The sequence below is a fragment of the Sceloporus occidentalis genome, unplaced genomic scaffold, assembly GCF_023333645.1.
Source record: "Sceloporus occidentalis isolate IW3139 unplaced genomic scaffold, rSceOcc1.0.p SCAF_2, whole genome shotgun sequence".
Taxonomy (NCBI): Eukaryota; Metazoa; Chordata; class Lepidosauria; order Squamata; family Phrynosomatidae; genus Sceloporus; species Sceloporus occidentalis.
This window is the reverse complement of record NW_028316982.1, coordinates 175164327-175388056: the sequence shown is the minus strand read 5'-3', so window position 1 is coordinate 175388056 and position 223730 is coordinate 175164327. Positions and strand designations below refer to the sequence as shown.

Genomic DNA, 223730 nt, shown 5'->3' with positions numbered 1-223730 from the left:
CAATATGCAGAATTGTGTGTGTTTGCAGTTTAATATGAAATCAAGTTGCTTTCCCCCACAATTCATCCTGCATGTCTGAGATAATTTCAGCTATTTATAAAATGACATAACCCAAGTCTAGGAATATTGGCTACAGCATTTAGCATCTCAGGACAGTTCAGCTTTTCTAGCTAAATCCACACATTTGTCCTCATTTAAATGCATTCAGAGAAAAATGCTGTCATAGACTTAGTTCAAACAAATTCTCCTCACATTTCTGCAGATCCTGTTCTGTTGAGAGGAATGGAAGAAATGGCACTTTGTCATAGATAGCTGATATCTAGAAGAAAAATGTCAAGCATGTTTGCTCAGAGATTGCATCTAGCACCAGAAATAGGCCTGGATGAACAGAAGAAGGAATATCCCCCTGGAGAAGAAGGGTGTTGGCACTTTACTAAATGAGAGGGGGCATATACCTATAATTGATATGCTGGAAAATATTGTGAGAAGGCAGGCATGGCCCAAAATGATGGGGAAGGGCTTGAACTGTGGATGTTTAGCTACACCAGGGTTGATATTCACAAGCTTCCATTTCCCACAGTGTCCTGTAAAAGAGTTTCGCTTCATATCAGACTATGACAGCTGCCACTGCCATGCTCATCCCTTAGTTTAATAAGAGAGAATATATCACATTTATGGTTCTTTTTTAAAAAAATCCAATGGTCTGTATAATTCAGTCTTCCCAAGTTTTATATTTCTCCATCTCTCCACTCTGTCAATTCCTCTAGATTTTGTGTTTCAATATATCCATATATTAGATTCCAAGCACTGAAATCTAATATATAGCCTCTGGATTGTGGGAGTTCTCCTGCCTGCCACTATTAACCCTCACTAAACACTGATTGGAGGAAGATAAGAACATGTTTAAAGGCTTTTAAACTTCACTCAGCTGGTAAAGAAGCTATGCTTGATCAGATAGGAAACTCAGGGGGCATTCAGACTACTTTTTACCCCGGTTCAGAAACCGGATTAAAAGCAGGGCGTTCATACTGGCCCCGATTCTTCTACACCCAAATTCGAGGCTTACACACCCGTTCAGGGGCAAATCTCCCTTGGCGTGGGTCTTTTGAAAGCAGAGTTTTACCTGTATCTTTTGAGAAAAACCAGCTGCCAGCGAATGTGAACTTGGTCCTGGTCATGATCGGATCAAGTTCAGGGGAGGGATTAGGTCAGAGGGAGGGCAGAGGGTGGAACGTGCCTCCCCTCTCGCAGGCAGCTTTTTCTCTCTCCCTTTTTTTAATTTTTATTTTTGACAGACTATGCGAATAGTTCTACAGGTTGATACATATTGATAGAATGTGTCTGCTTGTGCTACATTTCCCTTTCTGCTTGCTGCCGGCATGGCAGGTCACTTTGCAAGAGGCTTTTTTAAAAATATTTTTTGTGTGTAATATGCGAATGCTACAATGTGAATGTTACAAATGTTTCCCTTTCAATTTGGCAAATTGATACAATATATGTATGCTTTTGCTACATATGTATATGTGTATCTTAAGGCATTCTTGGGTCGCAGTCGGAGGGAAAGCAAAAGAATGCAGAGATGGCATTCTGGTGAGGTATTATTATTATTATTATTATTAGGGGAAGAGGATGGCATGGGGGGCAAGGGCTTCGGAGGTAGTATTGGGCTGGAAGCGAAGGGGAAGCTGGAAGGCTGCGGAAACCCATGACTTTGGGGGAGGCAGGAGACAGGCATCCGAGAGGAAGGGAAGAGCTTCAGCATTGGGCTGGAAGTGAAGGGAAGGCAAGAGGTTCCAAAGAGGAGGAAATGCTGGGCTCGAAGCAAAGGGGAGGCAGAGGCTGGAAGGCTGCGGAAAGCCATGACTTTGGGGGAGTCACACTCTCTCAGCCTCAGGGGAAAGGCAATGGCAAATCTCAGAACCAATCTTGCCAAGAAAACCCCAGGATGGGGTTGTTTTCAGGTTGCCATAATCTGTAGTGACCAAAAAAACACAACACAACACAACACACACACACACCTGGAGGTTTTTAAATTTGACAAGTTGACAAAATATGTGCACACTGCCACCAGGTTTTTTTTTTTTAAAAAAAGGAGGGGGGAAACACCCATTCGGTTAGCCAATGGTTGTAGGATATGTCACCTTTGACGAAAGCAGAAGTGAATTTGATTGACAGCAAAGGAGGCACCATTTTAAAGTGGAACCGCAAATGTGAACTTCAGAGGGGCAAAATGCCCCAATTGAGGTAAAGGGTAGTGGGCACTTCTTTCTGAGCGGATTCGATGGGGGGGGGGGACCCAGATCTGCCCAGTTCCATCCAAGGCAAATGGGCAAGTGTGAATGGAGCCTCAGTTCAGCATGGAACTGCACTTCAATTTGTAATGACACTTAGTCCTGAGTAGACGTCCATGGAACTGAGCTATGTTTCATTTACTTAGTGTAAAAAATGTCAAAATAGTTCATTATCCATGGCCCTGCCTATGTTGCTTTTCCCAAGGCTACTCTTATCTGTGCTCCTACCCTGGTCAGAGTAGGAGCACGTCTAGTCCCCTTCCCAAACTGGAATTTGGTCTCTGGGTTAAAAAATAAACTGTTCTTCACCTTTCCTCATTGGAATGCTAAGTGGCTGCAATTCATTCTGTGAGCTTGTCAGCTACTGATTTAAAGTCTAAATACTGATTTGGCTCTGTTAAGCAACTTTTAAAAATGTCAGCTGGGAGTGTGTGTGGCTTGGCTCACCACAGCGCTGAAAGAATGCATGAAGCATGAATGCTTGCATGGCCATCAAGACTTAGCCCTGCCATAAACTATAGCCTACTAATGCTGACAGCAGTGCTCTCAAACAGCCCATTCTTTCCAGTTATGAGAAAGAGTTAGGTGTGCATTAACATACATATGTCAGGCACTTCCATGTGCAGCTAGACCTGACCAGGTGTGCAGCTACTGGAAGGCAAAATTCTGCTCATTAGTCCCTAAATTTCTAGCATTTCAGAGAGTGGGACACTGCAAATCAGACCTAGAATTCCAGCTCAACATTAGTAAGAATGTATTGTCAGTAAGAGCCGTTGAGCAGTAAAACACACACCCCTCAGAGTCTCCTTCTCTGGAAGTTTAAAGCAGAGGCTGAAGGGCCATCTGTTGAGGGATCTTTGATGGCATCTTCCTGCATGGCAGGAGTTGGACTTGAGGGCCCTTGTGGTCTCTTCCAAGTCTATGATAGAAGGAGCCCTGGTGGCACAGTGGTTAAATTCCTGTACTGCATTTAACCATAAGGTTGTGAGTTCAAGACCAGCAAAAGGGTTCAAGCTCGACTTGGGCTTGCATCCTTCTGAGGAGGTCGCTAAAATGAGTACCCAGATTGTTGGGGGCAAATTAGCTTACAGTTGTAAACCGCTTAGACACTGCTTAGGCAGTATGAAGCGGTATATAAATGAAGCTAGTTTGTTTGTTTGTGTTTCTAGAATACTTAGATTTGTTTGTTTGTTTATTCAATTCATTTATATTCTGCCTTTCCACCCAATAATGGGACCCATAGCAGTTTACAATTTCTTAAAAAAAACAGCACAGATTTTCAGCACAGATTATGTCAAAATATCAGTTAAAAATATAAATATAAAAGTACTTTTACTTACTGGTGAAAGGGGAGCAAAGAGGGATCCATCCTAGCTTCCCTAAGGAGGAGTTCCAATGTCTGGGAGCGGCCACCAAGAAGGCCCTTTCCCTTTGTCTACCTCTTTTCTTTGTATTTCTGAAGGAAAATTTCACTGTGGGACAGCATTCTTATTTTGAAGACAAATGGCCTTATTTCCCTCACACCCAGAGTTAGACATTTGGATCTGATGCAGTTAGAACTCCTTCTTACAGGAAACAGCTCCATGCATAAATCACAGCACATGTAGACTCCTTTAATATTTTGGCTGAAAGCCTGGATGTTGGGGAAGAGTTTTGACTGTGGATGTCCAGCCAGTCATGTATTCCAGGGGTTTTATCTAGTTCGTATATGCCCCTCATGCATATTTTTAAAATGTATATTCTTTTTTTTATGTTAATGCACATTTATTTTTGAATGAGTATTATTATTATTATCATTATTATTATCATTATTATTATTAGGGGAAGAGGATGGCATGGGGGGCAAGGGCTTCAGAGGGCTCCATATTTATTGCTTATGGATGAAAAATATATAAGAAAGAAGGAGGCTTTATACATTTTTTTCTCACCATCCAGGGTTGACTGTGTGGTGCTCCAGACCCTTTTTAGTGCACAATCCTTAAACCTTAAATAAAAAAGCAAGTTTTCTTTTCATTCATTAATATTTTACAGCAGGCAAAGATGTAAACTGCTCCTCTACAAGAAGACCATTCTGAGCATGTGGATTTTACTGGTGGGGCCAGAGAAGCTGAGTAAAGTCACTTGGAAGCTCTGCTTCAGAAGAAATCTTGGAGTCTTCTAGAAAGCTAAGGAACATGACAACACCCAATTACATATCTAGCAGTCACAAACCACTAACACACACACACCATAAAAACATGTATATCATTGTACATAGTATCCAGTTCCTCAGTTCTGTGGACACATTTGTGTAAATGACTTGTGCTTTGATTCTAGAATTTCGGAAAGAATTGAGGGCCTTCTGCAGTCCACTGGCCCACAGTTCATCACAGCCTTGATCTGCCCCCTGCCCCATATATTAACACCTTAGGTGCCTCTTCAACATTTGTTGTTGTTGTTGTTGTTGTTGTTGTTGTGTGCCTTCAAGTTGTTTTCCAACTTATGGCAACCTTAAGGTGAACCTATCATGGGTTTTTTTTAGCAAGTTTGCCACTGCCATCTTCTGAGGCTGAGAGAGTGTGACTTGCCTAAGTGAATCTTCTAGTGGGTTTACATGGCTGAGCCAGTATTCAAACCCTGATTTCCAAAGTCCTAGTCCAGTGCTCAAACCACTACACCATGCTGGCTCTCTTATCTACAATGTTGATTTGTAGATTTATTTATTTTTTACAAAATCTACAATGTAGATTTTGGGGAAAAAACACATTGGAAAATATTGCCAAACAGCAACAGTGGGGTTCAGAGGGATTTCAGATATGAAGAAAATGCCTTCCAGATACCCCTAAAGGTCACATTTTGGAGCATTTTTGCAACAACAGTGAAAAAAGACCACTGGATGCCCTTGGAGCCATTTTGCTCACCTCTGATGTACATAGATGACATATGTCTTTTAGCTGCTCACTACATGTTCTCTGTACTATTTCTTTATATCACTCTCCTTTTTCCCAGTAGGGTACCCAAGGCATCTTACAGAATAGAACCAAAACTATATGTTTAAAATGTAATAAAAGTACTAATACAGCACATCCTATTAGAAACTTTTGCATAACCACTTGAAAATCAAAGCCTTGTGTAAATCAAAATGTCTTGGCTCATTGTCAAAAAGCGAACAGTGAGCAAGGTTGTCCCATAGTATCATCATCCTCCAATCTTTGAAAAAGAAATGTTCTATTATTCCTCCCAATGTCTCGGACGTCGTCTGCATGGAAGAAATAATGCAGTTTGACACTGCTTTAACTGCCATGGTTCAATGCTATAGATTTGTAATTTTTGGACTTATTAAGCATTCACTGTGTGAGAATTTTGATGCTGCAACAAACTACAAATTCTAGGATTCCATAGCATTAGCCATGGCAGTTATTTTATTTGTTTGTTTGTTTGTTTATTTATTTATTTATTTATTTATTTATGGTATTTATACCCCACCCTTCAGCCCTAAAGGCTATCAGAGCAGCTTTAACATTGTATCAAATTGTTTTGTTTCTGCGGTGCAGATGCAACCTGAGTCACTTGCTTATATTATTTTCCTCCTTTGAGGGGAAGATACACTGCATAGCAAATTGTTTTTGTATGAATGACTGGTAGGTGAGCTAGATGCCAATTTTACCAAAGTTCAAAAACCAATGAAGCAACAGTTATAGTACCATTATTTAGGGCTGGAGAGACGTTCCCTCTACACTTCATATTCAAAACGTGAGGTAGGAAAAGTGAACTTTGGGAACACAGTACAAGTCCCAGAATCTCTCAGACACTATGAAAGGTGTTCATATTATCTGGGGAACCCAGGGGTTGTAGTCCCAAGCTCTGTTTCCAAGGTATGTTGGGGTCTAAGGGTTCATATACACTGTGGAAATGGTGGAATTTGGCACCACTTGAACTGCCATGGCTCCATCCTATAGAATCCTTGGATATGTAATTTTTTGGGGCACCAGCAGTTTTTGGAAAAGTTTCAGGTTTCCATAGGATGGAGCTACAACACTTACAGTAGTATCAAACAGCATCATTTCTACAGTGTAGATGCACCCTAGGGATACACATACATTTTGGCTGTGCAGTGAGAGATGACAGTGAAGATTTTGTGGACTGGGTGCAGACATCAGCATTTGCCAAAAGACACTTTAGAAGGAACAAGATGGGAAAAGCAGCTTTAGGGGAAAGTATGGGCTTCCCCTTATGGCTTTCTAAGAGCACATAATGGATAAACAATAAAAACAATCATCTGGAAGGTTGGCTTTTTTTCCCTTAATACAATCAGTGTGTGCTTGTTGGCAGACACTGCATGTTCATTTTTGTATAGGCACAAACACTACCAGTGCTGGGGACCCGTTGGTTTTTATTCACTCTCAGCCCAGCTAATGGGCCCTATTAGCAGCAGTCACTTTGACTTCTTAGATTGTTGCCAGCATTGTTGTCTTTTCACTTAGCAACAACTCTTTGGGGCGGGGTGGGTGTAAGAGAAGAACAGCAGGAAATGATTTATCCTCACAAGGGGATTAAAAAAACTTTTAATTTTTTTATTTATTTTTTTGGTAACTGGTCATGCTTTTGTGTTTTTAAGTTGCCTGGGAGTATTCAAGGGGAGGGGGGAGGGGGGAGAAGCAAAACATGGTTGACTTTGAAAATGAGGGTTTCTGTTACCCATAGATTACAGACATAGAAAATATATCTCTATGTACAGTTATCTCTACACAATATTATGACAGCCTACTGAAGGTCTGCTAGCAGAGAAGCTGTACGACTTTGCAGCCTTGCTGTGCCAGCAAAACACCTGATATGTTGTAAACTCCAGAATGGCCAAGATACACATCTCTCATATTAGGGTTGCCATAATTGTCCACTATTACCAGGGACAAAATGTAGGACAAATTCAAGACCAAACTAGGACAACTGCAGGACAAAACTCAGCCCAAAACGTAGGACATTTAAGGTCGGGTTACTGGACTCAGTGTTTTCAAACATATTTATAAATGACTCATTTACATTGGTGGGAAAATCCAAATGGACTCCCCCCCCCCCCATCTGTTCAGTCCAAAAGCCACCCCACACCTGCTTTATCTGCAACAGTTGTCTACATGGCTGTTGTTGTGGTCCCAGAGCAAAGACAGATCACTGCCTGGCAGGGGCGTCCTTTTACCTTCGCTGCTTGGAATGATGTTTTTTCCCTCCTCAGTGTCACTCCTTGTGATACACTCTGGAGTCACAACGAGGCAGCAGGAGAATCACAAGTGAGAAAGATCTTTATTTTAATCTTGTTCTTGGGAGGGAAGGCAAAAGGTGGCCCCTGCCAGGCAACAATCTGTCCTGGAGTTGTGAGAAAGGCAGTGGTGGCACGAGCTGACTGAAAATGGTAGCCCCCCCTCCACCACACACACACACACCATCCAGCACAAATCAGTATGACACATGCAGGAAATATCAGAGTTTCCTGGAAACTCCTCAGTTTTAAAAATCTGCATTAAGCTCTTTTTACTCCACGTTTGCTGCTGATTGGACCTTGCATTGTGTATCATAATCATGCCAGAGGAGATGCTATGCCTTATGCATCCAGAGCAACACAGATTCAAAGGTAATATGTTTGTTTTTCTCTTGTGTAGACAAACCCAAGCATGAGGAATAGAAGGTATGGTTATTAAATTTGCAAACAACATTATATTGGGGGACAGATTAGAAAATATCCAGAGGATAGGATCAGAATGGAGGGACTGGAGAGGTGAACCAAAACTGAAAAATACATTTTAACAGGGATAAATATAGCATAGCCATTTGAGTGTTGGGACTGTGAGTTTGGAGACCTGGATTCAATTCCCAGTTCAACCATGAAACCCAGTGAGTGATTTTGGATAAGTCACACTCTCTCAGCCTCAGGGGAAAGCAATGGCAAAGCTCCTTCAAATACATCTTGCCAAGAAAACTCTGTGATAGGTTCACATTAGGGTCGCCATAAATCAGAAACTACTGGAAGGCACACAGTAACAAACAACAGCAAACCAGATCTAGGCAGGAGAAATGAAACGCACAAAGAGAGTATGGGTAACAACTGTCTTGAAAGCAGTACATGTGAAAAGGATCTAGACTACATGGGTCACAAACTAAATATGAGTGATAGATTGGTTCAAAAAAGCAATGCAGTTTTGGGCTGTATCAATAGGAGCATAGCACAAAGAGTGAGGGAGGTAGTAGTACCACTCTATTCTGCATTGGTCAGACCTGACCAGGTATACTGGGTCCAGTTCTAGGCACCAGAATTCAAGACAGATAATGACAAGCTGGAATGTGTCCAGAGAAGGGTGACCGAGATGATCAAAGGTAAGAATGACTTAGGAAGCTGGGTATATTTAGCTTGAAGAGACTGACAGTTGACATTCCAGAGACTAGAACATGAACCAGTGGGTTCAAATTACAAGAAAGGAAATGTTCAGAAAAGAAATGGAAGACCTTTCTTCTTCTTCTTCTTCTTCTTCTTCTTCTTCTTCTTCTTCTTCTTCCTCTTCTTCTTCTGCTTCTGCTTCTGCTTCTTCTTCTTCTTTGTTTCTATAGTGAAAACTTTTTCAGAGGGCGGTAGACTCTCCTTTGAAGGTCTTTAAACAGGTTGTGTGGGCATCTTTCATGGCAGGGGGTTGCACTAGATGGCCCTTGTTCCTTCCAATTCCATGTTTCTGTGGTTCTGTGAAGATATACTGACACAACAGCTAAAATGGGGCAGAGGCATGATGACTACGATAGAGGCAGCAAGAGGGAGAGAAGCCCCTTGGGCTCTCTGCTGTGGCCTTGCTCCTAGACTGCCTTGACTTCAATGGTAGGGGGAAATTCTGATTCCCTCCCCCCTGTGATTCAACAACAGCCTCTCCCAAGTTTTCATTACAGAACAGATAGTATGAGTCAGCACCCAATCACAGCATACCACTATGAGTGGGTAAGCCTTATGGAGCAGGATCATGGAGGAGCTGCACTGGAGCTCCTATTGTTTGTGAGGCACTACTGAGGTGCTATTTCCCACCCCACCCCTGTGTAGTTAGTGTTTGATGTGCCCATGTTAAGGAGTACAGCATTATGTATGTGACACAGTCAAATGCCGTATGCTAATGCATACTGGTGCAGTTACAGGAAAAGTAGGAGACATTTTTGAGGCTGTGGTCATTTTAAGCCCTGTAAGTGAATTCACAGATGTGAAGAAATAAATTTAAAAATAAATTCTGGAGTAAATCTTAGCTATGCTGCTCTGTAGGGGTGCAAGATAGGAAGCTTGAAACTATAAATCCCAGTAAAATCCAAGTGATGAAAGATGAGGGAGAAACATGATGAAGGTTTAGGGAGTGGACAGGGAGAAGTAGCAGAGGTCATGCTGCCATTTCAGGTTGCTTCATGCCCCCCCCCCCCCATGGTTATTTAGAGCTGTGCAGCCCTTTAGTTGTGCATTACAAAAACAGCTATAACAACTGGACTCAGTGACTTCAACACGCAAATCCAGTACAAAGCCCTGGAAGGAAGGAGCCAAAGAACAGGAGAAAGAGAGAAATGTAGAGATGGGTTGGTTGTTTTTTTATTTCATTTTTATTTTTTAACCCAGTTCCAGAGTTCTGCTAAGGCAATTTAAGCTTTCTAAAAGAGAGAAAGGAAATATTATAAAACAGCCTACTTGGAAATAGCAAAGGGGAGGGGGAAAAGAGGAGAGACATCCTGCGACTGCCAGTTTTGGAACTGCTGTGGGGGTGAGGTTTTGCACTTTAGGACTAATGGGGCAGCAGCATGATTGCAAGCTTATTGGTGGGTTTTCCTTATCAATGAAAAGAAGTGAAAAGGGATGGTCTAACAATGCCTCACAGTAAAACAGTGATGAAACGGAGATGACATCATATGATAAGTATTGTCAATGGCACTATTCTGTAGCTTTAAGCGCAGATTAAATACCTAGCGTGATAATCTCAGACTCACAAAGGGATTCTGTAAAGATGGAAACTATGGAGAAACGAGAGATTTCACACACACAACTCACTTTTCACAAAACAACCCACTTTCTCAACAAAATAAATAAATAAATAAATAAATAAATAAATAAATCTTCCTGGAATAGATCCAGGCCATGTAACGCTCCCCCCACAGACATTTATAAGCGAAGACTCTGCCTACTGTTATTTTATTATTGTTTTTAGATTTTTATCATCTGTAATTTTAATGGATGGAATTGTTTAATCCTTTTTTAAGGGGGGGAATTGTATATATTGTATTTTTTAAAGGTACGCCACTTTGATTGTGGAAACAAAAAGTGGGATATAAATTAAAGTTTTATTTATTTTATTATTTATTATTATACTCAACATGCATGGAAATTACAGTAGCGCATCACCCACTTCAGCTTTCAAGTTCCTCAAACTTTCCTCGTCTCAGTTGCCAAATCCCTTCATCACATCAATGCTCTGCGCGGAACCATCTTGTTTGGTTCTTTAGCTTGGTTTAAAGCACCATTCCTTGGTTCTTTGGTTCTTCAGCTCTGGGTTTAAGTCAGAACTCACACATTTGTCTTACAATTATGAGCCTGTGGGACAGCAATTTGTGAAAAGAGCACAAAGACACTCAGACAACAGTATAATCATTAATCAGAAACTAGAGAATATAATAATCCACAAACATGGATGCATATTAGGTGCTTGTGAGGAAAGGAGCAGGAAGATTTGAATGCTTACTCCATATTCTTAGCTTAACATCTCCCCCTTTGGTAATTACCATTGTGATCACAGAAATGTTTCTTTCTTTTCACAGCAGTGAAAAACTGTTTCTGTATGTGTGTACAGTTAAAGCTGTACAGATCGAGGAATCCAAGCAAGACAAAATTGCTTGAGTGTTGGACCAGCAGAGACAATAAGTGGAACAGAATGTTCAGTTCCAAACCCTGAGAGGGCCCCTATACCATTTTTATAAGCTCCCATATTGTTGTATGCATTTCTCATATTTCACTGTTCTTCATTGATTCTGGGCTGTATTCATGTTGCACATTTATAGCAGCTTGGTAGCATTGTAACTGACATGGTTCCATCCTATGCAATCCCAGGATTTGTAGTTGAGGGATTTAGAATTCTCTACTACACTCCCCTGAACTGCATCCTTAGAGCTAACTGGCAATGAATGTTGAGTATTTCACAGAACAACAAAACTTAAGATTCTATAGGGTGGGACCGTGGCAGTTAAAGTGCTATAAAAGTGCTATAACTTTATTGTATGGACATGTCATACTATATCTATTGGAAAGATTTGGGGGGCACCTTTCTCAAAACATTATTTGTGTAAGACCACTCATGCTTCCCATTTACCACACCAACTGAAGAATGTGTGTGTCTAGATGCATTTGAATTATCTGATATGGATATTTCTAATTATATTCTAGGTGTGAAAATGACCAAGATAAAGAGATTTTCTGTTTTCCCTATAATAAAAACAGAATTCAAAAGAATTATTGTGGTTGTTAACTGCCATCAAGTTGACTTTCACATGGCAACACCATGAATGAAAGACCTCCAAGTCATCCTATCCTCAACTGTCCTGCTCAGGTCTTCCAGACTCAGGGCCATGGCTTCTTAGATTGAGTCCATCCATCTGGAATATAGTCTTCCTCTTCTCCCATTATTATTATTATTATTATTATTATTAGTGTTAATTTATATAGCACTGTAAGTTTTGCATGGCCCTTTACAGAGTTATCAAAACAACATGAAACCTGCCAAAGGCATACAGTCTAAAATCATGAAATACAAAAATAGTAAATAAACAATGTATCCCATTAAAATAACTAGAGACAATAAAACAAAATAAACAGTAAACCCTTATCTAAAATACTCAAAAATATCAAGGAGCAGCCTGAAATACTTCTGTGAACAGAAAAATCTTTAATCCGGACTTAAAATTGACCAGGGAAGAAGTGATCTGCAAGTGTTTGGGGAAGCGGTTCCAGGAATGAGGAGCAGCCATGGAGAAAGGGTGAATCCGAACCAAGGAATAAAAAACTCTTGGCTGGGTAAGAAGCCCTGTGCCCCTGGATCACAGAGCTCAAATGGAATGGTAGGAGGGAATAAGAGCTGACACATAGGTTGCGGGGGGGGGGGGGCAAACCATGCAGGGCTTTGAAGGTTACAAGAAGAAGCTTATACCAAATCCTAAAAGGAACAGGGAGCCAGTGAAGAGAAGGCAAGAGATGGGTGACATGGTCAAAACAGCAAACCAAAAAGATAATCCTAGCATCAGAGTGCTGAATAGAAACCAAAGGACCAAAGTGGGACAAAGGAAGCCCGGTCAAAATAAGTTTGCAGTAGTCAAGGTGAGAAATAACCAGGACATGAATCAAAGTCTTAGCAGTAGAGACTACAATAAAAGGTCTAATTTTGGTGTAGCCTGGATCTGTGGAATAAATGACAACGAGAAATTAAAAATAAAGCCATGGCTACGTGCTTCCTTCACAGGATGGATGGGAATATTATTGACCATAATTGAAAATGTATATTGCGAAGAAGGTTTTGGTGGAAAAATAACTAGTTCTATTTTAGCCATGTTAAGTTTTAGGCGCTGATGAAGAATCCATGTTGAATAGCTGGGAGACATGATGTAACATGTTGTTCTGTGTTGAAGGATAGTTCTGAGGTAGAGAAGTATAGTTGAGCATCATTGGCATAAATATTATATTTTCCTACTGGTTTCTACTTTCCTAAGCATTATTGCCATTTCTAAGGAGTAATGTCTTCTCGTGTTATGGCCAAAGTATGACAATCTCAGTTTAGTCATCTTCTAAAGAGAGTTTTGTGCTTCTAGGGAGAGTTCAGGCTTGATTTGTTCTAAAACTCATTTATTTGTCTTTATAGTAATCCACAGTATCGCTAGAATTCTTCTCTAGTACCATATTTCAAATAAGTTTTTTTCCTACCAGCTTTTCTCATTGCCCAGCTTTCACAACCATACACAGAAATAGGAAATACAATGGTATGGACAAACATAACTTTATTATTCAGTGATATGTCAGATACTGCAGCATAAATGTACAATGCAGATGGCAATGAAGAAAGCAGAATGTGATGAAGGGGATTAATCTGTTTTTAAGGATTCATGTAAAATCTTCCAGATGATGTTCCACCTATATAAGGTGTCTCTAAAATGAGGAAAAAATAAAACATGGATCAATGACTATCATTATGTAGCCAAGACAGAATGTTTTGCTCTTATTGCATAAATGCTGTCACCGCCAATTTTATGTACAGATTTTTCAGTAAATTAATGTACCAAAGGTTCCAAAGGTCATAAAATCTTCTCTTTTGTCTTTTTTGTTGCCATGGTGTTTTCTCCTTAAGAGTGTGGATGTAGCAAAACATGAAAGCCCTACTGTATGTAAATTGCCAAGTTGTTTGGCTTGAAGGAGAAATACAGCACAGTGCCTAGTGACCTTTTCCATACGCATTACACTAGGCAGTAATGATAAGCAGTTAAGATCCTTACTAAAACAACCCTGGAGCTTCCTTTTCTTCCTCACACAATTATTATCCAAAGCCAGATAAAAGTTTACAAAGAAAAATACAGATTGTGTACATTCCTGGAACATCAAACTGCTCCCAAGTTTGAATAGCAAGCATAACCACAATTGTGCAAAATGCTCCAGAAGGCTGATCTGTGATATTTTTAATCCATTGACTTTTCAGCATAGAGATCTGCCACCCGTGGTGATCAAAGTCCCATTAATGAAGTCATCAACTCATGACTCATACATATATTTTGTTATTTTAAAATATTATTTAGAACTGTGTGGGGTTTTTTTTTTGGGGGGGGGGATGATATAAGCATGGAGTGACAAAAAAGCCATATAATTATTTACAAAGAAATTTCACTCAAGTGACACTCTGCCACAACTGAACTGAAAGATGCTCAGCCTAATGATCATCTTCTTTTCTCCTACCATCTTCTACCAGCCCATTCTATCCCCCATCCTATTTCATCTCTAAACACAGACACTCCATCTTTTGACCTCCTCCCTTTATTAGTCCATTCCACCCCTGGTAGGGCATACTTGATGAATAGAGGCTGGTTTAATGGTTCATTTAATTCACCAGTGACTACAAATATAATAATTATACAGTCACAGTACTGCTGGAAAAGTTGAAAATGTTGCACTAGAAAAGTATCTGTCAGGCAGCGAAATGCATAAAAGAACTCCCATATATTGTAAGATGGGATAAAATAAGGTGTAATGTGTATTCTCACATAGGAAGAAATTGGATCTTCTTTAACAAAACCCAGAAGGGCTACAATGGGGTAGAGATTCTGGCTATCTATGGAATTGTATGTCTCACAATGCAATCTGCATTCTGTGATCTTAAGGAATCATCATTTTGAGAAAACCATCACTTGTGGAGGCCCACTGGACAGACACATATGAGACGGCTTTCTCTTGTGTTGTTCCATATTCTGCAATGCACTCTCATTTGTGCTGTTATCATAGAACCATAGAATCATAGGCACGTTACAGACGTGCCGATGGGGCGTGCTAGGGTTAGGAAGGGGCGTGTTAGGGTTGAGAAGGGGCATCACTTCCTGACGCCCCTCAACCCTAGTACGGACCGAGTCTGTACAAAATGGCAGTGCCCATCCACACGGGGGCCACCATTTTGATATCATGGACGCGTAGCATCCGGATGTCGTGCGGCGGAAGTGATGCCGCAAGTGCGCAACTAGCACCTCGTGGTGCCACTTCCAGGGCCCAGAAAGAAGTGCCATTTCGGCGCTTCTTTCTGGCTGTGCCCGGAAACCACGTGGTTTGGCCACTGCAGTTCCCGGACACAGCAACCAGAAGCGGCGGCAGACTGCCCATTTTGGGCGGTCTGTAACTCACCATAGAGTTGGAAGAGACCACAAGAGCCATCCAGTCCAACCCCATTCTGACATGTAGGAACTCTCAATCAAAGCATCCCTGACAGATGGCCATCAAGCCTCTGTTTAAAGACGTCCAGGAAAGAAGACCCCACTATACTCCAAGAGAGTGTGTTCCACTGTCAAACAGCCCTCAGTGTCAGGAAGTTCCTCCTAATGTTGAGGTGGTATCCCTTTTCCTGTAGCTTGCACCCATTGTTCCAGGTCCTGTTCTCTGGAGCAGCAGAAAATAAGCTTGTTCCCTCCTCAATATGATATCCCTTCAAATATTTAAACAGAGCTATCATATCACCTTTTAACCTTCTCTTCTCCAGGATAAATATCCCCAGCTTCCTAAGGCATTCCTCATAGGGTATGGTTTCCAGACCCTTCACCATTTTAGTCACCCTTCTTTGGACACGCTCCAGTTTCTCCACATCCTTTTTGAATTGTGGTGCCCAGAACTGGACACAATATTCCAGGTGTGGCCTGACCAAAGCAGAATAGAGTGGCACTATTACTTCCCATGATCTAGACACTACACTTCTATTGATGCAGCCTAAAATTGTATTGGCCTTTTTAGTTGCCACATCGCACTGTTGACTCATGTTCAACTTGTGGTCTACTTGGACTCCTGGATCCCTTTCATATGTAGTCTCATTCAGCCAGGTGTCCCCCATCCTATATCTGTGCATTTCATTTTTCTGCCCTAAGTGCAGTACCTCAGTTCCTAATCTTGTTGCCTTAGATATGAATCAAGGCTTGGGTCCTCATTTGCATCTTGTGGAGAGGTGCCTGGATACCACCTTCTCCCAGAGCGCCAGCAGCCCCCTTTCAAAGACCTGCAAAAAATCCTTCTAGGTAATCAAAGTCAACACATACTTTTATTACTTAAATTGGGGCTACAAGAGCCACATGCTGTCAGCTACATGGAAAGCTTAGGTTTTGTCAGTATGAGGTAAGGGATTCCTGAAGAACAGAAGGCCCCTAGTCTTGGAGCATCTTAAAAAATAAACAAATTATTATAGCATGAGATGAGAAGTAGATTTGTGAGAATGTACTGGCTTGGGAATTCTGGGAGCTATGATCTAAACAGTAATGCTTCCAAGCTCTGCCTGAACATTTGGGAACCGCAGGGAGGTATGGGCAGAACAAATAACAAAATGTCACTTTCTGAACCTAGGAGAAAGAGTTTACTAAGAAGTGGAATTGAACACAGTGGCCACATACCTCAGTAGCATCTGCATGTAAAGGAAGCTCCACCAGGATGTGGCAATCCAAATACTAATGCCAGACTGACAATGGGAGCCCCTGGCAGAGGTAGGTGGAAGGATTGCCTGTTGTTTGGTAGGCTGTCCTTTAGTATTTGCCTCACAAATATTTGTTTGTCTGGGATACCTTCCAAGACTGGCTTTGGGAGCAAAGACTCTTGTAACTGAAACACAGAAACATACACCAGATAGGTAGCAGCTACATGTTCATTTGTTCTTTAAATGGCCCATCTTGTTAATACCTCTGATCCTAAGCAAATCACTTGGGAGTTTATCACACGGGAGGAATTTCTCTTAATTTCCAATGAAAAGAAAGTGGGGCCAGAACACATTCACATGAATTTGCTAGTTCAGCGAATTTACGTGAATTTGAATTGTGTTCAAACTGACTTCCCATTGCCCGAAAATAGTTTGTCATTGCCCAAAATTGCGTGTGATCACCTCTCATGCAATAACGTGAAACCCCATGATTGCGTTCAGACCATTGCCCAAAATTGCGTGTGGTAGTTTATCACACAATAACGTTAAACCCCATGATTGCGTTCAGATTGCCATTGGATTATACTTCCAATTCCCTTGTCTGATAAACTCCACAAAAGTAAATTCAATGATGATAAATGCACTTGTGCTTGGGGGCTGAGGGCCTCAACAGACCGACAATAAACGCTGGCCTGGGGACAGAATGGGGGCATGGCATCCACACAACGCATGCCCTGATGCTGCTGTCATGCTGTGCACCTGACCACATGGCAGGCAGCGTTACAGTGCTCCTCTGGTGTTGCATCCAGATGATGCAGCAACAAAAGAGCACTGAGAAGGTGCAATACTGGCACCCTTTCTGTGGCACAAAAAGGAGCCGCTTTTTGCAGCTCCTTTTTGTGCCACAGAAAGGCCAGCTCATGGCTGTAGCATGTAGAGCATGTAGTTGCTGAGGCCCCAGTCCAGCACTGAAAGGGGCAGTCTGAGTATTTTTATGTTTGTACTGTGCTTAAGACTAAAAACCGTTTTTTAAATGCCAGAAAGAGAAGAGAAGAGAAGAGAGAGAAGAGAAGAGAGAGAGAGAGGCTCTTTACCCGAATTGGTAGAATGATGCTTCCATAAAGGAGTGGGGAAAATATTATGAAGGAAATACACACATTTGGCTTTAATTAATTTGACTGACTCATGCCACCAATGGCAAACATTCCAGCTTCCTTCCTGCATCTAAAATGTATTAGCAATTCAATTTGACTTCAGCTAGACTAATCTGGAGTTCATTTCAACATGGAATACAAAAATGATTTCAAAGCAAGAGTCAAAAGCAACTTTTAAACTAGTGCCAATTTCAAATCATTTACATAATTAAAATACTTCAGTTTGTCTGTCTGTCTGTTATGCTACAGAAATCCATATACTTGATTACAGTCCCCAAACTTCATGAGTTATATAATGGGACCAAAGCAAAGGTCATATTAGGGTTTTGCACCTGGTCCATCAATTCTGGGAGGACTTCCAGATTTCTGGTACCCAAAGGTGCCTCAGAAGGCACAAAATGGCCAAACTTGATCTTTAGATCTGACTTTTCATCCAATTGTAACATCAGTCTTTAAACTTTAACATTCTTGTGGAAAGAAGATTATTGTTTTTAATGAATGATAAAAGATGAATGATAAAAGATTTTACAGTGTATTCCATTCTTTCATTCAAGGAAAATCATAAACACCAGCTTGGGCAATAGGAGAAACATTTTGCAGGATCATATATGTTATGATTAGCCATGGGCTAACAAAAGCCCTAAAGAGCTCACATACTCATCAGGATCATAGGTCTGGCCATACTTGCTAGCCATATATTTTGTATATGTTTTAATATACTGGATGATGGGTTTTTTGGCAATGCTGGGTGGAAAGATTGTTTATCTTTCTTGAATCGGGCTAATGAGAAGATGTCAGGAAAGGAAATACACGCTTTGAACTGTCAAGGTCAATTCTGTGGGAACACTTAGTATCAAGAGTATAGGAGGGCTAATCTTGGGACAAGAAATTTTTTGGTTTAAAGACTAATGGGGTTTGAGTATGCAAACGTGCTTGAATGCTTGAATTGCTATGTGCTTTCAATATACATCTGCCCTTGCCATACGTGGGGGATCCATTCTGGCCCCCCCCGTCCTGCCCGCCACATAAAACAAACTTTGCGTATGCTGGAGTCCCATTGATTTGAATGGTGGTGCGCTCCCTCCAACACATGCGCCATTTTGTCCCTCACTGCTTACCATCTGCATTAGCTGCGTACGGCAAGGACGTGTATGCTGAAAGCAGACTGTACTATATAACGAACATTTTTCAGTCCAGACAACATTGTTATGCTATGAACAAGCTACCAGTAATTTTCTGAGGCCTCATTCATGTTACATAATAAACCAGTTTTCAAACCAGTTTAAACCACTTTAAAGGGCTCTTGTTCACACCAGTGCTGAATTTCTCTGATGTGGTTTGTGGGGAGGGCAGTGCTAAACCCAAATAAATTATCTGACTTATATCATAGCAGAGCAAACAAATTATAACTATTTTTACAGCTGTACAAATTGCCAAACTCCTGAAACCTGTTTATATACCAAGAACAAACTTGTCAATTAACAATCTTTTTTTTTTTTTTTTGACAGATGTGCATAGTTTTCAGAGTTCATTACATTCATGTTGTTGGAATCATGAGCAAATACAGTATGAACAGAAATGAGGCCAACATTTTCATAGGCTATAGTCTTCTCATGAAAAGGTTGGGTTGAGTCAATGCTAAAACAAGATGACATAGGCCCAGGACAGACAGGCCAAAAGTGGCGTGCTGCCACCGATACTAGGGTTCCAGAGCACGTAGCATTTGCACACTCCGGAACCCTAGCACATGATGGCAGCAGCATCATGGAAGCCTTCCATCCATACTGGGGCTGCCATGATGCCGCTGCCACCGTACAGCAACCAGATGTCACTGGCAGGAGGTGGTGTCATGGCGACACCCCTTCCTGCTTCCGGCATCACAAAAAAAGAAGCCGCTTTAGGCAGCTCTTTTTTTGTGGCACATCTGTGCTGCAGCATGGGGATGCTGCAGCACAAACACGGGGCTTACAGGGGCAGCATGGAGCCTCCCGTATGTACTGCCCCTAAGACACTTGTTGTCACAAGACGTGCCAAAGGAAGACAAATGTTTAAAATGTTTCATACTGACCAAAATAAGAAAAACAATTTTATTTGGAATAACCATATGAGTGATAAAAGGGAGTATAATCCTGCTCTTTGTATCCAAGGGAAAGGATAGAGAAGATCCTGATATTCCAGGACTATAGTAATATAGTATGTGATGACACTCAAGACAACAAATCTTTGCAAGGGTGGTTGTAATTGCCTTCCTCTGAAGCTGAGTGAATGTGGCTTGCCCGAGGTCAACTAGTGGGTTTTCGTGCCTATGTGAAGATTTGAGTCCTGGTTTCTCAGAGTCCTAGTCCAGTACTCAAACCACTACATCACACTGATTCTTTAGAGTCAAGAAGTATGCAAGTGTAAATAATAAACATAAATATCTTGATAATTAATTAATTAATTAAACAATTAAAATAAGACATTGTTTTTATCTATTAATGATATTATGTTTATTTATAAGTTACACTTTTATACTTCCTCTCCTCCAAAATGTGCAAGATGTGCATGGCTCTTTTCCTAACTTTATCCTCAGAAAAACCTGCATGGTAGGCCAGACTGTGAGAGACAGTGATTGGTCAAAAGTCTGCAAATGAGTTTCATAACCTAGTGGAGAATAGAAGTTGGGTCTCTCTGCTCCCAGTCCAGCACTCTAACCAGGGGGCCATCCTAGAAGATAGGTGCTATTTTTCTGGTTGGGCAAGGGCTATACATATGAGGGGCTGGTCAAAGGGGAAGAAGGTGAATTTACTAGCCTTTTTAGAAAAAAAAATCATAAAATAAGAAAAAAAATCATTTATGACCTTGAAATATATCAACTTGCTGCCAGTGTCATAAAGTACCAGTTTTTTAAAGGTACCAGTTTTGTGTGCAAAAGTGGTTAGAACAGGGATGGCAAAGTATTGTGTTAAAATTGACTTTATGGTTTGCCAACCTCAAAATATGCTCTAGTCAAGGGAGAAAGAACTGTAAGCACCATATCAATGGGATGTAAATATCTTCACCAATAGCATGGTTTGTGTCATAGCCAAAAGTTATTATCATAGTGACAGTCAATTTAAGGCACATAATACCCTAAATGCACCACATCCTGTCTGATCTTGGAAGCTGCACAGGGTCAGCCCTGACTAGTACTTGAATGGGAGATCACCAACAAATATCAGGTACTGGCAAAATCACCTCTGAGTATTCCTTGCCTAAGACAACCCTGTGCAATTCATGGGGTCACCATAAGTCACCAAGCAACTTGAAGGCACATACACAAACAAGGTTCATTTATATATAAGCATAAATTCCATCATAATTAATAAAGTATGGGATTGGTGAGATTTAATTTGTTAATAATGAGTGGGGGGTTTTATTTATTAATTGCAGAATTAATTGTTCCCAGTAACAGTTTATCAAGAACAAGTAGGGAAGACGTTATTTCTGAATACTGAAAGAAGAGTGTTTATTGGCTGAGAATGAAATTTAAATATTAGAAAAAGTAGTCTATTTGCAATTTGCAATTTTTGTCAGTAAGATTAATGGAATGCCACATATCCACACGATCACATTTTCTTTTCAAGACTTATTACAGCTTTTCTGAAAGAAAGTTTTGATTTCTTTTCCTTGACCATTTATTTCTTCATACAGTTTATGGCTGTATGAAGAAATAAATGGACAAGAAAGGAAATCTTATGGCTATGTATGTCTATTATTGGTCACCACAGAGAATGATATTCCCATATTCCTTCCACAGCAATTTAACCCCCCACAGCCTACCATACAGCCACTGAAGCTCTTTCTCCCAGCCATTCTGTGAAGGGGATCACAGAAAAGATAAAATCAGCTGCTGAGACCATTGGAGGACTGTAGCAGACCTCAGCAGATGATGCAATCACTTTACTTCTGGCTACAGGGACATAACAAGATGCTTCTGGGAGCCTCCCCTTCCCACTCACCACTAGGCATGGAATGGCCATGATGGAACTTCAGTGACTCTATGGTAAGTCCAAGGAGTGGTAAATGATTTAGTATAGCATAGTTTTGTACATGGAATTGCTACACCATACAGGATTGAAGCCAGGGGGTTGTATATATAGTTGGGGAGGGGTGATTATTATTATTATTATTATTATTATTATTATTATTATTCTTAATTTATACAGTAGACCCTTGTTTTACACTGGGGGTTGGTTCCAAGATCCCCCATGGATAACAAAATCCATGGATGCTCAAGTCCCATTAAATATAACGGCATAGCAAAATGGTGTCCCTTATAAAAATTGGAAAATCAAGGTTTGATATTTGAAATTTATACCTTTTTTGAACATTTTCAAACCACGGATGCTTGGATCCGTGTATAAAAAAATCCGTGTATAAGAAGGGCTGACTGTATAGCGCTGTAGATTTACACAGCACTATACATACAAACAATAAAATAGATAAAGTAAACCTGCCCATGGCGTACAATCAAAGAAAAAATAGCATAATACATATAAATAATACATAACAATATAGGAAATGGTTCAATAAAACAGGCAACAAATTAAAAATGTCAAATTGCAAATAATAGTCATTCAATGCCTGGGAACGCTTTTCTGAACAGGATGGTCTTCAACGAGGAGTTTATCGTACTGGCCCTGAAACGGGCTCAGTGTGTTCTAAATGTGTACACGCGCGGGCGCACACAGAACAAGAATCCCATTTTATCGCACGCTAAAGCATTCTCAAAAATGGTGCCCTCTGGGATGGAATGGGAATGCAACTGGAACACCCAGCGGCAAAGGCGGCGTTCCAGCATGCAATAAAATGGGGTTCTTGGTCCCATCCTGTTCTGTGTGCGCCCACGCATGCGCACGTTTAGAATGCACTGGGCCCATTTCAGAGGCAGTATGATAAACTCCTCAGTTTTGAAACTAGTTAAAGAAGTGATGATCCATGTTCATGGGGGAAGGAGGTTCCAGGAGTGAGAGGCAGCAAGTGAGAAAAGATGAATCCAGGACGGAGCAGTGAAAATCCTAGGCTGGGACAGCAGACCTTGACTACCAGAACGGAGGGTACAAGTGGGAAGTTGAGGAGAAAGAAGGTCTGATAAATAAGGAGGGGCCAGCCCATGGAGGCCTTTAAATAAAGAGGGCTTCCTCTTTCTCACCTCCAACCTTTAAACGTCAGCAACAGGAGCTTATACTGAATACGGAAGGGGAAGGGGAGCCAGTGAAGGGAATCACAATAAAGGAGGGATATGGTCAGAGCGGTGGGCGGATGTAATAATGCATGCAGCTGAATGCTGGACAGAAATTAAAGGATGGAGGTGAGAAAGAGGAAGCCCTGCCAGAAGGACATTACAGAAATCAAGTCACAAGACCACTAGGACATGGACCAGAATCTTGGCAGTAGAGGTAGAGAGAAATGTTGATGATAGAATGGGGTTAGTACATGCCATTTACCATAAATAAGACAGCTGTGGTCATGGAGGAAAATGCATTTGAGGGACTTGGTTACACCGACAGGAAATCTCATACTCATCCTGGAGCCAGAGTGCAGTTTCCTGGTCTAAAGTGACTCCAACAACATCATACTCACTGTGGCGAGAGCTGAGTAACACGGATGAAAAGGGTGGTACTATGATGATCAAACATGGCCTATATGGCAAAACATATCCAGCCACATGGCTGTGTCCTCACCACCAATCCAGATTGTTCCAGGTAAATAGGGCAAATAAATAAATAATGCTACAGGATTATTTGGGACTGTTCCTGCCAATCAGAACCGTTGGAGGATGTAATCTACTATATTTGCAGCTAGCAACTGAATTTATAAAATTAGATAAGATGGAACATCTTGGCAATGATTTGTTGTATGAGTAAGACAGGCAAGAAATCTTAAAGGAAACATAAAAGGATTATACCTCTCTCCAGACATCTTTCCTTGACCTTTCCCTTCTGTCTTTCTTTTTGGAATATTCTCACTTACAAGGTGTTCCCTCAGCACATATATTAGTTATGACAGCACTTCTAGAGAATCTCCTCTCTTCAGATTGACATCTGAACAGAGGGATTCTCTAGAAGTGCTGTCATAACTAATAGCATGTAATGTAAACTTCTTGCTCTACACAAGAAAAAAAAATAATAATCCAAAATTAGTACTTGTTTGTTCAGCAAGATATGATGCATGAAAATTAATTATCTTAGTTTATTATACCAACGGTTCCAAAATGAGTGAAATAGAGGGAAAAGCAGAAAAGATAAATATATCCTCGCAGAGAAAATGCTTTCATGCAGATTATAGTACTTAGTCTCCTACTATATTTTATTAAAGTTATTTATAGACATTTCACATTTCTCTGAAATGTCAAAGTATACCAGTTTTGTGAGGATCATGTGGTATATGAAAGGTTTCATTTGACTTGATTTTGATGAAATTGACCACATTTGGATTTATGGAATATTATTTTTATTTGTAATGCTTACCCATCACATAACAAAAGCAAAGGTAAATGTTTGCATATCCCATACCTCCACCCCGGTTTGAAAAAAGTCCATTGCACTCTCAAAACCCCTCAAAACTGTTTACATGCTATTTAAATGCTGTCCAAGGTTGCTATATTCCATCTTCTTCCATCCTGGTATCTAATTTGCATATTATGTAAACTGTTAGTATTAGGCATATGATTAATTTATATTTCAGTTATGCAAAGTTAATACAGTAATCATTGTACTTTTTTTCCTACCACTGTTTGAGCCTTAGTACCTTTACAAAAAGTAACTACTCTTTTGAGTTGGGCACCAGATCCCATCTGATCTTGGAAGCTAAGCAGGGCCAGCCTTGATTAGTAGTTGGATGGGAGACCATCAATTAATACCAGGTGCTGCAGGACAGATAGACAGATAGATAAACAGATATTTTCAGGGAGGTGCAGTGTGGGTGTAGCCTTCCATCTTCCAATGTCACTCTTTAGCCTCCTTACGGTAGCTCATTCCAGCTTTAAACAGAGATCAGGAAAGCAGGTAAAAGCAGTACCAATCATTGATGCAAGACAAAAAAATAGGAACAGAACAAAATAAAGCAAAGTGGAAGAAATGGTAGTACAAGCACTGGTGAGAGAGAAGGCAAAGTGAGATGCAGGCAATGTAGCAATAATGGGGGAAGGTGAAAGGCTGGATGGAATGCATCAGAATGGGCCATTTTTGAAAGAAATTGATGCCAAAAGCACTGGGATGTTTTGCTCATGTTTCCGAACAATATTTTAGAACTAAAATATTTCAAATATTGTGCTTTTATTGATCCCTTTTTTATTGATCCCTAGAAACCATCCAGAATAGAAAAAAATGGACATACCCATCAAGTTAACCAGTTGAACAATACTAAATCAGAGTGATGCAACAAGCCACAAATTCAACTGGAGCACTTATTGCTACTTGTTATGGACAAAATATTTACATTTAGGAAATCACCAGTTCACCAATCACACTAACTGTATTGATTTTAAGGTGTCTCAGTCTCCAGTACCATCAGTATCCTTATGTGATGAGCCTTAACAGGAGACCTTCGCTCAACATTTGATGTGAACTTCAAAAAAAAAAAAAAAAAGAGTTTCAAATTGCACGGCATGTTCAAACACAGCACAGAACAGGTTTTTTCCCCTGTCAGGCTCTCCAATTGAAGTGCTGGAAGTGTAGATAAGGCACTATTCTGTCTTCCCATTTTGATTCAACATACTTTGCAAATGAATGAGTAGGGCTTAAGTGGTTCTCTCTGGACTCAGAAAAGAAACTCCTACAAATTCTGGAGATGGTAAATTTACAGTGTTCAGAGACATGGTGTACTGCCCTCAATCCCTTTTTAATTCAGTTTCTAGTTCCTCTAGGTCAGGGATGGGATCTAGAGAGTATGGTCCTCCAGATGTTGCCCTGCAGCTCACAACACTGTTAGTGAATACTGTCAACTGCTAGGAATACTGGGAGTTGTAGTTCAACAATATCTGATGGGCCACACAATTTTTTCTCCTGCAATAGATGAATTTTAACACATTATGCATTATATTTCTCTATGCCAGCTCACTTTTTTTTTATTATCAGCAGCCAGTCCTAATAAACTGGGTATTGTGTTAGGCACTGCTGACATATGGTCTCTGTGCATCATATGCTTATTTATACTGATATAGATACACACAGAGATAGATCAATACAGTCATGTGAATGTTTGGATCTTTCTTGGCTGTGTGGCTTTTGGGACAACCATGATGAGCTGTCACCAAATTAGGATCTGCAGTTCTAATTCACTATTCTACACACTGTTGTCTGTCCAAATGGAATAGTACCCACATGATTCCATTTTCAAATATCAGTGTTGCTCTTACAATAAAGTGTGCATTAGACCTCACATCTATTTCTGGTATCACTTAGTACAGATCTTATATTTGGTCCTTGCAGCTTCTTCAAATAAGAACTTTATATCTTTCAGAAGCTTCATTCATAAGAGGAACCAAATTGGGAAAGGCACCTGGTTCATACTTTATGTTTTGCAAAAATAACCTCTTATGTGAGTGGATGTATCAGCATAATGTAATATGCTTTCCATGTTCAAAAGAATGTGGAGGAGGTGGTGGTGAAGGAATGCATAAATGTGAGTTGTGCTTCTGAATTCATTCTTGAAATTTAATCTGCAAAACCAAAGATCCTGTGTAACAACTGTGAGGGAAAAAATCTTTATCAGCAGCATGAAAATAATCTATAGAATACACAGAACTTCACATTTGTTTCTGCTTGGAAAATTATGTTCTGGCACTCAAATACCTTACCAAAATCAAAATGCATCACCATAGCTCAAGACAGAGTGGGTTGGCTGCTACATTTGCCCTAAGGGAAAGTCATCCTCTGCATTTCTTTGCACTCAAAGTTCTCAGTTCCACCTGGGGAGCATGAGGGCAACTTCAGCTCATTGTTAGCTTTCTCTCAACCACATTAGGCCCAGGAGAGGACCCCCCCCCTGCAAAAATAGGGTCCAGGAAACAATTTTTGAGTCACTTTTTGGTCATTTTGGGGCCAATGTTTCATGGATGAAACCTGGGACATGTGTGGCCAAGCAACATCAACAGTAGTGAACACAGCAGAAAATATTGATGAGAAAAGACACACAATATTGACAAGGTTTCCCATGACATTCTTGCAAACAAGCTTGTAAAATGTGGGCTAGACAAGGTAACTGTTACATGGATCTGTAATTGGTTGACCGGCCAAACCCAAAGGGTGCTCAACAATGGCACCTTTTCATCCTGGAGAGAAGTGACCAGTGGGGCCCCACAGGGCTCTGTCCTGGGGCCACTGCTATTCAACATCTTTATCAATGACCTGGATGACAGGATTGGGAGCATACTTATCAAATTTGCAGATGACACCAAATTAGGAAGAATAGCTAATACCCCAGAGGACAGGATCAAGATTCAAAATGACGTGAATAGACTTGAAAGCTGGGCCAAAGCTAACAAAATGAAATTCAACACGGAGAAATGTAAGGTACTGCACTTAGGGCGGAAAAATAAAATGCACAGATATAGGATGGGGGATACCTGGCTGACTGAAACTACATGTGAAAGGGATCTGGGAGTCCAAGTGGACCACAAGTTGAACATGAGTCAACAGTGCGATGCGGCAGCTAAAAAGGCCAATACAATTTTAGGCTGCATCAATAAAAGTATAGTGTCTAGATCAAGAGAAGTAATAGTGCCACTGTATTCTGCTCTGGTCAGGCCCCACCTGGAATATTGTGTCCAGTTCTGGTCACCACAATTTAAAAAGAATGTTGAGAAACTGGACCGTGTCCAAAGGAGGGCGACTAAAATGGTGAAAGGTCTGGAAACCATGCCCTATGAGGAACGACCCAGGGAGCTGGGGATGTTTAGCCTGGAGAAAAGAAGGTTAAGAGGTGATATGATAGCCCTGTATAAATATTTGAAAGGAAGTCATATTGAGGAGGGAGCAAGCATGTTTTCTGCTGCTCCAGAGAACAGGACCCGGAACAATGGATGCAAGCTGAAGGAAAAGAGATTCCAGCTCAACATTAGGAGGAATTTCCTGACAGTAAGGGCTGTTCGGCAGTGGAATGCACTCCCTCGGAGTGTAGTGGAGTCTCCTTCCTTGGAGGTCTTTAAGCAGAGGTTAGATGGCCATCTGTCGGGGATGCTTTGATTTGGATTTCCTGCATGGCAGGGGGTTGGACTGGATGGCCCTTGCGGTCTCTTCCAACTCTATGATTCTATGATTTAGTAGAGGCTGCAGCAGTTTGCTTTTGCCTGAGCAAACCAGAAAGAGCAAGATCCTGCTTCCTCTTCTCTCTCCCTGCTGAGTTAACAGAGTGCAAACTACTTCTGAAGTTTGAACTCAATATGAGCAACCGAAGTAAGCAGTGAACAAATGACAAAGGTGGATGGAGGAGAGAAATACTGGGACACTTTCATAGCAGCTGTAAAAGTGGGACAAAAGAGGATTAATCAGGACCAGTGGTGTCATTCAGCCATTTACATTGGTTTGCCTAAATAAGCTGCTAAAATGAATTGAATATACTGGCTGACTCTCAATACATTGGACCTCCTCCTCTGTGTGTCCATGTGTGTGTGTGAGAGAGAGAGAAATGGGATGATGGGCGGGGGGGAGAAGATGAGAAGTGGTACAGGTGCTGAAGTGGTACAGATGGGAATGCAGGCAGGTGCAAAAATTGGGAAAGGGATGTGTGAAGAAAAAGTGGAGGGCATGCAGTATAAGAAAGCACGAGAGAGGGCAGTCAAGCATGTGGGAGTGAGGGGAGTTGGAGGAAGCAAAAGTAGTGACAAGTCTGACTTTACCTTCATACATCCTTGCAACATAAATCAGACATATTTGCAATAACTAGCCTAGATATAAACATGGTTGCAAGCAAATACTCTTCTTGACAGGCATATACTTGTTAATCCCATTAGGTGGAGCCATTAGATAAGTCAATGAAGGAAACCTAATATAGGAAAAAAATAGTGATGCATGTTTTCTTTTTAAAGTCTCCTTTCATACCATGTTAATTTTGTTCTCCAGTGAACCCAATTTTAACCAATTCATTTCTTTTGAGTGGGTGTTTGCACAACTAATTTTTCATTAGATTCGTTTAAAATTAAAAGTTTGTAAAGGAATGATCACCCTAGCAGCATTAGATATTTCTGGAAAGATTGACAGAAATGGTAGTCACATCTTCTTTTCAAAATCAAATCAGAAGGAAAAAGGAGAGGCCCCTGAGAAAGAAGTATTAAAGTTTCTGTTTTTTAAATTGTACAGTGGAAACATCAAAGTCACATCTCTAATTTATCTTTTAAAGCATAAAATTGGAATTAGGTCCCTAATTTTTTCACTGCAAAGGAAATACAAGACAACTGTTTATCCTGTCATATAATAAGTAACACTAAAGGAACACTCAATCAAATTAGGATATGTTATAATACAACTTAGTTTTTTCTCCATGAACAGTATAGAGAATCCTTTGCCTAAGGCTATGGCTTATAATAATAAAAATAATAGGCAGACTTATGGGCATCTATGGAACCATTGTTTGGAACTAAAATATTCAACTTTTGTGTCTCTTTTGACCTATATAAAAAGCTTGACCATCATCACTATACACCATTAGTACTAAACTGCACTCCATTTTCAGATGTTAGTAAACTTCTCATTATCCTTCACTGTTGTCTGTGCTGATTGGGGGTGGAAGATACAATGCAACATCTGGAGGTCCTCACATTCACTACCCTTGCTCTATGAAAATTCAGTGAGAGGAATGGAGGTACTCTCCTGCAATCCAATATGCAAGTTTATTCAGGTTGGTGGGATTGACTCCCAAGTAAGATTGAAAATGACAGTCCTTAGGCCTAAGTGAGAGTAGCTTTCCAGATGCTAGTGGACTCCAAGTACCAGAAACCCATGATGAGAAATGCTGGGAAGTGCCTCTGACAAGTTCTGGGGATCTCATGTTTTGCACCCTAGTCTAAATATTGTTTACCAATGAATAGGGGATGGGACTGGGAGGCCCCACCAACTCTCAGTGATACTTTAAATGCTGGTGAAATTAAGTTTTACAAGAGGCTTGGGGTAATCTTAGGACCATTTGCACCAGTATCTACCAGTACTAATTGGGAAGACTCTCCAGGGCTATACACAGTATTGCTCCTAAGTGTCCTTTCCAGTCTGCTTCTAATAAGAAACCCTGGTACACGCAAGATCTCAGGGAAATGAAGTGGTCCGCACAACGACTAGAGCGCAGCTGGCGGAGACACCAGCGCTTGTCCAACAAGACACTCTATGAGGCTCTTTTGAAGTCTTATGGAGTGGCAATAGGTGCAGCAAAGAACTCCTATGCTGCACGTATTGCGTCTGCAGTCACGTCCAGCAGAGCTGTTCAAGGTGGTTAGGGAGCTGTCTCAGCTTCCTCCCGCTCTGAACCCTATTTTAGAACCAACTAAGGCCTGCTGTGACGATTTTAACAACTTCTTTGCAGATAAAATCTCTTGGATAAGGGCTGATCTCGACGCTGGCACTTCATCAGAAACAATAGAAGAGGTGTCCAGAGCTTCTGTGGACTCTGTTAAACTGGATCACTTTGAGTTTGTGCATACCGATGAAGTGGACAAGCTTCTTGGAAGTGTTAGGAAGACAACGTGCTCTCTCGATCTCTGCCCTTCTTGGCTGACCGTCCAGGGTGGCGATGCGGTAACATCATTATTGCGGTGCATAATTAACGCATCATTCAGGGAGGGAAAATTTCCATCTAGTTTAAAACTAGCGATAGTCAAACCGCTACTTAAAAAAACCTCACTCGACCCCCTGATAAGGAACAACTATAGGCCGGTCTCATTATTGCCTTTCTTAGGCAAGGTGATCGAGAGAGCAGTTGCCTTCCACCTCCAATCTGTCTTGGATGAAACCAATTATCTGGACCCATTTCAAACTGGCTTCAGAGTGGGATTTAGAGTTGAGACTGCCATGGTCGCCTTAGTCGATGATCTCCGTCTGGGCATTGACAGGGGAAGTGTGACCTTGTTGGTGCTATTGGACATCTCAGCGGCTTTCAATACCATTGACCACGGTATCCTTCTGGAATGCCTGAGGGAGTTGGGTATCGGGGGCACTGCGCTCCAGTGGTTCCATTCCTACCTCTCGGGCAGATTCCAGATGGTGCAGTTGGGGGACACTTGCTCCTCTAAGAGGGAACTTACATCTGGTATCTCTCAGGGAGCTATCTTGTCCCCCACTTTGTTTAACATTTACATGAAACCGCTGGGAGAGATCATCCGGAGACACAGGGCACAGTGTTATCAGTATGCTGATGACACCCAAATATGCTTCTCTGTCTCTCCAACGGATGCAATGACTAAGGATGGAGTCTCTCCTTTGAATGCCTGCCTGGAGTCGGTAATGGGCTGGATGAGGGAAAACAAACTCAGTCTGAATCGAGAGAAAACGGAAGTGCTTGTGATAGGTTCCCCAGGCCCGGGGAAGGAAGTTTATGCACCTGTCCTGAATGGGGTCACACTTCCCCTGAAGGACGAAGTTCACAGTTTAGGAGTACTTCTGGACTCGTCTCTGCAGTTGACATCTCAAGTAGATGTGACGGTCATAAGTGCTTGCTATCAACTTTGGTTGATACGCCAACTGCGACCCTACCTGGGCCAAAGGGACCTTGAAACTGTGGTACACACTCTGGTAACCTCTCGTCTAGATTTCTGTAATGCACTCTACGTGGGGGGCTACCCTTGTACCAAGCCCAGAAGCTTCAGCTAGTACAAAACATGGCAGCCAGTTTGGTCACTGGTGCATTCAGGTTTGACCATATAACACCTATTCTGAAAGATCTGCACTGGCTGCCTATTCACTTCCGAGCACAATACAAGGTGTTGGTTATTACCTATAAAGCCCTATATGGCTTGGGCATGAGTTACCTGAGGGACCGCATCTCCCCATATAATCTACCCCGCACACTCAGGGCGTCGGGGAAGAACTTGTTGGAAATTCCATCTTCCAAACATGTTTCTAGATCCCGGATGGCCTATTCAGTGGTGGCCCCACAAATTTGGAATGGTCTCCCCGAGGATCTCTGTCTTGTGACCACCCTGGTAACATTTAAAAAGAGGCTCAAAACCTTCCTCTTCTGTCAAGCTTTCCCCCCTGTAAAATGAAGCTGTGTATTTCCATTCCCATCGATTCTCTGCCTTACCCTGTTGAATGATTGTGTTCAGATTTTGTATAATTTGTATTAGTGGATTTTATCTATTTTTATGATATGTTTTTAATGGTTTTTATATGGTCTGTAAACCACTTTGATCTATGGAAAAGCGGTATACAAATAAAATTTATTATTATTATTATTATTATTATTATTAGGTCTTGGGTGAATTAAAAAGTTTTTATTTGGAAGAATGCAGAGTGCAGTCACATACACAAGATAGCAATCCAAAAAGATACAGAGCTAATGAAAATGGAAATATGAAAAGGAGGTAGCAGAGTTTATAGGGGTTTGCAGTGGGGCTATAATTACCTGTCTGATGAGAGGAATGTGGAAAAGCTGGACTGGCTCAGACTGGTAGGTCTGAGGGTGACACAGAACATACATAGAGTGTGGGGGTATATGGCAGATGTGTATGCAGAGGTTAGGTTTTAAAACCATATTTATATCTTTAAAATAGCCTCAAGAGATGTATTATCTGGCCAGGTAACAAAGGGTGAATGACTTGTCCCAGGACTTGACAGTGGGATTCTGGACTGGTTGAAGGCTTTAATTTTAGTGTAACAAAAATAGTGATTGGATCAGGATATTCCTGAGACATGTGGATGGAAAGGTTTGGCTTGGGGCACAACAGCAGGTGGACAGACAGGTTGTCTTACTGCTTTGGGTGCAAAGAGATCCTTTGTCTCAAGTTTTGAGAGGAAATGCAGATTACTTGGGGGAAGGAAGGAGCACTTTAGATTTGATGTTCACATACCTCAGGAAAATTGTTTTTTGTTTTCCCTGGGAACCCAACCTAGAGCTTTATCACACTAGCGAGATCTCGTGAGAAAGCAGGAGTTAAACATGATTGAAATTAAATTCAAATTTAAATAGAACTTGCAGATTCGGGAAGTTTATCACACTGAATTGATGCTAAAATGAAATAATGCGAAGGTAATCCAAATGCAAAGTGGGAAAAAAACAGTAGCTTTTTAAATTCGGCTTGTTCCAAATTTAAAAAGCTGCAGGTTTTCTCCACTTTGCATTTGACTTAATTATGCATTATTTCATGTTAACTGTGACATTGTGTGATAAACTTTGGGCATTTCTGGGTTACCTTCGCGTTATATCGCATTTAACTCCCGTTTTCCCGCAGGATCTCACTAGTGTGATAAACTCCCTAGTGTTCCTGAAAGGTCATTGATTTCTCAAAAACATGCTATCTCCAGGTAGGAGATACGAAAATATGAGGTCCCCAAAATACAGCATAGGGTATGCAGGGGGTGTTACTCCATGCTGTATTTTTGGGTCCCCATATTTTTAGGATTGCTAGTCCTAACTAGAGTACACCTATCTACATGTATGTTTATTTACCACTCAGGGATTCTACTCTAATTTACTACTGGAGCACACTAGTGGGAAGGAGTGGCCTGAGGCTGCCTCGCCACAGGGGGATTGTGCCTGTGGCACCCTCATGGCCCACTCCAAATTGGACTGCGGGTGCTGGCCCTAACTTTCACCACAAGGAGCTGGATTACCCCAAATCCTTTTTGCTCCAGTCTAAAGGATCAGAGCATGGCCTTGGTGTGGCTTCCAGACACGCTGGAGGCATGTGTTGTATAAATGGTGTGTGTCCAATGTGGCCAGAAGCTGCTTTTTTTTTTTTTTTTTTGGCCCATGTATTTCAGGCCATAAACTAGCAATTAGATTTAGGGTTTAGATATCTAACATTTGTACTCATACTTTGGATTTGCCATTGTGAATCTCTGAGACTGAAAAAGTGTGATTCACCCAAGGAGGAATTGAACCTTCATTTCCAGAGTCCTGGTCCTAAGACCAAACTGCTATACCATGCTGGCGCTGTAGTACTTTACCAAACTACAGCTCCCAAGGTTCCATAGGATGCTTTGCATAGGATTCCATAGAAATTCCACAGGAATCCATAGGAAGATTGTGTTCAGGGTAGGTGTTTCAATAGCACAATTAGAATTTTGTTTGGAAAGGCAGAATTTCTGAGTATTGAGCCAGGTCAGTTAAAGTGGTCTCATGTGAATTATTTCTGCAGTGTATTTGGACCCTTTTAAACTTTTTGATTTAACATTTTCAGGGCCATGTGTCTTTCTTCTCTCTTCCTCAGGAATAGAACTCTTACTGGATTCTTTAAGAGTTCATCTACACTGTAAAAATAATGCAGTTTGACACCACTTTAACCACCATGGCTCCATCCTACAGAATCCTTGGACTGTGAGGCACCTTTACTTTTTGGCAGAGAAGGCTAAAGACTGTGTAAAATTACAAATCCCATAGGATGTAGCTACAGCACTTAAAGTGGTGACAAACTACATTATTTCTACATAAATGCACTCTAAGTTTAATACAGATTGCTTTGCAAACCAAATAACTTGAAAGGCAGTTGAGAAATGAAAGCTACCTAAATATGCAAGGCTACCTGCAGAAATCTTTTAAGTCCTGGTCAAAAGTAGTAGGAATCATAATTTAATTTCTTCTGAAAAATATAGCAGCTTATGTAGCTGAGCAAATAAATTATTAAAAGATAATCAGGGTAATTTTGTTGAACTGTTACATATCCTACAACATTTTACCTGAAACCAGGATACATGTATCCAAGTACAGTCAAGAAGGCAAATATTGTTGTTGTGTGCCATCAAGTCATTTCTGACTTATGATGACTCAGTCTAAGGTCCTACCACAGAATTTGTTCAGGGGAAGTTTGCCATTGTCTTCCCCTGAGGCTGAGGCATATGACTTGCCCAAGGTCTCCAGAGTCATTGGCCGACACTCAAACCACTGCCACACTGGAAATTTTATTAATAAGGAAAAGCACAAAAGCTTGGAGAAATTGCAGGAATGTAATTTTGCCTGCATCTGTGATAAAAAGCAAGATCCCATCTTCTCCTCTCTTCTCCCTCTGAGTTAACTGAGTGTAGAATACTTCTGTACTTTGAACTCAGTTTACAGCAACTGAAATAAGCTGAAGACAAATGAGGACAGGAGTAGGAGTAAGAAACTGGGATGCTTTAAAAGCAGCTGAAATTGTGTGATGACAGTGGACTACCAGATTGGGACAGCTGTAAAGTATGCAGTTTCAGTAATGCCTTCTTGAAGAATGCTATACCTTGTTTAGAGGGAATGACTTAATTAATCACTTCAAGTGTGAGAAAAGCCTATTAGTTTTATCTTTGTTTTAGACAAATGTAACACTTTCATCATAGTCTATTTTCAGCAGAGCTTAGTCTCTCTGGATTTAATTTAGCTTGGGTGAGAAAGTCTGATCACCATTGGTGTAGGATGTTTCTGTATGCTTTTGTTTTTATTTTCAATAGGATGAGATGTGATCCATTTTTAAGAAAAAAACATCTTGTAAGAACAAGATTTCTTTAAAACAGTATCCTTTCTGCATGATTAACCAAATCATTCATTCTTGCACTGACAGTAAACTCACTTCAATTTAGAATTTTAATCACATGAGGCAAAAAAACAGGGTTTTAACAGAATATCATTTTGGGGGGGCCAATTCTCATTGAACACTGTAATATCTACCCTGCTGCTGCCTTGCCTTTATTACTGTTGTGTACCTTTTCACTGATGGGTAAACCCCATCAATAGGCTCTCAGCCTTGCTACTATATTCCATTTCTGCCTTGGTGCAGTAGATTCTTTCTGATGCAGTTCTGCTATTCTGGCAGTTATGTGATGGGAGTGCGCATGAATCTGTTCCTCTCCTCATCTTACCCTTCCTTCTCAAAGTGATCACAGCACCTTCCTGAATTTGGCTGCTGTGTGCACATTCCAGAAGGTGTTGGAAATCACAACCATTTCCCCTCTTCCTCCAAGAAGGCAGCATTTAGCAGTGCGGAAAACAGATCACTTACTATGGATCACCAAAGCACTATCACGGAGGAAAGTGTGATAAGACATGATGCCAAACCGGTATGTTTCTATTCTTAAACTAACGAGATTGTGGCAGGATAATGTCCTGAAACAATTTTTTAAAATGCTGTGTAAGATTAAAGACTAAGATATACATTGTGACATAAATTCATATGGAGTACAGCCCACTTCATGAGATGCACAAAATGTATTTTAGTTGACAAGTATGCCTAAACAAATGATTCACAGTGATCAGAGGGAAATTAAGGGGAGAAAGCACAGATGGTAATCATCATGTTACTAACATTGGCCATTCAGAAAGTAATTGTAGGCTGATGATATAGTGGGTAGGGGGTCTCCTCCCCAATGGCAATGGCAATGCAAATAGTAAGGCAAATGGCAGGAGTGGGGAGCTGGCCCAGATTGAAACCAAGGGGTACAGAGAGTTAAAGTAGGGAATGAGAATTATACAGCCCACCAACACACACTCCCATTAGACCCCTCGCAACCTCCTGGACCTTACCATGCTGAAAAGTTCTCTTTTGGCCTAAAAAATACCAGCTGCATCTCCAGAGCTTTCCAAGTCTAGGGCGGATGAAAAAAGGAAGGTATGAAATAGGGAGGGATGCTTGTCAGTTGTCCACTCCTAGAATCCACCCATACACACCACATGGCAGGATCCCAATCTGTCCTATCCCCCAGTGCCTGCAATTTATGCATCTATTTATTAAAGTCTTTTAGATTTTTTTAAAAACATCAAAATTAAAACAGATACAATAAAAGCGATTGCTAAAAATAATAAAATAAAGATAAAGAATAAAATTGATTAAAAATAACTGATTAAAAACAAATCCATGAAAAACCAGAACAATGGCCAACATTAATAATCTAGTAAATGCAAGCATCACTTGCTTTTCTCTCTCTCAGTAGACTGGGTACCATCTAGTGTTCAGTCTTGCATTTGCAGGACAAGAAGTCCTGGGTTCCACTTTTCTACTAATGTTACACTCATCTCTCCATGGGGCTGTACAGATTGCCCTGAAAGGGCGGTCTGCAGCCCCCTCTTTCTGCTCCCAAGAGACGCCGCAACAGCCAAACCAAGTGGCATCCCTCTGCACCTAAAAGAATCTGAAAAAAAGGGTTCTCTTAGAAGCGCGCGCCCGATGCCACGAGTGCGCCATTAATGCACTGTGGTGCATCAGTGATGCAAGCGCAGCACGGTGACATATGGATGCTGTGCAGCACTTGTGTCATGGATGTGCACCCTGTGCGGGCAGGGCCACGCTGTCATGGCGGCGCCTGTACGTCCTAAGGTTCGGGGGCGTGCAGTTGCTGCACGCTCCCGAACCCTAGTATTGGCGTCTTCATGCCACTTTTGGCCCATCTTTACCGGGCTCACATTTGCTGGGGTTAGGAGGACAAGACCCTCGTGAATGTGGAAAAAAGCATAAATAACAAAAACACTATGTTGTTACCTGAAAGAACACCTCTCTAGGAATCTCTAGGTCCTCCAGTACAACTCTGTGGTCAACATCTGCCAGATACTGACCATAGAATTGCACTGAGGAGCTACAAATGCCTAGTGGAGTGTTTTCTCTAGGAATCTCTAGATCCTTAAGTGTGACTTTGGGTTAATGTTGACCACAGAGGTGAGCTGGAAGACCTAAATATTTCTTAGAGAGATCATATTAATAAAATCTTTGAATGATCAAATCCACAAAAGTCAAAGCTACAAATGTGGAGGGATGAGTGTACTTTCAGACAGTTCTCTGGTCCCTAACCTTTCAGGTAAGTGGGGGCTTCCTGTAGTCAGGAAAATGCCTGGGTCATTAATTGAGTCTTCAGTTGAAAGACCCAATTCTGGGAGCCAACCTAGAGCTATTCATGTGATCATAGATGCAGATCAATAACAATGACACTGTCACCTTTGTTCTTCTATATGATTTTTATTGTCTTTGCCTGATGAAGAAGCCAGTGTACTTCAAAAGTGGCAAGATGTATTTTGCAATTTTTGGTTGGCTTATTAAAGTGCTGTGATATGTATGGTGGACTAAGGGGATTTTCACACGGAGGTTCACTGTTGTTAAAATGCTGGCCCTTCCATTATGAATAAATGGCTACTCTGCGAACACTTTGTTGATGGGCAAGAAGCGAGTAAGCTTCAGTGATGTTTCAGAATCATGACTATCTACCACACCTTCACACTTCAGGAGTGTTTTGCCAGCAATTTAACAACGGTAAGCCTCTGTATGAAAATCCCCTTAGTTGTATTTCACTACATTTAGAGAACATGGCCACACAGCAGTTATTGACACCTGCAATAGTTGCCTCCCAATCCTGATAATCCATAATTCCAAGAACCCCAAGTTGTATTTTTAAAGCAAGTCTCTAGCTTTGCAGATACCAAGAGATTAAGCAAAATGTTCAACCACTTTTCTGACCATTTGATTTGTGAGCAGTTATTCTGCTTCCACAGAATTTCAGTGTTGCTGTTTTATTTTTATAAATCACAATGGATTAAGTGATTTTAAACCAGTGGATCAGTGATTGGTACATCCTCATGATTGGGAAGAAACTCCTGATTCATTTAAAAGTCATTATTTTTGTCTTTCCAAGTAAAAACTCTGCACATTTTTTTTAAAAAAAAAAGAAATCAGAAGTCAAAGAGTTTACTGTACTACTCAATGTTATGTAGAGAGATTTTGTAGCACCTTTGAGACTAACTAAAGAAAGAAGTGGACAGCATGAGCTTTCATAGACCTAACTCTACTTCCTCAGATGCTTTTGCATTTAATTCTACTCGATATTATAGTAGCAAAGATTGTTTATGATGTTTCATGCTCAGGTCTTGGTTAATATTGCAGTTTTATGAAACTATAAACATTTTTAAAAATTCCATTAATTCATGCAGATAAATTTTAGCATTATTATATTCATTTTGCAGGAGGCAGGGCTGTGGGTGAAGAAAAAAAGTGTATTATGACTCTGAAGTAGCTTGATGTTATCCTACTCACTTTATTGCAGGAGTGGTAGACTTCTCCAAGAAAACTATTGTAGTCAAATGTGGTTACAGTATTAAGCTACCTGTAGCAATGAGTGTTTGTAGGGAAATACAGGGGAGGTGAATATGATTTTGGCAGCAGTATAGTTCTTCTGAAGCTTTGAAGAAACCCAAGCAGTTATAGTAAAATCTCTCTTTTCATGCCTCATACAATTAGGTCAAAAGGTATGGGTTATAGAACTGTGAGAGTCTTACAAAGAAGTGGGTGATCTCGTGTTCTTATTTACTGAAATGCCTATGCTATACTGAATAAGGCAATTTGGTCTCTTTAATATGGCTATACTAGCCTAACAACCCTTCAATTAATTTGCTCACTGCTTGGGAAGTTCTGTTGATACCAATGGCCACACATGTTACACACACTCTCATAGTTATTCCCCCTTCAGCAGCTCTTTTCCAGTATCATTTATTTTAACAGACACACATCAATGCAGGTATAAGCCCATATCAGAGATGGATACCCACTCAAGACCTGCACCGGATGCAGTTAAAATAATGTTGATCACTAAACTATAAAGGATATTTTTTGTTGATTCAGTTGATCTAGGCTTGCTATCATGAAAGCAGTTGGACTACTTCTCAGCATGATAAAACCAGTTCTCTCATTCCTACTTGCAAATAGCATTGTGACACTGGGAAGCATTTTGTCCTTCTTGTGTATAGAAAGATAATATTTAACATGGATAAAGTCAGGCACCTGAAAATGAAAAATGAAAAGTGATATTGAAGCAGCCTCTTGATATTTGATGCCAAAGGGAATTTCATGTTCAGCATATTTACAGATTGTACATAGGATGAACTTTGTGAAGTCTGAAAGCTAGATTATGCTGTGACAGAAGAGTCAGTACAATTTCCTGTTGTACAGACGGATTTCAGATTTTTTTTCTTTGCTGTTACAATTTGCATGAAATTTGTGTAAGCCTTTTGAGCAATGGAATGCAGCCCTCTATGTGTTTGGTCAAAAGTAAATTCCACACTGCCCACTGTGGCTTGCTCCCCAGGTATATGTGCATAGAATTGCAGCCTAAATGTGCTTTAACCTATGTATTTAAATGGTTTCATGTCTTTAGTTACATACAGTATTTTAATCTATGTTGTACCCTGCCTTGAGCCTTGGGGAGAGGCAGGTAAGAAATAAAAATATATTATTCTTATACTAATTTTGTCAATACCATTCAGAAATTGTGCATGCTACTTTTTTCATTTTCAGCTCTCCAAATCTCCCAGCCAAAATAGCCACTGGTTATGCCAGAAGGGGCATTCTGGGAAATGTAGAGTAGCTTCATTTTCTTTTCTTTGTTATCCATGTCTGATATGTCTTTCTGACCCCTCATATACAGAAGGCATATGATAGCTGTTAGAATAATTAGTAAATGATTTCAATGAAATCCTTTAAAAGCCAAATCTCATTAGAAAAGTTACACGCTCCTCATAAAATGAAATCATTCTGCACTACACACAGTATTCTGTGTAACATAGGCGCAGTACAGAGCACCAGGAAGAGGCGGCCAGGAGCTGCCTCTCTTTGCTGCGTAGCTGCGCCACAGCAACCAAATTGTGCAGTGCGGCTACGCAAAAAAAGGGCTGCTAAAAAGTGGCTCCTTTTTGTGCCGCCACAAACAGCTGGCGGCAGCTCAAACATGTCACTGCTGCGCGGCTCCATCTGGAGGCTGCGCAACAGTAACATCATTGCTACGTGCACTGTCTATTCGATGCCACACAGCAAGGACGCCCTCGTCACATGCGAGGGGAGTGTGGGCGGGGCAACCCTTTCACCTGATGAGGGCGTCCTAAGGGGCCTGTCTGTACTGGGCCATAGATATGGTAATGCAGTCTGCACAAAACCATAGCTAAGAATTTCATAATCCTTATTCACCTTGGTTTGTGGTTACAAAATGATGAAGTCATGTGTAGCAATATCAATATCATTTTCATTTCTTTACCGCTTCATAGTGAACTAAAGCACTCTCTAAGTGATTTACAATGTGTAAACCAATTGCCCCCAACAAGCCAGGTACTCATTTTACCTACCTACAAAAGGATGGAAGGCTGAGTCAACCTGGAGCCCTCTAACATCAAACTCACAATGTTGTGGCTGCAGTCACAGCATTTAACCCTGCACTACCAGAGCAAGTTAGGTCTTACCCTGTACTTGGAGAAAGTTTATCATGATAGGAACCTGGTAGAAAGTGCTATATTTAAGAAATGTGCTGCATTTTAAACCATTCTTCAATGGTTTAGCTGGATTTAGCTGTTTATAGCTGGAATCTCCAATATGGTACCCTCTAGGCATCTTCTGGCCTATAAGTGCTGTCACCCTGACCATTATAACTATTCGTCAGGTATGTTGGGTACTGTAGTCCAAATAAGTCCAAGGGTTATGAGAAGGGAATAAGGTTGGAAAAGGCTGTGAAAACATTAACAGCATGAGATAACACAACAGGATTTCAGGGACACTGGGTCCATGGGTTTACATGGGAGCCTCCGTTTATTGATGAAGAGAGGTGACAAAAACTATGTACAAGCATTGGCTACTCCCAAGTTCTAATCTGGACTTTTCACTCTCTTAACATCACCAGGAGGTTACTGATTTTTTAAAAGAATGTCTTGATATCCATTTGTGAAGCATGAGTCCAATGCGTGCAGTTGTATCATAAAGCTAAACAATAGATTATAGACTGTGTGGTGTTTACTTGGTGGTATCTGGAAGCATACACATAAAGAATTCAGTGGGGTTCCAATATATTGTGGTTACATATTCAGTTGGACTGATCTAGGCTTAGACTGATGCTGATATTGAAGTTGTTGAAGTTTTGGTGGGCTTTCTAAAGAGCTTCTTTTCCATTATGAAAATATGAGTGATGGCTCTCAGAACCAACCTTGGGAAACAGGGACTTCTTCCATCATAGATATGACTGTGTGTGTAATAGAAGCAAGTTGACATGTTTATACTGAGTGAGGGATACAAATTCCTGGAAAGCTTCCCAGTAAAGCTTGACAAGATTTCTGAAGAATATTTGAATGACCTGGCTACATTACTTTAATCATGTGTAGTGTCTCCTGTCACTGTACATACTCATCTTTTAATCTGGTTTATTCACAAAGATAAAACAAAGTGAGCAGACACTATGGCTACACACAGAATTAGCATGTCTCTGTAAAAGAATGCAGATTAAAATCTTGTAGATTCTATTTTTGGAAAATATTGATTTGGTCCTTCTCCTTACACTCTTCTCCTAATGGCTCTTTAAAAAATCTAATTGTTTTGTTTGTTTGTTTATAATCTATTACTTTCAAACAAGCCATTTAATGTCTCTGTTCTCTGTTGCAATCTTCTGCAAAAATGCCACTGGTCATGTCAGAAGGGGCATTATGGGAAATGTAGAGTAGCTTCATTTTCTTTTCTTTGTCATCCATGTCTGATATGTCTTTCTGACCCTGCATATGCTCATATGGCTCAGATGATACCATGTTTTATTTTCATTTATCATGTGTGAGCTACCACCAATTAAACAGGTAGACTCTGGAGAAGGTATCCACAATGTTCAAGTGTTGTGTCTTTTAAAGAATCACAGTAGATCTACAGTACTTGTATGTTTTACTCCAATTTTTATGGTACCATTTAATTATTGGTACTGTCCTCACATATTTGCTTCCATTATGTTTGTAGCATCAATGGGTAATTTTTATTTTGTTTTATTTATTTGTTACATGCTTCATGGTGAAAAATGTATACATAATCATAATTAGCAGTCTTACACTGAGTAAGAGCTTTGCTCCTCCTACCCCAGACATGAATAGTTTGGTCCTTTTAGAGGTTTTTGGCCTGCAACTCCCATAAACACTTACCTGGATGGCCAATGGTAAGGGATTATGGGAGTTCTAGCTTTAAAGTAACTGCAGGGCCAATGTTTCCTATCTCTGATCTAACCCAATTTGTTCAGAGGGGGTTTGTCTTGCTTTCCTTTAAATGCTGATATTTAAATAGCTGAGATACTGTGAATTAACTTACTGTATATAAAGCCACTGTTCATGTGCCAGTGATCAAAACCAGAAAGATTGAGGCCAACCTCTTAGCTTTGGTCCCTCCAAAATTGGCAGCAGTGCCTGATCCACTTCTTTAAAGCACAGGCCAAATGACAACCTCAGATCAAAATCTGTGAACATAGAAATGTTAGAAGAGTGCATAAATTAAAGGAGAGGGGGCATTAAAAAGGGTGGATTCAGCCAGTGGATTTACTTTTGCCTATGTTTTGCATAATTATTAATTACTATTTGTGTAGGAAGAACTTCATCATACATCCTGAAAATACTTAAGTACAGCCATACTGTCTGATGTCCAAAATGCCACACTGTGGTCCAAAAATTGTAACAGTTTTCAAAGAAGTAGCCATGTTGGTCTCTTGCAGAATAAAGAGGAGGAAAGGAGGAAGAAGGGGGGAAAAGAATGTAGCAGCTAACTCTCTCATTTTTTAGTTGAGACTAATTGATTTTTATTTTAGCATGCACTTTCATGATATCAATCAATTTCTTCAAATGCATAGAGAGTGATATTAAAGTATCAGGTTATAAAACATATTTATAAAATTTGGGTAGTGGATAGAATGTAGTAAGATACAGAAAGATGCAAATCATGACTCGCCCTAATTTTCAAAGGGCTGCTTGAAGTGATAACAGGTCTTGCAGTTAGTCTTCATACGTGAAAGCAACAAATCTGATTACTAGAATTCAGTATCTTTGGGCTCAAAACCTTCTGAAGAAGTATTGCAGTTCAAAAAATTGTTTGATATCCAAATAACTCATGCTAAAATAAAAAATAAAAATCAGTTTTAAAGGTGCTGCTACATTCTTTTTTTCCCTACCCCCTCCTGCACTTCCTTCTTCTTGTATACGGTCAAAAAAGTAATTTTTTCCAAGTATTAATACAAATGCATACTTCAGTGTACAAGAAGTGATGTCAAGTACTTGACTTATTCCTCTATCAAATGTGTATTTTGGAAACAAATAAGAGTGACCTGGGCCCTACCTGTGTAAGCCAAACACAACAGCGCCCCCCTCCCTGGTTCCCTTGGTAGGGAGACTGGATAAGACATGGCCCAAAACCTGGTTCTGGTGCAAGCAGACCAGACTACGTCTCACCCCTCAGCACCAGAACTGGGTTTTGCCCCAGTTATCCCAGATTTAAAAAATTCACCAGTTGCTCTGAATCTTCTGGGAACAACCCTCTGTTCTGAAGCTGGGCAGCTCAGTGGAACATGCTAGTGGTCAGCCACTTTCAGAACAGGGCTTTGCAATGGAGGAGAATTAGGGCAACTCTGGAGGCATGATAGTCCAGGCTGCCCCACTCAAGTGCAGACAGGCCTATAAGGCACTGGAGAGAGCCCACATAGTGTGGTGGTTTGAGCCTTGGACTCTGGAAACCAGGACTTCAATCTACACTCAGTCACGGAAACCTACTGGTTGACCTTTTACGCTACATTCCCACTCTCTCAGCCTTAGAGGAAGGCAAGGGCAAATCCGCTCTGAACAAATCTTCCCAAGAAAACTGATAGGTTCACTTTCTGGTTACAATAAGTTCGAAATGACTTGAAGGCACACAACAAGGCCTGCTAACTGCCTTCCTGGGTTGGATTTAGACCAGTTTGTTCCTAAGATTGTTCTGCTACAGATATGACACTAGATACTCATATCTTCCATGAAAGTGAACCCGCCTTATCTCAGCATCTGACATTTTGAAATATACTGCTTTGAACATTGAGCTTCCATTGAGCTGAAATCTGTTAATAAACCTATGCTTTTTTTAATTTGTCTAAGGCTGCAGACCTGTGCACTCTATACTTATTAGGAAGTGTGAGAGTAGCTTCTAAGTTCTGCTTGCCACCAGAGTCCTTATAGAGATTTTTACAGCACTGTGGACAAATATTAAACATGTCCTATGGCATGGAATGCATTATTTGAAAATTGTTGACACTGTCTGGATAATTTATGTTAGCTTGACAGTTCAGTGAGATAAGGCATGAGTTCACCAAGCTTTTCGGTGTTACTATCATAGCACACATCCACCCATCTGGAGCCTAACTGGGAATGGTGTGAGACACTGACTTTTCCCTTACTGTCTTAAAAAACAAAAACAAAACACCCTATGCTTTTGCTTTCTTGAATAGAGGATGATCTTGTGTTTGCACAGTAAGGTTTCCTTTGTTTAACTTTGGGCTACAAAAGCCTTAAGATACCACTTTACAATTGTCTGTCACCCTAGAAGGGAAGTGTACAGCAGCTTATGGATCCTGCAGGGGTAATCTGAGTAAAATAATTGTTCAGGGACCTAATCTACTATCTGCTGTGAGGGACTATGGGATCCTTATCAACTAAAAGATCCAGAGAAGTTCCTTTTATGTTAAACATGTGATGTGTATCTCTTTGTCACCAACAAAGCTTATTTTGTACCAGTAATGTGTGTCATTACCAAAGGAGGCCTGAAACTGTGGTCATTTCCACCTCAGAACATTTGGCATTTAAAAGCCATTTAACTGTGCAGCATTACCTTTCCCTTCTTCACTCTTTGAGGTAGTAAATTTTAGAAGTTAATTACGCACTGTGTGAAGAATTACTTTCTTTATGTCTGACCTAACCTACTACATATCACCTTAATTGGGGTGACCCTGAATTCTCAGCTCCAGTATATAAGTAGAACTGTAGAGGAGGCATGCATCAGTTAGATTCCAGTTGCTTCTTCAGATCCTTTCTCTCCATTACCTTGATTGTTCAATTCTGAGCTGGCTACCCCAATGTAAGGCATTTCTGAATCTCTCCCTTTTATTTTCAGTTACTGCACTGTCCTTTATTTCCCATTAACAATCCAGCAATGTTCAGTCATATTATTGGGCAATGCTACCAGACAGTGGTCTCTGGTATTAAAAATTAAAAAGGCATTGTGATGCTAGTCTGACTTTTTCCCCTCTCACTTGTAATAAAAAAGATAAAAAAAGGTAGACAAAGTGATGGGGAACCCAGAGGGCCTATAAATGAAGACAAGGAGTTTGGTTGCAATTCCTCAAATGAGACAGGAAAAATCCAGGATTAAAGCTCAATTTGGAAGCACCATTAGTCTAGACAGAATATGGTTCCACATTCCTTCATTCACGAAAGTTCCATTTGTGGATATTGGCACTACAAAGCCACTGGCTTTTTTTCTGCCAATTTAACTCCCATGATGTATGCAAATGAAGTCCTGGAAAAAGATGGTTGGTATGTTGAAATTTTGCGATGAACTCTCACTGAAGAAAAGAACTTTGGATGGGATCCTTGGCAGAGTTGTTCCACAAGTTACCCCCATCCCAGTGCCATTATGGCACTGCCAATAGATAGGATTCCCAGGGTCTGATCCTTCTTCTCCAGTCCTGAGTGTGAAGGGGAGGAATCTCAGGGAAACTCTTGCTCCTTTCTTAGATTTGGAGTTTTTTTATTTGATTGTGCAATTGAGGCTGATGGCTAATGTATCATGTTTAATGATATCACCAGGAACTGCCCCTTGAAAAAACAATCTTATGATATCACCAGCTCTCCCTATCCCATGACATCACAAGGGGTCATCTCTGCAGGTTTTGGTGTTGAAATCTCAGGGCGTGAGATAGTCCTGATCTGGCAAACCTATCCATAGCAATTTGGATCACTAGTATCCAAGTTTAGGACATGAAATGGAGATCATGAAAACAAAACTTTTTTTATTGTATTATTATTTTACATCTTCTATGAAAGAACAAATCTAAGTGAAGTGGTAAAAACATAATGCTTTGAAACAATTGCTCTAATCCTAGCAATTGGCAGTGTCCTGAATTCTAAAGTATGCATGCCTCTGCACAGTAGAAATGATGCAGTTTGACATCACTTTAACTGCCATGGCTCTATGCTACAGAATATTTATGTATTTACCTTATTTATTTTATTTTTATGCCACCTTCCTCCCAAAAGGGGACCCAAGGTGGCTCACAAGATAGAAACAATTAAAACAATTAAAATAACCTAGTTGGAACAGTATAAAATTAAGATTAAAAACATACAAAAGGTAAAAAAAACATAATCTAAAACACATATCTCATATAAAAGAATCCTGGGATATGTAGTTTTGTAGATGCCATAGGATGGAACTGCAGCACTTAAAGCATGCCAAATGGCATTATTTCTACAGTGTTGTAGCTTTTCTTCTTATTGTGTGCCTTCAAGATATTTACAACTTAAGGCGACCCTAAGGCGTTCCTATCACAGGGGTTTCCAGGGCTGAGAATGTATGGCTCACCCAAGGTCATCCATCTCACTTCAACCAGCATGATCTAATGCAGAATAAAAATATGTCGGTTGCAATGCTACGCTTACTAAGGTATATGTCCCATTTAATTCAATAGGACTTAGAGTAGATATCCAGTCAAAGCAGAAACTGGCATATATTTCTTTAAGGCTCAGGTGTAACAAATTGCAGAGTGTTACCCAGCATAGTGTAAGAAAACTAGACAAGTTTTAATAAATGTGGGAGAGAGTCCTCATGTGATCTAGACCTATGCCCCTCCTGACTCATTAAGAATGGAGCTTGCAGAGTGGATAAAGTAAATTGTTAATGCCTCTTTATAGCAAGTCAGGGTCCCAGCATATTTTAAAGAGGTTATTGGAAGACCTCTACTGGGAAACCTTATCCTTATCTTGGTTAACTATTTTTGATCAGGTAATGGAGCATGTGGTGCATGTTCAATAGGGATTCAGCAAATAGATTATCTAGATTTATTTCAAGCTGGCTCCACACCTGATTCCAGAACCAGGTATGGTTTTGGTCACCTTGGTGGATAATATATGTCAGTAACTGCACAAAGACAGTGTGTTCCTGTTGGTTCTCCTGAACCTCCTGGACCTTTTGATACCAGTCCATCAGTCTAAAAGAAGTGTGAGGCATGACTGTCGGAGGGCAGCTGTATGGAGCTCCCTGCCAGAGGATCTCTACGCTTCTGAAAAAGACAAGTGTGCAGGGACCTCTTCCAAATCCTAACTTCTTCCCAGCAAGCCACACTAGGAAGTTAGGTTTATTTTAAAGAGACTTTGGAAATGTTGCTGGCAGTGGAGTGTTATAAATGCACTGTACCTTTAACACCAGTTATGTGTAGACTCAAAGGCAGAAAAGATTCATTGAGCTATTTTATCTGTATCCCCAGCTGTGCAGCAGTGTGAGTCCATTAACCAAAAAAGACCATCTTTCTAGGCCAAAATGTTTGAAATTAGATATGGCACATCCATCCTCTGAAGCTGTTATATTGTCATCATAGCTATATATACTCTCAATAGTGGGGAAGCATCTGTCTCCTCCTCTTTCTACCATTTCCCTTTCCCAACTCCTAAAATATTCCTTTAACAAAGCACTTGAAATTTACTCCTTAGTGATCCTTACATGTAATATACTGTGTAGTAAAGTTTAAGCATGCAATTGTTTAGGTTGGGATTAGAAGAAAGAGCATGTTATGATATACAAGTCATGTTATATTGGACAAACTGAACTCAGAGAAGCTCATCTAACAGGATCAGTACAGCATCAGTACTGCCTTTATCCTTTCCCTTCATTCCTTCCCTTCTCTTGTCCCACAAAATTTTTACTGTCTCGTAACATACAATTTAGATAACATCCATATTCTCCAGTTGTATGGTACTCATAATGGCCCAAATATTCCGGTTCTTTCCTTTCTATATATATAGATGGCAGCATTATTCTGGAGCAATGTGGATTTTATGAATGCATTCTATGCCACAGACTGTACATCCTTGTCTGCCATTTGTATGCTATTCAACTGTAGAGCTTGAAGCAGAGCATATTAACCTGTCAGTTTTGTAGCAGCCGTTCACACCGATCCTTTTGATCATAAGTTCATATCTTTTGTATCCTCCTATCATATATTTGTTTCCTTTTATCATATATTCATGTACTATTTTGATATTTTATCTTTTATCATTTTTGTACGGGTACATAATGAAAAGTTAGACTGTGATTCCCAGCTTGGTTGCTCTTCTTCAGTCTAAAAGCCAGAAGTTGCTACTTTTCTTGATGCTGGATTTTCTTGTTTATTGGATCTGGAAAGTTTCTGTCAAACACATCTCTTCTAAGTAATTGTCTGTTCTAAGCAATTATTACTATTGCTGTGGATATTGTCTGTGGAAGAGAATTATTTTAGCCATTCTTTGGAGTGAAGTAACAAAAAAGCCTTTCCTTTTCAAGCACAGATAAACAATTTATTTTTGGGATGTACATTTATGGAGGTGAGAGACAGGATGATTTCCTTAAAACAAGTGGGTATCTAGATGGAGAGAGGGAGCTTTCTTTCCATCTTCAAATTAATATGTGAAGTAGTTGCACAGCAGAAAATATTGTGTACATTTCTCATTCAAATACACTAATCAGTCAAGAGTAATGGCTAATAATTGTTCCTTGAACTGACCATTGTTGCACATCCAAGCTCAAACATGTCACTGTAAAATGCAATGCAAAAGCTGACTAGTGCGATTTTGTGGTACCATAAGACATATGTAACTGTAAGAATTGGTCAATTTGTACTTCATTTTCTTATTTGCTGGAGAAAATCCTCTGGATAAATTTGACTAAGCTATATGTACTGCATCTGGATCTCACCTAGTGTAATCCAGATATGTTGAAGCACAACTTGCATCAGCCACAGGCAACTGTGCGCAGCAGTTTAATATGTATCTAGCGCTCCTTCTCGCTCCTGTATTCTTTGTTTCCAGGCTCTTGCGGAAGCTACTGACCCAACTACATCACCAGACATTTTTTACTGGCATACCGAATAACAGGAGCTGCCCTGCAGAGATAAATAATGTATTAGCCCCAATATATAAGGTGGATGACCTTGTAACGGTTCTGAGGGATTTGATTCACACTTCCAGTCCCATTCCACATCTCCTTTTCAGTGACAATTACAATGTGTCTTTACTTGCAAGTTGTAGAGTGCCTTAAGTCATTTCTGAGTCATCGCGGATGGGGCTTTCTTGGCAGGATTTGTCCAGAGGGGGTTTGCCCTTGCCTTCCTCTGAGGCTGCGAGTGCGACTTCCCAAGGTCAGAGTGGATTTCTATGGCCAAGTGAGGATTCAAATCTTGATATCCAGATCTGTAGTCCAGTGCTCAAACTGTTGCACCGCGCTGGCTCTTACTTGCAAGTACTGCATTTGATATCAGGTGAAACCATATTTCCTGCCCTTGGAGTATTTAATGGGATCAGCTTCTAGCTCTTTTGCAAAGACAAGTGATCTCATGGAGCTGCTATGTCCATACATGTAGCAGTTATTGTCTGAATTTGGATTAATACCTGTGTCAGGAACAGCCCTCCTATTAGGTAGACTGAGGTGGTTCCCTCAAAGGATATAGTAGCAACCTTGACCTGGCTGCACCCCACAAGCAGAAGCCACCCCGACCCAAGCAGCCGGCCATTGCCCAGCAGGGACTCAGGCTGCCATCATTCGCAAGGGTGGCAACAAGATTTCACTGCCTCAATTGAGTTGGGCTTTTTGTAAGGTAGTAGAAAGGAGGAAGGGGGGTTCAGAGGAAAGGTACCAGTTGGGCCATTGCCTCAGGTGGAAAACTATCTTGGGTCGGTCCTGAGAAATTGTGACCTTTATCTACAACACTTCCGTGTGTGTGTGTGTGGGTGTGTATCACAGACACACACACACACACATCTATTTGTTGTTGTTGTTGTGTGACTTCAAGTCGTTTTTGACTTCTGACAGGTATCATGGGGTTTTCGTGGCAAGTTTCTTCAGAGAGGAGTTTGCCTTTGCCTTCCTCTGAGGCTGAGAGAGTGTGACTTCTTGCCCAAGGTCACCCAAAGGGTTTCCATGGCTGAGCTGGGGGTCGAGCCCTGGTCTCCAGAGACCTACTCAGACCATTCACACACAGAGAGAGAGTGTAGGTCGCTCGCTCACCCTCAAGAAGGAAGCCTGGGCAGCCTTTCCCTCGTAGCCACAGCCACCTCGGCTGATGGCCCTTCGCCGCCTTGAGTCGCTATATTGGCAGAAAGGCGGGATATACGAAAAGAGTAATAATAATAATAATAATAATAATAATGATAGCACCTGCTATGAAGGGGCCATGAAAGAAAAACACCTGCCCCCCGGAGGCCGAGCCAGACGGCCAGGCCCCTGGGAGGAGGCTGCTGCTGCTGCCCCTTGGCCCTTTCCCTCCCCTCCAAAGGCCAGGCGAGGTTTCGGCGGCTGCGCTGCCTGGCTGGCGCTTTTTGGGGGCGAGGGGCGGGAAGCAGGGGAGGCGGCGGCGGCGGCGGCGGCGGGAGACACCCAGCGAGGAGAGAGCGGGAGAGAGCCGGGCTGCTGGGCGGAATACTAATCAGGGCAGCAGCAGCAGCAGCGGCCCCGTCTTCCCCGCAGCGCCCCGCTGGCCTCCTCCGCCGCAGAAGGCGCCTGCAGGGGGCTGCTGTCCCTCGGGCTCCCCGACTGAGGAGGGCAGGAAAGAGCCCCTTCATCCCCTGGCGCCAAAGAAGACAAAGATAGCCCTGTTCGTTCTCTCTGCCCTTCTTCCCTTTCATGGCTCTCCTCCTGGGGCTTCTCGGGAGCAGAGGGGCTGAGGAGGTGGAAGCCCTCATCTTCTGGGGCTCCGACCTGAGGAGGAGGAGGAGGAGGCGGAGGGCAGCAGCGGCGCCTCCTTCTTCCTCCGCCAACTTCGGAGGCGCTCCTCTGCCTGGGCGCCCAGCCTCCGGAGCAGCCCCCCAGCCTTCGGGCCGCCCGGCTTCCCCTTGAGGAGGAGGAGGAGCCCATGGCCAGGGGCTCTCCCCGCCGAGGGACCCGCTTCGGACGCCTTCGGGCAGCGGCGGCAGCTTCAGGGGGACGGCGCCGGGGAGCCTCCTGAGAGGCCGGGCTCCCCTTCTTCTTCGTCTCCTCCTCTTGCTCCTCTTCCTCAGCCGGGCACGAACCAATGCGGAGGCAGCCCCGCTTCTAGCGTCTGGGAGGATTTTGTTGGCCGTTTGCTGCCCTGGGCTCCCTCTCCGGCTCCGGGGGTCATGCAGTCCCTCATCTCCCCGGTGACCAAGGCGATCCTGGTGGCCCTCTTCATCTTCGCCATCCTCCTCATCCTCTATGTCATCCTCTGGTACATCTGCCGCGACGTCGACTGCGACCATGGCATCTGAGCCCGGAAGGAGCGGGCGGCGGGGCCGCTAGGCGAAGCCAAGCCAAGGGAAGGAAGGGACCACTTCGCCTCGCCTTCTCCCAACTGGAAGGAAGGAAAGGAAAAGGAAAAGGAGAGAGAGAGAGAGAGAGAGAAGCAGAGCTTGGGCCGGATTGTTGGAGCATGTTCTCTCATCTCTGGAAGGGAACCTCTTGCCGTCGGAGCGAAGCAGACTAGAAAGTGACCTTCAGGGATCAGGGACCCAGCCGGTGAGCCCCTTCTTCTGCCTTTCCTCTGGGGAAACAAAGAGCCGGGGGAGGAGGGAGGGTTGGGTAAAGGTGCTGGGAGACCCAGCTCCTTCTCCTCCTTCAACCCTTCCTGGAAGAAGGGGAGACCCCCCGCCGTTTACAATCCCGCTGGGCAGTCTCGTTCCTTCGCCTTTTGCCGAGACTGGGCACTGGCCTCCTCCTCTCCTCTCCTCTCCTCTCCTCTCCTCTCCTTGTGGTTGTGGCTGTTCCCCTTTCAGTTTAAAACCATGGGGAAAGCAGCCTCTTCGGTCCACTGACTCGCCGTCCTGGGGGCGACTTCGTAAACTTCAGGAGGGAAGATACTGTGACTTTAAAAAGAAAGGTGGGGTGCATCTGCACTGCTGAATTGGTGCGGTTTGGTACCACTTGAGCTGCCCTGGCTCAGTGCTTGGGAATTCGGGGAACTGGCACTAGAGGTGCCACAACAAATGACAATTCCCCGAATTCCCTAGCACTGAGCCAGGGCAACTCAAGTGGTACTAAACCGCATCAATTCAGCAGTGCAGATGCATCCTTAGAAGTGGAGGTCTACTCCAGAGAGAAAGTGTCTGTCGAGGTGAGGTTGGAAAGGTGTCAAGGACTGCGAGGTTGTCTTCGCAGGCTCCCCATTATTGGGATCCAGGGAGGGACTGCGTTGCTTAACCGACCAGAGAGGTGAGAGCCCCGGTGACCAGAAGAACAAGGCTCTCCCCACATTCAGAAGGTGGAAGAGGAAGGAAGGGTTCTTCCCTGCCTCCCTGGAGGGCTCCCCCAACATCCCCCCAATGCCTGGTCCCCCCCCCTCCACACCTTTCCCCTTCTCCTGTTAAGATGCCCAGGGAGTGATTCTTGGCCAAAGCAAGGCTGTGGGAAGGGCAAACCAGACTGCAGGCATCCTTTCTGGATAACAGATAATAGGGATTGCAAGAATCCCTCCTCCGGCGATATTGACAGTGTTTGGGATCCTCTTCCATTAAAATAAATGGATGAGTGTTTGTCACTGAATTCAGGAGGGAGACGGGGGGGGGGGTTGCCCTCAGCGTCAGAGAGAGAATGTGTGAGCTGCTGCATTGTAAACATTGGGGATGCTATGGGAAATACTGTACATCCATCGCTCTTGCCTTGCCCATGTAAGATTGAAAGAGCGCAGGTTATGAGGACAGTTTATCATCGTGGCCTCCCTTGCCTTTTGTTGTTGTGAAATCCTGGCAAGTCAACTTTGACTTCTGAGAGACCTCCAAGTCCCCCTGCCATCAGCAGCCCTGCTTAAGTCTGGCAAACTCTAAACTGTGGCTTTCTTGACTATTAATCTGTAACACAGTCTTCCTCTTTTTCTGCTGCCTTCTACCTTACCAAGGATTATTGTTTTTTTAAAGAGTGCCTTGTCTTCTCATATGCCCAGAGTACAAGAGTCTCAATTTAGTCATCTGGGCTTCCAAGAAGCGTTCAGGCTTGGTTTGTTCTAGGACCCATTTATTTGAGTGTGTTTTTTTTACTAGTCCATGGTATCCGTAGAAGTCTTCTCCAGCACCATATTTCAAAGGAGTTGATTCTCTTCCTATCGGCTTTCTTCAATGTCTGTCTTTCATAACCATAGAATTCAAAGATATAGCCGTGTTAGTCTGTAGAATCGATATGTAGAGAGACCTTGCAGCACCTTTGAGACTCACTGAAAGAAAGAAGTTGGCAGCAAAAAGCTCAACTTCTTTCTTTCAGTTAGCCTCAAAGGTGCTGCAAGATCTCTCTACATATTGATTCTACAGACTAACACGGCTTTCAGTCTCAAAGGTGCTGCAGGATCTCTCTACATACTGTTTCATAACCAGAGATAGACATCCACATTTCTTTTACCCTTGCCTCTGGTAAAGAGGAGAGAGGAGGGAGGGAGAATACCAGACACAGTGAGTAGAAGAAGATGATCAAAACCAGACATCTTTCTGAAATGGAGGAGTGAGGGGCAATACATCTTCACGCTTTACTGTTTATGTGATTGACAGAAGAGGACTGGAATGAAGGCCACAAGTTGCGTTACTCTTCCTTGGTGTCTGACCTGCATGAGACAGAGATACAATCTGTCTCTGGAAGCATATACACCAATTCAGAGGGATACTTTAGGAGATGGGAGGCAAGAGGGAGATGGATTTTATTTTTGTGCCCTGGATGAGTACTCATAAAGTCAAAGGGCAACGCTGTGATCTAAGAGGGTCTGTTGCATCACATTGCCTGAAGGTGACTTCTTATCCCTGAAGCCTTGTTAAATATCCTGGAGGGAAAGTGTGTGCGTTGGGGATGGGAGGCAAGAGGTCTCCTTTTCAATTGATATCTGTGGAGTTTTGCTGCAGCTTATAATGGACATCAAGGTTTTTCTGGTCTTTCAGTCTGATCAGTCTGTTAATGCATGCTCCCACCTAATAGGGTTATAGTAGTGGTGTCACCAGTGTTTACATGCCCAGTGACTACATGGCTGAATCCATTTGCTTATCCTTCCCTCTGCCTCCCCTGCCGAAATGCCAGCTGCTCAAGACTGTGAGCAAGGAAAAGGTCACAAGCAGATGTCTAAAACAACTAGCACATCCTTGACAAAAGGACACTTTACTAAAATAATGCTAGGCTCCTGGTATTAAAGCCAGCAGTGGTGTAGTGGTTTGAGTATTGGACTTGGATACTGGGAGACCATGATTTGAATCCCTGCTGGGCCATGGAAACCCACTTGGTGACCTTGGGCATGTCATGCCCTCTCAGCCTCAGAGGAGCACAAGGGCAAACCTCTTCTGAACAAGTTCTGACAAGAAAGCCCTATGATAGGATTGCTGCAGGGTCACCATAAGACAGAAATGACTTGAAGGCACATAACAACAAAAACTCCTGATGCCTGGTTATTTTCTTGGATACATGTCTCTTTCTAAATGACAACAAGAACCCTAAAAAAAAACCCCCACATATAAGACTTCTCAGATGTTATATATTTATTTCATAACAAATGGATATGCAATGCATGAGCAGGGGGCAGTTGTTGTTGTGTGTCTTCAAGTGCCTTCTGACTTATGGCAACTGTAAGGCTAACCTATCAGGGGGTTTTCTTGGCAGGATTTGTTCACAGGGGGTTGCCTTTGCAACCTCTGAGGCTTAGTATGACTTTCTGAAGGCAAACCCCTTCTGAACAAATCTTGCCAAAAAACAAAACAAAAACCCAACAACCTTGTGATAGGTTTGCCTTCGGGTTGCCAGAAATCAGAAATGGCTTAAAGGGACAGAGATAAATACATAGACATGACACATGATTGAACTACTTTGCACATGTCTAGATAGTGAAATGGTATTTCTTCTATATTTTGCATGCCTACTTCTTAATATATCAGTATAGGCACAAATCTTTTATTTTCTTTCTGCAGCCGAACATATGCAGACTTTGTTCCTTAACATTTATGTGAAATTAAGTTCAATTTTTAAAAAAAAGGTATATGTACCAGCGGGACTTACTATCAAAGTAGGTGCTTTAACTATGAAATTATATATATACATATATATATGATAGGTCTTCTCAGAAATAACTGTCATTGAATTCAGTGAGGCTTGCTCCCAGATAACATAGGATCATAGCTGAGATCATGGTATTATAATTTGGCAAACTATTATGTGCATATTTACTTGGCGGTAAATCCACTGAACTTATGAAAATTACTTCTGAATAAGCATACAGATCCTGTCTGATCTTGGCAGCTAAGCCAGGTCAGCTCTGGTTAGGATTTGAATGGGAGACCACCAACAGGTATCAGGTTCTGTAGGCTACATTTTAGAGGAGGGAACTGGCAAAACCACCTCTGCTTTGCTTAAAAAACCCTATGTCAGGTCAGCATAAGTTGACAGGCAAGTTGAAGGCACATGAACATGTACACCACAAGTATGCATAAAATTAGACCATTTTCTTGCAAAATAGTACCAAAATATTATCATCTTAGATCACACTAAGTTCTTTTATATTACTGTACAACCTCAAAAGAACTTGACCATGTAGCAGAAAAAGTATGTAAAATTGTATTTATGCCATAGTTAAGTGTAAACCTAACTATATACTTGCCTCTGACTAGACTTCTATTTGGAGCTTTCAGTAAATGCTTAGGAAAGAAGTAACTTCCTTGAATATTCCTGTGTAGATCAGTTTGAATCCTACATGACACTTTTTGTGTTTTGTGTTTCCTGATTAAATCATTAAAGAAAATGAGAGAAGCTTTCTATTTAGGGCATTTGCATTCTATTTTCTCATTTGCATTCATCATTTTATAAAATAGTGTGAACAGGAGCAGCTGATCTATGAACTATTCATAGAATTTCTGCCACAGGGATATGAGGAGCATCCTTATATTGGATCAAACTGTTTGTTGGTTTGGCTCAGTATTGTACATTCTAATGGTCAGTGGCTCTCTAGAATTTCTGGGAGAGAACTTTCTCATCACTTGTTATTGTTTGTTAACTGCCCTCCAGTCAACCCTCACTCAAAGTGGACCTGTGGATACGATACCTCCAAGCCCCCCAAGCCCCACTGCTCTGCATGAGTCTAGCCATCTGGCACACAGTCTTCCTCTCTTTCTTTTTACCTGTTACCTTTCACAGCATTATTGTCTTTTCTATTTATTTATTTATGGTATTTATACCCCGCTCTTCAGCCCTAAAGGCTCTCAGAGCAGCTTGCAGATAGTTATTCTGACAGTTCCATGCCTTCAGGCTTACAATCTAAAAAGACATGACACAAAAGGAGAAGGGAATAGTGGTGGGGAAGGGGGATCAAGTCCAGTTTTTCTTCTCTTATCATGTGGCCAAAGTATGATAGCCTCAGTTTCATTGTCTTGGCTTCCAGGAGAGTTCAGGCTTGGTCTGTTCTAGGACCCAATTGTTTGTCTTTTTCGCTCTCCACTGTAACCTCATCTCCAGTACTACATCTGAAATTAGTTTATTTTCTTTCTGTTGGCTTTCTTCACTGTCCAGCTCTCACATTCATACATGTTGATGGTAGATACAATCACTTGGACAATTTTGACTTTAGTGTTCATTTTTATATCTTTATACTTTAAGGTTTTCTTTAGGTCTTTCATAACCACCCTTCCCATTCCTATTATTCTTCTGATTTCTTGACAGCGATCTCTGTTCTGATCACTGTTTGATCCAAGGTATCAGAAATCTTTAACTATTTATTGAACTATTATGAATTTATGTACATCCTCCAGAGTCATTATTTTTTGTTTTATATTCAGCAGTAGGCTTGCCTTTGCATGTTAGCTGACCATTTTAACTGGAGGTGCCTGGGATTCTCCATAACCAAAGCTCATGCTCTGCCCAGTGGAATGGTGAATCAGTTCTGGGTAGTTCAAACTTTAAAGTAGTTTTCCAAGGTACTGAACCCTATACAGTCGGTCCTTCTTATACACGGATTTTTTATACACGGATTCAAGCATACACGATTTGAAAATGTTCCAAAAACGTATAAATTTACCTTGATTTTCCATTTTTTATAAGGGACACCATTTTGCTATGTCGGTTTCGGGTGGTGAGATCTGTCACCCGGTCCTGAATGGGGTCACGCTCCCCCTGAAGGACTCGGTGCGCAGCTTGGGAGTGCTCCTTGATTCGTCGCTCCAGTTAACTTCTCAGGTGGATGCGACGGTCAGGAGTGCTTGTTATCAGCTTTGGCTGATACGCCAGCTGCGTCCCTACCTGGACCGAAAGGACCTTGAATCTGTTGTACATGCTTTGGTAACCTCTCGATTGGATTTCTGCAATGCGCTCTACATGGGGCAACCCTTGTACCAAACCCGGAAGCTGCAATTGGTGCAGAACATGGCAGCTAGATTGGTCGCTGGTAGTTCCAGGTCGGACCATATAACACCTATTTTAAAAGACCTTCACTGGCTGCCTATTCGCTTCCGAGCTCAATACAAGGTGTTGGTTTTGACCTATAAAGCCCTAAATGGCTTGGGCCCAGGGTACTTGGAGGACCGCCTCTCCCCATATAATCCGCCTCGCACACTCAGAATTTCCGGGACTAAATTGTTGGAGGTCCCTAGGTCTAACTTTGTACGGACCTCACAGAGGGCTTTTGCTATTGCTGCCCCTTCACTCTGGAATAAGCTCCCTGCAGAGCTTCGCTCCGCCGCCTCATTAGCTGTCTTCAAGAAACAACTGAAAACGTATCTATTCCGGCTGGCCTTCCCACCTTAGATTGTCTGTTTATTTCCCTGCCCTCTTTTTTCCTTTTCGACCCCGGACCGATGTAAACTAATTTTCTTCTTTTCCTTGCCCTTGACATGTGTGTTTTATTGTTTTCCTGTTCCTGTTTTTTGTAGTAATGTTTTTAACTGTTATATTGAATTTTTACCTTGTACTGAAATGTTTTAAAAATTTGTAAGCCGCCCTGATCATATTTATGGAAGGGCGGGGTAGAAATAAAATTTATTATTATTATTATTATTTTATTATTATTATTATTATTATTATTAATGGGACTTGAGCATACACGGATTTTGTTATACACGGGGGATCTTGGAACCAAACCCCAGCGTATAACAAGGGTCCACTGTACTCCAAATCGGTTCATCACCTTGGATAGTTTCTTTCATGCTTCGCAGGCACCCAAAAAGGATTCACAACCACACTGCCACGGACCAGTAGTCATTAATGGCACTGAATTATGGTTCTGACCAATATGTTACTTTCAGGACCAACTGGTAACCGTTAAGTAGCAGAAGCAACATAAGTGACTTACTGGCATTTCTTACTTTGAGAGGACAATGTAAGAACACAGAGGCCTAGTTTCAAGAGTGAGTGTGACTAGGGAGAACATGAACTCACCCAAGAAGCTCATTGGATGATCTTATGGATCCCTATTTCTAATTCTAATCTCTCTCATATGGATATATTGATAAAAAGCTAGGATAAAACCCCTGTATGCTGCCCTGAATTCTCTGGAGCAAAAGCAAAATGGAAGGGTAATTAATAATTGTAATGGATATTGATGTTGGTTTACACCTTTGTTCCAAAAAACATTAACTATAATTCTGGCTTTCTTAGAGCTAATAGCATGTTAGCTCCTTTCCTGTCTTTAACAGCTGCCTCTGGCAGAGAAATGGTTCAGGTGTTGGTTTTCCCATCTAGAGGCAACTGTGACAGAAAAGTGCAGGACCTGTTCAGTTTCTCTTTGTTATGCAACTGTTACATGCACAGAGGTAAAAGAGCTGACAACTTGCTTTTATGTGGTCAGCATTTATTGTTGTGTGCCCTCAAGTTGTTTCTACTTATGGCAACCCTAAGGCAATTCTATCACAGGGATTTTCTTGGCTTTGCCTTCCTCTGAGCCTGAGAGAGTATGACTTGCCCAATGGGTTTCCATGGCTGAGTGGGGATTCAAATCCTATTCTCCAGAGTCGTAATCAAACCACTACACCACACTGGCTTTCAGTGAATTTTAAAGTCTACTTTAAACAGCTTTTCTTTTCTGATTTGATATGTATACAGCCTTAGTAAGAGTCCTTATATACTTTGACATCCTGCTGTAAGAAAAATTTAAGCTGGTATACCTAGAAATATTAGCTACTTTAATATGACTTTGTCATAGAGGAATACTGCTACTCAGCATTATAACCTGCGGCACATCCACTCACTCTTCCACTTTGGACTAACACTAATAGTTGCAGGTCCAACAACAAGTCCAAGTCATGAAGGATCACAAATAACTAAATAAAAAGAAATTCCTTCATTTATACTCTACTGTGAGAGTATAATGTTGACAGTGCCCCAAGATAAATTAATGTGTAGGTTGGTGATCACAGAGAGTATGGATGGTCACTGCCATGTTGTTATTGTTAACTGCCCTCAAATCGACCTTGACTCATGGTGATCCTGTGGATGAGGTCCTACATGGCTTGGGTCCAGAATACTTAAGGGAACACCTTCTTCCGTACTGCACGTCCCACACATTAAGGTCCTCAAGTAAGAACCTACTCTTCCCAGAATTCTTCTCCACTCTTACAACCTTCCAAAAAGGCTCTTAAAATGGATCTCTTCTGGCAGGCCTTCCCAACCTAGCTAATAAATTATAGCTTCTTCCCTTTGTGTATGTTTACAGATATGATCTCAATTTTGTGATGTATGTCTCTCTGCCCGCCAAATTGTTTTTAATTTTAACCTAATGCTGTATAGCGTTTTATTGTTTTTAAACTTTGATTGTTTACTTGTAGTTTTAATGCTGGGGAGGGGGTTGGGAAGGGATCAATTAGCATTTTATTGTATTTGTAATGCATTTTTACTGTTGTAACCCACCTAGATTCCTAGTGATTGGGCGGGCTATAAATAAATCATTTATTATTATGAGACATCTCCAAGACCCTCTGTCCTCAACTGCCCTGTCTAAGTCCTGCAGGCTTAGACCCATGGCCTCCGTGATTGAGTTTACCCATCTGGCATGTGGTCTTCCTCTCTTTCTACAGCCCTCCACCTTTTCTAGCAACGTTCTCTTTTCTAATGATTCATGCCTTCTTATGTGGCCAAAGTACAACAATTTAGTCATTCTGGCTTCCAGGGAGAGTTCAAACGTGATCTGTTCTAGAACCCATTTGTTTGTTGCCTTGGCTGTCCATGGTATCTTCAGCGCACTTTTCCAGCACCCCATCTCACATGAGTTGGTTTTCTTTTTATTGACTTTCTTCACTCTACAGCTATCACATTTGTACATGATGATGGGGAACACAGTGGCTTGGATAATCCTCACTTTAGTGTTCAGAGTTATATCTTTGCACTTCACAATCTTGTCCAGTTCTTTCATAGCTGCCCTTCCAATCATAGGTGCGGGACAGACTGCTCAAAAAGGGCGGCCTGCTGGTGGCCTAATTTCCTCTAGAGAGAAGCTGCAGCTGCTAAACTGTGTGGCTTCCCTCCAGAGGAAAAAGAACCCGGAAAAACCCAGTTCTTTCAGCACTGCAGGGAGGACATTGCAAGTGCGCCATTGGTGCACTTGCGACGTAAGCGACACACGGCAATGCTGAGACGCCACACAGCGCTTACACCACAATGGCAGTGTCCGTGTACACGGGGCACCGCCATTGTTACTCTGCCATGCTGTGCTAGGGTTAGGGGCCGTGCGGTTGCCGCGTGGTCCCTAACCCTAAAATAGGTACCAGAACAGTGTAAAAGGGCAGTCTGTACCGTGCCATAGTCTTCTTCTGATTTCTTGACTGCAGTCTTCATTCTGATCAAGAATGCAATTTGATTCAAGATATGAGAAGTATTTCTATTTTCTTGCTATCTATGATGAATTCTTGTAGATCTTTCTTGGACATTATTTTTGTTTCCTTAATGTTCAGCATTAACCCTACCTTGGCACTTTCCTCCTTGACCTTCTTCAGTAATTGCTCTAAGTCTTTGTTGGCTTCTGCTAGTAGTATTGTGTTGTATGCATACCTTAGTTTATGTTTACAAGAGAACAAAACAATATCTAACAGCATGTTAAAGAAGTCTTCAGGTCTGCTGGCATGCTTCCATGATTAAATCACTGAGGATTTCTTTCATGGTGGGTTTTTTTCTTTCGGTCTGAAAGTTAGATCTCTTTTAGAGCATACTGTTTTGCACATTTTTATTTACAAGAGCTTGGATCCTGCAAAGGAGAACCAAATGTAAACCATCTTCCATATGAATGACCATATTCATATTTTCCTCAGAATTTTTATCCAGGCCACGTTGAACTGACTCATTCTGTCATTTGAGGTGGAAGGAGAAACATATCAATTCGGATCAATTTTTATACATATTTTATTGCTCTCAGCTGAATACCCCAAAGGAATGAGATCTTGTCTCATTTTAGAAGCTAAATTGGGTCAGTTAGGCTATATTTCAGAGGAAGGACCTCCACTGAATCCCATGTGGGTGCATGCAGGTGCACGCACATGCGCACACACAGACACACTTTCTCACTTACTTGTTTGGAAGCAAGATCTATCTTTTAAAATTACAAATACAAAAACACATTGTTTGCTTTTAAGTGAGAATGAACTCTACTGTTACTCATGAAATTAGTTGACATCTTCATAATAAGCACAGCAAAATAATAATCAAAACAAATATTGTTTTTAAAAAACCTACTGCAGAATGTGGAAGAAAGTAACTTTACCATTAGACTCAAAATTTATATAAAGCATATTTCTTACTTTGTTTAGAAATAATAACAAGAGAAACAATTTGTATCCTGCCTTTCTTCCAAAACTCACCAAATGCATTCATGAAAGACAGGGAATGATTGTGTAGACATATAAAATTTTGTGGAAGAAAAGTTTGCAATAGAATCTAGGTTACAAGTGTCATCAGTTTGATAAAGAGGATATCAGAATTATTAGCTTCAGTTTGTATCAAGCATTACTAATGCATAGGAACAGATTTGATCTCACACGAGGAGAAAGAGTGATGTTTGTGGCAATGTAAAAAGTTGATGAGGACAGAATAGAGAAAATGGTGATTAATGGTATTGCTTAAAATGTTTTCCTGATCTTTTCCCAAGGGCTTGGAATTACAATATCATTATGTAATCACAAGTTCTCTGCAGGGTCTTTTTAAGTTACTTCATCATGAAGTTCCTGACATAACACTGAAGTCTACTAAAGCTCATACTGCCAACTTCTTTCTTTAGTTAGACTCAAAGGTGCTGTAAGATCTCTCTATATATACTGATTCGACCAAACAGGCTTTGAATTTCTACTACCATGGAAAGCACCAAATTTAGCTGAATGGAGTGGAAATCCCTGAACCTCTTCAAGAAACTTGCCCAGGCACAGACAGACATCTTCTTTCTGTCACATGTATGTCTGTCCCTCACTTCCACTCCACCAAATGTATCTGAGGAAGTAGACTGAAGTATATGAAAGCTCATGATGCCGATTTTTTTTCAGTTAGTCTCAAAGATGCTACAAGACCTCTGTACAAGCTGAATAGAAGACATTGAAACCTGGACCACCAACATCCAGAGTCTGTTGGGACTGATTTTTTTTTAAAGAAACAGGCAATCTGATCTCTCTTTCAGCAATCTGTCTCACAAGACTCATGTTTCTGTAAGATACGAGTGGAAATCATGCAGTTCTCCAGAATTTTTTGGATAGCAGCTCCTAGTGTTCCTCACCTTTGGCAATGCTAACTGGGGTTGCTGGAACTTCCAGTCCAGAAACATCTGGAGAACTGCTTGATTCCAAGTCCTGCTCTAAGATCTGCCAGCATTGGTTCTCCAGTCATTGTGTACCAGAAATAATGGACACAACAGAGCTGAGACAGGCAACAAAGCATATATTCTCTAAACTGTCTGGGCATAAAATTCTCTCAGATCATATCATACATACTTTTTTATCTTCTCACATCATTTTAATTCAACACTTAGCAGTATATTCCTATGCATTTTGAAGTAACTTCACTGAGTTCAATGGATTATTGTGTATAGGGTTAAAAAAGCAACATAGTATTATTAATATTATTTTATTTTCTTATATTCCGCCTTTCTCTCAGTACTCAAGGCTCATGGTAAGAGTATTGGATGCTCTAATACAAAGGTCCAAAACAGTCTGCAGAAATAATGCAGTTTGAGACCAATTTAACTGCTCTGGCTCAATGCTAGGGAATTCTGGGAAATGTAATTTTGTGAGACATTTCACCTTCTCTGTCAGAGAGCTCTGGTGCCACAGTAAATAACAGTTTCCAGGATTCCCTAGCACTGAGCTAAGGCAGTTAAAGTGGTCTCGAACTGGATTATTTCCAGTGTGTTTCAGACCAAAGTGAGAAAGGGAAGGAACAAAGAGTCAGTTGAGAAGATAGAATAGCAAAATATATATTTTCAAAAAATGTTTGTAATAATTGACCTAAGGGACGCAAGAGGGAGAAAGAGGAATTGTGCAACAAAAATATCTCTAAGTGACTTGAACCATTCAAGAGACTTTTTAAAAATCAAATGCTCCCTAATCCAAGCTGGAAAGACATTTGATGGGAACAAAAAGCTCAGGTTTGGTTATAATAATGTGTAATGGGGACCTTAAATCTATAGGAATATGAAATAAACACAGCAGATACATAATTTAGAAAAGACTGTTTATTCTCTGCTTCTATTATAGGTCTTATGTTCAGTGAGTTCTCATTAATAAACACTTTACAAATATAGCTGACAATTAGTTTGACTATACCTACAATGGCAATTAAGTAATGATTTCATTAATTATAGTCTTTAGGGAAAATAAATTGACACAATTAGCTAACTTGTAGAACAGATTTCTTTAAAAACCTCTTTTAAATTAATGCACTTAGGAAGATAACGAGTTATCACTGCCACCCTTATGAGATATGTGTATTGAACAAGGATTAAAACTAAGTTGACAATCAGTTTCTGCTTTAATGGCTTGTATTTATTTCATACTCTAATACCATTCTATTAGGCCTAGTGGGGATTTCAGCTAAGTGGGAGGTTAATGGAAACATGGTATCAGTGAAGATAAAATACAACGCTGGGAGCATACAGAAAGCCATTAACTGGCTTAACTTCATAGCTACTGAAATAAGTGTTAAGGAATGAACCTTTAGGGCCTTATTTCCATAGCAAGTCAGAACTTTCTAAACTGCTAAAGGGAATGCTGAAAAAAGCTGAAATTGTTTTCAACAAATAGATATTTTTCCTGTTATAATATGCCATAAAGGGGAATCTTCTTATTGGCAGATATTCCAGGACAGGAAAGATGATGAATTAGAGTGAGCGTAAGGCATTTGCGCCCTAGAAAATACTTTTAAATTCACTGCTTTGTACAGTGAAAACATCTTACACTGTTTAAAGACAGACATATAAAAGCATAAATAATATAGAAATAGTAATGCTGAAACTACCCCCTCCCCCAAAAAATTATCCTCCAGGTTATTGGCCAGAGAAATTATATCCCACTATACTTTATACTATGCTACACATTAGCTAGCTATCTCTAACTTAACATCCGGTCATTCAATATGATTTCAAATCAAGATGTTCAAAAAAGGAGATGGCAGTTTTTGAAAACTACAGAAATATTAAAACAGTTCTATAACCATCTTGGCACATTCAAATTAATCAGCTTGGCATGCATCTGTGCTTTGCTGTGTCTCACTCCTTGTCTGAAGTGATCAAGTTATATACTCTACTGAGTGCTGCAGTAACCTAGCTTATGTAACTAAATAGGAAGGATAATGCTGCTACCAAGATAGCTGAATGCATATTCCCATAATTCTGTTGTTTTTGTTGGTTATTCTTCTTTCTAGAAAGGGAAGGGGAGGATTTCCTTTCTGGGGAAACAAAAGCTTAGTATGAAAAGATGTTTCAGATTTATTCTAGATGGAATAGTATGCAACTCCTGTGGTGGCTGTGAAGATCTCATTATTAACATTTGTATTCAGGAAGCAGTATTCAGTACTGTGAGTGCTACTTGCAAAGAAGAATCTGTATCAGCTCAGAGTTCAACAACTTCATGGCACATTAGGCTGTTTTTGTCACTGCCCTGGTTCAAGCTTCAAAGAAAGCTGATATTAATTCTCCCTTTAGATACAAATACATGAATTATATCCATTATATTCTTTTGAGTTGGGAGCTGCAACCTGGTACATGTTAACTCTGAAGTAAATGCTGCAGTTCAGTGGGAGTTGCTTTCCCCTCATAAGCGTCTTTAGGACTGCAATCTTAATTACGGTAGTCTGGAAACCTAAGAGAAAAATAATAAGTCTACAGAATTCATAGTGGGAGATGGATGGATGAGTGGATGGATGGACAGACGGATGGCTAGACACACAGCATGATTATGGCATTCTTGGTTACTGTCTGCATCTGTGCAGTCTTGGCTACTGTTGTTTGAAGAAAATCCTCTGTCTGAAGATAATGATGTTGTCTCTCACTTGGGTGTGGCTTTTTTCTGCCTCCTTGGGTTGCTATTAGGCACTTTGGTGCAGCTGAATACAAAGGGATATAGGCTGCTGATCACAGACAGAATCTCAGAGATTGAAGCTGCTAGGGCAGTGGTGGCGAACCTATGGCACGCATGCCAGAGGTGGCACTCAGAGCCCTCTCTGTGGCCGTGTGCACCATAGCCCCAGCACGGAGTTCACCAGAGTTCACTACTAGAAAGCCAGAGGGACATGGTACTTTGCAATAAATAAGTGGGTTTTGGGTTGCAATTTGGGCACTTGGTCTCTAAAAGGTTCACCATCACTGTGCTAGGGTCTATACATTTGGGTGCAGCCCTTCAGTACCAAGGTAGCCAATGACATCGTTGATAGCTTGATCCAGCAATTATCCTTGTAGTATGGTATACTTGGCTTTTTCATATGCAAGGTAGTTCTATGCTTGTTTGTTGGACCCCAGTTGTCTCTGTCTGCATGGATGGGTAAAAGGTTTAGCATTACTCTTCTCCACCTCCCTGTGCCAAAACTGTCCTGCCCTGCAACTTGCCCCTGCACTACTTTATTCACAATGATGTCAATCTGTTTTGGTCCCATAAAGATATCAGTACAGAGAACATTTTATTTGAAATCAAAGTATATTTTTGGCCTGGAAAAGGTACACACCCTGCCCACATATTTAACAATATTGTGATTTGGGTTTACCACAGATTTGGGAAATAGATCACAATGAATAGTTTTGAGTCTGAACATGAGCCGCTCAAATTGCAATCCACTTTCAGCTGAGTGAGTGATAGTCTTAATTAGACATTATTTCTCAGCCTGGGATATCTCAGAGTTATGCTGAGAGAATATAAATAAAAGAATTACAGAACACTAAGCATGATAAAAATTCTGCCTTACCTAGTTTATCTCTATAATAAGCAATGATTACAAGTATCTTTATGTAGCTGAGTGTATTGTTTGTATGTGTCTGCAAGTTGCTTGTCGATTCATGGCAACCTCATTAATTTCTTAGGTTAGGAATACTCCAATGTGGTTTTTCCTGTCCCTTCTTCTATATAGCCTATCACACCCCGCATTTGTTGTTGGTCTCCCATCCAAGTACTAGCCAGACAGATTCTTGTGTTTTAGTGTCTTCTTTAATTCTCTGTGTTTCCTCATGATCTGCCTCTATGAACTACTATAATATTACAACTAATAGAATGGCTCATAATGTTCTGGATGTCAAAAGGCGTCTGGGGTCCATAATTCAAATGAGTTGATTTTCTTCCTGTCAGATTTCTTCACTGTCCAGCTTTCACATCCATACATAGCAATGGGAAATATGATGGCATGGACAATCCTAATGTTGCTATTCAATTATATATCTTTACATTTTAAAGAGAAATAGGTCAAACAGGAAAGGAGGAGGAATAGCGTTATATATCAGGGATGTTGATACTTGTGAAAATATCAGAACTTCAATCCTGGAAGATAGGTTGCGCATCTGGATAAAAAATAAAGGGGAGGGAAACAACAGGGATGTTATTGTGGGAGTCTACTAAAAAAAACACAAGTCAGATGGAGGGATTGGATGATGCCTTTATAGAACAGATGACCACACTCAGAAAGCAGAGATGTAGTAGTTATGGGTGACTTCAACTATCCTGATATTTTCTGGAAATCAAACTCAGACAAAACTTTAATGTATAGCAAATTCCTCACTTGTCTTGAAGACAATTTCATTCTCCAAAAGGTGAAAGAGGCAACAAGAGGATCAGCTATTTTAGATCTGATCCTAACCAACAGGGATGACCAGGTAAATGGGGTGCAAGTGGTGGGAGTGATCATGTTCTCCTGGAGTTTGTTATACAGTGGAAAGGAGAAGCCAGGCATAGTCAGACACACATTCTAGACTTTAGGAGAGCTGATTTTAGTAAATTTAGGGAAATACTGGGAGTGACCCCATGGTCAAGAAGGAGTTCAGGATGGATGGGAGTTTCTCAAAAGGGAGATACTGTTGGCACAATTTCAAACTGTTCCAATGACAAGGAAAAATGGGAGGTGTCTCAAGAGACCAGAAAGGATGACTAAAGAACTTTCAATTCAGTCAAGTTTTAAATGGAACATGTATAATTATTATTATTATTATTAACCTTTATTTATGAAGCGCTGTAAATTTACACAGCGCTGTACATGCAATTTTTTAGTTAGACGGTTCCCAGTAATTCAAACAAATAGCTAGCATGTGTAGAGGAAAGGTCAGGAAAGAAAAGTGCAGGATGAGCTCAGGCTTGCTAGAGAGGTTAAGGACAATAAAAAAGGGCTTTGGGGGGGGGTATGTCCATAGCAAAAGGGAGAAAAAGGAAATGGTAGGGCATGGAGATGGAGAAATGCTAACAGGGGACAGACAAAAGGCAGAACTAGAGGGGGAAAACAGCACAGAATTGGGGAAACACAGCACAGAATAAATAAAGGGGTAGTACAGGAACATCTGGTTAATCCAAATGAATTTAAGTATCTTGGACCAGATGGATTACATCCAAGGGCATAAAAGATCTGGCAAATGTAATCTGAGAGCCGTTGGTGGGTTACAGACCTCTGAAAAGTGGCGGTCTGCTGCCGCCGCCGGTTGCAGCATCCGGAAATCGCAGCGGCCAAATGGCGCGGTTCCCGGACGCTGCAAAGAAGGAGCGCAAAAATCTATGTAAAGGAGTAATCTGTTCAACAGTGGAACACACTCCCTCGGAATGTGGTGGTTTCCTTCTTTGGAGGTTTTTAAACAGAGGCTGGATGGCCACCTAGCGGGGATGCTTTGATTGTGTATTCCTGTATGGCAGAGGGTTGGACTTGATGGCCCTTCTGGCCTCTTCCAACTCTTTGATTCTATGATTCTGCATCTCAGGAGCTTGTATGGAAAATCTTGAATTATTTCAATGTCTTCATCATCTCCCCTAAAGTTATGTAAGTCATCTGTGGTCATTATTTTTGTTTTCTTAATGTTCATCTGTAATCCTGCTTTGCATTTTTTTCCATGGCTTTCTTCAGTAATTGTTTCAAGTCTTTGCTATTTTCTGCTAGTAACATGGTGTCATCTGCATATCTTAAACTGTTGATGCTCCTTCCCCTGATTTTGACACTTCCTTCTTCTGACTCTAGTCTTCATTTATGTAGAAGATGTTCAGCATACAAGTTAAACAGATACGGTGATAAGATGCCGCCTTGCCTAACCCCTTTGCCAATTGGAAACCATTTTGTTTCTTTGTATTTCTTTCTTCACAGTAGCTTTGTCCTGTGTACAAGTTATGCATCAGGACAATCTGATGTTGTTGTGGCACACCCATTTTTTAAAGTGAGATTCATAGTTTTTTGTTTTTTTGTTATCGCAATATCTTTTTTGTTATCTCCATTTTCTGGGTCCCTGTTTTTCTTTCCCATGAGTTTAGTCTTGTGTTCTCCATTAAATAGAAAATAGTTCTTAAAAGCCCACTAAAAATGTAATGGCACCAGAAACCATCAGGTACTTTCTTCCAAGTTAGAGGACGGAGCAAACTATATTTTCCCTTTACTGTTGCATTGAGAGCCCTACTGTTTTGTGTATGGTTCTGAAGCCCAGAACATGTGTAGTAGAATCTTCTCACCCTTCTGAAAACCTTAAAAGGGAGTGCTCCTTTCCATTTTTTAAATGAATTTGGTAGCCATCATGCTGTTTTTTGAATGTCTCTAAAATGTGCAGTGTTTGTGGGAACAACCTCTCCTTTTTCTTTGATGATTTTGGCAACCAGACAAGTGCATTTGTGGACCACTGAAAACAATGGAGGCTTAAATTATTTTTAGATGTAAGCATATACACACACAAAATAAATGTGTGTTGTTGTTAGATCCAATAAAAGATTATATATGCACAGATATATCAGGGTATAGAAACATGAAACAGCTAGTCAGGAAGCAAGAGGACAGGTGCTAAGTGGTGCCATTTTCCAGTGCACTGATCAGGAAAAAGCTTTGGAGTTTATTAAGGGGAAATTGTTAAAGGTATCAAGCCACTTCATAATGGCACTTAAAAAGGCAAACAAGATAATGGGCTACTGAAGAAGAGACAATATACAAAATAAAGCAGAGATGCTGTGTAAGAACGAGCTCTTCAAATACATCAAGGATAGAAAAATCTGCCATGTCTTTTTAAGTCCAGCACAGAATCATACAGTTAGCTCAAATGACTTTGCTTGCTGACTGCACAATTATAGCTGTTTGATGCCATTTTTACTCTCTTGGCTGCATCCTGTAGAATCCTGGGTTTTGCAGTTTAGTGAGATGCTAGAATCTCTAGCATAGAACTACGGATCACACAGATTACAGAGGAGGGAGCCATAACAATTGAAGTGGCATCCAACTCATGGTGTGGATGATGCCACAAGCAACAATTTGTATAATATAGGGCCTAAACAGACAGGCCAAAATAAAGCTGCTTCGGGTCACTTTGGAAGTGTGCTGTTTAAATGACACATGCATCCTAAGAGGCCAGAAGCCACACCAAAGCCATGCTCCATTCCTCAGGAGTGGAGTGCAGCTTTGGAGCAGCTTCTGGCATCTTAAGATGCATGTGTCATTTAAACAGCATATCTCCAAAGTAACCCGAAGCAGCTTTATTTTGGCCTGTCCGTTCGGGCCCATAAGCTTGTATCTATTAGATGTCAGACCACAGCTGGTGAAAAAACCTTCAGTTCTAGTGCAGGAATGGGAGTCGCGGTCCTTCAGACATTGGTGAACTGCAAAATACAACAGCCTTAGCCAATTTAACCAATAGTCAGGGAGAATGGGAACTGTTCAACAATATCTGTAGGACTGCATGATTTCCAGCCCTGTTCCAGGATTACACCTGTAATTCTGTGTCTTGTGTAGCATTTAAAAGCCAGGGACAGCTCTAACATTGTGAGAACTGCCAAGTCCAACATATCATATCTAAACCTTTCAGTCACTGAACATGGCTTAGAGTGTGCTGTTTTTAACCCAACATAAGGAACAGCGCATATGTGGTCTGGTATATAAACTGTTTTCTTGGTGTTCAGTGGGTTTCTCATGCCAGGCAGGCAGCAAATCCTTAATAATAATTTGGCTGGAGTTAGTTCATGTAATCTCAGCCTCAGGGGAAGGCAATTGCAAACCTCCTCTGAACAAATCTTGCCAGGAAAACCCCATGAAAGGCTTGTCTTAGGGTTGCCATAAGTCAGAAACTATTTGAAGGCACATAACAACAATAAAACACTACCCTACTTTGATTGCCCTGTATTAATACATCATTGAGAGGCTTTTTATAAGACTTTGCTTTCCTGTTATCTTCTATGTAAGGGAGGTTTTCACATTACTGTAATACAAAGTACCTGTGGGGCACATTTCCCATCTTAAAAAAAAAAAAAAGAACCCCCCAATATATGTCTTGCTCCTGTAGTTCCTGCAATCATGCTTATGTCATGTAGAATATCCTGCATGACATTCCCCCCCCAGATGGGGGTCTCTCTGCATGCATTCAGTAGCTTCTCTGAACTGCAGGCTATTGTATTTATTTAAAACAGTAATTTGAAAAATCATTCATTAGCATGCATTTGATATACTAGTGAGATGATTCTGCAGATATGCAGGATTTCCCTTTCCCAGCAGGAGTCAATCTTTATGCCTGTAAAATCAAAACAGGTTATTATGGAAATCTCAAGGCTCTGAAAATCCTGGGTTGCAGAAGAAGATAATTAAAAGTGAAGTCATCAAAAATTAATTGCAAGGCCTCTTTTCCCCTCAAGTCTCAAAAATAAATAAATAAATAAAAACCATAAGTTTAGGGAAAGTACAAGAAAAATGTTAATGGATGTAGTGGGTGAAAAAGACATGTAGTCCCATGATGTATACATACTTAGGTTCAGAGACCCCTTCTTCTACTGCATAGCTGACAGATGTACTTCAGATAGTTGTATGATACTAGATAAAGCTCTAGTTCATCTTCATCTGGGCTATTATGATTTTTTTTGTCACTTACTGCACAGAATGGCTTGTTTTTCTGAATGGGTGGGAAAGGAACAGAAATGCTATATAGCATCCAATCATTTGATGGGAAAATAACGCTAGTTAAATATTTAGAATATTTTTATTCATGATTTTTGAGGACAATCCAGAAAACGCATAATTGAGACTTGCAATGAACTACTATAGAGCACACCACACATGATCAGGTTCCAGCTATTCATTTTAGTCTGCTATGTTTAATGGTTTATGTCTTCCCCTGCCCCCAAGTCTGGCACTCAGAATTCGAGTTCACTAATGATGCTCACTCCTCATTCGGCTATTTGTGGGGTTTGCACCCCTTTAAGTCTCTCCCCTATTATTTTACATTTATTTATTTATTTATTTATTTTGGCAAACCATGGAGTTCTCTAAAACCTATTAATACCTTTTGCTTCTGTATGCATGGTGTCATTTTGGCCACACGGGGATCACAGATTCAGACAGCTATTAGAATATATAGAATTTGAGAACAGCCAATGGTTGTGAACCAGTTTTTAAGTTAAACAGACAATAACCATTGTGTGCTCTGAATTCACCATATGCTGATGCAGCTGCACCACTAAATCAGATATTTTTACCCATTATATTATCATTTTTTTTTTAAAAAATTAAAAATGTATATATGTGAAGGAATTTGTTTCATTTTAAATGACTTTTATATGTAGCAAATTGGAGCAATTGTTTACTCTAGTTATACAAGATGGAATCAATAAAGCATCTTCAGTATCATGGTGAAGATAAATGATTCTGGCTTGCTGTTTCACCTTGATTGCTCCCTCATACAGTGAACTCTTCTATACAGCATATCTCTATAACTTAAATAAATTTCACCTTCAAGTTTAAGTACTCAGACATATCTGTCATTTTGGAATACCATCTGAAGTATTTGAGATCTCAACCACTTCTGTTTTGCTTGCTATTTCAAGATCCTCCAGGCAACAAAACAAATCTCAGGAGAATACAAGCAGTATTTATGAAAAGGGAAAAGATAGAAAATTATACAAAAAAAAAATGAGTGGATTAGATGAGCTATCAATCAATCATTTTAGTGCTCATCCAGACAGGGAAGATGTGTCATGTGATGACACTATTTGCTGCTGGATTAAATGATATTATATCATTCCCGTGATATTTTGGGCTATTCTTTTTTGAGGTTTTCCAGAGTTCTTACTTGAACTGTATTAAACATATATTAATTATGATAATCTAAGCATTCCCCCAGATAGGCCCAAAGTTCTGGGGAATGCCAACCTATTGTTTCCAGTCATCATGCCTCAAAAGGCTTGTTCCTACTCTCATATTCAGTCATGCTTTAAATATGCGCTAAATATATACTTGAGGGGTGGTTAATTGTGGTGATGTTTCCTTTCCTCCCTCTCATCCCTCTCCATGAACTCAACACTTACCCCCCCCCCCTTCCTCTGTTATCCTTCTCCAATATCCACTTTCATGGCCTGGTACATTTATTTTTTAAATTTTATTTTTACAGCCAGATTGTTGCAGTTCTCACTCATTTTTCCTATTTTCCCCCCAGTGCTTCCTAATTTTTTTTTAATTCCCTAGAAGTAGTGTGAACTAAAACTGCAGGTTAAAAACTGCATTGGTGCTATTTCATGTTTGTTTCCCAGATGCCATAGTCTTCTCCATTGCCTCAGCTCACACAGGGAGTGTATTGGCTCCAAGTAAACGAATACAGGCAACTGTTTACAGTTTACCACTTCAGAGTTTAGCACTGTAAGACTACTGTTACTACTACTACTTCTACTTTAGCCTTTAGCACAAAAGCAGTAGATGTCTGTGCTTGGAAAGATCAGTCCCCACAGACACTGGCTAGTCAACCTGACACATTACAGAGGAAAGTATACAAAAACTTCCTCTCACGTCTTTCCCAATCTTGCATCTTAAACCCAATCAGAAATTGAGAAATGTTATGCTGTAGTGGGGGAAGTAAACGTGATCTTTCCAAGCACAGGTTTTTACATACAGCTTTTGTGCTAAATGCTAGATATTAAGCAGCACCTGCAGAACTCTCTCTTTGGGTAATGGTAGGGAAAGCAGCAGCAACTCTTAAAGTAATGCAGAGGGAGATGGAGCAACTGTTCCAGGTGTGATAAAAACAGGATATAGCATCTTCTGAGATAAATGGAAAACAGCAGGCAGGAGAGCTCTTTCTTTTGAGAAATGTAGAGCACTAATAGACTGAAACAGGGAATTATGGTTTGCCAGATTAGGAATGTGGAGGCTGTTAGTGTAATTATGTTGTATAATGCTAGAAGGGCTACTTGCAACAGGTGGGGCGTGATGTAATAGTGCAAAGTTGGCCACATAAGAGGCAAAATGGACAATTTCAGAGTGATTTCAGAGAGAAATGCCACACTTTAGTACATATATTCAAATGTTTGTGAGAATTTCTCATTTTTATTCAGGCACATGAATCCTCCTAAATCCAGAGTATTTATTTATTTACTTACTTTATATGTTGCCTTTCTCCCTGGATGGGACCCAAAGTGGCCCATCAAGGGTACAGCTGTACCTGGACACAATGAACACATGCATTATGAACTGATGAACACATGTCTACATATGTAGGCATTAGAAATGTAGCCCCTCCCCACAATATGCATACAGCATAACCTTTGGGTCTCTAGTGAGCTGTTGTATTAAATTCTGATAATATTTGTGTGTTTGATGTAGAATGAGATCATTTATTTATTTATTTATTTAAATATCTATATCCTACCCTTTAATATGAGATTAAATAGTGATGTACAGACAAAACAATAAACAATTTAAAACAATTCTAGATTTGTTTTTAAAAAAGGAATACCTTAAACAGGATAAAATCCTTATTAAACACAACAAATTAAAACAACTTTAAAAGCTGCAATAATTAAAACTCAGTAAATTAAAGCCCAAGGCTTTATTAAATGCCATATCTTAAGAAACCAGCATTGACAGCTATTGAACATCAAAAGGGAGGACATCCTTCAATTTGGGTGCAACACCTCCTTCATGTATTCAGGTCCCAAACCATTTAGGGCTTTAATGTCATCCCCACCTCCTTGAATTCTGAACTGTAGTGAACTGGAAGCCAGTGTTGCTTCTGTAAGATGTATTATGTGTTGTGCCTTGTAGAGTGCATTAAAAGAGTCTAATCAGGAAGCGATCAGTGGGTTGATTACTGTGGCAAAGTTATCCCTGTCCAGAAAAGGTCATAGCTGGCACACCAGTCAAAGTTGTATCAAGCACTCCAACCCACAGAATCACTTGGGCCTCTAGTGACAGAGATAGCACTCCTAAGCTATGCACTTCCTCCTTTGAGGCATTGCAACCACATCCAGAGAATATACTGTAGTTTACACAATTTGTAAATTTGATTTGATAGAGAGAAAAGACTGAAGAGAGCATAGGCATAGCATGTGAATAAACAGCATCAACAAGATAAGACAAAGTGGAAGGCTGAACTGGAATTAATACGTTCTATTCTGGCAGTATCTTGTAGGTCAGAGAGTGGGCCTACAGCTGAATTAGAGCCCAAGGTGGTATAGCAGCAGACAGGTGCAAGACCCTAAACAAATATGTGATTCATTTTGGGAGGGGGGGGGTTATATTTCAGACTTAAATATTTTTTACTTTTTATTCCATTTTCAAAATGTCATAATACTACTTTGGTTGCTAGATCAAGGGTTCCCAACCTCAGGTGCTGACACCCCCAGGGGATGCAAGATGGAATGTCAGGGGGTGCAACAAGGAGTGGTTTGTGTTTTTGAGTGATGAGTCACGAGTCATTACTCAGCCAGTTCCCAGTGTACCTTGAGAAGTGTTAGTAGGTAGCTATGTTGTACAGGTAGTAGTCTACTTGTTTATTTAATCGAAAGGAGAGAATTTTACAATTTACAATTGTTCACAGTTTTTCTGAATAAATTAGAATCTAATTGGTCAATTTAGATTGGCATTTCATGCACTGAATTAAAAGCTTCTTTTTAAAGTTCCATTTGTTCACCCTCAGTTTTATATGTGACTCAATTTGCACTTTAAAAGTTAGAAATTATATGTGCTAAATGCTAGATATTAAGCAGCACCTGTTTTTATCTTCAAATGTGATATTTGTTTGGTGGGGATGTGAATATTTACCAAACATTTCCTTGGGGTGTGGGGCATAGAAAGGTTAGATAAAGTTCAGGAAGAACTTTTTCAGAGAACACAATTCTATACATAGCCCGCTATGCATGCTACAGCTTACTTTAATGCAGAATATCAGCAATATATTGCTTTTAAGGGTTGCTTTTAAGATAATTATTTAATTATAAAAATGAATTTAAAAAATGTCCCTTCCATATTTCTACTGATAGTTAATCAAGAGACCTAAATACTTGAACATTCCCAAAATGAACATATGTACATTATGCACCTGTATACAGTACAGTGCATCAATCTGTGTATGGAAGACTCTGATTTGTGTGCACAGATGACACCTGTGTTAAAGGTAATGCGTGAGTCAGAGCAGGCATGTTTGTATTAGAGAAAACAGAAAGTGAAGGCCCTTAACCTCTGGAACAAAAAGCTTCAGCTTCCTGAACCATTGAAGGCAGTCACTGGAAACACTAAGCTTAAACACAGTAAAGTTCTGTCAGTTACTCCCACTGTGAGGAACAGAGCAGCTCACAAAGGTCTGCAGACCCATATTATCACTACATGCATAGAATGGAAATTCCTTGAATAGCTCAGGTAGGTAGCTAGTATGCCCAGGCAAAACTACTGTAATGGAGGTTGGCTAAATGCCGGAAAGGAGGTGAAGTTCTGAGAAAATGAAGCACCAAAGTAGCAAAAGTGAAATGAGCCTTAGCCTTAGGGCCACCGTTTTGGTCCCAGAGTGAGGGCCAGGGCCAGTGATCCTGAACAAAAAAGCTCAGTGCCATAGGGATCAAGGTATGTTTGGTCCTGTGATCACACTGAAGTTTGGGACTCAAGGACAGATTGGAAAAATTTGGACTGCAATACCTCATTACCCATGCTGACTGGTGGAGTCCAGGGGTTATAGCCCTCACAAAGTAACTTTTTTAATCCTCTTCGCAAGTAATAAAAATGAACTTTGGTCTGGGGTCAAACAAAATATAAGAAATTAGTTAAACCTCCCGACTGTATGGCTGAATTTAGAATGTTCTGTTAGACATGGCTTGCCCAACATGGCAGCTACTCTACCTATCAGTTAGCAGTTGTCATCATCCTCATCCAGCATGACCACTTGGAATCTGTCGGAAAGGATGAATAAGGCACTGGAAAGTCATGCTTCTAAGGGGCAAACATGCTACAATTTAATGATGAGATGAGGATGCTTCAGGCCCAGGGGATCTTGGGGGTTTTGGACTCCTTTTGCAGGAACTGATGTGGTGGAGACTTGGTAGTTAGGGAGGCATATGCATGGGTATGATGTTTCCTTCTTTTCATACTTGCATTAAGGCAATGTATTTATTAGCACAATTGGAACAGAAGACATGTAGGTCATGGCTTTTTAGAAATTCAGGTGTTGCACGCTGCCATCCACACCTTTTAGCTCCTAGCACATTTACCTTTTGCTCACACAGCCTTTCACAGACATCCTGGGCTGGAGCGATGCTTACAAAAACAATGTGCGAGAGCTAGCAAGGCTTACCTTCTCAGCAGAATATGACTGTACACTTGATTTATTTGCACATTTGAAATTGCTTTCTTTGAATAAAAACATTGAGCAAAGAAGAGAAATGGATCAGTTAGGTAAGGAGTAATATTAGAATGGTGCCTCTCTTTACAGCCATTGACCCATTACAGCAGCTAGTCACTTCATTCATCAAGGCGGGCAACTGATGTATGTTTAATCTACAACTCCCAGCACAACCAGTGGAAAAGGATGGTGGGCTTTGTAGTTCTAAAACATCTGGGATTCTCACAATCCTCTGCGGCCCGGGGCATCTGGGAGGAGTTGCCTTCCCCAATCCCAGAGGGCCACAGTTGCTCAACCCAGACTTATAAAACAGGTCATAGAATATGGAGACCACTTGCTCTTATTTCTGCTTCTTTGGCTGCATCTGCACTGAGAAATAATCTGGTTCGACACCACTTTAACTGCCATGGCTCAATGCTGTGGAATTCTGGGAGTTGTAGTTTTGTGAGAGCGCTCTGGTTATACAGAGACTAGAAATCCCAGCATTCCATAGCACTGAGCCACAGCTGTGCTCCGCTCTGGGCCCACAACAAACTCCAACTCCCATAATTCCATAGCCTTGAGCGGTGCCAAAAGGGGTTATTTCTCCAGTGTGGCTGCAGCCCTCGTAGTTTCCCCAGCATCTGCCTCCTCCTAGCTTCTCAGCTGCCCATGCTTTTACGCACGCCATGCATGGCAGTGCCTTTGCGCTCCAGGCGCGCGCTCTGGAGCCCTGGAGGGGGAGCCTCCTCCTCTTGCTGCTGCTGCTGCTGACTCCTTTCCCTTCTGCGCCGCGGAAGAGGAAGGAAGGAGGGAAGGCGGAGAATCCAGCCCAGGGCCGGGCAGCCATGTCGCTATTGTCCCTGGCCCTCGTCCTGCCAGCCCTCCGGGTCTATTGGGTCGGGCTCTGCGTCGTCTGGCACCAGCTCTGCCGCCGCTTCCGCCCGGGATCCAGCTCTTGCAAGACAGGTCAGTGGCTGCCTCGCCAGGGCCCTTCCAGGACGCCGGGGAAAGGGGCAGCCGGACTGGCCTCCTTCCAGGTCCTTCCCTTCCCCCTTCCCTTTTTTCCTTCCTTCCTTCCTCCCTCCCCTCCCCTTCCCTCTTCACTTTTTTTCCTTCCCTTTTTTTCTTCCTTCCCTTCCTTTTCCCCTCCCTCCCTCCCTCCCTCCCTTCCTTTCCTTTCCTTTCCCCTTCCCTTCCTCCTTTCTTTTCTTTTCTTTCCCTCCCTCCCTCTTTCCTTCCCTTCCTTTCCCTTTCCTTTCCTAGAGGAGTGATGGGAGCCAAAGTTGAGGCTTTGCGCTCTTGGGCAAAAAAGAGGAGTTGAAAGCAAAAGGGACCATGTTGTTTTTACTCCTAGTCCAGAGGGGATTTGCTGTCCTGGGGCCATCTTGCTTGAAACTCCTCCCTGGGCACCAACTTCTGGGGACCACTGCCTCCTTTCCAAAGACCACCAGTGTGTGGCTCCTCAGTGGCAGTCCCTTCCCTTTCTTAAAGTTAAAGCCCCTTTGCCCACAGGTAACCCCCCTGGGATAGAACTGCTCCCTCCCTTTGTTCCCCCAAAGGGATGCTTGTAGCACTTGCCAGGCACTTGGGTAGTGTCTTAACTTTGTGCACTAACATTGAAAGTACCTAACTGCACCTTTGAGGAGAGCCAGAGTGGTGCAGTGGTTTGAGTGTTGGACTAGGACTCTGGAGACCAAGGTTCAAATGCTTGCTCGGCCATGGAAACCCACCAGCATGCACAAAGGTGCTAGTAGGTACTTCAGTTCCTGCTATCTCCTTTGAGGAGAGCCAGCGTGGCTCAGTGGTTTGAGCATTGGGACTACAAAGTTCGATTCCCTGCACAATCATGAAATCTACTGGGTGCCCTTGGGCAAGTCATGCAGTCTCATCCTCAGGGGAAGGCAATGGCTAAACCTTCCCTGAAGAAATCTTGCCATGAAAACCCCATGATAAGTTCGCCTGTGGTTGCACTTGAAGGCACACAGCAACAACAAACCCCTGGTTTAGAACTGCTACGTCAATTTGTGTCCCAAAGGGCTGGTTGAAGGAAGTGCCAGGTACTTCAATAGTACAGTATCTTATGTTGCGCACCAACATGCAAAAGTACCTAGTAGCACTTGTGAGAAGAGCCACCATGGTGCAGTGGTTTGAATGTTGGACTAGGATCCTCAAGACCAGAGTTCAAATGGCCACTTGGCCATGCAAACCCACTTGGTGACCTTGGGCAAAACAGAATCCCTCAGCCTCAGGAGAAGATAGTGGCTAAACCTCCTCTGAACAAATCTTGTAAAAAAAAAAACCATGATAGGTTCGCCTTAGAATCACCATAAGTCAGAAACCACATGAAGGCACAAAACAAGAACAAAATACCTTTGAAATTAACCGAAAGCGAGAAGTTGGTAGCACAAGCTTTTGTAGACTTGAGTCTACTTCCTCATGCATCAAGGCTGTGAAAGCTCATGCTGCCAACTTCTCGCTTTCGGTTGGTCTCAAAGATGCTACAAGATCCCTTTATGTACTGATTTTCCAGACTAGCAAGGGTATGCCTTTGATTTGGGCACCAGCTTTCACTTAAATAGTAGTTTAAGGTAAGCATAGTACATATGGGAGAAAACTAATCTTTTCAGTTATGCTCACAGTTCCTACAACTTCCTTGCTTCTGCTTGTTGTTGTGTGCCTTTAAGTCATTTCTGACTTATGGCAAACCTAAGGCAAAGCTGTCAATGGGTTTTCTTGGCAAGATTTGTTCAGAGAGGGGCTTGCCCTCATTTTTATTTGAAACTGAGAGTGATGTGCCCAACAAGAGCACCTGGTGGGCTCTGTACCCAAGTGGACATTCAAATCCTGGTCTCCCAGTGCCCTAGTCCAGCACTTATACCACTACACCACGTTGGCTTTCTTTGTACCTCCAAGTCAACTGACTTATGGTGACCCTGTCCTAGAATATTTTTTTGGCTTTGCTTTCCTCTGAGACTGATAAGAATATGACTTGTCATTAGGTTTCCATGGCAGAATGGGGATTTGAACCTTGGATTTCTGGAGTCTAGTCCTACTCTGACACTCAAATCATTATACTATACCACACTGGTTCCCGTGGCTACCTGTCTATTGAAAAGTAAATTTTATTAATCTTGCTGGGCTTTTACTCCTAAGAAAAAAGGTTTCTAAGTTTGTTGCATAGTGTACCTATAGGTATAGTTGGCCCTCCATATTTGAGACTTTGATTTTTGTGGATTTGATTAATATGTTCTCTCTAGGAATCTGTAGGTCCTCCAGCGCAATTTTGATGGGAGTTGGCCATAGAGTTGGTAGGAAGACCTAGAGATTACTAGAGAAAATACTTTTTTAGGCATTTGAAGGTCCTCCAACATGATTCTGTGGTCAACCTCTAGCAGATGTTGCCCACTGTGTTGCACTGGAGGACTTAGTGATTTCTAAAGAAGTGTTCTCTCAGGTAAAAAAAAATTAGTGTTTTTTGTTTACATTTTCCCCACTTTCACATGGGTCCTGTGCCACTAACTCCAGTGAATGTGGCGGGCCCACTGTACTTTTACCTTCTACACCATTGAAATGTGCAGAATCTATTGGTTGGATACTCTGCGTTCCTGAACATTGATTGAGTGTATTTTTACTATTTTACAGTCTAGTCGGCCTTCCTTATCCATGGATTTTTTTATCCATGGATTTAAGCATCCATGGCTTGAAAATATTCAAAAAAAGTATAAATTCCAAATAGCAAACTTTGATTTTGCCATTTTATATAAGGGACGCCATTTTGTTATGCCATTTTATTTAATGGGACTTGAGCGTCCACGAATTTTGTTATCCACGGGGCATCCTAGAACCAAACCCCAACAGATGACAAGGTTCCACTGTACAAATGTTTGTAAGAGCAGGTAATGGTGGCAGATGGTGGCTTTCATGTTAGATGTTGTGTGCCTTCAAGTCATTTCAAACTTATGATGACCCTAAGACAAACTTATCATGGGGTTTTCTGGTATGATTTATTCAGAGGGTATTTGCCTTTGCCTTCCTCTGAGGCTGAGAGAGCATCACTTGCCCAAGGTCACCTAGTGGTTTTCCATGGCTGAACAAGAATTCAGACCCTGGTCTCTAGTGTCATAGTTCAGCATTCACACCACTCCACCATGCTGGCTGTCATCATGTCAGTAGGACAGTGAGTCTGCTTTCGGTTTGCTGAGGCACCTAGGGTTCTGAACCTGCAGCAATTACATGGTTCATCTATTTAGATGTAAAGTTTGCACTAAAAATCCAGAGTGGATTTCTCACCCCAGTGACATGAAAGCCACCAGGTGCCAGAGAAGGTTAATAGAAAGGGTGGATGGAATGTCTATTTTTATTACTTGCTGATCCATCGAAGAGAGCTTACTTCCTGTCTTCTAATATCTGGCTGAATTCTGGGGTATTAGCCAGAAGTAAAACGGACAAGAGTTGCTTGGAAATGGATTGCATTCTGCAGAAGCAAGGAGATTGGCTGTACTTTCCCACTTAATGTGGAAAGCTAAAATTGAAGCTTTTCACTTCACTGATTTAGCATATAAGGTTACAGGGTGTGCAAGGAAAGCAGGTATGCTTTTTTGAGCTTCTTGGTAGAAACTGGAGATAAATGTAATACATACATAATCTTTTGGGGTCAGTGAGAAGCTCATGGTAAACATTTTTACACAGTTACAGAGGAACTGCCATAAAATTGGATGCTCAGTGGCATAGTTGAATGTTGGTAGAAATTTTTATCTGTGTCATTGGAATTGTAGAGAGCCAGTGTGGTGTAGTTATTTGAGCACTGGTGTATAACACTGGAGACGAGGGTTTGAATTCATATTCAGTGATAGACATTCACTTGGTGAGTTTGGCTAAGCCACACTCTCTCAACCTTATGGAAGGCAAATGGAAACCTCCCCTGAACAAATCTTGCTAAGAAAATCCTGTGATACATTTGTCTTAAGGTCTCCATAAATCAGCCAATATGACTGCTAAAGCTTCAGAGTCCTGACCAGCCATCCAGACGCTCCTAACTTAGCCACATCTAAAGTCCTGAACCTATTTTGCATCTAAGTACAAGAGCAAGTATTAAAAAAGAATCGAAGGATGAGTGGTGCTGAATCTCTTTCCCTGCAGAAGTTACTCTAGTCCATTTTCTCTCCTATTTGAAGTGGTTCTCTTCTGGCTGGCAGGAAGAGACATGTGTTAAAAATGACTTTGAGGAGGTAGTGAAAGGCATGTAAGGAGAAATTTCAGTGTCCCTCACCCCTGTGCTATTGCTTTGTATGCTAGGAGGGCAGAGAAAGGCAAAATATGGGTCTGTGGCATCTAGTTTGGCCCTTACTCTTACTTCCATTGCTCCATCCATGCAGTGCTGAGTGTTAAGTCTTGATTTCACCAATGTACCTACAGAGAGGGGTAATAAGGTTTCAAACTGCAGAGCTTGTTGCTCCAATGTCCTTCAAATGTTAAAATAATATGTTTGGGCTGTACTCTCATCTTTGAAATGTTAAAAGAGTAAGGGAAAAGGTATTAAACGGTAAAGTTTGAGGGGTATAGATTTCTTCACTTGTGCCTTCATGGAACAATGCTTCTCTGTTTTTCTTAGTTCTGCTTTTCTCCAAAGCAAACATGTGACAGAGCCAGGAAGAGGAGGTTGCCACTTTTACCCCCCTATTTTTGCTTAATTGTGTGTGCATCTGTGTTGCATCTGAACCCTGAGTTCTAATTAATTGTAACTGCTAGGTTTTTTAAAAAAGAATTTGGGGTTTGTAGTCACGGGTTATAAAGTTAGTTTGTTTTAATACATGTGTTTTAAGTGCAATTTAGGTTTTGGACATTATGCCAGATAACAGTTAATCAAAATGAATGGAAAGTTTTTGAACTCCTCATACATGTGCTAGATGATGGATTAGCAAAGGGATATGCATATCACAATCCCCCAAAATTGTGGACATCTGAAGGCAGTATGAAAATACTGAAAAAGTACACTAGGAGAATAAAAGAACTAAAAAAAGGACATGGAAAATAATTTTTACTTGGCTTTATCTATGGCTAGGATTACCATACATAATTATATTGTTGTTCATGAAACCAGTGTTTGTTTATGAAACTTTGTCCAATAATTTGCTAGAGTACAAGAAATACTCTGAATTCAGTCAAAACCAAACTGTCCAAAAAACTGCATGGAAATTTATAATTTGAGATACTGTGATTGACTTTGCTTAGACCTACATATATGCGCCACTTGATTGGTCTTTTCCAGGTCTTACCTTCTGTTTATTGCATACTACAGAACCAGGAGAGTTGGAGTCTTAGAATTTTTCATTTAAAATAGTTAGTTTTTATAAAGGTTGCAGACCTCTACCCATTTATCTCTGTGATGGCCATTTTTATAGATTATGTAATATTGTGGCCATGAAGTCCTTTTACCATTTTTTTTGGTTTTTTAAATTACAAATAAAGTACACATATATAACATGTAACATATAACATGTAACATAAACCAATAACATTAATCTCTATCATCCCCATTTTTGATTGAAATAAAAAAGTACTGTGCCTGGGAAGTGTCAGAACTTCTGTACCAAATTTCTTTAATTTCTCATTTTTTTGTCTTAAACCTTATTTTTCATAAACCTTTAAAGATTTTCCCCTTGTTTTCTTTTGAAAAGCATGCTAGGTTATGAGAGATCTTAACATTTTAATAGATGTATGGCTGGATAACCTCTGGCATAAGGGGCTGCATTTGGCACCCCCAATTAACTATGGTCAGTACCCTGTGCTGCCAGTTTGTAGTTGTGAAGCCAAAGGTTATTGTGGGTTTTTCTTTAGAAAGAGACATGAAGGCCACATATGTCTTGTTTAGAAATGGAACTGTGTTTCAGGAGCACGATTACATTTGTAAACAAGGTGGACTAGTTATTCCTACTGCAGACAATACATACATAGCACAACATTAGTCTTTGAGATTTCCAGGTTGCACCCTTTGTAGTTACTCCTCCAGTTAGTTACTCCTCCAGATTTTAAGGCCAAGAGTAGAAGTTAAATCTAAGTCTTGACATCAAGCATTTTGTCAAGCTGAAGGCAGGATAGACTAGCATGATACCAAGTCTAAATAATCATTTGAACCTCTTCCCACCTCTTTGCTCTCTAGATGAGTATTTGAGCAGATGCAAGAACAATGACTTGTTCCACATTTATTATGTTCTCCTGTTCTACATTTCCTCTCCTGCCACCAGAGGGTAGTATTTGATGCCAATCGCTTACTAGTATAAAGTGATAAAGAGGTGTAGCTGCTAGGTAGAAACTTTGTTTGGATAAAGGTGAAAATGGGAGCCATGCACCAAGAACATGCCCCTTGAGTCAGGGAGGTAAGCAACTGTATGAGGTGGGAAAGGAGGGGAAAAGTCCACTTTCTCAAAAACAGACTTAAAATTGTTGCACTGTAAACTATATGCATTTTATTTCCACCTCTTCTTACTGAGCTAACCAGAGGACTGATGTCAGGCTACATAGCAAAAGATTCAGGACTTAGATCAAAATTTATATGTGGGGGCAGGATTATAGAGTCCACATGCTGTAACTCTCACCTTTTTGGTGATGTCCTACCAGTTGTTTTATTCAGGATTGGGGGGGGGGATCAGATCTTTAAAACTGAAGTCAGATATTTTTGGATATATGAAAATGAAATAAAATATAAAAATGTTTATTTATTATGAACAAATTATAAGTTATTCAAATATTTATTCATTTAAGTTATTTATTTAATTTATATCTCACCTTTCTACCAGGATAGGAGCCAAGGCTCACACCAGATTAAAACCAAATACAGCTTGATCAAAAATGTCAGTGACAGTATAGAAGATGAGATGTAGTTGGAGATGTTTTATGAACAGTGTATATTTCTTCAGTGTTCAGATAAAAATATTAAAGGTTGAATGTTTTTTTTTAAAAAAAGGAAAACATTGTAAAAATCAACATGAATGGGGTTATGAACAAGTGGACTAAGCTCTGCACTTTAGGTGTCTGGTTCAAGACCCACCACCATTTGCATCCATATGGCTCCCCACTGCTTTCTGTGTCTCTTAGCCACTCTACTTTTCTGGGGGCTAGGGGCTGCCCAAGGATCTTAATGCTGATAAATGAGTGAGTGGGTGGAATATAAGTAAGTATGTTTAAAGGGCAGCTATTAGCTGGCAAAGTGGCAGTAGCAAATGTGAAACATTTTTGTAATATTTAAGATTTTGTTAAGGCTTAAATTCACTTGTTTGTCCCAACTAGAGTAGATGCATCAAATCAATGCAGCTTATTTTTGTGTTGATTTTCTAAATTACTATTGATTGAAAAGGTCTAATGGTTGAGATTTGCAATTGTCTTTAGGCTTAAATGGCTTCATCTGCACTACAAAAATAATCCAGTTTGACACCACTTTAACTGTCATGGCTCAGTGCTGTGGAATTCTGGGAGTTGTAATTTTGTGAGACATCTAGCCTTCCCTGTCAGAGAGCTCTAGTACCACAACAAATGACAAATCCCAGAATTCCATAGCATTAAGCCATGGCAGTTAAAGCGATATCAAACTAGATTATTTTTGCAGTACAGATGCAGCTTGAGTTAATTATTCTTATCATTCCTATTGTACCAACACAGAATCTGGAGCGTGATGTATTCCTGATGTATTGGCATAGCTTGATGAAGTATAGTGAGCATATTATTCTAGTTCTTAAATTATATAAAAAAAAAGAGAGAGAAGTTGTCTAAAAATAATTACACAAACAATTCTCTCATATGTTATGTAAACTCTTTTATTGAGTTGTACATTAACATACCGTAATTTAGTGGCCAGGTTTGCACTATTAAAAGAGATAAGAGAGTTTGGGGGAACTTTATTAAAATAAATGATAAATTATATAAAACAGGCTTTTCTCTTGGTGAGTTAAATAAATCCACCCTACTTTATCAGTCTCCTTCCTCTTGCTTTCAGGGTTTTATGTGTTCACAATAACGTATAGGTGTTCTGAATCACAAAGCTTTTAGTCATCCTGATGTAGACTGAAGTGGAGATACTTGAAATCAAGCTAGATGCTGGTGTTTCATATGAGTGCATAGTATGGTGGTGCTTGAGCCTGTATATACAACAGAATTTGTTGTAGTACTTTTTCTCTTGTCAGTTTTGCTCAGGATTATGACAAAAAACTAGCAGGGATTTGTTAAATGAATGTCTTTTTGGTAAAATAGTGTAGAACATCATTGTGTTGGTTTCAAAACATAGGTGTAAATCGAGTATTGAATGAACCCCATTTATAGGCAGTGATATTTAGATAAGATGTTCTGCTACAAATGTGTAAACGTAATTGCTGCTGCAACTGTATAAACCAGCCATTATTGGAGGGGGGGGGGGTTAGGGTTTAATTTAACAGGTTCTGTGATAGGCTACACAAACATCACCCTTCAGTATCCCCACAATGGAAATACATTATATAATTACAGAAGTTCATACAGTATATAAACATCAGTACTTTGAATGATCAAGCCCAAGACATGATGCATATTTGGGTGTCACAGGGAAAATAAAGTAAGCAGATGTAGGTGGGAAGCTGTTTATGTATAGTGGGGTGTTGGAATAGAATGGGTAAGCTAAATGACATCCCTGGATAAGTGGTTGCTCACTGTAAAACAGTGGCCAATCCTGTGGCTTATGCAGAAGACAGTATATGACCGTTGTGTCCTTTAGATCAACTAGTTTGACATTTCTTGCTCGCTGGCTAGAAGGAAAGTAGTTCTCCTTCATGACAACTGTCCTTTAGCCACCATACCTTGGAATGGTGCCTAATTGTCATGGCTCATGATTTTTGTTGTGCAGTTCCTTATATTTACAATATGAGAAATGTGAGAAGCAATATTGCACCAAGAACTATTGCAGAAGTTAATCACATTTGATTGGGTTGGAGCAGATGGCCCGGAAGGAGCAGCATCCAGCCCCGATTGGGCTGGGACCATGGTGATCGCACAGTCTGCTCCTGACGTGGGCTGCCACCATGTTCCCAAGTCGGCAGGCGGCAGCATCAGATTAAATCCTCTCCTAAAAGGGCTGGCTCTTGCCAGCTTGGTGCGGTCCTGGTGTGGCTTCCAGCCACTTTGGGGCATGCATCAGCTAAACACCACGCTCCCAAAGTGGCCAGAAGCTGCTTTATTTGGTCCATATGTTTCAACCCATAGTCTAAGAAACATATGGACCAAACAGAACTCTTGTTTTGAAAACAACAACAACCAGAATCACTCCCATTATATCTCACTGAGAATTTGCTATCCTTGACTATTTTCTGATTGGTTCCATTTCCTATTTTTGCACATTTCCAATTAGCTATTCTTTTGCTCATAGTGTAGGTCCAAGTCAACATATAAATAGACCTTTGATTTATTAGATGATTCATTGAAATAGTACTAAATAGAAGCATCAGTTGGATTCTTCCTTGGTGTTCATACTCAGTGGAAGGTGATATTCATTTGTTCTTGTTGTTTTATAACAAGGTATCTACAAATAGATACTAGAGACAAAGTTCAGAACACAGCTAGCATTGTGCTTGTATTTGCATTAACTATAACACATTCTGGGTGCTAAGCCAGGTATCTCAATTTTTTGTCTCTGAGGAAATGCACACTTAAAAAATTTAAAGTAATTCATAAAGGTTCCTTTTGTCCTAAGTGAAGGGACAGCAATGGCTTTACACTGAAAGATTTAGGAAAAAAAGAGTGTTTGTAAAGTGCCAGAGTTTAGATAGCTTGTCATTGTTTTAACAAAAGTATTGTGTTATGCCATGATTTATATCTGCTAACCATTGCAATCCCTTTATATCAGCCACATTAGATCTTCTTTTCTAAATAGTGAAGCAAACGCAAATCGTTCAAGGGTCACATTTGGAGTAGCAAAGGATCCAGAATTGAGTATCAGTACTTTAAAAATGTCATGTTCTGTGCCTCTAACAATTCATACCTAGAAGGTGACAAAGGAAAGGAGAAGATCTGGACATAGTGGCCAATATCCTTTTTTTAGTTCTGTCTAAAGTACATTTACAGAATTAATTAGATTTTCCTATGTATTGACTCACCATCCAGCTGTTGAATGAACGGGCCTACTCTGGTTGGAACTAATAAACTGGATTCCAGCCAGTGTGTATTTGTTTGCCTTTGTCCAAAACTGTACTCCTTCATGGCATAATTATATCATGTAATAGATGGTTTCATAGAGTATAACCTTGTCTTAGAACTTTAGCATTGTCCTGTCGTGTTTGCTATTCACAGTAAAAAAATCTTAGTTGTGTGTTAAATTTTGTTAACAAAACACTTCTTGCAGTTAGCTCATCAGAGTTGGGCAATACCTTAGTTATCACCACTAATAATAAAACTATTTGAATTATCTGATCAGACTCAGGCAATACCTTAATTGTCACCACTAATAATAAAACAATTTGGGGAGATTGCAGACTCATTGAAGGAAAGTGGGTAAAAGCATCAGTTTACACCTGGTGTTTTTTGCTTGGATGCAGTTAATGGCTGCTGTCTCTGTCGACAAGAAGGTTGAGTGTGATCCAAAGAGGATCATTCAGACCTCAGTAAGCTGCTAAACTGGAGAGATGAGACTAACATTGCAATCTCTGGCCTGGTACATGTGGGTGATGGAATGTTGCCCCTCTTTGCTGTGCAGCTGTGCAACAGCATCCACATGTGGCTGAACAGATGTGCACTCAAAAAGGAGCCACTCAAGGCAGCTCCTTTTTTGTGCTGTCATAAAGATGATGACGCTTCTGCTGACAGGCGTCTGTAGGTGGCGCCCGCTGTGTGAATGGGTGTGCGTACCTGTGATGTCACTAGGGCTGGGTACATCTGGACGCCCAGCCCTATCGAGCCCTAATATCTCCGCAGCTTGCCCATCTGTACTGGGCCACTGTATCAGCAAAGCTGACAACTAAATTTAGGTGATGCATTAGATTTTTTAAAAAATCAACTGAAACCGAATTGTGAATGTTACCTAGTGATTAGAGTAAAATGGAATCATCTTTTTGGTACAGTTCCTTTTGGATGATGGAATCATTTCCCTCTGATGGTAGATTTTGCTCTGAGTAGTTAATTGGGTTATTTTCCATAGTAAAGAAAAGTGTGTCTACTGGAAGAGTATTCCACCTATGATTTTGGTTTCTGAAGTATCAGCTGTGCTGCTGCTAATTAACATGTAAAAAAAGTCATCTTAAAAAGGTCATCAGTGTTTCATGCCTTGTATCTTGATTTATATATTCACACAGTGTGATTGCAACTGCCCCTGAAAATGTTCATATTAATGGCCTTGTTATTAGCTGCAAGTTTGTGTCCTAATAGTATTAGATACTGGAATAACCAGGTCACTAAACAGAGGAGCTTGGATCTCTTGAGTAGATAATGCAGTTTCTCTTCTTCCCCCTTCCTTTTTAAAGAGAAACAGAAATCAGTTACAGTATGGATGCTTGGAACATTTTGCACATTTGTAAGGCTTAAAATTTGCAGCAATAAACTTCATGGTTTTGTTTTTTATAAAACCACATTTTAGATCCATTCTTTTTCTTTCTTTGCCTGAATCTCTGTTAAACATGTTCCCAAACACACCAGGGCTTATTTTTATTATTGTAAACTCTTATATTGTCCAAGTCCCCCTAATCTTTTATTTTTGAGAGTACACTTGTCCCTCTCTTTTCGCGGACTTGGAGTCCACGGTCTCATTCTTCACAGGAAGGACAAGCAGGGAGGGACAAAATGGTGGTGCACCCAAAGGTGTCCTTGAAACTTCAATTGTAACACTTCACTCGCTTGCTGATTTGCTAGTCCAGGTGATAAAGCAGAAGCTTTGAAGCCTGCTCTTGCTACATATAATGGTTCTGCTTGATAAATATTCACAGCTTTGTAGGACTGTAATCTTAAAATATATCAAACTTTTAAATCAGTGTAAATGCACTATAACATGTCCCAAGTAGAGTGCTGTGTGAAAATTCAATAAATATTCTTTTAAACCATTTATAAGAGGATGTTACATTCACAGTTTTAAGTGCTAGGGTAGGGATGGGGAACCTTTGCCTTCCAGTATTTTGGATTTCAACTCCCAGATACTGGAGCTGGCATGGCTAGTAGTCAGGTATTATGGCAGTTTTAGACCAGAACATCTGGAGAACCAACTCTGGTTTAGGGGAAAGAACATTCTTTCAAATGTGATAATGTCTTATGTGAAGTATGTAATACTTAATACAGATATCCAAATGTATTTGTAATGCTCAGTAGTTCACAACATTTGTTTGTGATGATGCTTGTATGTAAATGGATAAAATGTGATGCATTGATAGCCTCAAAAGGGGTATGCAGAAGATGACAAATTATTTCAGTTCATAGAAGTTTCTTACACATTACAAGAACTCACGTGAAGCCTGGATTAACTAGGAGTTGAATATGTTGAGGAACCAAAAATGCATTTGTCAGAGTTTCCCTCCTCTCACTGGTGGGTATAAGGGAGCCACTTGCTGCCTTTTGAGCTGGAAACTGGGCTTGTCAATGCAGTGAAGAGTTGTATTTGTAGAGAAGTCTGTAGAGAGAAGGGTTGTCTTTGCAAGCACCCTTTGCCTTAGAAACACTTATGAGTTCTTCCAGAGCTTAGTGTGAGGTGGGTAAACCCTTACATTCATTTTCAGCTTGGATCAGGAAACAAAGAGTGGGGGGGGGGGGGGAATTTGATGACACATGGAACTTGTGGGATGTCCAGAGGGCTGTCAGAGTCAGACCTTATGCTTCTTTCAAGTTAGGAAGAGCAAGGTTATAATAACAAAAGATATCATATCATATCCTCACTCTTTAACTGTCAGCATCTCCTTGTACGGTGGAGTCCAGGTTAAGTTAAAATTAAAACCATATAACTGAGGCGCTGGCTCTGATTCCACCTATACTATTGTATAATGTAATGTAACTTAAATTTTGATTGAGTCTATTTGTTGACAGTCTGAATTACTACAGACTGTGCATACAAGTATGGGCAGCCCTCCATATTAATTGATTCTGAACCTATGGATTCTACCATCCATGTATTGAATATATATATATTCCAAAAAAAGCAAACCTTGATTTTGCCATTTTATACAAGGGACACCATTTTACTATGCCACTGTATATAATGGGACTAACATCCATTCCACAACTTTTGGTATCCATGGAGGGTCCTGGAACCAAAGCCCAGCAAATACCAAGCATCCACTGTTTGATGTTGTTGTGTGTCCCATTTCTAAAGGAACTGTGAGGCTAATTTCTATCCTCAGACATACTCAGATATTAATATAATTAAGGTAGGCTATATTTATTCATAGAAGCAGTGATTTCAGATAGTTGACCTATGCTTTCTCATTTTGTGTTTATCTGCTGCCTTTTTATCAGGTGCTCATTAATGAGTGAAGAATCAAAAGATTGGGACAGTGGCCAAGAAGCAATGGAGAATAAAAGTACAGAAGCTTCCACATCAGACCTAAAGTTAGTGGCCCACCCAAGAGCAAAAAGCAAAGTTTGGAAGTACTTTGGCTTTGATACCAACGCTGAAGGATGCATATTACAGTGGAAGAAAATCTACTGCCGCATTTGCATGACACAGATTGCCTATTCAGGAAATACATCCAACCTGTCTTACCATCTTGAAAAGAATCATCCAGATGAGTTCTGTGAATTTGTGAAAAGCAACACTGAGCAGATGAGGGAGGCCTTCGCAACTGCTTTCTCAAAACTGAAGCCAGAATCATCTCAGCAGGTTGCTCAGGAGAACTTAATTATGAAGACATGTCACAGTTATGAAAATAAAAAGCATCAAGAACTGACATCAGCAGTGGTTAGCTTAATGTGTGAGGGCTTGTATCCTCCTTCTATTGTAGATGAGCCCACCTTCAAGAATCTCTTAAGAATAGCTGACCCCCGATATGAACTTCCATGCAGAAAGTATTTCTGCACAAAAGCAATTCCTGAGAAATACAGTGCTATTAGGGACATTGTGTTAAAAGAACTGACTGATATCCTGTGGTGTGGCATATCTGTTGATATGTGGAGAAGTGAGAACCAGAATAGATCCTATGTAACACTGACAGTTCACTTTCTCAATAATGGCTCTTCCAGCTGCCTGGCTGTTAATTCCCGTTGTTTAAAAACATTTGAAGTGCCAGAGGAAAATACCGCAGAAACCATTACACGAGTCCTTTATGAGATATTCATTGAATGGGGAATCAATACAAAAGTTTTTGGTGCAACAACAGACTATGGGAAAGACATAGTGAAAGCTTGCTCACTTTTGGACATTCCAGTACAGATTCCTTGCTTGGGGCAGACTTTTAATGTGGGTATACAACAAGCTTTTCAGCTTCCCAAATTATCTGGTGTCCTGTGCAGATGTCGGAAATTGGTAGAATATTTCCAGCAGTCTGCAGTAGCCATGTACATGTTGGGTGAGAAACAGAAGCAACAGAACACTTCACATTGCATGCTTGTGAGTGATCGTGTTTCCTGGTGGGGTAGCACACTTGCCATGTTGCATCGTCTTAAAGAGCAACAGTTTGTAATTGCTGCAGTTCTTGTGGAGGACAGCAATAATCACCATCTGATGTTGGAAGCCAGTGAATGGAATACAGTTGAAGGCTTGGTGGACTTGCTGCAGCCATTCAAGCAGGTTGCTGAGATGATGTCTGCTTCCAAGTACCCAACAATAAGTATGGTGAAACCCCTCCTTCACATGCTGCTGAATACAACATTAAACATCAAGGAAAATGACCTGAAAGAAATCAGTATGGCAAAGGAAGTGATAGCCAAAGAATTATCTACAACATACCAGCATACACCTGACATAGACATGTTTCTTAATGTTGCAACTTTCTTGGACCCAAGGTACAAGAAACTGCCCTTTCTTTCAGCATTTGAGAGGCAACAGGTTGAAAACAGAGTGGTGGAAGAAGCAAAAAGTCTTCTGGAGAAAGTAAAAGAGAGCACAGTGAAGACAGAAGAGCAGTTTTTTGCAGTGGCTGAAGAGCCCCCAGTGAAAAAAATTGTAATTGCCTCCACCTCTCCTCCTACCAGCAACATCAATAACATGCTTGCAGAAATCTTTTGCCAGACAGGCGGTGTTGAAGACCAAGAGGAATGGCATGCTCAGATTATTGAGGAATTGAGCAATTTCAAATCACAGAAAGTCCTTGGATTAAATGAAGATCCCCTCAAATGGTGGTCTGACAGACTCGCTTTATTTCCTGTTTTACCAAAGGTTCTTCAGAAATACTGGTGCATTGTGGCCACGAGAGTGTTCTCTGAACGTCTTTTTGGTTCATCTGCTAATGTTGTTAGGGCAAAGAGAAATCGATTAGCTCCAGCTCATGTAGACGAACAGATCTTTTTGTATGAGAACACTCGCAGTGTGTCAGAAGCTGAGCCTGATGAAGAGGATGAGGGAGAATGGGGCTTGGAACAGGACCATATTATTAATTTAAGTGATACAGCAAATGTAAACAACAGTTTCTTTAATATGAGAGACAGTGGTTTCATATAGATGGAATACTTAATGGTCCTTCTAAAAGGAAGTGTGTCTTAAATTACCAAATTCCAAATTCTCATGATAAGAATGCTGTAAATACTGAACGGTTGTAACATAACTTTGTTTTGGGTATGTGTGCGTGTGTACTGTATGTGAATGTGGGTGCTGCCATCAGGGGTGTGACATGTTACTCCAAAAAGCTGAAGCAGGCATAACGATTTCAACAACACAGATTCAGGCATGCATTAAAACATGTGCACTGTCCTTAATTACTTAGGAACATGATGCAGAAATAAAACAGTAACTTTTTAAACACTTGCTTAGTTTTTCTTGCTATAGGAAGATCTCATGAATCAACACCCTGAATGGGCCAGCTTGATATATGATTTAGTCACTTGTAAAAGCTATTTGATATAGGATTTGCAAGTTTTAAAAGCTTTGATTTAAAAGTGTCTGCGTATTTAAATATTTAAAGCTTTTCAAAGGTCAGCTCATCAAGCATTATTACATAAAGGGCCTAATTTTAATTACTTACTTCACATGATACTTTCCCCATCAGATTAATTTCTTAATAACAGCATGTGCCTTGTAATACATCAATGGCAGTGTTGGAAGCTTTTATTTCTTTTTTGTCATACCCTGTTGGATGTAGTAGAGTCCTGGTAAACATACTTGATTGTGGTTTCTCTCCATCATGTCTGGTCAGAGAAGGTCATGCAGAGGGACTGTAATATGTACCTGTGAATAATTACCTAAGCAGAGTTGTGCTGCTATCTGCCACAGTACAAATTAAAGATCATGAATTCATACATACATTGCAAAGATGCTACTCACGCTTTAGAATTAGATAGTCTAGTATCAACTTCAGTGCAGATGTTTAGGGCTGGGTATGTGCTTGACTCTTCAACTCACCTTTTAGCCAAGAGTGTTCCCAAAATAGGATTGGTTACAAGTCAATACAGAATTTTGCATATTTAGGATGAGGGATTTCAGTGGGCTTAAGCATGCTTATCTTTTTGTTGGACTTCAGCTGTAATGTCTCTCACCATATTATAATTTCTCCTTAATAAGCAGTGGGAGAGTCAGTGGTTTGGGTGTTGGAATAGGATTCTGGACACCAGGGTTCAAATTCCTGCTCAGTTACAGAAACCCACTGGTGACCCTAGACAAGTCACACTCTCTTTGCCTCAGAGGAAGGCAAAAGCAAACCTCCCTCTGAACAAATCTTGCCAAGAAAACCCCATGATATATTTGTCTTAGAATTACCATAAGTTGGAAAAGACCTGAAGGAACACAATAACAATAGGCAATGAAGAACAGACTTTTAGATTTTTAGCCAAAGAACATGCTAGGGATGAAGCCAGATTTCAAATATTGGATTAGGAGAAGTGTCTGGTAGACCCATAGTCACCTCCCTGAGTTTGGAAATATTTTATTGTTCCTGATTTTTCTGACTTTACAGACATTCTTGTACAATGTTTTTTGCTGAAATTCTGGGTATTTTCACAAAATTTTAAGCGTTACATTTAGCTTTATGTTAGTTGATTCTGTTTAAAATACTGTTCTGATTTAGATGTAATGTCATAACGGTTTTATCTTCTCAGAATGGGCCAATGGTACGTGTACTTTTTTCTCTTCCACCACAGAATGGAAGTAACAAAAGTTCCAGTTTTGAATAAACAAGAGTTTATTTTTATGTCTGAAGTGAGGAAAGTGAAGCTTACTTTAACAGGACGTAGTTTGATCAACACAGGATCAGTCTGTGTTTTCCCATTCTGATTTCTCCAGAGTTAATGAGAACCATAGCTTTCAGAATTCATTTGTAATAGCACATGGTGGCTTATGTAAAACTGGAAATGGTAGCTTTTGGTTCCCTTGTTAAGGAAGAGAGATATGAGACTGAGATTGTCTGTGATAGAGTCATGTAGGCATGGTTTAATGTTATGTTAGGGTTTAGCTAATGATTGCTTGCTGTTAATGAGACAAAAATGCCTTGTATCGATTATTAAAAAATCAGTCAAAACTCTGGCTTATTTGGAGGATGTTGGCATGTCTGCAATCCATGTGGATGCTTGTTACCTTCATACTATGTTCATGTGTGTATGTTTGTGTGTTTTACCAAACCAGGTTGAAAATGGGTTGGAAGGTACTTTTTCCTGATCAGATTATGTGTGCTAATTTGATTTCACACCAATATTATCTATAAACAGTAATTTGAGGGCATATATTGATAATGTTGTGTGATTCTTGGTATAAACTAGGGCAGACAAATAGTACACCTTTCAGGCTGTTCTGCAGCCCTCAACCCTCCGGACTAACTGGTCTAGTGAGTTGCCTTTCCTGGAAGGCTCCAAGCCTCATCTTTGACATCAGTTGCAGATGTGCCCTGTTTAACCCTAGGAACCCTAGCCAAGGCTCTGCATCAGACACATAGCCACAGTGTAGTGGCTATGATTATTCTCCCAATATGATCCACAAAACCCACTTTAAAGTCCAGTCAGCTGCACAGAGAGATAGAGGGACAGCACTGGCAAGCTGGGTGGTGAAGGATAATGCACCAGTCTCCTCCTGCCAGGAATTCACCAGTGTACCAAGTGGGGTCCTGTTGAAACTCCTCATCGTGCTGCTAGAGGGCTGGATGCATCATCCTGGCTGGATTTTGAAGTGCATTTAAAGGGCATTCATGATTGTGACATTTCGTCACAATTGTAATTGTGAATAGGTAACATCTACAAAGTCATTACAAACCTGTAAGACTAGCTTTTGACATAAGTAAGGGCCAGTGTGGTGTACTGGTTTGAGCATTGGACTATGACTCTGGAGACCAGAGTTCAAATCCCTGCTTGAACATAAAAATCCTCTGGGTGATCTTGGGTAAGTCATATTCTTTTCGCCTCAGAGAATGGCAATGGCAAATCCCCTATGAAGAAACTTGCTAAGAAAGCCCTATGACAGGTTCACCTTGGGGTCACCATAAGTTAGGAATGACTTGGACGCATACCACAACATTAACGACTAACAGCCCCCATGTTTTTCCAAGACAGAAGTGCATTTCTAGTCACATCCATTTTTTGTTCTTGGTTCTAATTCTTGATGTTTTTGGCTGCTCATGAAGCACTCAAAGGGTTGAAGGGCAGAACATGGGACCCCCAGACCAACCACACTTCCCCACCTATGATGTTAATCCATTCATAATTCCATTCAGATCTGTTTTCTCCCATCAAGAACCAGTTGTACTAAATGTTCTTATGTCATTTCTATGTCTGTTCAGTATTACAAAAATATATAAGATTTCCAACTCACGGCAGAGATTATGCTCATGTGGGTATACAGAGCTGACATTTCAGCTATTTGTAGTAGTTATCAGAACCTATTAGCCTTTTGAGACAACTTAAAACTTTTGATTATGTTGAAAACATACAGTGTTCATCTACTAGAACCATGTTATTATGAACAATTGTGCAATTCGAACAAACCTTTAACATACTTTACAAATAGTGCTCAGTTTAAGAAGAGACACATGTTTCTGTTTTTAAATAACTTTCATCAACTGTTTGTTTTGCAGTGACAAGATCTTTAAGAACCATCTTTAGAGGGTTTCCCAGAGCCTCCTGTTTGCCAAAGGGAGGATGGCTACTTTAAATAGAAAGAAGGACAGAGAAGTTCTTTTACATAGTGCATGTGCATCTACATGTATTTAGGTGTTTATTAATACACACATAGATTGAGAGTATCCACACTTCATGATTATAACAGTTTCATACCACTTTAACGGCTATTGCTCCGTTCTACAGAATCTGGGATTTGTAGTTTGATGGTGTAGTTAGAATTCTCTTTTAGGAAGCTCTAGTGTTGGAGCTCAGGGGGCAATTCCATAAGGATTGCTAGCAGATAATTCTGAGTACCTCAACAAGTTGAAAAACTGTCTAAATACCATAAAGACACCAGATCCTGTCTGATATTGAAAGCTAATCAGGGTCAGCCTCCGTATCCATGAATTTTTTTTTATCCACGGATTCAACCATCCATTTCTTGAAAATATTCAAAAAAGTAAAAATCCCCCATTACAAGGACCCACTGTACTTGGATGGGAGACTGCCAATGAATTCAGGTGCTGTAGACTGTATTTCAGAAGAAGGGACTAGCAAAACTACCTCCAGGTATTTCTTGTCTAAGAAAAAACCTATGAAATTATGGGATCGCCATAAATCCACAGGCAACTTGAAGCCTTGTGCACACACCAGACTGAACACCAAGGATTCTGTAGGATGGAAATAAAATTGTTAAAGTGGTATCAAACTGCTTTAACTGTGAAGTATGGATATACACCATGTTATTTTACTTGACAGTGAACTTCCACTCTGGAAGATCTTCCTATTAGTGTAGATTTAAGACACCTTTAAACTGTTTTACAGAGCTATCTACTATTGTTTGTTTTTCCTCATGTGGACACAGGCACAACATAAATATTTTCACACAACCACATACAGTTCAAGTCAGTTGAACTTCCTGACACTGTCTGTTGAATATACTGTCATATTGTTGACCTTAAATACAAATGGATAAATTCAATGAAAGACCAATGTTTCTGTAAAATCATCTAAAGCAGGTCTGCACAACCTGGCAATAGATAGGGGCCAAAATTAAAATAGAGTCAACTTCTTCAGGCCGCAGAGAGGTTTTAATTAGATATTAATTAATAATATTAGGAAAGTTTTGTTAATCATATTAATTATTAATACTAATTAATACCAATCAATAATATTAATTAGAATTAATATTAATTGCCTTCTCCTGCTCTGCCTGGCCCTCTCAGGAGAAAGCTGGACAGCAGGAGAGCCTTTCTTGTCATTCTCCTCTTCCACCCAGATGTCTGGGTTTTCTCCCAAGGAGAAGGCCAGGTGTAGAAGGAGGAGGAGGACAGGTAAATGCTTGCCCTGCAAGCCTCCTTCACCACCCAGGAGAAAGCTGGGAAAGGAGGAGCTTTGCTGGGTGAGTGTTTGCCCATCTTCCTCCACTTGAGAAAGCTGAGCAGCAGAGGAGCCTTGCAGTTCAGATATTCACCCATCCTCCGCCGCTTCCACTACCTGGCCTTCTCCTCAGGACAAAGCCAGGTAGTGGAGGAGCCTCGAGGGGCAAGCATTTGCCTGTCTTCTACCTCCTCTTCTACCCAGCCTTCTCCTTGGCAGAAAACCAAACAGTGGAGGAATCTTACAGGATGAGTGTTTGCCTGTCCTCCTCTTCCTTCACCACCTGGCCTTTTCCTCAGGAGAAAGCCTGGTGGTGTAGGAGCCTTGCAGGGTGAGCATTCGCCCTTCCTCTTCCTCCTTGTATGGCCCTCTCCTCAGGAGGAGGACAAGAGGTGGAGGAGCCCTGAAGTCGTTCCATTTCCCTGTGGGCAACCCAAAATCCTTTGGTGGGCCGCATGTGGCCCCTGGGCCATATGTTGTGCAGGCCTGGTCTAAAGCAATATGTTGAAGTGTTTAACTGTATCTAATATGCCATCTAATTTGTACTAATCTTAGCATCTCGTGATTCTGAGCTGGTGCAGTCTTAAGTAGCTGAAGGCAAGACAGTGCATGATGAAATAATGTTAATCTCAATTGAATAAAGGTGCAGCTTGCTGAAGCTTAAATCTGCAGCTCAAGCACAAGTGTAATAAACATATACTGTACTTTTGTAAAGTATATTTATTACACTGCAATGAAATAATCCTTAGTACTGCAGTAAGTAAAATACTGTGAGATTACAGACAATGCTTTTACCATATCCCATTTCTGGCACAGAGAGTGAAGTTTCTCAGACTTGTGGTTAACTTGCATACGTTTGCTTTTCACCACAATTAACTTTGCCATTGGCCCTTTGCCTCCATGAAAGAGAGGATGGTGTCTTACCCCAACCACTAATCTATATATTCCAAATGGTCTTCATTGAAAACCTGTCAATAAATTCAGGTGCACCACAGCTGTCTAAGATAATTTAATTGCAAATGGCAAGTCATTGAACCTGAGACCTTTCACATGCAAAGCATATGTTCTCCCATTAAACTTTGGTGTTCCAAAAGTTGTATTCCCAAAGATGTAAATTGGCAGCTGGCTTATTTCTAATTCCACAGCTAGTTCTGTCTTGCCTACTCTTTGTCAGTTCACAACCCTTGTCTTTTCAAAATTCCTTTTTTGATTGATTCAGAGTGTGAACTCCTGTTTATTCCATTTCAGCCCCTGGAATAATATTTCACTCTTTTGATTTGTGCTCTAAATTCCAGGCATCTGGTGATGAAAGGTCATAAGGTAATTGAAATGTGATTATACAAAGTGATACTAGAATATTGCAATAAGCAGGTAGATAAAAATGGGTGTAAGCATACAAGTACAGCTTTAAACATTTGCCAACAGAAAGTAGTTGAAACAATATAACAGTGGAATTTACCCTTTCCTCCCTATGCCCTCTGGCTGAAGAGTTGCTCTATAAGCTTACATGTACATACAAGGGCATCAGAATATTTTAGAGCATACACAAATATAGAGATAATCATTGGATTAGAATTCAAATTGTCATCATTTGCAACACTGTCTTTTCACCAGTCAGCTTTTTCCAGCAACAAAATAGCTTATATCAGCAAAACAGAAATTTCCTCTTCTCCATGTAGTCTGCACAGGAAGATTGGGAGATCCTCTGGAATATGCTTTGGAAAGAGGTGGAATAAAGAGTGATAAAATCCATGGAAGTCTACTTGCATTTTGCCACATTTCCCCCATTGCCATTATATACATTGGCCCTCATGTCTGTCAAACTCATTTGAGACTAAGCTCTTTCGACACAAATAGAACTTGCCTCCAAGTAGTGGCTTGCTATCATATAGTGTACGTTTGGCTCTGGTAAAACTGGCATTAATTGTGCATAACATGGTTGAAACTAAATGTCTTGTTCTGGATCTATTTTTTTTAAAACAACAACTATCCTGTGTCACGCTGTTTCTACTCCTACAGAAATTATCTGCCATAAAAACAATCTGCCCCTGGATGAGCTCCACTGTGACACCACTCCAGAGCACTTCTGATGTTTAAAATTTTGTTATCAAAAAATAAAAGTTGCAGATGATCAAAATGGCGTGTTTCAGTGATGTAAAGCCATTATAAATCTTACCTGCTTTGTGTGGTATTTTAATGTTTATGTGTGGTCTGTTACTTAATAAACTTAAGAAAAAATATATTTAAATCTGAAAGAAAAATGTTTCAGAAGCACATTCCTGAAGTTTCCTGATTCTGTAGTACACTAGGGTACACACACAGTAGACCCTTGGTATCTGCTGGGGTTTGGTTGTAGAATCCCTCGTGGATACCAAAATCTGTGGATGTTCAAGTCCCCTTAAATAAAGTGGCATAGTAAACTGGTGACCCTTATATAAAATAGCAAAATCAAGGTTGCTTTTTGGAATATATATATATATATATATATATATGTTTTGAATATTTTCAAACCGTGGATGCTTGAACCCATGTATAAAGAACCTGTGGACATGGAGGGCCAACGATATATTTCTTTTAACTGTTCTGGTCTCTAAGACAGAAATATAAACTGGCTGTGATATGGTTCCCCAAGGAAGAGTCAACCTTTCTCAAGGGCCCTAAGCAGTTGGGCAGGATAGCACAGGCCAATCCCATGTTGCACTGACAGGCAGGTGTTTATATGCTCATCCACAATTGCGCCATGGACCCACTACTGCTGCATGCCCCGCACCTTCTATTAGGTTGGACATGGCCAGGTGCCCCCATCTGATGTCACAGGCTGTTTTATCAGAAGATGTGATGGCAGAGGCATATATGGGTATGTGTGGCTGTAATGCTGCATCTCTTTCTCCTAATTGTTCCTGTAAAGATGCTAAAATCTTTCAGTCTCAATCCTTCAAAGATGAGCAACTGTCAGGGGTTACAGAGCTGCCAAGAGACCTTTATTTACTTACTTATTTATTTATTTATTATGCCATCTTTCGCCCAGAATGGGATCCAAGGTGGCTCACAAAAGGAAAACAATTAAAATTAAACAGTACAGCTTAAAATCAATTAAAATAGTAACAATTAAAACAATATACAATTATTTAAAAACATACTTGTTAAAAAGATAAATAAAACACACTCCAATAAAAAAAGTGATATCTTGGCTAACTGCCCCTAGCAAAATACATTCAGATGCCCTCCAGTGTCTTATTGGGGTTGTGGGGTACATTTTTGCCATTCATTTAGGATTGGGGGGGGGTGATTGGCCTCTCTTGGGCTGCACATATCCCATACAAATGTTTTTTCTTTATCTAATCCCACCCCAATGTGCCAGTGTTTGTGCCCATTGAATACAATTATTTCATTCTTGGAAGCTCTCTGGAGACTGGAAGCTGCTGGCTTGACCAGCTTCAGAGACTGCCCACCTTTGCTAAATAGCAAAGCTTAAATCCAGCTGCTAGTTCCAACTAGATAACACCCACTGAATCAGTTGCTGAACAGTTAACACTTACATAAAACCAATTGGTTCTGCAGGTCTGCTTTAGTTGGGTCCAACTGAATCTTGGCCTACCTGATAACACAAAGTTCCATCTATATAATTTATTGAAAAACATACCAGTTTGCCATGCTCTTTCTCCTGTGGAAATAAAAGGTTTTAAAAGATAGCTTGAAGTTCTCACTAAGCAGGGAAATCAACCAGCAAACCAGGCTATCATGGGAATGGGGCATGACCATCAGGAGAAGACCAAGAGGGCCAGATTCAGCTCCAGAGCCTGTGGTTATCTGTCTTTCTTACAACACCATTGCAAAAAGATGTGACTAGGAAAGCTTGCTGTGTGATACCGAAAAATCAGTAGTTCTAGTAGTGAGAAGCTGAAGAAGGTACTGAAAAGCACTGAGAACAAACAACTGTCATTTTGACTGTGCTAGTTTTGTTTTATCAAGCTCTTCCAGCTTGTCTTTCCTAATCTAATGTGGTCAAACATGAAAGGGGGAGGGGAATTTATTTTAGATAATGTTTATTTTCAGTAGCAGTATGTGATAGATGCTGCAGGAGATATGTTTAACAGACATAGGTGTCAGGGGCTTCTCCAATTTAAAGAACATTGGATTACAAGTTTTTACTTATCCACTTAATTGTTGAAAAAGGGGTTGAAAAGAAACTGATTTGAAACTAGCAAGCTTCCACTACTATGCCCTTTTATTTTGTGATGATTACTGAATTGCCTTCAGTGTATGATTTCATTATGTTTTTAAAGAGCTGAAGGTGAACACAACTTAGTTAATAAGTTTTGAATAACCTATTTTTAATCCTAGATATGTAAAAGAATAGCAGGATTGGTATTTGCTAGTGCTCAGACTGGGTTCTGTAAAAAAAAAAACCCATAGATTTTGCACACTTGTACAGATGTAGGAGAATGAGAAGTCAATAGATAAAGGCCTATCTGGAATGTAGGTTTACCTAATTTCAGGGCTGGTAAGAAATGACATTTTTAAAAATGGCTTTTTAAAATTTGAGAGGGATTTTATTTGGTATGTGTTATCAACTCAGTTGTGAGAAACCTGCAAGATCCAGTCCTGTCCAGCTGTTGAAAACTCAGGGTTGTGGATTCTATGAATTAATCTAACTGTAGCATAGTCTTTCTCTTTTCCTACTGCCTACCACCAGCATTATTGACTTTTCCATTGAGTCATGCCATCTCATGTCCAAAGTTGACTTTATCTAAACATTTTTTTAGAAAAATTCAACCAGATTTTAAAGCATTTAGATGAGTTTTCAGTTTCTTTTTTTAAAAAAAAACCCAATTAGTTGTAAAAGAGCATAGATATCACGAATACTAATTATACAACTTCTCATTAGATTCCATGAATACACTAACAGTCGTTTACAGACATGGGAGATAACTTAATCAGCCCTATTCTGCAGATGCTGTAGTGTGCATTTTCTCTCTTGCCATCTCTCCCTGCCTTGCTTGATCTTGCTTCTCTGTAAGTGCAAAGATAAATAAAGTCAGTGAGCTGAAGAGTTGGGGAGATGGAGTAGATCTGAACAAGGATAGTTCGGGATATAAATGTAAGGCATCCCATTGTGATATGTTCAAAATGGATCTAAAAATATTTCAGAATAATTGCTTAGGGTGTACCTACTTTTTGATGAAACCTTAATCTCTGAACATGTGTTGATGTTATATTAAACAATAAGGTTATTTTACAAAAAAGAAAAAACAAAAAATCTTTAAAAAGACTCTTACTTACTAGTGATTTGAATTTGATTTAAACTATTAAAATTTAAGTCCTTCAGAGAAATGATTTAAATCATGTGTCAATTAATGGTTTAAATAAGTTTGAATTAAATCAATTCAGCCCTGCCTAATCTGGTGATGAAGGACCAATAAAGCATCACCTCTGGCTTCTGCTTAAAATAAAATATCTGCTTTTTTTTAAAACTAAAGCTACAGTGCCCTTGACAGTAAACAAGAAAGATCCATTTGTGAGGTATTTAGAATTCTCTGTTGAAGATCTGCAATTACACATCAAACTGTATATCCCAGGATTCCACAGGACGGACCCACAACATTTAAAGTGGAATCATAGTGCTATAACGGTGTAGTGTGAAAAGGTCCTAAAAGAGTCTGGGGTACCTTATATCTGCATACAGGTCATTCTGACTTCTCCAGGAAGAGTGTTTCATTATTGTGATGAAGACCTAAGCAGTGGGTTTCCAAAGTTATTAATGTTTTCTTGCCTCCTTAAAAGTTTATAGCAGAAACTGCTGGCAGTGTTATCTTATAAATGTTTGGTTTCAGTCTGAAATGAGAATGCTTTGAATATTCATGTATTTATGATTCTATAGCCATCTTACTTCCTAACACACTCCTGAATTAGAGGAGGATCCTAATTTTCCATTATTTAACCAATCCAGCCAGCCACCAATGTAGACACTAAGCTGGCATGGGTCAGTCCACAGTCTGATCCCTCTGCTGAGGCTCAGATTCTTAAAATAATATAGGATTAGACATTATGAAGAACATGGCTAAGTGGGTGCATAGAAGGTAAATGGTAATAAGGCAAATGAATGCACAACATCATTCTGAGCACAGGGCTTCTCTCTTAAGCAGTATAGTGTAGGGGACCAACAGGTCCTCTGTTCCAATTTCTGGGCTTCATGCAGCTTGATCAAGCAGCTTTAACTTGACATAGCTTTAACTCTGGTCTTAAGTGGGTAGAAAATGTTTTCTTTCTTTCTTTCTTTCTTTCTTTCTTTTGGTGGTGGTGGCGGGGGGGGGGGGGGTATTTAATGTCTCTGGTGCTGCTGCGAAGAAACACCAGAGCATAGAAAGATTATTAGGTCTATCTTCTGTGTACCTAGTTTTTATATTCTGAACATCAAGCTTCATGCTTTTATTCTGCTTTAGTACAAGATAAAGTAGATTTCCAAGGTATGGTGCAGTCTACTTGAACTCTGAATAATGAAAACTGAGAAGATCAAAGTGTTCCTTAAAAAACTGCATGTTGTGAATATTTCAATTTCATATTCACTGTTCTGCTTTGAATTTAAAATCCTATAGCATAAATAAGAATGTTTTAAATTTTAATTTACCCATGTGAGGAGAGCAGTGGAATAGGAGTTTGAAGGAGTAAAGCTAGTTGCATCCCTCTGCATGCTGATAGAACAGGCTTGGAGAACAACAGCATAGAGCTCATATCACTGGTTGTTTCCAGGTAGAGAGGGTTATCACACTGACAACGATGGCACAGTCCAGCAATCCAGTTGTGGTCTCCTTAACAAATTCAATATGGTAAAAACAAACAAATATAGAAGTTGTGATGGAAATACAAGGAAGTGTATTGTGTAGAGGACCATGTCATCTGAAGCCCTTGGTAAACTTCACTGAATGAGACAGAGCGACAGTGTGATAAAAAGAATCAGCTTAAACATCTCTCATTCTGAAAGGCATAATATTTCATAGGACTCTTTATTTATAACTTTATAAATCTAGGGAGAAGTCCCCTTGGAAATGTGTTTTTCAGTGTTTTTTTTAGTATTTCCCCCCCAGACCTTTATATCTCAGGCTCATTCAGTGATTCTGTGTCTTTCAGAAGAAATATTTATAGCTGCAGCACACCTTGTATATTTCTATTTCAAACTTCTATTTCACTTTTTAATAAAGGTTCACTTCCAAGTGAACTCAGTCTTAAATCATTTTTCATTTCTGTACATACTGGGGATAATTACAGTGTCCCTTCCTTGATTGTCCAGTATAAAAGTGAAATTATTGCCTTGTCTTTGAGGGTCAAGTACCTCCAGCAGTTTCCAATCACTTTATCAGCAGCAATCCAGTATCAGGTGGTATATTTGATTTTTTAAAAAGAGAAATGCCTTGTTTTGAACTTGCTTGCTAATCCTGCTGACTAATTCAAGATGTGTGGGTGGTGAGGACAAATGTATTTCTGAATTTTTAAACTTTTCCTTTATTCTTATTTCATAGCTTCTAGGCTAAGTCCCAGTGAACTCTGGTTCAAAATAAGTCAGAATTTTCCACTGCAGGCTTAGTTGTATACTCAGCAGGGGATAAATATTTATTGGTGATAATTAGAATTCTCCTGTAAAAGGAAAAAAAAAAGATTTGACTGGAGCTATGATTGTAGAAATAAATATCTTTGCTGTTTAATGGAAATACTTGTCAAAATTCTATCTAGCATTTATCCTAAATCACAAGATAAATTCCTTTTGAGTTCTCTAATAACACAGGCTAGGTTATATGAAATTTTGCTATTTTCAGTATTTGGAATAGCTTAAGATTCATTTCTGCTGATTTCCATGCAAGTCATGATACTCAAGTTGACTCAGAAAATGAATGCAATGTGAATCGAGTAAGACTTTACCAAAAAACCTGTTGATTCAGGCAGTTACTATTAATTACATAGAAAGTGCCTAAAATTGTCTCGGCAGTGTACAAGACTGTCACTAAACCCTTGCTGCAAGTTCACGATGTAACACATGCAACCCAAAGGAAAATGGTGAGAAGGCTAAGGAAAACATCTGTTTTTTTAAAAGTAGTGCTGATGGACTTTTGAAGGGGGAGGGTTATCTGTAAATTTTAAAAGTTCAAATTAACAACTAACAGCCAACATTTATTAACAAATATTACCTTAACCACCTGCTTCAAACATAACTGCCATTTATATATTCACATTTCAGAGTGATCGGAGATCAAATTTATTACAACACACACAATTATAAAAAACACAATGGTGGTTTCTAAATGGACATCTAGTTGAGTGGAGGGATTTCCTCATTTGTCTCTTTGTTTAGGAGGGTTTAGTGGGGTGGAGGATACCACTTAGCCAGCAGTCTGCTGATAGGCAGACACCACTGTAGTATATGTAATTTCTTTTAGTGCTATTTTATTATTCTAGTGGAATGGCTGGTGTAGTTTTTTGGGGGATGAGTCAAAATAATAGTCTTAAGCAAGCTGAATTCATTTTACTTTCCCCTGTCCCTGTTAGGCACACTTAAATTCATGCCTTGAAGTATTCCCCTCATGATTCGACTAATCTTGCTGCAGTGACCATGATGTCGAAATCTGCAGCAGGCACTCTGTATGTTCTCTTCTAAAGGTTGCTTCAGTTATGGATTATGGTGGTACTCTGCAAACTTTATTAGAATCCTGAGTGTTGTTGCATGACTGTCTCTTTTAAAGGGGGTGGGCAACTGTGGTAGGCCCCCAGGAGTCATTAAAGGGCCTCTCTCCCAATGCAACTCCTTTGCAAACCTGCCCCCCGCAATAACATTTTTGTCTCCAGTTGTCCCCAAATGTCCTCTGGGGTTCATAAGGAGCATTTTCACCATGTTCTCAGCACCCTACCCTACTGTCATTTAAGGCCCAGGAGATGTATTTTTTAAACAACAGGAAGTGAGTGTAAGTTTACTTCTTGGAGTTTTTCTTTAATAAAGCTTTTCCTGGTCAAGACATTATAAAAATTCTCCCACATTTGAAGGCATTTGGGAGCAAATTTTTGAATACTTGGGAATTTGAATGCTAGGGGCCACGAAAATGGCCCGAGGTCCACATGCAGCACATGGGCAACACTTAGTCCATCACTGCTCTTTAAGGTGGTCTAGGAATATTTTTCTATTGACAATCTCCTACACCTGCAATAACACACCACACCATGGCCTAGCTACCATGGTTCCATAACCTTCAATTCACTTTGATGGAGCCAGATGGAAAATGGCTGCTGCTGGAAAAGGGTTCTGGGAGAAGATGAACCAAGTCACAGAGAGGATGAATCATTCAGTTATCATTACAGGTAACAGAGGATTGATCTGGGACTAGTCTTGCTCCAAGTTTGTTTTACCCATGAATGAGGCTGTATGAAGCATGAGCTCACTGTTTCCAAAGGATTTTAAACACCAAAGAACAAAGTAAATATTATCATGGTAAGACATTATATAGAGCCAGCAAGGTATAAATATTTGAGAGTTGGATTATGACTGTGGAGACCAGGCTTTGAGTTCCCACTTGGCCATGGAAGCCCACTGGATGGCCTTAGTCAGGTCCACTATTTCAGTCTTGGAGGACTGCAAATTTTCTCTAGAAAGTTTGATGATAGATTCATTTTTAGGTCGCCAAATGTTGGAAACAATTTGAAGGCCCACAACAATAACAAGTTATTATTTATACAGATAGTTTTGAACAGGATTTTACAGTGAATGTTATACAGATTTCACAAGCATAAATCAGCAGGCATCTACAGCTCTATCATATACAGAAAGAGACATAACAGTGCTGTTCTTTTAATCTCCCTCCTTATGGATTTAAAAAACAAAAACAAATCATTACACTGACTTGTGGGGTATTTTCTGTCCCCACAGGAATTGCTTGTATTTCAGGAGGATAAAAGTGTGCCATGTTCCCCTATGAGACAGAACATTTTATATGAGTAGCTGACAAACTTCCTTTTCTGCAAACTAATTAAATAAAAACAGTCAGTGTAATTTTTGTGTCTTAAAAATACTGTTATTTCCAAATGAAAACAAACAAAACCTCTAGTTATAAAATCCAAAAAGCAACTTTTTAAATTTATGTACAGGAAAGACAGCAATAATAGTATTATGAAGTAATATTCTACCCAAGTAACAAAATCCACAGAGGGAAATATCTCCTAATGAAGCACCATTTTTTGTTCCATCCTCACTATAGACAACCAGAGCATGCCACTTGGATACAATCAAATTACCCACTGCAGAAGTAACAGTGGGCATTGTGTAGCTTATTCTTTCAAATGGTGCCAATGTATATTATGTCTTTAGTTAGAAAACCGTCTGCCATTTGTAACTAGTGAAAAAATGGTCTTTCTCTACATTTTCCAAATTAAGGAAAATAATAGTAGTCAGGCCTCATCTGGAGTACTCTATTCAGTTTTGGGCACCTCACTTTAAGAAGGATATAAACAAGTTAGAGCAGGTTCAGTGAAGGTCAACTAGGATTATAAGTACAGTAGTATGGAGAACAAAACAGGAAAAGTTAAGGGAGCTGGGCATGATAAGCCTAGTGAAGCTAAGAGATGACATGATTGCATGCTTTGAAGGGCTCCCACAGAGACAAGGCTGCTGGTTTGTTTTCTGTTGCCTGAGATGGTAGAACCAGGTTTTATGTTTTACAGTACTGGAGAATAGATTTTGATTGGGCATTAGATGGAACTTTGTGAAGATAAGAGCAGTTCGGCAATGGAACCAATTAACCAGAGAGTGGATGAAGTCTCATTCTATGGATGTCTTCAAAAGAGTCTGGACTGCTACCTGCTGAGGATGCTCTAGATGAAGTTCTTACATTGAGTGGGGGTTGAACTAGATGGACTATGAGTCCCTTCCAACTCTATGATTCTATGAGCTGTGATTTTATTATTTTGTCTAACCATAGTTATCAATCACTACATGAGTTTCTTGTAGTGTACCAAGCTTCCAGCCCAAGTGAATACCTTTTTTAGAAGGTATAATGTCTTAATATTGAATTATGTCAACATCTTATGTCAGATTTGGCATACATTACCAGAATAAGCATTTACTTCTGAACTCAACCATCTGTTCAGTTTTAGATCCATCCCTGAAGTGTACCACGTTTGATGATGTGACACGCTAATCCACATGCCTTGAAGAACTGCCAATTTATCAGTGATGTGATGTTGTTCGTTCAAGGCTTCATGCTGTCTTATCATCCATCCCCACTAGGAGCAATAGAGCAATGCATGTCTTCAATTCTGTAATGTCAAGGAGTTTCCATACTTCAACTTCAGTAGAGTTTCCCCCTTGTTCCAAAACATGAATATGCATTATTCCTCTCTATTTGTTTCACATATTATGTGTTAAAGGAGGCTTTCTTTGAGGAGCAGTTCAAAAGTTTCTAGTACCATACTACTTCATTGATTGTATCCTTCTTTGTCCCTGGGTGTTTCTCAGTGATCTCTCTGGCTGTTCTGTGGTGACTTGGGCTATTATATATACACACACACATACACACCACACGGCATATGCTGAAACTCATCAGCATTATCACCTCCAGAATTTTGAGCAATGTCTCATGTTTTGTTGCATTTATTTCAAAACCCCATCAGGTCTCATGGGAAGAACTGATAAGGCAGAACTGGGTGTAGAATTTAATTTAAGAATATATACTCTTGAACTGTAGAAAGCCAACAGTATCCGATTTCGTTATTGGAACAATGCAGGCTTCCCTAAGTGTACTTTGAAGGAGAATCTCTCTCATGTTGTATGTGTCCTCCCCTAGCCATATGTCAGAAATGCTGTGTGCCTCCTTGTTCCTCTGATCCTTTATGTCATCATCCAGTACATCCTATTTTATCCATTGTTTCAGGGTAGAAATGGCTGCTCTCATTTGGCATTACAAAGAAACCTTTCAGCTGTTTCCCCCTGACTTGTTTCATCCGTTATCTTCAAAGATTGTATTGCTTTATGCTCTGTATACCTGCTTGTTCAGTGAGATCAGACTCCCCTCCCCTTTTGTTTAGTACAATTCACAATTTCAAGGAAGAAATATTGCTAATACATTTGTGTGCTAACTGGAATCTCTGTTACATTAAAATTTGGGCCATATTTGTTTAACTCTGGTTATTCTGTATTTAATGGATCATATAAAAACTTTAAAAATATAATATTAAGTATATTTGTAAAACCAGAAACATGATTTCAAATGGTCATTAAAATGTGATGGACTGATTATCTTCCAAATTACCTTGATATATCACTTTGGTAAGATGCTGCTACTTTATGATGTGAATCTGGCTTATAGGCCATGATGCATGGCTCTATTATAGCATTGCTTTTTAACAACCCCCTGGGAACAACAGTGTCTCTGCATTTTTCTTGCTGTAACCTATTAAGCCACCCAAAGAGGTACCAAAGAGATAAACGTTCTATGCAAAATTTAATGCAGGGCTTGCTTGTTGCTAGGGCATCCTTAAAAGTATGGCCCTGTAGACTGATTTAATACTTGTTTGGTTCAAAGTTTATTCTGTTTTTGTTATGACAGCAACATTTTTCTCCAGAAACGTTCACACTATATCTTCAGTTCAGTAAACTATTGTATGACCTGGAATGAGGCAGCATGAAGCCCCAGGTTTAAACACTCTACTAAGTAGAGTTTTACTGAAGAAGAATCTACTTCAATAAGGTTAAGACTTCACTTAAAATTAAGGATCAGGCTTTTAGGGATGCTTCTTTTTCCAGAATTGTCACTTGAAGCCCAGGATGGTGGCGTTGATTTTTTAAATGGTTAATATTTTTTCTTCTTGTATGTAAAATGATTTTATTGCTTTATTGGGTACTCTGGACACGTAATTCAATGACACTATATACATTTTAAATGTAACATAAAAGATAGTATTTTGGCCACAATAGTTTTCTGCCAGAGTTTCTCTTGTGCTGAATGATATAATTCTGTTATGTCCACACTGAAAGCAAAACAAGTGCACTGTTTGAAATGTCTGTCATTAATTTTTCTGTTCTGTTGGCTAATGTAAGTTTTAACTTTTGTGGTAAAATGGGTCTTAACCTGAATTACTTTTCTCTTTTCAGTTTTTCCTCTACAGAATGGGAATGTTGCCATAGTAACTGGAGGCACTAAAGGAATTGGTTACCATACTGTGAAGCATTTGGCAAGACTTGGCATGCACGTTATAATAGGTATTGTTGTTATGTTTATATAAATATTGATTAGCAATGTGATTTAATTTCATTATAGTGGTTAAATTTGCATACATTATAAGTATTTTGCACTTTGCAAGTGCTCTCAGAAATAGGTCACCTTGAGGGAGAAGGACTTGTATTGGCTCACCCAGCAGAAGTAAAATACAGTGAAACCTAGCTCCATCAGCATTGCCTTAAAGTTACAGCTCTTGACCAGGTTTGAGAGTGCTGTGACAGGAAAGAGGTACTGCTTCTACATGCACATTACTTTTGGGGGTATTATTTTTTAATTGAGAGTTTTCCAGTAGACTAAAATTCTACAAACACACAATGATATAGAACACAGAGAGGAAAAATGAAAAAAAACCAAGCAAAGAAAAAGAGAACAGAGAATAAAGAATAAGGATTAAAACATAGAAAAAGAGATGACTTCATTCTTCCTTTTGACAGTTATATAACATCTATATTATATCAAGCCCCTCAAAATAAAAACCAATAGCTACATGCTAATTAATTTGATTTGCCAGGTGCAAGGTTCTAACATGAGATACTTTGGCAAGGAAAAACATTGATCTATATATAGAAGCTGCTGCTGTTGTTGTTGCTGTTCCTCTTCCTTCTCTTCCTCTTCCTCTTTTTTGGTTGTTTCATCTTCATTTTTTTGCCATTTGGAATGTTGAAAGTATATGATGGATGATGTGGACTCTTATTAAACTGTAGCTTGTCTTCCCTGAATGTTTTTGGTATTTATGATAAAATAATTGTTGAAGAAGTATGTTAAGTACATTTTATCGAGGCATTCACTCTTGATTTAATCATCCCCATACTACAGGACTTTCCAGGCAGATTGGAAAAAAATTACCTATCTCTGCTGCTTGATGATTCAGATATGGTCTCCAGATTCTGTGCCTCTGCTATTATTACCCATGGACACATTTTAGATGATAAAATTTAAGATTTTTAGACTAGGTTTTTTAAGGATCTTTAGATTTAGTATGCCTAAAAGATTTTTTTACTGAAGTGATTTTAATTACCATATGTTAATATTTGAGAATTAATTGTAAACCTTTTCAGTCATGAATCATATATATATGTGTGTGTGTGTGTGCGTGTGTGTATATGTATGTACACACATATATGTATGTATCTTTTATGAGCTTTATGCTTTTTTGAATTTTATGAATTTTTGCTGTAACTAATTGGACTTTATATTTTGGTCTATTATCATAAATAAATAAATGATGATGAATGATGAAGATGTTAAATTACAGGAGGCATAAGACTAGCAGACACAATCCTCGTGTGTGTGTGTGTGTGTAATACATAATTTTCAGGAAGTATAGTAGAAAATTATTGGATACATAGAAATGCTTTCTACCAATTCTTATACAAAGAATTGCTCTCATTAGTTATTCAGATGTTTGCAGATAATTGCATATTTAAATTTGTCTTTTCATGTACTCTTTTGAGCTTTGTACTGTTCTGACTGGGTTACAGTTGTGTGGGTTTTTTGTGTTTTGTCTTTATCTCTTTAAAAAATTCTTGACTTTATTTGTGCTGGGCTAGAACTACTTTTCTGATATACCTCAGTGTCCTCCTTTCTGCAACTTGAATGGATTTCTTTAAATCCCATAATGATCTACAGAGCCTTTCTATTTGTGGTGAACAGTATGTCTGAGTGAAGGAAGTATATGTGATTAATGTGTTATCTTGACCATCTTCCAGTTGCCACAAAACTGGTTCTTTACTCTGACAAGAATTAATATATGCAATTTGGTTCCATTGACTTGCATGATTCATTCCAGAGTGATATTACTCTTTTCTATTGGCTGTACGCATAGGAGTTAAGAACAAGACTGAGGAATTTGAAAAGGCCAGTTATAGATTGTATCATCTCACTGGCTATTAGTTTCCTTGAAGCTTGTTATGGAATTAAGTATAAAAACATCAGTTTCAGCGTTTGTCCCTATTTTGAATTAAATACTTGGCAGAATCCTATGATGGGTCAGGTAATCAAATTTAGGTATTCATTTAAAATGCTTGTTGAAATGTCATCTGTTAGCAGCATCCCACGCTGAATTGTCATGTTAGCTCTTTAAATATGTCTGGTTAAAAAAGAAGAAGAAGTGGGTGGTTTGACTTCGTGTCTGTTTTGATTAGTTTGTCAGTAGTCTGAAAATTCTCAGTCTCAGTGACTTAGGTAAACAAAATTTCTCTTTTTCTTCTTGTTAATATTGAACCTGGCAGGCTGTATAATCTTATAGGCAATACATGTCTCCTAAATGTTCTGATACAGTGTTTCTTCCTGCGCCTGCATGTCACGAAAGAAAAATGTGTTTGTTTTTTTAAAAAAAAATCTTTCCCCAGTTATGTAGCATAGCAAATCGAAAGAATTTGGCATTTCGTATCCATTGGGTGATCCTATGTAACTACGGCCAAGTATTCTTGACAAGGCTTTAACTTAGAAATAATTGTATGCACACACTGCCTAAGCTATATACAGTACTGGTAAATAGTGGAATTGACCGTTGTTAAGATTTTGGGTTTTCACTTTCATTTTTAGCACCTTGCCAGAGTGCAATTTTTCAGTGATCACCCAAATGCTCTAACGAAGGAGATCATTAAAATAAATAATGATGCTACGGAATGTTGATAACAATACAGTAGTACTTGCTTGGTGAAATAACCTGGAAGGTACACTGAGAAAAAGAGAGAGTTGGATTTGGTTTCTGTGATGAGGAACTATTTTGTACAACTAAGGTTTAAACAAGGATGCCACAGTGCCCCAGATTATGAAGGTTTTTGTTTGTTTTATGGAGACCTCAGCATTAAATCATAAGGGTCTCTTCAGTCCGAGTTGGGTCTTGTTTTTGTTTTTTGTCATCCAGTTGCTTTCTTTTCTTAGAGCTTATCTATATGGCAATAAACCAAAAGTAAAATGGATACTGCATTACTCAACATCTAGAGAACCTTATCATTGTTCAGTTTGGTTTCCTTCGATCTCCTTCCTGGATGTACTATCCTTGTTATTGATGTTTCAGAAATAACATTTAGGTCAGGACCCAAGGAACTTGTTTTATATAGTTCTGATTGCCCAAGAGTGTTCGTTTCTGCAATCGTAGCACACACACTGCACTGCCATGTGAAAAGCTGTTTTGGGAACCTCAAAAGCCTCTTAAAAGCATAATATGCATGGGGGACCACTCTTCAAAGGGGAAAAAAAGGGCATCAACCCCCACCCCAGATTTACCCAGAACATTGGCTAGATCTAATGCAGCCCTTGGAACCTGGATCTTAAATTTTGTGGACTCATAAAAATGGAAAATTCTCTTTGGTTGGTAGATTGGTTACTTATTTAGTTATGTATCGGAAAGATTTTAAAAACTTACCTTTTCAGCCAGAAAAAACTCTGGAAGATGTTCCTAGCATCTACTGTACTGACTCAGTGAAAATGGCCAAAGATTAGAAGATAGTTAATGGGTTTGTGTATTCCTTCCCCCCCCCCCTTTTTTTTTTTGTTAGCATGAAATTCTCATTCTTGTTCTATGTACTTATAAACTTCTATCCTGTAAGCAAATTTTGCAAACCCAATTTGGGGAGATAAGTATTAGTTATACTATGTATCAGTGCAAACATAATGGTTCAGGAAGCAGTAAACACTGAGCACCCCTAATCCAGAAATCTGAAATCCAAAAAACTCCAAAAAATGTAACTTTTTGTCACCAACTGCCCACTTCTGCCTCCAAATTGATGGATGCTGCATTCCTACTCATTCATCTTTCAGTTCCTCAGTCTCTCTCCAGCCTCACATGTTATACACAACACAAGTACCTCATGAAGAGATGAATGTGCAGGAGTGTCACAGCTGCTGGCTCAAAGGCTGAAGTGGGCAGCTGTTGACAAAAAGAGTTGAGAATGAAGAGAGATTGAATATCTGTGAAATGGTGCAAATCCAAGTGTAGTGCGTGGTGAGAATCCATGTGTTCTACCATTTTACAGATCCTCACCACTTTCTCCAGCCTCACAAATACAGTATAGGTATGACTATGCTACTTGTGTATTCCAAAATCTGAAGGAAAAAAAAATCCCAACTCTGGAATGCTTCTGGTCCTAACCATTTTTGATAAGGGATACTCACCTGTAGCATTAAAAAGAAAATTCAGATAAGAAGAAGAGAAAGATGCTTCTGAGTTTACATCTCATTCCTAATCTCTTAACCAAACCAAACAAACAAACAAGCTTCATTTATATACCGCTTCATACCGCCTAAGCAGTGTCTAAGCAGTTTAGAACTGTAAGCTAATTTGCCCCCAACAATTTGGGTACTAATTTTAGCGACCTCCTCGGAAGGATGCAAGCCTGAGTTGAGCTTGAGCCCTTTTGCTGGTCTTGAACTCGCAACCTTATGGTTTTGAGTGAGTGGCTGCAGTACAGGCATTTAACCATTGCACCATGGTTAACCTCATTCCTAAGCTTTAAACCATGGTTAAAAGAGGCATAACATTACTTCTGTGCCTAGGGTTGCCATAAGTGAGGACCTCCAAACCGGGACAAATGTAGGACAAATGTAGGGCAACATTTTCAAATGTAGGACACATTTTATAACAATGGAGGACGCACAAAAAATTGAGGTTTTTTAAAAAAAATGTTAATATAAATGCATGTTTTTAGGCATGATCAAAATGGAGGACATTTAGGCATTATTCTTAGACAGATGGCAGAAATGGACTTGCCCTCGGGTTCAACTGTACTTCTCAGAAGTGTGTACTTGGGCAAGGGACTGTGGTTTTTCCTCAGGGCGCATGAGTTTGTAAAAATCACAGCAAGTTACATTGGCCGTGCCTCAGAGGCTTGTTGATATCATCATCATCATCATCATCATCATCATCATCATCATCATCATCATTGGCCAAGAAAGGCAGACTTGTTAGCATTCAAAGCACCATAAATACACAAAAAATGCACTTGCATATATTTAATAATAAAAAATAATGAAAAAATAAATAAAAAACAAGGCAGGGGTGTATATATTTGATAATAAAAATTAATGTAATAAAATAAAACAAGCAATAATAAAAATTAATGTAATAAAATAAAACAAGCAATAATAAAAAATAATAAAATAAAATAAAACAAGCAATAATAAAAATTAATAAAATAAAATAAAACAAGCAATAATAAAAATTAAGAAAATAAAATAAAACAAGCAATAATAAAAATTAAGAAAATAAAATAAAAACAAGCAATAATAAAAATTAATGAAATAAAATAAAACAAGCAATAATAAAAATTAATAAAATAAAATAAAACAAGCAATAATAAAAATTAATAAAATAAAATAAAACAAGCAATAATAAAAATTAATAAAATAAAAAATAAAAACAAGCAATAATAAAAATTAATAAAATAAAAACAAGCAATAATAAAAATTAAAAAAAATTAAATAAAAACAAGCAATAATAAAAATTAAAAAAATTAAATAAAATAAGTATTTTATATTTTAAAAAATAATTTAAAACCCCCAAAATACCAAGGGAGACCTAATGGCCACTGACTCAGCTTTCCTCTTCTTCCTCCTCCTCCTTCTGTGGCCCAATTCTGCCCTGGCCTTCAGGCACCCTTCCTCCAGCTCCTTCCTCCTCCTCCTCTCCCCCCTCCTCCTCCTTAGGATGCCTGGCGCGGGAGGAAGGGAAGTGGGGCAAGCGCGCGCGCGGAGGGAATGGGGAAGGCGCGCGCGTGGAGGGAATGGGGAAGGCGCGCGCGCGGAGGGAATGGGGAAGGCGCGCGCGCGGAGGGAATGGGGAAGGCGCGCGCGCGGAGGGAATGAGGAAGGCGCGCGCGCGGAGGGAATGGGGAAGGCGCGCGCGCTGCCACTGGCCCCTACTGAGGCCTGGGCAGCGCGCAAGCCCTCCCAGTGGGGGCGCGGTGGCAGCGGCGCTTCTGCCGCCAGCCCGCCGAGGAAGAGGAGGAAGGCGGAGCCGGAGGAGGAGGAGGAGGTGGGTCGGCGCCGCAGCAGCCGCATTAGCGGCAGCGGCAATGGCCGGAGCGGACCCCCCAAACCGGGAACAAGGCACGGGTGGGGGCCCAAACCGGACTGTGACCGGGAGGGGCCCCCCGAAACCGTGAATGTCACGGGGGCCGCCGGGTTATGGCAACCCTATCTGTGCCACAGTACTGAAGCAGAGCTATTCCACACTGATCATACAAGAAAGGAAGTAACAGAACCTTTCTCTCCAAACCAAAACAGTCATGCTTTGGAAACATTTTCCAATATTTAATCTTCTTTTGAAGTGTATAGTCTGGTGCATATTTGAGATGCAGTCTTTTTTCAGAGGATCATTCTCCTTCTGTCATAAAAAGAACACTGTTGAACACAAATGTATGCATTATAGAGGGTATATTTATATGTGTGTGTATATCTCTATCTATTGAGATAAAATATTGATATATTTTAGTGATATGTATAATATAGATAGATTGTTGAGGAGATATTTAGATACATTATTTCTTTAAAACCGTCCAAGAAGGAAATGGTTGGGGTTTTAAACAAATAAACTCCAAATACACAATTTTTCTATGCAATAAATTACCTGAATAAAATTAATATTATTGAGAATGGTGAAGTCTTTAATAACCATTTTCATTTTGCACAAGCTGGTGGAAGAGAACTGGGAGGATCAGATGAAAGTATTGCAGGGATTGTCATACAGGTTTCTCCCCTTCTTTCTCTCTCCTCCTACCCACACTAGGAGTATGCATTTAGTAGTATGACCGATCAGACATTAATTCCCTGCTGTAGAAAATCACTTAGGCAGAAAAGGAAATGAGATTTGATCTCATGCCCATCACTTCTTTTAAAGAGAACTCTGTGGATATGTCAATTTTACTGGAGGGTTTGTTTGGTGACACTGCATTTATTTCTAGAGATTAGGATCAAACTGGGTATTTTTTTCTATGTAGTCCCAGATTATTTCTATAGGAAACATAAATAATATTGGAGTTCTCTTTCTCGTTCTTCCTTACTATCTTCGTCCTCTATTTTTCATGGCCAAAGTAAAAGGAAATCAGCCTGTCAGTGCACATACAAGTGAAAAGCTGATCTAATAGATGCATGGCTGGCTTTTTTAAGTCCATGAAGATTTTCACACCAGTGCTTACCATGGGATAAGTGCTGGTAAAATGCTGGCAAAACTTCAGGGAAACACATGTATGTGAAAGCCTGATGTGCTTCTGAAACGTCAGGGAATTGACCCCTCACCTCTAGCGTCCTTGAATCATTTGCAGAGCAGCAATGTCCTATGAACAGAAACTTTGCTATCATAGGAAATTGTTGCGCCGCAAAAAAATTAAGGACGCTAGAGGCGAGAGGACGATTTCCTGACATTTCAGATGTGCATTAGGCTTTCACACACATGCTTCCCTGATGTTTTACTGGTGTTTTAACTGTGCTTACCCCACAGTAAGTGTTGGTGTGAAAATCTTAAATGTTCCTACTTTTAAAATCTTGTAAGACTGCACGTCTGAAATAGTTACATAAGCTTTTAATGGTGTTTGAGGAGAAAGAAGAAATAGAAAACTATTGTAAATATTTTGTTTAGAGAGTCTGATATTGTTGTATAATGCCCATGTTCAAAGAGATTTTTTAAAAGCTTATCGCAGGTCAATGAATTATGGTTATGAAAGGTTTTGAAGTGAGAGATTGGAGATAGCAATTGGCTTGGATGATATCCAACCCATGACGAACACTTGGCTGTATTCCATCCACACTATAGTGTGAGTCAGTTTCATCCTATAGTGTGATTTGGATTGTGGCTGCATATGTCTGATAGGTAGGAAATGCCTCTCATGCCCTGAGTGGATGACATTTGCTGCATGTAGGTCATGCAATACTTGATGTCACCCTATTCTCTGAGTGTGGGCACAACTAGGCACCCATGCGGCAACCATAGATATTGACAGCAGATTTCACTTAGCTCTTCCTTCTTGTGGACTGGTTCATTTTATTCATTTTGATGTTTTAATTGGATCTTTCTTTCCTGCAAAATGAAGGGGAAACCTGTGGCTCCTGCTCTAGTCAAATGTAACAAAATATTAACACACACTAAAACATTTTAGTCTTGTACAACTGTCATTTTGCAGATATGTTTCAAGTCCATTCCCCCTGCCCCCTGCTCTTTTTTTTACATATTTAGAAAATATATTACAGAGATGAGCATACATAACATACTACTGTAGTTGTAATATACAAACTGTGAAAAATGCAAAATAGAAACATCACAAGAAATGGGAACTAACCAGAATTGTTTAGAATTGAAATAGAAGAGTACTGACCCATGATAGCTTAGACCTCATATGACAGTGTTAAAAATAAGAACATGAAAAAAAATATCACACTTATACCAGGACTGGGCAATGTGTGGCCTTGGACTAAATGTTGGGATAAAACTCCCATCAGCCTTGGCCAGCATGGTTAACAGTGACGGATGATGGGAGTTATACTTCAACAACATCTTAAGGGCCACAAATTACACACTACTAATTTATATTATTGTATAAAAATAATGGGGTGAAAGGATACCTGAAGTTCTGTCCAAAGAAAAAAGGGGCCTCCTTTCAAAGTAATACTAATTTATGTAATTAAACTGTAGTTTGAATTCAGCATAGCCTGATAATAACTTGCATGTATTTGTAAGCCCTGGAGAAATGTGGCTTTTTTTCTTATGAATCTTATGAATGTTAACACTTTTTATACACTTTGATTGTTAAAAGTATGAAATTAGATTATTTTTTAAGGTACAATACTTTTAAATTACCTTTTATTTTCAACCTGGTATCTGTGTCTTGAGAAGCTGTCATAGTAGTGTATTTTATACTTTTCCTGTTGAAGGTGTCTTTCTCAAGGAGGTGTACAAAGGTTTCCATTAGAAATGCATTTCATTTTAGTAATGCAAGAGAGAAAGAAAATGGGTTTTATTGCCTATTCTCACTGTATTTTCTGGCTTAATTATGTGATTGTGGTGATATTTAACCTCAAACATATATTTGTGTTGTTGAGATTAATATCAGATTTCTTTCAACCATCTAGAGAGATACTAAACTTTCAAGCAAAAACAGAGTTAGATGGACTTGCGTTAAATCAAGGGCCTAATTTTCACTCAGACAGTCACATATATTTTAATTACATCTTTTGTTAATATCTTTTCCTAGCATTAATTCTGCTTCATTTACTCAGACTTTTATCATAAGATTTAACTATAGATTATTTTGCAGAAATAAGTGTTGTATTATATGTTTATATTGCGATATATTGACATATGTTTTTAACATCTTTTCTCTATTGTTTTGTTTTTATATCAGCTGGTAATAATGAAGATGAAGGCCAAGAAACTGTGATGAAAATAAAAGAAGAAATTTTGAATGCAAAAGGTACTTCTATATGTCTTTGCCTGTTATGCCAAAACAAATACTCTCAGCTATGGAGTTTTCCCTTGAGCTGCATGTCTATATTTTTCAGTTCAGTCTAGCTTCTTGTGCACATCTGCTTCATAAACACATATTTTAACTCAGTACAATAATATTTGGGACCTGGACTTCTGATCTTAGGTAGCAAAGCAATGCAATTCCTTTGCGTGAGACTTTGAAATAGTCTTTGCTAGCAAAAACTGGCTTTTGTTGTTGTTAACTGCCCTCACTCAAGTTGCTCTCAACTCATGGTGACCCTGTGGATGAGACATCTTCAAGATCCCCTATCCTCCACTTTTCTGCTTAGGTCCTGTAATTTTATAACTGTGACCTCTCTGATTGAGTCTGTTTCTCTTTCTACTACCCTTTCCTCTCTTTCTACCACCCTCAATCTTTCCTAGCATTTTTGTCTTTTCTAATGAGTTATACCTTCTCATGATGTGTCTGAAGTATGACAGCCTCAATTTAGTCATCTTGGCTTCCAGGGAGAGTTTAGGCTTGATCTGTTCAAGGACCCATTTGTCTTTTTGGCTGTCCACTATTCTCAGCATTCTTCTCCAGCATCACATCTCAAATGAGTAGATTTTCTTCTTGCTTGTTTTCTTCACTGTCCAGCTCTCACATCCGTACATGGTGATGAGGAATACAATTGATTGGACAATTCTAACTTCAATGTTCAGTTGTCTGTCTTTACTCTTTGGGATCCTGTTTAGTCCTTTAATGACTGCACTTTCCATTCCTAGTACTATTTCTTGACTGCAGTCTCTGTTGTAATCAATGTTTGATTCAAGACATGGAGAATCTTTAACAATTTCTATTTCTTTATTGTCTAGGCTGAATTTATGTAGATTCAGCCTAGACAATATTGGTGATTATTTTTGTTTTCTTTATGTTTAGCATTAAGCTTGTTTTTGTGCTTTTTTCTTTGACCTTCCTTAGTAATTCCAAGCCTATAATATTTTCCATTAGTAGTATGGTGTCATCCACATATCTAGAGTGTTGATGTTCCTTCTAGAACTCTTTGTTCTTCTCAGTTTAAACTGCTTTTCAAAGTATGTTTTACGCATACAAGTTGAACAAATAGGGTAATAGAATGCAGACTTACCTGACCATCTTGCCAATTGAGAACCATTATGTTTTTCCATATTCTGTTCTAACAGTAGTTTCTTTTTCTGAGTACAGAATTCTTATCAGGGCTATCAACTGTTGTGGCACTTCCATTAAAACATGGAACATTCCATAGCTTTTGATGATCTATGCAGTCAATGGCTTTATTATAATCTATAAAGCACATGCTGATTTTCTCCTGAAATTCCTTGGTGTACTACATAAGTACCTTATGTTTACAATGTCCATAGTGCCTCTTCCTTTCCTGAATCCCTCTTGCACCTCTGGGATTTCTCTCTCTAAGTATGATTGGAGTCTATTAAGGTCATCACACAGGCCCTTTAGAACGGTCCCGACACGGAACGAAAGGGGGCGGGAACGGAGTGAAATGGGCAAAGGATGCATATTACCACATGCTGGAATACCGCCACCAGCGGACGTGCCCGTTCTGTTCCAAATCCGTCCTCCAGAGGCCGATTTTCAGGAACTGTCAGAAGCATTCTTGAAAATCGGCGTCTGGGGGATGGATTTTGAACAGAATGGGCACTTCTGGTGGCGGCGGTGGCATTCCAGCGTGCGGTAATATGGGCATACTTTGCCCATTCCACTCTGTTTCCGCCCCCTTTTGGTCCATGCCGGGCCTGTTCTAATGGGTCCATGCGATGACTTTATATGCTGGAAAATTTAGAGCATGATTTTACTTGCCTGGGAAATTAATGCTATGGTCCTATCGTTGCTCTAGTCCTTTGTGTCTCCTTTTTTTGTGGATGGGGATGTATATTGATCGTTTTCAGTCTGTTGGCCATCATTTCGTTTTCCATGTTTGGTGGCATGTTTTGGTTAACACTAGAGCTGATTCTGTCTGTATGAATTGTAGCAATTTAATTGGTACATCATTTCTTCCTGGTGGTTTATTATTTCCAAGTTCCAGTTTCTCTTAGCACAGCTTTCACCTCACTTTGTAGAATTTGCAGTTCATCTTCATATGGTTCTTCATTTCATGTGTCATTCATTTTTCCATTTCTTTTATACAGTTGGCCCTTCCTTTATGCGGGGGAACCGTTCCGGACCCCTCGCATAAGGGAAAAAGCATGTATGCTCGAGCCCCATTAGAAGTAATGGGGCTTGTGTCCACAGAGCAGCATGGGGTACATGGCATGGGCACATGCCCCATTACTTCTTCTGGGGCACAAGAGGCTTTTTTTCAGAGCACTCCCGCATATGACACGAGCGCATTGTATAACTTTTGTGTATTGCTTCCATCATTATTTTAATTCCTCTTGATCTTGTAGTATATTCCTCTTCTTTTCATACAATATTCTGGTCCTTACTTTGAACTCCCTTTGGATTTCCAGATCTTGTGGGAGAGGTCTCTTCTTCTTCCTATTTTGTTGTTGTCTTCTATATCTCCACTTTGATCATTATAGTAGTTCTCTGTTCAGTAGTCATTGAACAATTGCATTCATTTCTGGTTTTGTTCCTATCTTTATTTTCTTTATTTGGCAACCAATAGTTTCTTCCTTCCTTGATTATGTCTTTGGCTTCTTGTAGTTCTTCTGATTCTTGGTTAATTATATTGTAAGCCACCTTGGGTCCCTTTTTGGGAGAAAGGTGGGATAGAAATAAAATAATAGAAATAATTATTAATAAATTATATATAAATAAGTAATATAAATAAATAATGCTTAATAGTGCAAATATATTTCTTACATTGTTTTTAAATTCTGTTCAGATATTGTTCAGATCATATTTTAGTATGATGGCTGTTTTTGTTTTCTTTTATAGCTTTACTCTTAATTTCTGCCTGGTCTAGTTTTTTCTGCCAGAATAGAATGTCTCCATCTTCTACTTCCACTTATATAGTCTATCTGAATTTTGTGTTGACCATCTGGCTATGATGGTGTGGATGTCTCCTTTATAGATACACCAAGAAGGTATTTGCAGTTAATAGCTTCCTGCCATGGTAAAACTGGCATTACCGGCTTAATCATATCTCTGGTCTGAGACAACATAACAATTTCTATACCCCTTATCAGTGAACTAATACTCTTTAAGTGGTTTACAGTGTGTAAGCCAATTGCCTCCAACCAGCTAGGTATTCATTTAACTGACCTACAAAAGGATGGAAGACTGAGTGGACCCTGGAAACCTGCCTGGGATTGAACTCACAATTGTGTGGCTGCAGTACTAGCATTTAACCACTGCACCACCAGGGCTCCCTTAATTAATTTGCTTTCCCCCCTTCACTACTCAGGAACTGACTAAAAAAAGAGATTTTAGGATTGTGCAGATAGATCAGTACAAATATCAGCCCAGTGTATAAACTGTGTTTAAAAAGAAAGGCAAGTTCTATTTTAAATGTGATTCAAAAATGACCTGAAAACAAAACTGCCTTCATCACACTGTACTTATGCAAAATCTTTCCTGAGACTACACTTAGAATACTATACTGTACCTTCCTCACCGAAAAAGGGATTTTGGCGTGGTACAGACTGACCTTTCAGGAGCGGCCTGCACCCGCCCCTTTTCTTGCCAGATTAGGGCCAGGACAGCCTTACCAGCAGCCCAGAGGCCCCAATCCGGCACTTTTCGGGACCACGGAAAAGCGGCAAAATGCCGCTTCTCCGTGGTCCTGAAAAGGGGTGTCCTTGGGGCTTCATGCCCCAGGACACCCCGACAGGCGCAGCCATGGGAGAAAGGGGCTGCCTGGTCCCTTTCCCACATGGCTTCGTTCCTGCGGCCGTCTGGTTGCCGTGCAGGAATGAAGCTTGCGGCACCGCAACAAAAAGCTGCCTAGAGCAGCTCCTGGTTATGACACCACTTCCTGTGCATCACGTTTGGGTGCTCAGTGGTGGCACCAGCTTTATGGCGGCCCCTGTCTAGATGGGAGGCCGCCATGATGCCGGTGCAGTCCCATACTAGGGTTAGGGAGCGTGCGGATGGTGTGTGCTCCCTAACCCTAGTATCGGCGTGAGTACACCGCTTTATGGTGGTCTGTACCACGCCTTTGTTGATCTGGAAAGCAAAGAAGGGTAGTCAGCACAGGACAATCAAGGGGCTGGAAGAAGTTCTTATTGAGAAATGTCCCAACACTTCAACTTGTCAGCTTAGTAAAATCACAGTAAGAGGAGACTTACAGAGTTGTGTAAAATTAGGCATGGTGTGGAGATGGAGGTAGTGAGGAGTTTTTATTTCTCGTAATACTGAAATCTCATGGAGTCATCCACTCCATGTGTGGGAGAGTCAGGTGAAATGTAAGGAAGTACTTAACACAGTGAACCATTACACTGTGGAATTCAGTTCCACACAATGAAAAACAGGACTTTAGAATTCAGATTGCTGTTGAGAGCAACTGACTGATCCTGTATCCACTATACAGGAAAAGTACGGGAATTCATTCCTGAGCAAGGAGGATTCTTCCAGACACTAGAGGAACACTGAACATGCGACACCCATTTAGATTTATTCATATCCCCCATCCCTTTGTCCATGTATATACATGCTAAAAACCTTGTTGTGTGCCTTGAAGTTGTTTCCGACTTATGGCGACCTTAAGATGTCATGGGTTCTTCTTGTCAAGATTTGTTCAGAGAGGTTTGTCTTTGCCTTTGTCTTGAGGCTGAGAGAATGAGACTTGCCCAGAGTCACCCAGTGGGTTTCCATGGTCAAGCAGAGATTCGAAGCCTGGTCTCCAGAAATATACTCCTGTGCTCAAATCACTATGCCATACTGGCTACCCAGAAACAAATACTCTTGACTTCAGTTGGGCTTGCTTCCAGGCTAGTATGCTTGTTTCCTCCTTTCTCTTCTCCTCTGTTTTTCCCATCTCTTTGACTTCTTAACTGTTTTCTACAGGTGGGAGTTGCAACTGTCTCCCATTTCATTCCCTTTATGACTGCTGCTAAACCTTATTTCCTCACAGACCCCTTTTCTCTTAAAGCTTGCTTTGGTGAACAAGCAATAGATGCTGGAGCATGCATTAAAATCCTCTTTCAGCCATGGAAATCCACTGTGTGACCTTGGGCAAGTCACACTCTCTCAGCCTCAGAGGAAGGCAATGACAAACCTGCCTTACATAAATCTTTCCAGCAAAACCCTGTGATTGGGTTACCATGAGTTGGAGATAACTTGAAGGAACATAACAACAGCAACAACTTAGTATGTTAGGAGTTCCCTGGCATCTTCTTACTTGCATTTACCGTATATACTCGACTATAAGTCGACCTCATGTATACGTCGAGGGCAGGTTTTGGGGCCAAAATTATGGATTTTGCTATGACCCATGGATAAGTCGAGGGTAAAATTTAGGGGCATATAGCAAACAATCTAAAGGATGAAGCAATGCAAAACAATGCCAAAGAATTTATAAAATTCCAGCAGACATAACTTTGTGCTTACTCTTAAGGTTGGATGGATGAGAGAGTAGAGGGGGTCAGTACTTCACATATTATACTCTTGCTTTTCATCAGAAGATGGTTCCTTCTTTTAAATAAGAGTTAAGACACATTGACCCATGGATAAGTCGAGTCAGTGTTTTGAGGTCAATTTTTTAACCTAAATTTCTAGACTTATACATGAGTATATACAGTACATTGAATTTGATGGCAATTTGGTTTCTGTTTCCAGCTGGATTCACTGAACTCCCTTTTCACACTGCTTTGGAGTAGAAATTATTTGGTACTCCAGATGTGTTTGAACTGTGCTCCCAGCAAGTCTAACCAGCATGACGAAAGGTGAAATTACTGGGATTTGCAATACAACCACATTTGTGCAGCACTATGTGGGGTTGATTCCAGTTTGCATGTTCTAATCAAGGACCTTAAGAACAGGAGAGAGGTCTAGAGTAATAGAGGGCATGCTCTGGCTTTGGGGACTAATTTGCTGCCCTTAGGATCCACTACAGTGCACAACAGCCTCAAAAAAGGAGGAGAGGATAAAAACTGGAAATGGTCAGATATTCACTTTTGGCTTCATGGGGAACACATGTTGGAGGCAAAACAAGGTTATGCCTTGTTTTAAAGCAAAATGGGCACTCATGGAGTTTTCTAGTAGAAGCAACTGACATTTTCTACCATTTTTTTTTTCTGGCAGGGCAGCCATAGAAAAATTCTTGTGGGAAGGGTCTCACTTTACATAGCACTGGTCTAAAGAGTGAGCACCTTGAAATAGGAAAGATGTAGAGGTAAAGAAGGTAGTGGAGTGGTTACAGGTGGAACATTTTGAAAAGATTACCAGAGCTGTGTTTTGAATTAAAATATGAGTGGAAGAATGGAAAAAGAAAGTCAGAGCCAAAAACTGGGAGACACCACGGAGAAAATGGGTGCTCAACAAAAGAGTACAAGTATGAATATTAAAATTACAAGAAATAAAAAGTGCAGAAGCAGGCAGTGAAAAGGCAATTCAAGATACCAAGTGAGAAGGGAAAGATGAATATGACCCAGGAGACTGATAAATCATAGTAGCCTATAAATTGTTAACTGTAGAAAGCTGAGGTTGGTGATTTTTTTAAAAAAAATATATCATGGCAAGGAACACAAACTAATTTAGGTCCAAGAGAGAGATGTACAGGAAAGATGAATTGGGAGCCACATCACTAACATGAGTAAAATAGAGATAAGGAATAATTACATCATGGAAAAGCACTAAAGCTCAAAACTCAGCAAGATGAAGAAAAAGTGAAAAAGTGTTAGGGCCTGGTGCTCAGTGTCAGATAGCAGCCAGAGCAAACTGAAAAGCTCTTTAAGTGCAAGAGCAAATAGCAACTAATAAAATTCTCCTCTGGTGGTGGATGTATATGGGATAAAATAACTGATTTCTGTTATTCTGGATAAAGAATGTGAGCATATATGAAATTTTATCTGTATGTCTATCTGTATATATGTGACTGGGTTAAGTAGGCTTACTTGGGATCAAGAAGCTCATAAACCCTTTTCCAAGGATGTTCTTTTTCTGGGGTGATAACACTACTTTTCTTTGCAACTTATTAGCCATCCTTGAAGGGTGAATTACTGAACTAGCGCAACCTTGAAAACAGTTTGGGGGTGATACTTGGGCATTATTCCTATCCTTATCCTGATATGCTTATATGAGTTTTTATGCAATCAGCGATTCATCTATACAGTCAAGTTCCATCAGTGTTCTTTCTCATGGTGGGTAATTTCAGTGGATCCAGGATACAGAGTTCTGACCCAGCATCCAGGGGCCACATAGACTGCTATAATTAGAAGTCGTCAGATGGTTTATTTCTGGTTTTGAAAAATTGATATGTTTCATCTTCAACTGGATAGAACATCATTGTGGGGTGGGCTAGCAATATGAAAAGTGAATCACAACTTCTGGAGGATTTCAAGAGAAACCAGGGTGCAGCTATACTATAGAAATTGTGCAGTTTGATATCACTTTAAGTGCTGTAGCTCCAGCCTATGCAATTTGTAGTTTTACAAGGTCTTTAGCCACCCCTGCCAAAGAGTGCTAATGCCTCACAAAGCTACATATTGCAAGATTCTGGTGAACAGAACCATGGCAGTTAAAGTAGTGTCAAACAGCATTAATTCTACAGTGTAGATTGCACCCCTGGATCCTTATGGACTGCCATTTCAACCTTATTGGCCAGTACCCCTTTACAGTAAGAGAGTAAGTGGCCTTGTGTACCCTTAAAGCCCTGAGCTCCAGTTCTCTATTTAGATAAAACAGAAAGTATGGCAGTACTGGTCAAGCAGAGGAAGGGATATGTGTGTAGTACCTGAGTAAATGGTTTGATCAACTGCATGGCTCATTTGGGACTTGTGTATAGATCACTGCAGAAAATTGATACCTGCTTCTCATCTAGTTCTCTGCATGAATCTGCAGGCTAAAAAAAAAAAAGCAGAGGAACTGAAGAGGGAATTGCCCCAGTTGGTTTTTTGATTGTGTGAAAACAACATATTAGATAATAATTAGATTTGAGCTTGTGGGATTTTGTTGAGCTTTTTCTTTTCTTTTTTAAAAACCAAGAGGAGATCAGCTGATGCAATAAGGAACATTTCATGTGAACAAGGCAAAGGTGACATTTAGCTTCCACGCACGGGGGAAATGCTTTCAAACTATGAAAGAAGAGAATATTCCATACATAATGCAATGAGCACAAGATATTTGTAGTGTAAGATAGCAGTTGTGACAAGCCAAAAGGGAACAGAACATCAGCATGACAGTAAGCAAACCCTAGTAAGATTGTTGTGAAATGTTGAAAAAACTTGTCTAGACATATTTTTGAATATATTTGTGCCATCAGAGTTCACGAGTTAAAAGGTTGGCAAAGGATTAAGAATGTTTTAAATTGAAAGTTTGATTTTTCAGGGGCCAGTCTTTCAATGTAAGGCAATATCCTAGGGCTTGAATGGCTTTCCATTCTGGAATGTTTGTGCCATAGCTTCCTTTTCTTGCAAAGGCTAGAAGTGAACAAAGTGCACCCTTTCAGACAATATTGGATTGCAGTTCCCATCATTTCTCAACATTGACTATGTTGACTAGGGCTACTGGAAATTATAGTCCAGAAAAATATGTATGGCCACACCATTCCCACTTCTGCCCTGGAGCATCTGGCCCAGAATTTGAAGACAGATATGGCTCATTGCTGTATAACCTTTAGTCCCCAAGAGATGATTGGGTAAGTTGCCTCTCAGAACACTTTCAGCAATACTAAGAATCTCTCATTTTTTTCAGCATTCAGGACTGAGGCATTTTCACAGAGATTTCCCCAAAGTTTAGGTGTAGATTTGGAATCTCGTATCTGGAATTCCAAAATGCGAAATACTCCAGAAACCAAAACTGTTTTCATGAGTGGCTGAGACTTTGCTCTCTGATGTACTCAAACATTGTTTCTTGCTCTAAAATATTAAAAATATTGTATAAAATTACCTTCAGATTATGTATATAATGTGCATATGAAACATATTTAGACTTGGGTCCCATCTCCAAGATATCTTATGTATGTATATACAAATACAAATATTCCAAAATCAAAATAAATAAATAAATAATAAATCTGAGATCCAAACTTCTTCTGGTTTCAGTCATTTTGGATAAGGGATAGTCAACCTGTATCATATATGGCTTCTCAATTTTGAAAGAAGTTTGATGTTAAAATGCACTTTTAATGTTATATATTGCTGGGATTGGATTTATATGGACAAAGATACACATTGTATCCCAGTTTTTCCCAGTGGAATGAAAAGATGTTTAGCATTTACTTATCTCAAGGACAACTGTATTTCCACAGTGTTCCTGGAGTAACAGTCCTACAACACCAGGGACGTAGTTAAGGGGGGGGGGGTTCAGGGGTCCGGACCCCCCTTCCAGGAGAGAAAAGGGCCCTTGTTTGAGCGTGCACATGCACGCGCACAGCCCCAAACAAACGCCGGGGAGAGCGCCAGTCTTGTTCTCCTCTAGGCTTCAGGAGGAGCAGAAGTGGCGCTTTCCCTGGCGTTTGTTTGGGGCTGTGCGCGTGCACGCACACGCTCCAACAAGCACCCTTTTCTCTCCTCCCGGCCCTGGCAAAGCCAGGAGGAGCGCAAGTGCCGCCCCTAAACTTTTTGCGGGGCCTGAGGGGGAGGAGCCAAAAAGCCCTGGAGGAGAGGGAGGGAGGGACCAGAGGCTGCATCAAGCTGCATCCACACTCAAGAAATAACCAGGTTTGGCAGCGACTTAACTCTTTTGTGGCTCATGGCTATGGAATTCTGGGAGTATGTTCTGTGGTCCAGATATTGAGGCTTGGCTCTATTCTGGCTCATTCCTATGGAATTCTGGGAGTTGGAGTATGTTCTGGGGTCCAGATATCAAGGCTTGGCTCTATTCTGGCTCATTGCTATGGAATTCTGGGAGTTAGAGTATGTTCTGGGATCCAGATATTGAGGCTTGGCTCTTTTCTGGCTCATGGCTATAGGACACATCCTACATTTCAGACTTCTCCCTAGAAGGAATTTCAAAAGTACTCATTTTTTGTAAGATAAGCAGATGTCCTCCTTTTATAGGATGCATCCTATGTTTCAACCTTTCGGCCTGGATGAAAGTAAAAATGTCTTCTATTTTTGGTAGGATGACACACATCCTCCTTTATCCAGGATACGGCACACATTTCAGCCCAGGAGCAATGTCAAAACATCCTCCATTTTATCAGGGCGACCAGACATCATCCTTTATCCAAGACACGTCCTACATTTCTGCCCAGGAGGAATTTCAAAACATCGTGCTTTGCCAGCCTTTCCTTGAGGCTGAGAGTGTGTGACTTCCTTGCCTAGTGGGTCTTCTTGGTTTGTTCAGTGAGTCTGCCTTTGGTGACTTGGGTGTGTGCGAGTGTGTGCCTTCAAGAGGTTTTCTTGGGAGGTTTGTTCAGAGAGGGTTTGACTTTGCCATCCTCTGAGGCTGAGAGAATGTGACTTGCCCAATGGTTTTTGGGGATTTGCCTTCACCTTCCCTTAAGGCTGAGAGAGTGTGACAAGCACTGTGATGTCCCTTGTGCGCCGCACAATTTGGACATGATGCATAAGCCACGTCATCGACACGTACCCCATGTAAGATATTTAGCCTTCTCTGTTGGAGAGAATAAGATTTTCATTGAATCCTGGTCTCCAGAGTCATAGAATCGTAGAGTTGGAAGAGACTGCAAGGGCCACCCAGTCCAACTCCTTTATTCTGCCATGCAGGAACTCTCAATCAAAACATCCCCATTGACAGATGGCCATCCAGCCTCTGCTTAAAGACCTCCAAAGAAGGAGACTCTGCTGCACTCCGAGGAAGGAGTGTGTTCCACTGTTGAACAGCCCTTACTCTCAGGAACTTCCTCCTAGTCTAACACACAAAGCTATATCCCAACCTCCTATCCAGGAAGAATGTCAAAATGTTCTCCATTTTGAGCATGACTGAAAAACATGAATTTATATTGTTTTTTATTAATATTTTTGGCTTTTAGTTGGTGTGTTCTCCATTTTTGAACATCCTACAATTTGTCCTACATTTGTCGTGCATCATGTCCTACATTTTTCCTACATTTTATGTCTTGGGGGGGCTCTTAGCATCTCAAAATGGTGGCACTTAGTCTGGACCCCCCCCTTCCCAAAATCCTGGCTACGTCCCTGACAGCACACCCTAAGTATCAATGATTCAAGCTATTGACTTTTTTTCATTTTATAATTAGGATACCTGGTCATTTCCTCAAGAATTCATTACAAGGTCAGAGAAGGAAAAACAGCTACATAATGCTTATTGTATAACCCTGTTGTGCAATTTATGAAAAACACAGCATTTCACCACAAGAATCCAATTAATAGAATGCATGTAAAGATTTTAGTATAATATTTCTTTTGTGAATTATTTACAAATTATTATAATCTCCCAGTATGATACTCCTTGCACACCTCTCCTCATTAACATGTTTCGGCTGAACGCTGCTTTCCACTTATTTTATTATGTGACTTTTACTTTTGTCTTCTTGGACCCTTCCCATAAGCAGTGGTTGGGTTCCAGGCCTCCCCACAGATGGGAAAAACATAGATGGTCTAGCCAGTATTATTCAGTGAACAGTGATAGACAGACACACATCACTTCCCCATTATTCAGTGTTCAATTATGTGCACCCATCCATGTCAGTATGTCTGTGTTCTTGCACTGTAGTTAAATAATCTGAGGCATGGTGATCTGCGGGTGGATGAATCCACGAAACGCTAACCCACCAATTCTGGGCCCACTGTAGTTTGTAATTTCTGTGTTTGTGTCCAACATATATAGTCCCCCTTTCTCACATTGGGAATTCTTATTCCAGACACATCCAGACTGTGACCAAGGCTTTGGGCAGCATTTCATGTATTCCAATGGGGCTCGAGCATAGGCGGAATTCGCCTTACGTGGAGGGATCCGGAACGGATCCCCCGCGTAAGGCGAGGACGCACTGTACAAGATATCCCAAGCAGAAGAAAGTGGAAACACAATGAAGTTGTTGATGTGACTCCACCAGAATGAACAAAGATGATTACCCTAATTGATTGTCCTTTGGAGTAAGACCCACCAGTAATTCACATCACAACAACATCTGGACAAGAGAGAATCAAATGGAACATTTAGAATGAAGGGTTACAAGGTTGTATCTTCTGTTTTTGTTGGTTGTGGTGTTTTAAATACTTCAGAATGAAATGAGACACGTATCCGGATTATAGTGGTGGAGAGGACATGGTGCAGAGTGGGTGAAGGATAATTTTCACATTTTTTTAGACTAAAGATTTAGGACATTTTGTTGTTTTGCTGTATAGCTGATGCTCAATTCCTATTATCTGTCACCCTTGCCTGATTTAGTTCCATTTCATAGCCGACATCTATATTCAGTCCTTTATTTAGCATTCTGTCTACCACAGTGTTCTCTAGCAAATATTAGTATTGATTTTCACACAGCTTACAAAAAATGAGCTCTTCAGAGATAAAATGGATTCAAGTTACAAAACAAATTAAATAATCTTCCAGACATTTAGGCCAACCCAGTTAAGAATGTCTTTTATTTCAATTTTGCTTTCCAAATGTGACCAAAAGGTCTTGTTGAAAATGAGTGTATAGTTCACTGTCAGGCAAACTGATGTTTCCATATTTACATATTGTTTTGGTTCTTTTTCCAGGCTTAAAATTTATGTATTCTTTGGAACCTGGAAAAGTTACTTTTTAGATGATAGGACAAGGGATTGGACTTGAGTTTGTGTGTAAATTGTGTTAAACATGGAAAACAATATTCAGTAAATAAATCAAGAATTAAAACAAAAATTCAACACCATAAAAAATAATTTAGATAAGGTGTAAGTTTATCAGATAAGCAGCCTGCATACTCACAATGCTACACTATCAGTACAGTGGGGCCTTGGTATCCAGGACACCCCATGGATACCAAAATCTGTGGCTGCTGAATTCCTGTTATATACAGTGGTACCCCGGGTTACGAAATTAATCCGTTCCGCGGAGCCCTTCGTAACCCGAAAGATTTCGCAACCCGAAAAAGCCATAGGCGCTAGCGCTAAAAGCCGCGATTTCGTGCGAAATAGCGCCGAAAAGCACCAAAAATTTTTTTCGTAAGCCGAAAAAAAAAACGTAACCCGGAACAGTTTTTTCCTATGGGATTTTTTCGTATCCCGGGAATTTCGTAAGGCGGTGCTTTCGTATCCCGGGGTACCACTGTACAATGGTGTAGAACCATAAGGAAATGCATATTAAGCTTCGTTATGGGTAGGTGTAGGCATGACATTTTCTCTTCCTTGGAAAACTTATTTTCTAAATGAATTACACATTGTTTCTTCAGCACACTGTCAACTTTTTTTCCCTTTTTCCAAATTCTTTCCAAAGCTAGTTTCCAGTCCTGTATTAATGACTGCTTTAAATTAAACTAGGAGAACTGCTGCATGGATCTGGGTCACTGACAAAGTTCAATTTAAATTGCAATATGGTTAATTTGTGTAGCAGCAAGGAATCTACAGCCTGCATTTTCTGTATGTTTAATCAACAATGCAGGCCTATGACTAACATCTTCAATTTCTGTCTTCTTTGCCTAGGGTTGCCATAACCCTCCTGCCGGCGGGACATTCCCATTTTTTTCACCACTAGGGGGCGTCCCTGCACGGTTTCCTCCTTGACTCCTGGCCTGTTGCCAATCTGGTGACTTTCACACCAAAATGGGTACTTTTCAGAGCCTTTGGTGTGCTTTTGGTGGTTGGTTTTAATGGTAATTTTGAGAGTTGAAATAAGTTCCAATTATTTTTATTCAATTAGGGCTCCGTTTTATTGCCACATTAACATTACAGGGACTTTTCAGGGATTTTGACTGAATATTTGGTGAGATATGGGGGGGGGGGGATTTGGTGAGTTTTGGCCAAAACGTTTGGGGAATTATCTTTAAGGCTTGTTGGGAACAATTGTTGCCAGACTCAGGAAGAGGAGCTCCTCCTCTGTTTGGTCCCCAAGGCAGCAGGGGTGAGAGGGCCATTTCCTTTGGCACCGAGGTGAGGATGATGATGATGATGAGGAGGAGGAGGAGGAGGAGGAGGAGGAGGCGGAGGCGGAGGTGGTGCGTGGCCATTTTCAATATTTATTTTGCCCCTGTGTATTTTTTCTAACTTTGACTGCCAGGGCTCAATGCTCTGGAATTCTGGTGTCTGTGAGGCATTTAGCCTTCTCTGTCAGAGAGCTCTGGTGCCACAATAAACTACAATTCCCAGGATTCCATAGCACTGAGCCCTGGCAGTCAAAGCAGTGTGTTTTTGTGACTTAATGAATGAATCCAGTCCCTAGCCTTTTTATCTCTCTCACACTCTGCAGGAGTAATAACCCACTTTGAGACTGCTTTAACGCAATGGTAGGGAATCCTGGGAATGCTAGTGTTTGGGAGACATTGAGATTTCTCTGTCAGAGGCTCTGAGGCCACAATAGTCTACAATTCCCAGGATTCCCCAGCACTGAGCAGTCTCAAACTGGACCATTTCCTCAGTGTGGATGCACCTGGTGAGGAATTCTGGGCACTGCAGTTCAACTACGTTTGGAGGGTTATGGGACTCCCTGTTAGAGATAGCTCTGGGGCCACAGTGTACTACAATTCCCAGCATTCCCCAGCACTAACCCAGGACAGTTAAGTCACTCTCGAACTGGATTATTTCCTCAGTGTGGATGCAGTTTTGGTAAGGAACTCTGGGCATTTCAGTCCAGCTATGTTTTATTTCTGCAGTGTATTTTGGATCAGAGACAAGGTGACCAGACATCCTCCTCCTTTTCCAGGACATGTCCTCTTCTGTCACATTTCAAAACACTTCTCTACCCAGTTTCAAAACTGAATTAAAGACTATATTGTTTAGAGAAGCATTCCCAGAGGTGAGCCCCTCTCTGACCCAGGAAGCCTCCTTTTAACCATCCATCAAGAAGCCAAGCCCTTCCTCCAGTCCATCTGCCTTGGTCCAGGCCTCGGAGGTAGAGAAGATCTGCTGGACCTGATCCTATTCCCCACCACCACTCCCTTCTCCTTTTGTGTTGTGTCTTTTAGATTGTAAGCCTGAGGGCAGGGAACCGTCTGACTAAAAAATTTATGTACAGCGCTATGTAAATTTACAGCGCTTTATAAATAAAGTTTAATAATAATAATAATAATAATAATAAAATGTCCTCCATTTTGATCATGCCTAAGAAACATGCATTTATATTAACATTTTTAAAAAATCATCAATTTTTTTCGCATGTCCTCCATTTATTAAAACTATCCTACATTTGAAAATGTTGTCCTACATTTGTCCTACATTTGTTCCGGTTAGGAGGTCCTGACTTATGGCAACCCTATCTTTGCCTGATGAAGAAGCCAGTGTGACTTTGAAAGCTTTCAACATGTAATTGTGCATTTTTGTTGAACCAGTAAAGGTATCATTGTTTGGATGTTGTTGGATTTGTTATATGGCCAACATGGCTACCCCTAGAATTTTTTTCTTGTATTATTTTAATTGTATTTTGCTTTAACCCAAATTATGAGCCACTCTAGGTACCATGATGATGATGATGATGATGATGATGATGATGATGATGACGATGACGATGACGATGGCGATGACGGTGTTAGAGTATTTAGTCAATGTGTGAGTTGTTGAAATATACTACCCTTACACCCCTCTGCCATAATTTATGTCCGCCATAGAATCAGGGTTTTAAATTGTATGGAGAACCTCTATCGATAGAAGAAGCTCTCCTCTTCAGACTGACACATTCTATGCATAAAAGGTGGCAAAAATAATGACTGTGGGAAGTGGGACTAACATACTCCCTTTCTTACTTTCTGAGGGAACATTCCAGCATAATGTCTGAATAGCCCTGTCTGTGAAGTGTGATTAATTAACACAAAATAGTGGAATGTACTAGCTACATCCTTCCCCAGTTCTTTCATTCTCTTCATGTGATGAGTGAAGATTTCCCCAATCATGTGGAAGGAGTGTTCTCCAGACTCCTCACTTGCCAGATCAGGAAAATTAATGGAAATGGAGACTGAGCGGACAGGGACAGTACTCTTTTCTTCTCATCCAGATTCAACACACTTTGTAAAGAAATGGTTAGGATTGTTTTGATCCACAAATCAGGCTTTAGGAATGCAAAACTGAAAGTCAAGACCTACTGAATAGCCAACTCCCAGTACAAGTGAGCAGTGATACATGACTTCCTTACATTGCATTTGGACTACCGTAACACACTATACATGGAGCAGACTTTGGAAACTGTTCAGAAAATTCAGCAGATCTAAAGTTCTGCACCCAGATTGCTGACCATGGCTTGTTATTGGGACCGTATAACTCCCTTGTTAAAACATCTTCAATGGCTATCGGTTCATTTTCAGGCACAGTTGAAAGAGCTGGTCATGATCTATAAAACCCTATGTGGCTTCGGTCTAAACCAGCTGAAAGACCTCTCTTCCCATACAATCCTGCCAGAGCTTTAAGATAATCAGAGGGGGGCTTTCTCTCGATCTGCTACCATCACAGGTTCACTTGGTGAGGAAATGAGGGAGAACCCTCTCAGTGGCTGCTCCCACTCACTGGAACTCCCTCCCGTGGGAGGCTAAGCTGGCCTCTTCACTGCTTTTCTTTCGCTGATAGGCAAAGACCTTTCCATTTAAGCAAGCTTTTAATATGTAATTGCACTCAGAGAGACTCCTTATTGGGGTATGTGCTTTGTATATTTTAAAAATAATTTTATATTGTTGTAATATAATTTTATAATGTTTTAAATGTGACAATTTTAATTGTGTTAGGTTTTATCTGATTTCTTTTGTAATCTACCTTGGGTCCCAATCTGGGAGAAAGGCGGCATATTAAATAAATAAATACATAGCTCTTGGAGTCAAATACATTTATCTAGGAGCCTTTTCACACTACACAGTTGTAGCACAATGATTTCACTGTTGCTACCATGACTGCATCCTACTGAATCCTGGGTTTGTTTGGTGAGATACAAGAACTCTCTGGTTGAGAATTCTTAATTCTACCATCTAAACTACAAATTCCAGGATTCCACAAGATGGAACCATGTCAGTTAAAGTGCAATTGTAGTTCTGTGACTGTGTTGTGTAAAAGGTTCCTAAAAGAATATCTTGTTTATTTTAAAGTAGCAAGCATCTGATTGGCCCCTGTTGCCAAACCCAGTGGGGCTTGGTTCAACCCAGCAATGCCATTCTTGCATTCTCAACTTTCTTCCAGGCATTGCTTAGCGCAAATCAGCTTCAGATTAGCTACCTATCCACTGTTAGATAACCAGAGTTGTTTGCCCTTGTCTATGCTCTTCTTATAGCTCATAAATTTGATATTTAGAGCATGTCAGATATACCTGCAAAACTTTTTTGTGTGTTTGTGTGTGAATTATCCTCCATAGAGTTTAATATATTTGAAAAAAAAACCATAACATTAGTCTATTATGTTCCATTCTTACTCAAATCACTGGGATTTCCTTCCAAGTAAATTTAGGAAAGGTGTGCCAGGTACAGACAATTATCTATGTTACATTTCTGCACAACCCTATGTGATATGTAAATGTTAATATTATAAGCACTTCTTAGCACTGAATTTCATTTCTTATTTTCAAACGATCTCTTTGGAGAGCAAGCTTGATTTATTTTTCTATGGAGAACATATGGTGATAGTAGGAGGAAATCTGTGCACACAGCAGTTAGTTTGAACTTCAGATGCACTGTCAAGAATTCAGTAAGCAGTCATTCTGCCTATCAGAAGAATGTAAATTATGTTTTAATAAAAAGTAAACATACTGAGCATACTTTTGTTGTCAAAGGTAATAATTTTGAAAATGAGTACACCTGCCAAGTGTATATTTCTTTGTTGATTAGGTCCTGACTCTGCCAATATTATAAGCAGTTGTACTTACATATGATCTTAGTTATTTGTCAATTGTGTGAACTAATTTAAAGATATTTCAAATAACCTGGTTGTTTTGGGGCTCCATCCAACAATATTTGTCACAACAAAGCCCCACTGAAAGAAGTGGAATGAGACTTAATTATGATTAACCTGGGTATTGTGACTGCAAGAGAAGGGCAGAGTTTAAATTTTCTGAATAAAACAAATATCTATCATTATTGAAGCCAATTATTTTCTAGCTAACCTTTTTTGATATTTCCCCTTACATTTGCCATGTATATCTATAAGAAAAAAAGTGTAGCCTTTCCTTTCAACCAACAGACCATTTAATACCTACTGGTAGTTAAAGCTTTTAGGGTTGCAACCATTGCTAATGAAGCAGGAGGGCAAGGCATTTATTTTTGCAAATCCCTCTAAAGCATCCTGTACCACCTTACATACAATTTTCAAGAGCTTCTCAACCTCTTGATTAGATCTGGAGGGAGGAGGGGGGAAGCCACAAAAATGTGTCTTGTGCAGAGCCATCAACTAGATCAGGGCAGTGCTGTCACTGCAGTTGGTATCATCTGGTGCGGTAAATCATAGGCCTGTTACAGACCTCCAAAATAAAGCTGCTTCGGGTCTCTTTGGAGATACGCTATTTAAATGATGCGTGGGTCCTAAGAGTCCGGAGGTCGCACCAAAGCCACACTCCATTCCTAAGCACTGGAGTGCAGCTTTGGTGCAGCTTCTGGATTCTTAGGGTGCATGCATCATTTAAATAGCATACCTCCAAAGAGACCCGAAGCAGCTTTATTTTGACAGTCTGTAACAGGCCATAGTGTCGCACACATACACCCCACATACCCAGTTGACCTACTCCTATACCACACTATACAGAATCCTTAGTAATTTTTTTGTACTGTTACTCATAAATCATAATTCCTGTATATCACAGAATTACGTAGTTTCATGTGGTTAAAGTGAATGTTTGGTAAGATGTTATGTTTTTAAAGAAAATTTAGAAAGATAAAAAATAATTTAAAAAATTATATTCAAATCAAAATCTGAGGCTTCTCCTTTCTCCTCCTACTGAGCCTCGTTCCACTCACACTATCTCTTCCACAGAGCTCCAGCATTTTAAAGGGATGCAGGAAGACACCACAGCCTGTTTCAGCCAAAGACAGATGTTGGGGGAGTAGTGGTGTCACCATCCCAGCCTTAGAGTGTCACTTGCTGCAGCCCACACACCCCTAGCAATGGAGTCTAACTACAGGAGAAGAGATTTCATCTAAACATTATTAGGAAGAACTTCCCGATAGTAAGAGCTGTTTGACAGTGGGACATGCTCCCCTGGAATGTAATAATAATAATAATAATAATAATAATAATAATAAATAAAAGTTTATTTCTATCCCGCTTTTCCAATTCAGATCAAAGCGGCGTACAAATAGTGGAATCTGTTTCTTTGTAGCTTGGACCCAAAACAGACAGGCCAAAATGTGTGGCTTCCAGACTACGCATGCCCCCAATGTGGCCAGAAGCCTGAAGCCAGCCTGAAAAGGAGCAGCAAAAAGCCTTTCTGGCAGCTGCTTTATACATTTCAAAAAGCAAATCTTGATTTCATCATTTTATATGAAGGACACAATTTTACTACCCCTTTATTTAATGGGATTTGACCATGCACAGATTTTGTTATCCACAGGTGCAGGGGTCTAGAACCAAGCTCCAGTGGATACCAAGGGCCCATTGTAATGTTTATTAATACTTTTAATATTTTATTTATTACTAATTTATGCACAAAAATTCTTGTTCAGATCTTGCACAGAATAAGTCCCAGAATAGTTTTTGAAAACTGGATGGTGATAATGCACCATTAAAGGGAACAGAATGATGTTTCTGTTGTAAAGTGTTATGTTGCATTGGGTCTGTTATGCATGCTTATTGAATTGTTTTTCGGCGGTCTGTACTGCACCCAAAATAACCTTTTTTTGTATGTGGAACTGGGGGTTTCTTAATATCTTGGGGTCGTTCCCACTACGATAAGCTCCGAATCCTGATTTGATGTATATGCCCCTAGTTCCTACAGGAAATCGATTCTGATCCTCATTGCATCGATTCCAGGGGAAATAAAGCGGATCAAATGCAAAAAAACCCAGGGTTTTTTGGTAGCAGTTCTTTTGAGGTTCTTTTGAGAAGGATCAGTTCTAATGTGATTCCTAGCAGTAGGAGCGCCAGATCAGAATCAATTCTTTCTGAGGGGAGGGACAAATGGCAGAGGGGTGACATTTTGACAGATCCACCATTTTCCCTCCTTGCAGCGCTGCCTATGTACTTGTGTGTTTTTTTAAAAATAAAATTGATAGAATATGCGATTGATCAATTGAAAATTCTATATTTTATTTTTTAAAAAAAACAACATTGTCCTCCCCTTCATCCTTCTCCTCCATCCCCCCGGTGCCTTCCTGCCTTTCCCCACTTGCCTTCCCTGGTGTCTTTGTTCCTTCCTCGCTTGCCTCCCTGGTGCCTTTGTTCCTTCCTCGCTTGGCTTCCTCGCTTGCCTCCCTGGAGCCTTCCTTCCTTCCTTGCTTGGCTTCCCTGCATGAGTTCTCCGGTTCCTGCTCGCTGTCCCCGGCCATGGCTCTGTCCCCCTGCCGGCCTCCTTGCTGTCCCTGTCAGCCTTGGCTCTGCCCCCCCCCCCCCAGTTTGTGCTCCATCACTGGCTTCTCTCATCCCCAGCTTGAAACGGCACAAATGGGGACAGAGAACACCCCCCAAGAACACCCCAGAGAGAACGAGGGATCTTTTGAAATTCGTTACAGACACGGAGCGGATCTAAAACATAACCCATATTATTCTGTTAGTGGGAATGAGCCCCTTGATTATCTTTTTTTTTGCCTTTCTTCTATTGCTTTAGACTTTCCTTAGTCTTTCATTTAATGTTTCCATTTTGATGAAGTTAACTATAAAGATGACAGAAGACATTCACTTCTGATCCTCATACATTTGGACAATCTGGTTTCCATTTGGAGGATTTATGTGGAACAGAAGTACTATTCATTCATTGTGATTGAAGTTGACAGAGTCTGTCCTCAAGCTATTGAATATATAATGCAGCTTTCCATAGCTATCTGAGACTTACAGTTAGGCTCAGGGTTGTACAAGAGGCTGTTAGGAGAGCTTTGATTTTGTTCTTTAAATGATGCTGCCCAACCCATTGTTGTGCATCCTGAACACTTTTTAAGTCCAGGGGAAAATTTGTGTGTGTGTGTGTGTGTGAGAGAGAGAGAGAGAGAGAGAGAGAGAGAGCAAACAACATTATAGGCCATTCATGGAATTAAATTTGCTCCAGCCTAAAGGTGGTGGCAGGTTTGGGTGTGCAACGCCGGTACCCTGGTGAGATCAAACTCTTCTACCCAAAAAAGGCTCTGAAGCTGAATGTAAAGTTCAAAAGGAGGGAAATTTAATTTAAAAGACAAAATAAAGAGTTTTCTCCTCCCCAGCTCTAAACAAAAGGTACTTTACAGTTGCAGCAATCTTCAGGTTGTCATCTTTCTGGGTCTGATGGTTTGCTCTCCTCACTCAATGGAGCTGGTGCAGGGTCTTTCAGCTCCTGAACTCCTTTATTTTCTTGCTGATGGTAACTAATTCGGCTGAGTACTGGTAACTAATTCGGTTGAGTACTGGTAACTAATTCGGCTGAGGTGTAAGAAATGCCCTTTCCGGCTGTCTGGGCCTGCTTGCCACCACAAGACAGCTCTCTGCTTGCTCTCAGCAAAGACTGCTCCCCAACTAAAACCTCTAGCTACAGCAGAGCATGTTGGGAAAGGGCAAACCAAACCTGGAAATAATGCAGGGGAAACCTACAGCTCCTCCCACAAACTAATACAATGACTTTTCTACACTAAAATAATCTAAGGCCTGAACCAACACGAAAGAAAATGCAGGGGAAATTTCAATCAGTCCTGGCAGGACATCACACTTATTATCTTTTATCTCTGCATTTAACTTTTGCTCATATTAGTTTAACAGAAAATAAAAGAATATAAATTAATTATATTAAATATAATTTAATTGAATTAGTTAATATTAATCTAAATGTTTCACTCACTCACTTTCTTTCACATTTTTTGATGAACGTTATTTACCTTGTCTCGTAGTTTGGATGATTAGTGCTGAATAACATGAGGAACCAATATTTTTAAACTGTGGATTTTTTGAATCTGTAGATACAGAGAGCCAACTGTATCATCTACAGATAAAAACTCAATAGAACCAGTTACTAAAGTGCATAGTTATTAACTGCTATACATGCAAAGTGGTGGATAGAATTGTAAACTTAGAGCTTAAATTTTATTTTAAATTTCTGCTCAGCCTAATTAATGCAACTAATAATGTATTTTGTATTCTCTCTGGAAGATGTAACCAGTAATAACCTACTACATTTATTTATCATAAGGACAAAAACACATGTATTTTAAAGAAATGCTACATGTATAACATACAGAAATTATATTCAGCTGTATAAATATAAATGATTCAGCTGTATGTATGTTACGTATTTGATAAATTCTGTGGTGATTTGCAGTTCAAGCAATCAAGCTGTTTTATGTCAGCTGGTGTCTGTTGTTGTTTCTTTCTTGTTTTAACCATTATACTCAAAAGGTTTGCTGATAAATCTACCTTCAAAATGACTTCTCTCAAGCACTTTTTGCATTATGCTCTCAGATGCAGTATAGCAGTAGCTTCTTCCATACTTTCATCTAGTTCACTGCATGCACAATAAAACTAGATATTCTTTTGCTGGGGAAGAACAGATCCTTGCTGTCAGGTTTCATTTTTCACATGTCTGTTTTCTCTGCTGCCTGTAAAGCTCCCTCTAGTTCTCTGTTATGTTTGCTGTTGGTAGGTTTCCAGACATTTTGAGTCTCACCACTGTCTGGCATGTTGTGCTGGCAAAATGTTTTCAGCAGCCAGGTTTGGAACAGCCTGTTTCAGGGTTGGAAAATTAGATAATTCTGGCAACAAATCAGATGCAGAGAATAAATATGATGTGGCAGCAAATAATTAATTTGTTTTCCAACAGTTGATGGAGCACTCTGCTCAGAGTAATAAGGTGTTGAGGTATTGGATACTTAGGGACATGTGGAAAGAATAGATATTTCAGCAAAAGTGAACTGTGGTTTTTACCTTGCTGGTAGCAGTAGACCCAACTGTATTTCTGTGCTTTTATTGGACCTGGGTGGAAGCAACATGGAGGCAGGAAGGGTTGTGATATATTTTTCAGATCCTGGATTCTGATTCACCCTCTAGATTCTTTTTGTTATGTGGGCAGTCTTTTTCATCAAAGGAGAAAAGGAGGCAACACAAGCAAATGGCCCCAGAATTTCACAAGCCTGACAGACCCCTGTTCACTGATTGACTAACACACAAACAAACAAAACAAAAAGGGACAAAGAAAACTGTGCCCATTCAACATATAACCTTTAATTTTCAGGATACATGCCTGCATAGTCAAATATATATTTTATTTATTTTAATTCATTTTGGACAGAAGTGGAAATTCTATAGCTCACAAGCTGCAGGCACCCTAAAACTCATTGGTGGATTCCCAGCACCACTATAAGTGCATCACCCTTGTACTGTATATTTTTTTACAAAAAAAAGAGAAAATCATGCTTCCAGAAGCATCCAAGGGGTGCAATTATACTTTGAATCAAAGTGCATCCCACACCTTATTTTATTTATGAACAATTTATCAAAATACAATCCTTGTTTCTGAAAAAACAGAAGAGACATTTTGGTCATTTCTGGCTTTGCCAGCACAGGTTTCTGGCTTGCAACATACTGAAAAGGTAGGAAATTGACTTTAGTTCCACCAAAGTGTACAAATATTTATAAATCATCCAGTACCAATTTTTTTCTGGACTTTTCACAGCACTGCCACTCAAGTGATGATCTATGAACTGGTTCCAGACTGTGAACCACCAGATATTGGTCTGCAGCAAGTTTCAAGGATAGAAAGAAACAGTTTTAGTCAATGGGTAGAGATAAGGTCCCAGTCCTTACAAATTAGAAAAACAAATTGCCGGGGGGCCCATATCAGATAGCTGGGTGAACACTGGTTTACAGCAAGTAAGAATCCCATTCTCAGAATGTCCTGTGAGTCTGCTGGAATGTTGCAGTTCTTCCTTGATAATGACTATAATTGGAACAAGCAGTAATCCAAAGTGAATGGAGAGAGAACTAAATGTCAGTATCTATTTCAAAAAGAGTTACTACCTGTAGCCCAGTGGGTACAGTGGGGTGGTTGGTTCCTTGGTTGATGGTTATAAACTGTGAGGGACAACAGGCTGCTACAGCAGCCCCAATTGGAAAGGAGGAGTGGGTCCCAGAACCCACCGCAATAAGTGTTCCCATCCAGCATTCCATATCCTTCTTTGAAATTGGTCCTTGAACACAATTTATGTCAAAGGTTCTGAAAAGCTTATACAAATTTGTATTACATTAAGAACTGTATCCCATATTGATTGCATCAGATAAATGTAGCTTTAGCAAATTGGAAACAGTTAAGGTTTTTCTAAGATCTACTACAGGTCAAGAATATATCAACTGATTATGCTTTAGACAGAATGGAAAGGTGTCAATCCCCCCATGCACACATTTAGAAAAAGAAATTGATTTTAAAGTAGCAGTCATTGGATCATTTGTTTCATGAATGCTTTCTTAAGGAGAATTTTCCTAGACCACTTTTTAGTTGTACAGTGTAATTATATAACCACTATATCATCATTTGCCTCAAGAGCAGAGTAACAGAGCCTGGAAAAGCTTTGCGCTGGTTTAAATAGAAGTTAGAGGAACCATGAGCCATGTTTTTATAGCCTATATATTAATTTAGCATGTTCTGTAATAATAGAGCTGTCATTTGTCCCAGAAAACCTGGAAAATCCTGGATTAAAGGGACTAAAAGATGTCCCAACTGGCTGAGCCAGTTGAATAATATAATAATAATATGTGGCAATGGTGATGAAGCAGGAAAGACTGGCACTGGCAGGAGCCTCATCCCATGCTACAGGTTCTAGTTGCTACTCCATAGGTGTAAAATTTCCACCTTATTCTTCTATTCCCTTCCCCTAACAGGCCCAGAAGCTGGGAAAGGAAAAGGGCAAGCAGAAATGTCCTTGTGTTGTATGGGCATTGTGCTGGCAGTTTGAACCCAGGGCTTGAACCCAGGGCTAGGCAGCACAGTAGAACCTCACTCCCAAACAGCCTCGAGAGAGTAGAGTCCCTTTACTCTCTTTGGCAACTTGGAAGTCCCCATCTGTTTGCACCATCTAGGGAGAAAAAAAAGTAGAAAAAAAAGAGCTCTTAGCTTGGTACTGGTACTGAGATTGAAACATAATGGTAGAAAAATTGCAATGATTAATGTGTTGAATTTGCACAATCAGAATGCAAATTAATAATATGCATAACTATAATAATTTGCACAATGTGCATATTATGCAAATTAGATGCTTGGATATGAGGGACTGGAATTTGGCAACCCTATATAATAATGACAGAGCCAGCATGATGTTGTCGTTTAAGTGTTGGACTAGGACTTGGGAGAAAAGGGTTTGAATCCTGGTTCAGCCATGGCAACCCACTGGGTGACCCTGGGCAAGTCACATCTTCTCAGCCTTGGTGGGTGATAGCAAATTCCCTCTGAAGAAATCTTGCCAAGAAGACCCAGTGATAGGTTCGCCTTAGAGGCTCCATAAGTCGGAAAAGATTTGAAGGCACACAACAACATAATAATGACATGTAACCCCCACTGATGCTATTCCATCTGAATCCTCTTTGCTCACCTAAGTGATAGCATATAGAAGTGAATGATTTTTGGATGTGTGATGGTAACCTAAGGCCCTTCCATGCTAAACAGTTACAGCAATATAGAGATTATCACACGGGAGGCTTATCGTCAGTAAAACATCAGTAAAATGTTCTTGTAGCACAAAGGTGTGATAACCGGTCATGCTTCTAAATCATCATTGAGGCGTCTCCACTTCTCTCCCGTCCTCAAAGTGTTTACGGAGCAGTCTTTTCTTCAACAATGGAAGTTCACTGTGATTGCACTTTTGACTTCCCTGGCTGCATTCTATGGAATCCTGGGGTTTGTAGTTTGATGAGGCACTACAAGAGCTTACTGGAGGAGGCTTATCAATGCCTCTCCCTAAACTGCAAATGCCAGAGTTCCATGGGATGGAACCATGGCTGTTAAGAGTGGAATCATAGTGCTATAATTATGCTGTGTGAAGGAGCTCCTGGGTTAAAATAGGCAATTCACATCTGGTGAATGTTGCTATCATGGTTTAAAACAAGCTTAGAGCTCCTTATGCTTCTTTTTTTCCTTATGGACACTGTTCTTGGATGAAACCAGTTTACTGCTCATAAACCTATATGGAAGTTACAACTAATTTAGTCTACCCACCCCCCAACATACGTGTGTGTGTGTGTGTGTGTGTGTGTGTGTGTGTGTGTGTGTGTTCTGATCTGTCTTATCTGAGAAACAGTCCTCAAATTCATTTAAGTGTGGGTGCAAAGCACTGAAAAGACCTAAGGAAGAGAGGGCCCATTATAAGAGCATTGACAGAGTGGCTGTATTGATCATCCTTCTCACTTGCCGCACAGTTGTGCTTAATTAATAAAGATATGCTTGTAAGTATCTTCACTGACTGTCCTTTAAAAATTTACATCCACCTAGAAAACATATATAAGTTCACACCTGAAGTCCCCCTGGGCCCAATATTTTAAACCTGTCTCTGGGTGTGTTTGTGTGTTTTGCAAATGTGGTATTCACTCCAGTATCTGGGAAAGCTGTTCCAGCTAAGTTTTCTTTTGAGAATGATTCATACCACTTTCCAGTTACATTTCTGTCATGCGGTGAAGTGGGGTGGAGAAAGAGATGAGAGGCTGTAATGATGTATGTAACTTGCAAACAATTGCAATACAACATACATTATTGTACAACATACATTATTGCATGTATTTGATATAATTCAAGATAAAAAGAACTCTTGCTTCATAATTTTTGATGATTAACTTAAAACAGAAGAGCCGCCACAATTTAGACGTTGAACTGTGATTCTGGAGATAGGAGTGGAAACCCACGCCTGCTTCTGAACAAATCTTTTCCCGAAAGCCCTTAGGAGGTTCACCATAGAGTCACCATAAGTCATAAATGACTTGAAGGCACACAACAACAACTTAAACAGAAGATAATTTAAACAGATGAACACTGTTTTTGACATGATGCTAATTATATTAACATAATTCAACAGGCTTTATATATTTTACTAAAAGGCAAAAGTATACAATCTGAAGAGAAAACTGGTGGGAGTGGGTGGTTTATATGTTGCACTAAACAGCTTTTTCTTTTCATTCTAACAAAATTTTGTTCAGTATCCTTGAAGAGACCATTTTCTTCTTTTTATAAAATGTTTTGAAAATAAGAGATGTGATTTTCCAGTACTTGGCAATCAATAATATTTATTGTTTGCTTTTCTCTTCCAGTTGCATTTATTGCTTAATTTCACATCCAGCAGGAAAACTTTCAGTTATATTATAAAAGGATAAGGCTCACAATTTGATTCTTAGTTTAAAATATCACTTCAATGGTTGGTTGCCTTATTGTGGCAAGATTTATGAATTCACACTCTATCACACACCTTAGTTTGTCTATCTTGTGAAGAAGTGTTAATATCTCTTTGAAAAGCTACTTCTGCCATATTCCTGTGTTCTCATAAAAGACCCAGTAAGAGTCAGAAATCGATGTCTCTGAAAATCCCCATGAATTATTGTTTTGACTGAAATAACTGTTCTACCCATCAGGCATAGAACTTCATAGAAACAGAAGTTTCCTCAGGCTGCCACAGTCAATGTCCATGTTTTCTGTTTTGGCGTTGTAAGACTAAAGGAGTTTAATTATTTCTTTTTCATGGTATTTCAGATGAATACTTTACTTTAAAAATCACTGTAAGTTTTCTACACTTCTTTCCTGCTCCAGTGGAGTGGAAAACCACAATGACACATCCAACCAACATAAAGAAAAAAGTAACAAAAAAACCATGTTACTAAAATAATGGAATAATAATATCAAGAATCTAAGTGTGTACAAGGATGAAGGGGGAAGACCCCTGTTGAGTTTCAAAACAAGTGTATCTGATCATTAATCCTGAAGAGGGTTATATCTTTGACCCTCAAACCTCTTGCCTTCTAGCATGCTTCCAAAATCTCATAAATATATGGAAATCCTGGAGTTGTCATAACAGGTGAAATGTTGCTTTTATAGCTATACTAGGCAACCAATTACTCAGTGCCATAAAGTTCTTGCAAAGCACCAGCGACAACAAAGTTTACAAGTGGATAATGCTTTATTTAATCATTCCAGTATATGTGGCATCCATTAAATGTGCTCACCAAGTTGCTAACACAGATATTCCACTAGACTCATAAAAGCATATAACAGCCCTTCATTTCTGATTTATTGCAGTCTGGCTTTTATTGAAGCTGGAGGTCACACAGTTCTTTTTCAGATACAATACACACACTCTCACTGTCCTATCAGGTAAATTCTAAAAGTTGAGCAATAATAATTCTCTAGATAATTCACATGATGTAAAAAGTGGGGAATCTGCTTTTTACCTTTACATGTGTGTGTGTGTGTGTGTGTGTGTGTGTGTGAGAGAGAGAGAGAGAGAGAGAGAGAGAGAGAGAGAGAGAGAGAGAGAGAGAGAGATGTTTTAAGCCTAATGCAACAGCTCTGGAATAATGTAACTCTTAAGTCTCCCTAGAGCACTGTTTTGTATTTCTAAGGTGAGTTTTAATCCTGCATACTCCTTAGGTATGTTCACTTTTTATAGGATTGGAGATTTTTTAAAATAATGGTGCATAGGTGCTAATAAATATATAGACGTTCCATGTTCTTGTAAGTTCACTATGCTTAACAGAGGAATAGAGGTGAGACAAATTAACAGGATTCTGAAGTAAAGAGCATAAAACAAAATTACGACTTCAATGCCACAGGGCAAATAGCAAGAATATGTGGTGAGAGAATGGCTATGTCCCCCATGCTGCTTAATATTTCCATGAAACCACTGGGAGAGGTCATCTTCTGAGTTCTGGCATTCAATGTCATCAATATGCTTATGGAACACAACTCTACCTCTCATTTCCATCTGATTCAAAGGAAGCTGTTTCTTCACTAGACCAGTGTCTGCTGTCAGTAATGGATTGGATGAGGGTGAAATAATTAAAACTTAATCTAAACAAGACAGGTGCTTCTGGTCAGTGGGATGGCAGACCAGGGAATAGGGATTCAGCCTGTACTGTGTAGGGTTACACTGTCCCTGAAATCTCAGGTTCACTTGGGTATGCTCATGGACTTGGATCTGAGCCTAGTTTCTGCTGTGACCAGGAGTGCATTTGTACAGTTAAAACTAGTGTGCCAGTTGTGCCTGTTCCTTGATAAGTCAGATCTGGCATTGGTGACACATGCCTGGATTACATCCCATCTGTACTCCTGTAATGTGGTCTATATGGGGCTGCCTTTGGAAACTGTTTGGAAATTTCAGTTGGTATAAAATGCTGTGACCAGGCTGTTGACCAGGGCAGGGTAGAGGGATCATGTGGCATCCCCCTCCCCCAATTGAAGTAGCTACAATTCTGTTTATTTCCAGGCAGAATTCAAGCTGCTGGCTTTGACCTTTAAAGCCCTACACAGTTTGGGGCTAGACTATTTGAAACACCATATCTTCTCATAGAAACTTAAGGTGTACATTGAGATCTTCAGGGGAGGGGTTTCTCACAGTCCCACCACCTTTACAGGAATGGTTGTTGAGCCTTCTCTGTAGCTGCTCCTAGGCTGTGGGACACCCTTCCATAGGAGGTCAGCTTGACTCCTTCCTTCCTGACTTTCCGCCGGCAGGTGAAGACATTTTTGTTTAAGCAGGCTTTTGAATCTTAACTCTGAAGTTAGAGTGTGTGGAGTGGTATGCTTCACTGTGTGTGTGTATGTATGTTTTAAGTATTTTAAATATGTCTTAATTGTTTTAGCTTATTCTCACGTAGTCTAACTATCAGCTATGACACAAATATATGGTGAAGAAAAAGCAGAGGAGGGAGGGAGACTATATATGCCAACCTGAGCTCTTTGGAGGAAGGAAAGTAATTAAAAACAAACAGAGCCCTAGATGTTTGCATTAGTTACTACATCCTTGTAAATAGTTTACTTGTGTGCTAATTCAAACACTGTTTGGGTTGATCTTTGTGCCTATGTGCATGAATTTAATGTTGCTTTAACATTTTCCCTCTAAACATTACGTAAATTGTTTTGTAACTTTCTCCAGGTTTAAAACACAACCTGGAGATGATCATGGAGCTGCTGCTAAGATCTGTTCAGTTCCTAAACTGACTGCAGTTCCTAAATGATTGCTATATCCACAGCCAGGCAATCCCTTTTATTAGAACTAGCCTAATGAATAAATTGTCAGAAACCTTTGGACTTTACAAACAGAAGTTGGTTGGAGAAAGAGAGTTAGGAAAGAAGGGCAGAGGGAAGGCTATACAGTATATGATGGTGGGGCCATGAAATATTCATTGCTGGAGAGTGTTAAGCTGGAATGGATGAGGATAAATGAATTAAGCATTGTGTTTTCATATCTGAAGCTCTAGGGCCTGATACTTGTGCAAGTGGATAATGGTTTGAGTAGGTTTTGATAGTTATCAAAGGTTTATCATAATTTTTCTGATAGATTTAATATTTAATAGATGTTCCCAGGTTTAATTTCTATCCACTGTTTGCCTTTGCTTTTATTATTAGTTTTTTTTATTTCAATATTATTTATTTATCCATTTCTTTATTCAGTTTTTATTGCCATCCGTTTTAAACATGGTTTATAATAAAAGAAATAAATAAGTATTTTATTTTTATTTTGTAATTAAATGTTCCCAGAGAACAATTTTGTAACACAAGCAAAGTAGTATTCCAATATGAGGTGAAGTTTCTGTGTATAGTATGGGATATGAAATAGATGTCTTTTAAAAAGGACAAAGGTGGAGGCTCTGAGCTCTTTGAAAAGGAAAGGAATCTGCAATGGTTTCCAAAATGGTGTTGGGGGGGATACTTCTGATCACTTACCATCTTCTTCATGACTCACAGAACAGCTTAATAGAGTATGGCTGTCAGGGAGATTTGAAGTCATTCTGGTTCATCTCACTCTGAAATAGTTGCTTTGAAAAAGAAGCAAAATCTTCCTTTCCCTTAAAAGTCTTAAAATATATGCACAGCATTGATATTTTGTGATACACAGTGCTTTTCAAAGGGAGGAAATTACAACTGTCTTTCAGCAAAATTGCTATGCTTTTTAAGCATACCCTGTTAGACATTTAAGCTTTTTTTAAAAAGGAAGTTCTGATCTTCCATATTCTACTGTGGACCATTTAAAACCATCTGTGTAAAGTTCTCACAGAAAGGAACCCTGAATAGATCGGAATATTAAAATGCCAGTGACTTACAGTGTATATGAAGTATATTCAGTGAGAAGTTTAATAGATTTCAATTTGACTGGTTTTAACTTTGCACTTTAATTCTTTCATAACTGAGAATATTCCAATGAGTTAATAATAATAATTATTATTATTATTATTATTATTATTATTATTATTATTTATATCCCGCCCCATCTGCACTCAGGCAATCGGGGGCAGGATGTCTGTTCACTATCATTTTAGAAGCGTGGGTTCTACAAATTTCCATAATTAGTAGAGATTGTTAAAGTATGAAAAGCTTCAGTTACTTTAAATAATTGTTCTGAGGACTCTGTCTCACACACTTTACATTTTAGAGCATACGTATCCCTTAGAATAGATCCTTTAACTGTACATTTTTTTTTATTAGAAATTTTTATAACATATATACAGTAAATAAAACAAAAAGAAATACATTAATAATAATCCTGCTATATTTCTGACTTCCTTTGGCCTACTGGTCCATTCTTCGATGTTTCCATTTCCCCCTCCAGAACAGATGACACAACTGCTCCTACATTTATTACCACTCTCCCTTCTTATATAGCGACTACGGTTAGAAATTATTCCTCTATTCCTGTATATAAAATTCTAACCCATCTCACCCTAATAACTAATTCTTCTTAGTTATTTTTATGCAGTCTATATTTCCATAACTTTGATTATATCTTCTCCGTATCTGTCTTCTTTAACTAAACAGAAATCATCCTTCCAATCTACCCTCCTATCTCTGGAACTAACATTAAAAAAATTTGTTTGATTTCATGAGACACTGTGGGGTAACTTTAAGTCTGGTTTTTCCATCTCTCTTTACAGAATAACCTTAATGGTTTCCACATTTCCTCATTTGAGATTTCCTGTCCCACATCGTCCCGTAACCACATCGTTAAAGTCTCCATCTCCATGGCCTCTAGGGCCTTTAATAGCCTCTCATCTATGTCTACATCTCCCATCTTTTTCCAATTTTTCGCAAGAGTCATCCTTGCTGTTGTTATTAAATACAACAATAATTTTCTGTGTTTTCTTGGTGTATCGTCTTCAATCATGTTTAATAATATTATTTCTGGTTCCAATCTTATCTTAATTTGATATATTTCCTCAATTATTTCCTGTACTTTTTTCCAGTACTTCTTCACCACTGGGCATGTCCACCACATATGATAATAGGAGCCATAGTGACTGTTACACCTCCAGCATCTATCCTGTCCATTTTAACCATCTTTACCAACCTTGAGGGGGGAATATGCCACCTGTGCATCATTTTCATAAAATTTTCCTTTAAGTCTACACAGCACGTAAAGTTCAGGTCTCTACCCCATGCCCTTTCCCATCTTTCCAACTGTATATTTCTGTTTACATTTTTGGCCCATTCTAACATGCAACCTTTTATCGTTTCTTCTTCACATTCCAATTTTATACCCATTTTATATAGTCTTGATATTATTCCCTTATTCCCCTTCTCCAGAATCCTATCTAATTCATTTTTTTCCATCGCTATTCCTTCCTGGCTCCTATCCAATTTGAATCTTGTACTCAATTGCATATGCTGAAACCAACTTAAATTTATACCCTGTTTTTCTAACTCTTCTCTACTTTTTATTCTCCATTCTCCTTTTTCAAGTTCGAGTATATCTTTATATTTGAGCCAGGCCTTCCCAATCAATTTCCCTCTAGTCATAAAGGCTTCGTGGGGGGATGTCCATAGGGGAATTCTTCTGTATAATTTATTTTTATATTTCTTCCAAATTTTAAGCAGTGACCTACGTATGATATGATCATTGAATTGTTTGTTTTGATCTGTCTTCCCGTACCACATGTATGCGTGCCAGCCGTATCTGTTGTTAAATCCCTCTAAATTCAGTAAGCTTTCATTTTCTAAGTTTATCCACTCTCTCAACCAATCCAAACAATTTGCCTCATAATATATCTTAAAGTCTGGGAGCGCAAAACCACCTCTTTCTTTCAAATCAGTAAGTATCTTCCACTTTATCCTTGGTTTACGCCCCGCCCATGTAAACCTTGAAATATCTTTTTTCCATTGGTTGAATAGTTGATCCTTTAAGACTATTGGCAGGTTTTGAAAAAGGTACATTATTTTTGGTAATATATTCATTTTAATAATAGATATTTTTCCCAATAGTGAAACTTGTAAATCTTGCCATTTGGTTAAATTATTTTTGATTTCAAACCATGTTTTTTTATAATTATTGTCAAATAGTTCCGCCGTTTTTTTAGTCAGATTTATTCCAAGATATTTTATTTTCTTTTGTACTTCAATCTTCGTTTCCTCTTGAAGTAATTGTTTCCTGCCTTCCGTCATGTTTAGTACAAGCATAGATGATTTATCCTTGTTTATTTTCATCCCGGCTAATGCGCCATATTCTTCAACAGTTTTCAATGCTTTGGGTAGGCCATTCATTGGGTCTTCCACTATAATTAGCAAATCATCCGCGTATGCACATATTTTTATTTCGGTCCCTTTTATCTTGTTACCTCTGATCTGTGGGTCTTCTCTTATTCTTTTACATAATATTTCTAAACATAGTATAAAGAGCAGTGGAGAGAGCGGACAACCTTGTCTTGTACCTTTGGTTATTTTCACTTTGTCAGTCTTGGAACCGTTAATTATGATTCTTGCATTTTGTTCTTGGTATATTTGTTTCCCCCAATTTATGTAATTTTCTCCAATATCCAATTTTTCTAATAGTCCAAATAGAAATCCCCATTTCAAATTATCAAATGCTTTCTCTGCATCTAAGCTTAACATCACTAATTCTTTCCCTGGGTGTTTATCATAATATTCAATTAAATTAACGACTGTTCTAATATGTTGTTTTACATGTCTTTTTGGTAAGAAGCCACATTGATCTTTGTGTATCCAACTAATCAAAATTTTCTTTATTCTTCCAGCCAATATGTTTGCAAAAATTTTGTAGTCATTATTTAACAGTGAGATTGGTCTGTAGCTTTGTGGGAGTGATTTATCTTTACCTTCTTTTTCTATCAGAACTATGTTGGCTTCTTTCCATGACTGGGGTATCCCTTCTTCTAAAATTGCATTGAATGTTTTCTTGAGTGGGTCTAGTAAAATATCTTGGAAGGTCTTATAATATCCCATCGTGAATCCGTCTGGTCCTGGTGCTTTTCCACTTTTTGCCTTAGCTATTGCCTGTTGGATTTCTGTTTGTGTAATCTCTCCATTCAATTTTTCTTTCTCTTCCTTCGTTAAATCTAATTTATGGACCTTTTCCAAATATTTGTTAATTTTTTCTCTATACCTCTTGGAATCTGTTGTGTCTCTATACAGTGATTTGAAGAAATTACAAAATACCTTTTGGATTTCCCCATTTTCTGTATATCTTTTTTCCCCATCTTGTATTTCTGTAATTATGTTTCGCTCTTTTTTCTTCCTTATTTTGTAGGCCAATAATTTCCCCACTTTATTTCCCCCTTCAAAATACCTCTGTTTAGTATATTTTAGTTTTTTACTAACTTCTTCTGTTAGCTTACTGTCCAGTTCTTTTTTAAGTAACATCAACTCTTTTCTTATTTTCTTTCTTCCTTTTTGGCTATTTCCAATCAGTTCTATCTCTTTCTTTTGGATTTTATCTGATAATTCTTGTATCTCCTTTCTTTGTTTATTTTTCCTTTCAAAGCCTTTCTTCATTAGGAACCCCCGGATAACTGCTTTTGAAGCTTCCCATATCATTGTCATCTTCACTTCAGAGCATATGTTTTCTTTAAAATAGTTCTTTAATTGTTCTTTAGTTTGTTCTTTTGTTTGTATGTTCTACTAACTGTACATTTTAAATGCCATGGATACATGGCATATTTATTACCAAACATGTGCCTTACAGATAAGCTCAGATTGCTGGTCTGTCCTTCTTTTATGTAATAATTCTCTCTGTGTGTGCATGTGTGTGTATCTATATCTATGGTGGTAAAGCCCGATTTGCAACTAGGGAATATGAACAACTACATTCTTTGCTAATTGCATTCATTAAAGGCATTCTTAATATGTGGCATGTAACTGGACCTCCAAGTGATCTTGATATGAACAAATGTGCTTTAAAAGTGGTTTCTTAATTGATCAGTGTAATTACCCCTTGACCGGGGTGAAGGAAGGTGTCTGAGGGTGCATCTGCATTGTAGAAATAATGCAGTTTGACATCCTTTTAACTGCCATGGCTCTATCCTACAGAATCCTGGGATTTATAGTTTTGTGAGCCATCAACACTCTTTGGCAGAGAAAGCTAAAGACACTGGAGTTTATCGCACATGCCCCTGGAACGGGCCTTGTGCATTACAAAAGGGGCCAGGATGGGGCAGGAACGAGTGGGGGACGCATTTTACCACACACAAAAGTAAAGGTAAAGGACTGGGGCTTTGGCACAGCCTCCGGACTCTTAGGATACATGCATCATGTAAACAGCATACCTCCAAAGTGACCCAAAGCAGCTTTATTTTGGCCTGTCCGTATGGAGCATTATATTATCTGTATCTTGCTTTAAGCAAAGAACAGAAGGTGTTGATTGAAGAATTGGTTTTCCTAATGAATCCTAAAAAATACATAGTATTTAGGCAGTGAAGAAATGTTATCTTACCCAGCTTCCTAGTGTTAGATGATTGAATGCAGAAGCCTGCTGGCACTGGTGCTTTGCCCTATCCATTTCCCCTAGCAGTATTCTGTACATGTCAGCCACAGCTTTATGCAATAGAACCAATGTCGGAAAGCTGAGATTTTGAATGCTGCTCTCTGATGCCTCTAGTTATTATCTTTTGCTTCTTTTGGTTTTGTTTCTGCCTTCAAGCAGATGGATTACTAAGCACTGTGGTTGAATTTCTGTTTCCAGAATTGTGAATGTTACATGCCATTTAAGGTGAACTCAGGATGTTAAATAGATTTCATTTATTAACTGATTAATTGATTGACCCTCTTCTTGGAGTAGTGTATATGTTAAAGAAAAGAGATTGAAAAGGTCAAAAAGTAGGAAACGGCCCCTGAATTGGAGAAGCTGAGCAAACAAACATGGAGTAGGGCAATCATTCTTTTTCTTGCATCACTTTTTCCTTTTTTAAATATTTTTATATCTTGAAGATACTTTATCTATGAAGAGAGAAAAAACAATACCACCAGAACTAAAAGAAAAACCTGACTAGAAGGGGAAAAAAAGAAAAGAATATAATTACAAGTTAAAATGGCTATACAGTATGCAGTTGTCACTCCACATTCACTGGGGTTAGAGGTATAAGACCCCTGTGAATGTGGATAAAATACAGATTAAAAAAAACAACAACACACTATTCTTTTTACCTGAGAACACCTGTCTAGGAATCTTCTGGTCGTCCAGTGCACCTCTATGGTCAACATCTGCCAAAAGGTGATCATAGAATCATGCTGAAGGACCTACAAATGGCTAGTGAAGTGTTTTCTCTAGGTACTTCTGGCAAAGTTGTGCTGGAGGAACTACAGATGCCTAGAAAGAATATGTTAATCAAATCTACAAATAATCAAAGCCGCAAATGTCAAAGCCGCAAATGTGGAAGGCCAACTGTATTACTTCCATTGTCTATGCCTTTGAATACTGGTTTCTAGGGCACAACACCAGGAGCGTGTTTCTGGCATCATATCCTACTTGTGGGCTTTCTGGTAAGAGACCTATGGATAAGCAACTATGGGAGCAGAATACTGAGTTATGTAGGACTTTGGTCTGATCCAGCACAAATGTTCTTATATTCTTTCACTACTGAGAATATTACCCAATCTTGAAAACAATGTACTATTTTTTTCCCTTGGCAGGTTTATATTTATTCATAATTCTTGCATTCTTGCTGAATGAATTTGGCTGTTTGTTGATCGGTTCCCTGTTTGGTTGTAGCGTTACTTAGAGTGTGAGCACATTATATAAAGCGTGGAAGTCAGATGTGCCTTAATGGCACACATACAACTGGGTTAAAATGTTGTTGTTTCTTTTAGAAGGGTTCTACTGCCATTCTCTATTTTTGTAACATGCAGGATCTTGCAGTAACCTATTAGGAAGAAAGTGAAGTGAGCAGACAACAGCCATTCTGCATAACACAGTACAAATCAGATTAGTCATAGTACTAGAACCATTGGAGAGCCTGAAGAGAATGCATCTATCAGATTCCTTTAGCATCCAGCTACATCTTAAGCAGCCAGTGTTTGTTGATCACTGTGGAAATGCTTAAACTGAGGAGAAATATGAATGAGAAGTGAATATCTTTCACATCTAATAAGACACATTATGTGAGCAGGTCTTTTACACAAAATAGATGCTGGTCCCCAAAGGATATGTGTGTGTGTGTCCGTGTGTGTGTGTGTGTGTGTATACACACACACAAGTAAATGTGAGGCTAAACATTTTCAAAGTCTTGCTGTTTTAGAACTGGAAGAACCCATTTCTTTGGTAATACCACATAGCGTTGTCCTTTTGGCCTTGTTTCTTGGTACACTGTGCTCACTTCAAACCATGCTAAATAACTGTGAAGTGAATTTTCATTTTGTCATGTTCCTGCCTCCCTTTTAGTTCAGTATAATAGCTTAATCATGAATAATGGTGTTAGACACTCTCGTTTCACTTTCTTTCAACTTCCTTTGAAAAAGAGATGAATTCAAGTTTTACTTTTCCCAACATGTGTGTTATCTAACAGATAATTGGACGTACTTCAAATAACTAAACATTTGTGATTAGGTTTGTGACAATGCTGGCTCCCTTGGCTAAGTAATGAAGATGAGCACCACCCCCTACAGTCACACACAATTTTACAATCATGCCAAAACAAAATCTTTACCTTTACTTTTTATATATGTCCATTCAGAATTGAACTTCATTACATGCCTACATATCTTGGGCCTACTCCAAAATAAGTAGGTATGCAATTGCAGGCCTCATTCCCACCATGGTTCAAACCGGATTGTCCTGAATCATGATCCAGTTTAAATGAGCATGGTTCCCACTTAATCCGAATTGCTGAAGCGATTCGGAAAGGGGGGCCATGCTTTTCACCCATCTAAATCACATCAAAAAGACAGTGATTTTCCCCTGCTGCTTTTGAGCTGAATAGATTAATTTGAAATAAATCAATTCAGCCCAAGTGGGAACCATTTGGATTTGAATCTGCTTCATGTGATGGAGGGCAGCTGCAATGGCCCTAGCCTTCTCCCATCACCAGCTTCTGCCTCTCCGACCTCAACTGTCACCAGCCTTCTCCCATCCCTTGCCTTCCGTTGTCCCCTTACCTTGTTGCCAGTTCCACAAGAAGAATGACAGGCACTAGGCAGGTGGGCAGGAAAGCCCGGTGTGCTGTCCACATCACTGGGGAGCCTTCCTGCCCCATTCCAGGCCTGCTCATTCCTACTTTCCCTTTGTGCAGCTTCCCAGCGTGCCTTGGCTCTCTGGCTATGTGGACAGCATGCTGGGCCTTCCTGCCTGGTGCCTGTCTGTCCTCTTGCGGCACTGGCCACAAGGTAAGGGGGGCAATGGGAGGCAAGGGATGGGAGAAGGCCAGGGACAGCTGGGGACAGAGAGGTAGAGGCCAGTGACGGGAGAAGGCACCCTGTCACGTGGTTTATGATCTGAATAGATGAATCAGCACAAACTAGTGTGAACCAGGTCGCAGACTGAACCAATTCATCAGTTCAGATCATAAACCAAATTATCAGATAAGAGGGAATGGGCCCACAGACTCAATCACAAATCTCAGGAAGGGTGTTTTTGGGTAACTCTAGCCCATGATAGGAGATTGTGTTATGCTCCTAGAGATTACTGGCCTCTTGCCTCATGAGTGGCCCTGCTCCTCACACACCAGGAACCACAGTGCCATTGGATTTCCTGCCAGCGCAATGAGTAAAGCCAACATTTTGGTGGCAGTCCTATGATTTGGGACGGTGCCAGAGAAACCACAATAAGTTTATCGCACAGCCCCCAGGGGTGTGATGGGGGCATGATGAAAGGGAGCGGGATGGGAACTTGTTCAAAAGTGTTCTCGAAAATTGCCCCCCTGGGATGGATGTGGAACACAATGGGAATGTCTGGTGGCGGTGGTGTTCTCCTGTGCGGTAAAATGCGTTCTTCGCCCCATCCAGTTCCCATCCCTCTCCCTTTCTTTACGCCCCTATCACAACCCTGGGGGCTGTGCGATAAACTTATCTGTTTCATCTGTTATATGAGCAGTAATACTAGCAATGACAAATGATGTGTGTGTCAGAGTTAGTTTTATTGGAACATGTGCTCACATTGTCCTGATTGATTCTGTAAGAACTGGTTAATCTCCTCCTCTTACATGATTCATTTGTCAGGAAGGATCTTTCTTAGTCCTTTGCTACATTTTTGGTGGTCACAATTTGTGTGAAAGCTTACAAAGCCTATGTAAAGTAAAAAAGAGTAGTTGAGCAGCTCAATGCACAGACAGTTTGCTCTTTTGTACTTTTGTTGTACAGTATATGCTCATTACAGTATATATCACTGGACCAAGAACCTGTTTGATAATTCTGCTGTAATAATGTATCGCTTTAGTGATAAACTGGATGAGTTACTAGCAAAGTAGTTTATTAAGTGAGGGCAAGTATGGAACAGAATAGACAGAACAGAAAATACTGAAGATTGACTGACTGACTAACTGATTGATTATGTCTCAGGCCTTTTACAGTCCTCTAGATAAATATTTTCTTTTAGTTAAAACTGTACATGAGGTGAAAGTCAATGTATTGTTATGTTGAGCTGATTCCTCTCACCTTCTGGTCTGCCCTCTTCTTCTACCTTCTCCCAGGCTTTGTTCCAATCCTAGTAAGTATTTAATACATTTACAGATTTGAAGTTGATTTATGCAAGTAAGGGGCTCTATAGACCACCCCTAAGGGCAGCCTGCAGCCACCCTTTTTTGTGCCAGATCGGGACCTGCACATTGCGGCCTTGATCTGGCCTTACAAGGGTGCAAAAAGGAGCCATAAAACCCGGCTTCTTTTTGCACCCTCAAAAGGGCGCCATAGCCACATTGGCGCAGCTATGCGGTGTTCCTTCAGTGTAAGACCAGGCGCAGCGCTGGAGGAGCACCATGACCCATGTGCCATGTGGAGCAGTGCACAGCATCGTGGCCCCCTTGGGACAGAGTTGGGGCATGCATCATCCAACTCCGCCCCCTGGCCAACCTTAATGGCCAATCAGAAGAGGGCCTAAGTGTTTTTTTCTCCGATAGGTAACAAACCTAATTTCTTTTCAAGTTGTATCAGGAAGGTTTCAAATGCTTCTGGAAAACCCTCTTCTTTATAGAGACTTGGCAAGTAATCTTGAATTAATAGAGTTAAAAAGCATATAGAAATTCATGGCTGTGTTTACACTGCAGCTTCTTCTCCAGCAGTGAAATGGGAGCAGCAGTGATTTGATAAATTGTTTCCATTTAATAAAAATGAGTTGTTATTGTATGGGGCAAACTCATGCTGCCCAGGATAGTATATAAAGTTTCATGGGCTGCTGAACTGAATATGAGTATTTTTCTCACGACTAATCATCTTTAGTTTTGGGGTAGCTGACTTTGTGTGCTATTTTCCTTCCATATTTTTTAAATAAAAATTTAAATTAACATGCTTTCTGAATAGTATATAACAATTAACATGCTTTCTGAATAGTTTTTCTTATCTCTTGTATTTCTGAGATGTTTTCAGCTGTTCCTTTTCATAGAATCATAGAATTGTAGAGTTGGAAGAGACTACAAGGGCCATCCAGTCCAACCCCCCACCATGCAGGAAATCTAAATCAAAGCATCCCTGACAGATGGCCATCCTTCTCTTTGGAATAGCACAGATAGGATAGACATGGCTTAATGAACTAGAAAGAAGTATTTCATTGTCTCTATGTAATAGTGGGTTTTTATGGGGGGGCGGCGGGGGTATTTGTTTTTTAAATATAGCTGAAAGCTTGTGTTGCATTCTGTCTTGTAGTGACATCTCAAGTGTCTTGAAGTATTTTAGATACCACATCTGACCTTCCCCACTCCAAAATACGTACATTTGTCCGGTGTACAACTACTTCATCGTTTTTCACTTTACTTCTAATATAGGCCTAATGTTCTGATGTGGTTGTTCTCTTCAGTGTTCAGATTGGTGTAGACACAGTACACATCCCTCAACAATTATGCCTTTCCAAAGTATGATTAGTATCTAATAAAGAAGTGACCTTTTTTGTTCCGTCAGAGTTATATGATAAAATATATAAGCTTTCCCACACATTGACAATTTTGTTGAATCCAGGGCTCACATTTTTGTCCCATAGTACAAGTTTTCCTGTTACTCCAACAATGGGGTGGACACCATTAGGATGGACCAAAATATTGGTAAGATTTTTTTATGTGTTGATCTTTGGAAGTTGCTTATGAAACAGGACTTCTCCTTCTCCTTCCTTTCTATTTGTAATTTCTGTGAGGTACCCAAGGTGAGGTACAGCTATTGCCTTCTACTCCATGCCTTCTTCCTATCATGGGCAGAAAATATACTGCTGCTGGCCCAAACGGTGAAAAGTGTGTGTTTGTCTGAACAATGAAGATTTTCCTACCTGGCATAAATGTCGCTCCAATGTGGCTCAATTGTCCTGAAAAGGTGGAGGAAGCGTGCATGTCTGAATGCCTGGCACACTTCCTTAATCGTCATGGAAACGTCACTCCCTCTAGCATCCCTGAATCATCTCAAGGGGAGTGGATTTCCTATGAACGGAAACTTTGCGTTCATAGGAAATCCGCTCCCCAGGAATGATTCAGGGACACAAAAGAGGGAGCAACGATTCCATGACGAGGAAGCGTGCCAGGTGTTCAGACCCGCACGCTTCCTCCACCTTTTCAGGATGATTGAGCTACGTTGGAGTGATGTTTATGCCAGGTATGCAAATCTTCAATATCATAATACACACAGTGGCTGTACTATTCTTGGCAAAAGTATTAATCCTACCACTTTGCTGTTTCTACACAGTGTTGTGTTACAATCTGGAAGCTGAATAAATTTAATTGCCATTATTGCCACTTGATGTACACAGGATTGTCAGCACTGTGGAGTTGCAAGATATTTTTATTGTTGCATACAGTGTTGTTGTTTTTCCATTATGCCTTGGCCCAGATGCTGGTTAGAGGCCCTCTGTCCAGGTTCTACTGCCCTTGTTGCCTCTGAGGGAGAGAAGAGCACAGCTCAGCTCCATTGTGCCTTGTCCCAGTGGTTGGTTAGAAGTCCTCCCATCATGTTCTAGTTGTCATTGCTCTTGTGTCTTGCTTTATTTGCATCAGGGATTCCCAAAGTGGGTTGTAGGTCCCTGTTAGGGGATGGTGGAAAGATTCACGGGGGCAATAAGGGAGAAGGCGTGGCAGTCAAAGTCTTCACATGCACAAATGTCAAGAGGAACCAGTGGGGTTTGAGATCATGGTGGGGAGAAGTTAGAGCATTTGACAGCAGGGGAGAAATGGGGGCAAAAAGGAGCTTTTACATTTGAGACCCTGCTTAAGCTTTTGAGTTTTCCTGGGACTTGGCTGGCAGGTTGGAGCTGCGTTGCTGCTCCTGCTTTCTTTAGTCAGAGGCTGAGGGGAGAGGTAACAGAAGAAATAAGGTTTGTCTATGTGTATGGAAGGAAGACTTAAAGTTGTGTAGGGAAGGCACATCTCTGAGGAAAGATGGAGACGAGTACCTGGGTTTGATTCTTCAAAAGAGTACTTTGCCTGTCTTGGACTTAGAATCCTTCCTTACTGGGGAGAAGATGTCACCATGATATGGTGTGAAATTAGATCTGTAGAACTGCACAGTCATGATGTGTGTGTGGAGTGTGTGATAAGGCCAGAACATCTGGCGATAAATGTCCTTGAGGTGGCCAGACACTTACTTGTGTATTGAACACTGCACCTGTGACTCTGTATGAATGGTGTAATGTCTTATGACATGTACTGGAAGGTTGCATCAGCCAAGAGGATATAAGGCTAGACCTAATATAAACAAGTTGGGTTATAGTTGTGGAGTAGTGGAGAGTCAGTGCAGTTGAAGTTCATTAGTATTTATTAGTGAGAGTTCTAGTATAGCTCTGTGTTGCTGTGAACTGCCAAGGAGGAAGTCAGAGTGTTTACTTCCATCCTGGAACTCTGTTCTGCATCTGTAAATAACATCTCCTTATGCTCTGTAAATAAATCCTTCACCTGGAACTGTCCCATTTTGCTTCCTGATTTCTAAGAGTATCTCAAGGGCTGGAAGAGATACTGAAAAGCACATTCACACCTGAATGACAGAAAAGCGGGAAGCTGGCTGCAACCTCCTCTGCCCCAGTGAAGAAGGGTTGCTTGGTAGTTTCAGTCATACACATTCAGTGGTGTATCTCTGGTGTATATAGCTCCAAAACTTCCTGTCTTTCTCACCTTCTTTATTGGCCTAAGTGGTATTCAGCTGCAATGTGGGAGAGCCCAAAGAATACGGTACACCCACCATTTTTAGCACTTGAGGTGTAGCAGAGTGGAATGGTGGTGGTCTTGTTTTAATAGGGAACTTTATCTCAGTGGCCCTGGAATGGGCCTGTAGCGTTCCAAAACGGAACTTTCTGGGGATGGGAGGCGGCAGGGAATGCATCTTATCGCACAGTGAGAATGCTGCTTCCAGCGCCAAGTATCCTTGTCCCATTCCAGATGTGTCCCAGAGGGGGCGACCTGTCAAGCCTCATGAGGCTTATACCATATACCCCTATTAAAAATGGCCATCATAGCCTCTCATCATAGAGGCTTATACAGTAAACCTCTACTAAAAATGGCCACCTCCATTCGGCTCTGTCTCATGTACTCAAAATGGCAGGCACATTGCATTCTTCAGGCATTTTCAAGTTGTTGCTGAATGCTGCTCTGGCTGAAAAAGAAGGTGAAGAAGGTAGGAAAAAAAGGAGGGATTCTTTTCTTTTGAGCAAGGGGGGGGCATAATGGCATGGGACCCCTGTTTCCATGCCCCACCAGAGGAAGAGAGCCTTCTCACTTTTATTTCTATCTCTGTCTCTATCTCGCCTTCACACTGGGTCCCTGTTCCAGCACTTACCTGTGTTTAACTTGACTCCCCATGTTTCAACGTATACGTAAGTAAAATGGTAATCATAATATCTTCTGATCAAAAAGTCTTGACACATTCACTCTGCAAATCTTAGCTCCTCCATATACTGTAATTCAGCATGCAAATAGCACTATATCAAAACTCCTCTGTAGGGCATGGTCTTTCCTCCTGTTGTCTATGCCATTTTTGGCAATGGAACGGGAATTGTTTTACAAATACAATTCTTGGAGCAAGATTTAACAATCTTACTTGGAAATTCTTACTCTGCACCCCTTCTCAATATTGTGTGTGTATGTGTGTGTCTTTCTTTAGATTGACTTCACAATCTATAGTAACATGAACATATTTGTGTTAATCTGCACTTTGTCTGCCCTCAGCATCTTACAAAAAGTAATTGCATTGCATTTTGTAGAGAGTGTTCAATAGATAGAATGACAAAATGTATGAGCACAGAGGGGGGGGAAATAAAGCATTTGCTGCTGCATGCATTCAGATCTGTGGAAGGATGACACTGTGAATGGAATTTAATTTAGAAAGAAGAAAGGATTATTTGCTAGCATATATTACTGGGTTTCCACTTTTATATTCAAAGAGTTTATGATCTGGGACAAATTTAGAACCATGTAACAGAACAAAGGACAGCCTTGATCTAAAAATCTGTTCTGTTGGACCATGAGTTAAATTGCAGTTTTTTGTTTGTTTGTTTGTTTTTTGCTACGTTCAAAACTAGTAAGTACTGAATTGTGAGGCATACATTTGGTAGGTACTGTATGCACTCATGTATCAATCAAGAAGTTTTAGTCAAAAAATCAACCCAAGAAAACTGGGTCGACTTATCCATGAGTCAATGTAAGTGTGTGTGTGTGTGTGTGTGTGTGCGCGCCCATGCGTGCTGTGTTGTGTACCTTCAATTCATTTCCAACTTATGGCAATGCTAAGGTGAACCTATCATGAGATTTTCTTGGCAAGATCATATCTAAACTTAGGTAAATTGACAGTTTATTGTCCATTTTCCTTTTAGCAGCAGCCATGTTGCTGAGCCTTCCTGTTTCCTTAAAAACATAAAAATGAAAGCCTACAAGCCTGGTAAAGATGTGTCCCAAAAATGTAACTGGCTATATTTGATTTCAGCTCCATATTTGTCCTCTCTGTGCTATAAACGTTTCGTTTTAAATATCTCCCTGGAATGTGCTGTTTATCTTCCTGGAATAAAAATTCAGTGCAAAGATTTTTGTTTGTGTCACAGAGGAAAGTGCAGAATGGATAAGCGATTTTGGTCATCGAAGATCTAGCAATTTGAAGTATCTAGAAAAAGTTTCTGCGACAGTAAGGCCCTGTGCAGACTGGCACTTTGGGCCAGCCTGGGGGTGGAGCCTGGGCATAGCGTCTATGCAACACACGTCCTGGCTCTGCCCCCAGGGCACCATGATGGCATGTGCTGCACCACACAGTGTGCAGTGTCACGCTGCTCCTCTGGCACTGTGTCCACACGACGCAGTGCCAAAGGAGCTTCATATAGTCGTGGCACTGTGGCTATTGTGCCCTTTCCAGGGCGCAAAAAAGAGCTGCTTTTTGCACTCTGGAAAGGCCAGATTGGGACCACGGTGTGCCGCCACCCCTTCAAGGCTGTTTGCACAACACTTAAGCTAACAAATAAAAGGAGCAGATTTGTTGTTAACTGCCCTCGAGTCATATCTGACTCACAGCAATCCTGTGGATGAGACTTCCCAGACTTTTTAACCTTATCTGCTTAGATCCTGTACATTCATGCCTGTGAGCGCCTAACTCGAGTCCATCCATCTAGCATGCAGTCTTCCTCTCTTTCTACATCCCTCCACCTTTCCTAGCATTATTGTCTTTTCCAATCAGGCATTCCATCTCATGTTGTGTCCAAACTATCAGCCTCAATTTGTTGCCAACTTCTTTCTTTCAGTTAGTCTCAAAGGTCTCTTTAAAAGGTCTCTCTACGTACAGCCTCAATTTGATCATCTAAGGCGCGTTACAGACCGCCCCTTTGAGGCGGCCTGTACCCGCCCCTTTCCCCAGGGTATCGGGGCCTCAGCGGTTAGAACGGCAGCCGCTGAGGCCCTGATCCGCCGCTTTCCAGGCTGCGGGGAAGCGGCAAAAGGGGTGTCCTTGGGGCTTCAAGGAGGGGAGGAAGAGAAAGGGGCCGCTTGCGTCGCTGGGCATGTAAAGCGGCGCAAACCAGGAAGGAGCTCCGAAACGGAGCTCCTTCCTGCTCCACACAAAGGGCGCACAAAGGGCGCACAAAGGGCGCAACGGTTGTGTCGTCGTCATGGCGACCCCCATCTACATGGGGGCCGCCATTTTGTACGGACTCAGTCCGTACTAGGGTTAGGGGGATGCGGAAGCACCGCACCTTCCTAACCCTAGTACGGACTGACTCTGTACTAAAAGGCCCGTTTGTAACGGGCCTAAGTTTCTAGGGAGATTTCAGGCTTGATCATGCAAGCACCCATTTGTTTAATTTGGCTGTCAATGGGATCCTCAGCACTCTTCTCCAACACCACATCTCAGCTGAGTTTGTTTTCTTCCTATCCGCTTTCTTCATTGTCCACCTCTCACATCCATGCATTGTAATAAGTGATACAATGGCTTGGACAATTCTATTTTTAGTGCTCAGTTGTATATCTTTACTCTTTGGAATCTTGTCTAGGTCTCTCATAGTTGCCCTTCATTCCTAGTCTTTTTCTGATTTCTTGGCTGCAGATTCTATTCTGATCAATGTTTGATCCTAAATATGGGCACTCTTTTAACCATTTCCATTTCCTCATTATCTAGTTTGAATTTATGTATATCCTCTGTGATCATTATTTTTGTTTTCTTTAGTTCACTAGTAAGCCTGCCTTTGACTTTCTTCTCTGACCTTTCTTTCAAAGGTGCATTGGTGCACACTGACAAATATTTTGTGTTAAAGGTCTCACTGAAATGCAGCCATGTAAACAGATGGGTAACGGTGGCCTTCTAGGTACTGCTGGACTGTAATGCCTGTAATAGTTCATCGTTGATTATACTGGCTAGGACTAATGCAAACTGAACTATGTGAAGTTCTACAGTTCCCCCCCCCTGCCCCCGATTCAAAATGCCCCTCCCTATCCATAAAACATGAAGCAGAGAAATAAAAAAATGAGATTTGTAAGTACAATGTGAACTAGTTCAGCTTCTTGTAGAACATTCTTGGTAGATTTTGCAGAAATGCAGCTGATCTACAGATAACCTAAGAATAAAGCTTTTGACTGCAACAGAAAAAATGTTCAATAGCGTAATTCTAATTCCCCCCCCCCTTTTTTTTTCAGCTGAGTTTTTATACTGTGATTTGGCTTCCATGAAGTCCATACATCAGTTTGTTCAAGCGTTTAAAGCAAAGAATTGTCCACTCCATGTTCTGGTCAATAATGGTGAGTTTAAGAGCTTTTCATATGAATTTTCACCTATAGCAATTGCACTCTTTCATATTTCACTTGGATTTTTGAACTAGGATGTGTGTGTGTGTGTGTGTGTGTGTGTGTGTTTGTTTGTTTCTAAAGTAGCCGCCATTGTTCATTTCGAGAAGAGTGATATCAGCAGTTACAATGTTAATAAATGTTTAGGCATTAACTTGCAATCCAATGATAGGAGAAAAAAGAAAGAAGGAAAGAAAATGGCAAAATCTATTTTGGCAATTATTAAGGAAGGGATTGAAATTAATTCAGTATCAAAATTAATTCAGTATCAAAATGCCTTTGATATTTTTGTGGAGGACCATGTGGAAAGTTTGTTTCTTGTCTCAGAGCAAAGCAAGAGAAAAAAACAATTAAACCTTCCCTATGAGTAAAAGCTGTGGAACATCAAGAATTTAAGTTTAGACAAAGAAAATGTAAGGTGGTTATGAACAAGTATGACAGAGGTTTCTCAAATTATGTATGAGAGGGAGAGACTAAATAAGGAGAGATATTTTTCTCCTACCTTTAGATCCTTCTGCATTTGGTGTAGGTCCAGAATCAGAGGGCAATTAGTAGATTCACACTCACACAACATATAATTAACTTATGGAACTGACTGTAAGATTACATGGAGGGAATAGAGCCACTTGCTTAGGTGACTTTTCAACTCCTTAAAAACAAAGGCCTGTTACAGACTGCCAAAATAAAGCTGCTTCGGGTCTCTTTGGAGGTATGCTATTTAAATGATGCATGGGTCCTAAGAGTCTGGAGGTCGCGCCAAAGCCACACTCCATTCCTAAGCACTGGAGTGCAGCTTTGGTGCAGCTTCTGGATTCTTAGGATGCATGCATCATTTAAACAGCATACCTCCAAAGAGACCCGAAGCAGCTTTATTTTGGCAGTCTGTAACAGGCCAAAGTCACCTAAACAAATGGCAATGTATGTCATGGAGTATTTAACTGTCATTGGGAAATAGGTGTTGAAATCTCCATTTTTAGAAAGCTTGAAAAGGTTATCTTTTGGGCTGCAACTCCCAGAATCTCCCTGGCTAGGGAATTCTGGAAGTTGTATAGTCACGAAGTAATTTTCCCAAGCTCTGGCTCAAAGGCAATATACATTTGAATTCCCAAGTACAGGGACACTGTGAGTAAAACCCAGCATCACCCATAATAGAATTTCTCTTTTGTTCTGTTTCTCTCCTGCAATTCCCCGGCTTCCAGTCTTCTCAATAGGGTGCCCCATCACTTCAGAGCAGACCTTTGAGATTTCATACGAACAAGATCTAGAGGAGAACCCCTGGTCTTCACTGTTGAAGCCTTTCAGTCGGTCAGAAAGCTTTATTGGATGCTACTGTATTAAACTATTTTTTAAAGACTGTCCAATTTAGAATATTACATCAAGCACTTTTATTTGAAATTACCATTGCATGCTGTGTAATTGTCCAATCTGGTCATCAATTAATATAAGATTATATACTATGTTTATGGTTATATATAATATTGGCATGATTCCATGACTGCCTCATTTTTGAACCTGAACTTGCAGCTGTAATCATGACAGTATGCAGACAACGAGGTTATGATTGATGGACTTGGCAAAAATGGGGAAAATGTTCATGTGAATATGGTCTTAGGGCACTGATATAGTCACACTGCAATAAGTTTCTTGTAAATGTCACACAAAAACAGATGAGCATGACAGGATGACTTAAGGGCAGATATATGGTACATATATCTCCTTTTTTGCTGGTTTGCTTAAATAAAGACCTGAGGATTCATTCAGTACAGTTAAAATAATGTTTTCACAGTGAAATGTAGCTAAGTATACATTTTCACATCTTGCAGTTTGGGGCTTTTATTGTATTTCAGGGTATTACGTACTACAGTGTGCAGTGCTTGTGCATGTAGAGTGAGAACATTCATTTAATCTACATTTCATAAACTAATATTAGTTGTTACTTTACTTTGGATGTCAGGAGCAAATATATTTTCTTTCAATCTGTAATAAGAAGCAATTTGGTTCACTCATATTAATCCGCACATAACTTACTCTGGCAACCAAATAGCTGTCATTACTGGCATTAAGGCACTGTAAGAGAAAACAAGAGTACTTTCATAATTCTAAGAGAAGTGGTGTGAGAAATGTGTGTACGTTGCAAGCTCTTTTATTTCCATTTAAAACTTTAAATTAGCTTTCTATGTAATAAACACAAGATGCTCTACAAACATAAATATTACAATCTCTCTTAAGATCAACATACACATATTAATAATAATAATAAAGTCTATTGCCAGTCAGCTTCCCATTACAAACATGGAAAAGTTACTTTTTTTCTACACAAACATTTCCAGTTAGGAAATGCTTAAGATAAAAAAAGGTAAAGGTGAAGGTTTCCCCTTTGATAAAATTGTCAAGTTATGCCCTACTTTAGGGGGAGGTGCTCATCTCCATTATTTAGTTGAGGGAGCCAGTATTGTCAAAGATGGCTGCACAGAACACTGTTACCTTCCCACCAAAGTGCTACCTATTTATCTACTTGTAGTTTTAAGTACCTTCAAATTGCTAGGTTTGCAGAAGCTGGGACTAGTGATGGGAGCTCACTTCATCACATGGTGCTTGTGCCTCAAACTGTTGACGGCTGAGCCACCACGTCAGATTACAAATCAAAATAAATAAATATGAAATAAGAAAGGGATTGCAATAACCATAAGTCCATGACATTAACTTCCCATGCTTGCAAAATGATGTGCATAAATTATACAATAAAGTTGACTAGGCCTTGGATGGTCAGCTATGAAGAAACTAGACAAGATCCTGAAATGTCCGATATATCATTGAATACTAAAGTTAGGATTGTCCATGTCATTCTATTTCTCATTTCTATATGATTGTGAAAGCTGGACAATGAAGAAAGCTGATAGGAAAATAATCAGCTCATTTGAAATGTGGTGCAGGAGATTTCTGAGGATACCATGGATTGCTAAAATGTAAAATAAATGGGTCATAGAGCAAATCAAGCCTGACTTCTAGAAGCCAAGATGACTAAACTGAAACTGTACTTTGACCATATCTTGAGAAGACGTGACTTCCTAGTAAAGACAATAATTATTGGTAAGGTAGAAGCCAGTAGGAAATGAGGAAGACCACATTCCAGATGAATAAACTCAATCAAGGAAGCCACAGCCTTGAATCTGCAAGACCTGGGCAGGGTGGTTGAAGCTTGGGTGACTTGTAGGTCTCTCATTTATAGGGTAAGCATAACTTGGTCAACAATGGCAGTTAAGGACAACAAAGAAGTTTCTAAAAGCAGGAAACAGGATGAAGGTACCTGCTATATCCCTGAATCAACCACACTTCTACTTTGCTTACTTCTATTGGTTTTTCTGCTGGGGTGGTTAGTATCTGGTGAAGTTCTCCATTGGAATATAATTGGATTGTTTGAGGGAGTTGGTTAGATTTTTCCTCACTGTTACTACATTTTAAGTGTTAAAAAAACCAGTGTAATAAGGCAGAAATTACTTCTTAAAAAGTACCAATGATGCATTAGTTTTACAATAATGTTTTCAAGTAACATGAAGTCTTTGCTTAACTCTTGTAAAAGTTCTCAATTTATTTTTTTCACAGATGCCCCAAAATGCATTGGAGCATCTAGTTGCCTACTTCTGTTATCAAACTGAAAATTTACTTTATATGTCACTGTGTTTTCACAAAAAGTCTCCATTCATAATTTACAGTCTCTTACTTTCCAGAAAACAGAATTGATTGCTGTCAGTCTGTAATGGTTTGAATAAATTTATACCAGATTTATACTATATTCATTATGATCTTAGCTAGATAGGGTTAGGAATATGTGGCATGATGAAGGTAAAATTACATTGACATCCTGTTGATTAAATTGGAAGAGATTTACCGTATATACTCGACTATAAGTCGACCTCATGTATAAGTCGAGAGCAACTTTTGAGGCTAAAATTATGGATTTTGATATGACCCATGGATAAGTCGAGGGTAAAACTTAGGGGCGTATAGCAAAGGATCTAAAGGATGAAACAAAGCGAAACAATGTCAAAGAACTTAGAAAATTCCAGAAGACATAATTCTTTGTGCTTACTCTTAAGACTGAATGGATGAGAGAGTATAGGGGGTCAGTGCTTCACATGTTATATTCTTGCTTTTCACCAGGAATTTTTTTTTCTTTTAAATAAGAGTTAAGATACAATACTTACATTGGCCCATGGATAAGTCGAGTCAGTTTTTTCGGATCAATTTTTTGACCTAAATTTCTAGACTTATACATGAGTATATACAGTAAGCATGACTCTTGGTCTCATGTATGAAAGCATGTCAACTAGACTTAATTTTGGGAGGACTGTATCCATGTTGTGTAGCTCACCAGGATAAATGAGGTTCATTACACCATAGTTCAATATGTAGCTTTACCAAATTTTTACTCAAGGATAAATGTTAACTCCAAATCATAAACTGATGATAATGCATTTACAAGTGGTACGTGCAGAGATTAAGAGGCCTTTAAATATGTGTTAACATAACACATAAATATGTGTTAGCTTAATAGCATGTATGGTGATCAATAATATTACAATTAATACTAATGTTAAAGACATTATTTTATTTATTTAAATTATTTTAAACTACTTTTCAAATGCTGAAGCAATTTAAATTGCAGTTTAAACAGCCATTATGAAACGATAAAGCAACAAGATAGACAAGAAAGCTATAGCAAAGTAGGTTTCTAGCTTTTACTTTTGTAAAAACCAAACTTGATCTAAGGTTAATCACTCCTTTTTGCACATGCATATTTTTAAAACAATACAAACAGCACCCATTTCTGTTCTGGGGAGGAAGTTATAATTACAGTGGACCCTTGTTATCCACTAGAGTTTGGTTCCAAGATCCCCCATGAATAACGAAATTCGTGGATGCTCAAGTCCCATTAAATATAGTGACATAGCAAAATGATGTCCCTTATAAAAAAAAATAGAAAATCAAGATTTAATATTTGAAATTTATACTTTTTTTTAAGCATTTTCAAACCGTGGATGCTTGAATCTGTGTATAAAAAATCCGTATATAAGAAGGGCTGACTGTATTCAGATGAAAGCAGGTATAGAGGGGAAATTTAATATTCTTTTCCCGAAGAGATGTGGGAGACAAGATAGAAGGTTCTTCTGCATATCACAGGGCATAGTACAAGTACTTCAGTATTCATGTCTGGGTATATCCCTCCAAAAGGACTAAAACTCCTTTGTATCATGTACTTATTGGGCCATTCCTTAATGTTATTATAATATTTATTTATATTTCATCCCCTCCACACAAAAAATGGGATTCAAAGTGGCTCACTATTTGAAAGAATAATACAATTAAAAACATACACAAAGTGAGCATTAAAACAGAATTAAACTATTATAGTGTTAAAGCAAATCATACAATAAAATAATAAAATGATTAACTATCATTAATTAAAAACAGTGGTTGAAACATTACAGCACCCCTCACCTACCTCATTCTTTAGTCCATTTAGTCCATTTTCAATGAGGTTTTAATGTGAGAGCACTTGTCCCAGTTTATTGAAGTTCAGTTCTACAGCATTCAGTATGGCTTCCCCTCTCCTGCCCTGCCTGCTCATTCTGAATAAAGACATATTTAATTCAGAACTAATTCAAGTACATAATTCAGACTTGATAATCTTGCAGAGTGGTAGAATGTAATGTTTAATTATATGGATTGCCACAGAATCTTGATATCAAGCAGATCTGCTTGCATGTACACTAATAGCAGATCAAGAATTGCTAAACAAAATATGCATTGACACATGCTATACAAATTATTCATAACTACTCTTGCTTCTGCTTTACTGTCTCTATTGATGTCTGTTTAATCAAAGGCTTTTGAAACCAAGCGTGCTAAGCTAAATTAGTAAATTGCATATAAATGACAGTCTTATCAAAACAGAGGCTTGTTTTTTTTTAATGACACTAATATTATGTATGCTGCCAATCCATGCTCTGAGCTCTGTGTGATGAGGTTTCATATACTAGGAAACGTTAGGAATCCCAGGGCAGTGAAATCTCTTGCAAAAACTGTTTGTAAGGGGCTTACTTAACAGAACATTGAAAAACAGAATTTCAGACTGGCTTTTGGCAACAGTAGTTTCACAATTATTGTTAGTATAAAAGTAGAACAGTTTTAGTTGTTCAAGTTCACCCTGTTAGAGCCCTTGAGTAAAGCTGATGGCATGCCTGTACGGTAGAAAATCAATAACATACAACTTTTAGAGTCTAGTGAATGTTGTGTAGTTAATAATTTAAAAAGGAGAGCATGTTGTTCTTCGAAGGACTTCCCTTTTATCTGAAAGTGGGTTTGGTATTCACTTTATTTCCTTCCAATGACAAAAAATTAAAATAGTACTATAAATGAAAGTGTGTATATTTTTTGAGAAACAGAAACTGGTTGGAATTGGCAAAACTTATACATATCAATGTAGTAATTTTATTTGGAGAAAAAATGGATTGGCTATTATTTGATACATAAATAATGGAAGCAAATAATGTAGCAAAATCATTATGTAGAAAGGGACAAAGGAAAGAAGCATACAGAGTTTACATGATATAGATAATGTGAGCCTTCTCTAATTATTATCCAGAGCCCACATTCCATGACAAATATATGTTGAGATCCACATTCCACAAGGAAAGAATCATTCAGAAATTCACAGTTTAGGATTTATTTTGTGCAAAATTCACATGTGGTATTTTTGTACAGAAAACCTCCTTGTTTTGTGCAAGAAACTATATTTTCTACACAGGAAATACTGTTTCCTATGCCAATAACCCATGTCTGAATTTTGTGTAGACTAAATTCCAAACTGGGGAGATAGTTGTCAGTTCAGGAGTTTGCTTGTAAGGGTCCCAACACTCAAGAAGCATGTGGGGGTTTTTTTGTTTGTTTTTTTTAACCATTATTTGAATATTTTCAAATATCCTGTCAATCTCTATCTTAGAGTTAGCAGACTACCACACTAAAGGTAAAGGTAGTCCCTGACATGAATGTCAAGTTGTATCAACTGTAGGAGGTGGTGCTCATCTCTGTTACTAAGCCAAAGAACCAGCATTGTCTGAAGATGACTCTGGTGGTCATGTGCCCAGCATGACTGCACCGAATGCTGTTACCTTCCCACCAAAGTGGTACCCATTTATGTATTTGCATTTGTATGCTTTGAACTGTTAGTTTGACAGAAGCTGGGATAGTGACCAGAGCTCACCCCATCATGCAGTACTCGGTCCTTGAACTGCCAACCTTCCAATATTCCAGTTGTCAGAATTGGCGTCTTAACCACTAAGCCATTGCATCCCACAGACAACCACACTTCTACTCACTAAATTTAATGTGCATCTGTGTTTCCTTATGTATTTTGATAATATGGATTGACCATAAGGGGAAGGGTGCAGGTGGGGGGAGCAAATAAAGACACTGTCCTTCCAAATGAGAATACACTCCCCCCATGAAATTTCCCTCCCCTGGCTACACCACTACTTAAAGGGGGCAATCTGAAGCCTGAGCATTTCACTTCCAGTGGCACAATAAAACAGAATATTGCTCTTAGAAATGGCATGTCTCCCTTTCATCTTATTCTGACTGAATGTCTCTTATTCTGTGCAAAGGAATGTAAATATTTGCTATGGTTGATTATTTAGGAGATGGGAGATACTCTGATAGAATTGTTAGACGTGCCATGACCATATCTGGTTCAGACACTGTGGCTGGCTTATTATGTACAGAGAATGAGACCATCTCCTCCTCCTCCTCCTCCTCCTCCTCCTCCTCCTCCTTGACAACAAAAAAACTTCTTAGCTGATGTTGAACAGCTGGAAACAAATAATATGAATATGCAGAGCTGAAGTGAACATGCCATAATTAAAATAATACTTGGCAGAGAGAAAGAATTCTCCTAATTCTAAGAAGTGTAGTGTAGTCTGCAATAAAGGAAATGGAAAGAAATAAATCACCAAGAACAGATGGTATCCCAACTGAATTACAGACAGATGCAACTTCAGTACTAACTTAATTATACCAATAATATGGAAAACAAAGCGGTGGCCAACAGACTGGAAACACTCAATATACAGTGGACCCTTGCCTTATGTGGGGGATCCATTCTGCCCGTCCCCCCCCCCCGCGTAAGTCAAATAATGCGTATGCTCGAGCCCCATTGAATATAACGGGGTTCGGGCATGGCTTTGCGTGTATGTGCCATTCATTCTGTTACAGCGCAGCTTCAGCATAAGCTGAAAGCCGCGTATAGTGTGCCTGCATATGGCATGGGCACACTGTACATACCAACTCACAAGCAAGGAGATACCAAAAACTGCAGCAACTATAGGACAATAACATTAATCTCACACACAAGCAAAATTATGCTCAAAATTCTACAACATAGGCTCCAACCATACATAGAGAGAAATCTCAAAGGCGCAAGCAGGATTCAGAAAAAGAAGGGGCACTAGGGACTACATTGCAAACATACAATGACTAATCGAACACACCAAAGAATTAAAAAAAAAACCAGCATGTGTTTCATAGACTACAGCAAAGCATTTGATTGTACAGCTCATGGAATGCAATGAAAGACATGGGGCTGCCACTACATCCGATATACCAAAGACAAGAGACCACCATCAGAACAGAATTCAGGGAAACAGAGTGGTTCCCAATAGGCAAAGGGGTCAGGCAAGGCTGCATCCTATCACCCTACTTGTCTAACTTATACGCTGAAAATGTCATAATAAAAGCAGAATTAGAATAAGAAAAAGAGGAGTTAAGATAGAAGGAAGCAGCATTAACCCCCTAAGTTATTTGGACAACACCATATTATTAGCAGAAGACATTCAGGAATTGAAACAGTAAATAAGGAAGTTCAAAGATGAAAGTGTAAAGGCAGGTCTGATGCTGAACATAAAGAAAACAAAAATAATGACCACAGAAGAATTACACAAATTTAGTCTAGACAACAAGGAATTTGAAATAGTTAAAAGAATTCCTTTTCCGGACGCCCCTAACCCTAGTACGTGCTGAGCACGTACAAAATGCTGGCACCCATTCTACATGGGCGCCGCCATTTTGACGTAGTGGATGCTTAGTGGACGCATGTCACGGCATGGAAATGATGCCGCAAGTGCGCCATTGGCGCCTTGCGGCATCATAACCACACTGCAAAAAGAACCCGCTTTTTGCGGGTTCTTTTTGCTGCGCCAGGGAACCGCACAGTTTGTCCACTGCGGTTCTCTGGCGCAGCAAACATGGGCGCCGACAGAGTGCCCTTTTTGGGTGCTCTGTAAAGTGCCTAGGAATGGGAAGGGCAGCTATGAAAAAACTGGAAAAGATGCTGAAGAACAAAGACATACAATTGAGCACTAAAGTCAGAATAGTTCAGGCCATTGTATTCCCAATAACCATGTATGGATGCAAGAGCTGGACAATGAAGGAATCAGTCAGAAGGAAAACCAACTCATTTGAAATGTGCTGAAGAAGAGTACTTAGGATACTATGGACAGCCGGAAGACAAACAAATGGGTTCTTGAACAGGTCAGACCAGGGCTCTTCTTGGAAGCAAAGATGATCAAATTGAAAGTCTTTTACTTTGGCCACATAATGAGAAGGCATAGATCACTAGAAAAAACAATAATGCAAGGAAAGGTAGAGGGTAGAAGAAAGGAAGGAAGACCACAAACCAGATGGATAGACTCAGTCAGGGGGGGTTATGGGCAAGGGCTTGCAAGATCTGGGCAAAGCAGTGGAAGACAGGGATTCTTGGAGATGTCTCATCCATAGGGTTGTCATGAGTCGGAACCGACTCGAGGGCAGCTAACAACAACAAAGAGAAAGCTGGTGGACCAGATTCTGAAATTTAATCTTAGCTTTGAAAACTGAAGTTTCAAAATGGTGGCCCACTGTGCCATGTCATGCTGTTCTGTTTCTTAACTTGTCTCTAGTTCTGTTCTTCCATATCCTTTAAGAGGTGCATTACTCTGGTATTTTATCTGCATCCTACTGTGGAAGACCAGGGGGGTTCTTTCACACTACACAGTTATAGAACTATGATTCTACTTGAATTGCCTCAGCAACAACCTATTTAATCCTGGGATTTGTAATATAGGGAGAGGTAATTAAGAGTATCAGCCAGCGAGATCTAGTTTCTTACCAAACTACAAACCCCACAGATGTGTAGGATGCAGCCATGGCAGTTAAAGTAGAATCATAGTCCTACAATTGTGCAGTTTGAAAGGATACCATCTCACTTTCTTTTCAAAGGACTTTAGTGTTTCAATCCTAAAAAAAAACTTGGCAGGTGATACCCCCTCTTCATTTACAGTTGGCCCTTCATATCTATGGGTTCTTTATCCCACCGATTCAACCATCCATGGCTTGAAAATATTTTTAAAATATATAAATTCCAAAAAGCAAACCTTGATTTTTCCATTTTGTATGAGGGACACAATTTTGCTATGCCACTGTATTTAATGGGACTTCCAGCATCCATGGGTTTTGGTTTCAACAGGGTGTCCTGGAACCACACACAAGTGGAAATCAAGGCTCCAATATATTTGCTTATGTTCACATTTACACTATATTTACGGAGACAATTAAAGAGTGCAGTCAAATGCAGTTTCCTGGGATCCATGTGGTACAGCTTGAACAAATATGTGCAGGACTATATTGTAAATTCAGTCACCTTTACTTTAGAAACATTTTTTCCATAACTGCCAAAGAAAGCTCTGCCACTCTCTCCTCTTTTATGGCCAAGAGCTTGCTTAATGGACATTCACTGTCAATCTCTCTTCTCTGGTGTATGCAACACTGGTATCTGACTCATTTTCAATATGAGAATAGAAATTTATTTTTATTAATTTATTGCCCACCAATACTAAATCTGCACTGAGGTAAGAAAATAATGTTAGGCCATGCTCATGAAGCTGGAAATGGCCCATTTACCACAAACAAGCATCTGTATGCCAGCAGCTTCACCTATATTCTTTGCTTCTTTCTTTTCTCTGTTCTTCAGCTGCTGTGATGTTGGTGCCTGAAAGAAAAACAGAGGATGGGTTTGAAGAGCATTTTGCTGTTAACTACAGTGGACACTTCTTGTTGACCAACCTTCTCTTGGAAACACTGAAGCAATCAGGAACCCACAGCCACAATGCTCGAATTATCACTCTCTCATCAGCCACACATTATGTAGGTGAACTACGTCTCAATGATCTGCAAAGCAGGTACTCATATATAAAAACATGTATATATTTCTCAATTTATTCTCACTTTCCTGTCTTTTAGGAACAGGGATATGTGTAAGTAAATATTGCAGCCCCTTGCTGCTAGGAGAATGGGGCTTTCCCTTTCAACCCCCTGCCCCCAGCCTCAAAATATGCTTTAGAAACTTGGGAAAACCTCCAGAGTAAACTTTGGAACAGATGGAGAGAGTGGTGGTGGTGGTGAGTGAGAAGTCCCACAGTATGAACAGACATCCCACCTGTACCACACTGGGTTCCACTGCCATTGTCTAATGCTTATTTAGATCATGTTTGCGTTTCACTTTAATTCCAAATTGCACATTGAGAACTGCAGATTGGGAAGCTTCTGAAAAGCTTCACCCCTTTATGAGCTAGCGCTAGCTATTTGAATTTGAGCCCTGTACCAAATAGGCTTTGCTCTTGTCACTAACCAATCCTCTGTCCACCCTCCATCCTTGCACAAAATATAATATTAAGCATTTTAAAGATTGGGTTTGTTTTACTATTTCTTCTTTAGTGCAATACCAAACAATATAATTCTAATGTGAAATCAGAGGCTTTCATGGCCGGCATCCATTGTTTTTGTAGGTTTTTCGGGTTATGTGGCCATGTTCTAGAAGAGTTTATTCCTGACGTTTTGCCAGCATCTGTGATCACAGATACTGGCAAAACGTCATGAATAAACTCTTCTAGAATATGACCATATAACCTGAAAAACACACAAAAAACAATATAATTTTAAATTTAAACACCACCTCTTCTGACTTTCCTTTCTCTTTTTTGAATATGTTCATGGTCCATATTTACTTCAGAATGATAAAGGCAGAAATAGAACTGATAAAAAAATGAATTAAAATTTCAGTTAATGAAATGCTAGGGCTGCAGTATACAGTAAGCAAGTGAAAATATTTTGATAAACCTAATCATTCCTCTGCTTTAATTGGATAGCTACTTTTTTCTTTTATTTATTTATCTATCAATTCATTCCTTCATTATATATTTACCCCACATTTCATGAAGCAGTTGTCTCCCAGTGTGGCTCATATCAATAAAAAGAGACCGGCTCTGCCAACAGACTTAGAAACTAAAAAGGAAAGACACCCAAGGGAAGGGTGGTAGAGAGCTAAGTTAGAGGAAAGAACTCATCTTGTTGAGGTTAGGATAAGATGGGGAGTCTTTAGCAGGCATTTAATTGCAGTTCAGGTCAGAAGGGCCTTTCCTTGATGGTTCCTTGCTTGAACAGCAATTTTTGGTTCTTGCTGTTTGGGCCAATAATAGTGTTCATTTAACTTACTTCTCCAGGGCAACGGGTGGCTGAAGGTGAATGTTCTTTCTCACAAGGAGAGTGAAAAAATCTCCTCACAAGTGTTCCATCTCTGCCCTTTGAATGGGCCATATTAATGTCTCACTTAGCTTGATTTTATTCCCAGGAGACTAGATGTGCTGCCTCTCCAAGGTTTCTTAGCGGGTAGCAGAAGGAACAGTATTTGTACTTTTTAGTCTGGTTTTACTGCAACTTTTATTTTTTTAAAAAATTATAAGCAACACTTAAGAGTACAGACAGCAACTAACATTGGAGAATGAGGGGGAGATAACATTTACAAAAATGTTGCCATTTCAACACATAACATTAAATAAAAAATGAAGTGTAGGTTTTTAATTTATTTAGAGTTACTTTATTTGCAAATTCATTCAAATTTAATTGGTTAATTTTTAAAACATATATAGAATAACCTAATGCTATTCTTTTAATCAAGTGAGAACTTTAGAAATTAATCTTGAGAAAGAGGAGATGACAACTACTTGAAACATACTAAAGGCAGATGTCTTTTCTCAGCTTTTATTCTTGAGCAAAACTGCTGTTCCAAAGCATGCTATGGACAGTAATTATCTGCTGTGCTTTGAATAATCATTTCTGTAGAAGAGCATGTAATTTGTGCCTCGCCATTCATTTTGGGTGGCAGAGGGGGGGGGGGGGGAAATACTAATTGCATGTTCCCCAGATATTTCCTAGATTTCTTCCTAAATCTGGTGGTTGTTTCAAATACAGCAGTCTCAATGAATCAATGGGAAGTTGGTAATCCATCATTTATGTGAGTTCCATTGATTCTGTAGATCTACTCTGGTGTGGACTAATGCTGAATTTAGGCCACTTCGGTGCCTGAGACACTGGCATTACAATGTTTCCAGATGATAGGAGAGAAAAAGAGAAAGGCCCAGAATCCTCCTCTGGGGAACCACCTCACAGCAACCACCGCCATCAAGTAAATTATCGATAAGTAAAGGAGACATATATGGCAGAAGGGAGGCTGCAGATGCAGTTTGGCCAAAATACTTTTCTTTGCACTCCTTTTGATCTTAGGAGAAGTGCATTAAAATTGTACGTAGAAAAACACACAAATCAATGATTTCCTGACTTATTTGAAAAGCAACTTAGTTTTCAGAGTGGTATTTAAAACAAAGCAAGGGGAATTGTTCATCACGGTGACTTATGGAGATAGTGGGTTTGACTTTCTTTTACAAAGTGGATTTCACATATTAATGGATTTTAGCCTCCAGTGATTACAGTTGATGAAGGCCCCCACATCAGCCTGGGAGCCAGGTTAATCCTAATCCCCAAGGTTGCTGCTGTAACTACTTTTAGGTAGGCTAAAGAGTCGGAGACCAATAGAATCTTATTATTCTGTCAAAGCCACAAACTCCTTCATGTTTGGATTTTCAGCCTACATGTAGTCTAGCACCTCTCCACTGGCTGACAGATTCTCTCATCAGCTGTTTTCCCCAGTTGGCAGGGTTCTCTTCAACATTTGTGCCAGTTGGCAGTCATTCTGGCATGTGATGGATATCACACTTGTTCTATTTAAATATTTCCACCTCTCCCTTTATCCACCTGCCTGCTGCTCAACCTTTCTCATGGAGTTAATTTGTTTGGCCTTTGTTCTGTCTTTCCTGTACCTACCCACTGAGCCATTTTTCTATATAGCCTTTGTTTAACCGTTTCTTCTCATTTCTCAGGCTCTGTGTGTTCCACAATCACACCAGGCAAGTATAGAAATTGGTACCAGTAGCTGAATTTAGCATATCAACAAAGCCAGCTTTTCATTTTCAAAAATAATGTTTTTTAGACCTTAGGGTTGGGAAAAGAGACTTGGAGGCATGTGAAGATAATGCCTTCTCAGAAGCAGGCAGAGAAAGGATATCAAGTCATTAAGGGCAGACAGCAATATACTGTGCTGTTCTTTTGTCTTTCTAATAACTAGCAAAAGCCAAATTATTGAATATGAATAAATATTTGCATTTTTTTCCAATTTATAAAGGTACCAAAGTACTTTTAACATAGAAACTAGAGTGTCTTAGTACAGAATTCAGATTTTTAAAAGTGGTGCAAGTACATATTTTTTGTCTTAAGTTTGCTTCTTAGGACCAAATTGCTGGATAGCTCATATAGGTATTCTTACTTTCTGTCTAAGCGTTTGGGCATGTCTGCATTGAGCTGTAAATCCTTCCCTTTAAAATTTACAACAAAGAATAAAAACATCATCCCACCCAATTCATAATGGCCTGGATTTTTTTTTTAAAGAGGAACTGAGGAGATATAAGATTCCTAGGGGTTTCGGGTTCTAACATAATTTCTGGTGGTTGAATCCATACTGCCTTAAGCACTTTAAGTTCCTACTGAAATCTGTTGAACTTAAGTAATTAATGTCCAATAGGGCCAGTGCATACTAGTGACTAGAAGGATTAACTGTAGAGATGCTAATAAAAAAGTTTGTAATAAAGAACAGTGAAAATATTATCCCAGGTTTATGGATTTCAGCTCTAGCCAGTCAAGGAACTTGATGGTCCTTTCTCGATGTACACTAGACTAGGAACTCTGAGGAAACAGAGGAACAGCAAGTAGATCAGGACAGTCATGAAAGGAGCTGCACAAGCCCCTCACCTACTGGCACTGCAGTGTTTGGTGTTTTTTTTGGGGGGGGGGGCAAAAAGTAGGTCTGATGTCTCTTTCCCTTTGTAGACAAGAGAGGCTAGCAAACTGGGATGAAGAAAGAGGTTAACAATTCCAATTTCCTAGCTGCTTTCAACTCCTTAAGTCAGACAGCCATGTCATTTTAAAATTCCATAAACAATCTAGCTTATGTTCTGTGACTCTTATCTGATTTGTCTTACATTAGTAAAATACACAAAATTATTTTTATTATTATATTATTATGATTCAGAAAACCCCAAAGCTTTCTGAGCATCATAGTATCTTTGGTTGTTTTTAAGGGGATCACAATGAAAAAAGCAGCTTACATGTATTTTAAATAGGGCACACAAATGCTGAACATTAATTCATCCATCTGTTTACAAATATTTATATACTGTGAAGTCGAAGGCTTTCATGGCTGGCATCCACAGTTTTTTGTGGGGTTTTTTGGGCTATGTGGCCATGTTCTAGAAGTGTTTATTCCTGACATTTCACCAGCATTTGTGGCTGGCATCTTCATGCCCGAAAAAAACACAAAAAACTATTTATATACTGTTAGCAGTGGACAGCACTAAGATGTTAAAAATGCATGTTACATAAAGTATTTATGTGGTCCTTCAAACAGAGGATAGGTTGGATTGAACAGAAAAGATTTTCATAAAGAAATCTTTTTAACATACTTCTAAAACTAAAACTAATTGAAACATGCCAAATTTCTAAGGGACAGGCAATCCACATAATAGTTGGCACCACACTAAATATCCTGCTGTGAAAAACTGCAAGCCTCAGAAGCATGTGGTACTATCAGAAGTGTCTCTCCCCATAGCCTCAAGTACTGAATAAGTCTATAAGCAAGAGGGGAGTCTCTCAGGCAGCCCAGTGATCAGACTTGGTACAATTTTGCATTGTGAATGTTCATTCTTGGTTGCAAGCACATGCTGCTCCCGAGCTTCATGTCATGCATGTCAAAGTTCACTTCTTGATCACTAACATATACTGTATTTTCAATTTTTATCAGAATGGGTTGCATAATATATTTCAGCCCTATCTGTAAAGCTACTTTGAGAAATACCACTATAAAAATATCACTATAAAAATGAAACATGCTAAATTTCTCTAAGAAGCAAAGCTTTTGAGTAATCTTGGAATCTGAGAACAAGCCTTAGTATCTTGCTGTGAATATTCTGTCCTGTTCACCTGTGACACCTGCATAGCCATTTGTTCCTAGCTACAAAAAACTGAAATAGCATCTTTGGGTCCATTCACACTACACAGTTATAGTGCTATGATTTCATTTTAATTGTAGTGGCACCATCCTGTGGAATCTTAAGATTTGCAGTTTAGGGATAAATATTTAGCGTTTCCTACCAGACACCTCCTCCAATGCCTCACCAAACTAAAAACCTCATGATTCCACAGGATGCAGCCATAGCAATCAAAGTGGAATTAATGTCATAGGTGTAGTGTGAACATACTTTAAAAACAGAGAGAAAAAGAGAGAGAGAAGTTTGATTTGGCAAAAGCGTTAATGGTATCGCAGCTTTTTTCTCATTATGAGAGAAGGAATAATGTAGTTATAATGGTATAGGTTCATTATAGTTGTGTCTTTTTTCCTGAATGGATTCTTACTAGAATGGATCATCAATTACATAAAGAAGCACACTTCAATTTGCATTTGCAGCCTCTGTACATTTGAAATAATATGTCTCTCTACATGAGAATAACAAAACAAAAAAAACAACAACAATGATATTTCCTTAAGACCTTCATTGAACATTCCTTAAAGTGGGAGAGTATATGGGCCTGAAAGATCCCAGCCTAAGGGATTAAATATAAGGACCCATCCTTTGTTAATAAACGGTTTCATGGGCATTAAAGTGGAATCAACAGCTCACTGCTTACATACTGCTTATAAAAGAAAGCATTACATCTGTCCTGATTAATACTGACCCTTAACAACTTCAGTAAAATAATAAGCCATTGTAAGGGTAGTCATTATTGGACTATATATTGATCTATCTCCTGCCTATTTTCCTGTTCTACGTCCTAATGTTCATAGACTACTACTCTCATAGGTGAAAATACATTTGCACAAATAGCTATAATGATCCCAAATCACATGCAGAATGGATTCAAACCCTAAGTAGTAATTTCATCCTGAACTTACCTTTTTTCCTGAGTATTTATTATATAGTGCTGTCTCTATAGCAGCATGATAGATTAAAAGGCCCTAGGAGGTTTTGCATCAAAAAGATTCTTAAGTAAAGCAGGCATGCTTACACTGTTTGAGTCCCTCCAGTACTTTTTAAAGCTTCAGAAGATTTCCTGGTTTCTTTGGAACTATTTGAGAAGCCATAGATCTTTCAGAATTCACATACTGTATTGTGTATTATAGTTATGTTCATTCTACTGAATTGAATCTCTCCTTTGCCCATTTAAACACTATAGTACCACTGTGGTGACCTTCATATCCTTCAAACAAATAACATTTAAGGTCCATTTATAGACTGTTACGTATCATGTGGTATTGACCCTTCTTCTCAGACATCTTTGCTTTAGGTCATTACATAAAACAATCAAAGATGCCGTGCCTCCTTCCCAAAGGGTTGTATTCTGTATCTCGGTATTTTTTTTCTTTTGAAATATTTTGAAAGAAATACATACCACATTGTTCCAAAACAATTGAAGCCTGGGGCTCAGTCAGTATTTTCTTGATGGAGAGATGTTTTATAGATAAACACACAGAGGGAGAGGGAGATGTCAGTGTCACAGAATTTCCTCTATTCATTGTTTATGCAACTGCAGTGTAGCCTAGTTAATACAGTCTCCAAGAATTCTGCTTTTCTCTTTCCAGTCTGTCAGAACTCAGGGATAGGACTCTCATTTACTAGCTGTAGGCCCTCCTTACTGCAATGTAGAGTAGTAGATGGACATGGGGCTTCATTCTTCAAGGCACTCTGACATTCCATTGTATGTTGCTCATGCAGCTATCTTGGGTGATTATTTGGCTTACCAAATTCGGGATCTTCCAGATGTTATTGAATTACAAATCCCAACATTCTTCAATTAGCTGTGCTGGTTAAGGCTGCTGAGATTTGCAGTACAACCACATTTCATTGCTGTTTTTCTCCCACCCCTGAATTATAGATTTTAATGGGAAACAGAAATATGTTGGCATGTTAAAGATGTAGATTTCTAGGCTTTTCCAACCTTTCAGAGCAGGTGCTGCAAAGGGTCTGCAGCAAAGAGGTGCAATTGCCTCTTCCCATTTCAGCTCACTAAAGAAGAAACACCAGCTGAACCATAACTTTTGATTCTGGACAGTGGCTTATGTAGAAAACAGTGAATTCAGTAGAACTGGACAGAACTGGAGGGTGGAGGGGAAAGGGTCACTATATCAGGATGAAAGGAGGTTTGGTACATCAATAATAATACAATTGAAAGAGATAGAGGAGATGATACAGTCTGTTGATATGGAGAAGAGTGATGGTGGCTGGTTGTATGGGTGTTGATCTGTGTGCATGCAATGCCACTATAAAAAGGATAAGATAAAGTGACCCAGGTCTAGTTAGTTCTTTCAGATGTACTTTCTGTACCCAAAGACAGAAGAGAAGATAGATGGCTGTCATTTTATAGCCATGGCAAAATAAAGTGATGGATGTTACAAAACACATGGAATGTCTTGTCATCTGTGAAAGCAATTGCCACTTAGTAAATAACAGTCACACTTTGTGACTGAATGGAAGAAGTAGTCTAGGAAGTTTAGGAGCAATCAATTGCATGTGATCAAGCGGGATAATATGGCTGTCTTTTTTACTAATAAATAATAAATAATAAATCGTTTATTTATATCCCGCCTTTCCTTGGAGATCAAGGCGGGTTACATAACGATAAAATATACAAAAGTAAACAGATAAAATACAAGATAAAAACAGTATAATGAAAATACAGATTAAAAAACCATACAAAAAAGCTAGCTGAAGTACAAGTGCAAAAGAGGGAGTCTTTTTTACTAGTTTTACGATGTTGGTTGGAAGACAATGTCTAGACAGACTTAATGAACATTACAGCACTGACTGCTCACTAGTGATTACAGAAATATTGGTACACTTCACACAGATACACACACAAACATACACAAATACCCACCAATGGCGTTATCCACTACCTTCCTTGGTGGTGTGATTGTATGCTTCTGTGAGACAAGAGGCTATGTTGGCAGCAGCAGTGCTGTTGGTAGGATCTCCCATGTCTGTCAGCCTTTTGCTGAGCAGCCATAATAAATGTGCCACACAGCTACAGAGCAGCTGCAGTGATGTGTATGTTTGGGGAGATGTGACACTGGTTTTCTCAGAGACCTCTCGGAGACAATGGCAAGGGCAATAGCAGAAGAAGGCACTTAAAAACCCTTTGACATATTTTCTACCATGAAAATCCTATGATGACACAGTCCAAAATGAAACGAGATGGTCCAGAAGATGAAAACCCCAGATTGGATGGCACTCAGCGAGCTATTGGTGCATAGCAGAGGATATGTACCACTAGTATTATGGCTAATGGTGCACCTGGTCAAGCGGAAAGGATGTTCAGCTGTTGATGTGCTCAGAACTGAAAGTCTATAGCAGTGCAACACATATTATGGGGACATGGAATGTAAGAAACGTGAATCAGGTGAAGCTAGACATAGTAAAATAAGAAGTACAAAGACTAAACATTGAAATATTTGTAGTGAATGAGCTAACATGGAGAGGAATGAGACATTTGAGTCAGGTAATTCCACAGTGTTTTACTCAGGAAATGAAAATCTAAGAAGAAATGGGGCCATGTTAATAGTGAGGAGTGATGTAGCAAAAGCAGACAAAGGATATAATGTAAAGTCTGAATTAATATCATCAATAAGACTTCAGGGAAAACCTATCAATATAACCAGGTTTATGCTCCAACTATAGAGGCAAAAGAGGAAGAAACTGAACAATTCTGCACTGGAGTCCAGGAAAAAATTATTCACATATCAAAACAAATCTTCCTGTTAAGCATAGGCAATTGGAAAGCAAAAGTAGGAAACAGCAGAATCCAAACACATAGGAAAATTGGCCCTAGGATCAAGAAATGAAACAGGAGAGTGACTGACTGAATTTCTTGAATGCCCATCTTCCCCCTATAGGGAGCATCTCCATTGGACTGAGGTCAGATAACAAATCCCCCAAGCAATAAATATAGAAAGAATATTTATCTGGATTTATTTGGTGCCCCCCCCCCCAAAAAAAAAAAAAAAAAAGGTTCCCTGACACTGAGGGAAACATGCAAAAAAGAATAAAGAAGCCATGAATGAAATCCATTGGGAAGTCTGGCGGGAGGTAACAGCTTTCATCTACCTCTGAGCCAACAGTTCTTCCATCCTGATACTGGTGCTGTCTACATGTGGAAAGACACCTGCATATTGATTACTTCCACATAAGCAAGGTCGTTAGGAGAAAAGAAATATAATCTGATATATGTCAGCGTTTTGTGTATGGCCTTTGGTTAAAAGCCACATTACAGTATGAAGAACACAGTGCTTGTGCTACAGCAGTCAGCCTGTGCCCCTTAAACAGATCAGCATGTTGGAAACTGGAAGGAAGGCAGTGGAGAAGGAAGCAATGGTGGCGTTGGTGGGGATTATTGATGTTTAAAATGTGTAGGCAGTTTGTATTAGCCAGAAAAGCCTGACTTCTGGCAACTGTGAGATTACTTATAGCTGTCTGTCTTGTGGCCCATTCAATTAGTGGGCTTAGAAGAATGAGTTCAAACAAGTATGCAGGATAAGAAAGAGGCCTTCAAGAACTTAGAAATCCACTTGATCTATTATTTTGACCTTGTGTCAATCAAAGTGTGTCAGTCACCTCTTCAGGTGTGCACATTTGTAAGCATTGATAAGAGATTTGGGACAATCAAGAAAAGAGCACAAAAGGAACAGTAAGTGAAGCAGATTCTCAGTGGAGTCATATTGTACTTTCTTCCCACATAGTTATGGTACATCACATCCTGTTCTAAATAGAGCTAGAGTGTGCAGTATCTGGAACATGGCATAAGATTCTATAACCAGTGAAATGAAGAGACTCATTATCTTTGAGAATAAGGCAGCCCTGGTGGCGCAGTGGTTAAATGCCTGTACTGCAGCCACTCACTCAAAACCACAAGGTTACGAGTTCAAGACCAGCAAAAGGGCTCAAGCTTGACTCAGGCTTGCATCCTTCTGAGGTCGCTAAAATGAGTACCCAGATTATTGAGTGCAAATTAGTTTACAATTGTAAACTGCTTAGACACTGCTTAGGCGGTATGAAGCAGTATATAAATTAAGCTTGTTTGTTTTTTTGTTTTTTTTTGTTTATGCCCTTTAAAGTATAGTCCACCCTGAAACCTAACCATGTTAATGGTGACCCAAGTCAGCCTGATCCAGAAGAGCAAGTTGCTCCTTCCACCATTTATAAAGTCCTGCTAGTGTGCTTTTAGAACAGGATCTAGTGTTTAATTTCTAGAAGACAGATGTGTGACATCAGCCACTGCCATCTGTTCTGGAAGACCTGCTCTCCAATTTTATGCATGACAAGACAGTTTGTGGTTACACAGTGATTTTGGACAAGTGTGCTTAAGGAAGACAGTGATACTTGAATACTCACAGAATCATAGAGTTGGAAGAGACCACAAGGGCCATCCAGTCCAACCCCCTGCCATTCAGGAAATCTAAATCAAAGCATCCCTGACAGATGACCATCCAGCCTCTGTTTGAAGACCTCCAAAGAAGAAGACTCCATTACACTTCAAGGGAATATGTTCCACTGTCAAACAGCTCTTACTGTCAGGAAGTTCCTCCTAATGTTGAGGTGGAATCTCTTTTCCTGCAGTTTGCATCATTGTTCCACATTCTAGTCTCTGGAGCAGCAGAAAACAAACTTGCTCCCTCCTCAATATGACATCCCTTCAAATACTTAAACAGGGCTATTATATCACCTCTTAACCTTCTCTTCTCCAGGCTAAACATTCCCAGCTCCCTAAGTCGTTCCTCATAGGGCATGGTTTCCAGACCCTTCACCATTTTAGTTGCCCTCTTTTGAACATGCTCCAGTTTCTCCACATCCTTTTTGAATTGTGGTGCTCAGAACTGGACACGATATTCCAGGTGGGGCATGACCAAAGCAGAATAGAGTGGCACTATTACTTCCCTTGATCTAGACACTATACTTCTATTGATGCAGCCTAAAATCGCATTGGCCTTGTTGGCTGCCGCATCGCACTGTTGACTCATGTTCAACTTGTGGTCTAATTGGACTCCTAGATTCCTTTCACACGTAGTTTCATTCAGCCAGGTTTCTCCCATCCTATATCTGTGCATTTTATTTTTCCACCCTAAATGCAGTACCTTGCATTTATCCATGTTGAATTTCATTTTGTTAGCTTTGGCCCAGTTTTCTAGTCTGTTCAGGTCACTTTGAATCTTGATCCTGTCCTCTGGGGTATTAGCTACTCCTCCTAATTTGGTGTTTTCTGCAAATTTGATAAGTGTGCCCCCAGTTCTTTCATCCAAGTCATTGATAAAGATGTTGAATAGCACTGGGCCCAGGACAGAACCCTGTGGGACCCCACTGGTCACTTCTCTCCAGGATGAAAAGGAGCCATTGTTGAGCACCCTTTGGCTTTGGCCAGTCAACCAATTACAAATCCATGTACAAATTGCCTTGTCTAGCCCACATTTCACTAGCCTGTTTGCAGGAATGTCATGGGGAACACTGTCAAAGGCGTTACTTAAATCAAGATATACTATATCCACAGCATTCCCTTCATCTACCAAGCTGGTAATTTTATCAAAGAAGGGATTATATTTGTCTGGCATGACTTGTTTCTCTGAAACCCATGTTGACTTTTTGTCATTATGGAATTGCCTTCTAGATGTTCACAGACTCTCTGTTTAATGATCTGCTCTAGAATCTTTCCTAGTATTGATGTCAGACTAACTGGATGATAATTGTTTGGATCCTCTTTTAACTCTGGTATTAAAAACAGATTTGTAAGCAGTTCCCTGATAAGATCTCATACAGAATTGTATCTTGACAGCCATAAATCCTAATCTTGGGGGAGGGTTTTTTTTTTTTTTACAGGGGTGGACCATAGTTTAGTTATGTAGATAGTATATATGCTCTGAATGCAGAAGTACCCTGATCCTGTAATTTAAAAGTGCTGCTGCGGCTGCAAAGGTGCTTTTTCCCCAGCATGAAAAGAAACGGCTTTCAGTGGCTTCTTTTTGTGCCAGGGAAAGGCCGGATCAGGGCACTGCGTGTAGTTGCCATGGCCCCAATCCAACGAGGAATGGGGCGGCAGGATGCCATTTCAAAGGGGTGAGCTGTTTCTCCCCTTAGGTTGCCTCTACACTACAAAATTAATGCTGTTTGACACTGCTTGAACTGACATGGTGCAATGCTATGGAATTCTGGTATTTGTAGTTTGTGAAATATTTAGTCTTCTGTGTCAGAGAGCTGTGGTGCAACAACAAACTATAAATACCAGGATTTCATAGGATGGAGCTATAACAGTTGAAGCAGTGTCAAATGGCACTAATTCTGCAGTGTGGCAGCAGCCTTAGTCAACTGTACCTTGCAAAATGGTTGTACAGAAAATACAAAAAACAAAAAAACAAAAATAACTTTGTATATACTCCTAGCTGAAAATCAAGAGTTAGATGTAAAATGATACTCTAAAGTGTGGGCTTTCACTTTACACAAAATACTTTCATCTGGATCCACAACTGTTACTCCCACATCTGACTAGATCTTCCCTTAATATCTGAACTTAGGTGGCATGCTGCTTCATATTTTTCAGAGTTTTATTTTAAACATGTTAGCACTAGTCTTGAGGTTTTGAGGACCATGCATACAATACACTGAAATAATTTCATTTGAATCCCACTACCACTCTGTGGCCAAAGCTAAAAGGAAAAAAAAAGGGATTGGGAAAGAAGTAAAAATAATGACAGAAGAAACTTGAAATGAAAGCAAAGGAACAGACTTCCTGTCATTTTTCTGGAGATACTTCAAGCCAGATGTAGGTGTCTGAGATGACATATATTTGAATTGAACTCCCCAGATGTCAGTCTGATGCAGATGAGGAAAACATTGATCTCTTTGTTCAAAAAGGAGGATTAACAGTAGTGTCAGTTTGACATAGTTGACAGATTGCAAAAGAAACTTTGGCACCTTGTTGTAATAATGCTGAATTTAATAAAGAAAAAAACTTCCTTCTATCTCCACCCACATATTTTGAGGTTGGCACCAGCTCATGTAACCAAAAGCGTGAGAAACACTACTATGGTGTGGATACAGCCTCTGATTCAATGGTATGCACTAAATGCAGAGATGAAAAGATGAACCACACATTTCAATGAGAAAGAGTGTACTATGTCAGTACATGAGCATGGAAAATCCAAAATCCATAACTGGCCAATACCTTTGTTACTACCAACCAAGATTGCACAAAATTGTGCAAGCTCTTGAGTTCTTCAAAACTCATGCTGAAAAGAAAAGGATAAATGAAGAAACAGAAAAATAAAATCTTTGAAAATAACTAGGCCAGACATTGTAGCGATGAGGTTTGGAGTTTAGAGTCAGTCTCAAACCAGAGACATGCAGAGTTGAATGAATTAGACATTGATAAGTGACGCAAACCATGGATTACACCTAGTAATCTATACTGGGATGAAGAAATAAGGTCTGATCCCCATTTTTGAAAAGATGAAAGCAGAGTGTAACTCAGATCTGTCTCTTGTCTTGGGCGAAGTAGGATCCTGCTGCAGGCAGAGAGAAGTCAAGGGAATCACTAGCAGTCTTTATATGAGACAAACAGAGATTAATTTCACAAAGACACCTTGTGGGTTACATTGAAATGTCAGCAACATTTGAATAACAAAGAAAAAAACTCAGATAAAACCCTTAAATCCAGAAAGAGTGTTGATCAGGTTCTCTGCTCCTCTTCATCAACTATGCTCACTTGCAAATGTTTGTCATAGGTGTAAGATTTTCCTCTCGCTTTTCAAATTTTCCAGTATTGGTGCTAAAGAACTGCTGATGATTAAACAACTCCATTGTCCTTGTAATCAGCATGCATTCAGCATCCTCCCTTGGTTGCTTGATATCCAATCACAAAAATGATTAGTACCCATATGCACTAGGTATTAAAACCCATATATTAAATACATGTGGAAAAATAAGCATTATGATAATTAGTGACTATTTGCTTGGCATGTATTATCCATACATAATAAAACGTACATTAAATTGCTCTCAGCATTACTTCTGGTGCATTCTAAAGGATGGTCTGATGCGATTGTAAAGGAGTGGTTGTTGTCAGGATCCTTGGAAGTAGTACTGAATCCCCAATTGGGAATAATTGCCATTTCTTTGATACTGGGATTTTCAAATTACTAATGAAAGCCGACTTGAAAGATTATGTAAAAATGATATCATATGATTTCTGACTCATGTGAATGCTACACAGATTTGTAATGAAAATGCTAATATGGTGGGAGTGGGTTTCGTCTGTCACTTGTATCTCCTTGCTAATATACAGCTATCAAAAGCTGTGTGAACTTTTCAGCTTTATCCAGTTATTCTTCGCTGTACATACCATATTTTTCATATTTATCTTATGCTTCATATTATACAAGACATCCTTATTTTTTAAAAAATGCAAATGAGGTATGAGCCACTGTTCCTTCTTGTGAAATCCATACAGAGACTAGTCTATCACACTGGGGCTAATTTTGGCATTAAAAAGATATTAAAGCAAATTTAAAGCATCCAGGAAATAAAGGGTAAATGGCGAATAATTGCACGAATGATTATGACATGTAATTGTGCAAATAAAGTGATATCAGAAATGCATTGTTGCTGAAATCCCGAAAGTAAAAAGATGCAAGTTAATGCTTCTTTGTGACCACTTTAATGGCAGGTTTTGTGCGACGTCGGTTAGCGTAATTATGTGATTTTTTTCAGGGATATTCACAGGATAAACTCCTGTTCTCCTTTGTGTGATAAACTCCTAAGATTGCTTATATTTAAACTCTATAAAGTCAAAATGAGACTTCTCAAAATCACAGAAATTTGAATAATATATATGAATACAGATTAGAAGAAAGGGGAGGCCAGAAGTCGTCCCTTTCTCCTCCGGATCATTGCAGCGGTAACCGCACGGCCGTGGCAACGATTGGCTGCAAAAAGGAGCTGTGAAATGCAGCTTGTTCTGACGATGCTGCCAAGGCGCCATTACAGCCCTGGAGCATTGCGGTGTCTGGACACGCTGTTTGGACGTGTTGCACAAGACCCGTCATTGGTACGCACGCTGTGTAAATGCATGCACACCAAAATGGCACTGCCGGCTCGGGAGTGTGCGGTGGCTATGCGCTCCTGAACCCTAGAATCGCCACTTCCCGCCGTCTGTACTGGGCCTAAGATTCTTATTCTAACTCTTCAAGTGAGAACCGTACCAAGGTAGAGCTTGCATTACAATTTATGCTAACAGGCAAGTTTATTTAAAGGGGTTTCCATAAATTTCTCAGTAACATCTATTTTGGCTACTGAAAATAATATGTCTTGAGATGATAAGCAAGTTTTCCCTTCTTTGTCCTCTATGTGAATTATTAAAATTTGCAGCCAAGCATATACCAGGTAACATGCTGTGCTATCTTCTGAAAATGTATTTATATTTCTCTCTCTCTTTTCATCTCCTACCCCTATTTAGTTGCTTGTATTCACCCCATGGAGCCTACGCCCAGAGCAAACTTGCCCTTGTGATGTTCACCTATCGATTACAGCATCTCCTGACAGAAGAAAGGAGCCATGTGACAAGTAATGTTGTAGATCCTGGAGTAGTGAATACTGATCTCTACCTGCATGTCTGTTGGGCAGCCAAAGCAGTCAAGTGGATGACAGGCTGGCTCCTCTTAAAGGTACCTGGGGATGTTATAAGAGTGTCATTTCATGGAGGAGGAAGGACGGGCCTCCCCTGTTTTGTTAAGATGCATTCAGTAACTTAATATTTCTAGCATCTCTGCCAAGGTGTCCCTGTGCTGTCAACGTGAATTTAAAAAACTTCTGGCTCAGGATGTTAAAGTCAGCATAGGGATAGTCAGCTGGGAGTCCATATGATATAGATAGCCCCATTCTATCATCTGCCTGTTCTGAAGTGGCACTTCCACACTGCTTTAGGCACAAGCAGCACCAGTTTCACATGAGGAAGTGCTTCCAAACCCAGCTTACAGTCAAATGCTACTTCTGAGTTGGGCTACTTTTTTGCCTTCCTAGAAAAGGTTGAACGGCATGTGGCAGAAGCAGTGTGGGACCCCTTGGGCGTCTTGCTTTGATACAGGGCTCTGCTTACCAAGCAAGCCTCAGGAAGCAAGACTGGCCATGTTTGTGATGGCGCACTTCAGAATCATGTGCCACACCTCAGCCACTTGGGGCCCCATAAGCTTGATGGTCTCCATTATATAAAATGTCAAAATCAAGCTGGAGCCCTCATGCCTCCAGCATCCCTGAATCATTCGGGGAGCAGCCATTTCCCATTTCTGCTAATGTTTCCGTTAAAGAAGAGAAAAGAAAGGGTGGGGAATGAAGGATTGGGTGTGAAACAAATATCCACTAATGTCACCCATGTGTTATAGTGGTCTAGTATAACTGCAGTCATGGAACCCATTACATGCTTGCTTTTAAAATTAGAAAAACTGTAAAATAGTCAAAATGCCATGGAATGAAAGTATTTAACTCCCCATGTTAGACAAGAAAAATAGTGAGTGCTAAATCACACTAGAGGAGGAAAAATGTACTGATTCACATAGAAAACTGATTAAGAAGCAGGACAGGCTTAAGAGTCTAGTTTGAATTAAAATGAAAGGATCATCAGCCCGGTACAGACCGCCCAAAAAGGGCAGTCTGCCAGCACCCTGGTTTGCTCCGTGAGGAAGCAGCAGTGGACAAACCGTGCGGCTTCCTCGCAGAGCAAAACCCCCCGCAAAAAGTGGGTTCTTTTTGCGGCGACATAATGCCACAGTGCACCAATGGCACACTCGCGATGTCATTATGGCGCCACGACGTGCGGACGCTAGGCATCTGTCACGTCAAAATGGCAGCGCCCATCTGTACAGGGCACCACCATTTTGACGTACGGAAGATGTGCTAGGGTTGCAGGGTGTCTGTAAGAGATGCCCCAAGGCAACCCTAGCACGTCTTCATGATGTGCAATGGCACCGGTCTGTATTGGGCCTTAGCTTGTGGGATTCATGTAATCTCTTTTGAAGACCTTGGAGAGCAACTGGTAAAACAGAGCAGAGCTTAAAGAAGTTACATGTTTGAATACAACTCCCAGAATCTCCCAACAATCAAAATAACTTTTCCAGATGCTGATAATAGTAGATCATGAATGGATCAGTCATGTGATTTATTGGGAACAGATTAATAAAATCTAAGATAGGAGTAGAGAACATCCAGCCTTCCAGATATTGAGGTACTACTACTCTGTTTATGCGTTACAACATGTCTGGCTGACTAGGGTTGATGTGACTGGAGTTAAGCAACCTCTCTGTTTACCCAACCCTGCTCTAGGGTAGATGACTAGAAAGCACCAACCCAAAACATAAAATACTTCCTAAATGCCTCCCTGCTCTTTTGGGAATTGGCTTTGTCAGGGAGGAAAACCAGGAAGCTTGAAAACAAAGAAGAGAGGTTATATGATAGGCAGTTCACAGTGTGCTACATCAGTGCAAAAGTCAACCAGTCAGAATACTGTCAAAGTGAATAAGTCAGGCAGAGGGGCTCTAATATGAAGGCCGTCCAACAAATTGAATTGTATGGTCCCCACAGTGCCTTCTGATACATTTCTGTTATTGTCGTCAGTTCAGTCAGCTTTTGCATGCTTAGCACATACTCTACTTTGCAACAGAAGCTCTGTGTCCTGAGCACTGATTTTGGAAAGCCTCCTGCTAGTTGTCTGGTACTGGGTACTGATTTCCTGTAGCATCTGTGATCCATTATCACTTTGCAGAACTACTGAGCTATACATTTGCCCCCTGAAGTGAGCCCATGCTGAAAGAGTAAAGCAACAAGTCTGTTGAATCATAGTGCATATTCGAACTGTCAGGAAATAAGCAGTCTAGTGGACTGAAACATAGCTGTCTTAAACTAACCTGCATTTGGATGCTATTCAGTGACCTCTCATACCCTCTTGGCAGCAGCATGCCAGGTTCATCTTTCCTCACACTTTTTGCAATGATAATATCTTTCTGTGAATAATGCTTCAAGATTCATGACTTTTTTAGTCTCCCAGGAATTAGATGAAGGGATGGCATCACTCTGGTTAAAAAAAATAAACAAACACTGCATTGCAGATGTGTGTTTACCAGTAGCTTGGGCCCATCGAAATTCCTTATGTAAAGGAAGAGACAGACTAAAACACAAGGAGGAAACTGTCTTGGAAAACTAGAAGTGTAGAGATCCCACCAAGCCTTCAGGAAGTGTATTTGGTAGTCCTTCCTGATTTTTGAACTGGCTCTTTAATAGCTTCCTGACCCTCCCTTCCTCTTCCTGTCTACCATCCTTCCCCCACAACTAACCACACGTGTCTGATTTTGCCCCTAAAATGCGTCTATGTCCTCCTCAGATGCTTTTAATATCTTCTCTCTCAGGTTGATTTGCCCTTTGATTTGCCAGCTTGTTGTTGCGTTTCCAGAAACCCAACTTTGGGAAGAGTAGACACAGAGCATATTTGCAAGCAGCCATGAACCTTGCTGTTGGGATTGTTTGTAGTCCATAATGCTGCATAGAAATGTGAGCTGTCATTCTCTTGTTCACAGAAAAGGATATTTAAAGGTTTTATTCATAACAAAAAGGGATGAGCTCACACTGCAGTTCCAACACGGAGGAATGACAGTGCTTTGAGAAAGTTGGCAGATTACAAAATTTTCACACTTCTGCTTGTTAGTTGTCATTGTCAGTATAGTGCAAGCAGTAGACAAGAAGCCTTGAAATTATCTCCCAGTTAATACTGTTCCAAACCCAAAGAGAATGCAAGAGCCATGACACTGCTGACAAACAATTAACTATCCTTCATTTTCAGATGCATATGGAAGTGGAGTGGCATGCGTGCCATAGGCTCACCACCACTGCCATAGAGTACAACCTATAGTTATACTCTATGGCAGTGGTGGTGAAGCTATGGCACACGTGGTATCTCTGGCATGCAGAGCTCTCTCTGCTGGCACACACACATCGGCTCCTCCACCCTCCCATGCCTTCAACTGTCTCTAGGAAGGCAGTTAAAGGGACAGGAGAGTGGGGGAAGAGGAAGAGCTGGTGCACACCTGTTCCTCCTCTTTCCTCCTTCCTGTGCCTTTAACTGACTCCCAGAGGCATGGGTGGGGGAAGGAGTGGGGGGGGGTGGCCTTACTATCGCTTTAGGCTGAGACAGCATGACTTGTGTGTGTGGTGCCTTCAGGACATTTCCACTTATGCCAACCCTAGGGTCAAACTGATGGAGTTTTCTTGGCAAGTTTTGTCGGTGTGTGTGTGTTGCTATTGTTAGCCTGAGATGGAGAGAGTGTGCTGGGTATGTGTACATGCCTTCAAGTCATTCCTAGCAACCCTGAGGTGAAACTGCCATGGGGCAAACTTCATCAGAAGGGGGTTTCCATTGCCATCCTCTGAGGCTGAGAGAGTGTGATGTGTGTTTTGTGCCTTCAAGTCATTTCCGACTTATGGTAGCCCTAAAGTGAAGTTATCATAGAGTTTTCTTGGCAAGTTTTGTCAAGAGGGGTTTGCTATTGCTAGGCTGAGACTGAGAGAGTGTGCCTTGGTTTTTCCCCCCTGGATGTCCTGCTCATAAAAGGCAGAGGTCCCATCCCCTGGAAGTCCCATTCCCCCCTGAGAACCAGATAACACCCGGTGCGGGCATGCCACTGAGTTTGAGCACTCAGTCTCTTAAAATTTTGCTATCACTGCTCTATGGCAACCTTCCCCAACCTAGTGTCCTAGTTCTGGACTTCAGCTCTCATCTATCCCAGCCATCCTGGCAAATCTAGCAATAGCAAGTCCATTTCTATACCGCTTATAAATACACTTAAAAACTCCCTATGTGGTTTACAATGTGTAAGCTAATTGCTCCCAACAAGATGGGTATTCATTTCAATGACCTCAGAAGGATGCAAAGCTGAGTCGACCCAGAGCCCCTGGTTCGTATTGAAGTCACAACTTTGTGGTTTGTGAGTGAGTGGTTGCAGTGTGCCTTCATGCTTCTTACTGTTGTCCTTGTTGTTGTGTGCCTTCAAATCATTTCTGATTTATGGAAACCCTAATCATGGGGTTTTCTTGGTAAGATTTGTTCAGAAGATGTTTCCCATTGCCTTCCCCTGAGGCTTACCAATACTGAGGGTGGGAGGAACGAAGAGCACTTCTGATAGCTTCTCTTGAGTACCATACTGTAGACAAAGTAACCTAAACAGTAAAATATTGGTTGCTTTTGCTAAAGAAAGAGTTTCAAAAATGTAATCATAACATCATTTTGTCTCTCTTTAATAGCATGAATTTCAATTAATAAGGACTTGCCTGCTTCAAGGCTTGGATAATGATTTGTGTATTAATACCAATTTTTTTAACTCAAAACAGAGCCACTGCTCATTAGATGCAATTATCATCATTGATTCGCCAAAAAGACACTTCCATGCCCCAGCAACCCAGATAAGAGAAATTATAATGGATGTTGTATGGGTGTATGAAGCAACCGCAACTGCAGTAATTACTGTGGTGTTTCTGGCAAGGACCTCACACACTGAAAGAGGCTCTCATATTCTTCCTTTTAATTAAGTGGCCATGTGATACGTCAAAGTGAGGACACTGAGGCCCACCTGTGGTGCCCAGCACTTTCAATGGCTAGTGGAGCTGAGCACTTCACCTGCAAGCAGCAGGGGAGCAGCTGATAGTAAGCTTAGCTCTCTCAGATCCTTCACAGCCATCTGTCAAGCAAAAAATGTTGCTGTGTGCTTTAAGCAAGCATATAGTAGACTTTGGCCATTCATTGCATTGAGCTTCAAGAGATTGGGGGAAAGTATCTTCTAGAAGGAGTGGGCAATTTCTAGAAGTTGAAGAGTTCTGTCGCTCCACTCCAGGACCCTGGAGGGAAACATGCCCCTTTCCCACCCATAATTTAATCGGAAAAAACTATTTGTTATTGTTGTTGTTAAATTCATTTATAAAGAATGGGACTCAAGATGACTTGCAAATTATTAAAACCGGTATGTTGGCCTAAATACCCTAAAGGCAAAAGATCCCATCTGATCTTGGAAGCTAAGCAGGGTCAGCTTGAATGAGAGACTGCCAACAAATACCAGGTGTTGTAGGCTATATTTCAGTGGAGGGACTGGCAAAGCCACCTTAGAGTATTCCTTGCTTAAGACAACCCTATGAATTTTATGGTGTTGCCAAAAGCCAATGTGTGGCTTAAGGCACAGGCGCACGTGCGCGCGCGCACACACACACACACATATAGAGGGATTAGAAACACACAAAAATGTTATTTTAAAAAACCATTTAAAATTTATTAAAAGCCAATACCAAAAAAATCAACATAACAGCACAGCATAACTAAAAACCTAGCAATCAAATTCCCTAAAAGCCCAACAGAATAATAAAGTCGTTACTGCCAGCAGAAGGAGAACAAGGAGGGAGTCATCCTAGCTTCTCTATGGATGGACTGCCAGAATCTAAGAACAGAGTCCAGTACCCCTTGAAGTTTCAAGGGGATGCAATTGCCGACTTTGGCCCATTTTTCAGGGCTCTTTTCACCTTATGTCAGCTCCTGCCAGCCTTCCCCCCCCCCCCCCCCAAAATTGAAAGTGACCATACAGTCACTTCCTGCTCTTTAAAAAGCTCTAACTGAGCCAAAAACAACCCCAGGAAGCTCCCAAATAAGTTAGAATTACCATTTATGCAGTCCCAAGGTTTCAGGAGACACTGTTGATGCTTTTTGCTGAACAGGTCTTTTAATTAAAATATTAGAGGGTTGGCGGAGTGCCTGGGCTGTGAGAGGTGCAAAGTTGCCTTTTGGTTCATATGTGTCCCCCCAGGTGGACTTTGCCCACCACCATGAAAGGAGTTGATCATGAGCATCTTTAGAAAGGTATCTTCAATCTCCTAATGAATACTGTGCTACTACCCCAAGCTTTCATTCTGTTATTGAATCATTAACATGAAGGAGGAATCAGTATGTAAAGGGATCTTGTAGTACTTTTGATATGAACTGAAAGAATAAATCTGGTTGCATGGGTTTTTGTAGACATGAGCCTACTTCCTCAGATGAAGTGCATGAGTCTATGAAAGTTCATGCTACTAGTTTCTTTCTTTCAGTTAGTCTCAAAGATCCCTTTGCATGGCTATGCCTTTAACTTCTACCATGAAGAAGAAAATTTTTAGCCAAATCTTCTATCCATTATAGTTGCTATTCAACAGCACGTTTCCCTTCCAACTTATCATGAAATGGCTTTAACCTTTGCTTTTGAGTGTTCTATAAAAGGAAAGGTGCTATAGACCTGTGCTGTGTTCCAGCTCTTGACCAGCCACTATGCTTCTCAAAATTGACTGAGCAAGCTCTCAGTAGCTATTAGCTGGGCATCATCAGGATTCTGACCCCAGGCACTTGGTGCTATAAACAATGTCACCTCATACTTTCACCAGTTTTGCCTCTGCTTCCCAGATAGCTGCAACCAGGTATACTCTCAAATCCAGTATCTGTTGTGGTAGGTAAGAAGATTTAAAAGATTACAACATGGGGCTTTTAAACCATGACTTTATTAGGAATGAACCCATCTTGGCAATGCTGATTGCATGATGTTGCCTTCTACCCATAGCACCATGTCTTATTCACAGGAAAAACCTATGAATAAACTGGCAATCCCTCAATGCCCCAGGTTTGAAAATCATTTGTGGCCCACTTGTGATTGCCAGTCACGTGGTGTCCATCTCCCCCTTCCCCGTCCTTCTTGCTATTCTCCTTATTTTTTATTTTTCAGATTTTCATGCACCTGTGGAGCTCTGCAGACTCAATTTAAGTTTTAAAAACTTTTAAAACATTAAATCACGGCTGGGGAGCTCAAGAACTGCATTAAAATGTTGAGGAAGAAATTAAAACCCTAAAAGCATGCTAGGTAGGGCATAAAGGAGGGAGGCAGGGTTAAAAAAAAGGGCAGAAAGGGAGCATGATGGAAGCAGCATCCCCAATCACTGAAATGAATGGTGTGTGGTGGTGGATGCTATAGAAGTGGTATGTTTGCATTTTATTTTACTTATGTGACTGCAGCAAGAAAGGGGTGGTGTGGTAATCTCCTTAGAAAAACAGTAACTAATTCCTCATATTTAATATCCCAGAGTGATCCAGTTACTCACCCACTGACTGCACAACACAGGTGTTCACATTTCACTTCCAGTTATATACATGAAGGGAAGACACAAAACAGAAAGACCTCCATCTTCATTCTAGTCCTATTGAGGGTGAAGAGTTGTTCATACCTGTGGGGGCTTTTCACACTGATTTTCATAGATGTGGATTCTCACAATTAACACTATAAATTAATGGTTGCTAATCCTAAGTCAAAAGGTATGAAGTAGAAAAATGTAAAAGATATTTAAACAGGAATTGATGAATCTTCTGCAATTGAAATGCTGTACCTATAAAATTCTAATTAAATAGAATAACAGTATCTTTTTTAACCTCTGGTACTTTTTGTTAGAAATATAATGTGAAAATTATATTTCTAACAAGGGGATCTTGGAGGATACGGATTTTCTAGACCCATTTCAAACCGGCTTCCGGGCGGGCTATGGGGTTGAGACTGCCATGGTCGCCTTAGTCAATGACCTCCGTCTGGGCATGGACAGGGGTAGCGTGTCCCTGTTAGTGCTTTTGGACATCTCAGCGGCCTTCGATACCATCGACCATGGTATCCTTCTGGATCGCCTGGGAGAGTTGGGTATCAGGGGCACTGCTCTGCAGTGGTTCCGTTCCTACCTCTTGGGTAGATTCCAGATGGTGGAGCTGGGGGACTGTCGCTCCGATAAGAGGGCCCTTACATCTGGGGTCCCTCAGGAAGCGATCTTGTCCCCTATGCTATTTAACATTTACATGAAGCCGCTGGGAGAGATCATCCGGAGACACGGGGCGCAGTGTTATCAGTACGCTGATGACACCCAAATAGTCTTCTCTGTGTCTCCGACTGATGCAGTGACTAGGGATGGCATCTCTCTGCTCAGTGCCTGTCTGGAGTCGGTAATGGGCTGGATGAGGGAAAATAGACTCAGCCTGAATCCAGAGAAAACGGAAGTACTTGTGATAGGTTCCCCTGGTCCGGGGATGGAAATTTTTCCACCTGTCCTAAATGGGGTCACGCTCCCCGTGAAGGACACAGTTCGCAGTCTGGGTGTGCTTCTGGACTCGTCGCTTCACCTGACTTCTCAGGTGGATGCGACAGTTAGAAGTGCCTGTTATCAGCTTCGGCTGATACGCCAGCTGCGACCCTTCCTGGGCCGGGGGGACCTTGAAACAGTGGTACATGCACTGGTAACCTCTTGACTCGACTTCTGTAATGCACTCTACATGGGGCAACCCTTGTACCAAACTCAGAAGCTACAATTGGTCCAGAATATGGCAGCTAGGCTGGTCACTGGCAACTCCAGAGCCAGCCATATAACACCGGTATTGAAAGATCTTCATTGGCTGCCAATCCGCTTCCGGGCGCAATACAAGGTGTTGGTTTTTACCTATAAAGCCCTAAATGGCTTGGGCCCAGGGTACTTGGAGGACCGCCTCTCTCCATATAATCTGCCCCACACTCTCAGGTTGGGCGGGAAACAACTTTTGAGAGTCCCTGATACAAGATATGTGGTGTCTGCACATAGGGCTTTTTCTGCTTCGGCCCCGCAGACCTGGAACTCTCTGCCTGACGAGCTCCACTCAGCCCCCTCCCTGGAGTCTTTCAGGAAAAATCTAAAGACTCACCTCTTTCGTCAAGCTTTCCCCCATGTTCCCTAATTCCATTCTTCTCCCCTTGTGTTGTTGTATTGTATTGGATGTAATTGGTGCTTTGGTTTTTAACTGTTTTTAACTGTGATTGAATGATGGATATTTTTATTGCTGTACTGTATTGTTTAATGTGGGGGGATTTCTTTTTATTGGATTTTGTAGTTTCGGTATGTTTTTATTACTGTTGTAAACCGCTGTGATCATGGGAATAGCAGTATACAAATAAAGATTCATTCATTCATTCATTCAAAATGCTTCACCCTCATCTGGGTTTTTAGTATTTTCCCTGTTTTCTTAAGATCTTCCTTTCAACCATGGCTGTGCTGTGTTTAAAACTACAGCTAACCTATTACTTGAAATGATGCAAACAAGGTTTAACAAGGGGGGGGGGGGGGATAATTAAAGTAATTTATATCACACAATGATGGAAGATGTTTGAGTTTAATAAAAATTAATTTAATTTTCTTTTTTTCCATCTGTGTTCCAGGCCTAAGGCTTGGCAAAATTCACAAACAATTGTGATCCTCTTAGCAAACTAAGATTTAAGAACTAATAGGTCAGCCAGATTTCATTCATTCATTAAGGATATTACATGATTAGTTAAACACAAACAGTTATTTTAAGTTTTCTTTTCAAAGTTGCTGATCATACTATGACCTATGCTAATTCCTGCAGTTCTTTAGCTTGCTTAATAATAGTTTTGTGGCTTTAAAGGATAGCAGTAGAATTCTCCAAAGGTTCCAAGGCATTTAGTGTAGATGTTATTTCACATGACATCAGTAGCACAAGCGATAAAAAGGCAGTATTGACAATTGTACAGAGTGAATATTTATTTATTCATTTCATTTCATTTCCACTTTGTTTTAAATTCAGGTTTGAAGCCAGATTGAAATGGGTCTGAATAATCCAATTCATTCAGGAAAGCCTGCATCCATTCTAAACACCACCTTCTCAATTACTTTGTCCAAGCATGGAATATTTGCAACTGGGTGGTAATGGTCCAACAGTTTGGGATATAAGACCATTAGCACCTTTTATTTCTTTCCTGTGACTGATAATTGTATATAAATTCATTGTAGGAAGGGAAATGTATACCAGTAGCTTTCATCATCCCAGAGAGGTCTAGCACAGATGTAAATTTTAATCTTGTGTTTAATGTTGTCAAAGTCTGGAGATGGCTTCTATACCATTAAAGATTGTGTAGAATAAGGAATTTCAGAAGGTGTTGCTTGTTACATGGTTGTGTGATAAGTAACACCTGCTGAGATTCCTTCTTCTACATATCCATTAAAGACACAGAAGCTATCTCCTGTTTTCACTCTGGCAACCCTAGTCTTTATTATACATTGTTGTTCTTGAAAACAATGTTTGTTGCTATAAATGTAAACAGCAGTTTAGGGAGTAGCACATCCAATCCACTTCCCAAATTTTCCCTCTTCCATTAAATCATTGACTCTGACCAGTTTATAGTGAAATAAGCTTTCAAACATGAATCCACTTTGTGTATCTGATGAAGTGGGCTCTAATCCATAAAAGCTTATACCAGAATAAATTGCTTAGGCTTTTAACATTACCATAGGACCATTTTTGCATCTGTGTTCTTTAACAGAATGATATAGATATCCCACTCAAACGCTCAGTCCTATAACAATTTGCTTTGTCTTGATTCTTCCTAAACTAGTGTTCTTGACATTTCATACATTTTCTCTTTTCATAGAAAGACAAACTGGGGTTCAGTTTGTGTACATACCTTACACCTCTGTGTGTTTGGGTCTTCATCAGTACATTTATTTATTTCCTGCCTTATAGAGATGGATTTATACACAAGTTAAGTAAAGTAAAGCTCTCAGATTATGAGAGGTCTCTTCATATAAAACCAAGAAACAAATATTCTTGTTGTGTGTGTCTTGAAGTCATGTCTGACTGGCAACCCTAAAGCAACTATCACAGGGTTTTCTTGGTAAGATTTGTTCAGAGGGGGTTTGCCATTGCCTTCCTCCATGGCTGAGAGTGAGTGAGTGACTTGCCAAAGTTTGTTTAGTGGTTTTCCATGGGTAAGCAGGAATTTGAAACCTGGTCTCCAGAGTCCTAGTCCAATGCTCAAACCACTACATCATACTAAATCATACGTCTCAGACTAAACTACAGTCAGCCCGAGCCATACATGGGCTTCCCTTCCACAGCATACGCTGAAGCTGCGGTATAATTTAATGAATGGTGCATGCGCCCCATTGTTTTCATTGTTTGAAAACAATGGGGCACGAGCATACATGGTTTCCCCCTTACACGGGGGGATCTGGAACAGATCCCTTGTGTAAGGGAAGGGTGGACTGTATAGTATAAGGCCTGGGCAGCCTCATACAGGGAGATGCAATCTGCCAGATAGCCCAGATCTGAATCTTATAAGGTTTTATAGATCACAAACAGCACTTGAATTGTTCCCAGAAACAAACTGGCAGCCAATGGAGCTGTTTTAACAGGGTCTCTGTAACCTACCCCAGTTAGCAATTTGTCTTCAGCTCTTTGGAACAGTTGAAGTTTCCGAACACTCTTCAAGGGCAGCCCCAAGTATAGTATGTTACAGTAGTCCAAAAGGAATGTAACTAAGACATTTACTACTCAGGCCACATTCAACATGTCAAGGAATGGGTGCATAAGTTTTAAATGTGCAGAACTACTCCTGGCCACTACAGAAACTTGGGCCTCCAGGTTCAAAACTGAGTTCAAAAATACTCTCAAACTGTGAACCTGTGTCTTCAAAGGGAATGCAACCCCATCTAATACAGGCTGAATTCCTATTCACCAGTCTGCCTTCCAACTGACCAGGACCACCTCTATCTTGTCTGGATTCAGTTTTAATTTGTTTGCTTTCATCCATTTCATTACTGATGACACTGGTTTAGTGTCCAGGGACATTGTCACATGAGAGTTCTATTGCAAGACTAGATACTTATCGCATGATATTGTCTTCGTCTTGCTGCTGCTTGTACTTCAGTCATTTCTGAACTGCACCTTGTGATTGAAAACCTGTCAATGGCCTGTTACAGACAGCCAAAATAAAGCTGCTTCGAGTCACAGTGGAGGTATAGTGTTTCAATGATGCATGCGTCCTAAGAGTCTAGAAGCCACACCAAAGCCACGCTCCAGTCCTTAGGGCTGGAGCGTAGCTTTGGTGCGACTTCTGGACTCTTAGGATGCATGCATCATTGAAACACTATACCTCCACTGTGACTCGAAGCAGCTTTATTTTGGCTGTCTGTAACAGGCCAATGACTCCCAGTAGTAATGATAGCCAGATAATCCTCCTTGTGCAATAATCTCTTCCACTTCAGAAATTAAAGATTCGGCAGTCACAAGGTTTGAGGTGGTGGGATTATTCCCCTCTTCCCACCTCTTCCCCTCACTGTTGCCAAGCAGGACAAGCCATTCCTTTTTAAAAAAAGAAAAATTCCGTCATCCACCACCCATATCTCCACCCAATCTCCTCCCCCCCCCTCCACCATGGCCTGATCTCTCTTGCGACCCTCCACTACCCAATCTTTCTTCCACTCACTGCCCAATCTCTCCCACTCTGTCATCTCTCTTCCCCCATCTGATCCTTCTTCCCCGCTTTGCTATCTTTCTTTCCCCCTCTTCCACTTGATCTCTCTTCCACCCTTCTGCCACCTGAAGTCTCCCTCATGCCCTAAGACCTAAATGGGGCAATAACAGGGAGGAAGTAGAAGTGAAACAATGCACAAGGAATGTGCAGCACCATACCATATAGAAGGCGAGGTGTGATATAGATTGCTTCACTACTGGTATGTTTCTGTGTGATTCAAAAAGCAGTTGTTACCCATGTAGAAACCTCATGCGATAATCTCCCAAGGCAACCTGCTTGGATTAGGGTTGAAAGGAGTAGTAGAGCCAGGTATTATTGATATTTGGATCATATCAAGTACAGTAATTACCTGTTCCTTTTCTTGAAGAAAAAAATCTAGAGCTATTCTATTTTTTCATATAGAACTCAGGTTGATAAGTTGTCCTCTGGTTACATACTGTAGTAGCTACAGCTTCATAGACTCAACTTTTCTATCTCAGTGGGCTGATACATTTGAAGCTTAGATCAATCAGTCTGCTACTGGCAGCCATTCATTTCTATGGTAGTGGTAAGCCTGAGCTAATCACAACATAGGGTACTGCACCATATCCATATTGCTTAAGTGCCTGCTGGTTAAATGGCACAATATGTAGTGTTAAGAACTTTCCATGTTCAATCAAGATCGAAGATGCTGTGGAACTGTAGCTATTAAGGATATGATGTATAGAACATGGAAAGACCATAATGTTGCTTGTTAAACCAAATGTGTTCTTAAAATTAAATGCAAATATGAATTGTCTAAATTTACATTGTGTATCAGAATGTACATTGCAGCACTTTGGCCAATAACAATGCTATATTTTCATGGATGAGTGCAATTTATGTTTTCTGCAATGAAAAGCTCCTCACAGGAAAGCACTTCAGGTACTTCTAGTCATTTATCATACCGTAGCTTCTTCTTTAAAGGTTTAGTGTTGAATAGCCTTCTGTACATGAGCAATTCAAGTAACCTTGACACTAATCATAGGGTGAGATAAAAACTTTTTATGAAGGACACACTTGTTTGATTTTGCTTAGACCTTGTGTCTCACAGAGTGAATGAGAATGATTTTAAAGAAAAACAAACTAGGTGACAGCTCAGAGAGGAGAAGAGAAAAATTAGAATGAACACACAACATAGAAGCAATAACAGATACATGAAAACAAGACATTTATGTGCATGACTTAGAAAAGATTGTCCTAGAAAAGTATTTACCTAGTTGTTTTTTTCAAAAGAGGGAGAGTGTGCTGAAAAGAGGGATAGTGTGCAGATCATATTGTCTATTATTTTCTTTGTAAAGATAAGATTGTGTGATCTTGTTTCTAGTTAGCCATGAATAACATTTGTACAGTGGCTTCTTTACTGAATCTCATGTGTCATGAGTGTTTGGAGATGTTTAGCATTTGTCATATACATGGAATGTGAAAGTTAATGCATGTTCCTAGAAATGTAAATAGTAAATTTGGTTGATATTAGGAGTATATACCAATTTTGAAAATAGTTTCATATTCTGACTCTTCATTATATATGCCCAGTATCTTCTCTGTAGATTGCAGTTTTCAGAGAGCCTGTTTAAAGGTTTTCATAGCTTTCTGTGGTACTGATTTTTCTCTCATCTTTCCCAGTTGCTATAGTGATTCATTTTCCATTGGCCCTTTTTCAGTTGCTGAGTCTGGAAAAAGGCATCCGTAAGAAAGGCATGGGTAATTAGTTCTCACAGAAGTGGGAACTGGAACCACGTAAACATCTACCCATGTCTTGGGCTGTGCTAGTAACCTTTCCCATAAATGCCATGGGGCAAAATTCAGCTCTGGAAACTGATACATAATAGATGTTCCCTCTCTTCATATAAAGATTAGTTCTTGTCTGGATCTTCAAGGTGTACAGTTGTCAAAATATTCAACAAGAGCATCATAATATGCAGGAGGAGGGACTGTGCAAGCTTTCTTAGTGCAATTGCTTAAAAGGGTGTGTGTGTGTGTTTTAAATATCATTTCAAATTCTTCCAAATTTTATTCTCTTGGCTTATTTATATAGGTTTTGCCCTGATTTTAGTGCCTACTAATCCCATCACTTAGTCAGATAGTAAGTAAAGGTAAAGGTAGTCCTTTGACATGAATGTCTAGTTGTAACCGACTGTAGGGGGTGGTGCTCATCGCCGTTTCTAAGCTGAAGAGCCAGTGTTGTCCAAAGACTGCTCTGGTGGTCATGTGGCCAGCATGACTGCACCCAATGCTGTTACCTTTCCACTGAGAAGTGGTACCTATCTATCTACTTGCATTTGCATGCTTTTGAACTACTAGGATGTCAGAAGTTGGGACTAGTGATAGCAGCGCACCCCATCATGCAGCACTCGGGCCTCGAACTGCCAACCGTCCGATCTTCCAATCATCAGAACTGACATCTTAAGCACTAAGCCACCGCATCCCAGTACTTCTTGGCAATAGCAATTAGTCAGACAGAACTTCTTGACAATAGCAATTCACACATAAGGGGGAACTACAGTTGGCTCTATGGTATATCTGGGGAGCAGTGAATGGCCAGTTGTAGCCTAGTAGTGCAGCATACTATAGTCGTTTGAGCACTGAACTATGACTCTGGAGACCAAAGCCTGAATCCTGGCTTTGGTTATGCAAACCCACTGGATGACTTTGAGCAAGTCACATTCTCGGCCTCAGAGAATGGCAATAGCAAAACTTCTCTGAAGAAGCTTGCCAAGAAATCCCCATGCTGGAGTCATCACAGGTCTGAAACTACTTGAAGGCACACAACAACAACAAGCCTAGTTCTGCATGCAGAACTAATATACTGTGCTGAGCCATACAAGATTCTAGCCTAAGATATTTCAGAAATACATACTGTAAAATAATCTGTTAAATGTATGGCAAATTGCACCCTATGTATACAAATTATTACTTTAGGTTTGGTTTTGTGTTTGACATATACTACTTTTTTCTCTGACAGCACACAACTTTGATTATATTTCTGTGTCAAATTAAATCCTCTAGTTTACTTTTCTATGGTGGATTAAACTTTGGAATCTCCATTTGCTGTAATTTTAGTTGTCATGGTCTATGGCTTGTATCAAGTTACTGAACAGAGAATGCATTATTATACATACAGCCCACACTTTCCTGTGCTTGAGGCAGATTAAAGAACGTTTCATCCTGGTAAAATGAGTAATTACACTAGAGATTTCAGTATTGCTGCTTGCTTTCAGAAATTCATTAAATCTATGCTAAGGAAAGGATGGCTTGCCAGTCATATATAACACTGCTATGTATAACTCCATAGAAACAATACATTTAAAGTAGGGGATTCAGCAGACAACAGAAGAAACAGGTTTTCCAAAACAGTCATGTATGCATAAAACTGTGAATTAAAAGTTAAAATGGGAGTATTGTGAAGTGACAGAAATGCAGAGTAGTACTCCAGCTGCCCCCAAATACCCCATTTCTGCATGGGTATAGTGGGACAAGAAATAACTATCATTTATTCTTCTTACCAACACCACCCATTTGACCTTCCACCCCATCCCCTGCCAGCAGTACATTTTGATCACATTTTGGGGTAAGCCCTGGACCCATTTTGTGTCAATCTACTAAGGCCAGTAAAGTGATTGTGTGACAGTGATAACTTTTGATATCCTGATGGTCAGCCATGTTTACTCCCCCTCCCCTCTTGACTGATAGCTTCCACACTCTTTCTCCCTGTCATACCTTCCCACCTCTCCATAAGGACAGTGTAAGTGCAGGGAAAATGTGTAGGGCATTCTTAAATTAAACAGAGGGGTGGCAACCAGTGTGTCAAGAAAGCAGGGCATATTTATTGCAGGGGGAGGGGGTTGTTACAAGATGTAGGCAGTATCCATTGTCAATTGTGGGAACTTATCTCCGCCCATTTGGATAGCAATTACAGAAAGAAAAAAATAGAAGCTGAGTTGTGTTGCCAGAAATTTATGGGTACCACCACAATGATAATCCTCCTCTGGTTTTCCCCTGTATCTAACAAAAGAAGTATCAGAATCTCTGCATTGCCACATGGTGCACAAGAACTGACTGAAGTTGCATGTACACAGCAGAATTAATGAAGGTTGACAATACTTTAACTGGCATGACTCCATCTTACAGAATCCTGGGATTTGTAATTTTGTGAGGCACCTGCACTCTTAGTGTCAAACTACATTATTTCTACAGTGTAGATTCACCATGAGCTAGGTGGTTTCTAAGAAAAGAAGAACTCCTTTCTCTCTTCCTCTACCTCAGCTCAGACAGAATTAAAGAGGGAAGTGGTGCTGGAACCCCAGAAACAGAAGATTGTCATACCAGCACTTAACATGGGATAAGCGCTGGTAAAACACTGGCAAAACATTTAGGAAGTGCATGTGTAGAAATCCTGATGCACTTCCTAAACGACAGGGAATCATCCCCTTGCCTCCAACATTCCTGAATCATTTGGGGAGCAACAATTTCCTATGAACGCAAAGTTTTCGTTCATAGGAAATTGCTGCTCCTCGAATTATTCAGGGACACTGGAGGCAAGGGACGATTCCTTGACATTAGGGAAGCATGTGAGGCTTTCAGACACACACACTTTGTAAACATTTTAGCTGTGTTTTACCAGCGTTTACCCCACGGTAAGCACTGGTCTGAAAATCTTCATTGATGAGATGTGAAGCAGATATTACCCTGGCTTCACATTTTATGAGATACAGTGCTAATAAACAAGGGTATCTTTAGGACTGGTCTGCTCATTGTATGGTACATAGTGGATTAGATTTGTTAAAAGTGATAGGTAACATATCCCAATTATAGTTTTTAAAAAAGAAGAGGAAGATGAAATTCTTAAGCCGATTTAGCAAATCTCAAGATGTGAAAACTTATCTTGAATGACATACAATATCACTATCTTGTCTGTCTCTATCTCTTACCCCACCTTACAGCTTCCCCCTATTGATTTAATCAAGAATTTTAAGGCATCATGGCCTTCTCTAAGATCACCATAGTATGTAATTCCTCTCTCCCTCCATTTATCAATAACCAGTGCTTACAGAAAGACACTGAAATGAGTGCTGATTAGCTTGTTCTCTGCGTTTTCATCCTACTTTTATTTTCCTTTGGTTTCTCTCTCATTCACAGACACCAGAAGAGGGTGCATCTATGTCAATCTATGCAGCAGTTTCACCAGAGCTAGAAGGAGTTGGCGGCTGCTATCTTTACAATGAGCAAAGGACAAAATCTGCTGATGTTTCCTATGATGAAGAGCTGCAAAAAAGACTCTGGACAGAAAGCTGCAGACTTGTAGGGATTCCTGATCTGATGCCATAGAAGTCTCCAAGAAATAGCCACCACAGCTTGCTGTGTGAATATCACATGTCTCACTGGCCTCTGCTGCATAGCAGCTTCACTCATACTTCCGGAATTCACTGTTCAGCCACATGGGCAAATTTGAACTTTGTCTGAGCTACCACTCTGATAGTGGGTGGTGGTGGTGGTGGTGGTGCTGGTGGTGGTGGGCCCAACTAGAATTGTGTATATGGTGGTTTTGAATTTAACCATCCATTTTGTAACCATGATGTTTCAGTCTGCAATTAAAAAAGAAAGAAAGATCTTTGACCTTATGTAGAGTTAAATGGTTTTCTTTAATAGTAATGAAAAAGGCAGGCCTTATATCCAGCCAGTACCCAGTAGGTTTCCATGGCTGAGCAGGCCAGCCCTTCAAAACTCCAGGCATTTAGTCTGATCTCCAGCAGCTCCTGCCCACTGAAGCATCTTTGAGAGTCAGCTTGGTGCAGTGCTGGGAGACCAGGGAGGGTTTGAATCCCTGCTCAGCCATGGAAACCTACTGGTTGACCTTGGAGGTGTCACACACTCTCAGCCTCAGAGGAAGACAAGGGCCTAGAAAAACCCAAATAGATTCCATAGCATGGCCATAATGACGTGAAAGCCCACAGCAACAACAGTTCATATGAAAAGGTTTTAAGGGCAATGAACAGTTCTTTATTTCATGTCACTTTGGCTAGGATCCAAAGCTTGGAAATGTTACTTTGTGGGACTACAACTCCCAGCATACCTCCCAACCAATAATAATAATAATAATAATAATAATAATAATAATAATAATAATAAAATTTCCAAGTTCTGCTGGGATCTTTTATGCTAAGCTGTCCAGAGGAATACCCTTTTGAATGGCAACTCACCATGTTGTATCACAGTTGTGAAAGACAAATCCAAATATCACTTCAGCACATGGACTAGTTGCCTGGTTCTTTACATTCAGAACATATTAACTGCTGTATAAGCAGTATGTCCTCCTCCTAGTGTTGTCTGCATCCTGCAGTCTGCGGAAGAATCCTTAGGGTTCTCCCTCAAGAAAAACCAAGACTGGTTTGATGAAAACAACCAAGAGATCCAGGAGCTGTTGGCAAAGAGAGCTCACCAGGCACACCTTGCCCAGCCATCCTGCCATGTAAGAAAAGCAGTGCTGTTTACGCACAATTCTAAATATACACTGGACTGACTATGTGACAAATGTTGCTGTCCTCGAGCAAGCAGGGATCACCAGCATTGAGGCCATGCTATTGAGGACGCAGCTGCGCTGGGCAGGACACGTTTCTAGGATGAAGGACCATCGCCTCCCCAAAATAGTATTCTACGGTGAACTCGCCACAGGTCAGCGTAAGAAGGGTGCCCCAAAGAAGAGATACAAGGACTCCCTGAAACAACATCTCAGGCTTGGCCAAATTGATCACCAACAATGGTCCTCCCTGGCCTCGCATCGGGAGGCATGGAGACGCACTATCCATGACGCTGCAACCTTCTTCGAAAGCTCACACCGAACGAGCCTCGAAGAGAAACGACAACACAGAAAGAACCGCAACCTGGAAACATCACCCAAGGAGACTTTCTGCTGTGCTTTCTGCAACCAGACCTGTTTATCCCGAATTGGCCTTTTTAGTCACCAACGCGCTTGCACAAAGCGCGGGATGAGTCCTTCCTGAATCTTCATTCGCGAAGCAAAGCCAGAGAGAGAGAGAGAGAGAGAGAGAGAGAGAGAGAGTTGTTTATTTGTTTATAAATTTCAATATATATGACACTCAGAAGTTTCTCAAGATAAAAATGAATTAGAAACCAGCTATTTTCATGACACATTCTCTTGCTCTACTCACCTATATTTAAAACACAAGCTCAGACTTTAATAATGTGGTATTGTTTTAAAGTTTTGCTAGTTATCCATGTCAAAATAACAATATTCTGCAAAATGTGTTTCTTTATTTTTTTTAAAGGTTGCCTTAATTTTTGCCATAGTTTCAAAAATCACAAAGAAAACCCCAGGACATGTAATTACAAATGTAAGAATTCTTTTTTTACAGGATTTACTGTGAAATCTTGTTTGTATTCTATCCATGTCTTAGAGTTATAAATTTGCAGCACAGTCCTCCAGGCGAGCTGATGCACATCTCTGTGTGTTAACTGGATTGGAGGGGGGGGGGGGGGAACCAGGCCAATGCAAGAAGAAAAAGAATACTGTGCTTAATTTTTGGGTTGGTTTTGACTGTGTATTCATGTTCAAGGAGTTCATAGTGCCAGTACTTCTTAGTTCCTTGCTCTTCCCTACATGGTTCATTATATTTGTTGAGGTGCAAGATATAGGTGTTTTTCTGCAATATATATATGAACTGCTAAGTCCCAGGGAGTGATGGTAAAAGAAGGAGATATGGTTTTGGAACAGACTCACATATACACATTGTTTTGATGCAATTGAATTTCAAGCTTCATGTTTTAGAGTTTAAGAAAGATGACCCACCAGCAACTTACTTTAGATTGAGGCTCACACAAATCAGTATATTCTCTAGAACGAGCAGTTACAACATAAAGACCAAAGAAACTAGGGCATTGAAGGCTGGTTGAAGTTACTGAGAATTCTCTTTCTGATATCACTATTGCTCCAAGCCAAAATATACTTGTTTTCAATATGTTTTTACAAACAGCATCAGCTGGGGAGCTGATAATTGTCAGTGTCACAGCATACATGGAAGAAGATGTAACTCTTCCCTGCTATGACCCAGAACAAATTCCTCGAGTGAGGTTTGGTTCTGGTGTGTTCTTACTATAGCTAAAAACCTCATATTCCAAGGCTCCAAAAGATGAAAGAAGAAATGAAAGAGAAAGATTAAGGTAACACTCTGCAAGAGAACACTTCAAGAGCAGTCGTTCTGCTGGTTATTCCCCGGTTATTCCCAGGATAAGTCATCTTTAATCATAATTTGTGTGAAAATCTTTACTGTGATTGCGCATCAAGCCAACCACCCACATTGACTATGGAGTTTATCAGACAAGGGAAATTGTAAGTATAATCCAATGGCAATCTGAACGCAATCATGGGGTTTAACATTGCGTGATAACCCACTACATGCAAATTCAGGCAATGGGAAGTCAGTCTGAATGCAATCATGGGGTTTCACATTATTGCGTGATAGACTACCACATGCAAATTCGGGCAATGGCATGCTATTTTTGGGCAATGGGAAGCCAGTTTGAACACAATTTGCATTCACATAAATTCGCTGAACTAGCAAATTCATGTGAATGCGTTCTGGCCCCACTTTTTTTTCATTCGAAATTAAGAGAAATTCCTCACGTGTGATAAACTCCTATGATTCCCATATCAAGACGAAAAAAGTCTAAGCCACATCCCATGTCAACATCTTTGATTTTGGAATTCAGTACTCTGACAATAGATTCAAAGTTGGTATTCAGTGCTAAGCCACCTGAGCCTCCACCAATAATCTACACTGTCCTACATTCCAAGTGATGGATCTGGTAGTATGCACATAAAATCCAGTCAGAAGAGACTAGCTTCTCTAGATAGACAGTCTAAAACTCAGGATGGTCCCAGAGTTCCAGATGTGAAGGAGAAAAAGAAATCTAAATCTTCCTGCTTAAGCTGTACCATCGATTTCACAGGATGTCTCAATGCTTTCGGCATCAATAGCTTCTGCTGCCTTCCTGTGGTCACGATTCACCATGTCAGTATCAAAGCCATTCAAGATCATCACATGGGAGACAGATGAGGGATTCTCCTTGACACAGTTTGTTCTTTTTACCTCAACACTGGGAATAGTCAGCACCTTTGCCCTTTCTTTGTCTGGCTCCACCACAACAGTTTTGAGGTCCCCGCCTTTTCCAGTGTCTACTATTCCCTCAGTACCAACAATCGCTTTGTCAGTGTCAATTACCACTCTACTGTCAGTGGCTAATGTGACTCCAGCCATATTGACACCAATCCCAAACATACTCCCTGGCTCATCAGTCTTATTTCCACAACAGTTGTAATGGTGCCAATGAACACTATCTTAACTGTGGTTCCTCAACAACTGCCTGCCACCTGGGACTCTGATGGTTATGACACAGAGACATCTTCACCTGGTTTTCCTTCACTGGTTCATTCATTTCCATAAGGTTTGGTAGATGGCAGTCCATCATCTTCTCTGAAGGATATTAAGCTCTTCTCGGATGTAGTCCTGTGACTGGCTAAGACAGTCGGTATAGAAGAGAGGGTTCCACCTCTGGTGAATGACAGTTTTTCAGCTTCTCGAGTTGCATATTGTAACCCCCTCCCACCCTGGTGCATCTTCTACCTCTCCTGTAGGAAGTGATGAAACAATCCTGGTTGAAACCATCTTCACTGCCCCCAGCTTCTAAGAATTTGGAGAACTTGTACAGGATGTAATCTGAAGGTGCTTCTTGCCTATTTAATCATCCTGCCCCCAATTCTATTGTGGTGGACGTATCCCAGGTTAAATCTTCAAAGAAATCACATTCCACACCAGTGGATAAAGAAGGTCGATGACTGGATGCCTTTGAAGATTCTATTCCTCTGTGTCTGTAACTGTTAAGATGGGCAATATGGAGGCTTGCATGTCCACTTACCAAAAATTCATCTGCAATGAGATGATGGAATTGCTACTCAACCTTCCTGAAGAACAAAGGAATCTCTTTCTATCAAGATGCTCAAGCCTTGGCAACACAAAAAATTCATTCGACTAGACACAGAGTAGATTACACCTTGAAGATTATGTCAGGGAGCTGTGGCCCTTCAGCACTTAGATCTGTGGATCTCCCTTATAACACTTGCTGTAGTCAGTGATGGGACTTTAAGGGGAAATACACCTGTTGCTTCACCCTGCCTTCTCAGAGGGACAGCCCTTGTTGTTCATGATGAAAAAAAATTTCTATTTCACTGGACATTGGGACCAGGTTATCACATCATTGTCCTGCCTCACTCCCTGAATTTTAGCAGGCCTTTAGATGGTAGCATTGCCATCTGCTCTTAACCCACTGACCTTTCTGTTTATTCTTACTTGAGAACATCTGTTAGAGAGAAAAGATAGAAGGGTTGCAAAATGCCTTCTAACTGCTAGCATTTTAAAATCCTCATCTGAAAACTGCCATTGTGCAAGAGCTGTATACTTGCCTTGTCTGTCTATTTCTACAAGTAGTGCTGTCTTGTTTTTCTGATACTATAGCTTCATTTTTATAATGGAACAGTCTGAAATAGCGAGCTGTGTTTGTGCAAGCAGCTCTCGTGGATGGGTTTTAAGCACTTTGTGCAGCTGCCTTCCCTCCTAAGACTTCTTTTTCACTGAACAGTGCAACCAGACATCACAGTATGAGCTGGGGGAAACTATGCATGCAGATTTCTGTGGGAATTAGGACACTGATTCACATAGGCTTCCTCGGCACAGACAGTGTATGGGCATATGGGGCTTGAAATTGGGATGTCCTGCACTCCCCTTTATACCTTTTGAAAGGATGGTTATACCCTTCCACCCATTAGTGTGCCAAGAAGATATACATCTTGTTCAACTGTAAAGCAAAGAACTTATCATCTGGAAATTCACCATCGTAGCTGCATAAGGAGCAACCAGGTTTGTTGTTGTGTACCTTCATGGCATTTCTGACTTATGGCAACCCAAAGGCAAATCTATCATGGGGGTTTCATGGCAAAATTTGTTCAGAGGATGTTTTCTCTGAGGCTGGGAAAGTGTGACTTGCCCAGAGTCACCCAGTGGATTACCGTGGCCAAGCAGGGATTCGAACCATGGTCTTCTGAAATCTATACCACACAAACCATTATGCTACACTGAGTCTATGTGTATATATCTGCCTGCAAACATTTAATGTGTTGTGGTGGGTAGAAGGACTAGTTTGCTGTGAAGATTCACTAGGGCAGTGGTTCTCAACCGGTGAGCCGTGACCCCCTTTGGGAGCCGAACGACCCATCTCACAGGGGTCACCTAAGACCATAGAAAACCAGTAGCAAAATTACAGTTATGAAGTAGCAACGAAAATAATTTTATGGTTGGAGGTCACCACAACATGAGGTAGTGTATTAAAAGGTTGCAGCATTAGGGAGGTTGAGAACCACTGCACTAGGAAATAGATGTGGTTTCTGAGGGTTGTTTTAGCTATCAGGAGTCTACAAAGCCAGGGAAAATCTGGAAAGTTCTTTGGCATTCATGCAGGAAGGCCATTTTAGGGGGAATCCAGAAGTAGGAGGAACAGCAAAAATCCATTCATATTAGGCTTGAATGGCATGTCATATATGACTTATAAATAGACACACAGTACTTTAAATATTTTTTCTTATTTACCACCAGAATCCTCTAAGCCATTTACAACTGCATAACCTAGAGCTATGCATTTGTGATTATTTCATGTTCATGATGCAATATACCTAGGGGGGTTGCATAGCGGGATACATAGGAACTGTGAAAGCCTCTCATCCCCACTTACAGGCACCAGCCACTGCAATCCATAGGGATATGTTCCCCTCTCAATAAGAAAGCAGTTGACTGATGTGCCCACCTCCCCTCACCCAAGCAATCTCTAGTATGAGGTGGAATTGAGACAGGGGCCTTGTTTCTGCCAGTCCCACTAGACATCACTCATGGCAGGGGTTGGGAATGTCAGTTCAACAAGTTACTGATTGACAGAAGATCCATTGATTGCAATGACTGCTGCCTGATAAGTGGTGAGAGGGGTTCTGGCAAGAGTCACTGTGTAGCTATGTAATTATGGTGGTTTCATGTTCATAACTACCCAAGTGAATTACAGCTCATGTGTTTAAGAGCACCTGCTGTGGCCTATGGCTCTTCATTTGGAACAGGGGTGGCTATGATGCAGTCCCCCCCCCCCCCCCAGGTGCTGTTAAACTACACTGTTCAACAATCCTAACAAGCCTAGCTGCAGGTGAGAAATGCAGGAAGTCATAGTATAAAAAAATCTGGAGGACCATCTTTGATTTACTACATGATGAATCCCCACGGGTTTCCAAAAAAATCATTTTTTTAAACTGACTTCATTCTTAATATTTTCAACATGAAATGAATTTTGAAGGGGGTAAAAATATGAGCTTGGTGGTAAACATTTTGTTGTTGTCTACCATGAAGATACCTTGTATCTTTATGTCCATCTTCAGTGGTATTACCAGTTGCATTTTAGCAACATTTTAGATTTTCAGGAAAAAAAAAATTTAAAAAAGTAAGCACACACACATGAATTCCCCATTTTATTTGCTTTTTTGTCATCTATTGTTATACCCCACTCCACCCAAAAAATATTTATGGAAAATTTATAGAAGACATTACAAAACAAAAGATCTAGGCTTCGTGTTTTCTCCTTCACTTCTTGATTTCTCTCTGACTTTAATATGCAAGTTTTCTTTTCGTTTTTTATGAGATGACTCATTAAAAAAAATTGAAGAGACATACTATCCAGTCTGGAGCAGGTGTTATTTCTGAAAATGTAGTTTATTTTCAGTCTCAATTCATGAAAGCTTCCTATGACAAAAAGCTCAGTTGCTCAGAAGCAAGCTGGGATACATCTGGCTGTGAAATGTTTATGTTTCCTAGCCAAAACTTACTTGGAAAGCTGTGAAAGTTTATTGGAAATTAGGTTGTACTGGCACACTTCCCTTGCTTTGCTAGGATAAATGTGGTTGCATTGTTGCAACTAGTTGCCTGCAAAGTCCCCAGTGACCAACTCCACATTGCTGACTGGTGCCCACTGGAAATCATCCATTCGGATTTAACACACTGAGATGCTCATACCATGGCAGTCAGACCAATGGTCTTCAAATGCATCTAGTTAACAATGTCCCTGGACAATTAGGAACACAAGCCTTGCTTGCATATAGCCCACTTAAATATGATCTGTTCCACAAAAGGATGTGATTGGGCACTGGCTGAGCACCACATGAAGTCTAATGTTTGGTTTTTCAGGCTTAGTTATCATCATGTAATCCACCCTTTATAAATGCACCCTGTTTAAATTTAATAAACAACTGCCCACAGGTCATCAGGCTGTCTCTGTGTAAAAAGATAATATGGAGATCCCTGCATGTAAATCTGGAGGAAAGAAAGGCTGGTGATCAGAACATCACATAATTGCTTTCTTTGTTTTTCTTGGTTGTTTGATTGCGTGTAGAATGATGTGGGAATCTGAGATGGAATACAGCTGATTTCTCTCTTGTGTGGCAAGTTATTTGCCCT

The 223730-nt window shown here is 40.1% G+C and overlaps 2 protein-coding genes across 4 annotated transcripts; both read left to right on the top strand.

The window, feature by feature from the left end:
* The first annotated feature begins 52107 nt into the window (after positions 1–52107).
* On the top strand, positions 52108–99333 carry LOC149319366 (E3 SUMO-protein ligase ZBED1-like). Of its 2 annotated transcripts, none has more exons than XM_089511553.1 (2): positions 52108–52234; positions 92340–99333. In XM_089511553.1, the coding sequence occupies exon 2, from the start codon at positions 92350–92352 to the stop codon at positions 94477–94479; it is 2130 nt and encodes a 709-aa protein (XP_089367679.1). In that variant the 5' UTR covers positions 52108–52234; positions 92340–92349; the 3' UTR covers positions 94480–99333. The 2 variants fall into 2 exon arrangements, with proteins under 2 accessions (XP_089367679.1, XP_089367680.1); XM_089511554.1 differs by lacking the exon at positions 52108–52234 and adding an exon at positions 78783–78860.
* LOC149319365 (polyprenol dehydrogenase-like) lies at positions 78670–215795 on the top strand. 2 transcript variants are annotated; one of them, XM_089511555.1, is made up of 7 exons: positions 78670–78860; positions 112561–112668; positions 122029–122097; positions 170067–170168; positions 181276–181483; positions 197238–197445; positions 215314–215795. In XM_089511555.1, exons 1-7 carry the CDS (start codon positions 78740–78742, stop codon positions 215500–215502), a joined length of 1005 nt encoding a protein of 334 aa, XP_089367681.1. In that variant the 5' UTR covers positions 78670–78739; the 3' UTR covers positions 215503–215795. The 2 variants fall into 2 exon arrangements, with proteins under 2 accessions (XP_089367681.1, XP_089367682.1); XM_089511556.1 differs by lacking the exon at positions 170067–170168.
* Positions 215796–223730: the final 7935 nt, after the last annotated feature.

Coding starts and splice junctions, on each gene's coding strand:
- LOC149319365 (XM_089511555.1), top strand. CDS start 78,740: ATGTCGCTATTGTCCCTGGCCCTCGTCCTGCCAGCCCTCCGGGTCTAT. Junction 78,861..112,560: donor ATCCAGCTCTTGCAAGACAG/GTCAGTGGCTGC, acceptor TTCTCTTTTCAG/TTTTTCCTCTACAGAATGGG. Junction 197,446..215,313: donor CAGGCTGGCTCCTCTTAAAG/GTACCTGGGGAT, acceptor TCTCATTCACAG/ACACCAGAAGAGGGTGCATC.
- LOC149319366 (XM_089511553.1), top strand. CDS start 92,350: ATGAGTGAAGAATCAAAAGATTGGGACAGTGGCCAAGAAGCAATGGAG.